Source organism: Cyprinodon tularosa, unplaced genomic scaffold (assembly GCF_016077235.1).
Source record: "Cyprinodon tularosa strain WSP-4 unplaced genomic scaffold, ASM1607723v1 ctg773, whole genome shotgun sequence".
NCBI lineage: Eukaryota > Metazoa > Chordata > Actinopteri > Cyprinodontiformes > Cyprinodontidae > Cyprinodon > Cyprinodon tularosa.
This window is the reverse complement of record NW_024039533.1, coordinates 67,194-280,705: the sequence shown is the minus strand read 5'-3', so window position 1 is coordinate 280,705 and position 213,512 is coordinate 67,194. Positions and strand designations below refer to the sequence as shown.

Below are 213,512 nucleotides of genomic sequence, written 5' to 3'. Positions count from 1 at the left end.
AAGTCGTTTGGTCATAGTTACCTGTTTTTGAGCTGGAGAAGGCCTTTTTCAAAGCTTCCTGCACTGCAAAAACTTTAAATCTCAATAAGTCATTTTTTTTCTTAAAATAAGTGGAATTTTCTTGAATAAAGGAGTTAAGTGAAACTACGGAAGAGGATTAGGGCCACTGAAAAAAAAAAAAAAAAGTTAACTGATTTTTTTTATTTTATTTCAGTATAGTATGGGAAAAAAGTCAGAATTCTGACTTTTTTTCTCAGTATTCTGACTTTTTGTTATTGTCAGAATTCAGTCAGAATTCTGAGATTAAAGTCAGAATTCTGAGAAAAAAGTCAGAATTCTGACTTTAATCTCAGAATTCTGACTTTTTTCCCATGTTAAACTGAAATAAAATTTAAAAATCAGTTTACTTTTTTTTCCCAGTGGCCCTAATCCTCTTCCGTATGAAACACATTGCCAATGGAACAAGAAAATTTACATTTAAAATAAGAAAAAACAATTGCATTGTCTTATTTTGAGTGCATATAATCTAATCATCTTATTTTAAGAATTAAACTACTAGTTCCATTGGCAAATTGTCTTATTTACCTGCTCAAATTAAGGGTAAATACGCTTAATTTAAGACATTTGTACTCATTTTAGATCATTTTTGCAGTGTGGGTGGGATGCGAAATACCTTCAAACTTGGAAATAAGGTCCAGTGGATTTTTTCCTTTTTTGGAATAACTATGACCTGGATGACTGGGAGTCTTAACCGGCATAAGGCCTTTTTATTTTGTTATTTTTTTGTTGCTCTAGATCAGACTATGTTAGCGCTTCCTTAGTTGTCGCCTAAAGCTCTTCTTTCAGCTCAAACCTCCCAACCTGAGCGTGTCGTCCCCATTTTTACAGGCATTTACTTCCTGTTTGTTTCAAAAGTTGTTTTAAAATTTTCCTGTTTGTTTGGGGTTTTTTTTTATCCTTTAAGGCCACCTCTTTATTGTTCAGAAGTTTTAATTGTCTATGACCTGGAGGTCATCTAGTCAGCTTTCGTCCTGATAACTTTCCCGTCCTGTCAGCAGGAAGTCGTGGTGCTCCCAGATTTTCAGCCTCATACTGCCACAGGAAGGCCAGACCCCAGTGTTAAAGAACAACAGCTTTTTTTATGCTTTTCTAGGTGTTTATAAAATATTTCTTGGGTGATTTTTGGTGGCCAGTTAGCAGGTTGTTCCAAGGACTGATCTCAAACTCTGGGATGACCTCTGACCTTTTTAGGTTGCAAATTTCAGATGCTTTTATTGGGACAGTTTTTTCCCTTCCTCTTTTTATCAGAATTATGTTGTTTCCTTTGAACATTTTAAGTAAATTTACGATTTTATTGTTATTCGCTTTGGTCTCCTTATTTGGATGTTTCAAAGCGATTCTTGAATCAATGATTGAATGAAACCAGACACCTTTACAACTACAGCCAAGAGCGCTGATGGGTCCAATATGTTCCCCTACAGACCCAAAAGGAGCTGAAGTCTTTCTGTTCAGGCTGGTTGATCGAACTATTGCAGGTTTTAATGAATCTTTTATGAGTTTGTGGATCAAACCTGCCTGGATGTCGCTGATAGGTCCAGCCTGAGGAATCCCCTACATGCAAACAACAAGCAGGATGTATCATCAATCAATTTCCAGGTTTCTATAACAGTCTTTTAGCCCGTTTCCATGAACAGAAAACATGAGGAGTAGAAGTTCTCCTCTCCCCGTCTGTGCTGCAGGGTTGGGGTGTGTGTCTGAGCCCTCTTTTCCCTTCTTTTATGGGAGAATAATGGGAATTATCTGGAAGGTTTTCTCTGGGAGCTGTGGTGTAAAACCCAAGCAGGGACCCTTAATGTTGCAAATTCATTTACAGGTTTAATTAGATGGATGGAGCCCCGGCCGTTATTAAAACAGGGAGGGAGAGGATGTTGCCAGCACTACAGGACTTTTTAATTACAACTCCACATCCCCGCTTGCTGACGTCTGGGGAACCGGTTAATTAAAATCCTCATTATTTTACTTTTAATTAGTTCCCCCCTTCTTTTGTTTCCTTGCACCATATGGCAGTGTTCTCCGGTCAAATCAACTTAATTGAGCTAATTAAGTTGATCAGTTTAATTATTCAAAGTGCTCTGATTGGATGGAGGAGTTACTGCCCCCCCCCCCCCCCCCCATCCCCCTCCCCCTCCTCTTCATCACCTAACAAAACAGGCCTAATTCTGATTCCCTCTCTATGATCAAACTCCCCGCGTATCGCTGAGCTGATGAGGAGGAGCTCAGAGAGACACTCAGACCCAACCAGAGGTTTCAGTGAATTTCATCAGGGCTTTATGCGAACAAACAACACAAAGAACTTTGTAGAACCACTCCAAAAAAGTTAAAAACCAACCACTATGGGCACTCCATGGATCCCGGGGCACTGAGCCGGTCAGTGGTGCTGTGGTCTGTATTTGCCCCCTGAGGTGCCTAATTCTCTTGGATGCTTCGGGGTGGGGGCTCTGCTGGGGCGGTTTGGTGGCACTCAGGCTTGTGGGACTCGGGTTTCGGCCCTTGTCCTCTGTCTGGGGGACCGGGGCCTGGTGGGACCGGGTGTTGTCACTCATGGCTTCTGGGGAGGCCATAGCCCTACACCCTTGGGGGGCTCTGTTGGGGGGCTTCCTTGTGACCCTCTGGGTGGGGCCCCGGTTGTCTCCACAGTGGTCTTCCCGGTCTCTGTGCTCCAGGATGGCCTCTGGTGGGCTGGGTCCGATTGCTGGAGCGGGGCCGGCGATCGCGCCCCAAATGCATGTCTGTTTGCAGGTTCTGCCTCGGGTTTTTTTTATCTCTTTCTTTTTTTCTTTCTCTTCTCCTGTCCACCTGTCATGTTTGGCATTACTAATCTTACTTTTGTAATAATGTAATCATAGCTTCCACACAAACAAAAAATAAATTATTTAGTGTCTCTTTACCAGAGTGTAAGAAAAACAAACTTCTGTCATAAATGGTCATTCTGGACTGAAACACAGGCTGATGCTATGAGCCACTTGGTGACTTAGACATTTTTATGAGATGAACAAGTTATAGATGTGGAAACATGGAAATAAACTGATGATCTGATAATACTGGCAGGAGGGAAAAGAGGTCCAGGCAAAGTACTAATAACTGAAGACTCTGGCAGAGAGAAACAATTAAACAAGGATAAACTAAGAGAACGAATCCAACAATCCACAAAATCAATTAGAGGATGTGACAACAAAACAAACTAAAATTCTAAGAAATAAGCAAAAGAAATGAAGTAGAAAATAACTGGCAAAAAGGTAAACAAACCGAAGAGGTTTGGAAAAAACGGGAAAATAACAAAATACGGAAAAACCCACATAGCAGGCTTAAGGCAAAACAAGAACATAAAACTTAGTGGTGTAGTCAAGACCAGACCAACCGAGATCATGGAGAACCGAGACCGTCTAGAGAAGGGGTGCTCAAGTCCAGTCCTCAAGATGCATCCCATTTTTAACACACCTGAATCAAATGAATGGTCATTACCATGAGCTAAATGAGGGGATTGAGACTTTAGATTCAGGTGTGTTAGAGAAGAGATGCATCTTAAAGCTCTGGAGGACTAGACTTGAACACCCCTGGTCCAGGCCTAAGTACTCCTTGGTCTTGGTTGTTGAGGTTTGACAAAAAAAACTAATGACACTCTTCAAAAGACAGAAAAAAATAATAATATTATTTCCTTGTGTTTGGCTGCCACTCCCTCAAATAACCTAAAAGGCCACAACCTCATATTGTCAGGACTCCAGTGTTTGTGTTTGTCTGTTTGTCTTGTCTTTGTGTTTCTCCTTTCCACCACCAGGAGGTACCTGGCTCTGGTCCGCCTCCTCACACACCTGCGGACGGTTACCTCATCACCGGACTGTTCTTAAGCTGCTGGTTGCCACTATCTCGACGCCAGAGTGTTTGCCAGTTTGGGGTACTCTAGCCAAGCCTTGTTTTATTCTGAGTCTATCTGAGTTTTTGCATCGCAAGTTTCTGTATTCAAGCCAAGCTGAGATCATATTGAGTTAGACTGAGTGCTTGTCTCCCTGAGATTCAACTATGTTTGTTTTTGCCTTTCGGCAGAAAGCCTTCCTGCAAACTGGATCTTTGCGGACCGCCTTCTCCCAAGAGGGATCAATTGAGTCTTACATTGAACAACGGATTCCAAACAGGAGTTTTGGTTCCAGCCACCTTTGAGCACGCTGAGATCACTCTCTGAGTAAGGAAATCATCTTCACCACGACACGTTCAAGTACCACAGGAAAACTGAGTTGCAACCAGCATCTGCATCATTCCTCACCGTCCGAGTTCTGGGAAAACCCTGTTCCGCCCTCCACCGAATCAGACAAAACTCTAGAAGACCATTACACAGACTGGAGTCAAAGAGTCTCCACTTCTCTGGAAACGTGAGTGGCAACAAATCCTCTCCTTCAAGATTAACAAATCCAATTTCCCACTGAGCCTGAATCTAACAGTCTGTCTTCCCCTCGTCTTCCAGTTTCCGGCTGAGCAGAGTTCGGAGAAAACTCTGCACTGAGCTCAAAAACATTTCAATAAAACCTGTTGAACTTTTACTTTGTGCCTCTCTGTTTGGCTTCACTGCATGTGGGTCCGAGCCTTAGATAAAATCATGACACATACTTAAAGCTCACAATATGAGGAATCTAACAAACAAAAGTAAATGAAAGACTCCAAAGAACCCAAACCAGGACAACTAGACTGAGGTAGAGAGCAGAAAACCTCTGACTATGTGTTGCTACATCAGCTGGTTACCACGGAGACTCTGATTATCTCTGGCATCAATATATCTTAGTTTTTATTATCACTTCACATTTATAGTGACAGAGTTGTTTCTTTTTGTTAAGAAGATCTAACTGATTCATTAGGAGATGAAGCTCCAGTGATATCCTCTAAAATCCTGCAGGCCAGAAACCGATTGAGACGTTTGGTTCTTCAGAGCCTGGAGCTCCATGAGCCTCTGGTCGGTGAATCAATGTCAGACCGACAGAACAACAAAATCAGCTTTCAGCTTGTTGACTGGAAGGCAGCATCAAACGAGGAGAAATCAATTATTTACTCTGCGTCTGAACTCATGAAAAGCGTGGGACAAATTCATTAAAGCATGCAAATCACTTTAATTGCAATTATCTTCAAATGTTGATAAGCGGCGATGGGGGTCTCCCAGATTCTAATTAACTGGAGGAGTTAAAAACTAATTAGCAACAAACCAAAGAAACACAGAATAAAAGTTTTTAGAGGTCTCCATTTTCAAGGCTGACTCTTTAACTGATCTGGATCCAGATGTTTTAATGTATCAGCAGGTTTTTTTTTTTTAAGCCTTTTTCTTCCAGAGTCTGTTTGAGATATAAATCCATCTCTAAAACTTTTAATATTAGAAACATTTCTGTTGCTTTATTGCTTGAAAGTAAAGAGTAACTAGATATACCCTAGACATCAGCAGTGGGTCAGAAATTCCAGAATATTGATATTTATCTTGATTTTATGCCAGAAAACTTTATAAATCACAGTCTGAATGCTTGGAGGTCCGGATTTATAATTTTTTTCTTATTAGCCAGTTAAACCCAGAGGGTTTAAGAAGTAATTTTCCTTGAAAATTGATAAATTAAATAAAGTATAGTCCAACAATTATCAGGTCTACATGCAGCCTTTTGTTACCATTGTAAAAGTGAGAGATAAAGTAATACCTTTCCAAGGAAACCACTATAACAGCTGTCTTATGTATTTGTGTTTAACAGAGAAAATATTTTTTTACTTAATGGAAAATGTTAGAAATATTTTATTTATACTCCGTTTGTGTTTCATGGGTTGTGTTCTAATGAACTATTATGATGTATAATGTGTGATTCATCTTTTATTAACTCTTGCTTAAGTTCGTTCCAGATAAAGGTCATGCAACGGACGGGTTGTGAAGGAGGCCTGAACATCCTCTATCACATGTTTCTTCTAAACGTGTTCTTGGAACAATTCAATTGTAAAACAACCACATGCTTTGTTTTAACATATGTGCTGAGGTTTAAAGTAAGATCCTTTTGTTTCCCTTTCCCTTTAGTTAAACCTCAGCTGGTGTAATTAGGGACATCCCCTTTTCTTCAATAAATAAGGAGGAGAAAGCTGAAGACTGCAGAGTGGGTTGGAGATTTATAAACTCTGCAGTCTCCTTCTTATTCTCCTAGCAGGTAACTAAATTAATTGTCTCTGTGCTTTCTTCTTTCCCTGCATGTATGTATGATGTTTTCGGTGCTTAGACCTGACAGTAAAAAACACTCTCAAAGGTAATGTATTGTCCTCTCCATTTAAAGGTACACTATGCAACCGGTGTTGATTTTCCAGTGAGGCTCCCCCCAGAGAGCGAAAGTAAAAGTGCACTGTCGTAAATATGCACAGCTGTTCTCCTGGTTTCTCCATCAAGCCAGGCGCGGTTGTTTTGAGCTTAGCAGACAGGCGAACGCAACGAATGACTAACACAGTGAAAGTATGAACATGCACACAGAGAGAGAGAAACCATTCCAATGTTACTTACAATCGCATCAGCAGAAACGCGAGGTCCGCGTCAGCCTTGCAGCCTTCTTTTTATTTTAGCTCTCGCCATTCGGAAAAAGCTTGCCCGATGTTCACCCGTGTACGAATCCTCTCTCTGTCCGGAGGCCTTTTCCTCTGTCTTGCCTGCTCCGACATGGGCTTTCGCTGTTTTCACACTGGTTCCGCCACGATAACTGCACAAAGATTGCCACTGTGCTAGCAACGAGAATGCTTTTAACTGGGGGCGTGTAGCAGTTCTCGCCGTAAAGCAAGACCGACTCTCGCGAGACTTCTGAGCCTGTGGGTGCGGGCCGAGGGCTCCTGCAATTGCAAGTGCGGTATTTCCCCTACAGACCACCAGGGCGGCCGAGAATACCTTTGTTCAACCTGAAATGACTCATTTAATGATCCAAAACGTTATGGAACACATTAATTAACTGAAAAATGTTGCATAGTGTGCCTTTAAAAAAAAAAAAGGAACGTTGTGCACGAGCGTGCACGAGCTTGCATGAGGCCATTTCTTCTAGTGCAAGCCCTGTTTAAAATGTGCGGTTCTCTTAGCTCATACAAACTTACTGTGTCTGAATACAGTGGGGACTTTATAGTGAACTTTATAGGGAACTGAGTTAACTGACCGTTCAGTAAGATGGTCACTACTCTTTGCCCTTCTTTGTAGGTCACATAACTCCTCCTGTGTGCGGTGCCTCTACATCTTTGTTAGTAGCTGCTGTCGGGTAGCGACAGCCTATGGCAGCAGCGGACCGGTGTGACAGCAAATCCCATAGTGCTTTGCGAGGTGAGCTCTTCATGCAAAGCATTCTGGGATATATCTGCCTCTTCTGAGGCCTTTTCTTTTCTTCTCATACACTCTGTAGACTTTTTCTCTTACAACCTTGGCCATCTGTCAAAGAACTGCTGTGAGAAAGGTGAGATTCAATGACATAAGCGTAGCTCACCACAGATATACGCCTGGAAGAGCTCAGAAAAAGATAGCTAACAGGACAAGCACGTAGGACGGCCTCGCATAAACATATCACCAGAATGAGGACAGTTAGGAGGACCATTTATTTAGATGATCAACCCGGAAATAAATTATCGTCCTCTATACGTACCTTTAAAATCCTTCTAAAAACATAACAAAGACCTCAGATTGCATTTATTAGCATCGTTACTTTAACTGCAGTAAATAAACCCTCCATCAGTTGAAGCATATCTGATCCACAGTGGCTTTAATGGGTCATTGTTCCAGACAGAGCCGTCATTCTGCCACAATGCTAACACTGCAGCTTATGTCTTTTTAGCCTCATAAAAGTGAATCTGGTTAAATAAAAGTGTTTATTTCCACGGTAGGACTCCTGCCTCTGTGCAGAATGCTACTGCTACATCCCTACACCACTATCGAGGAAAAAAGGTTTTTCCTCGATATTTTCCTCGATACTGTTTTTCCTGCTGCTATCAGATCAGCTGACTCGTGGCTTTCTTTAAAGCAGTGGTGGACAATTCCATATCCTAAAGACCGCTGTCCTGCAACTTTTAGACCCATCCTTGGTCCAACATACCTGAATCAAATGGCTGAGTTACCTCCTCAGTATGCAGTCAGTTCCTCCAGAACTGGAACTTGTCTTATTCACTTTCTGAAATCAGAGAAAATACACAGATTTTCGCAGCATGTAGACCAATTTGAGGCAGGCATCACTGTATCATGACTGCAAAGGTTCCTCGGCCTACAGAGGACGCAGGAACCTTCCTGTGTTACAGGGGAACTGACCAAGCTCAATTATCTACCCCGATCAGTTCATCAACTCTGCATCACTTTCTAGAAGAGTTGGACTTAAAGGGCAGTTAGAATGTGTCAGGTACCAGATAGTCTAGTTAAAATGGTTAAAAAACTATACAAACCAAAGTAAGAACTTTTTTGTTTTGCTTGCTTTAAATTGAAGGAGGACATATTGGCCAGAAGCTGCTGAATAAATACTCTGTAGAAGCAGGTTTTGTGTCTGTTGCTCTGAAGCTTTCAGGTGGGCGTTAACATGACGAAAAGACATCAGCAGTGACTTTATAGATGCAACCGTCACTTCTTGACAATATGGGGAGGATCATGAACGCATCTCCAAACCATCTGAAGTCAACAGTTTTGCAGAGAGGACGATTATATATAATTATATAATTATAATATAATAATTATAATTATCTGATTCGGGTGTGTCGAACCAAAGGCACATCTAAAAGTTACAGGTTACCGGCTCTCAGGAACTGGAATTGCCCACCTCTGCTTTAAAGGCCAATTTAAAACTCATCTTTTAAAATCTGCATTTGCTTAAATTGTGTTATTCTTGTTGAATTACTTTATGATTTTTATCTTGAAAGGTGCTATTTAAATACAGATTCCAATCAACCTATAAGGCTAGCAGAGAGTAAATCTAAAGGTGCGTAAAGCTAAAGGTGGGTAATGCTAATAGTCTATGTTCTAAAAGTTCCTAACCTTCATTACGCATTAAAATTGCAACACCTGAAAATGTTCATTTAAAACCTAAAGTATTTGTAAAAAAACAGTATTAGGGATTTGTTTTAAATTCTCCTCCTTTAAATAGGAGAATTTAAAAAGGAGTAAAAACAAAATCTGAAAAGTGGGCGCGGCCCTCTTGGCCCGGCGGTTCGCCCGTTTGGTTTAAGGAAGGGTATCCCCCCACATTAGAACCCGTGGAGCCCAAACTGGTCCCTGCAAACAAAAAATCTGCACATCATAGAAAATGACATTTTTTTTTCTATTTTTTTATCTTTCAATAATCTATATTTTAGGAATAATCTTTCTAATGATTAAATTAGAAAAAAAAGGAATAAATTAAATAATAATAATCAATGAAGTCCAGAGTTTCTGGTGTTTTTTTGTTTATTTATATTTTTTGTTGCGATAAATTGTTTAATTTTCCTGTAATTATTCCACACTAACCAACAGAGCGGGTCCATTCAGACGTCTACATCTTCCCATCAGAGCCGTAGATCTCTGCAGCTCCTCCAGAGTTCCCACAGGCTTCTCTGCTCTGTCTGTCGGTTTAGGTGTCTGGATCTTATTTATGGGTGGCTGAGTACAGGGGGAGGAAAACAGATGGACTCCACAGACATATTGGAAACCAATTTCCTCTATTTTAGTTCTGCAGCAGAGAGTTGATGATTCTGCATTCTCAGGACAAGAACCTGAAAAACGGTTCTTGTCCCACAAGAGACAAAAATAATTGGAGATCCTGAGTGGTCCAGACCAAGGCCTCTCATGTGAGGTCTGGGGGGGGGATGTTTACAGTGGAGTCATGAGTGGAAAACTAGAGGAATGTGATTCTGGGAGATAAGTTTGGAGGAATGAAAGCGTCTTTGTTGGCGAGGATCTAAAGCTAATTGGACCGACCCTGTCAGGCAGCTGCTCGGTTCTGCTGGTCTGTTAATGGGAGGAGTTTCAGATGCATGCTTCACTCTTAGCTTTAAACAAAGAGAGCGGATTCAAAAGAGGAGAGAAAGTCTGAAGTCAAAGTTTAGATGCTGTAACTAAGAGTTAAAAGAAGAGCTCAAAGTTCTGATGGTTGAAATCATCTCTTGGTCTCTGGCTCAAGCATCCTGCTGCCCACAGAAAAACTCCCCTCCTTTTTAATTAGACCAGCTCAACAGATTAGACCTCATTAGGCTGCAACACAGGAGTGCATCTAAAGCCCGTGTAGGCTTCCAGCACATCCCACTTTAATTGGTTCTGTAATGGTCTCGGCTAAGGCCTTTGAAATCCCATTCCTGTGGGTAATCAGCCATGTTTGTCTAAGAAACATGAGCGCTTCTTTCTCAGCTGCTGGCCTGAAGCGGCTCCAGCTCAGCGCCGAAGGCTCAGTGTGGTCCAACACTCACACGGAGGACTCAGAGAAAGAGATCACTTCTTTCCAGCCTGTTTGTTGAGTTTAGAGGGACTATTTTGTCAGCTCCAAAAACTACAATAAAAGTGCTTCAAACTTTCTTAAAATAAGATTTTTTTGCCTCTAATCTTTGCAGATAAATAGAACGATCAGTCAAAGGAACATGTATTTATGCAATTAACAAGATAATTTGATATTAAGCATTGGAAATAAGGTAAAACTATTTTTTTTCTATCTACACTGCAAAAAAGACAGAAATAAGGAAAAACTCCTTAAATTAAGTGTATTTACCCTTAATTTGGGCAGGTAAAGAAGAGTATTTGCCAATAGAATGAGTATTTTTTTTATCTTAAATAATGCAATAGTTTTTCATTTATTTTAAATGTAAATTATGTTCCATTGGCAAAGTGTCTCACTTGCCTTCTCAATTCAAGAAAAAATGTACTTAAGATAAAATGACTTATTGAGATTTAGATTTTTTGCAGTGTAAGAGAAAATCACCTCCTTCCAGGGCAAATTGTCTTATTCACTTGCTTAAATTAGAGAAAAGACAACGATTTTAGCAATATGTAGACAAATTTGAGCCAGGCATCAGTTTATCATGAGTGCAAAGGTTCCTCGGCCTACAGAAGACGCAGGAACCTGTGTTACAGAGGAATTGACCAAGCTCAATTATCTACCTCGATCAGTTCATCAGGTCTGCATTACTTTCTAGAAGAGTTGGACTTAAAGGGCAGTTAGAATGTGTCAGGTACCAGATATTTTGGTTAAAATAGATTAAAAACTATACAAATCCAAGTAAGAACTTTTTTTGTTTGCTTGCTTTAAATTGAAGGAGGACATATTGGCCAGAAGCTGCTGAATAAATGCTCTGTAGAAGCAGGTTTTGTGTCTGTTGCTCTGAAGCTTTCAGGTGGACGTTAACATGACGAAAAGACATCGGCAGTGACTTTATAGATGCAACCGTCACTTCCTGACAATATGGGGAAGGTCATGAACGCGTCTCCAAACCATCTGAAGTCAGGAGTTTTGCAGAGACGATGATTAGTACTACGAGGAGAACATCTTCCCAGAAGATTCAGCAAAAAATAACTAAAAACGTAAGATGTCCCCTTCAAATTCAACAGGTGAAAAGACCCTGAACCCGTCCGTTTGGTAGAGTTAAATGAGGAAGGCTCTGGAATCAAGATGGCAGCAGGGCTTTAGTTAGCAAAGCTGCATCTGGATAAAAGACAAGAAATGGGACCAGAGTAAAGAGGAAAGGAATTACAGCTATTTAGCAGAAACGCCTCCTACTATCAGGCATGGTGGTGGAGGGGTGATGGTTTGAGTTTGTGTCCATTTATCTAACTGCTGAGGCCACAGAGCCAAACAAGTCAAACCTCAACTTGTTTCAAATCCGCACCACACTTCCCCCCTTTTCCTTGCTTTTTCATAAAATCTGATCTGATAGGATGGAACGGATGCTCTGATGCCTCCTGAACTGATGATGGAACAAGCTTTATTTACAAGAACAAGAATGTATACAGATCGAACCAATAATCAACAAGGTCTGCGTCACATTTCTGTTGTAGCGCAGCCGGTTCTGTCAAGAGTCCACTTGAGGCTGCTGGATTCCCCCTAAAGCCAGACAGTCTTTCCTCTTCAGGCCAAACCGGGGGCTCATCAGCAGCAATGGGGTCAGTCCTTTGGACTGGTCCATCATGACTCTTCAAAGCCTTCTCAGCAGAGAGCAGTTCACTGGGTTTTTGTTGAGGAGCAGGAGGATAAACAGTTGGAGGATGAAGATGAGTAGAAGAACCAGGAAGGAGAAGGCACGTGTGGTTTCATGTCGTTGTCCTCAGCAGACCTGTCAACAAAAATCAGAGATTATTAGGAACCAGAAACACCAAAACAGAAAGAAAGAACCTCCAGCTTCAGCCTCAGATCTTCTACAGTACCACTCTCCATCAAACACATCCTGTGTCTGTTTACCCGTTTTAGACGAAAAGAAAATAATTGATCATTCTTGATTTATTTGCTGAAATGTTATTTTGAAATGGAGCCTAGGTGGAAGTTCGACTGAATAAACTGATTACTCGCCTTTATCTGCCTGCGACGCAGCCAATCAGCTTTGAGCCACACCTCTACGAAAGCCAATCAGCATCCAAAGTTCATCTTAAAAGGCTTCCGATCCGCAACTCATCTGATACCAAGTGCGCAGTTGGTGGTTGCGCGATGTGACTTCATTCAGATGACCCCGTTTCAACCTAGCCTCGTGAGACCATCCTGATCTCGCGAGCTTTCAAGGTTTCACTCGCAGATCAGTCTGGATACTTTCCGTTAAAGAAAATTCGGAGCAGTTCACCAAACGAACGTCCAATCAGCGTTGGCTTTGAGGCGGGTTGAGGTGTGACGCAACGAGTAACGCAACACTTCAGTCTAAAGAACATGGCGGCTTCAGCCGATGAAACTAGCGTTAGCATGGCTATCAAGCGAGTTTTATCGGAATTACAGAGTATTTCTTCACTGAAAGAAGAGCAAAACACTGCTCTGGAGGCTTTTCTCAGAGGAAAAGATGTTTTTGCTCTTCTCCTGACTGGTTTCGGCAAGAATAGCTTGGCTGTTAGTACTTCATATGCTTCGTTGATCTGATTGGTTTATTTGGCCCGTCTATCACCAACATAGGCCAATCAGCTAACCAGTATTTTCGCCCCTTCCCAAAAATTACTTCAACGGAAGGTTTCCAGATGGATATGCGGCGCAAATCCATCTGGCGGAGTCAGGTTAGTTTCAACCCACCTCCAGCCCCTCCTCCACCATCGTAGCTAAAACTTCATCAGAGCGTCATTCCTCCAGGACTCTTGCTGCATTTTGCGTCTCATTTCAAACGGTCCAGCAGAAGACCTGCCAGAGGTTTCTTCCCAATGGGGAGTTTTTCCTCTCCACTGTCTCTTCATGCTTGCTCATCATGGACAGGTTCTCTCAACCTGTGTTATCCAACTGGACTTCCATCTTCCAGGTCCCTGAGTGAAGCTCTAGTATCAGCTCACGCAGCCCACTAGATGTCCCCATAAAGCTCAGCAGACCGTCTTTCCAACCAGCAGTCTACAGACTGACCAACTTCATCTATCTCCACTCCACCACCAGTTTCAGGCCGGGGGGGAAACAGCCCTGATCTTTACTCCTGTTCACGCATTTCTATCAAAATTCAGCACCATGTTTCCTGCCGAGGTCTGAGCGCCTATGACCAAGTAATTGTATCAATAAATTTCTTCTAATTGTCTTTTCTCCTAATGTGAGTTTTTCAGATTGAACATACGTTCAATCAATGATTTTGGTTTCCTCTTCTTCCTCCTCGTTAAAGGCTGTTGATGATCAGCTTTCAGATGTGCTACCACCACCCACTGGTAAGGGGTGCAGCAGCTTCATCAGAGTTGTAGAACCTTAAGCCTGGCATACACTGTACGATTTTCGGGCCGACTTTTCGTATGAGGCCGACTTTCAGCCTGATCGTGTAGCAAAGGACCATAGGTCCGATTTGAATCCGGTTCGGCCGCGTCAAGGACTAAGGCCTCCGTACATGGGTCGTGTAGAATGCCCGCGACTCACTAAATTTAATTTGTATTCATATACTTGTGATCAGTACTTGTATTTTGCAAAGTTCTAGCTTTGCAACTTGTATTCATAATGTCTAAACCAGATAAAAACCCATATCAATCATATATGTGTTGACAGCAAGGAAAAAACGCAAATCTTACATTTATTTATGCTATTGACCTAATTTTACAAATTTAGACACCTGCTTCCTCCTGTCGGGCATACACTGTAGGATATATTAAATCATTGTTCTTAGCTAACAGCTCTAACTATACGATGAAACCTCAGGGTTTAAAGTTCTCAGCTCACGATGTATGTTCTCACACTCTACGGCCCGACGATCTGATGTGATCTACCTGCTCCCACTGTGCGTCCAAAAACCACATGTCGGATTCAGCGCAGAGAGATGGCGCTGGTCGGACCCGTCATTCTGGAAGAAGAACTACCCTGCACATGCGTAGTGTGCCAAGTTCTGGTAAATCTGCTCTTATCTCTGGTTCGACAGCAGGATTTGCTCATGAACACGTCATGAGGGCCGACTTAATTTCAAAGATGGTTGATTTTCTTGCAACCTTAGGATTCCTGATCGGGAGGTGGTCGTGAGAGGCTGATCGAGCCTCGTTACCCCCTGTATACTACACGACCTACTATAAGGCGGAGACTCACCCCGATCAAAAAGATTCTTGCACGCCTGGAAAATCGGAAGAAATAGAAACTGGGAACAGTAGGTAGGACCTCTAATTTTATGTATTTAGATTGAGCGCAAATTCTAGTAGACTCTAGAGGGCAGTGTAGAGCAAAGACTGAAAGCTTTTAAAATCACACCACAAGTTCAACATTTCCCAAGCATCTTTGGATCCACGTAAGTTGAATTTTCTGTAGTCCGATGTGTGAAAAAATAACCAGCTGCGCCAAAGTAGTTTGAAGGGGTGTCGATAGAAAAACAACATTATTGGGCTGTGCAGACCAAAACAATTGTCATTCTATAATCCAGTATTAAAACAAAGACCTGACCTTCTGATCCGACATGATGCCGTTAGCCTGCAGTGGAGCAGAGTGTCCGGTCAGCAGACCTCCCCCAGGTCGGTCGTGTTCGCAGAAAATCGTCCCGTTGATGTAATGAAAGCGATCGCCGGGGACCAGGCGGTTCCTGCAGGTGGCGCAAGTGAAACACTGTTGAAGAAACAAAGAAGAGTCAGGCATCAGGTGGGGATCACGGAGCAAACCGGGACGGTTAATTGGACGCCACCTACCTTCAGGTGATAAACGCTGCCTTGAGCTCGCATCACCATCTCACTGGCAGGTATGGACTGTCCACAGGCGCTGCAGGCTCCGCTGTGTCCAAAGAGTCTGCAGGAAGAACAGACATTTCTGGGCGTAACACTCTAATCCACATAAAGACACCAAGGTAACGGCTACACTCCAACACCGCGGAAAACAAAAAGTTCATAATTGAAACGTTTCTTGTCTAGATCAGGGGTAACCAATTAAAAATCATCCGGGTCCGAATGAAGAAAATCATCAACCAGTAAAGGTCTGGAGACATTTTTAATTATAACAATGAAATAAAATGAGGTATTTATTCATCCATGTTATATATTGACTTTTTAAATAATAAAAAGAATGTTTATTCCAAATGTTCAAACGACATTTGAATTGAGAAAGCTTCCTGGAGAGGTGGCGAAACGTCTTGAAATCTTGAAAACCAAGTCCAGTGGATATTTTTGAATTTTTACGGAATGACTATGACCTGGATGACTGAGAACCTTCATCAGCATATTTCTTATTTTAAGTGTAAATTGTCTTGTTCCATTGGCAAAATGTCTATTTTATCTCCTCAATTCAAGAACAAATGCACTTATTTTAAGAAAAAATGACTTATCTAGATTTAGATTTTTTGCAGTGTATGTCTGAATGACAGATTCTATGTTTTATTTGCATCAATCTGAAACATTAAATCCAAACAGTTCCAGAGGAAACATCCTTAAAATGAATCTCCTGATAGAAACATGGAGGCAGGTTTCACCTCCAAACACAGGAAGTGTAAAGAGACGTAGCTCTCTGCCACAGACCTGCAGATCCGGCTCACCTGATGTAGTCGTTCTTGCAGAGGATCATGCCTCCTTTGCTGTAGCAGATGCTGCTGTACTCGCCCAGCTGGGCGTGGCAGCAGGAGCACTTCAGGCAGCGGGTGTGCCAGTAGCGCTCCATGGAGAAGAGCAGGAAGCGGTCCGAGATCCGTCCTCCGCATCCTGCACACGACCTGCTGGGCCCCGGCCCGCCGGCCCCGCCACCCATCACCGCCACGGTGGGCGCCTCCACCCTGCTGTTCACCATCACAGCCTGAAGGAGGAGAGAAGAGTCGACGTTCTTTACTATCTGATCTTTTCAACAGCATCACATCAAAAAAAGCAGAACTGTTTTTATTTTCAGAAAAACCATTAAAGATCAATATGAGCCACTTTGACATTTGCCCAGGGCGTCATCTGAAAATTGGGTGCACAGGTACCAGACATTAAAGACATGATTCATCAACCAGTTCTGCTTCACCAACTCCTTCGTTGGCCAGATGGAGGCATCTACTCCTTCTCGTTAGGATCCCCATCATGTTTTGTTCTTTGGAGGCAGGAATATACATTTTTTCCCTCAATATTTCTTTGAGTTTATTTTTTATATGGTTTAATAATTTACAAACTAAAGGGCTTCTGTTGATCTGTTTCCCTTCTCCTAACATCCATGGAGTAGTAGAGCAGGGCTGGAGTTCTCCGTCCTTAAAGGAATAGTACACCCAAAACATGATTAGCCTTCATTTTCTACTCACCCCCATGCTGAACAACACTCTGGAGTACTTTTTTGATATCTCAAATGCATCTGGAGATCTGGGAGGCTTCTTGCTGTCTGCTGACATTCAAATAATGGAGGTCTATGGCGCCCGAGGCAGAAAGGTCCATAAAAGTCCACAAAAAACGTGTCAATATTCCTCCATACTGCTCGTCCAATGTATTCCAAGTGTCCTGAGTGGGTAGCGTCCATAATTTACTCGAAACGAAGTCATTTAGAATGTTTTTAGAGCATAAACAGTAGTGTATAGGATTTCCTAAAAGCGCGTTCACTAGTCTACGGAAACCGCGGCAGACCAAACCAGATGAAAGTGCGCATTCAGCTCGGCAAAGAACTCATGCTCTTCCTCAACACTGAAGTCCTCAGACATTTTTCTTTCGTTGTTTCTTTCTTTGCACAGGTAAACAGCACATTTCTTCTTCTACGCTTGCATTACCGGCAGAGCAGACGCTGAATGCGCACTTTCATCTGGTTTGGTCTGCCGCGGTTTCCGTAGACTCGTGAACGCGCTTTTAGGAAATCCTATACACTACTGTTTATGCTCTAAAAACATTCTAAATGACTTCGTTTCGAGTAAATTATGGACGCTACCCACTCAGGACACTTGGAATACATTGGACGAGCAGTATGGAGGAATATTGACACGTTTTTTGTGGACTTTTATGGACCTTTCTGCCTCGGGCGCCATAGACCTCCATTATTTGATTGTCAGCAGACAGCAAGAAGCCTCCCAGATCTCCAGATGCGTTTGAGATATCAAAAAAGTACTCCAGAGTGTTGTTCAGCATGGGGGTGAGTAGAAAATGAAGGCTAATCATGTTTTGGGTGTACTATTCCTTTAAGGATTGACTTTTTAACATCTCATGGCCTTTCTGAGAAAGTTTACTCCACATTCCTGCAGAGGAGATTTCATTTTCTGTCCAGAGTTCAGATTCAGAAGGAGCCTTTTGGCTCCATCTTTACCATCGCAGGGTGAAGGAAGTCCATTGTCTGGTCCATAGAGGTTTGTGGATCTGGAAGACCCCGACAGCTGCATTTCCTGGGGCATGTTTAGAGAGAGCTGTATGGAACTAAGTTGTGGCCAAACTAATTTTAAAACTTAAAAAAATAATTATCTAAAATAAAAAAGAATTTGAAACCTGAAAATAATTTGTAAAATGAAAAACTAAAAATTGAAAGAGAAAAATATTTTTATAAAACCAAAAGTTTTTAAATTGAAAAAAATTATAATTTGAAAACTTTTTTTTAAAGCATGTTGGTTTTAAAAACCAATCATATGTAAAGAGAATAGCAACGATGCCTTTAAGACGTTTCTGGTGCCCACAGTTCCTGAATGTATCGGCTAGAAATATCCAGATACATAAACTGTGAGTCATACTTCTACAACTCATGCCATCAAAGCTCCACCCCTATTACTAAAGACAGACCGTTTAAAAATAAAATAAAATATGAAAATAAGAAGAATATGATAAGCAGTTTTAAACATTTCTTTTCAGTTTTAAATCTTTTTTCTCCTGTTTCACTTTTTTTTTTGTTTAAATTTCTTATCCAGGTTCAAATCTTTTAGTTTCAAAAATATTTTTTTCTACTCTATTTACTTGTTGATAGTTTAGAAAATGGTTTTGAACAGATTTTATGGCCCCAATTTAGCTCCATAGTGCTGCAGATGTGCGAGGTGTGGCGATGCTTTTAAAGCTACAGTGTGTAATTTTCAGCGACATCTAGCGTCCAGACTGCAGACCGCAGCAACATGAACATCCCCCCCCCACCGCTTCTCCCCCCCAACAGTACAGCGAGCGTTACGGGACAAAATGTCTTCCACGACGTCCGCATCACCTACCTTCTCAAGTGATGAGGTTTGTTTACATAGATAATTTTAATACTGCCATCTATTGTTCAGTACCGTCTCAGTTCATCTCTCTCAACTTGCCGTAGTTACTTTCGAGCATAATGGGAGATCTCGCAATCGCTAGTTTGTTGGCTCTGCGCTGCCGTAGCGCAAAGATGTCTGCCTCCATGGCTGCGAGACCCGCTCCTATGTAATTATAAATAATGAATTCTAAGGCAACGCAAATATTAAGGTTAAGAGGCTGAGCTCGTAGATGATGATAAATAACATAGTTATGTATAATATATTACATTTCTGACTGTATATCCCTGTAATTATTACACACTGTAGCTTTAAGGTCTAACCAGTCCGGGTGGAACCAAAGCGAGCCATGTTTCTATAAAATTGGCACAACTGGAATCCCGTATCGATGTTGGAGGAGGTGTAAACTGTGGCTTCCTTCCTGGAGCCGATACCTTCATGATTTGAAGTCAGAGGAGCAGAAGATGGACAGTAGACATGGCGGTGGACAGACGGGTCTCTGCTCCTCAGTGATGCTGATTTTCATGGATCCTTTAGTACGGAATCAAGACCGTTGATGAATGTTGGCAGAAAAAACAGATCCTGTTACCAGTCCCAAACCGCTAACAGAAGCATGCTAACCTGACTCCACCAGATGGATTTACTCCGCATATCCATCTGGAAACCTTCCGTTGAAGTAATTTTGGGAAGGGGCGAAAATACTGGTTAGCTGATTGGCCTATGTTGGTGATAGACGGGCCAAATAAACCAATCAGATCAACGAAGCATATGACGTACTAACAGAGCGACGACGAAGAGGAGCCAATTGATAGATCAAACTCTTGCTGAAACCAGTCGGGAGAAGAGCAAAAACATCTTTTCCTCTGAGAAAAGCCTCCAGAGCAATGTTTTGCTCTTCTTTCAGTGAAGAAATACTCTGTAATTCCCATAAAACTTGCTCGATAGCCACGCTAACGCTAGTTTCATCGGCTGAAGCCGCCATGTTCTTTAGACTGAACTGTCGCGCTTCTCGTTGCGTCACACCTCAACCCGCCTCAAAGCCAACGCTGATTGGACGTTCGTTTGGTGAACGGCTCCAAATTTTCTTTAACGGAGAGTCTCCAGACTGATCTGCGAGTGAAACCTTGAAAGCTCGCGAGATCAGGATGGTCTCACCAGGCTAGAAGCATGCATGCATGGGGACGGATGCAAGATCCGAGAAATAAACAGAAAAAATTATCCATTTTGAGAGGGTTTTTTTTCTCCATGTGTTGAAAAAAAATTGTTCATTTTGTTTAACATTATAATTCAAAAATTTGAAACAATTAAAGTTGGAGGATTTGAACCTAAAGGAGGTTATAGCCATGTTTGTTTTTATACTGTGTAATAATGTAATCATCCATATTTAACTTTTAAAAAGGTTGGTTGGCTTCATTTGGGGGCCAAACATCTTTGTTGTACCAAACAAGGGCCGAATAATTTATGGAACCATAAAACATAAATCTGCACTGCAAAGATTTTTAACCTCAATAAGTGCTATTTTTCTTAAAATAAGTGCATTTTTTCTTGAATTACAGGGGGTATGTGAGAAACTTTGCCAATGGAAGAAGAAAATTGACTTTTAAAATAAGAAAAAATAATTATATTGTCTTATTTCAAGTGCATATTATCTAATTATCCTATTTTAGGAGTAAAAATACTCATTCCATTGGCAAATCATTTTATTTACCTACTTAAATTAAGAGTAGATGCACTTGATTCAAGACATTTTTACTAATTTTTAGATCGTTTTTGCAGAGTGACCGCTAGATCAAAACCATTTAAATATAATTACTGTGATTTTTCACAAAAATAAATAAAAAAATAAATAAAACTGCTGCTTATGACTCCATCCCAGGAACAGATGCAACACGTCATAAATCTATTCATTTAAAAAAAAAAAAAACAGCTTTGTTTTGCGTCTCTATTATAGTATTATTCTGAGAATTTGCATTGTTTATAAAACTTAAAAACTAAACTGCAATGTTGTGCACTTACACACATCCCAAAATGAAAGAATGACATCTTAAATAAAAAACATTATTAAAAATCCCAAATGAACACGGCAAACACAACTTATCAACTCCACAGATGCAGCTTTGAAACAGAAAATAAATACTTTGCAGAAACTCATTTTTAGGAGCACAGATGTATTGAATATTTAAGCTAAAAACGACAACCATCAGCAGTCGCCATATTAAGTGTTATAGTGCTGACAGGAAGGAAGGAGCCAGGAAGAGGAAGCACAATAGAACCATTTCCTTTAGCATAGATACCTCCTGACGTTCCCGACCACCGATATAGTTTCCCACAATCCTTTGTGTTACAGGACAACACTGGAAAAATGATCGAGAAATAAGTAAAAATGTCTTAAATTAAGTGTATTTACCCTTGATATGAGTAGGTAAATTAGATAGTTTGCCAATGGAATGAGTATTTTTACTCTAAAATTAGATAATTCGATAATTTGCACTTCAAATAAAACAATGTAATTGTGTTTTCTTATTTTAAATCTAAATTATCTTGTTCTATTGGCAAAATGTCTCTTTTATCTCCTCAATTCAAGAACAAATGCACTTATTTTAAGAAAAAAATACTTATCTGGATTTTGATTTTTTCCAGTGAAAAAGCTACAGCCCACTTCAGAGGGTTTAAGGTAATTACATTATTTCTTTACACGTAATGTATGTGACATAATGTACACACTAGGGCTGCAACTAACGATTATTTTGCAAATTGATCAATCTGTTGATTATTTATTCGATTAATAATCAGACAAAAGGTTCCCTAAAGAAGATTTTTTACCAAATTAAACCAGGTGAAGCTAAAACTTTTCCACTTCAGAAGTTCTGGATAGAGCAGATTGAATGATGAAAACATTTTTTTTTTTTTTATTTAAATGCTAAATTTTTACTCTTCTTGGTATAATTCCTGCTCTAAGTGGGTCCCTCTGTCACCTCAAGGCACGTTTTAATGTTTTAGAGTCTCTATACTCCAGTTAACGATTAATCGATCACTAAATTAGTTCATGATTATTTTAATAATGGATTTATCACGATTATTACGATTAATTATTTCAGCACCAGAACACACCTTCACATGTTTGGGTTTTATAAAGGAGAGCTTCATCCGTTCACTATATTTATGTAGCTTTTGTTGTTTGTGGTTCATTTCACGAAGGCTGTAGTCCCAGTTTGACCAACGGCATTAATAATAACTGAACTTTATTGATCTCACACTGGAGAAGTTTACCTCTGCATTTAACCCATCGCCTTGGGGAGCAGTGGGCTGCCATTGTGAGGCGCCCGAGGAGCAGTGTGGGGTTAAAGGTCTTGCTCAGGGACCCAGAGTGCAGTCTGTTCTTGCAACCTTCTCATAGCACAAGCGCACCGCTCTAAGCCACTAGCCCAACACATTTGTTTCTGTCTGCAGCATAATGCCATACATAATGCATAGGCTCAGTAGTCCAGAGCTCCTTTCCTACCCTGGATAGAGTCCTTACTGTTCCTCCAATGAAAGGTGGAAGGATAGAAACTAGGAAAAGGAGCTTGGAGCTACAATGTGAGGAATTTAGTTTGAGCCCAGGACTTTCATTCCAGCACTGCAGCTACAACTTCCTGGATTTTATGGTAGTTTCCTGTTTGGGGTATTTTGTTGCAATCATCCCAGAACTGTTAGCTATGACAGAGCACCATGTGATAACTAGACATACAGAGTTTAGCCTGCGCTATCCACCTAGCTTCAATGTAAACTAAACAATGACTCAATACAATTAGGTTGGTTTTTTCATACACATGGTCAGAGTAGTGGGACATAAATGCACCCCATCCATCCATCCATCATCCATCCATCCATCATCCATCCATCCATCCATCATCCATCCATCCATCCATCCATCCATCACCCATCCATCACCCATCCATCCATCCATCATCCATCCATCCATCATCCATCCATCCATCCATCATCCATCCATCCATCCATCCATCCATCACCCATCCATCACCCATCCATCCATCCATCATCCATCCATCCATCAATCATCCATCCATCCATCCATCCATCCATCATCCATCCATCATCCATCCATCCATCCATCATCCATCATCCATCCATCCATCCATCATCCATCCATCCATCACCCATCCATCCATCCATCATCCATTTATCATCCATCACCCATCCATCACCCATCCATCCATCCATCCATCCATCCATCATCCATCCATCCATCCATCCATCATCCATCCATCCATCCATCCATCCATCATCCATCCATCCACCATCATCCATCCATCATCCATCCATCCATCCATCATCCATCCATCACCCATCCATCCATCATCCATCCATCCATCCATCCATCCATCCATCCATCCATCCATCATCCATCCATCACCCATCCATCCATCCATCCATCATCCATCCATCCATCCATAACCCATCCATCCATCTATCCATCCATCCATCCATCCATCATCCATCCATCCATCCATCCATCCATCCTCCATCCATCCATCATCCATCCATCCATCATCCATCCATCCATCATCCATCCATCATCCATCCATCCATCCATCCATCCATCCATCCATAACCCATCCATCCATCTATCCATCCATCCATCCATCCATCACCCATCCATCCATCCATCATTGTAAGTGCTTTTGAATTCTTGTTAAAATTAATCATTCATAATTTATGTTGTTGTTTAGGTAAAACTTTAAATGAGTAAATTCATGGACGTGTTATAAGATAAAATACGGGTTAATTTTATAATTTATTTCATAAGTTTGCTCTCTTCTGCACTTTTATGTTTAGCCAGGAACCAATGTTCATACTTGTGTACCACTACGTTAAATTTAATAGATGCTACACTATGAAGCAAGATTACAAAGCCTGGTTCAAGCGTGTAAAGAACCTCTCTTCATGACAAGCGGCTAATGAGGTATTATTATTTGTTTTAATGATAAATCTGTTTATTCTTATGCAGCACAGAATCTTGCTCTTATTTGTACTTGTACACTGTTTGAGCTGATATATATATATTTGTGTCTGTACAGTTCTCACGGCATAAAAGTATGAACGTCATAAAGAACCTTAATGGAGTTTCATGTTGAACGACATGAGAGAAAAGACGAAATAAATGCCAGTTAAAGAGAAACCAATCCGTGTCTGTCGTGACGAGAGTTACAGTGAGAACTCACCTGCTCCACACGGGTAGGAGAGATGAAAGGAACGGCGTAACTCCGCGACGGGGGTCCAGAGCGTCCGGTAAAAATCCCGCGCATTAGGCGCATCGGAGAAGAAGCCCCGGTGCATCCCGCGAGCCGGAGAAGAAGTCCCGGTACATCCCGCGAGCTGGAGAAGAAGCCCCGGTGCATCCCGCGAGCTGGAGAAGAAGCCCCGGTGCATCCCGCGAGCCGGAGAAGAAGTCCCGGTACATCCCGCGAGCTGGAGAAGAAGCCCCGGTGCATCCCGCGAGCTGGAGAAGAAGCCCCGGTGCATCCCGCGAGCCGGAGAAGAAGTCCCGGTACATCCCGCGAGCTGGAGAAGAAGCCCCGGTGCATCCCGCGAGCTGGAGAAGAAGCCCCGGTGCATCGCGCGCAATTGTGCGCCAGAGAAGTAAATCCCATGAACATTGGTTGCCATAGCAACAAGAAGCTAAGGGGAATATACTGGGTCGAAACTGCAACTTTTAAAGCAAAGCCAGCAAGTGCTCTGCCAGTCTTCAAGCTGGTGGTGAGAGAAGTGGCTCAACATTAAAGCTGCAACCAAGGACTCAGGTATTATACCAACTAAGACCACATGTTTTGGAAAAAATCTGATGTTAAGACTTTTTACTGAATAACTGTCATAGGGGTTAAAGGTAAAAATGACATAATTCTAAGTGAATATTAAAAATCGTGTAATTGTGTTTTATTACCACAAAAGGTTAAGAGACAATAAGTTGAAGCTAAAGGCGTGAAAGTTTAAATATTCGTCAAAATACATTCACGTGTTCTATTTAAAGTAAGCTATACATTTGATATGTTTCTTTGATACTGTTTCTGTTTAGAAATTGAGCTAAGCAGACTCACAAGGTTGCATGCAGTGGTCGAGAACCTTAGTATTTATGCACATAAGCCCACCATACCTTGCATTAACACATAGTCCCATATAAATTCAAGACATCAGACATATCACATAATCATTTAAGCTATTTCAAAATGTCTGACACAAACTCTGAATCCTACCATAAAGATACAGGATCACATGCTGAACCTGAAACCACCTTGAGTGAATCAGCAGAAGTAAAAGAGCTACGAAGAAGTGAAAGAGCTCGAACTCTCACAGAAAAGGGAAAGGAATTTGAAGAGGAAAAACTAAAGACCTTGCAGCGTCGATTCAAAATTACTTATGAGAAGTGGAGGTACCATGCAAGAGTAGGAAAAGAAATACTGTCTGACACTGTCTCAGAAGATGACATAAATGAGCTAACCGAAGGTATTAAAGTTACGTGTTCTGCAGTAAAATCTATGTATGAAGAATTACGTAGAATGCAATCACCTGAACCAGATGTACGACGAAAGGTCGACACATGTGTATCTCTCTCAGATCATATTATTATAAAGGCACAAAGACAACTCTCAGGACACCCAGTGACTGAAAGGGATAAAGAATGGCCTGATTTTGGATCAATCCTAGATTCAACAAGTTCTCGATCAAGGTCTCATCAATCAAAGCATAGTTCTGCTAGTTCTACTATCTTCTCAGTCAAAAGAAATGAAGCTGTAGCTGAAGCTGCCGCAGCTCAAGAAGTTTTGGCAGTGTTAGATGAGCAAGACAAAGAAACAATAGAACTACAAAGACTAGAAGCTGAAGATAAAAAACGACTAGCACAGTTTGAATCTGAGAAGCTAGCTAGACAGCAAGCTATTCAAGAACAGCGCAGAAAACTTGATCGCCTTGAAGAAGTGAAGAAGCTAAACGCTGCAAGAGCTCGAGCAAAAGTCTATGACCAAGCTGGAATCTGTGGCTCACTTAACTCACTGAATGATATTGAATCAGCAGTGGAGTTTCAAAGTTCTGATCCACAACTCAGTCCTCAGCCAGTCACAACTCAAAATCTTCATGTTTCAAGTCCACCTTTCATTCCACAATCACATCCAGTCACAACTCAAACTCTTCATGTTTCAAGTCCACCTTTCATTCCACAATCACATCCAGTCACAACCCATACCCTGCATGTTTCAAGTCCACCTTTCATTCCACAATCACATCCAGTCACAACTCAAAATCTTCATGTTTCAAGTCCACCTTTCATTCCACAATCACATCCAGTCACAACTCAAAATCTTCATGTTTCAAGTCCACCTTTCATTCCACAATCACATCCAGCCATAACCCAAAGCCTTCAAGCCTCAAGTTCCCCATTTGTTCCCCAGTTCCCACCAAACAGAAGTCATGCTCACTCCCAAGCCCTCCATCCCACAACACAGGCTGCAGTAACACAGCCACACACAATACAGGTGCAGAGCTGCCCAGATGTTGCTTTAGTCAGTGCACTAGCAGAAGCTACACTATATTGCCAAAAGTATTTGCTCACCCATCCAAATTATTGGAATCAGGTGTTCCAATCACTTCCATGGCCACAGGTGTATAAATTCAAGCACCTAGGCATGCAGACTGTTTTTACAAACATTTGTGAAAGAATGGGTCGCTCTCAGGAGCTCAGTGAATTCCAGCGTGGAACTGTGATAGGATGCCACCTGTGCAACAAATCCAGTCGTGAAATTTCCTCGCTCCTAAATATTCCACAGTCAACTGTCAGCTGTATTATAAGAAAATGGAAGTGTTTGGGAACGACAGCAACTCAGCCACGAAGTGGTAGGCCACGTAAACTGACGGAGCGGGGTCAGCGGATGCTGACGCGCATAGTGCGAAGAGGTCGCCAACTTTCTGCAGAGTCAATCACTACAGACCTCCAAACTTCATGTGGCCTTCAGATTAGCTCAAGAACAGTGCGCAGAGAGCTTCATGGAATGGGTTTCCATGGTCGAGCAGCTGCATCCAAGCCATACATCACCAAGTGCAATGCAAAGCGTCGGATGCGGTGGTGTAAAGCACGCCGCCACTGGACTCTAGAGCAGTGGAGACGCGTTCTCTGGAGTGACGAATCGCGCTTCTCCATCTGGCAATCTGATGGATGGGTCTGGGTTTGGCGGTTGCCAGGAGAACGGTACTTGTCTGACTGCATTGTGCCAAGTGTAAAGTTTGATGGAGGGGGGATTATGGTGTGGGGTTGTTTTTCAGGAGCTGGGCTTGGCCCCTTAGTTCCAGTGAAAGGAACTCTGAATGCTTCAGCATACCAAGACATTTTGGACAATTCCATGCTCCCAACTTTGTGGGAACAGTTTGGAGCTGGCCCCTTCCTCTTCCAACATGACTGTGCACCAGTGCACAAAGCAAGGTCCATAAAGACATGGATGACAGAGTCTGGTGTGGATGAACTTGACTGGCCTGCACAGAGTCCTGACCTCAACCCGATAGAACACCTTTGGGATGAATTAGAGCGGAGACTGAGAGCCAGGCCTTCTCGTCCAACATCAGTGTGCGACCTCACAAATGCGCTTCTGGAAGAATGGTCAAAAATTCCCATAAACACACTCCTAAACCTTGTGGACAGCCTTCCCAGAAGAGTTGAAGCTGTTCTAGCTGCAAAGGGTGGACCAACGTCATATTGAACCCTATGGATTAGGAACGGGATGTCACTTAAGCTCATATGTGAGTCAAGGCAGGTGAGCAAATACTTTTGGCAATATAGTGTATCAGTGCTTCCTACACCAGAGCCTTCAGTATTTAGTGGTGATCCTTTAAGGTTCAATGATTGGCGAATGTCATTTGTAACATTAATTGACAGAAAGAACATTCCCAAGAATGAAAAATTGTACTACCTAAGACAGTATCTAGGTGGCATTGCAAAGAAAGCAGTGGAAGGATTTTTCCTACTAGGCACAGAAGCAGCATACGACGCAGCCTGGCAACTGTTGGAAAAACGCTTTGGAGACCCATTCATAATAGGGAAGTCTTTTAGAGATAAGTTACATGGATGGCCAAAAATCAGCTCCAAAGATGGCTCTGAATTAAGAGAGTTTGCAGACTTCCTTCAGAGTTGTGAAGCTGCAATGCCCCACATAAAAACATTAGAAGTCCTAAATGACTGTAACGAAAGTCAGAAAATCCTATTGAAACTGCCAGACTGGTTAGTGTCTAGTTGGAACCGCAAGGTGATGGAAAGTAGACTTTCAGAAGCCAGATACCCATCATTCAAAGAGTTGGTTGACTTCCTGTCAAAGGAAGCAGATCTTGCTTGTGATCCCATCTCATCCATTCAAGCAGTCAAGAGGATAGAAGGTGAAAGACAAAGGCAAGAACGTAGTCGAACTATCCAAGCACAGACACTATCTACAAACACAACCCAACACGATATCCCATTATGTGATTTCTGCAAAAGAACAGGCCACACCTTAGCCAACTGTAGGAAGTTCTGTGAAAAGACAGTTCAAGATCGTGTTAAGTTTGTTCAGACAGAAAGGCTTTGCTTTGGGTGCTTGAAGACAGGTCATCACTCTAGAAAATGTGAAAATAGAAACACATGTGAAAAATGTCAGAAAAAACATCCAACATGTTTACATGTTGACAACTTTTCAGAGCGTCAAACATCCAGATCTCCAAAGGGTAACGACAACTTAAAGGACAAAGCAGTAACCAAAGAACCAGTTTCAACAGGAACAACTAATAGAGTCATGCAGGCAGGCCTAAGCACACAGACATCCCCAATTGTGCCAGTCTGGGTCTCATCCTTAAAGAAGCCTGATCAAGAAATTCTGGTCTATGCTCTTCTAGATACGCAGAGCGACACAACTTTCATTCTGGATGAAGTGGCTCACGACCTCGACACAAGGAAAGAAAATGTTTGTTTACGGCTGTCTACTATGTCTAATAGGTCAACAGACATACCTTGTCAGAAACTGACAAATTTGCAAGTCAGGGGATTTAACCTAGACAAAAGAATCCCATTGCCACCCCTTTTTACAAGAGAGTTCATTCCAGCAGACAGGACACATATTCCAACTTCCCAGACAGCTCAAAGCTGGCCTCATCTAGAACAACTAGTTGACAAAATCCCACCACCATTAGATTGTGAAGTAGGCCTTCTAATTGGTTATAACTGTCAACAAGCCCTCCTTCCAAGAGAAATCCTGTCTGGTGAAGAAAATTATCCGTACGCTCAGCGCACAGATCTTGGATGGAGTATCATTGGTAGCTTTAGTGCAGCTAGTGATTACTGTGATGCAATAGGAACAAGCCAGAGTCATAGTACATAAAGTGACACCTGACATGCAACCTGCATCAACATTAAGAAGAAAAGTGCACTTTGTATGCAAAACCCATGTCAAAGAAATAAATCCTATAGACATAATCAAAGCTCTTGAATCTGATTTCACAGAGCACACCACAGACGACATAATGGTTTCACAGGAAGACCTTCTCTTTTTGTCTAAAATGAAGGAAGGTATCAAGCAAATGGAGGATGGCTACTTTGAACTCCCGCTTCCTCTCAAGACAGTTAAACCTGATCTTCCAGACAACAAGCTCTGTGCAGTTCACAGACTCTCTGCCTTGGAACGGCGACTGAGAAAAAACAAGCAGTATTTCAAGGATTATGTCCATTTCATGAACGACATAATCAATCGAGGAGATGCTGAGAAGGTTCCCCAAGCTGAACTTGAGAATAAACCAGCCTGGTATATTCCACACCACGGAGTATATCATCCCCATAAGCCTGGGAAAATCCGTGTGGTTTTCGACTGTTCAGCACGCTTTCAAGAAACCTCTCTAAATGATAATCTCTTGACTGGACCAGACCTGACTAACACACTAGTTGGGGTCTTATGTAGATTCAGAAAAGGGTCAATAGCTATAATGTGCGACATAGAAAGGATGTTCCACCAGTTTCGAGTAGCAAAGAAACATCAAGACTATCTAAGGTTCCTCTGGTGGGACAATGGTGATCTGAATTCAAAACCCTCAGTCTACCGGATGAAGGTGCACCTCTTCGGGGCAGCTTCATCCCCTGGCTGTTCCAACTTCGGATTCAAACACCTTGCATCTCAGGGCCTTGGGAAGTTCAGTGAGGAGTCTGTCAAGTTCATAAAACGAAGCTTTTATGTGGATGATGGCTTAATTAGTGTTGACTCACCAGGCGAAGCCATCAATCTCATTGAGGAGGCAAGAGCCTTGTGCAGAACAGGAAACCTTCGGCTACACAAGTTTGTATCCAATAAAAAGGAAGTACTTGCCACAATACCACCTGAAGAATGTGCACATTCCAAAGATCTGGACATGACCCTCGGAGAACCTCATATTGAGCGAGCACTCGGAGTTCAATGGTGCATCGAATCAGATGAATTTCAGTTCAGGGTTGTGGTGAAGGCGAACCCACTGACAAGAAGAGGAGTTCTCTCAACTGTTGCATCAGTTTATGACCCTTTAGGATTCGTAGCCCCTTTCATATTGGTTGGCAAACAGATCCTTCAAGAGTTATGCAGAGACAAAGTAAGCTGGGACGAAAATCTCCCTGATCACATTTTGCCAAGATGGGAGTCATGGCTTAAAGATCTGCCTCATTTAGCTGCCTTGAAGATCCAAAGAAGCTATTGTCCACCAACCTTTGGAAAGGTCAAGCATTATGAACTTCACAACTTCTCGGATGCGAGCTTCGATGGATATGGTGCATGCTCATACCTCAAAGCAACGAGTGAAACAGGAGAAATCAGTTGCTCACTTGTTATGGGGAAGGCGAGGGTGGCTCCAACCAAATTAATGACTATTCCGAGACTTGAACTGTCATCAGCTGTCACTTCAGTCCGTAATGGCAAAACCCTTAAGAAAGAGCTTGAGATAGAAAATCTAAAAGACTATTACTGACCTGACTCAAAGGTGGTTCTCGGTTATGTCAACAACGACGCCAAGAGATTCCACACGTTTGTTGCTAACCGCATTCAGTTCATAAGATCTAACACTAATCCTGAGCAGTGGAGACATGTCAGCTCTGAAATTAACCCAGCCGACTGCGCCTCTAGGGGGCTAAGTGGAGCCCAGCTGAAAGAGTCTAATTGGCTGCAAGGGCCAGACTTTCTGTGGCAGCAGCATCCACTACCTCAAGGGGAAATGGTGGGAGAAATTGAAACAACTGACCCCGAGCTTCGTAAATCGTATGTTCAGGCAGTTAATACAAAAGAAAAGAGATCAGTGGTGAATCGTCTCACTAAATTCTCTGACTGGTCTAGAGCAGTGAAAGCTGTCGCTAGGCTCAAGAGACTAATTCGAATGTTTAAAGGTGTTCAGGCAAGAACAAATGACTCAACCAGTCTTGAGGAACAAAGAGAAGCTGAAATCTTAATCATTAGAGTGGTGCAAGAAGAAGCTTTCACTGAAGATATACAGAAGCTAAAGCTCCAGAAACAATACTCACTGAGCAAACACAACAAGTTACATCAGCTGAATGCTTTCTTGGATGAAAATAACATTCTCAGGGTGGGAGGACGACTGTCTGAAGCAGCTTTACATTATAATGTAAAGCACCCTGCAATACTTCCAAAGAAATCTCATGTGTCATCCTTGCTTGTTAAGCATCATCATGAGCAAATATTTCACCAAGGGAGAGGCATGACAATGAACGAGCTGCGTGCAAACGGAATATGGATCATAGGATGTGGAAACGTGGTCTCATCTCACATCCATAAATGTGTGAAATGTAGGAGATACAGAAGAACAACTGAGGTTCAACAAATGTCAGACCTGCCGGAAGAAAGAACCAAGACCTCTCCTCCCTTTACTTACTGTGGTCTAGATTGCTTTGGTCCCTTTATTGTGAAGGAGGGAAGAAGAGAGTTAAAACGATACGGGTTGTTGTTTACCTGTTTGTGTTGCAGAGCGGTTCACATAGAGTTACTAGATGACTTAACTACAGATGCTTTCATGAATGCACTAAGAACACTCATAGCCATCAGAGGACCTGTGCGCCAACTGAGAAGCGATCAGGGTACAAATTTTGTAGGTGCCAGGAGATTGTTTTCTGAGTTATTAAAGGGAATGGATCAAGAACAACAAAGAAAGATTGGCTGTGAATTTGTGATGAACGTTCCATCTGCGAGTCATATGGGCGGCGTATGGGAACGTCAAATCCGAACGATTCGAAGCATCCTGTCGGCCATGCTCGACAAATCTGCAAGCAGACTCGACACCACAACTTTGAGGACCTTTCTATATGAAACAATGGCTATTATCAACAGCAGGCCCTTGAGTGTTGAACATCTTCGTGATCCAACTGGTCCAGAACCTCTCACTCCAAATCATATATTGACCATGAAGTCATCAGTTATTCTGCCTCCACCTGGAAAGTTCTGTGCAGAAGACCTTTATCTGAGTAAAAGGTGGAGAAGAGTGCAGTTCCTAGCCAATGAATTTTGGCAAAGATGGAGGCGTGAATATCTGCTTAATCTACAACAAAGGCAGAAGTGGCAACGAAAATCACGAAACTCACAAGTAAATGACATAGTGATACTGCAAGACGACAACTCACCAAGAAACGAATGGAAGCTTGGCAAAGTGGTGGAAGTTCAGCCCAGCTCAGATGGCATGGTGAGAAAGCTGAAGCTACTTGTCAGTGACACCACACTTGAGAAAGGAAAACTACAAACCAGAGCTACTTACCTTGAGAGGCCCATCCACAAAGTAGTTACTTTAATAGAGGCCAACTAAGTTGTACAGATAACTTTACATTCATGCATACATTGATTTTTCTAGACTCAATCTTAAAGTTTTTCTCAGAAATCTCTCAATTCAAGTTAATGAGTGATTTGGTGGGAGTGTAAGTGCTTTTGAATTCTTGTTAAAATTAATCATTCATAATTTATGTTGTTGTTTAGGTAAAACTTTAAATGAGTAAATTCATGGACGTGTTATAAGATAAAATACGGGTTAATTTTATAATTTATTTCATAAGTTTGCTCTCTTCTGCACTTTTATGTTTAGCCAGGAACCAATGTTCATACTTGTGTACCACTACGTTAAATTTAATAGATGCTACACTATGAAGCAAGATTACAAAGCCTGATTCAAGCGTGTAAAGAACCTCTCTTCATGACAAGCGGCTAATGAGGTATTATTATTTGTTTTAATGATAAATCTGTTTATTCTTATGCAGCACAGAATCTTGCTCTTATTTGTACTTGTACACTGTTTGAGCTGATATATATATATATATTTGTGTCTGTACAGTTCTCACGGCATAAAAGTATGAACGTCATAAAGAACCTTAATGGAGTTTCATGTTGAACGACATGAGAGAAAAGACGAAATAAATGCCAGTTAAAGAGAAACCAATCCGTGTCTGTCGTGACGAGAGTTACAATCATCCATCCATCCATCATCCATCCATCCATCCATCCATCCATCCATCCATCACCCATCCATCCATCCATCATCCATTCATCATCCATCCATCCATCATCCATCCATCATCCATCCATCCATCCATCACCCATCCATCCATCATCCATCCATCATCCATCCATCATCCATCCATCATCCATTCATCATCCATCCATCCATCATCCATCCATCCATTCATCATCCATCCATCATCCATTCATCATCCATCCATCCATCATCCATCCATCCATCATCCATCCATCACCCATCCATCCATCCATAACCCATCCATCCGTCCATCCATCCATTCATCCATCCGTCCATCCATCCATCCATCATCCATTCATCATCCATCCATCATCCATCCATCATACATCCATCCATCATCCATCCATCCATCCATAACCCATCCATCATCCATCCATCCAACCATCCATAACCCATCCATCCATCATCCATCCATCCATCCATCATCCATCCATCATCCATCCATCATCCATCCATCATCCATCCATCCATCCATCATCCATCCATCATCCATTCATCATCCATCCATCCATCATCCATCCATCATCCATCCATCCATCATCCATTCATCATCCATCATCCATCCATCATCCATCCATCATCCATCCATCCATCCATCCATCCATAACCCATCCATCCATCCATCATCCATCCATCATCCGTCCATCCATCCATCATCCATCCATCATCCATCCATCATCCATCCATCCATCCATCATCCGTCCATCCATCCATCCATCAGTCCATCCATCCATCCATCATTCATCCATCCATCCATCCATCCATCATCCATCCATCCATCCATCCATTACCCATCCATCCATCCATAACCCATCCATCCATCCATCCATCCATCCATCCATCCATCCGTCATGCTTTATCCCAGCTGGGGTCGCTAGGGGTGCTGGTTCCTATCTCCAGCTGGCTGCTGGCGAGAATAAATGCAACCCATGAAAAACTTTTTTTGTTGTTTAGTTTTTAAAAAAAGTGTAGATTATCTTGAACTATTCTTGTGTCCTACTGGTTAAGGTGGATGTTTATTGGTGAGGGTCTACACTGGAAAAAAATCAAAATCTAGCTCAGTCATTTTTCTTTAAATAAGTGCATTTGTTCTTGGATTAAGGAAGTAAAAGAGAAAGTTTGCCAATGGAACAAGACAATTTACATTTTAAAATAAGAAAACACAATTGAATTGTCTTATTTCAATGGCATATTGTCAAAACATCTTATTTTAAGAGTAAAAATATTCATTGGCAAATCATGTTATTTACCTACTAAAATTAAGGGTAAATACATTTAATTTAAGACATTTTTACTTATTTCTAGATTTTTTTTTTCAGTATAACTCGATATCATCAGCACACTGGAAAAGCGACATAGAAATAAGTAAAAAAAAATTTAAATTAAGTGTATTTATTCTTAATTTTAGTAGGTAAATAAGATGATTTGCCAATTGAATTAGTATTTTTACTCTTAATATAAGATAATTAGATAATAAGAGCTTACAAAAAGACAATACAGTTGCTTTTTCTTATTCTAAATGTAAATTATCTTGTTCCATTGGCAAAGTATCTCCCTTACCTCCTCAGTGCAAGACAAAATACACTTATTTTAAGAAAAAATTACTTTTTGGATTTACATTTTTTGCAGTGTATAGCATGTTTCTTGGAAAAGGAAGATTTGTTGCAGCCGTCTCCAGTCTCCCCTAATGTTGATGTTCTCAGTATCCATATCAGAGCTAAGCTAAGCTAACCAACTCTGCTGTAAACATGAAATCTGAAGCTCTAAACTGTTGTTAACCTGAAGGCATCTTTTCACAGCAAAATAAACTACAAAATAAAGTACATGAGCTGCTGCTCAGCTCTATATTTCAACTTTTAACTACATGTTTACTCTCTCCTAGACACGCTGCAAAAACTGAAATCCAAGTCATTTCTTCTTGAAACGAGTGTATTTCCTCTGTTTTAAGGTGGTTAGTAACCTTTGTCCATTTAAATAAGATGATTTACATTTAAAACATTATTTCCAGTGCATAATGTCTTATTTTAAAAGGCGAAAATATTCTATTGGCAGATCCTCGTATTAATCTTTTCAAAATTGTTTTTAGATCAGTTTTTGCAGTGTAGTAACTACATTACTGCAAAAACAATCTAGAAATGAGTAAAAGCTCCTTAAATGAAGTGTATTTACCCATAATTTGAGCAGGTAAGTAAGATTGTTTGCCAATGGAATGAGTATTTTTAATCTTAAAATAATAATTAAATTGTTTTTTTCTTTATTCTAAATATATATCAACTTGTTCCATTGCAAATTGTCTTACTTTTCTCCTCAATAATAAAAAAATACACTTATTTTTAAGAAAAAATGACTCCTTTGATTTTAATTTTGTGCAGAGTGGTTAAGGTCAGCTCCTTCACACTGAAAAAACGAGCTAGAAATAAGTAAAAACGTCTAAATTAAGTATATTCACTTTCAGCCTTAGTCTGAGTAGGTAAATCAGATGCTTTGCCAACGGAGTAAGTATATTTACTCTTAAAATGTAATAATTAGATAATATGCACTTGAAAGAAGACAATATATTTGTTTTTTAGTTATTTTAACCCTTTATAGGGCAAGTTACCTTTTTTTCTGATACCCCTTACAAATGGAGTCCCCCCTGCCCCTCAATGAGGTCTAGAAGCTCAAGATCTATATCCATGCATTCATCAAAGATACTGCTGTAAATTAAGTTAAAAAAAGTTAACAAGTCAAGACGAAAAGCTGATTGAAAAGTTAAAAAATAAAGTTAAAAAGTGAACAATCCTAGTTAACAATTATATTTAGCATGAATACCTCTAATATTGTACCAAAAATTGTGTTTCCCTCACTCTGTGTTTTCATGATTTCTTTTATAGAAGCACTTTTGTTATTTTTCTTAATATATTTGGGCAAGTTGCTATTTCTTCTTATTACATTATCATTCATTTTTGCCATTAAAATATCCTTTTTTATGTTTTATTCTGTCTTGTCCTGGATTCCAATAAAACTATTGGCTTGAAAATTTTGATTTTCAAAGTATTTCACTCAGTATCCTACACTGCAAAAAATTGAAATTCTAATAAGTAATTTGTTCCTAAACTAAGTGTATTTTATCCAATTATGTTATTTTAAGAGTAAAAATGCTCATTCCATTGGCAAATCATTCCATTTACCTACTAAAATTAAGGTAAAATACACTTGATTTGAGGAATTTTTACTTATTTCTAGATTGTTTTTGCAGTGTATAAAGGGTTAAATATAAATTGTCTTGTTACATTGGCAAAGTGTCTCATTTACCTCCTTAATTCAAGAAAAAATGCACTTATTTCAGGAAAAAATGACTTATTGAGATTTAAATTTTACATTGCAGAGTGTCTTTTGACCATTTGCACTGCAAAAATTATCTCAAAATGAGTAAAAATGTCTTAAATTAAAGGAATAGTACACCCAAAACATGATTAGCCTTAATTTTCTACTCACCCCCTAGCTGAACAACACTCTGGAGTACTTTTTTGATATCTCAAATGCATCTGGAGATCTGGGAGGCTTCTTGCTGTCTGCTGACATTCAAATAATGGAGGTCTATGGCGCCCGAGGCAGAAAGGTCCATAAAAGTCCACAAAAAACGTGTCAATATTCCTCCATACTGCTCGTCCAATGTATTCCAAGTGTCCTGAGTGGGTAGCGTCCATAATTTACTCGAAACAAAGTCATTTAGAATGTTTTAGAGCGTAAACAGTAGTGTATAGGATTTCCTAAAAGCGCGTTCACGAGTCTACGGAAACCGCGGCAGACCAAACCAGACGAAAGTGCGCATTCAGTGTCTGCTCTGCCGATAATGGAAGCGTAGAAGAAGAAATGTGCTGTTTACCTGTGCAAAGAAAGAAACAACGAAAGAAAAATGTCTGAGGACTTCAGTGTTGAGGAAGAGCATGAGTTCTTTGCCGAGCTGAATGCGCACTTTCATCTGGTTTGGTCTGCCGCGGTTTCCGTAGACTCGTGAACTCGCTTTTAGGAAATCCTATACACTACTGTTTATGCTCTAAAAACATTCTAAATGACTATGTTTCGAGTAAATTATGGATGCTACCCACTCAGGACACTTGGAATACATTGGACGAGCAGTATGGAGGAATATTGACACGTTTTTTGTGGACTTTTGTGGACCTTTCTGCCTTGGGCGCCATAGACCTCCATTATTTGAATGTCAGCAGACAGCAAGAAGCCTCCCAGATCTCCAGATGCATTTGAGATATCAGAAAAAGTACTCCAGAGTGTTGTTCAGCATGGGGGTGAGTAGAAAATGAAGGCTAATCATGTTCTGGGTGTACTATTCCTTTAAGGGTATTTACCCTTAACTTGAGCAGGTAAATAAGATGATTTGCCAATGGAATCAGTATTTTTACACTTAAAATAAGGTATCTAGATAAAACGCACTTGAAATAAGACAATGCAATTGTTTTTTTCTTCTTTTAAGTGCAAATTGTCTTGTTCCATTGGCAAAATGTCTCACTTAAATCCTTAATCCAAGAAAAAATGCACTTATTTTAAGAAGAAATGACTTATTTAGATTTCATTTTTTTGCAGTGTGATCCTTTCTGGACTAAATTATGCAACCAAATTATGTGCAGATTGAACCCAAAATGTCCCAAATGTGTCGGTATTCAAAGTCGGGGTTTGCATCAGATTCAGTCGGTTTGCTGCTGAAAAGCTCAGGACTGTTTACTCGGCGGGGGGGTAGGAATGTGAAACTCAGGGAGTCCTCGGTTCACACCGACCACGTTTATGTCCAGTTTAAACACGCCACACACGCTTCCCCGGCCCTCTGGGGCCTTTTCACTGGATGATTTGTCTTGAGGGGTCTGAGGACGTTGAGAAGCAGCCGGATTCTTCTCCAAACATAAAGAACATCTGAATTCCTGCTTTTCCACACACAGCTGGGAATAATATTGCTTCTGAGTCCGACCCAGAAGTGAGTCAGCACCGCAGCCTCTTCGGCCTCTTCCAGAATTTATAATTAGCGCCAGCAACAACATTAAATAATTGCAGGGCTCCGTTTCCTTCTCCAAATGAGCAACAGCAGCACAATTTGTCCTCCGGAGCGTCTAATCTCAGCCAGGCTGGGTTGGGTTTTACGACGGCAGCTGGGGCGGCCTCAGAGGCCTGCTTCTTCTGGAGGAGACACCTGGCTCCAATCAGCCGGAGGAACACCGAGTTAGGGAGCCCAAAGCGCCACTAAACCCACTGACAGCCACACACACAGGAGCCGAGGCTCGTTAGTGACGGGTCAGTCCGGAACCACAGGGAATCATTTCACCCGTCAGAACCTGAAGCTTTTCACTCTGAAGAATTCAACCTTAAATCTTTGTTTTATTATGAGATATTTTTCAAGTTTAGAAGCATTTTAAAGCTTTAATATCGACAATTAGATCTGTATGGGGCTAAAATGAGGCCATAAAAAAAATTATTTCAAACAAAATAAAAAGATTTGAAACAGAAAAAATATTTTTAAACTCAAAACAAGATTTGAACTGAAAAAAGGAACTGAAAACATATTTTAAAGGATGTTGCATTCTAAAATCAACAATAACAATGAAGACATTTTCAAGTTCCCACAGTTCCTGAATGCAACAGCTGGAAGTATTTTATGCAGATGCGTTATCTAAGCCCCGCCTCCACACCTGGGAGCCAGCAGTTAGAAACAAAACAAAAAAGAAAAACAACATAATTTTTATTTGATCCTTTTAAAATCTTTTTTTTAATTCTGTTTCAAAAATCTGCTTTCATCTATATTTTAATCCCAGTTTTAACTTTTATTTTTCCAGTTTATAAGATACTTTTCATTTTCAAATCTTTTATTTTCAGATTCAAATATTCTATTTTTACTTTCAAAGTAATTTTTGTTAAATTTTTTTTGTTTTTTTTTTGTTTAAATAAACTTTTCGGCACTACTTGAGCTCCATAGAATAATACTTTTAAAATCTACTAAAAAATTATACTTTTTATCGTGTTAAACACTCATTTTATCAGATAAATGAACTGTCAGACATAAACAGGATTTCAGACCAGAAGCATCAAAGCAAGTTAATGTTTGAATCGGAATATTTCTGGTTCTGATTGTTCTGAGAGCTCTGGGAAAAAAAAACAAAAAAAAAAACAGTTCAGATAAAAAATGTGGGTCCAGATCAGAAACTGGAATTTTCCCTTAAATCCTAAGAAAAATAAAAAATATATATATATATATGGTAAAAAATCCCAGTATACTTTAATGAGATTTTAGCAAAAGCTTAATAAAACCCGGTCCTGTTTGGACCTCCGTATCCCAGCCGTCTTTTCCAGCAGATCCACCTTTCAAACTTTAAACGGGTCACAGAAAGATGGACTCCAAACTGGAAAAAATCTAAATCTAGATAAGTCATTTTTTCTTAAAATAAGAGCATTTGTTCTTGGATTAAGGAGGTAAAAGAGACATTTTGCCAACGGAAAAAGACAATTTACATTTAAAATAAGAAAACACAATTGCATTGTCTTATTTCAGGTGCATTTTATCTAATTATCTTATTTTAAGAGTGAAAATACTCATTCAGTTGGCAAAGTATCTCATTTACCTACTGAAATTAAGGGTAAATACACTTAATCTAAGAAAATTTTACGGATTTCTAATTGTCTTTCCAATGCAGTTATCATTTGGATCCTTTTTCCATAATCAAGTTTAAACCGTGACATTTTCAGTCAGAAAATCCAGCCTAGATTGTGATGATGGTTTTTATCCAGTAAAGGATTCAGAACCTTGTGGATTTGACCTTCATCATGTCCCGATTCTCCATCCAGTCATATTTGTTTCTTCTTCCAGGACTTTCTGACCAATCAGAGCCCAGCGTGCAGATCCCCCCCCCACCCCGAATGGTTCTAGAGATCCTGAACCTGAAGCTGCTGTTTAACCTGTCGTATCCACTGCAGCGGGGTTTCCCAAACTGCAGATCAGGGGCCATTTGTTGCCCCTGGAAGGATTTTTTTGCGGCCCAATCCAATAACGACATAAATGTGGCGCCCCAGTTCGGGCGACACTGTTATTGACAAATTAAAACAGAAAATGTTCGATTCATTATCAGGTCAAAGTTTGTCTTTGTTTGAATATTTCATCCAGTAGGGCTGGGTAAAAAAAAATCGATTTTGGATCGATTCCTTTACATTTTTGCAAAGTCGATGTGATGAATGACATCAATTAGTTTTATAGTGACGCGCGTGACGTTCACATTCAAATGAGCATCGTGTGCAAATGCCGACCCAAGTAACACGCCGCTCAGCAAGCTGTCCCAACTGCAGTCTGATGTCTGGAGCCATTTTGGATTTAAAACAGCTAAAGATAATGTGCTGGATATGTGACATTAAGGTGACCTCCCACTACATTGGTAATGATGGCGCCTCGCATCTCGTGCTACAGACCAACAAGATGACTTCAAGCCAGATGGCTGCAAATATAGCTGATAGGTTTAAAGCTACAGTGTGTAATTTTCAGCGACATCTAACGTCCAGACTGCAGACCGCAGCCACATGAACATCTCCCCCCCACCGCTTCTCCCCCCCAACAGTACGGCGAGCGTTACGGGACAAAATGTCTTCCACGACGTCCGCATCACCTACCTTCTCAAGTGATGAGGTTTGTTTACATAGATAATTTTACAGATAGTATTTCATTAGTCTGTATAGGGTATAGATTTGATGTAGACTTTAGATAATAAATATACCCGTTATTTTTTCTACATCGTTGTGACGTTTTGGTGAGCTGCTTTGCATGGTGATATAAACAGACGAAGTAATTGTAGTCATTAGTTTAACAGCGAGATTGTGTTCGCTGGAAGAATATATATTCCCCCGTTTACAGAGTCCAAGTCTTGTTTGTGGCACGGGGGTTACAAGGCGAGGAAGAGGGAGAGGAAGAGGGAGAGGGCGTGCAGCCAGGGCCAGGCGAGGGAGGGGAGCCAGCGGGGTGAGAGCAGAGGAGGAAAGGCTTGAAGATCTCCAAAGGAGCCGGAGAGAAGTAACCGAGGTATATATCCAGAAAATTATTTTACAGAAAATTACTGAATCATTACCTGTGAAACGTCAGGAACGTTGCTGAATAAGTATACTGGAGAGTAACAGCATCATCACACAGCATGTTATTGTAATGGGAGATCTTGCAATCGCTAGTTTGTTGGCTCTGCGCTGCCGTAGCGCAAAGATGTCTGCCTCCATGGCTGCGAGACCCGCTCCTATGTAATTATAAAAAACGAATTCTAAGGCAACGCAAATATTAAGGTTAAGAGGCTGAGCTCGTAGATGATGATAAATAACATAGTTATGTATAATATATTACATTTCTGACTGTATATCCCTGTAATTATTACACACTGTAGCTTTAAAATATGATAATTAGATAATATGCACTTGAAATAAGACAATGCAATTGTGTTTTCTTATTTTAAGTGTTAATATTCTTGTTTTATTGGCGAAATGTCTGTTTTACCTCCTCAATCCAAGAACAAATGCACTAATTGCAAGAAAAAAACTACTTATCTAAATTTAAATTTTTTTCCAGTGCTGTGTCACGTCTGCTTGCTCGTGTGAGGCTTCACAGTTTGCACTTTTGAGACAGTTTTGTTCACATCTCAAGTTTAAACTGTCTGATTTACAAGTTTACAAGTTTGTGTTTAATAGGAAAATAAAATAAATGAGTATTTTGAAAAACATTTGAACCACTTTCTATATTGTAAAAACAAATCGAATCGAAATTAATCGATTTCGAACTGAATGAATCAAAGTTGAATCGATTCAAACACCCAGCTCTATCATCCAGTGACTTCGCCTCCATATTCGCTGCACCAAGACAATAAATTTAATAAAACCAGTGAGTCTGATGCTAAAACTGTGCTTTTATTTTCTATTTAGATTCATTTTTAGTTATTTTTTTTTTTTTTTTTACACTGTCCGGCAATGTGGCAATAAGAATAATTGTTATGATGCCAAAAACGAATCCATTATTTTATGATTTGACTGTTTAATCATTTATTGATCCGTCATCTAAAAAATGTCTGACTTTTTAAAACATTTTTACTTGTTTAGTTTTTGGTGAGCATTTTAACGAAAAATTCTATTTTATTTCTAAAACAGAAATGATTACTGGATCAATTTGGTCCAAAGTTTGGACGCCTGTATCCCGCAGGATAAAGGATTTATTTTTTAGATTTTACACAAAATTATACATTGATTTAAAAAAAAAAAAACACTTGAAATAATTCAAAATTTGAGGTTTCAGACTCAAGAATTGAGGATAAAGTCTTCAAACTTGATCCCACCTCTGATTATCATTATTATTATTATTATTATTATTAAACATCTTCAGGTTTTTTTATTTTTTATTTTATTTCACTGCCTCTAACAGACGCAGGTAAATCAGCTCCAGCTGTGAACTGGAGTTAAAATAAATTTCCTTCTGACAATTTGCCAAATGTAAAATTGAAAAAGAAAATTGTAAAATTTTAATTCCACTGATTCTCTGTAAACTTTTTCCGGTTTTATTCTCATGTTCTTTGGTTTCATGACGTTCAGCTGATGTTTTTTTACCTGAAAGCTAAACCGCTCCATCATTATAATGGATTCGGGTCACTGGGTCACAAACGCCCGGTCAGGCTGACACCTGCTCGCACTGCATGCTGGGAAATTAACCGTATCGTTTAAATTCCATACAAATCCGCAGTCTGACTGTCAGATGCTCCTGCTACTGTCTGATGGCATCAACTCTCAGGTCCTGGTGACCTCAGTGACGCCCCCTGCTGGCCTTTCTGGTCACCAACAGCCCAGGAACTGATCTCTCTGGCTGCTCAACTCTTTTTATACATCAGTGTTTAATCAGATGAGCTGGTTTATAATATTAATGCATGAATTAAAAATAAACATGTTTTCTAGGATTAAAAATGCAAAATCTGCAAAAAAGATCAAACAATGAGACGTTTTTGTTGTTTGTTTTAACATTTAAAGCATTTAAAACCCTGCAGAGGCTGTGAGGCGCTGCTCTGACACCACATCATTCATTTACTGATTTAATACACATGGGTTAAAACGTTATTTAAAAAAAAACTCCACAAAAAATGTAAATGTTTACTGTAATACCTGTAAAAGAGCAGCTCATAATTAAGATTTTTTTTTTTTTTAGACAACCATAAAACTGGTTAAAATTGAATTTCTGTTTGGAAAAAAAAACGATTCTATTTGTTTAAGGGGAAAAAAACTAAACATATAAGCCAGTTAATAAATATTCAGTCACTGAGGAGTTTTTCTTCCTCCTGTTTCTTGACCAGGAGGTGAAGGAGAGGAGCTCTGATCCAGGTTGGTCTGAACTCACCTCCCTGCTGAAAACTTCAAGATGTGCAAAAAGCTCCTCCTGCTTCTGTTTGGTCCTCAGAGTCCAGCAAAGATCTGAAGCAGCAGGAACTTCTCAGCTGCAGTTTTCTCCTCCTCTGAAGAACAGAAAGCTGTGCAGAACCTCCTCCTCTCCGTTTGCTCCCATATAAACACCTTCTGGATCAGAACCGGGTTCTGGAAGTCCTGCAGCAGGGTTGTTCTAGCGGAGGTTTTTCCTTCTGTCTGAGGTTTAAAACGGACTGGAAGTCACTCCTCCTCTGACATCACAGAGGAGGCGCAGCTCCTTCCTCCTCTGAGAGGGAAGCATCCAGCTGCGCTTACTTTAATGGCCACCAGAGGGCGACAGAAACCCGGTTAAATGATTTATTCCCAGAAAAAACTGAGTTTAAAAATCGAAACATGGAGCTTCTAAGGATTAGTTTTTATCTAAAATTACAATTGTAAAAAATAACATAGTATTTTATATATTAGATATTATATATCTAATTTATTTTATTTAATTATGCATAAAATATATTAAAAATAGAAAGAAAACGGTTTAAGATTCTCTTCATAGAAAAGAAAAACGGTTCCAAAGGTTTTTGAAACAGTATGATAAGGAATTTGTAATGTAAAATTATTAATTTTAAACACTCTCTTTTTCTTAATTATTATTATTATTATTTTTTTTTTTTTAGGAATTTAGAAAATGGAATTCATTTCTATGGGGCTTCTCAGTGTGTAACCTTTGCAGCATGAAGGTTCAGGGTTTGAATCTTTTCTTTGGTCTTTCTTACATGTTCTCCCTGAGCATGCGTGGGTTCTCTCTGGGTACTCTGGCTTTCTCCCACAGTGCAAAAAACATGACTGTTAGGTTAATTGTTTTCTCTAAATGGTCCTTAGGTGTGAGTGTGTGTGAATGGTTGTTTGTCTCTGTGTTGCCCTGCGATGGACGGGCGACCTGTCCAGGGTGGACTCCGTCTCTCGCCCGTAGACAGCTGGACCCTGCTTGATGGAAAATGGTTGGATGAAACTCATTTCTATTCTGGTTCAGCCTCTAATTTGGGATTTATTCTGTATCCTAACCAGAAAAAAATAATTTCTAAGAAAGGATAAATATAAAAAATTAATCAGCAATAAGCAGATGTGAACAGCTGCTTTTACTGACACAGATCTTTGGTTGGACATCAGTCTTCTTGAGTTCCCACCTCTACCACTTATTGTAAAGCAGATTAACCTGGAATAAGGTCCGGCCGTTGCTGTAAGACTCGTTTTTACTACACATTTTGGAGACATTCAGATGTTTTTTTCTCCGTCTCTTTAGTTTTCAATGACTCTCTGCCTTTTATTTTCTATCATTCTCCCGGCTGATCTCTATCTTCTCATCATTCTGTAGAGTTAGGAAAGTTAGTTCTGCTCTATGCTCTGTATGGAGATAGAAACGTCTTAGATGGGACGGCTGCAGGACAGAAGCATTTTCTTGTCAATAAAACATTCAGGGATTCTTAAAGTGTCCAAAAGCATCGAGTCAGAATCTGTTCTTGTTCCATCAGAACCAAACTGGAACTTCTGAGTGAAAATCACACTAAAACATGGTGGTGGCAGCATTATGCTCTGGGGTTTTAAAACAAAAGTCATTACAGTGGAACCGAACGCCTTTTGGTGTCGACTAGAAAGCTGGAGAGGAAGACGAAGAAGATACTTTCATTTTTTTTAAACTTTCTAACAAAATTTTATTTACAAACTGAAACTATACAAAAATCATTCATACTCAACAAATAGGAGCCAAACGAGGTTTTAGTGTTTTCTTTTATGAATGACCTGCATCTGTGAGTGGTGTATAGGTGTGCCATTCACCTGCTTCTAGAGTTCGTGGGTGTTTGGCGTGCAGCATGGCGTGGGGGTGAGTCTGGCGGAGAAACTTCTGTTCTCTGAATTAAATCAAGCTCTTTTGCGAGTCAACACCAGCATGATCTGTCCAACAACTGCACTGCCTGAGGGAGCTTGTTCAATTCAGTTTATTTCCATAGCACCAATTCACATCATGTCATCTCAAGGCACTTTCCAGTTCACCAGATCATCCAGTCAGATTGATTCAAAGTTTTCTATCTAAGGAAAACCAGCTGATTGCATCGACTCATTGACTCTTCAGCAATCCCTCACACTAAGCATGCTTGTAGCGACAGTGGAGAGGAAAAACTCCCTTTGAACAGGAAGAAACCTCCAGCAGAACCAGGCTCAGTGTGAGCGGCCATCTGCTGAGGCCCACTGGGGTTCAAGGAGACAGAAGCAGAGATACAAAAAGCAGCTGTAAAATGCGGCCCCGTCCAGGAAACACACAGCCAGGCAGACAAGCTCCGAGCCAGCTCCCATGTCAGAGGATGAAGAGAGCACATCCAGTTAGTCACAGTCAGAGAAACAGGACTACACTGGAAAACAGGCCAAGCTCCAACATCTAGAAAAGGTGTTGATGGCAGCAGCACAGCTGATATTTCTCTCCAGGATGGAGTCACAGCCAAACAGGAACAGACCAGATGAAGCTACTATGAGAAAAAGCAGAGAGAGCAGAACGTTAGAGATTGAACTAACAGATTCTGCAGAGTGGGAGAATAGAGATAGAATGAAGCAGAATGATGAAAAAGGGGTCCCTATGTCCTCCAGCAGTCTAAGCCTATAGCAGCATAACTATAGAGATAGCTCAGGATAACCTTAGCCACTCTAACTAGAAGCTTTATCAAAAAGGAAAGTTTTAAGCCTAGCCTTAAAAGTAGACAGGGTGTCTGCCTCATGGACTAAAACTGGAAGTTGGTTCCACAGGAGAGGAGCCTGAGAACTAAAAGATCTGCCTCCCATTCATCTTGAAAACAAATGAAAACAAAGTTTTCATTTCAAATTCCAGTGAAAACAAAGTGCCGGAACGCAGAACAGTGAATGCTCTGTGAACATCGGCCAACGACACGTCATCTTAGCGTGCCGTATTAATGGTCATTTTGACCTCCTAAATAGGAAGCTGGTTATTTTGTAGTTCTCCATCAAATCTTGTTAGAACCTCCCAACTGTATAAAATCCTCCATGTTCTGTGTGTCTCTGTGGAAGAAAGGGCAGCTATAGAGGCAGGGGCGGATTAAGGAAAATTTGGGGCCCTAGGCAAAGACAGGCAGGGGGCCCTCTGAATTGAGAAAACACATAAAACAGAATCATTATATAGATAGAGAAACATCCATTATTTGTTCTACTTTTTGTCCCTTTTCTGGTTGCTTGTTTTGTTTTGGCAGACCCCTCCAATAGAAAGTTTTCTTTTAAAAATTAGGAAACTTCCAAACAGAAACCCCACATTCATATCTTCAGGTAACACAGAGTACATGTCAGACTAAATAATATTACTTTAGCGATAGTTTCAAGGTGTTGCTTTATTGTATACCTCATACCATGTCTTTCGGTTGTGCTGTTCTTTTTTCATCTTGTTACAGGTGATGAAGCAGACAGAAAATGTTTTCTCATTATCTCCGTTCTATCTCTTCTTTCTGTCATTTTCCTTTTCTTCTTCTGTTTTTCTGCTCTATCTACATTGCAGTTTCCATATAAACTGTAAAACTCCCTGCATAATTATAATAAAGCAATTTATATGCATGAAACAAGTGGAGCAATATGGCGATAGCCGTACTGCTCCACTTGTGAAAGTAAAATCTGTTGGGCTCTTTTTGGCATCAAGACAATTTTTCTCTTATTGCCAGACAGGACACTGTAAAAAAATAAAAATAAAAAATTAGGAAACTTGTTTAAAACACCCAAATTAATAACAGATTAAAACAGGTTTGTGGTGATGGCACAATGTGAAGTCCTCCACTGGAGGAGAAGATTCCAAAAAAGTAAAAATAAAAACAAAACAATCCACTGGACTTTGTTTCCAAGTTTGAAGATGTTTTGCTTCCATTTTTCAATTTAAAAAATTCAGTTTTGAATTGAAAAATGTTCCTAAATCAGAAGCAAAACATCTTCAAACTTGGAAACAAAGTCCAGTTATAAAGATGCTTAAAATAAACTGAATCAAAATCCAGTTTAAAGCTGTGTGTCACTGAAACATCAACAGGAACGTTCAAAGATTTTCCGATCAACTGAATAAAAGGATCTAAGATCTGAACCAGATTACATTTTCATTTTAATATGAATCTAATTCTGGTCTAACTGATTGAACGACCCTCTGTGTGAAACTAAAGTAATTCTGCTCATCTCTGATGTTGCTGCTATTTTCAAATATCCATCACTGTAAAAATGTCCATAGCTGAATATTGGTTATTTATTCTCCCGTTTTATATTGTTAAAACAATTTACAGTGCAGTATTTCATTTGTTTATTTTTTTAACTCTTCACTATGGTGTTATTCGTATACATTTTCTAAGGTCCACATTTGTGGGGCCTTTTTTTCTATAACCCTTTTGCTGCTGAAAACACCGGAATTTCCCCATTTTGGGACAATAAAGGGATTTTCTATTCTATTCTAGAACCAGAATCAGAACCAAAAGCATCTTTTAGGAACAAGATTGTGACAAAAACAAGATCTGACTTCTGCTTCTCAGAGATTTATTATGATACATGAACTTTAGAGGAAGTACAACTCAATATAAAAGGAATATTTTATATTTAATCTGTTCTGAAACTCGTTGGTCTGTGATGCATTTTAAATGTCAGAAAGAAAACAAACAGGATTAAACACAATAAAGAGTCAGAGCGCCACCAACTGGACACTGATAGCAGGACTGAAAAAAATACTTGTTTATTATGTAGGCAAATGAAGATGAAGGTGATGCTGACATGTTTATTGTTTAATGTTTACAGGCTGTGTCCTCCTGAGAGAAAGGTTAGCAGAGACTGCTCCCTGGTGGTGATCATCAGTCCTGCAACAGCAAACAGCTGGAGAATGTCTTTAATCGCTTTTTTTTGTTTATCCCCTCAAAAATATTTTTAGGCTTTTATTTTTAAAATACCAGAAGGATTTTTATTGACTTGTTTTATTATCGCATGGTGATATAATTTTATGTGAGTTTTAAAACATTTGGTGCCATTTTGTTGTATTACTTTTAATGTTACGTTATAGTTGTTGTAAATCAAACAAACTGAAATGACATTAGAAAGAAATTCAGGAAAATATTTACATAAAGATTTTGCTCTTTTATATATTTTATATTTGACACATCACCTATATTACCTATTTAGAACTGTTTTAGGTATATTTTATCACCTACTGAGGACAAACAGATCTTATGGAGACCAAAGGCTGGTCCTAATGTGGAAGAACCCTGTTTATAACCTTAGAGAGACAGTTTAGAGGTATGGTGTGAAATAACTTTAGGTCAGTAATTCAGTTTTTGATACATTATGGGGCCCATTTTCTGCTCCTTGTGGGGCCCAATGCCTGGACTCCATGAGGGGGGTTACTATTTTTGGTTCAGGAGTCACATTAAGGACTGAGGTGTGAACTGAATTCCGGTTAGGGTTAGAGATATATGGTAATGGGGAAATCAGTGGAAGTCAATGGAAAGTCCTCAAAACTATAGTGATACAATAAGTGTGTGTGTGTGACCTGCACACACGTTGTGTGCCACTGCTTAGTTACATGACACTTCTTGTTAAAACCATATTATGTCCACATAAGAACACTCCATAATACATTTTTAATGAAATACATTATTAATCATTTTATTCAGAGCTCCAATAACGAGGTTACGTGAACGCAGCATCCGGTTATTTTCATTATGATTGATTAAAATCCGCCGTCAAGTCATATAAAACGTTTGCGCTTCTTCACCATATATTACGGCCGCCCATTCGCTCGTGAGGCGTTTAAATACAGCTCGTTTTCGAAAATGCTTGAGCTCAGTTAGCTGTTAACTGATCGAAACAAGGTTATATCAGTACGATGTTCAGCTTTTGGTTCCTGGAAACTGTCAGACATCTTTCAGTGGAGGAGCAGAACAGCAATCTCACTTTTTTTGTGAAAACTATAAATGGGTTTATTTTATTTACATTGAGAGAGAAGAGAAAAGCTGAATGTATGAACGACAAAAGGTCCCAATTCATAGACTTCTGTGTTGCAGTTAAGGACATTCCTTCATGGGATTTTTATTTCGGAATAATTGAATGTCCTGAATGTAAAATTTGCTTTCATCACATCTTTAGAACATAAAAATAAAGATATTCAAGCTCTATACATAGTGTTCGCCTCAGAATAAAATATAATCTGGAGAAAAAGTTTGGATTCTGTCTCATACATTCATAATAACAAATATAATTAAATAATCATCTGTTTAAGGCAGTTAAACACTTCATTTGCACTGAACTTGCAACCTATCTAGAGCTCCATCTAACGATTATTATACGAACCGATTCATCTGTTGATTATTTTAATCTATTAATAAATCGGATGGCAAAAGGTTCCTTAAAGAAGACTTTGAGGAGTTGAGGAGTTCTGGATGGAAGATATTGATCGACAAAGAAGTTTTTTTTATCTTAATTGCAAAATGTTTACCTTTTTTTTTATTGTTACGTGATCTAAAGGCGTGTTTTAGATTATTTACAATTAACGATTAATCGATTACTAAATTAGTTGACAGTTATTTCAATAATCGATTAATCACAATTAATTGTTTCAGCTGTACTCTTAGCAAAAAATAGTTTATTCAAGTATACTAAAAGTGCACTAATTTCATACTTAAAATCAGGCAGTGCGCTTAGAGTTTACTTATTATAAACTATATTTCATATACATAACAATAGTATAGTCAAGTGTAATTGACTATACTATTGTTTACTTTATTGTTTACTAAAGTATACTTTAAGTATACTTTAGTAAACTTAAAAATGTCCCAATTTAGTTCGAAGAAGTATTACTTTAGTAATACCTCAAGTACACTAAAAGCACATTAGAATTTACTTTAAGTATACCACTTTTTGCTTCTCTATTCTTTATTAACTTGTTTTTATCCCACTATAGTGTTTCAGTTCAATTAAGGTAAATTTATCCAGGTGTATTTTAACAAATTACTTTGAAGATTTTATAAATATAGTTTAAATTTAAATTTTAATTGATTAATGAGATAAAACCAGCTTAGCTTTGCTTTCACAGAGATTTCCATGATGAATTTGCCACTCAAAACATGGCGGACATATCAGCAAATAGCAGGGCGGGTACACAAGGCCGTAAGTAACTCTGCAAAGGCGCAGATGTTTGTCGTTTAACCGCCGTGGTGAATTCAGCTAACTACACAGAGAGAGGGGGCGCAGCCTTAAATATTTCTCCATCGATTAACTTTATTGCCTGACAGGGTTAAGACGTAACTTTTTGAAGGTTTAAGTCCTTTCGGACAGCGGCATTACCCGAGGCATAGCTGTTAGTAGTTAGCTAACGCTGGGACTCTTTACATTATGCTATTTAATCTTATTTAATGTGTTTGACCGTTAAATAAGAGGAACGGGGAACAAACTAACACCAACACAGAGTATGTAAGTATAACATATAATTTTCGCATCTTTAAATATTAGCTATATGTGGTGTTTGTACATTTTTCCGTGTTTACCAACATGCTAGCTGTGTTAGCATCTGGTGTTTACAGTAAAGATGAAGGTTAGCATCATCCTGTTTTCCACTGGTAGCTCAGCTGCTTCTGTTTTCTGTTGCTAATAGAACCAACAATGAACCAAGCAGACAGTTAGCATTCATGTAGAGCTACGTCTCACATAAACATCCTGGTTTTTTCCATTAAAAATATAATAAACAGAGTGATTATGGAGACAAAATAAGCTTCAAATATGGGCGAAAAAAGCTTTTAAAACAATGACTATAGAATCAATGCAACTACTGTCATTATAATTGATAAAATAAGATATTTAGCCTAAAACGATAGGTTGGCTCTTTCTGCTTTGCTGATGGGAAATGATCAGTTTCTGCTCCTGCTCCGCCCACTTCCACTGAGGCTGCACTTCCACACTAACCCATCCATCTATAAACCCATCCATCCATCCATCCATCTATAAGCTCATCCATCCATTAACTCATCCATCCATCCAGATCAACAAATACTAGATATTTCTTACAGTATTTGAGAAAGCAAAGTTTCAAGCAAAAGCAGCTTTTAAGAAAGAACAACTAAAAGCCTTCTCTACCAAAATTGATATTTTTTTTAGTTTGCTTTTCAGATGTTTTTATTTATTTATTATGGTTTTCTTCACAGTCTCTTTTCAGATGTTGAAAGTTGAATAAAAAACAAAAATGGAGAAATTCTATTTTACAAATTGCTATTAATAAAATCCAGTTCTGCAGATTTGACTCTGTAAACTTTTACTACCCATAAGTATAGAGGTTTGGATCGAGATTTAAAAATATTACTTAAAAAATGAAAGTCTAAAAAGTAAAATCTGGATAAAATAAAAAATAATTGAAAAATAAAATCTGAAAAGATAAAAGCTTAAAGAATAGCAAGCTGTAAAAATATTGTTTTAAGTTTTAGATAGGGATGCACGATATTGGGATTTTGGCCGATATCCGATATGCCGATATTTTAAAACTCATGTAGCCGATAACCGATATCGATACCGATGTTAAAGCTGGACAAAAATAAGTAGTCATTGAAAATAGCAGTTTTGTTATCCATTTCTGACACTTTGAAAAATAATATACTCAAATATATTTTCATATGCTGATATCAAATGGATTTTTAAAAACGCGGTATCGATCTATTTTACTTGCAAAACCTCGTGAAATTTCATCGTTCTGTTACAAACTCTGAATTTTCGGGGGATTTCGTAGCATAACGATGACATATAGCAATATTTCATTAGTAAAAGAGATTGATATGGTGTTTTTAAATGGCAATATATCAGCATATGAAGATATTGGGATATTTTAATGTATCAATATTTTTTCCCTCGTCTTTAGAAGTTTTTAAGTCTGTAAAAAAAGACGTTTTTGTGGAAGAAGAAGTAGTATTTTTATTTTTTATTTTTTTACTTTAGAAACTCAGAAGCTGATCAAATATCGGGTTAAATATCGGTGGGGTGGCCGATGTTCGATATTCAGTTTTAAGGCCGATACCGATAGGGGGCTGATTATATCGTGCATCCCTAGTTTTAGATAAACATAAATTACTCTTAAAACCTTCAAGCTTTCAAACTCACATTCTAAAAATGTTCTTTTCTTAAAACGTGGTCTTTGCTGCTGATAATATTGAAATGAAGCTCTGCTAATGCTGCACTGTTGTTGTTTTTAATCCATTAGTCATCAAATTTCATATTAAAAATGGATTTTAATAATTCATATTAAGCATTCTTTTCCCTGTGTGGATTAGATATACAATCTAAATATTGATTTAAGGAAAAAAAAGAAAGAACCTGATGAACAAGTTAGACATTTTGGGGGTTTTCTCCAGAAAGGGCTACGGTTCTTTTCTCCCCCAAACCGACATGATCATTTAAATGTCAAAAAAATATACATATTTCCTAAATGCATGAAAATTATATCTCCTAAAAATTAAAAATAAAGGGTTTCCTTTATATTTGTAATTTCCATCAATTTCATGACTGTAGATCTGTTTTCCTTTCTTTTTTATAAAACAGAGAAAAATAAACATAATCAGTTTCAGTTGGAATTAGGAGATCACAAAGAAAACCTGCAGTGGAAAGCCTGATTGGTCCGTTTCTAATTAGACTTTTAATTTCCTGGATGTCAAACCAGCTCCTGCTGGGTGAGGGACGTCCAGTCTGTCCATCGGTCCTGTAGGAGCAGCTCCAGAGGGTGATCTGTTGGAGCGGCTGGGAGTCAGGATGCCTCTGTTCTTCCGGAAGAGGAAGCCCAGCGAGGATTCCCAGAAGAGGTTGGAGCATCAGCTGTACTGGGTGAGAACTGGGCCGGGTTCTGGGCTGTGTGGAGTACGGAGGGAACTTTGCTCCAATATTGCTGCAATCAAAAAACACGTAATAAACAAAATGCAATCCAGAAATAAAACTGCTTAATAATTAAGGAGAGGTTTCAGGTGTCAACTTTGCTGTTTTGTTATATTTTATTTTTTCAAACCGTATGTTTTAAATTGTGTTGTCGACATTTATATTTTCAACGTTTTTTAATTTTTTTTATTTCTCTTTTTCAGATTGAGTTTTACGAATTGCATTTTTAAATCTAACGTTGCTAACGTCCAGCAGATGCAGTTTCTAAACAAAACAATTCATAAAACCAAATCTAAAAAAAAGAGAAATAATAAAAAAGATGAAAATATAGAATGTATAAAGAAAGAATGTTAAAATTGAAACCTTAGAAAACAGCAATTTTACTCTCGTAATCTTATTTGATAGAGAAGTTTTTTACAGTCTTTGGATTTTTTTCATTTACAGAATTTTCAAATTTCCATTAAAGTGCTTTTTTTTTTTTATTCCATTTACAGTTTCTTTTTTTATTTACATAAATTATTTTCTTTCCTAATTTCTATTTACAAGATGTGTTTGCTTTTTTTCCTTCAAATTGTCATTATAACATAAAATGTTTTATTTATTTGTTTTCCAAATTTCCATTTACAACACACTTTCTTTGGTTACTTTTTAATTGCGTTTACATTCTTTTTTTTTTATATTTTCATTTGTAAAATATGGATTTTACTTTTTTCAAATCTTGATTTACAGGATGAATTTTTTGCTGGCAACAATAATAATAAAAAATTCCTTCCATAGTTGTGTTTTTTGGACGCCCATCTGAACTATAAAGATCAGCACATGTTGATTTTCTGCAGAAAAATAAAATGTTTTTTTTTTTATATTTTTCTTATCTGATCTGCAGGCGAACCAAAATGGAGCCGGCGACATCCTGGACGTCTCCGGCTGCGAACTGGCAGAGGTGAGGACCAAACTCTTACAGTAGGAGCAGTTTTCCTACTTTAGCCGTTAGCTTGATGGGGATAAGCTACCAGCTACTCAGAGTTAGCCCTAAGGCTAGCACAGCTAGCATTTCTTCTGCTGTTTCCTTCATCGTTTCTAAAAGCAGGCTCCTCAGTCCTCAGTTGGTGGATGATTGAAAACCATCTGATGGACTTTCTGGAACCTGCTGAGCCGGCCCACCAGATCCGGCCCACAGGATCAGCAGAATCAATCCTAATCAAGTCTAGAGATGATGGCTGGATCTGTTTAGCTCAACATCCAGTGTTGGTTCTTCTTCTTTACTCTGTTTTCCTCTCCGTCTCACCTAAGATCAACATCTGGACCGTAACCTGACAGGTCCACTTGTTTGGAGAACAAAGGTCCAACATTTACTTGTTCTGACCTTTGATCACATCTTTACCTCTTTAGCATTGTGGCTCAGAGATCATCTCCAAAGTGCTTCTGGGTCATTAGAAGATGTTGGCAGAAGCTGCTGAAAATCCAGTAAACATTGATGCTGCAGCTTTTCTTTAGATGCAACCATTGGGAGCAGAAGAGGAGAACCATTTCAGCTCCTCTGCTCCGGCCATCAGTAGAATCAATCTCAGTTGGACTCTTTCTGATCGTTGTTTGACTCCTCGGTTTTGGCTGAATTTGACTACAAATGGAATCAGAAACGGCATTAAATGTCCCGTTCGGTTCTTTCCAGAGTCTTTTATTAGATCTGTTGTCAGCACAAACCTGGAGGAAGCTGATGTCAGGAGCTTCCTCTATGCCATTTATTTCCCCTTTTCCTCCCGTTTGGTTGGTTGATCCCAAAGCTGTGAGTCTGTGGCGTATTTGGTGACGTCATCTGACCCTGTGAGCAGAGATTGTCCAAAAACTCAGAAACTCAGACTGAAACAGAGATCAGGAGCAGCTGCTAGTGAATCGAGCCTGCCAGCAGATTCTGTTCCTTTATTACAAACCAACCAAACCAACGGGCAGCTGGGATGGGAATTTCAGTTTAGATTCATAAAGCCACAGATTTCAATAACTCCAGGTCCGTTTCTCCATATGTGTTCTTGAGCGTTCTCGTGTCCTCGTGAAACTTCATCACTGTTCCAATTGCCGAGAACGCCAGACCGACAACGCACCAAATCCCCGGATCTTGTTCTCGCCCCGCCCACTTTATGGAGTATGCGTCAGAGCAGACTCGTCCGTCCTTGAGATTGACAGCTGTCCCAGCATGCACTGCGGCAGCAGCAGCTTTCAATGGATCTCTCCATTGAAAGTTTTCTGTTGCTGTTGTTCAATAAAAGTAAGTTTTAAGATAATTTCATCAGAGAATATTATACTTTAAAGCGTCACTATATGGTCCATTTACAAATTTAATGTGTGATTTTTAAAAAAATATTTCCGAAGTTGAGAGGACCGCAGCAACCAGCGGAGCTCCGAAGCTAACAGCAGCCAGGGCTAATGTTAGCCCGTCTGCAGCAGCCCTCTCTCTGCATTGCCGTGTGTGAAGGACCGCTGGCTCTGATGGCGATTTTTTTTGCTTTTATTTGGCAAAATGTTCATTTGATTTGTGTTTATCTGACTGTGTTCATTATTATACCCCCACTAAATGACAAAAGTCATAAATTATTATTATCTAGAGACTAGGGATGCACGATATTGGGATTTTGTCCGATATCCGATATGCCAATATTTTAAAACTCATGTAGCCGATAACCGATATCGATACCGATGTTAAAGCTGGACAAAAATAAGTAGTCATTGAAAATAGCAGTTTTGTTATCCATTTCTGACACAAATAATATACTGAAATATATTTTCATATGCTGATATCAAATTGATTTTTAAAAACGCGGTATCGATCTATTTTTCGACTTTCAAACTTTGTAACATAATTATGACTTTGAAAGTTCAAAGTATGACTTTGAATCTCATAATTACGACTTTCTATTTGGTATTTTTTATTTTCATGTGGGGGAAATGGGCTTCCATAGGAGAAAGATCTCGCCCATGGAGCCATTTCTGTCAAGACTCTCCTTCTTTTTTCTGAAATGATTTATCTTTAATACATAAATGATAACAACAACAAACAAAAACTAAAACAGAAATTTTGCACCGGCATATGAGGAACAAAAAAAAAAGTAAAGACATAAGTCTGCCTTAGAAGAATAATTTGGATTATACAATTTAGTAGAAAAGAAGCGAAAGAGAGAAAAATGATTAGGAAATTATTTGTATTATCTCTACCTCCATTCATTAACATCCTTTATACCTTCTGGGAAAGCAAACATATTCACTCTCATTTGATTTCCAAATATAAATTAACTGAGAAATTTATCTTCTGTACATCATAATTTTAAATCTCACAGGCAGCTGCTAGTGTCTGTTTTCTGTTCAAGTTGGCACATGTTATTCTCAGTGCCTCTTTATAAAAAGACTTGAAAGCTGAGTTCAGTGCTTTTAGCGATTTCTGAACCGCTTCATTCATCCAGGGTGGTTGGTTGACCTAGGTGGTAATTTTCTTTTTGATGCTGACGTCTTCAATGCATTTGTTGATGTAGGCTGACACAGTCATGGCAAACTTACCAATATTTAACAAGTTGTCATATGTTGCTGCAGCGTTGAAGATGTTCCAGTCAGATTTTGTTAAGATCCATCCGCAACTTTTTAAAGATAAAAAATGTCAGTATTTAACACATTTTGTGACCATAGCTCCAGCAGGCGTTGGCGATCATAGATGCGGGTTTGAAGTCTAGTTTGTATCGTTTTAAGCACCATATTCTGTGAAATTCCCAAGAGGAGCTGTTCTTGGCCGCTGCCTTGAAGCGCCGCCATGGGAATATCAAGGACTTTGTAATAGACTGGGCTGTTCCTGAAGCTCAGGACATAATGTGCTAACCTGACTCCGCCAGATGGATTTGCTCCGCATATCCATCTGGAAACCTTCCGTTGAAGTAATTTTGGGAAGGGGTGAAAATACTGGTTAGCTGATTGGCCTATGTTGGTGATAGACGGGCCAAATAAACCAATCAGATCAACGAAGCATATGACGTACTAACAGAGCGACGACGAAGAGGAGCCAATTGATAGATCAAACTCTTGCCGAAACCAGTCGGGAGAAGAGCAAAAACATCTTTTCCTCTGAGAAAAGCCTCCAGAGCAGTGTTTTGCTCTTCTTTCAGTGAAGAAATACTCTGTAATCCCGATAAAACTTGCTCGATAGCCACGCTAACGCTAGTTTCATCGGCTGAAGCCGCCATGTTCTTTAGACTGAACTGTCACGCTTCTCGTTGCGTCACACCTCAACCCGCCTCAAAGCCAACGCTGATTGGACGTTCGTTTGGTGAACGGCTCCAAATTTTCTTCAACGGAGAGTCTCCAGACTGATCTGCGAGTGAAACCTTGAAAGCTCGCCAGATCAGGATGGTCTCACGAGGCTAATGATGTGCAGGTTTTTAAGGTCTCTTTTCCTACTTCGTGCAGTCAGACAGGTTCTGTTTACAGGATTTCTTGATTCTTCCAATCTGACAGCAGTCAGGTCTGGATGGGGAGAGGAAAATTAACCTGGATTTGGTTAATTCCATTAATCCCGCTATAGCGGCCTTTTATTTTGACAGCCTGTAGACAGGAAGTAGTTGTGAAGGAAAGGAGGAGAAGACGACCTTCAGCAATGGGTCTGAACTCTGGGCGCTAAGCGCTCCACCAGGCACTGCTCCAGTAGATTCCTGTTTATTGGGTTGATTGCTGGTTTAAACTGGTCTCTCCTGGTTTTGAGCTTTTTTTTTCTTATTGTTTAAAAACTCTTCTTTATTTTATATTTAGCAAATGTTTAGATTAGTTTGATGATCAGAAATGCTGCAGACACTGACGCCTGGTTTCTTCTACAGCTCCCGTCCACGGTCTTCTCCATCTGTAAGGTCCAACAGAAGAAGGTAGGAAGCTCCGGTTCTGCTGCTCTGTGTTTGTAACAAACGAGACGATTAACTGCCGATCTTCTTCAGGTCCTGATTCTCCACACCAACGAGCTGAAGCACCTGCTGCCCAAAGGATATGACATCATCTCCCTGTCTACCTTAAAGGTACGATCCTTTGGTTCAAATCGCTTCAAAACTCCTCCTCTCTAGTGGTTGTCTGAACAAACATCATGTCGGCCAGATGTTTGGGTCCTCGGTTCTCCAGAGTTTCTGAAAGTTTTCTTCTGGTTCAGAGAAATTATAAAGTGAAGAGGACGTCAAACTTGGATCATGAGCTCAGAGGTGAAGCTCTGGGTTGCTGGGATCATCAATCAGACTGATGGTCAGAAGATATGGATCAGAACCAGAAGCTGAGATAAAACTCCTCAGCTTCCTGGGAGAGCTGTAAGGGTGGAGCTGCTGCTCTTCCACATTCAAAGGAGGGAGCTGAGGTTCTTCATCTGACCCTGAAGCCTCCTGGACCTCTTATTATGACGATAAAGCTTATTGAGTGGCTCAGGTTATCCTGAGCTATCTCTATAGTTAGGGGTGTGGCCTAATGACATCGACACCCTATATAAGATGTGCTTAATTATTAGGCAACGTCCTTTCCTTTGGCAGAATGGGTCAGAAAAGAGTTTTGGCAGACTCTGAAAAGTCAAAAATTGTCTTTCAGAGGGGTGCAGCAGTTTGGAAATTGCCAAGACTTCGAAGCGGGATCATCGCACAATCAAGCGGTTCATGGCAAATAGCCAACAGGGGCGCAAGAAGCGTTTTGATAAAAGAAGATGCAAAATAACTCCCATGAACTGAGAAGGATCAAGCTGCCAGGAAGCCATTGGCCACCAGTTGGGCCATATTTCAGAGCTGCAACATGTCTGGAGTGACGAGAAGCACAAGGTGCTCAATACTCAGGGACATGGCCAAGGTAAGGAAAGCTGAAAAAAGGCCACCTTTGAACAAAACACACGAGACAAAACGTCAAGATTGGGCCAAGAAATATCTGCAGACTGATTCCTCTAAGGTGTTTGGGTCTGATGAAAGGAGAGTGAGTCTTGATGGGCCAGATGGATGGATGGGCACCAGGCTGGATCAGTAAAGGCCAGCAAGGTCCTTATCGACTCAAGGTGGAGGTAGGGTAATGGTATGGGCAGCTATCATCAAAGATGAGCTTGTGGGACCTTTTCGGGTTGATGATGGAGTCAAGGCCAACTCCCAGACCTACTGCCAGTTTCTGGAAGACACCTTCTTCAAACAGTGGAACAAGAAGAAGTCGCCATCATTCAAGAAAAACAGGATATTCATGCAGGACAATGCTCCGTCACACGCATCAGAATACACCACAGCGTGGCGGCCAGAAAAAGCCTTAAAGGAGAAAAATAATGCATGGCCCCCTTGTTCACCTGATCTGAACCCCATGGAGAACCTGTGGTCCTTCATGAAATTTGAGATCTACAAGGAGGGAAAACGGTGTCTGGGAGGCTGTGGTGGCTGCTGCACGTAATGTGGATCGCAAACAGATCAAGACACTGACAGAATCTATGGATGGAAGGCTTTAGGGCGCAATGGTGGAGAAAGGTGGCTATATTGTTCTCTGATTTGTTTTTGTTTTTTATTACGTTGCCTAATAATTCTTCATTGTAATATTTACCTGGGCACACAGACATCCTCATAAAATGCCCAAATCTACAAAAAAAAACACTTCCAAAAACATGAAACTTTGATATTAAGAAGTCTTTTGGGTTGATTGAGAACATGATTGTTGCCCAATAATAAAAATAATCCTCAAAAATACATAATTCTGCACACAATGTAGGCTTAGACTGCTGGAGGACATAGGGACCCCTTTCTCATCATTCTTCTTCATTTTATCTCTATTTTCCCACTGTGCAGAATCTGTTAATTCAATCTCTAACGTTCTGCTCTCTCTGATTTTTCATCCTGGAGAGAAATATCAGCTGTGCTGCTGCCATCAACATCTTTGTTTCTAGATGTTCAAGATCGGCCTGTTTTTCAGTGTGTTTAGTGGACATGGCAGCCTTTTACAGTTGCCTTTTGTATCTATCCTTCTTTTTCTATGTCTGCTTCTGTCTCCTTGAACCCCAGTCGGTCTCAGCAGATGGCCGCTCACACTGAGCTTGGTTCTGCTGGAGGTTCCTTCCTGTTAAAAGGTTTTTCCTCTCCACTGTCGCTACAAGGATGCTTAGTGTGAGGGATTGCCTTTGAATCAATGAGTCGATGCAATCAACTGGTTTTCCTTAGATAGAAAACTTTGAATCAATCTGACTGGATGATCTGGTGAACTTTAAAGTGCCTTGAGGTGACAGGTGTTGTTAATTAGGCGCTATAGAAATAAACTGAACTGAAATTTGTTTTTCCCTACCCACAGACAGGCATCTCTTGTTCCTCTTCTCATTGATCTTCTTTCTGCTTGCCAGGTTTTGGATCTGCATGAGAACAAGCTCAGCTCTCTCCCAGAAGACATTGGACATCTGATCAACCTGCAGGTAAAACCCCTGCTTCCCTCAGCAGATCCACAGCAGAACCTCTGCAGCTCATCATCACCGTTCGGTTCCTCTCTGTCAGATCCTGAACGTGGAGAAGAACCGTCTGAAGAACCTACCGGACTCCATCGGGAAGCTGCAGCTCCTGCAGACGCTCAACCTGAAGGGTGAGGCGTTTATTTCCACGTCTCAGAGGGACAAACTGGCTGCAGCCGACCAGTTCTGAAGCAGACGTTTGTGTTTTTCTGACAGGAAACTGTCTGACTGAGCTGCCGCCGGCCGTCGGCTCTCTGAGCAGCCTGCGGACCCTGGATATCAGCGACAACGACCTCCAGCAGCTCCCCAAACATCTGGCCTACATCCGCACCTTGGAGGTGAGTGTGCGGCGGAGCGTCCCGTCTTTATGGTTTCCTGCTGGTTCTGATGAAACGTTTGTTCGGGGACAGAGCTTCACTCTGGATGCCGCTAAGATGAGCTACCCGCCTGCATCTGTATGCGCAGAGGGAACGGAGAGCATCCAGCGCTTCTTCTGCGATGGTAGGCCTAAACCTTCCTGACTTTTATACATGAAGATCTAACTATTCTGTTCAGCACTGATTGAGATGGTACGTAAAAGCTCTTATTATGGCGTCACATTTATTTCAAAACGCCAGCGAGCATAATAAACATACTTGCATGTATGTTAAACTACTTCTGCGCATGGTTTATCTACAGGGTTCCTGCGGGTCCTTAAAAAGTCTTAAAAGGCATTGAATTCTTCAAAAATAAAATTAAGGCCTTAATTGGTATTAAAATGTCTTAAATCAGTCTTTCGTAGGTCTTAATTTTTAAAACATCATAAATAGGATCATTTTTATTACGATTTATTTTTGTAATCAAAATAAAACGTTAAAATTGACTTTTTTTTTTTTTTTATTAAAAAATAACGGCTCGCCATTATTGGTTCCGTCCCGATAGCGGAACCAATAAAGCGTTGTTGGGGCCGGGACATTTGGGAGATGCGCCATTAACTTTTTGTCTGGAAAATATGAGCAAGTGTAAATGTAACCAAAATTGTCTCCAGCCAAGAGTTTTCTCCACGGCTAAAACCAGGGAACATACATGAGGCTCAGTGGATTTAGTGCAAGAAGTCATTCAAGCTCAGAACGATGGGAATTAAGGCAGTGGAGTCACACATGCGAAGCACGAAACACAAAGCGTCAAAATGGAGTTACAGAGAAACAGCCGGTATTTCTCAGTTTAGTTCCACCCTTGTCTCTGCAACGCCTCCACTTATCACCAAATCAAACATACTAAGAAAACCATACAAAGAAAAATAGCTGCTAAAAAGACTTAGCGCTGGTTATGTTGGGGCTTTAAAACTGATTTGTTTTGTTCCCTGCTAAAACAAAGTTTGTGAATTCAGTTAAATAATTGTTAAAATATATCTGTCATTTGTGTGTTTTTAGCTTTCTTCCTGTATGGGAAGCTTTTCAACATTTGAAACATTAGTGCAGTGGTTTATGTTAAAATAAACCTTTGGGTTAAGTTGTCGCAAGCAGGCTTTTCTTGTGTTTCTTGTGAATTTGGTCTTAAATTTTTATTTCAAGTGGCATTAAAAAGTCTTAAAAGTCTTGAATTTAACTTTCCTTATGCTGTAGGAACCCTGATCTACCACCACCACAGGCGAGAGGACGTGCGGAGACAGGCGCCATCAATAATCTCCGCTTTTTTCCCCTTTCCGCTCCTGTACTTTAGCCAAAGGCAACAGAGTTGGATGTAGCTAACCTTGTTCAGAGCATTTTGGAACTGCTGCTCCCGTGTCCCGCCTCGGTGTAACATCATCGGATGTGTCGCTTTGAGACATCTGATTTGCGGGCGCATTTCACTCCATAGAGAGTAGCTATGTGGTTGGAGAAGAGACACACAGCAGCACTCAGTGAATATTAACCAGCAGCTACTTCGATGTTTTGGTTGGTTAAAAATTAGATCATACCACAAAAAAAATCTATTTGTTTGACATATGGAGCTTTTTCAGTTAAAAATGACAAAAGGTTGTAAGTTTATACAAGTTAGTATTATAATGCAAGAAGCCTGAGAAAACAAAAAAATCTTTGCTTCTCAGAGGACCATGACTCCCAGTTACAGGTTAGAATTAACATGTTTTCTTTTTCTGCAGACAGAATCAGACCGCTACAGAAGAGGATTAGGGCCACTGGAAAAAAAAAAAAAAATTTTACCAGATTTTTTTAATTTTATTTCAGTTTAATATGGGAAGAAAGTCAGAATTCTGACTTTTTTTCTCTGAATTCTGACTTTTTTTCTCAGAATTCTGACTTAAATCTCAGAATTCTGACAGCTAACAAACATGTTAGCATCAAGCCATAGCCATGTCTGTTTTAGAGACTAGCTCTCTTGTTTTAATGACCTTCTGCTCCTCCATTAATGAGGGGACCCCTCGGGCACGTAAAGAGTTGCCTAATTCCGTAATTTTCCAAGAATGTGTCACTGGCCACCTCAAACAACTCACATCTTTGTCAGTGAAGCTGAGTGCTCCCACATCTCTTCCTTCATGGTGCCCATCCACATTAAAATCCAAAATTCTGAGAATAAAGTCAGAATTCTGAAAAAGAAGTCAGAATTCTGAGATTAAATTCTGACTTTTTTCCCATGTTAAACTGAAATAAAATATAAAAATCCGTTAAAGGAGAAGTTCACTTTTTAACACTTTTAGCCCATTTTCTGTAGTGTCCAGGATGAAATCGAATGATCGACACCAAAAGTTTGACAATTGCTCCTGTCTCTGCTTTTTGGCTCATTTAGAATGCCCCCCTGGCTGCTTTAGAATGGCTAGCATAGAGCATGTCCAATAATGTCCTTAAAACAACCTTAAACGTTCTTTTTTTTAAATATGCTACTCACCGGGTCGTCAGCGCTGTTCAATGACGTTCCAAAAAAAGTTTCGTGAAGAAAAAACGTTCCTGTAGTGTTTTATTTAGCATTTTGTAAATCCCATTGAGTTCTGTTGCAATAGTCAATATCCCTCCGCCACCGGAAACGGAAATGGGGCCTGTTTACACAGTTGTAGTCTTTTCGCTTCACTCTGTGTACTCCGACGTCGAGAATCAAGAATCCACCTTTCGTATTCCATTTTCAGAGTTTTTGAAAGTGTTTAACAGAGACGTTAGCACCTCGACGTCGGAGTACACAGAGTGAAGCGAAAAGACTACAACTGTAAAAACAGGCCCCATTTCCGTTTCCGGTGGCAGCGGAATATTGACTATTCCTACAGAACTCAATGGGATTTACAAAATGCTAAATAAAACACTACAGGAACGTTTTTTCTTCACGAAACTATTTTTGGAACGTCATTGAACAGCGCTGACGACCCGGTGAGTAGCATATTTAAAAAAAAGAACGTTTAAGGTTGTTTTAAGGACATTATCGGACATGCACAATGGAAGCCATTCTGAAGCAGCCAGGGGTGGATTCTAAATGAGCCAAAAAGCAGAGACAGGAGCAATTGTCAAAACTTTGGTGTCGATCATTCAATTTCATCCTGGACACTACAGAAAATGGGCTTAAAGTGTAAAAAAGTGAACTTCTCCTTTAACTTTTTTTTTTTTTTCAGTGGCCCTAATCCTCTTCCATAGACTGCATCTATATATCTTGAAATTTAGTTTCTGGCGTCATTATATTAGTAAAGATGTTCATAAATCTTTTTAAACAGAGGGAAGTAGGAAGAGCTGCAGATTTAAAGGCGAAACAGATTTACTGGGATATGCAACACGCAATAAAATATATCTCCAAGTTCACAAGAAAGTTTACATGAACAAAATATGCTATAATTAAAATGAGGCATAACCATATTTTTCTGGATGGATGGAATTGAAATTGTATATTCTGATATATCGATTTTGGCATCAGGATCGACTGTTATTCATAATGTTTTTTCATGCATTGATGTTTTTGGGCCCTATATATGTAACGCACTAAAGAGTCTCTTTAAAGAGATTGTTGTGCGTTTGTAGATAAACCATACGCAGAAATAGTTTAATGTTTATGTTGCTCGCAGGCTTTTTGAAATAAATGTGACGGAATAGACTCTGAGATGTGGAAAAACATGAAAGCAGACAACGATCACGACACCACCTGACAAATAACTGAGTTTTATGTTGTTGTAACTCGATGCTTGATGCGGTTCACAGAGCTAGGAGAGGAGTACTGCCCTCCGTCTCAGTATCTCCTGCCGGTTCTGGAGAGCGATTGTGGCAAACAGAACTCGGACTGTTTGGATGGACTGGAGGAGGCCTGGCAGGTACGTCTCACAAACACCAAACACAGCGTGAAGTTTTCACCAACACCGGGGTGCATTTTCTACTAATAAAGATCCCTGTTAAGCTTCTAAACTCAGATGTACTGAAATAAACTGCAGCTCCTCTGTTTCCGGTTCAGCATAAAGCAGAGTTAAGCTCTAAAACAATATTCCAATCTTTGAACATCTGCTCAATCATTCATCTGATCAGCTTTCTGATGATACACACTTAAGGAGCCAACATACTTGTGTGGACATATCTGTTTAGAGTCCATGCAGACTCTAGGAGGAGTCCGCCTCAACTTAAGGCCAATTTTTATGCAAAGTGTCTCACTAAACTGTATTCGTACTGAAATGTTTGCATCTGATCAGCTGATAACGGGACATTGCTGTAAGCAACCAGCTGCCTCACCGTCAGGTGTGCGGTTGAAGAAGAAACCATGCAAGGCGCCAACCTAGACTTTGTTTCTTTTGTTTTAAAATCCAATAAAGCCTCACTGTTTTTATTGCATTTAAAAACTTTGCCTCAGTTGTTATTCACATTTATTTGCTGCTATTTTAAAGAACACCTTAAATACATTAACACACCAAGCCTTAGAACTTGAACATTCCGTAAAGACTCTTAGACCCCCTTTTATCCCATTTTATTGGCCTTTCATTTACCCTGTGCTTATCTTCAGTAGTGTGTAGTATTTACATATTTATTAGGTAAAATAATACCGTAATGGAGATTTTTAACAGATATTTCAATGTTATGTAAATCCCTTTATTGTCCCACAATGGGGAAATTCACTCTCTGTATTTAAGCCATCCCCTTGGGGAGCAGTGGGCTGCCATTGTGTGGGGTTAAGGGTCTTACTAAGGGACCCAGAGTGGCAGTCTGTAGGAATGAGCGGCATTTGAACTCAGAACCTCCGGGACAATCTCCGGTATAATCTGTGGTTGTCTGTGATTATCTATACAGTGAAAGATTTATCTCTTGGCTCAAATCCACCTCATTTTTGAAGAAACAGAGACAATTTCCTTTGGTTTTTGATTAATAACTCTGCTGATAACCATGGTTTAAACTACTAAATTGGTGAAAGAAAACTGGATTTGAACAGCAGATCCAGGAGTCCTAACCTGACTCCGTCAGGTGGATTTGCTCCGCATATCCATCTGGAAACCTTCCGTTGAAGTAATTTTGGGAAGGGGCGAAAATACTGGTTAGCTGATTGGCCTATGTTGGTGATAGACGGGCCAAATAAACCAATCAGATCAACGAAGCATATGACGTACTAACAGAGCGACGACGAAAACACAACCACAAGCCAGGCACAAGCCAATTGATAGATCAAACTCTTGGTGAAACCGGTCGGGAGAAGAGCAAAAACATCTTTTCCTCTGAGAAAAGCCTCCAGAGCAGTGTTTTGCTCTTCTTTCATTGAAGAAATACTCTGTAATTCCGATAAAACTTGCTCGGTAGCCACGCTAACGCTAGTTTCATGGGCTGAAGCCGCCATGTTCTTTAGACTGCACTGTCGTGCTTCTCGTTGCGTCACACCTCAACCAGCCTCAAAGCCAACGCTGATTGGACGTTTGTTTGGTGAACGGCTCCAAATTTTCTTTAACGGAGAGTCTCCAGACTGATCTGCGAGTGAAACCTTGAAAGCTCGCGAGATCAGGATGGTCTCACGAGGCTAAGTATCATCTGCATATAGTGACATTCTGGAGATAAGAAATAATAATATGTGAGAGAAATTTTGACAATTTATGCAATGCTTTTGCGCAGAGTGACTCCATCTTCCACAACCAGCAGCCTGAGGCTTTTTACACTGAATGCTGTTCCTGTCTGAGTGCACATATGTGCAATGAACTAGGAGGACAGCTGCTGGAGATGGTTCATGTATTGACGGAGGTCTCATTCAGCTGTTTTGTTTCTGTTGCAGAGCAAATTCAACGACTATGAGAGGAAAAAGGTTGGTGACAAATCTCATTGTTGTTGCTTTCATTGAACTCCAAACAAGACACACAAACCAGTACATTTATGATAAGAAGAAGAAACCTTTATGTTTATTAAAGTTTACAGCCTTAAACTTGGACATAAGACAGTTTATTTAAAGCGTGTTGCTGATAATATGATTGAAGTTTAAAAATTCACTTGCTTTGTCCTTCAGGAGCAAAAGCTACAAGAGAAGCTGAAGTTTGAGCGCCACCTAGAGGAGCAACAAAGGGAGCACACTCAGCTGTTCCTCATGAACAACTCCCAGAAGGACAACCTGCTGAATTTAGTCCGACAGGTACGTCAGCGCCTCTTTTTAATCTGTTCAGCTCTGAACTGTGAAGGAAGGAATGGGTTTTAGAGGAAATATTTATGAGCATCAAAGGGAATCATGTTGGATCAATGAGAATCTCTGCAACATATCAGTGTAAACTAATGTTTCTGATTGCTTCATTTCACATTAAATTACAATTATTATTATCAGTAGATCATTTATTTTAGTATTACAATCCTGAAAGTGACCAAAACAACTATTCAGCTTCTCACAAAAAGTGCAGTTTATCAGATAAAAAAAAAGTTGTCAACAAACTGCTGTATATATTACTTTATAGATTAGTGGAAAGAAAAAAGTAGAAAAAGGAGAAAGTATTAAGTCAAAAGTACTCATTGCTTACCAGCACTTAAAACATGCACATTTTGAACGTTTTATCGGTGCAAAATCAAAACCATAAGGCCTCCTACATGTATCAGCAGCATGAGATGTTGCTTCTTCTCTGCATTTTTAGGCTAGCTTTTAATACACCTGTAGCCTCTCTCCTTATGGATCCGTTTCTCCACTCTTGTTCATCTCTGTCATCAACTGGAAACTTTGTAAAGCTTTTTTTATTGTCATTATACTGTCACAAGTACAGAGCAACGAAATTAACTCTATGCATTTAATCCATCCCCTTGGGGAGCAGTGGGCTGCCATTGTACGGCGCCCGGGGAGCAGTGTGGTGTTAGGCAGGGCTCGATGTTAACCATTGCCCGATCTCCCTAACCTGATCGATTTGCTCCGCATATCCATCTGGAAACCTTCCGTTGAAGTAATTTTGGGAAGGGGCGAAAATACTGGTTAGCTGATTGGCCTATGTTGGTGATAGACGGGCCAAAGAGGATGAATTGCAAAAAACATTTAAAAAAAAAACATGTATCATTGATATATATACAGAAATGAATATTAGGAACTATATTTATCAAACATTATACTGGGCAAGTGTAAATTGAACTTTCAAGGTTTCACTCGCAGATCAGTCTGGAGACTCTCCGTTGAAGAAAATTTGGAGCCGTTCACCAAACGAACGTCCAATCAGCGTTGGCTTTGAGGCGGGTTGAGGTGTGACGCAACGAGAAGCGCGACAGTTCAGTCTAAAGAACATGGCGGCTTCAGCCGATGAAACTAGCGTTAGCGTGGCTATCGAGCAAGTTTTATGGGAATTACAGAGTATTTCTTCACTGTCTTCATTGAAAGAAGAGCAAAACACTGCTCTGGAGGCTTTTCTCAGAGGAAAAGATGTTTTTGTTCTTCTCCCGACTGGTTTCGGCAAGAGTTTGATCTATCAATTGGCTCCTCTTCGGCGTCGCTCTGTTAGTACGTCATATGCTTCGTTGATCTGATTGGTTTATTTGGCCCGTCTATCACCAACATAGGCCAATCAGCTAACCAGTATTTTCGCCCCTTCCCAAAATTACTTCAACGGAAGGTTAGGATATGCGGAGTAAATCCATCTGGCCGAGTCAGGTTATCCTAGCTCTGCCTCAACAGCAGGATTTATCCACAAACACCTCATGACGGCCGACTGAATTTAAACATGTTTGATTTTTCTCCTGACCTTACGATTCCTGATCTGGAGGTGGTCGTGAGCGGCTAATCACCCCTCATACACGACACAGGACGCATGATCAGGCTGAAAGCCAGCCCGATTGAAATAATTCTCGCACAACTGGACAATCGGCCCGAAAAGGGCATAAAATCGTAAAGTGTAGGCCCGGCTTAACACAGTCAAAACCTTCCGAGAGCCGTTCAGTTTTCCAACAGCTTCATTGTCCTGACCGAACGCAGGGAAGGAACCCGATCTCCATCTGACAGGTTGTTTCTGCTGTTCAGGATCAGGAGCGTGCGCAGCTGGGCTTCAGCCAGCAGCAGAGGGCTCAGGAGGCCGAGAGGCAGCTGCTGTTGGAGAAGGTCCGGCAGGCCGAGGACAACATCAGCTGCCGCATCAGCAGTTTGTTGCTCGACAACAACAGGTAGGAAGCACAGAGGCTGGGAGCTGTGAGATCACCGCCGCCGCCGCCTCTCCTGTGGTTTAACATCAGAGTCTTTTCTGCAGGCAGAAGAAGAGCGCAGAGTTCCTTCAAGCGTTGGAGGAGGATCGGTGAGTCTTTGAATCTTGTCCACATCCAGCTGTGCAGTACAGAGAAACTGATCCAGCTGTTTCCGCTCAGTGGAGCGGGCAGCTTCCAGCTGTTTCCTCACGTGGGGGGGGAGCTGGCAGTTCTGGGCCCATAACATCCAGGGGAGTTTTGATAATATACTTTTATATTGAGAGCAAGCTGCACAGCATTTTTCCATCAGCCCACATGAAGACATCCATACGTCTTCCAGGTGGTCCATTGACAGCATCATAAAACACACCATTCTCCAAGCCTTCAATCCATGAAGTATCCCACAAAGTATGTCCTGGCAGAACAGGACGGGTCCCCTTTACCTTGTCTTCCAGTTGAAAACAATTATCAATTGCAGAGACCAGCTGACCAGATCCATTGTTTGATTCGGGTGATATTGAGAGAAGGCTTAGAAAGACAAAAGAACAATAAGATTATTCTGTTAAAGGTTTATTTTCTGTGCCTGCCTCATTTTATGACTCATCATAGATAAGAAACACTAAACATCCTAACATTTGGATCAAAGTTCTGTTGGTTTCCGGCTTTAGAATTAAATCTGGCTTCATCTGTTTTCATTGGTTTACAGGATCCGGATGGAGCAGCTGACCGCCATCACTCAGGAGGAGGCCGACTCACTGCGGAAGAGGGATGTAGCAGGTAGAGAGTCCGTTTGGACGTCCGTCCTTTTCTGGTTCTTCACCCAAAGTATTGAAACAAACAAAAAAAATGAATATAATTAAGTTATAAAAATACACAATGAAAGATCTATAACAAAACATCTCAGAAAAGAACCTGCAGGATTCTGCTTGTTGTTAGAATCTGAACCAGAGTTCTGGAGCCACAAGATCTATGAATACCTTTGGTTAAAAATAATAAAGAGCCAAAAAAAACACTTTCAGCAGTTTTCCAGGTTGTTTTTCCCCAAACAACATTAAAACAAGGTTTCTATGGGTCATTGAAAGCCTTAAAAATTTGTAAATTGAAAAAAAAAAATCATTTCAAGACACCTGGAAAGTTTTTTTTTTTTTTTTAACTCAAGATATTTTTTATTAAGTTTTACATAAACAAAAAACAGAGCACAGTTATGAGGTGTTGGCTCACCTTGGCAAGGTAGGCTTATAGAAGCCAGTTGAACAAATTGCTCATACAAAAGTTTGTTAAAGTAAAAGAAATATAGACTTCACAAATAGAGAAAGAGAAAAACTACAATAAAACAAGTCAAGTAGTGAAGCACAGAGATATAATACAATAAAACAAACAAAATAACCCCTTCCCCATCAGCCAATCCGTCGCTGCCAAAACTATATCATCACTCCACAACATTCAGGACCCGCCTAAGGTAGAATCAGTGCAGTTTAGCATGTCTGAGCAATTAAAGAGCTGGAAATGCTTTCAAGAAATTTCGAGTTTTAGACAAGACATGATATCTTGCAGCCACTGTGAATGAGATGGTGGGGAGGCATCTTTCCATCCGAGTAAGATTGCACGACATGCCAAAAGTAAAGCAAAGGCTATAGAATATTTTCTAGTAGCACTTGAAACAGCTCCACCCTCAAGGACCCCAAATAGGGCTGCAACTGGGTTTGGTTCCAATTTGGTGTTAAATGTGCAAGATAATGTATTAAAGACTGCCTTCCAGCAGTTGCTTGATTGAGGACTTAGACACCTGGAAAGTTTTAAAGGCCGATAACGATTACTTTCCGATATGTCATGCTGATTTAATCTGTTTTTTTTTTACATTTTTACATTCACTAGGACAATGTTGATTTTTCTTCCTCCATTTTCATATGAAAACAACATAATAACAAATGTTTACAAGTCAAAATTTAAACAAATAAGAAAAAATTACTAAAATATCAAACTTAAACAATGGATCCTAAATGAAAGGAGAGGTATTTCACGTGACTTGCATCTCAAAGCAAGGCTGCTGGATGCACTGATGAATCAGCAAATACAAGAATAAAACACCAATATCTGCTAAGAATATGTGGAATTCCACATACTCCGTCAGCGCTCTGTCCCGCTACGTACGTCGTGCAGAGTACTTGTCTATCATGTTAATCAATGAGAGCTGTTCTCTACATCCACCGCAATCCTCCACTGCAAAAATGATCTAAAAATGAGTAAAAAATGTTTTAAATTAAGTGTATTTACCCTTAATTTGAGCAGGTAAATGAGATGGTTTGCCAACGGAATGAGCAATTTTACTCTTGAAAGAAGACATTTAGATAATATGCCCTTGATATAAGACAATGCAACTCTGTTTTCTTATTTTAAGTGTAAATTTTCTTGTTCCATTGGCAAAATGTCTCCTTTACCTCCTCAATCCAAGAACAAATGCACTTATTTTAAGAAAAAATTTATCTAGATTTGGATTTTTTCCAGCTCAGCACTTAACCATCCACGTCTTCTCCATCCGTCAACGTCAAAATACAGAGCCAAGTTATTTTTTGCTCTGCTCCGGTACGGCCAGGTCAAGATCCGCTATTGCAATCACTCCAAACAGAAAAAAGAATGTCAAGAAGATCCAGTTTGTCAAATTAAAATATAGTATCAACAGATTGGTAACTACAAATTAGAGCATAATTCTTATATATTCCCAAAAACTAAGACCGTTAATTGAATGATTGGATGCAAACTATTGGTACTTCCTACATACCAGGAAGCAGATTTCTCATTATGATCAAAATTTTTATTTTATACCGAGAGGCTTAAAAGTTTAATCAAATCCAGTCACAACAACTTCCAAGAGCGAATCTCACAACTTCAAAACAAACTTCTTATTGCAGGGCAGGATGAAGAGATGCTGAGTTCGTAACTACAGAACAAACATAGTTCATATAAACCAAGGGTCTCAAATAGGGGTGTAAATCACATCCATCATGGCGATTCGATTCAGTATAGATTTCCTGACCCAACGATTCGATTATTTTCGATACTCAAGAAAACACGATTCGATTCGATTAATTGGTTAGTTTTCTTTTGTTTGTTTTTTTACACCTTACAGGAAAGACAATGTTACAAATTTGAACTAAATCAATGAAAGCTGTAATATCGTTATGCATTTTTTTATAGAAACAACAGCAAATAACAGAAGTAGAAAAGTTGTACTCCACCTATTCCTATTAAAACCACATTCACTGAAAATTAATAATACCTCTGCGTTATAGATTCTGAAAGGCTTAGCATCAAAAAATACTGAACAGAATCAGTGCAATGAGTGCAATTCAATACCTCGGCTCCAGACGTCCCGCCCCCTCCGCAGACAGCGCCGCAGACAGGAGGCCGGCTTGTTTTGTTTTTATGACTGAAATTGCGGAAAACAACTCGTGAAGTTTGACCCGCTAGAAGAGCGAGGTGCACGAGAACGCTGGGACCCTTTTTCCACCTGGATCTCCGCTCTTTTTGGCCCTCATGTCCCTCCGTCGTCAGACTAAACTCGCCCCCACTTCCTCGCCGCCTCGGCCATATCTAGACCCACAGCGTGTAGCGCAGACCACGCTTCAATATTGAGCATAAATCAAAAATGTCTGCGTCAAGCTCACTGCAACACACTGCTGTAAGAGTATAACCAGGAAGCGAGGTAGGAGGGCACAATAGGTTTAGCGCCACCGCAGCACAGGAGGGAGAATTACGCCCAGGAGCAAATGGATAAAAAATGCATCAATACGTCTTGCGGACGTATCGATGCATCGGATCATCGGCTGTTGGATCGACGCATCGATACAAAACGATTATTATTTACACCCCTATTCTCAAACTGGTTCCAAAAAAGGGCCGTGTGGCTGCAGGTTTTCTTTCCAACCAAGCAATCGCGCACCAGACTCCAGTCATCTCATCAACTGACTGCAATCTGAACACAATGACTTGATGAGATGAATGGAGTCTGGTGTGAGGCTGCTTAGTTGGAAAGAAAACCTGCAGCCATCGGCTCTTTCTGGAACTGGTTTAAGATCCCTGATATAAACCATGTATGATCCTAGTTATCCCCGTTACAAAAATCCACGACAAAAAGAAAATAGTTGGACAGAAATTGAACATATGCTGGATTTGTTTTAATAAGTCATATTAAATTAAGCTTTCGTTTCCGCGTGTTTTTCTCTTATGAATTTAATAATGATAAAGTAGCGCATGCTCTCCTCCAGCTCAAGGGATGTCGGAGAGGAGCAAGACGGGACGAACTGTGGAGGCTGTAGGCTTTGGCTGGTGGTCTAAAGCACAGTGGGGCGGAGCGGAAAGGGGCGGGGCAGTGATGGAGGATGTGGGATTTCGGTCTGATACGGTCTTATGCTGGGGAAGGTTTTAAAATGTTGAGTTCCACGAACAGCCTTAATCATCCTAACCCAATGGTTACGTTTCATATCAGTTTAGACATTGGTCCTAATATCATGGTTTATGGCACCATATAAATATGAATGTTGGCTGTAAATATATTATTTGTTTGGATGGAGGCTTTATGTTCAATCCAACCTCTATGCCACTAAGAATTATAATTAATTTGATTTGTATTACAATCCTTTTTTGGAACACTAGTAACTCCTGATTGAAACCACAACAGAGGCATGCTCTTATTTTGAAGTCTGTTATTTTATTTTATTTATTGAACCTCTTCCTATTCCTATTAAAGTTTTGGTCCTGAAACAACTCCCATCATTTCCTGAGAGCAGAAGGAGGAAGAAACAAAACAGACCCAAGAAACTGGTTGAAAACAGCAGAACTTTCCGATCCAGTTTCCTTAGAACTGTGGACCGGGAGTAATGACAGAGTGGGCGTGTCTCTCTGCACTCTGGGCTCTGATTGGACAGAAACACCTACTTCTTCCATCGGTGGGAAGGAGACAGAAAACACCTACGATTCAGTGAAGAAACATTTTAGATTCACAAGGTTCTGAATATTTCACAGCGTCGGTACCTTTCTGAGCTGGACATTCAGTGGGAAAAATTTGGCTAAGAATCTTTAAACTGTAGCTGTGATCGCGGAAAAAAATAGAAATGTGATAATCATGATGTCTCGGTTGGGTAAACTAACCCTCTGTTAAACTGCACCTTTGGATCATTGTTCGTATGTCAGGGCTTCCTGTTTTCTGGTAGAACCCTTCTTAAATAGTTCACTTTAAAGCATCACAGCCCAGTTTCATGATGTTTTCATCTCTGCATCTTCTGTTTCTTGCTGACCAGTTTTCCTTCTCGTTTCCAGCCGCCATGCAGAAGATGCTGTCAGACGGCTGCGCCATGAGCCTCCTCCAGGAGGCTAGCGACAGTCGCAGACAAAGCCTGGTCTCCGAGGCCTGCAGGAGGTCTGACGTCTCAATCACTGACGCACTTCACGTCTCCGCACTGATTTAGACGAAGCTTTTCAGAACCAAATCTGTTTTCTTTTGAGCAGCATGGAGGTTATGGACAAGAAGTTTGACCAGATGCTGTCGCTCCAGGTTCTGGACAAGTCTAAAGCCATTGCTCAGATCTTACAGGAGGTACGTGTTCCTTTCAAACGGTCAAAATAAAATTCTCTCCGTGATAAGGCAGCGGATAACGGCGACCTCTGTTCTCTACAGGAGGAGATGCAGAAAGCTGCGTTTCAGGCTCTGCAGCTGCAGAAAGACGCGGTTCACGGTTACATCCGCAACCAGGTGTGTTTGAGGCGCTGACGGACACCTCAGCCGCTCGGTTGATCCAGATTATTTTAAGCCTTTATTTGGGTTATTTCTTCCTCATCACTGAATTCATCTTTAACTCACAGCTCAGATCTTTGCTGCTTCCATGTAGCCCGGGGAGGTAAACCAGAGCTGGCCCAGAACGCTAAGATCCAGTTCAGACAGTTCTCCTGTTCATAGATCTGTCCCACATGGTTCTTCTGGGTCCAGCTCTGGTGCCATCAGAACCCGGCGCTGCTTTATAGACGCTCATTTCATCAGCTCATTCAGCCTGATTTAAAGCAGCATGTGGCCTCTCCACTGTCCTCAGATCAAGCTCATTGAGGCCGAACTCATGCAGCTGACTAAACTGGAGATTAAGAAACGCAACCTGGATGCTGAGAACCTGCAGGTGGGTCTCCCCGCTTCCTTTATTTGCTTTCATGTGTTGTTTGGCTCCTGTTCCTCCATGTCATGGATCCACAGCATCATTCACTCACAAACATTCCCTCCCTGTGAATCTTTTTGGTTCTTTTAACATCACAGATAAACGAGTAGAACAGAATATAAACAGGATGAAAAAGGATTTATGGTTTTACTGAATGAAGGTGGAAATGATCGAAAAGAGCCAGAGATCCACGCCTCCACAGACCGACTCTGTTAGTTTAACGAAATGGTAAAAGTTTTGGATAATTACCTTTACTAGGTTCTGTGTGGCTCTAAGTTCTGGTTCTGGGTGGATGCCTTCTGTTTGGAGGAATTAGGAATTATGACAAGGTTTCTTTTCTTTTCTGATTCATAAAACTAGCTTAGGCCCCTGTCACACCTTGCTGATTTAGTTAAAATTTTGGCGTATAAAGAGGCAAGTCAAGGCAAATTTATTTGTATACACAGTTCAGTACAAAGACAATGCAAAGTGCTTTACACAGGAAAATGAACATAGAATATGCATAACATAATTCAGAAATTATTTCCAACGACAGCCTAACTTATGCATGTAATGCCCATGAAATATCACAAGTCAGTGTCCTGAGGGGGGCAGCAATCCGCCCAGAGGCGCCCGGCCTGCATAAAAAGATTTCTTTGATCGCGTCTGGAGGAGAACTGATGGTTTCCTCCTGTGAACTAGCCACGTGAGGCCACCCTGATCTCGCAAGCTTTCAAGGTTTCACTCGCAGATCAGTCTGGAGACTCTCCGTTAAAGAAAATTTGGAGCCGTTCTCCAAACGAACGTCCAATCAGCGTTGGCTTTGAGGCGGGTTGAGGTGTGACGCAACGAGAAGCGTGACAGTTCAGTCTAAAGAACATGGTGGCTTCAGCCGATGAAACTAGCGTTAGCGTGGCTATCGAGCAAGTTTTATCAGAATTACAGAGCAAAACACTGCTCTGGAGGCTTTTCTTAGAGGAAAAGATGTTTTTGCTCTTCTCCCGACTGGTTTCGGCAAGAGTTTGATCTATCAATTGGCTCCTCTTCGTCGTCGCTCTGTTAGTACGTCATATGCTTCGTTGATCTGATTGGTTTATTTGGCCCGTCTATCACCAACATAGGCCAATCAGCTAACCAGTATTTTCGCCCCTTCCCAAAATTACTTCAACGGAAGGTTTCCAGATGGATATGCGGAGCAAATCTATCTGGCGGAGTCAGGTTACCTGTGAACCCCCTTTATACCAAAACGCTGCCAATACGCCATTATGCAGTAGCTGGAAGTTAGAAACACGTTCAGCGCTCGTCTGGAACATGTTAGATACGTTGGTATGCCAATTGGAGAGAAGTTCTTGATAAGTTATCAAGTTATGCACAAGTTACTCGTAGGTTTTGGATAAGGTAGACGCCATGACTTATGAGTAACTGACACTTAACGTTTGTCAACGATCAGATAACTGACCTGGAACTCATTGCATACGCTGAGAAATGTTGAGCATGTTCAAATTTTCCCAACGTACTCGCCATATGTCGACCTGTGCCAGCGTGTTTTAGCGTACCTCAGCGTGCTCATAAATTATACAAAACGTACCAATAACTTGTCCACTGTATGCCAGCGTTTTTGCCAGATTTTCCATACATTGGGCATATGCTAGTCTACATCGTCAAGGTGGGACAGGGACTTTAGTACATGATTTCTTATTTTGTAATATTTAATACTTTTTTAAGTCCAAGCAAAATTCCTGCTGATTAAAATTTGATTAAATCTGAATGAAAAGATCAGAAACCAAAACTTCTACAAAGATCTTTAAACTCAGATTAGACTAAATCGGTTTCCACTCATCAGTAGTCTGTAGGCTGCAGCTGGACATGTTCTGTCTGAGCCATGTTCGTTTTCCAAAGTACTTCTCAGATTTCTCCAGATCTCATTATTTTCACCTTCAGCTGCTTTCCAGCAAAGTTTTGACCTTATTGTGTTTTTGCAGGACGTTCTGGTGGACCAGCGCACGGCCCTCGGTGATTTACTGCAGAGCCTGCTGAAGCAGAGAGACCAGAGGGAGCAGGAGCTGCGGGCGGTTCTGGTGAGGAGGCGTTGGGATGAGAGGCGGAGCTAAAGGCTTCAGTCACAGTCTGATTTGGGGTTTGGTTTTCAGGTGGAAATGGAGAAGAAATCCGACTCCAACGAGCAGAACTATTGGATGATTCAGTACCAGCGCCTGCTGGACGCCAAGCCTCTGTCGCTGCGGATGCAGGTCAGTTTAGAGCAGGACGATCTGTCAGACCAGATCTGCAAACGTTCTAAAGCAGGTTTTTGATCGCAGGAGGCGGGTTTGGAGAAGGAGCTGGTGAACCTGCTGTGCAGACTGTCGGCGCAGCAGTACCTGCCCACCCTGGCTCACCATCACATCACCACCGAGACGCTGCGCCACATGACGACCTCGGACCTCAAGAAGGTCAGTCTGGAAGCGGAGAGTTGGAATGTTTTTAAAGTCGTAGGGAAACGGCTGCTCCAACCGTTTCATTTCTGAATTCTCCCGAGTGGTGCACGACTTTATACGAGTGAATAAAACTCGGGCAGGATTGTTGTGGCGGAAGGTTCTGAAGTAAGTTTGATTGTGGCCATTTTCTCGGAAGCATCTTGCTAACCAGTTAGCAACTTAGTGCTAGTAGGTTCCCAATGGGAAATTCCATTGGGACCAAGTAGCACTAAATTGGTGACTTAGAAACGACGCTGTCAAGGAACGCTATGGACAGCGGAAACATGCAAGAGGAGGAGAGTTTAGTGTCGGAGCTCGTGGATGAGTCTCCTCCGTCATCCATTTTTTATTTAGAGGAGGAAAGCGGGGACGAAGATGTTGTGGAAGAGGACGCCAGGGCGGCAGAAGCTTGGTTTGGTGTAGAAGGCTTCCAGCCGTACATGTTTGAGCCCTTGCCTCGCAACGCTGCCAGTTCTGTTAGCTCTACGCCTGCCGAAGACACAGACGTCCATCCCCGTGAACACTGGGACGCAACTCAATCGGAAAGGGAATCATTCTTATTTTTTATTTTAACCGTTGCATATATTAGCTGCGACATATGAATCAAGATGCTATGAAGGAAAAAAATTTGATTGACAGATGACCGTTGATATATGATTGGCCAAATTTAGGTGTTGAGGCTGACATATAATTAACTGGCCTGCAGAAGATAACGAGAGAAAAACTGATTTTTAGACTGGATTTTTTTTTTCAAAATAGAAATTTTCAAAATTTTGCTACAATATGGTCTGATAAAGAGTACATTTATACACATTTTTAAGCCAGAATTATTTGACATTTAAATATGATTTCCCTACGACTTTAAGGCTCAAGTGACAGAAATGATTCAGGTTCTTGTTAGTTTCACTGATTAAGGAGGAAACAGACAGAAACCTCTAATGGTTCAGAATTTTTCCTTCCTGGTTTCCAGTTGGGAATCAGTGAAGCTGGGATCCAGAAAGCTCTGCTGAACTGGGCTCGGGAACGCCAACCTGCAACAAGTAAGACACCCTCCCCCATCCCGCTACCAGTAGATGTTAGAACCACAACCTGTTTTCCACTCCTAACCTTCTGCTCCTTCTATAGGAGCTTGTAAAGCTGTTCAGAAGGACGAGGAGGTGACCCCCACAGCTCCAACTCCACCCCCCTCTCCACTTCTCCCCAGCACCTCCACCATGCTGACCCCCAGCCCACCACGATCACCTCGGACCCCTGGGACTCCCGTCACCCCGTCGGCCCCCGCGCCCGTAGAGGGACCAGGAAGCTCGGAATGTGTGGTCTGCATGGAGAAGGAGGTAAGAACCAGAAGGATCTGATGAAGGAATTTCCTTTATTTTAAAGCTTTTCTCTGCAGTCGGTGCTGCAGCGCTAAGCAGGAAACCCCAGTTTCCTCTCTATGTTTTGTACTCAGCTGACTTTTCATGCTGTCTCTAAAGGAATGAAAGATTTTTTCCAAGCACTAAGCTCACTTAGCTGATTGCTCCTTCCTGTGTTTCCAAAAAAGGCCAAAGTAAATAACCCAGTCCTTCTTTTCACTGTAGACAAGCCATGATCTGCTTATCTGTTCTCCATTTTTCATTTGTTTGAGATAATAGCTGCATGAATCATGACAGCAGACAAGATAGAGGAGAGCAGGAGGCGGGGTTACCAATCTACTCGCTCTGGAGAGCAGAGTTCGCTGCTTTTAGATGTTGTCTCCAAAGTCTCCAGTAGCAGAAAAAAGTCTCTAGATTTGGCGCTAGGAGCTTTTTAGAAATCAAAGTGCTAGAGGGGTCTGAAAAGTGGCTAAATATAGCGACTAAAGCGCTAAGTTGGCAACACTGCTCTTTGCATGGTTTGTTTTCAAATGGTTTGCTGCTGTCTGTTTGGACCTTTCTGAACATGTGCAGCAAATGGACTGATCCAATATGGTGGACACTGAAGGTCTTAATATTATTAGCATTCTGATGGCATTTTAGCAAAAGGATTTTTATCAAAAACATAATTAATTTGCACAAATGAGGAATAGTTGTATTAACCATACATGTAAAAGTAATTTTATGGGGCCCTAGGCACCTGCCTAGTATTGCCTAATGGCAAACCCCCCATGGTTATGTTTACTCTGTTATATTTATTTAAGTAAATTTAAAAATATATGTATATATAGGTAGAAGTTCTTTATCTTTATTTATTTGTTTTATATGGAAATGTTTCTTTCGCCAGAATTTTTCTATGTTATCTTATTGTTTTGATTTTTTTTAATACTGAGAATCAAACTATGAGCCGATATTTATTCATTCTGTCTTTATTTCACTAAACCCATTTCTGCTTGAATAAAATCTTGAGTAATATCCTGATTCTGGATTACACGGTACCGCCATGACGGTCCGGTCCTTTGTCTCACCTTCCTCCTCTGTTTCAGTCTCAGGTGATCTTCCTGCTGTGCGGCCATGTCTGCTGCTGCCAGGTGTGCAGCGACGCCATGCTGAACTGCCCCCTGTGTCGTGGCACCATTTCCCAGCGCATACGGCTCTACCACAACTAGAACCTGGACCAGAACCGGCTCGCCCTCTCCACCGACCACCTCTGTGTATTTATGCATGATCTTAAAGCTGCTGTGAGGAAACGTGTCGTGTCTCTAATAAAAACACTCTCAGTGCTGAGTCACAGAACCACATCAGAACCCGGATGGTCCCAGAACCCCCGGTTCTATCAGTTCCTGTGGATTTTACTCACAGAAAGGGAGCAGTTTGTGCCTTTTATCATTCAACCTCATTTAGTTTTTCTGCATCTTTAGCCAAAGTAGCAACCCTCCTTCATTTCTAGTGGCTCCACCGTCACTTCAATGCCATGTGGACATCATGTTAACCGTGTCAAAGGTCGTCTGAGTCGAATTTATCCTGCATTTTATCCCACTTTCATCACTGTAGGGTTTATTTTAGACAATTAATGAGAACCATTTATCTGTGAATCTTCCTGGAAGCAAACAGGTTTAATAGTAAAAATGAAAACAGCTGCATAAAGACACAAAAAGGGAGTTCCTCCAGTTTTATAAGCTTGTTTGTAATCACTTCATGTGTTTTATTCTTTGGGTGTTTTAACCCAAATCTAAAGGTTTTATTTCCCCTAATCAGGTTAATCCAGTAAAGCACTTTAAGTCAACATTTTCAAGTCCAGTTTATGAATTAATAATAATAAGGAATTAGATATAGAGAGCTTTTAAAGAGTAAAACATGCTTCTGTTATTTATCTTCACCCACAGATTTTAAATGTAAGTCCATCCTGTTTGAATCTATGAGAACAGAACAAAATCTTCTTTAAACCAGTTAAATCCGCCAGTGTTTGATAATCTCCAGCATGTCATCAGTTACCAAACAGGGAACTGAACTACAAGCTGATCTTAAGCATCCTGACGCAACATTTACCTCCTTTATTGACCATTAGATGTTTGGTTTGTCCTGATGTGTAAAACCTCAGAGCGCGGTCCGTCTGCGGCGTTCCTCTATGCTGTTTCCTTCTAGAAAGTGCTCTTATCTCTTCAGTGTTTTCCAGGAAATATCTGAACCAAATGTAAATGGATCAGGCTGAATGTTTTAGGATATTTACACATCACTGTAAAGCTGGTATTTAATGCAACAAGACAATAAACTCTACCTGTAACCCCCCCCCCTGCTGTCTGTGTCGAAGTTTTCTGCCAAGTTCAGGAGCCTGAGTATGAGGGGAGGTTAGCCAGAAGGCTAAATCCAACCCGATACTATTCATCAGGACCTTAAAGGAAAAGTCCAGTTAGCAAGGAATTATCAATCGATCTTTATTTATACCTAAAACTATGACGGTTACAGTGGTTTAATTAATGTAGTGTTAATCAGTAAAAAATAAAAATGTCGCGATCACAGAGTCTGGGAGCGGCCATTTTTGCCCAAATATAGTAACCCCTCCCTCCTGCCATCTTTCAGCAGTGACGTCACGGTGCGGTAAGCCTAGTGCCATTCTCCCCGCTTTACAAGCTAAATCAATGGGAACTACTAGACACATCTGCAATCAACAACAATTATTGAAGATTTCCAGAGGACTTCACCATTGAAATTCACCAGAGCTATAGTGAAACTGACAATGCCCACGTGCATGGCAGCTGGATGCTGGAATACATCGGGTAAAAGTGAAAAATAAAGAGTTATTCCACCTTTCTGATTCCTGATCCTCCACGGACGGGTTGGTCGTTGGATCGCCAACTTGAAGAGGGAGGATTTGCCATCGAACTTCTGGCCAGAGAAATAACCCGTAATATGTAGCCAACATTTGGAAGAAGAATGTTTTCAAGATGACTTGGATAATAGCGCTTTGTGACAAACACCAGATACAGCACTGGGACTTGATCAACAGCCGATACCGCACCGTGACGTCACAAACCAGTAGGTGGCAGTAGTGTTCTTTGACAAACATGGATGCCTCTAGTAAAGAACATTCGCATGAAAATTACTCTGAATTAAAACACAATTTATTGAGAAATATGTAATCATTTCATATTTAAACTACTTTCAGGAGTTCATATACTAAATGTGAGCAGACTTTTCCTTTAAAGGTTTCTGGGAGGTTTGGGTCACAGGAAGGATAGAAGGTGAATCCTTTTATGCTCTGGGCAGGTTTTCAGAAACCGCTTCTTTTTTAATATATATGGCTGTTTGTGTTGTTAAGAAAAAACACTTCACTGGTCCCAAGATAGCGGTTTTCTGTCAGACCAGCAAACCTATAGTCAATACACATGTGCAAAACATCAGATTTGCATTTATCCCTGTAGTTTTGTACAAAAAAACAGACTTTAAAGTACCTAAATGGGCGTGTAACCCTTTATTCATGTACAAAAAAAACAATTTAAGGCCAGATTGCCATGCACTTCAAAAAACACCAAATAGTAAGTAATTAAATTGTTTTTTTGTTTGTACATGACTAAAGCGATACACGCCCATTTAGGTAGTTTAAGTCTATTTTTTGTACAAAGCTAAAGGGATAAACGGGTATTGACTATAGGTATGCTGATATGACAGAACAGCAGCATAACCTCTCCTTTAACCCTCTCCAGGCAGATGTTGCAGATTTGCAACAGCTAAATCCCACTTAGCTAATTACTCCACATCCATATTTTAAGAGCTTTTGTTACTCAGAACTACAACAGAAGGACTTAGTTGTGCATTTGCAACAAACAGTTTCTCTCCAGCTCACCACATGGCAATGCTGACTCACTTTCAACATGGCTGAGTCCTTGAGTCCTTGGTGTCACTGAAACTGATTTTCTAAGCACCAATTTCATGTAAGTATCACTTCCAATTTCCATTATTTTGAAATCAATACTACATAAGATGTATCATAAATGTATATAGATATGACACATGCCAATTAGTAGATTTAATCTTTGTGAGCAACAGTTAAACAGAAACTGCCTTCTCAAGAGGTTTTGAGATGTCGGTGGAGAAAAAGTTTGAGAAAAAGTTGTCTCTAATTTTGTGAGAGAAAATTTGTTTTTCGAAATTTGTTTTAATTTTTTGTTTGTGACATTTAAATAAAGTTAACTTTCATATCAGATTCAGTCTTCAGTGTTAATTTACCACTCCAGGCCACTGTTGCAAATCTGCAACATCCCAGACATCATTGCATGTAAAGGTCTCTCTCAAAAAAAGTCTGAATTGTATATTACTACCCCATATGATAATTTTCTCCAAATATCAGATTTTTCCTGCAACTACAACTTAATTTGAGCCTGAGGGGGTAAAAGAAAGGCAGCGTTAGTTTATTTCAAACTATTCATTCCAGAAACAAACTTCTTAAAGACGTCCAGTTCTGGAAAACACAATAGGATTCTGCTTTGGATTAAACCATGTATTGAAACAAGGAAAAAAAAGCTTCTCAGGAAAATTAGACAGTAAAACAAGTTGGCATGTCTGATAGAATAACTGATGAAATCAGGTCTGATATTCCAGCTGCTCCAAAGTCGGATCATAAACGTGTTTTTATGAAAAGATTTAAAACCAAAGAGATGAAGCGGCTACTGGAGGTTAGACACTCATCACTAAAGCAAAGATCCGGCTCTGCAGAGAGGTTCAGCCTGCTAAGATGCAGGATCTTTCTGGCTGTCGGTTTAAATCCCTCTGTGCCTCTGAGCAACTCCAGAACCAGCCCAGGCTCAGGGCTGGCTGCTGGGCTGTGACCCGTCTTCATATTTTAGACAATATTGAAAAACAGCAATAAATAAATCAACCAAATACACACAAAGAGACTAGTTAACATCAACCAAACTAAACACTAATTTTCAAACTACCTGAATTCACCTAAACATAAATAGAAACAAAACCCTCCAACAACCTATCAGTATATACAGCCAGAGAAATGACATTGATTAACGGAAATTGTCTGAAAAGGTGTATGAAGAAGTAAAATATATTTTTCATACCCCTTTTAGGAACCACAGTTTGCTTTTTGGACTTTATTTAAGGTCTTGCTAATCTGGATCTGTAGAAAACCAAACCTGCTCAGCTAAACTAGCTCCTGGGCTCCTGTCTCCATGGAGATATTAGTGCTTGTAAATATCAATTTTATGCAGAATGTTTGTTGATAGAAGCAGGTAAGTAATATACTTTTATACCACTATACCTTTTATCTAGAAAGCATGGATGTTTAAATATTTGTGTCTTTTTGTTAGAAAAGGCTGAAGGAAAGTATAGTTAGTCTTTATTTAGAAAATATGGATGTTTTTCTCATTAAGTTTCCTGTTGGAACAGTGTAGATTGACCCTGAGGTTCTGGCCCCTATCCGCTTTCGGCCCCCCCTCAGTGTACATTGGTTATTGCCTGGACACCCTTATAAAAATTTTCTGGCTACGCCTCTGGCGACCTCCGCCGCACAAGACTCCGCTGTCCATCTACACCTTATGGACAAGGGACATTTATTTGGGACCAGAATGTTTACATTTTGGACACAGAAGACAGGTGGTTTGAGAGTGGTGTGAAGGAAGCCATTTCTTTACCTGATCCACATTTTCTCAAATATTCCTCCCATACTTGCCTCCTTGCACTGTAATGTTTTTGCTCCGCCCTGTGTGTCTGAGCTGCTTACTCCTTACACCTCCTCTTAAATCAGTGGTTCACAAACTTTTCGTGGTTGCCACCCCCCTTGACTTAGTAGAAAGTTTTTGCACCCCCCTTCAACCAAACTTTTTAATAATTGAACAAAGAAAAGTAAGCTGCAATAAATGTTATTGCAATTAAAAAAACAATTCTCTGTAGTTTACCTATCTTAGATCTTATTCTTAGATCATGTAAGCAGATTAAACATGTAGCTGGTTTGGTCACAGCTCCTCTCCAGTGGAATGAATGGACACTTATCATTAGACAAACCCCTTTAATCTGCTTCTAAAACTTTAAAATACTTGAACTCCTTTTTATCCCACCAAGCAACAAATTGTTGAAAAGACAACATGATTTACATCCAAATGACGGCTACATTTGGTTGAAAAGTGATTTTCATGTCGTTGAGAAGACTTTGAATACTGGGTTTGAATTGTCTTTTCATTGTCTGTTATTGGACTAATGTGGGACAAAATCAGACGGACAAACAGTCCAATTTTGAACAACTATTTCAGGACTGAATCAAGACTATGACGGACCGACCAGATTTAGCCTAAAAACCATCATCTGATTCAATTTTAGCTGTTGATTCTAGGATTTCTATTTCTTTTTATTTTAGTTTATTTAGTTTTTTTTTAGTTTTTGCATTTTCTTTGCACTGTGAAGAACTTTGTAACTCAATCTTTAAAGTCGCTATAAAAAGAGGTTCAATAGAATCAGAAATGTTTTGTAGGAAGAACAGAGAAGATTTTAAATTCTTGTTGAATCTCAGTGAAACAAACATGCAGCCAGAAAACTTCAGAGTTGAGTTTTATTCATTTATTTGACAGACTGAGAAAGACAGGTTAACAGGTAACAACAGACAGTGTTATATAAAGATCATCATCCAGTCAGTATCTTTAAATATAACAAGGGATCAGAAAAAACAAAAGTATGTTTTTTTACGTCTATGTGTGGGATGGATCTATAGCAGGAATTAAGGATTAATATGTGATGTACGAGGTATAAAAACGCACCCAAGGAGGAAATCCTTAGCAGTTAAAGAAAACTATGTTCTACAGGATGGGCAACAAAATGAGAAATTATTGTTATTAGTGCTGTTAAAGGTTTATATGCGATAAGAAGTCACTGGTGTTTTTATTATGGTGTTAATTCTCTAAGGATGGAACTAGTCTGGAGAGATTAACATGGTAACATGTTGAGGTACCAGTAATGGGAAACCATAGTTACTTTAATCTGCTACCTGCTCCTTTTCAAACAATTCAGAATGAAAACCCCTTTATTTATTGTGCGACGCCCAGGGAGCAGTGTGGGGTTAAGGGTCTTGCTCAGGGACCCAGAATGGAGGCTGTGGGGATCGAACCGGGTCAGAGCACAAGCACTCTGCTCTAAACACTAGGCCAACACTCCGCTATTTATGCGATATGCTATCTGGGTTTTAATTATATTGTTTCTTTAAAATACATAAGTTAATAAATAAAGTGCTTCTTTCCCACCTGTAGGTCATCGGGGCACAGCTCAGCTTCTCTCCTGTACAAAGATCATCACCTCCACCTCCTGCAAAAGAAGAAGAAGCACCAGAGATCAGGCTACCTGCCTGCTGCAGGTCTAAATGCTAAAATCTGAGTTAATTTTCTGGAATCTGTTTTTGTGTGGTTCTTCCCATTACTTAAAAAACTTTCTATACTTGTGTTCAGAGAGAAAAGTGCTTTTCCAAACTGATCTGTGTGTGGATAAGAACACTGATCATAGCTATAGGGACAGGTGTCCATATGTTATGCTCTGTAGAAACACCACATGGGGACCAAATGCTTTGTGAAATCAGAGACAGTGATCAGTCAGACTGATCTCAGAGCTGTGGCTCACAGGAACTTGATCCGTTCTGAGATCAGATCTGATGCTGAGGACCACTGTCTCCACAGGAAGCTGGCAGCTGGAATCTTGCTGTAGACATGAAGACAATCAGGAAGTCAGCAATCTTCTGGCTCCTCTGATTGGCTGTTTGTCTCCTCTGCCCTCTGATCAGGAACCATGTCTCCCTCCTTCTCCCTCTCAGAAGCTACCGCATCATCAGAACCACTGGATTTTGCTTGGATAGCTTCTAAACAGAGTTTAGAACCATGCCGCCAACAGCAGCTGGACTCCCAACTGTCTACTCACACATGTTCCAGTTTGTACTCTTGACTCTTTTTAAGATCCACCAGATGCTGAACATCTGACTCCCTCAGGTTGTTCGACCCCAGGTTTAGTTCTGTCAGATGTGAGGGGTTGGACTTCAGAGCTGAGACCAGAGAAGCACAGCTGATCTCTGACAAACCGCAGCCCTTTAGTCTGAAAAAAGAAAAACATGTCAGCAAAGCTACTTTAAAAGAAGAGCATTAATACACTGCATTAATATACCGTCTGGTTCTGACCTTAGATCAAGGAGTTACACAGAGAAAGAATAATAACGGGACAGAAGAGATTAACTTTGTTCTCCATTTTCTTACAGCACATTACAAAAATGATCTAGAAATAAGAAAAATGTCTTAAATTAAGTAAATTTACTCTTAGTTTGAGCAGGTAAATAAGATAGTTTGCCAATGGAATTGTACAGTAAATTGTCTCGTTTCATTGGCAAAGTGTCTCACTTACCTCCTCAATTCAAGAAAAAATGCACTGAAAAAATAGTTATTTAGATTTACATTTTTTGCAGTGTAATAACTCTAATGCAGTGTCCCCAGTTCATCCTTAATCAATCACTAGTTATTCTTCCAGTTACTTAGTTTGGTTTAGTGGAACATCAGCCATATGTTTTGCACTTATCTAAAGCTCTGGGTCTTACTTCAACGTCTGCAGTCTGCAGAGGGGAGTCTGGAGGAAAGTGCAGAGCTCCTTCACTCCAGCGTCCTTCAGGTCTTCATTATTGCTCAGGTTCAGTTCAATCAGATGGGAGGGGTTGGACTTCATAGCCGAGATCAGAGAAGCACAGCTGATCTCTGACAAACCGCAGCCCTTCAGTCTGAATAAAGAAAAAACATGTCAGTCAAGCTGCACAGCTTCAGCAGAAAAGAGCCAAAAAGAACAGCCGATCAATCCGCAGTTCCTCAATCTGAAAAAAAGTAAAACTTGAGCTCAAGTCAACAGGAGGTGGATTAAACTGGGGAGTGGCAGCCTAGTGGTTAGGTCATAGAGCTTGGAATCCTGAGATTCTGAGTTTGAGCCCCACTCCCACAGACTGCCACTCTGGAGCACTGAGCAAAGACCCTTAAACCCATACTGCTCCCCGGTAGCCGCACAATGGCAGCCCACTGCTCCCAAAGGGGATGAGTTAAATGCATAGGTAAAAAGCCTGGCTTCTTACTTCAATATCTGTAGTTTGCAGAGAGGAGCCTGGAGAAAACCACAGATCTCCTTCACTCCAGAGTCTCTCAGGTTGTTGCGGCTCAGGTCCAGTTCTGTCAGCTGGGAGGGGTTGGCCTTCAGAGCCGAGACCAGAGAAGCACAGCCGCTCTCTGACAGACTGCAGTCCCTCAATCTGAACAAAGAACGACACATGTGAGCTGAAGCAACAGGATTCAGGCTAAAAGCGAAAGATTAGCGAAGACACCAAAATATTATAAAATGAATTAAACTAAATGTAAAAGTCCTAATGAGATGATGAACCAGTTAGGATCATTTAAAGAAGTAATAAAGCAGATCATAGTTTTTGACCCAGCTTACGCATGACTAATTTTTACTCTCCACAGGCTGTGCAGAAGGTCCTTCAATGTCATTAAGTCTTTCTGGGAGATAATGAACCAGAAATCCCACCAGAATAGAAAAGCTGGACAGCAAACATAAAGCTGCAGTTGCTCCTCAAACAACCTCAGAGAAGATTGCTGTCTTCCGTACTGCTGAGCTCCTTCAATGGGTAAATTACACCATTTCTTGAAGTGTTTTATTGATTGTATGCGTCCAAGTCTGCCCAAAATATGCGCTCAGTTGTTATGGTTGAACAGGGCTGCCCTTCCATGCAGTTCAATGATTTTGTAATATATTTTCCCAAAGAGAGGGTGTGTTTTACTTATGCACCTGATCTCTTCCTGAATAATGCCATTCCCATCAAAGGGCTCCATAATTTCCTCCAAGACAGACTGTAGTTTTACATACCTACATTAGATGACATAGACTGGATAGGTTTAAAATTGACTTTTTAAACAATAAATCGTTTATTTGATGTCTAAAATAACAATATCTTGACTGTTAAAGTGCAAGTTTCTTTCAAATTTACACATTCCCATCTAATTTAGTGGAAGCTCATTTTTACTTAACACTCTTTATTAACAATTTAGAAGAAAAAACAGACATCCACTGAACTTTTAGAGTGGCGCAAAATAAAGGTATATTTAAAATAAAGCATATAAATATTTTGTATATAAATCACGATGGTTTCAAACTATATAATATTTACTTCCGCTTACAATGCAACTTAAACACAAAAGGTTTCTGTTCTGATAGGAATGGTAGTTTGAGTTTTGGTGAGAGAGAGATTAGGTTGATCCAAGTAGCTCTATGATAGAGCCGAGAAATCACCTATTTCCTACGTGACATTTCTCAGATACAAGCCAAATAAGAAGATAAAAAGTGAAGCAAAAGAAGGGTGAATGATGGTCAAGGTTTTGAGTGTTGGTGCTGACTTAAGAAAGCAAAGAGGCTCAGAAGCCACTAGGAGGGTGACGCTTTCCGTCTTGACAGGAAAGTCGAATGTTAGTGGACTTTGAAACTGGCTGGCAAACAGTAAACAGTATGGAAAAATAGCGGCTGAGTGTAAGTTTGCCAAATACTGGCAGCAAGGAGCTCATCTGCAGCTATTACCAATCATGTGTCTATATCTATACTTGATCAATATGATGCTATTATTATGATTACTCAAATGTTGGGGGGTTCTGCATTGTGGTCCAAGTTTAACTTGGAAAGAACAAAAATACATTCTTGATCTAAATGGTGAGGAAGAAGAAATAATCATATTTCACTTTTCAGACAATTTTATGAAAAATACATTTGTTAATTAAATAAATATCACAGTATCTGTAAACGATTTTACTTGGATAAACAGAGAAAAAATGTACCTCAGGATCTTCAGTTTACAGACTTGACTCCGTAGTATCTCACACAGATGCTTCATTTCAGAGTCTCCAATGGTTTTCCATCCATGAATCTCACCTATTTCCACCTCAGTCAAGTGACAGGGGCTGGACTTAAGAGCTGAGGCCACAATTTCACATTCAGTCTCTGAGAGGGTACACCCAACAAGTCTGTGATTAAAGAAATAATACAAGATCAAGTTAAAAAAAATCAGACTCTCAATCTGTTCAATAAACAGAGAGTAAGATACGATTATTTGATAGTGATGCAATATGTAAACACATCTGCTCTTCATATCAGTTTCCCATGTTTAACACAACACTGACTATCTTCCAGTGATGGGAGTAATGGCGTTAAAAGTAACAGCTTTTTAGTAATGAGTAATCAAAATTATTACTCTTACTGTAACTATAACGCAGTTACCATTGCCGACACCCCGTTACTGCACGTTACTCAGGTCGCACAATGAACCTTCTTTTCATGATAGGACTCGTGCGCCTTGTCATGAGAGAGGGGAGGATGAGATTGGCTGATGTATAATGAGATGACGTCTGTCAGTTGGGTAGGTGGGTGTTTCTGCTGACGGGCGTTAACGTACAGCACACAGAGAGATGGAGAGTGAGGAGGACTCCAGCAGCAAGACAGTGTTTTCCAGATGGAAATACCGGTGTTACGTTGAGCTGAAGGCGCGTAACAGCCGCCCTGTGCTCATGCCAGAGTGTGAACGATCAAAGGATGGATGGATGGATGGATGGATGGGTAGATGGATGGATGGATGGATGGATGGATGGATGGATGGATGGATGGATGGATGGATGGATGGATGGATGGATGGATGGATGGATGGATGGATGGATGGATGGATGGATGGATAGATAGATAGATAGATAGATAGATAGATAGATAGATAGATAGATAGATAGATAGATAGATAGATAGATAGATAGATAGATAGATAGATAGATAGATAGATAGATAGATAGATAGATAGATAGATAGATAGATAGGATTTCAGAATTACACATCCCCAGTTATTAATTTCATGCACTCACCAGATCTGAACACCCTGTTAAAAAACTTCACACCCATGAGTAGAGGTAATGCAGCCTGATGATATTTACACCACATCAGATACCATTCCCCCCATGTTAAGCAGGGGGAACTCTATCTGACGAGGTTAGAAGCCCATCAGATTCCGTTCCCCTCATGTTAAGCAGGGGGAACGCTATCTGATGGGGTTTAACAGATACCGTTCCTCCAATGTAAGCAGGGGGATTGCTATCTGACGGGGTTTATAGGCCGGTCAGATAGGATTCCCCCCTGATGTCATTCACGTTGAGTTGCAATAAATGCAAAACTCTCTGCAGGTTCTTGTCTTTGTTGTCCACTCTATTCAGCTGGCTTCTGAAACACACGGCGAGAAGGTGGGGGCCGGATGGTGAGGGTTACGGGGCGAGAAACGCAAAAGTAACGCAATAGTTACTTTTGCTAGTAACTAGTTACTTTTATTGTGGAGTAACTCAGTTAGTAACTCAGTTACTTTTTGGGAGAAGTAACTAGTAACTATAACTAATTACTTTTTCAAAGTAACATTGCCATCTTCAGCTAATGCCAGACTTTAGTCGATGGTTTGAGCCCCTTTTCCACCTGCTACACCCCATCATTCTGTTTTGTAAGCCATTCGATTTGGGTTTTATTTCTGCCTGCTGCCTGACATGTTCAGCCCTTCATTGAGCAGTTCTGAACAGGGAGGAACAAATCTGCAATGTGACATGAAAAGACTGTTGTTCATTAATTGGCTATGGAAGTTATCAGTCGTTCAGTGGTAGTTGCTCTATGGGGAGAAAGAAACTGAGCTTGCCGAGGTTTCGAAGGGAATGACCTCCCATGGGTGTCGGCACTCACTGCGCTGCAGGAAAAAGCTCAAAGAACTCGAGCAACAAGCAATGGCCAGAGCAGGAAAAACTGAAGCTATTATCAAACAGTGAACCTTTTATTCACTTTGCATATATATATTTTAACCTTGCAGCATTTCTTTGGTTACTTTTGGTTACAAAATACCAATTTTATTAATTCAAAGACATTCATTGCTACATTAAGGAATTGAGGAATAGTAACCTTCACTACTTATTCTACTCACTACTGTTACAGAAACAAACAGCAAATGTTGCCTTTGTCACAAAACCTGCTCAATGCTCAATCCAAATTGGGCAAATCAGTAAGGACAGTAAGCCTGTGTTCACATTGCCGCCTGAAGTGACCCAATTCTGATATTTACATGGCAGTCTGAACAACACAGATCAGATTTTTTCAAATGTGACCCAGGCCACCTGACTATGTGGACCTAAACCTAATACGTATATCATCTTTTCAAATGCAACATTTGTCTGTACGTCATTAATACTCAGCATAAGTCACTATTCTGCATTCTGATCAATCACTATTATAAGTTCTGTCTGAATAGTGCTGGTGGTAAGAAAGGAGCTGGGAAGAGGAAGCAGGATGCTTCCTATGGCTAGGTTATTTAGCATGGAGACCCTCTGACATTCATATGTACTGCATAGGAGCTATACTGTCTCCAAAAATCCTTTGTGCAATAGGATATAGGCACAGCACACATGTAAAATACATTATTTCTTCACTGGATTCCATGACACATGGAAATGTACACTCCTTCATATGTTTTTGTTTTATGTTGGAGAGCTTCCACCACTTTGACAAGCATTTTCCATGTGCTTTTTCATCCCTTGATGTCATGTGTAAGAACTAAGGCTGTCTGAATTCAGTATGAGTCTAGAATTCCTTTCCTGCCCTGGATAGTGTACTTATTGTTAACCCAGCAAAAGGGGAAGGTATAGGAATTAGGAACAGGAGCCAGGAGCTTCGATTTCAAAACGGTTTGTTTAAAACTGACAAACATGAATATGCTTGTCAAATAAGGACTGCAGCCTTCTGCAATACTGAACTATAAAAAAAAAAACTTACACAAATACAAATGTATCTAAGCTCTCCAGTATTAAACCTAAAACATATGGTGGTGTGGACATTTCCATGTGTTGCACAAAGTAAAGCCAGGAATACAGAGCATAATATTTTTAATATTTGTAGTCAGCTACAACTCAAACTGTACAGCAAAACCGTAGGGTTTAAAAGTTCACAGCTCATGATGAAAGCTCTTTCTCTGTACGGCCCGACATTCTGATACCACCTATCTGCTCACACTGTACGTCCAAAAACACACGTTAGACTTAGCACCGAGAGATGGCGCTATTCAGAAACATCAGTCTGGAAGAAGAACTCCCCTGCTTGCACATGCACAGTGTGCGAGGTTCCAGTAAATTGGATCATAGAGGTTTGTTCTGCACAACAGTAGGATTTGCCCAAAATCACCTAACAAGGGACGAATTTGAAAAAAGAAACATGTTTGATTTTCTCATGATCTTACAATTCCTGATCAAGAAGTGGTTGTGAGAGGCTTTCACCCCTCGTTACACCCTGTATACTACAGGACTCACCATGAGGCTCAAACTTGGCCTGATCAAAAAAGTTCTTGCATAACTGGAGAATCATTAAAAACTGGTACAGTGTATGCCCGTCTTAATTGGACCTATAGTGCCAGAAAAGAATTTTGCAAGATCACTATCCTAAATGTGATAGTGTGGTCCTGTCAGTAAACCTTTGACTGACCATGTGTCTTGGCTACTTGGCCAGGATGATATCTCACATAACTTTGACCCAGATGTTTATGGGATCAAATCCTGCCAAAACCCTTTGTTGCGTACCTTGCCACATTCTGGCATTGCTGGCAAGATCCATGTGCAATACTAAACTGTTCATGGATTTGACAATGGTGGTGGTAGCCCGAGTAGAGCATGAGGATGTGCTTGTGGAAAAAGGGGAGAGATGTGACAGTGTCACTATGCCTCCAAATGATCATCCATTCTGGTTACTTGGAAGGGGTTATATCCCTTTGGCTGAGTGCTCAGTGTGTATGACCTCCATCCATCAGTCTATGGGATGAAAGCCCACCTATTCTCTCTATTATGTACACATAAAAGAACTGGAAAGCATAAAGTCTTCGTTCTTGCTGTACACACTATTTGGAAATCAAAAATACATCTGGACTCACCGAGCCTTTCTGCAGTTCCTCACAACTGGAACCAGTCTCCGTCGTCCCTTCTCTGTTGTATTGTACTCTGCCAGATCCAATTCATCCAGAACCTCCTCTGACATTTGCAGCATGTAGGCCAGAGCTGAGCACTGGAACATAGAGAGCTCCTTTTGTGATCTGTTCTTTGATTTCAAGAACTTCTGGATTTCCTGATTAACTGAAAGATCCTTCATCTCCATCAAACAGTGAAAGATGTTAAAGCTTCTTTCTGGAGATATAAAACCATTGTTCATCTTCTTGAGATTGTTGATGACTCTCTGGATAGTTCCTGGACTGTTCTCTGTCTGACCGAAGATACTTGCTAAGAGTCTCTGGTTGGACTCCACAGTGAGGCCATGAAGGAAGCGAACAAACAGATCCAGGTGCCCATTTTCACTGCTGAAGGATTTTTTCATGGCTGCCCCCATGAAGTCCTCCAGAGACCTTTCACTGTATTCTCCTCCCAGGAAGTTCTTCACTACCTGTGTATTCCTGTTGGTAAAACAATTGTACATGTAGACTGCAGCCAGAAACTCCTGGATGTTCAGATGAACAAAGCAGTAGAATGGTTGCCGGAGGATCACACTTTCTCTTTTGAAGATTTCTGTACAAACTCCTGAGTACACCAATGCCTCTTTGACATCCAGATCATACTGTTCCAGGTCTTCTTGGTAGAACATTATTTTTCCTTTCTCCAGATGTTCTAACGCCAGCCTCCCAAGCTTCAGAAGAACCTCCTTATCAGCCTCCATCAGCTCTTGTGGATTCATTTCATGTCCTTCATGGTACTTGTTCTTCTTCAGGCTGGTCTGGACCAGCAGGAAGTAAGAGTACATGTCAGTCATGGCAGTTCCCCTCTGTGCTCTGTGGTCAGCAGGTTCTCCAGAACCGTAGCAGTGATCCAACAAAAGACAGGGATTCGACACATGATGTGGAGACTGTTAGAGGTCTTGATTTGGGAGATGATTCTACTGGATATCTCTTCATCACTGAACCTCTTCCTGAAGTACTCCTCCTTCTTGGTGTCTGCAAAACCTCGAACTTCTGTTACTCTGGCGACACAAGAAGAAGGAATCTGACTGGCAGCCGCAGGTCTGGAAGTTATCCAGACAAGAGCTGAGGGAAGCAGGTTCCCCTTGATGAGGTTTGTTAATAGAACGTTTAGTGATGACTTCTGTGTGACATCAGAAACAGCCTGACTACTGCTGAAGTCCAAAGACAACCTACTTTCATCCAGGCCATCAAAGATGAAGAGAAGCTTCCAGACAGCCAGCTTCTCTGCTGGAAACTTCTGAAGGGTTGGATGGAAAACATGGAGCAGCGTGAGAAGACTGTGCTGCTGATCTCTGATCAGGTTCAGCTCCCTGAAGGAAACCAGAACCACCACATCAATATCTTGGTTCTCCAAGCCCTCTGCCCAATCCAGGGTGAACTTCTGTACTAGGAAGGTTTTTCCAACACCAGCAACACCGTTGGTAAGAACCACTCTGATGGCTCCATGTTGGTCAGGTAAGGCTTTGAAGATGTCGTGGCACCTGATTGGAGAATCATGGAGGTCCTGGATCTTGGAATCTCTCGCCTGCTGTTTCCCCTCATGTTGGGTATTAATCTCTTCATTGTTTTCTATGATATAGAGGTCAGTGTAGATCCTGTTGAGGAGGCTTCTATTTCCCTTTTCATCACTTCCTTCGTTCACGGAATCAAATCTCTTTCTCAGGTTGGTCTTATGTTCCTTTAGATCCCCCTGCAGAACAACATCTGCAGAAACAAGAAAAAAAAGATTACATAAAACTGATTTAGTGATGAAGTTGGAACAAAACCATCTGGAACATTAGGAGCTGTTATAATTATAAGGGCTCTTGTGCGGCGTTAAACAATCTGACATCCACAGCTTATTCCTGTCTCACTTTGTATCTAGCATCTGTTCACCTTCAGGATTGGATTCCTGACGCAGAAATGTTGAAGAAATGCTGACATAAACATGCATAGCTTTCAGCAACATGAACTCTAGCATCATGTGGCCACTGTACTCATTTCACTGGTTCTATCAGACCTTCTCCCATCAACACAACAGCTCCATAAGAAAAAGATTTCCAAATAATTTTTACAGGGTTGATGGAAGAAGTTTAAAGGAAAGGTCAAAACAGATAGTAAAACAGCTCATTTAAGCAGCTAGTTTTCACATTTTAAATTGCATTACTCATTGGAGACTGGATTGGATGTGTTTCAATAATGACCACAGACTGTAAATGAAATGAGACTTATTTGGCCCTTAAATCAAAGTAAACAACAGATTGTAAGAATGATTACATGTTGTAAATACAAATACATCTCCTGAAATGAGTGTTCTGTTATCAGAAGAAATCAGGATTTCTGTTTATTTCCCTAATTTTGGGACACAGATGGAAGAAGAAAGCACTGAGTGAACATGTTCAGTCTTACTTGTGCAGCTGCTCTGATTGACTGTCAGCGGTCCAGCTCCAGTTCCAGGTCTTTCTCCACTCTGGGTTTTGCTCCTCTTCCACCTTATATTAAGACATTTTATCATCACTAAAATAGTTCACTACCAACAAAGTGGGGCTGTCAAACTGCAGCTGCAGATCGTCTTCCAAGTACCAGAAGCTGGGTCAGCACAGAACATTGATGGTGTTTGGTTTGAAGTGTTTTATTCCAATAATTTGCACTCAACAGGGATTATCTTTTATTTTCATGCTGTTTTCTTTTTGTCTGTTTGTTTTTCCTAACTTGACATCTTTTCTGGGACATCAACCGGTCCTCTATCTGAGTTAAAATAAAAACCTGCTAACACCGCAGTCCACATGTCATGCTCAGCCTCTATATCTGGTCATTTGGATTCAATAACTCTAGGGATTTATGAGGTTGGGAGGAAGGACATTCACTGTGGATCTGTCTGTAATGTTTTGAATGCTGATTGGTAAAAAACCTGTTAATATTTTTTTTTATTTTATTTCTCTGTAGAGTCACATTCATTAGTTGGAAATTGTTTCCTTACTTTGTGTCCGAGGTTTTATGTTCTTTACTGAAGTCTATAGGATGTGAATTAGAACGGTCACTCCTTAAAGATGGTTCTCCTTGAGGTTCTGCTTTCATTCGCTGGTTTGTTCCTCTAAAAAACAAACATGCTGTTTAGAATACATCAATAACTAAGACATTCTATGATAAAAAAGGAGGAGGAGGGTCTGAACACAAACAGCTGCAGAGAAGCAGAGGGTTTAAAGTCGGATGTTTATGCATTCTGAATTATTATCCCCACTTAAGGTTTTAAGAGGTTAACATTAATCTGTTTGAAGCGAGGGTGGAGAGATCAAGGAAAGATATGTAGCTGTCAGGGATTGGGGTTGTGGCTTTTCACATTCTCCACCAGAGGGTACCTGGAGGTTGTGGCTGGGCTGGACACATTAGCTGCTGATATGCTCTCCAAACACGTAAAGATCATTAGCCTCATAACCTGAGCTCTATAAGAAGAGCAGGTCACCAGTTGCTCATCAATCGAGTGTTATCCTACACTCAACAAAAATATACATGCAACACTTTTGGTTTTGCTCTCATTTTTTATTAGATGAACTCAAAGATCTAAAACTTGATCCACATACACAATATAACCATTTCCCTCAAATATTGTTCACAAACCAGCCCAAATCTGTCAAAGTGAGCACTTCACTTTTGCTAATCCTTCAAACCTCACAGGTGTACCATATCAAGATGCTGTTTAGACACCATGAATAGTACACAGGGTTGCTTTAGACTGCCACCCTGAAACGGCCAAGAAAAGGCCACCCTGAAACGAATAGCTTTATTACACAGCACAATGCCACAGATGTTGCAAGATTTGAGGGAGCGGCGATTGGCATGCTGACAGCAGGAATGTCAATCAGAGCTGTTAATCGTGTATTAAATGTTAATTTCTCTACCATAAGCTGTCTCTGTTTGAATTTTTGTTGAGTGTATATGGTGACATTCAACATAACCTCCAACTTCTAAGAACCATTTCTATGTTCATCCAGATCATTCCTCTGAGAGGGTTTCTGTGTGAATACTTTCCAAGCCTCTGCATATTATTCTCATACGTTCTGTGTTTTACTGGAATTCATGACTCATGACCGTAATCATACTCAGTACACTCGGATCAGAGACTAGCGCCTTGTAATATTGTGAAACTACTCCACCAGCATAAGTTGAAGTTTGTTTTCTGTTGGGAGGAACTCTTTGAGTTCATGCAAAGTTAAGAAAAAGACACTAAATGTTGGTGTACAAACAAGATGATGAACCTCTAAACATACACAACCTGCAGATCCTCAGGTAGGACTCTGTGGAACACGATACAGAATATCTTGCTGTAATAAGGGCTGCTTCTATAGCCCAGTTCCATCTGATCCCTGGTCATTTGGATTCAGATCTCAATAACTCATAATTTTTGAAAAAAGCAGAACAAAGTCCTCAACAAGGAGATTTTGGATATCAACCCGTTACTATTTTTATATCTTATTTCCCTGCAGAGTCACATTCATTAGTTGAAAAATGGTTCCTTACTTTATGTCCGAGGTTTCATGTTCTTTACTGAAGTCTAGAATATGTGAATTAGACCAGTCACTCCTTAAAGATGGACAGCTGGATCCTTGAGGTTCTGCTTTCATTCCTTGGTTTGGACCTCTGAAAAACGAGAGTTGTTAAGATTACATCAATAAATAAGACATTTTATGATAAAAAAGGAGGAGGAGGGTCTGTATACAAACAGCTGCAGAGAAGCAGAGGGTTTAAAGTTCCAGAGTAAAACATTTTGATGGTTCTGTTGGATGCGACTAAACAATAAACAATATCTTAGAATTGGACTCTACTGGTTTTGTAAAATAACATCTTCAGAAAAACAGGCTTATATCACAGTTATATGCAGCTGATGGGTCATAATTATATTAGTTATTCTACAAACCTCTATAGTATCCACCACTGGTACTAGAAAGTTCAGGACACTGCCCCATTCTATGGTGCAGGGATATGGAAGTAAATATGTGCCATCAGAATTTGAATAAAAAATACCTCTGAAATTTGAATGTTGTATATTAGTGCTTACTTTTTCAGTATAAAAATAAATTCAGAATATATTTTTAACCTAAAAAAAATTCAATGTCATTATTTGTACATAAAAAAAAAAATTCAGTGTAATTTTTTTTTCCACATGGTTGCAATTTTCAGTTATTAAAAAAAATCACAATCCTGTTTCAAAATGATCAAATTTTTAATATACATATTTTTCACAATTTAAAATTTCAGTGTTAAAAAATTCAGCATATAAAAAATTCAACTTTTCAAAATTCAAATGCAATATTTTCGTTGTCCTCCAATTCAACTTGCTCAAATTCACTGTCTCAAATTCAGCGTCTAAAAATTCGCTGTAAAAATGGCCAAGGTTACTTCAGGTCACAGACATTAGCAATGGATGTCCGATTCCAACATCCACCTAATCAAGTGACACAACCGTCATATTGAAGAAGTACCAGTATCACCCAGGCTGGCGACCATGGAGGCGAACTGAAACCCAACAGTGAGTTTAATGCTTTCATATTTCTGTAGTATATTTTATTTTGCGCATGAAGTTTGATACATTATCTTAAAGCCTGATTTAAAACACTGGTTTGGGCCGTTGTTAATCTTACACCGTGTAGTGCCGGTATATTACTTCTCGCTACCTCCGAGCTACCCCCCCACCCCCCCCCCCCCCCCCCGACCCAATTTCCCCCGTTTTATTTCAAAAAGAAATACCACTTTTCCAGGCAGTATTAGTAAAGTCGTAATTTTTCAGGAGATGCTACCGCTAATGTAGTAAGCTAATATGGCTGCCTTGTGTGCTTCAAAGAGGGGCTGTGAACAGTTCCGACCCCACTCTGATCAGCTACTGTATTGTTAACTCGGAGGTAGCGAGAAGTAATATGCCGGCACTACACGGTGTAAGATTAACAACGGCCCAAACCAGTGTTTTAAATCAGGCTTTAAGATAATGTATCAAACTTCATGCGCAAAATAAAATATACTACAGAAATATGAAAGCATTAAACTCACCGTTGGGTTTGAGTTCGCCTCCATGGTCGCCAGCCTGGGTGATACTGGTACTTCTTCAATATGACGGTTGTGTCATGTGATTAGGTGAATGTTGGAATCGGACATCCATTGCTAATGTCTGTGACCTGAAGTAACCTTGGCCATTTTTACAGCGAATTTTTAGACGCTGAATTTGAGACAGTGAATTTGAGCAAGTTGAATTGGAGGACAACGAAAATATTGCATTTGAATTTTGAAAAGTTGAGTTTTTTATATGCTGAATTTTTTAACACTGAAAATTTAAACAGTGAAAAATATGTATATTGAAAATTTGATCACTTTGAAATAGGAATGTGAATTTTTTTAATAACTGAAAATTGCAACCATGTAAAAAAAAATTACACTGAATTTTTTTTTAATGTACAAATAATGACATTGAATTTTTTTTAGGTTAAAAATATATTCTGAATTTATTTTAATACTGAAAAAGTAAGCACTAATATACAACATTCAAATTTCAGAGGTATTTTTTATTCAAATTCTGATGGCACATATTTACTTCCATACAGGGAGGATCTGTTCTCTGATATCAGAACCAAAATTGTTCATCTTGTATGAGGAGCGGCTGTGGCCATCATCAAGGAATAAAACACATTACAACAGTGGACAAACCAGTACCTTATACGAGTAACAACAGAGGTCATCTTGTGCTACTTGTAGCGCTCTCTTTTGAGTTGCAGACATCCAGGAAATGTGTTTTTGAGGTAAACTGGCCGTGGTCTTCCAAGTACACGGCAAAATTGAATGCTTTCAAACTCGAATGGACCGTGACTGTCGATTTACTGTATGAACTTTTAAAACACAAGTCCAGAAAATGCTAAGTCTGCACATGAAGTATTTTATTTGTAAACTTGACCAGAACTACTTTGTTCTTCAACTGATTTCCTACCTCAGTGATGCTCTAGATTGATATGGAGTTGATATGGCAAGTGGGGAAAATATATCAGCGGTCATAAACAGCGGTCATCACCAGGGAAACTGCAGAAATGTAACATAACGCACCTGGTGGAACTGCTCTGACTGACTACTATGATCAGCTGTGAAGGATTGGTCTATGCCCAGCAATGCCACACAACCGGGCTTAGATACCGCTGCCACATCTAGTCGAACCAAGCCCTAAAAAGGCATGCACTAACAAAAAAATAAATAAATAGGTGACTTGGGAGTTGTGGAGCAGGATGCAGAAGTCTGTCCTGCAACCAGGAGATCGTTGGTCTGAAATCCAGCTCAGTTGTTGATTTCTTGGGAAAGACACTTCATTTGCATTGCCTAGGGTGTGGTGCCTTGTGTCTGTTAGTGTGACCCAAGGCAGCTGTGGCTATGTGGCTTACCAAAGTGAATGGGTGAATATTTAACTCTACATGTTTCTTTAATGTTTGACACTGTACACTACTGTTAGATCAATTCAACACTGGTGTGTACACTGAAAAAACAATCCAGAAATAAGTAAAAAATGGCTTAAATTAAGTATATTTAGCCTTAATTTGAGCAGGTAAATAAGATGATTTGCCAATGGAATGAGTATTTTCACTCTTAAAATAAGATAGTTAGATAATATTTACTTGAAATAAGACGATAAAATAGTTTTTTCTTATTTTAAAAGGAAATTGTCTTGTTCCATTGGCAAAGTGTCTTACTTACCTCCTCAAATCAAGGAAAAACACACTTATTTTAAGAAAAAATAACTTATTGAGATTTATATTTTTTGCAGTGTATTGAATTAAAGTAATTACTATCCAAAGTCTTTTCTCTTTTTTCTTCCATCATTGATTCTCATATTTTCATTCAAACTTTACTGATTTATTGACTGACACCTTCATTAGTGAAAAAAATACTAAGCTACTTTTGCATTAGACACAAAATATCAATTTTTTCATATCCAATAAACCTCATCTCTACCAGTGGTGGAAAGTAACAAAGTACCCTTACTTGATTACTGTATACAAGTACTTTTTTAAGTATCTTTACTTTACTTTTGTAAATATTTCTTATAACTTTAACTCCACTACATTTCAAAGTCAAATATTGTACTTTCTACTGCACTTTATTTACAGGAAGCTTCTAGTTGCTTGTTCATTTTAGCTCAGCCTAGCCTTGTAATCCTCTGTTACTGCTTTTCTTTTTTGAACTGCAATTTCATCATGACAGATAGCAGCATTAAGGATTGAATATGTTCTCCAGTGTTTTAGAGATTTTCTTGACATTCCACAAATGTGAGAAACTTAGGGCAGATATTATTTGTAGTTTATAAATTTTTATCATTAGTATGAATTCTCATAGCAGAGTTGTAGTTTCTTTGTGGTAATAGATTAAACCTTAAACCTCTATTCCATAGTGAAAGTGTGAAGAGAAAAAAGACTCTCCTGTTTTCTGTTTGGTTTGTTTTTAAATAAGAAATAATAATCACAACAGCTTTCCCTGTTTTTGGCATTTTTATGCTGAAGTCCATGTGGTGTAGAATCTATAGCAGGTGGTTCTGTGCATCAATAGATCAGGTGGTTTCTGAAAATTAAAGGTTCTTTACATTTAATCTGTAAATAACAGAAATGTACTGATATTAGAAAAGTTAATTTGTATTTTTTTATATTTAAGTACTTTTTAAAGCTTGTATTTTTTAATACTGAAGTATTTTCAAAAGTGAGTACTTCAATACTTTAACTTGAGTAGATATTTGACTGAGTAACTTTTACTTTTAGTTGAGTAAGATTTGACAATGAGTATCAACATTTTCTCTCAAGTATTGCTGTTAGGTACTTCATCCACCACTAATCTCTGCAGAGTCACATCCATCTCTTAGAAACTAGTTCCTTACTCTGGGTCTGGGAGTCCAGGAGTATTACTGAAGTCCGAAGTGCGATCTCCAGACGAGTCACACTCTGGTCCTGCAGTTTCTGCTCTGTCCTCCTGCTGATGCGGATTTTCCATCTTCTCGGCTTCAGTCTGTCTGGTAGAGAAAATAAAATCAATCAGTTCCCAGAAGATCAGATCTACTAGCTGTCCAGTAAAGTATTATGTGTGTGGAGAACTAGAGGAACCTTATGAAACCTTATGTAACCTTAAAAGAAAAAATGAAAATGTTAGAACTGTAAATTTACAGTCATGTGTTGCTGTTTTTATTTACATATTTTACTATTTTTTAAGGCTGCACAAGAAAAAAATTGTCCAGAGATCTGTTCCAAACGAAATTTCTTTTTGTTTTACACTTGTGTAAACAAAATGACAAATAAGTCTGTCTAAGTCTAATTCTAAGTAATTATAGCAGATACCATCTGGGTTTGATCGTCAATTCCTTCACTGCTTCATACACTTTCTGACCTCTGCTGGGTCAATCCTACAGAACTTCCATTTTCAAGTTTCATATCTGGAGTTTTGAGTCAGACCATTGACTTATTCTTTATTATTAGATAATTAATGACTTTATCTGCTCTGTCCTTCTGTTCCTGCTTACAATCGTCAATCTTTTGGCTTCAGTCAGTCTGAGAGAAACCAGGATCACTGCCTGTCAGCTGCTGGCTAAAGAATCTGAACAAACAATTTGATCCTAAATTCTCATTAAGAGAAACAGAAGCTCTGTCTTTCACTTTCAGTCTGACTTCGAGAAAATGAAAAGATTTTTTTTTTTTGAAGATATAAAGAATAAAAACTGAAGGGATATGGAAGCAAATGTTTTCTGATTTTCTAATTAAAATGTAATGTTTTAAATTATGTTTCATTATGAAAAATACAGCTGCATTTTTTTTACTAATAAATAAAAAAAATCAAACAGCATTTTATTTTCTTCTCTAAGACTGCCTAATTTGTAAATTAATTGAAATGATACATTAATTATTATTATGTAAATTCTTATAATTTATTATTATAATAAATTAATTCTTATTATGTAAATTCTTTTGGCTCACACCAGAGCAAACTAATTAAAACGCTTATATATTTGAAACGCATAGAGGACCAACGTCCTTCAGGCATTCCAAGTCAGATGCGGATAAATTAGCCAATCTTTGTTTAACTGGAATGTTGGAGCCTTTTGTTGTGCATGGGATCTGTGATTGGTCTTTTGAATCATAATGTAAGTTACTTCTTTGAAATGAATTCCATGTTTGAACTGTAAATGCTTGAAAGCTGAAACTGCGACCCTCCCCCTCTGTTCAGTGATGGCTTTTGTATTTTCACAAATATAGCTTCCTTGACTCTTCTTTCAAACCATCTGTCCTCTCTGTCCAACATCTGAAAACTTTGTTCTTCAAAGGACACACTTTTGGTGTGTTTTTGAGATTCAAGTGTCCAGCTGAATCTTGCCCAGAGCTGATAACTACATGCTTTACGTGATGTCCTAACATGTTTTCGTGTTTCTCCTCTGTAATTGAGGTAATATTGTTGGCCCTGTAACTTGGAGTTCTGATCACAGAAAGTTCCTGTTCCAGCAGGTGACTCACATCACAGTTTTGAAGAGAAATACATTTTAAAATTTCTAATTTAGAAAATTATTAAATGCATTAATAGAAGTCCTTTTTATGTTTTAAGGTCAAATCTTTATTTCTTGTCTCACAGATTGAATTTCAAATAGAATTACAAGCCTGTATTTTCATTCTCTTCTTGAAGAAACTGAAAATGCCGTTTGGATGATTAGTTTTTACATTTTTTCATAGTCCAAAATGTAGCTTTAAAATACAAAAACAACATTTTAGTTAATTTTAACAACATTATTTTCTTTACCCTCTATAGGACACTCATTGCTAAAAAAAAAAAAAAAAAAAAAAAAAATCAACATTTCAAGCCAATAGTGTTATTGAAATCCAGGACAAGACCTTATTACCTTTGTAACAACAAAAAATATGGATATTTTGATGGCAAAAATTAATGTCAATTTAACAACAAGAAACGCCAACTTACCCGAATACATTAATAAAATAAGAAAATGTGCTTCTATAAGAAATTCATAAAAAACACTCTTAAAGTGAAAGAAATTTTTTTTTTTGGGGGTCCAACATAACCTTAGAGGCATTAATGCTTAATAGTGGCACTTACATTTTTTAAGTTTATAAACCTAAATATAATTGTTAACTAGGCTTATTAACTTGTTAGCTTTATTTTTTAACTTTTCAATTGGCTTTTTACCTTTTTTATGACTTAACTTTTTTTTTTTCAACTTCATTTACAGTAGTAATCATTCAAGGGCTCATCTGATTGGTCAAATGCCAAAATCAGATGTACAGCCATGTAGCAGAATATATGCTGAATGACTGGATATAGATCTTGTGCCTTTAGAACTCACCGAGGGACGGGGGGACTCCATTTGTAAGGGGTATGTATGTGAGCAAAAACTGTAACCTGCATTATAAAGGATTAGGTTAAGCATAATATATTCTATTCTATTAACAAATCTTCTAATCTGGTCAAATCAAGTGACTTTTACTTGTTGCTTTTACTGCAGTTATGTGGCTCCCTCTACAATCTACAGAGAGAAAACCCACTGAGGAGAGAATCCTGAAGAAGGTAACACTAATGTTGATCTTGATTCTTCTCTTTGGTCTGAACTACACTAAATATAGTCTAAATATAGTCATATGCCTTATGACTCATATTTTCATTTGCAGGAAACTGATACCTAAATCCCAGGGTTAATATTTTTGGGTACCTTACATAAGTACTGTTTTAAAGAATTTGTATTTTACTTTTCTTTCATCCCATGAAAAATAAACAAGCCAGATTTTGACTACAATACATAGTTCAAAGGATTAGAGAAAAGTAGTGGCTTATAGTGGCGGAAAATACGGTAGCTGTAAACTGGTTGGTATGATTGCTTCACTGGGGAGGCTCCATTGTTTTGCATATTAAACATGCAAAGCATTAGATGAATGTTGCTAAACCGGATGAACTGCTGTTTTGTAAACATATCTCTCAGGGCCGTAAAGGTTAGATTTCCAGGTTGTGTTTGCAATGATATCTATTGCTGTGGACTGTCAACTGAGCCCTTGATCAAAGAAGAGTGCGGACATGGATGTGGATGAAGAGATTGTACAGAAATATCCGACTGCTGCTGCAAAGAACGAGCATCTTCATACTTCAGGTTCTTCATCCTCGAAACCATTTTAATGATTCAGCTCAATTATTAATCTAAAGACAGGATGTGAGCTTCTGACGTCAGTGCTATTTAACATCATGAGGAACAATTAGTAGATCAATAAAAAAGTGCACCAGTTAAACACAGTGGAGAAAGGCTGCAGCTTTATAACAGGAAATACGATTCTCATAGGGAAAAGCAGCAGCTTGGCTCTGAATGAGAACCAGACTGAGTTCTGGTTCTGGATCCCTCCACAGATCACAGACAGAAAACCCATAAAAAGATAAAAGGCAAAGAAGTTTCCACTCACCCTGATCCAGATCCTTCTCTTCTGTTTGTAAATAGAGTCAACCTTTCTTCATCTGACCAGGTAAACCCGAGGCTCCACCCCCTACTGTACTAAGGTGTGGTTCCCTGTCTGAACACATTTCCTCTTTCATTGTATCAACAATAGACTAAGCTGTAAGGCTGGATTGAAGCTTCTTTATGTCTAAGATTTGTTCTCAGTTTTAGCACATTTAACAGCAAAAAGTTAAATAGCAAATGCTCTTAAAATAATCTGATTTCAAATTAGAAACGAGAGCATAATCCCAGTTTAATTGTAATGTAGCCTTATTATCAGTTAAGTACTTTACTCTGAGAACATTTATCCAAAAGTTTTGGCATATAAACTCACTTTATTTGTGGTGTTTTGCTAAATATCCTGTTCTGTCCTGCTTTGAAATCCGGTCTTGTGCGCTTTTAGCAGGTCAGCTTTAGTATAAAAGCTTCATGTTGATAAGGATTTATTATTTACTTTATTTTATTTACTTTATTTCAGACATTTGAATAGTTCGGTTTTGTTCATGAGATTAAATTTTTTTATTAAGCCCACCTGCATAAATACAGGTTTAATAACAAAAAAGAAAATAGCTGCATAAGCAAAATGAAGATGAAAATGGAGTATCTACTGTTTTTTAGGCTTATGTCTTTTTGTGGTTTATTATTTTGGTGTTTTAACCCTAATATAAAGGTTTCACTAACCCTAACTAGCAACCTGGGTCCATCAGAATGAGGGGACTGGAGGTCAGGGAAAAGGTCAAATCCAACCCTATCCACCTTCAGAAACTACTGATGAGAACCGCCTTAAAGGTTTCTGGGAGGTAAAGTCAGTCCTTTTTTAACCCTTTTATGCTTTGGACAAATTTTAAGAAGCTGCTTCTCATGTAATATTTATGGCTGCTGATACTATTATTGCAAACCACTTCACTGATTCCCAGGTTGTCTCATCAAACACTGCCATCTACTGGTCATATATTGGAAGTAAACAAAAAATACTGTAAAGCAGAAGTTGAGCTTTTCCAGTAAATCATCCTGTTGCTTCTGTAGATTTAACCTTAGAGGGAAACATTGCCTAATCTATAGGGAATCACATGATTATAACATGTTGAGGTAATGATTTACTGCAGAGGAAAACAACTTAGACAAACATCTCAAAATCTAGCAAGAGATGTTTAAGACTGTGAGCCTGATTTATGAACATTAGTTATAATTGTAAATTATTATATTGTTATTTAGTATATCAGCTAATGACTGACATAAAATCTTTTTCAATTTCATGGGTCATTCTAACTATTATTTTGATAGAAATCTTTATGTGTTGTGATCGCTTTTAGTCTGATGTAATTGTTTTTATTTATGCAATATTATTAGTAGAACTAGAATTATTAGTAAAATAAAGGTTTGAAAACAGCATTCTGTGTGCTCTCTTCCTCTAATTAATTAACTTTTCAACAATATTCTGCGATTTTAACGTGCTTTTTTGTTATAAATCTGTATTGTCCCATTTTTTGGGTTGGTCCTTGAATGTAGCGGGCATTCAGCTAGCCGAGCTGCCGTAAAGTGTTTCGTAAAGTTCCAGCTCTTGTTGACTTTATTCAGCCTTTTCGTTTGAAGCCATTCCTCCTGACCAAGACAGCGCTGGTAAATAATTTATCCGTGTAGCTTATCTCGTTCTGTGGGTTTAAAACGCGAGGAAATATAAACTAACTGGTATTAATTCTCATTTTTTAATTTGTTAGCATCAGCTAGCATTTAGCTGTCTGAGATCCAATTGCTAAACTTCCTCTGTTTTTACTCCTGGATATAATCTTGTAAGGGTGTCTTAAACTAAAAAAAAAACACAACATTGATCAGAAATTAAGGTAATTTCAGTTGGAAACATAAACCTATATGTGTTTATCGCTGTTAGCTGAAAGTGTATCAATAATATATAATAATGATGTCTGGTATTTGGCTGTTAACTGTTTTTTTTTTAAGGCAGGACAGATTGGAAGTAATTAATGTTCATCATGTTTAAGCTGCATTCTCAGATATGCTGTTTTTTATCTAGTCTTTGGCATAATGTAACATAACTGAATGAAATAAAAGATAAAAACAAGTTAATTAGTCTACAGCTGATTAGCTAGCATCCCCTGTTTGATTGATGCTAACAGCAGCCTGGAAGCTAAGCTAGAGATGAGCAGGTATGATCTGGCTTACAGTCTGAAGGGCCTTTCCTGTTGGATCTGTCGGTCCACTGGTTCTTGTGGACCTTTTTTAATCTGGTTTATTGAAGTTATTCAGCGCAGGAGGATCCAAACAATGGAAACATGTGTAAACTGAGAGAATTTAATTTAATAAACTGTCCAGAGATGAGATCTTTTTGTTGATTTCAGCTCCATCTGTCAGACTTCTGTTTAGATTGTTCCTTAATGAGTCAAAATGTCAGCAGACTGGATGTATTCCATATAAAAAGGGAGAAGATGAGATTATCTTTGTGTTTATTCTGCTTTTCTATTTTATTTTATTTTTATTGTGGGCTCTGGCTCAGAAGTGATGTCAGATCCGGCTCTGCTGGTTCTGTATGGAAGTCAGACCGGGACGGCCCAGGACACGGCCCACAGGATCGGCCGGCAAGCCCAGAGGAGGCATCTGAAGGTCCGGGTTCTTCCTCTGGATGGTTACAATGTGGTGAGTCTGTTTATTGTGGCGCTTAAAGGAGTTTCTTTATGTTTCTAATATTCTATTTTTATTTATTCCTTTATTTAACCAAGAAACGTCCCATTGAGATTAACAATCTCTTTTTTAAGGGGGTCCTGGCCAAGACAGCGGCAAAAGATTACATTACAAATTACATTACAGTTTACAATTACACCTGTCTATAATTAGAAATTCATAAAACAGTTACAAAGCATAGATCTCATTTCCAAACCTTTGAGCAATCGTTTAAAATGTCGATTGGAATCAAATCCTTCAACTTCCAGTCTTTCTGAAGATTGTTCCATGCTGTGGGGGCAGAGTACTGAAAAGCTGTCTTTCCAGCTTCAGTGCGGACACTAGTTACAGACAGAAGCAAAGACTCTTGAGAACGTAGAGAATACAGACCAGCCGCTCTTGGTTGAATGTTCTATAAAGTCCTGTTGCTGAAGAGGACTGATTTAAGGCCTGGAATCAGTGAAAGAGCCTGATGTCTGATCCCAGTTTGACCTCCTGTGTCTCTGATATAAACCAGTAAAGCTTGTTGGTTTCCTCCTCCAGGCATACCTGATTTCGGAGTCTCTGGTGGTCTTTGTCTGTTCCACCACAGGACAGGGAGACCCTCCAGACAACATGAAGGTACATGTTTATTTCAGTAATGAAGCAAAGTTTCTTTCTCTGGAGGTTATTTTTTTTCTTCTCATTCAGATTTTTCTCCACATGAGAAGAAAACTGTTTGAGTCATTTCTTTTTTCCATTTCTTCCCAGAACTTCTGGAGGTTTCTCTTCAGGAAGTCTCTGCCTGTTGGATCTCTGAGCTGTCTAGACTGTGCGGTTCTAGGATTGGGAGACTCCTCTTATCCAAAGTTAGTCCTCAATTATGGGAATTATTTCTATCCTACATGAGAGTCTGAATGCAAACAGGTTTTCTGTTTCATTGGCTTCATCTCTCTGCATAAATCCATCCGTTTACACTGAGGTATCATAATAATAATACTTAATTATAAATTCCGTACCAATATAGATCGCAATATACTTTTATTTCATAGCAGTGATATGACTTAAAAACCAGTTTCTAATATTTTAATGTACATTAAAGTCTATGATCGAAGCATTTTAACGTTTTAATCTGTTTTGCTTTTTTTTTTTTAAACAAAGATTTAAATTTTTGGTTGACCTTAGGAACACTGCAAAAATTGACATTTACATAAATCACGTTTATCTTAAAATAAGATAATAATATGCACTTGAATTAAGACAATGCATTTGTCTTTTTTTCTTATTTTAAATCTAAACTGCCTTGTTCCATTTCACTTACTGCCTAAATTCAAGAAAAAAAGCACTTATTTGAAGAAAAAATGACTTATTTAGATTGAAATTTTTTGCAGTGTTGATTCTGTTTGCTTTCTTGTCAGACTGTCTAAAGCTTTTCTTTATGTTAACATTAAAATGATATCATATTGACTAAAATGAATAATTTTTTCATAAGATTTGTCCAAAACTGTTTCTAAATCAGCTTTTCCCAGTTTCCTGCATTTAGGATCCAAACAAGCTGCAACGCAAATTATGGAAACTCCTAAATTACACAAATATATCTAAACAAATGTCATATAAAAGTATATTAACCTCAAACACTGTCAAGCGTTTCAGTAGCTGCATTCCATTCTTTTTATTTCCCCATTTTGTGGTCAGTCTTAACAGCAGTCAGGTAAAAACCTTCGGAAAGAAAGAAAGTTATGCTTGTTAGTGAACATATACTATTCAGGACACACAAACTATAAATGAAATCAAAATACTTGAATCAATCTAATTTTCATATACACCTGACAGTTTTACAAAATGTACCACAATATTGCACCTAGCCCAGACATTTAATCTTAAATACCTTACAGCACAACATGGATACACATTTCCCAAATTATTTACACCACTGCAGACATTTTCAAATCAAGGAGCATAAATCAAATGAGGACGACTTCACTCAAATTACACATAATGAAAGAGCAGTAGCAGTAAGTTCCTATAAAATTCAGATTTCTTACCAGCTGCCTCTTCAGTTTTTTGACATGGGCCCTAAATTCTCTGCAGCTACTTGTCAGCACGGGTCTCTCACACAACTTTCAAGAAATTAGCAGCTGCTTTCCTAATGCTACGTTCACACCGGACGCAGCAGGCGCAGCAGAAGCAGCGAGTTTACATGCAAAGTCAATGGTTGACGCACGTCAAGGCGCAGCAAAAGGTCCCGCGGCGCGTTTTGAGCAGCAGGCGCAGCGCGTCGGGCGCGTTTAAGCATCTGACGCGCCGCAAACGCGCTGCTGCTCGAGATGGAAAAATGTAACTTTTGCTGCTCGCCGCGTCAACGAATCAGAGAAGCTGATCTGGGAGCTGGCAGGGAGAGAGACACAGAGCGCTGTGATCACTCCTCTGAAACAGTTTATTGACGCATAAATTAACTTAAAATGCAGAAATCTGCCGGCAGAATATGTTCGCTTTTATTATCCTGCTGCCTGCAGTTTGGATTATTTAGATGAAAAACACCTACCAGCTGCCGCGGTGAACCGCGAGGAGGCGACCCGGCCAGAGGCTGCTGATGAAGAGATTCCTACTGTCGGCGCACCGCCGGTATGTGGGGGTCTGAGCGGCTCCGACAGAAATAATATTAGAAGGCAGGATGGTAATCTGGATGAACTTACGGCACTGATGAAGTTTTCAGGTGGATTTTCCCATTTAAAAACATATTAAAACTACTTTATTCCCACTGATCACAGCAAATATAGCTGCAAGGCAAAGAAAGGATAGTGAAGCTCCGCCCAACGTGCGTCAGACACACTTTTGCACCGCGCAGCCAGAGCAGCAAAGCTGCTTCAGCCGCGCGGCAGAACTAACTGGTACAAGCAGCAAAAATGAAGCAGCAGACGCGATTTTGCTGCTTTTGCTGCGTCCGGTGTGAACGTAGCATAAGTATAATTTATACCTTCACCAATGTGAGGCAAAACACTTCAGGTGTCCACACTAATAGCCCCGCCCTGGGCTGCACCCAATTAGCAGGTCAGTGCAACAAACACTAACGTGGTGACAGGAGCGAATGATTTCCGTTTCATCTGTGCATAGAGGCACGTTCAGGAATAATGAAACGGTCGGAGATGCAGTGGTGTGTTTTGAACGAAGTGAAGCTGCACTGATATTGCAGGAACCGAGGACAGAAGGAGAGAGCAAAGCGAAGTTTTACAAACATTTTATAAAATCTGTTAATGTGGACTGGATGTGGCTGTGTTGGAGCTCAAACCCCTGTCCCACCTTGATAATTTAGACCAGCGTATGCCTGACGTATGGAAAATCTGGCAGAAACGTTGGCATAAGTCGGAAAACTTCTGGGTACGTTTTGTATAAGTTATGAGCATGATGAAGCACGCTGGCAAAATTGATTAAATACATAAAGAGTTCAGCGTTTGCCGGCGTTTTAGGAGATTCTGGGACGTCGAGTATACACAGTTTACGGAAAGACGTTAAGCCGTTTAGTTATTCCAGAATGCATCATTACATGGAGATATAATCAAAACCCCTCGATTAATCAAAAATCTGTGGCATTGTACCTTTATTATATCTCATTTGTAGCATCTGTTGTAGTTGTTTAGGTTTTTTTTTGTTTGTGTCTTTGGATTTAGCATAATTTGTGTGTTTGCAGCGTGTTTGTATCCGTCGGCCACTGAGATTTTATCAAATTTTCCTTGTAAATGTGTCCTAATTTCCAACAAATTCCTAGATACGGGTCAGGACTTTAGGCTGAACTGGAGCTCATCTGGTTCGGGACTTAAATGAAGCCAGTTGGACAAACTTGGATGATTTTCTGCTTGGTTATATAAAATAAAATTTTAAATTTTAAACTCCATCTTCTGTTTCCCTGCTTCAGGTTTAATTTTGTTGCTAAGAAGCTCCACAAGCGTCTCCTGCAGCTGGGAGCAGGGATGCTAATCCCTGTGGGGCTGGCAGATGATCAGCATGACCTAGGGTGAGATGTTCCCACCTTCATTCTGGAACCAACATCAGATCCGGGAGTTAAACTCTTCTCCTGCTGTCTGAAACAGGCCGGATGCTGTGATCGACCCGTGGCTCCGCTCGTTTTGGGAAAAGGTGCTGGTTCTGCATCCGTCTCTGTCCGACTTGAAACCTCTGAGGGACGACGAGCCGTGAGTGATCAGAACCGGCAGCTTGTTCTGAGGCGGAGTTTAAAGGTTCTGTCACAGTTCTCCTGTTTGTGCCACAGACTCCCTCCATCGTTCACCTTCCATTTCCTGGATGAGAAGACGGATCAGAGAGACGATCCGGCGAGGATCGAATCGGAGCAGGCCGTCCCCTCAGAGTCCCGTCCTTTTCAGGCCAGGATGCTTTTCAACAGGAGAGTCACGGAGCCGTCACACTTCCAGGACGTCAGACTCATAGAGTTTGACATCAGCGGGTCCAACATTGAGTAAGAAAATGAGAAAATAGAGATGAGAAAACCTGGTTAGATTTTATTTACGGTAGGGGTGGAATGGTTCACAAAATCCACGGTTCGGTATATGTTGATTGTTAGCCTGACATGTTGGTCGTGTTGCTGTTAGCATAAACAAAACGTGTTGCACAATGCTTGCACACTGTTGCACTTTTATCCACAACTTTCTTTCCGCCGTCATCGTAGGTCACTCTAAATGCAAAGTGGTCCCATACTAACCTGACTCCGCCAGATGGATTTGCTCCTCATAACCATCTGGAAACCTTCTGTTGAAGTAATTTTGGGAAGGGGCGAAAATACTGGTTAGCTGATTGGCCTATGTTGGTGATGGACGGGCCAAATAAACCAATCAGATCAACGAAGCATATGACTTAACAGAGCGACGACGAAGAGGAGCCAATTGATAGATTAAACTCTTGCTGAAACCAGTCGGGAGAAGAGCAAAAACATCTTTTCCTCTGAGAAAAGCCTCCAGAGCAGTGTTTTGCTCTTCTTTCAGTGAAGAAATACTCTGTAATTCCTATAAAACTTGCTCGATAGCCACGCTAACGCTAGTTTCATCGGCTGAAGCCGCCATGTTCTTTAGACTGAACTGTCGCGCTTCTCGTTGCATCACACCTCAACCCGCCTCAAAGCCAACGCTGATTGGACGTTCGTTTGGTGAACGGCTCCAAATTTTCTTTAACGGAGAGTCTCCAGACTGATTAGCGAGTGAAATCTTGAAAGCTCGCGACATCAGGATGGTCTCACGAGGCTAGTCCCATACAGCAGACCTATAAAGTGCTGCTGGTGCGTCTTCCAACTCCTGTTCTTTCCCACTCGCCATACCCACACAATTCTCCACAACAACTGATTTTTTTCTGCTACACCCGGCTACGCTGCTTCGCTTCTTCTTCTTCTTGTTTACTACTGGTGGTTGGCTTTGGTCGCAGTACCGCCACCTTCTGCTCTGGAGTGTAAACGCTTCGCCTATGAGAAAAAGGAGCAGCGCATGAACCGAACGCAACACACGCGAACCGAACCGGGACAGTTGAACCGAACGGTTCGGACGGTTTTCATAAACCGTTCCATCCCTAATTTACGGTGAATCCAAATTAAATAACGCATTAAATCAGTAAATATTCCATATAGTGACGCTTAAAGTATAACATTCTCGCCTTAAATGATCTTAAAACGCACTTTTATAGAACAACAGCAAAAGAAAAGAGAACTTTTAACTTGATACTCTGAGCTCTGTGAGCGCTAACTTAGAATGGACAAGTCTGCTCTGATGCATGCTGGGTAAAGAGGGAGGGGCCAGAACAACATCCAAGGATTTGGTCCGTTGTCTGTCTTCTTGTTCTTATGAATTAGAACAGTGCTAGGGCTGAGGATGATGGCGTTTTTCCAGCACATGAGAACGCATAAGTACACAGATTGACAAACAGCCTTTGTTTTGTTTCCTGGTTCTGACTCATTCGTCTCTGGTTTCGTTTGGCAGCTTTGCAGCTGGAGACGTGGTGATGATGCATCCCCAGAACTCTGCAGAGGACGTGCAGCTCTTCTGCCAGCTGCTCCGGTTGGACCCGGAGTCCAGGTTCTGTCTCAGAGCCACAGGCGACGCTCCAGGTACTCCTGCAGAGCCGTCTGATGGATCTGGAGAGTCATCGTATTTTTATCGGCTGTTAGGATTTATTTCTCCAGCTTTTAGCAGAAATAAATCCCAACATGTTTGAGCTCAGTTGTTCTACTCTGATCCAGTTCCACCCAGACTGCCTCAGCCCTGCTCAGTGCGCCACCTGGTGGAGCGTTACCTGGACATCGCCGCCGTGCCTCGCCGCTCCTTCTTCGAGCTGCTGTCCACCCTCGCCACCAACGAGCTGGAGCGGGACAAACTGACCGAGTTCAGCTCGGCGGCCGGACAGGACGAGCTGCACAGCTACTGCAACCGGCCGCGGCGCACGGCGCTGGAGGTGACCCCGAGAACCGCCGCTGGTTCTGAGCAGATTGTTGAACCTAAATGTACAAAATCTGAGCTGGGTTCTTGCTGCTGTTGCAGGTTCTGTCAGATTTTCCTCACACCACAGCAGAAATCAGAGCAGATCACCTCCTGGATCTGTTCCCGGAGATCCAACCCCGGTCCTTCTCCATCGCCTCCTCTCTTAAGGTACCTCCTGGTCCAGAACCGGCAGGATCTCCCCTGTAGGAAACCTCTGACCCGCTGTGTCTCTCTGCAGGCTCACCCAAACAGGCTGCAGGTCCTCGTCGCCGTGGTCCGATATAAAACCAAGCTGTACAAACCCAGGAGAGGCCTCTGCTCCTCATGGTTAGCCTCTCTGGACCCTGAACAAGGTCTGCATCATCAGTCATTCTTTTTCCATTTTTGGAAACAGCCCCATTCTACAGAAAAGAAATGTTTATAGAATAAACATCCATTATCTGTTCTAGGTTGTGTCCCTCTCTTCTTGTCCCTTTTCTTCTTGTTTTCCTCTCTATGTTTTGTACTCAGCTGACTTTTCATGCTGTCTCTAAAGGAATGAAAGATTTTTTCCAAGCACTAAGCTCACTTAGCTGATTGCTCCTTCCTGTGTTTCCAAAAAGGCCAAAGTAAATAACCCAGTCCTTCTTTTCACTGTAGACAAGCCATGATCTGCTTATCTGTTCTCCATTTTTCATTTGGATGAAATAATAGCTGCATGAATCATGACAGCAGACAAGATAGAGGATAGCAGGAGGCGGGGTTACCAATCTACTCGCTCTGGAGAGCAGAGTTCGCTGCTTTTAGATGTTGTCTCCAAAGTCTCCAGTAGCAGAAAAAAGTCTCTAGATTTGGCGCTAGGAGCTTTTTAGAAATCAAAGTGCTAGAGGGGTCTGAAAAGTGGCTAAATATAGCGACTAAGGCCCCATCCGTTTCACCAAACCAGCCTCTCATCCATACGAAGCCGGCGTTTCGGGGGTCTGTAAATGATCTTTTTTTTATTCAGCCTTCAGAGTGGGAAGATTTTGAAACGCCGTTTTCGCGTTTCCATCTTTAAGCTCTAACTGCATTTTTTTTTTTTTTTACACGCATGCGTCATAGCGTCGCCTCTAAACACGCATGCCCGACACAGTATCACAACAACAATGGCGCCGTACTGTGCTGAATGGTTGCTGCTAATGCTACTCACCCTGCTGTCGGGCTTACAACAGAATCTTCTTCTTCTGGAATATCTCCAGGAAGAACAGAGCAATATCAACCTCATAGTTCAGCACCTGAATTTGACTGAACCACGAAAATGGACCCGCAGGGCAACCATGTATAAATATTAGTGCGCATGCCCAACATTTCGTCGCCTATTTTTGGTTTGGCACCACAGCGCCACTTACAGGCCTGGTATACATTTTGCAGCGTTTTCATGCATTCGTGTGGACGCTCACATTTATTTTACGTCTCCGTCTTTACGGCAAACGTTCTGGAAAATATAAGCGTTTCGTGTTCGTTTTGAGTTCGTGTGGACGGGGCCTAAAGCGCTAAGTTGGCAACACTGCTCTTTGCATGGTTTGTTTTCAAATGGTTTGCTGCTGTCTGTTTGGACCTTTCTGAACATGTGCAGCAAATGGACATCTACTGTCCTCCTAACTGCCAATCATTCTGGTGTTATGTTTACGTCAGGCCGTCCTATTTGCTCGTCCCCATTCTCATTTACTGGTGGTCAGTCCGACATAGTGGAAAAACTGCTTGTATGAGCGAAGCAAACAGCAACTTTAAACTGTGTGCACAAGCCTATTGGAACCATTCGCACTACTGTTTGCACTGCAGACATCATGACTGCTACTCAGCTCATGCTACCATCTGCATTATTTGCACTATAGCCACTGTACTGTGCAGTAATAATAATTGCTGTTACAGTTACATCGTTTACATTGACTATTTGCACTAGTCATCCATCAGGACCACTGTAATGTTACTTTGTAAAAATTTACCGTTACACTTCCCATCTGCACATTTGTAATCTTCTTTAGTATTTAAACTAGTTCGTTGTTAGATTTTTAGTTATCCGAGCAGATACCTATATTTATTTTTTTAATATCTTAAGTTTTTTTTTTTTTTTTTTATGCTATGGTTCATTATATTTTATTATGCACCGTGGGGTTGAGAGGACTGCAATTTCATCTGTGTTGTATGTTTACCATGTAGCACATTTGACAATAAAGTTGAGTTGACAAGGACAAATTGATCATTTTGGTAAATGATCTGAGTTTACTGCACCGACTGAATGTTAGGCCCCTGTCACATCTTGCCGATTTAGCCACCATGACTTAAGGCTGATTTAGAAACCGGGTTAGTCTGCGTGTGCCTCGCCATGAAAGCAAATGACCCGAGTGTCTCTTTCGCAGACACCTCTCCCAAATTGTAGGTGACCGCAGACAGGAGGCCTCTGATTGGTCAAATCTACATCCGCTATACTCTATGCGTATTTCCTGTTTGGTACCTTAGCGGCTTGTTTTGTTTGTATGACCCCCATTGTGGAAAACGACTCGTAAAAATGGACCAGCTAGGTGTGTGAGAACGCTGGGACCCTTTTTCCACCTGGATCCCCGCTCTTTTTGGCCCTCATGTCCCTCCGTTGTCGCACAAACTTCCCCCCACTTCCTCACCTCCTTGGCCGTATCTAGACCCACAGCTAGTTACTGATTGTCCCTTTTGCGTTTTGGCGTGGAATATCAAAAATATCTGTGACAATTTCACTGCGACACACTGCTGATAACCAGGCCTTTATGAGTAACTTACACTTAACGTACGTCAACGATCCGATAACTTACCTGTAACGTCTGCCCCACGTATAGCATACGTCAGAAATTATGTCCAAAATTTCCTGACGTACTCGCTGTATGTCGATGTGTTTCAGCGTACTCTAGCGTGTTCATAACTTTTGCAAAACTTATCCAACGTATGCCAGCGTTTTTTCCAGATTTTTCATACGCTGGTCTTAATAATCAAGGTGTGACGGGGGCTTTGACCTGCGTACGAATAAAACCTGACAGCTTGATGATGGTGCTCCTCTAGGAGAGGTACGGGTCCCCCTGTGGGTCAAGAAGGGCAGCCTCCGGTTCCCTAAGGAACAGGAAACTCCTGTGATCATGGTGGGACCCGGAACAGGAGTCGCCCCCTTCAGGTCAGCGCTGCAGGAGAGAGTTTCTGAGGGGAGAACAGGTGAGATCTTTGCTTCTTGGTTCTGTTTCCTGTCATCCCTCTGAGACCCTTTCCTCCTCTCCATCCTCCTCTCCAGCCAACGTTCTGTTCTTCGGCTGCCGCTCCGAGTCCAAAGACTTCTACTTCCGCTCTGAGTGGGAGGACATGACGAAGGCCGGTAATCTGCGACTCTTCACGGCTTTCTCTAGAGACCAGGTCAGAACGCCCCTGAAACGGATGAACCGACCCGCTGAGGGCTCGGTTATGACCCAGTAGATGTGTGATGGTGGATTTCTCCCGTCTGTTTTCAGGAGGAGAAGGTGTACGTCCAGCACCGTGTGAAGGAGGCGGCGCCGCTGCTTTGGGATCTGATAACCAACAGGAAGGCCTGCTTTTACATCGCTGGGTGAGTCTGAAGAACCCAGGTTCTGGGTTTAAAGGAGAAGTCTGATCAGCGAGGAATGATCAATGGATCTATATTTATACATAAAACTGATACGTTCGCAGTAATTTAATTAATGTAGTGTTAATCAGTAAAAAAATAAAAATATTTTTCATCCTGATCATTGAGTCTGGGAGCGGCCATTTTTGCCCAAATATAGTAGCCCCTCCCTCCAGCCATCTTCCAGCAGTGACGTCACGGTGCGGTAAGCCTAGCGCCATTCTCCCCGCTTTCCAAGCTAAATCAATGGGAACTACTAGACACATCTGCAATCAACAACAATTATTGAAGATTTCCAGAGGACTTCATCATTGAAATTCACCAGAGCTATAGTGAAACTGACAATGCCCACGTGCATGGCAGCTGGATGCTGGAATACATCGGGTAAAAGTGAAAAAAAGAGTTATTCCACCTTTCTGATTCCTGATCCTCCACGGACGGGTTGGTTGGATCGCCAACTTGAAGAGGGAGGATTTACCATCGAACTTCTGGCCAGAGAAAAAACCCGTAATATGTAGCCAACATTTGGAGGAAGAATGTTTTCAAGATGACTTGGATAATAGCGCGTTGTGACAAACACCAGATACAGCACTGGGACTTGATCAACAGCCGATACCGCACCGTGACGTCACTAACCAGTAGGTGGCAGTAGTGTTCTTTGACAAACATGGATGCCTCCAGTAAAGCACATTCACATGAAAATTACTCTGAATTAAAAACACTGATCATTTATTGAACAGGATGGAATCATTTCAGATTTAAAGTATTTTCAGAAGTTTGAATTCTGAATATGGTCGGACTTTAAGGTTCTGGTCCAATTTTCAGCTTAAAGTGACAATTTATCAGAATTTACTGCATCCTGAGAATATTTGCTCATTTCACAACAAAATATTCAGAACTTTTGTTTCCAAAGAGGAAAAAAACAGAAATCAGAAACATGTTTTTTTTATTTGGACCACATTTTTTTTTTCTCCAGACCAGAAATATCAGAACCTTTTGCTATAAACATCTTCTGGGTTTTTCAGATTGATTATTTTCTTGTAGATTTCTTTTGTTTATTTGAAGCAACCAGAATCTTCATCCAGAAATGTTTCTCTGGATCAACTGTCTGAGCAGGGGGCCTCACCAAACCATCCTAGCGGCTATAAAACGGCCCCAGGGCCACACTTTGGCCCACTTTATCTCCGGTTCCTCCTGACCCGGCGCCGCTGACCCAGGTCTGTGGTTCTGTGCAGGAACGCCAAACAGATGCCAGCTGCTGTGTGCGATGCTCTGAAGGAGACGTTCCAGCAGGAAGGAGGGGTCTCTGCTGAGGAGGCGGAGCAGATGCTGGTCGCCATGGAGAAGACGGGCCGTCTGCAGAGCGAGACCTGGTCCTGATCCGGATCCATCAGGACTAAGGTCCGATTATTATTCTACTGCTGCTTCCTGTTTGATTAAAGAAGTGTTTAAAACACGACTTTGCTTCATTTTCTCTTTAGTCACGAATCCCTTAAAGGTAAAAACCAGTAACAGAACCAGAACCACTTTGATGGTTCTTTCCTGAACGTTCAGGAAAGAAAGAAGCCAAAGTTTGGGTCGCTTAGAAAAATTAGGGGAAAATCTCACCTTCCTAAAAACATCAAGGAGCAAAACTGAGTGGACCAGAACCTCGGCGTCCATCTGTCCAACTGGAGTTTGGACCAAACCGGGTCATTAACAGAACCATGATCCCAAACAGCAGCAGTGGCCTAGTCGAAATCCAGACCTTAACGTGATAGAGCTGCTGTTTGGACCTTCAGAGAGCTCAGCAGAACCTCAGGGAGCTGCAGAAAGCCCTGATTCTGACTAAGTTCTGGAGGTTGGTGCTGAAGTTCGGAAGAGTTTTACCGTAAACTAACCAGACAGGAAGTTAACTGTTTTATTTCCCTGAGGTTTATCGGCTCCAACAGAACGGATTGGCTCATCTCTACATCAGCCCAAACTGGAAGGAGCTCCGGTTCCTAAAGGACCCAAACCGGATCATCTGACAGAAACTCGTGTTTGGTACCGTGGTAAAATCCTGATCTAAATCATTAGCGTCATCAAACGGGGAGTCCAGTGAGCAAATAGGAAGTCGGAAGTCCAGTGAGCGTTCCCGGTTCTGGATCTGGACCAGATGAAAGCAGCAGGTTGATCCGGTTTGGGATTTCTCATCTTTGGTGCAGGAACATTTGAAGTGAATATCGGATCCAAACTCATGAATCTTTTTCTGAAAATTCGTTTTAATAAAAAACTTTCTGGAGAAAAAAATTGTCTCTATCATTAAAAGTATTTTACATCAAATCCAGGAACCGTTTCCTCAAAACTGGAACTGAGCCGAAGGCGGTTCCGTTTCAAGCATCTGTTGCTGTGGCGATGTCTCCTCGCTGCTCGGTGGAACAGACCTCAGATCGGCAGCTGCTGTGGCCGCTCTGCTTTCCCGGCAGTCTGAGATGAAGACCCGTCACGGCTCGGTGGAACCGGCGCCGCCCTCCTATCTGAGGGCCAGAGTGTGGACCTGGTAGATCTCTTTGGGGAAGTTGAGCTGCTGCTCCTCGTGGACGATCCGGAGGCCCGCCTGGCCCACCAGGCGCCGGACGATGTCCAGGTCTCTGCACACGCTGCTGTCCACCTCGTCGGGGACAACGCCTTCGTACGACACGTTGTCTTTGATGATGATGAGTCCGTTGGGCCGAAGGGCTTTCTGGCAGCGCTGCAGGAAGTCCACCAGGTGGTCGTCTGTCAGGTGACCTGGAGCAGAAGAAATAAAGCCCAATAAGGAGTCACACAAACAGCATGGAGGGAGTAAATGATTTACTAGTGGTTCCTAGAATTTCTAAAAGTAGAATGGGAGGCAGATCTTTTAGTTATCAGGCTACTAGTAGCCTACTACGACTAGTTTAAGTCCTTGAGGCATACACCCTGTTTAATTTTAAGGGTTGGCTTAAAACTTTTGTTTTTGGCAAAAAAAGTTAGTTATGCTGCTATAGGCTTCAACCGCTGGAGGACATAGGGACCCCTTTTTCATCATTCTGCTTCATTCTATCTCTATTCTCCCACTCTGCAGAATCTATTAGTTCAATCTCTAACGTTCTGCTCTCTCTGCTTTTTCTCATAGTAGCTTCATCTGGTCTGTTCCTGTTTGGCTGTGACTCCATCCTGGAGAGAAATATCAGCTGTGCTGCTGCCATCAACACCTTTGTTTCTAGATGTTGGAGCTTGGCCTGTTTTTCAGTGTAGTCCTGTTTTTCTGACTGTGACTAACTGGATGTGCTCTCTTCATCCTCTGACATGGGAGCTGGCTCCGAGCTCGTCTGCCTGGCTGTGAGTTTCCTGAATGGGGCCGCCTTTTGTATCTATGCTTCTTTTTCTATGTCTGCTTCTGTCTCCTTGAACCCCAGTGGGCCTCAGCAGATGGCCGCTCACACTGAGCCTGGTTCTGCTGGAGGTTTCTTCCTGTTCAAAGGGAGTTTTTCCTCTCCACTGTCGCTACAAGCATGATTAGAGTGAGGGATTGCTGAAGAGTCAATGAGTCGATGCAATCAGCTGGTTTCCCTTCGATAGAAAACTGAATCAATCTGACTGGATGATCTGGTTGAACTGTAAAGTGCTTTAAGATGACATGATGTGAATTGGCGGTATAGAAATAAACTGAATTGAATTAACGGTATGTAGGATCTGTGTTTTTAAAGCTGTTTTTAAATTGGTCCAATAAAAATTGTTATTCATTAAAACAGAAATATAGTCTTAAAAACATTTTCTCTGATGTATTTATTGGAATTAAGGAACCTTTCAGCAACTCTTCCTTTTTATTGGCTAGTTAAATGCACGCCACACTTTTCAGATCTCAGTCAAAATGTTAAATGTTTTCCTCCAGTGTTTCTACTTTTGTTGTAATATAGTTCGTGTTTGAAATGAAATGCTGAGACCGATATCGGGTCAGAACTAAAGCAGAATCATGGGTCCAGTTTTCCCCGACTCACCGATGACCCACTGGATCCAGATGACGTCATACCGCCCCACCTCCGGCACAAACTCCTGCAGGCCACAGCAGAAGTAGTTCCCCACCCTCTTCCCATCGTCCCCCAGGTAGGACCTGGCTTTATCCAGGAACTCCTTGGTGACGTCTACCAGGTCCACGGTTCTGAACAGAGGCAGCAGCAGCCGCTTGGTGATCCTGCCGATTCCCGCTCCACAATCCAGAGCGCAGCCTTTCCCCGTCTTCCCTTCGCCTTCCTGCAGAAGACGTCGAACGCAGACGGTTGGACGGGATCTGGGACACAGAACGGCTCCAGAGAACATGAGCGTCTTACCCCGAGGAATTTCTTCAGGAAAGCCTTGGATCCGTTGATGTCGATGCTGGAGATGCTGCCGTATCCTCCCAGCATCCCGTCCACGGTGGGGGCCACCTCCTTCCAGTAGTCTTCTGCGTTGGAATAAAAGCTGGCCTGGTCCTCCACAATGTCCCCCATCCTGTCAAAGTCCAAAAGGCAGATGCACTTAAGAAACATTCATCAGTAAACATCCTCCATCCTTTCTGGGTCATTTATAAAGCATGAACACAGGAGGAGGATGGATGGAGGGGTCCACAGCTCAGATCCGGTCTGGTACATCCCGCCCTCTGACAGGTGGGATCAGATCCTGTCAATCAGGAAGTCAAGCAGTAACCTTGACCATATTTGGCAGGAAGGAACCCAGCTGTCATCAGCCATCATGATCTTAATGAGCTTCAGTGATTTTCAGCTTACAGTTCTGACCTAACCTTTCTGTTAGAGGCTTTAAATATGTATTATTTAACATTTAGGAAAATAGGTGAGAAAAAGGAGTTTTTAAAAAGTCGCTTCAAAGCTCCAAACCTCTTCAGTTCCTGCTGGTTTAACAGCAAACTGCCGCTTTTAGCCGTTAGCCGCCGTTAGCTTCCCTCCTGTCGGTGAAAGAGCAGCTTTCTGGTTCTGAGCGGCTTTAAACCGGGTTAAACTAACCTGGTTTAGTGTCCGCAGAGACTCTGATGGTTCTCCTCAACGTGTTTCACCCACTTACTATTTGCGGACATCGCCACACGCTCACAACGTCATTTCCTTATTTGGTGTTTCGGAGAAGTAGCCGACAGTAGCTCCCCCTGCTGGCGGATCCAAGAACGTCTTCTTCTTCTTTTCTATTATGTCGGATCGCAATCAACTTAAGTTAAATACCGCCATCTACTGTACATGAGTGTGTAGCAACATTACATCTATCAAATTCTATTTTTTTTTTATTTTGTATTCTGTAAATAAATCAATCCTGCTTTTCTTAATCAGTAAATATCCTTTATATTTCCTTCATTATATTCCAATATTCCTTTAAGTCTCCATTCTTGGTCTGTCCTTCCAATCATTCTTCTTAATTTCTCCCTTTCATGTTCATAAGTTTATTTTTCTCCACTTCCTTCACATTTATCATTATTTTTCCTCCCTATTAAATATAAATTGTCCTTTAAATAGGTCTGACCCACTTTAATCTGATCATTTTTACTTCTTCCCTTCTGTTTCTCTCATTAATATTTTTATTTAATACTGATTTTTGTACCTTATATAATCCTCTTCCTTTCTTATCTTCGCTCAACCTCTTTTTCCATTCCAATAAGGTCCTGCCCTCTGATCTCTATTTATTCCCTGGATTGCTGATCGCCCGTTGGTAGTAAGGATTTGAAGTGAAGCCACTGGCCGCCATATTGGTACTCCCTAGGTAGACCGCATCTCAATGTAAACAATCTGTGCGCTACAGCATCAAACAACGCTGATGTTCTGATTTTAAGGGGGGACTTCAAATTTTAAAATAAATATAAATTCAACACTTTGACACACACTGGCTGTTTCATAACATCAGTAGATTACTATAACTTATAATAAAAAAATAGGCACATCAAATTGCATAGTCATTATGAAGTCAATAAAGTCTATAAATCATGTAATATAACATATTATACAAATCAATCACAATAAAATTAATGTGTTAATGGAGCAAAATAATACTGATGTGCCAAAAGTGCTAAATTGATTATGTAAATGTAATATACATGTATTTATTATATTGTTACGGTGATATATATTATATATATAATGCTCAGACTGGTAATCTGTGGTGGGCCGTGTGAGGGCCGGCCCTCCTTAAATCATACCGGCCCCAATACTTCCTCTCCAGCCGAAGCTCCTAACTGTGACAGTAAATAACTGAAAGAGCTCAAGAAGTAATATATTGTTAACTGTCTAAATGATGCATGCAGTATATACAGTATAGCCCTTCCTTGTCATGACCATCCTTGCAACAAACATAAATTTTAATAAAACTAAATTGCTTTCTTTAAACCAAACTACGATGTTCCTCTTTATTTTGCCAATTTATGTATTTTGCAAAAATGTGTTGCGCTGCATGATGGAGTTTTGCATCTGTTTACATTATTTCATTTCATTGCCTACATGCCACCTCGCAGTGAATTCTTAAACACTGCAGAACTTTCATGTATTCATTCTTGAACAACTGCCTGTCTGCCTCTATGTTGTATTGTATTATGTTGGTGTTTCTAGAACACTCTGGTTTATGTTGTGGATCTTTTCTGTGTGGGTGGATGTCTGACTGGCTTTGTATTATAGAAGTCTTGGTCATGGTTGTCACGTGATGCTTGAAGATAGATCAGTTGATCCCCAATGTTTTATCGTATTGTGTTTTTATTTTTTTCATGTTATAGATATATAATGGCATGTTATATATCTATAACAGAAATTATTTCAACACATGACTTTTTCGAATAAGAAATACACCAAACAGCTATCCTGAGAATTATGTATCAAAATCTGCTAATTCAGAAAGTTTCACAATACAATCTGCCACCGTCTACCAAGCTTTCCTGGAGATTCAGAGGAGAAACCAGCCCACAGCATCACAGATTATCCTGAGCTATCTCTATAGTTCTGCTGCTATAGGCTTAGACTGCTGGAGGACATAGGGACCCCTTTTTCATCATTCTGCTTCATTCAAGACATTTTTAGTAATTATTTTGTCTATCCTTTTACTATAAATAAGTAAAGTTAGTGTGTGTGTACAAAGCCAAACAGAAGGCCGCAACAAAAGGCCTCATTGTTTTAGCGAGTTAAAAGCGTGGAAATGAATAACATTTCTATTGAAGTTAAAGGATTTCTGATAAAACAGATAAAGATTGTCTAAATTCAAATAAATAATAGTTGGCGTAGAGTGTGTAGAACCATCTCTGTGTCGATGTGATTATTTCTTGGTTGAGTATCCTGAAGTTAAGTTGGCTTTATTTATACCTATAGGTATTAAGCTGCAAAACAAAAGAGGCACCAATATAAACATTCAACAGTTCATACCAAGACACAGAGTAAAACATTCTTAGTGCTGGTGAAGATTCTCAGTCATCCAGGTCATAGTTATTCCAAAAAAGTAAAAAGAAAAAACAATAATCCACTTTGTTTCCAGTTTGAAGACATTTTGCTTCCCATCCAGGAAGCTTTTTTAATTCAAAATGTGAGAAATAGCCTTGAGTTTGAGGCTTTATAGAGTGGATCAAAACAAAGCCTTGTTTTGGTTTAGAAAACGTGCAAATTGCACCGGAAGAACGGGTCCACTCCTTAGGAATGGGGAGGTAACGTACTAAAAACAGCCCATAGACTGGCTGGTAGATATACAGCTAAAAAGACAATAACAAGACAGCAGAATTATGTATCAAAATCTACAGTGAATGCAATATGCTTCTGCAGATTTGTCCTCATCTATAAACCACATAAAAAGCATCTAGAGAAACAGACCAGTTGATAGGTTCTGATGTTATGTATTATAAACTAGAATAAATATTTAATCAAATGCAGCTCTGTCTCTGAGTATCTCCAACTTTACACCCAGGTGACTGTTCAATGTTCACATAGGCTGTAGTTAATACTAATTAACATTAATTTCCTTACTATACAGTCTCTTTTTCTTTTTCTGTATTTTCATAACCTTTATTCAAAGCTGAACCCTCCAAACTGACTTTCACTTTGTTGCTGGTTGCACCTGAATTTCTTAATTGCACCTAAAAAAAGTGTTTTTTTTCTACAGTTATATACTGTTCTATCTATATGCAGCAGGAGAACATACTAGCTAGCAGAAATGTTTCTATTTTTTCTATTCTATTCTGATGCAACACAAGTATCCATTTTTATGCTACCCCCTAAAAAATATTGAAAAATAAAATATTCCAATCTGTTCTATAAATCACAACCGTCCCCTCTTTGCTCACTGCAAAAAAATGTAAATCTAAGTAACTATTTTTTTCTGAAAGTGAATATTTTCTTAAATTGAGCAGATAGGTGAGATACTTGCCAATGAAATACGACAATTTACATTAGAAATATGAAAAAAACCCAACTGCAGCATCTTAATTTTATGTGCATATTATCTAATTATCTCATTTTCAGGGTAACAATGCTCATTCCATTGGCAGATCATCTTTACCTACTCAAATTGAGAGTAAATACACTTATTTTAATAATTTTCTACTCATTTCCAGAGCGTTTTTGGGTTGCTCTGTCACTATTTATTATTTTAACATCCATTCTACCATGTAAAAGGCCCAAACGCTGAACAGATTTGAATTTCAAATTTTACTGCTCACTAAATTAATATTTTTATTAAAGAAAATTTAAAAAAGCTCGTTTTTTTCTCTTTTTCCAAAACAAATAATCTTTTTAAATCACAAAATCTTTATTGTCTATTTTAAAAATGTATATATAATTTTTCATCTTTACTCAAGTGGCAACAAATCAGAGAACTTACTCAGTTTTCTGGATCATTACAACTTAAAGCTAAAGTGTTATAGGCTGCAAGAGAGGAAGGCTTCATGAACTCTAAGATGTTTCATCGAGCTCCACTGGAGGGCGCTACAATCTCATTTTACCACCATTTCAGAGCTCAGCATCTATAGGAGTGAGAATTAGAAAAAAATCTATTGTTCATTTCAGTTTATTCATATATAAAGTCATAATTGGCAACAAATATCATCTTAAGGCATTTTTCAAAGTTAATTAATCAAATCATGCAGAAAACAAAAATAGAAGTCATGTTCATCTGTGTTGGCTGCTCAGTGGTGCAGTGGGTAGCGCAGCCACCTCGCAATGAGGTTTGGGATTCGATTCCTTGCCTGGGGTCTTCCTGCTTGGTGTTTGCATGTTCTCCCTGAGCATGCGTGGGTTCTCTCCGGGTACTCCGACTTCCACCCACAGTCCCAAAACATGACTGTTAGGTTAATTTCTCTACATTCTCCTCAGGTGTGAGTGTGTCCATGGGTGGTTGTTTGTCCTGTGTGTCTCTGAGTTGCCCTGCAATGGACTGGCGACCTCTCCAGGATGTACCCCGCCTCGCCTGTAGACAACTGGAGATAGACACCAGCAACCCTCGTGAACCTGCTTGGGATAAGCATGATGGAAAATGGATGCATGGATGTTCATCTGTTGCAAGATGTCAAAGTTATTAAACAATGCAGTTAAAATCATTTTACTATCCAGATTTGTTATAAGGTTTCTATGCAAGGAAACTCAGCAGATTGCATGAAGTCACTAACTCAAACAACATACTCCTCCTGGATGAGCGGTTAGCTACAAGGAAAGGAAACCCTTCTTTTAATCGGATATAACCCAGAAGCTCTGATCCAGGAGTCATTTCTAGGTTGAAAGAAAATACCAAATTATAGAGAGCCTGAAATTCTCCAGAACTAAATGAAAACAAAGTGGCATTAGATCCAAACATCAAGACCAGACAGACTTCCCATCAGACAGGATTTGGTCCAGAGGTTGATGTTCGAGCTTGTCAGAAGTTATGAAAAAAGGACCAATAATGAAAACAGGATGAACTAAATATATTAAAACCTTTAAATCGTATAAAATGATTGTATTTGTTGTGCAAGACTTCAGAGGCCCACCCTAACCGGGACCATGCTAAAAGTTCTGGTTCTGATCAGTCTGTCTGATCTCTGCAGTGATACGTTACGTCCAGCTGCAGTTCTGCATCATGACCACATGATGGCAGTGTAGCATCGACATTAGGCGATTAGCGGGCACCCTGAGTGGCTTTGGAGGATTTTCCCCTCAGTAGTAGTTTGTTTCCTTACTCCTTTACCAGAAACAGGAGCAAACAGTCATTAGCTTTATGTTTCAAACTCTCAGATTAAAAATCCCTCACGGATTTATGACCTGTGAATCATCCAGGACAGATGTCTCCTAACACCATCTCCTATTTCTACCGAAACAGCGTTTGGGTGCCATCCCCAGCAGCTTTCACTGAGGGGAGCTCCAGTGCAGAAATAAGAAGCATTGAAACAATAAGCTTGAGAGAGAACTCAGCCCAGCTTGGTGGTCCTCTGTTCATTCCAACACTCAACTTTAAGGAGACAAAAAAATCCCCAAAAAGAGCAACAGAAAACTGATTCAGAAACAGTCAAGATTGAGTCAAAGATTTATCTTCATATTAAAGATGGAAATATATTAATTTCAATTCAGTTTTTTTTCTATAGCGCCATTTCAAACACACGTCATCTCAAGGCACTTTACAATTCAACCAGATCATCCAGTAAAATTGATTCAAAGTTTTCTATCTAAGGAAAACCAGCTGATTGCATCGACTCATTGACTCTACAGCAATCCCTCACACTAAGCATGCTTGTAGCGACAGTGGAGAGGAAAAACTCCCTTTTAACAGGAAGAAACCTCCAGCAGAACCAGGCTCAGTGTGAGCGGCCATCTGCCGAGGCCGACTGGGGTTCAAGGAGACAGAAGCAGACATAGAAAAAGACGCATAGATACAAAAAGCAACTGTAAAAAGCCCCCCCATCCAGGAAACACACAGCCAGGCAGAGGAGCCCTGAGCCAGCTCCCATAAAGAGAGCACATCCAGTTAGTCATAGTCAGAGAAACAGGACTATACTGAAAAACTGGCCGATCTCGAACATCTATAAACAAAGGTGTTGATGGCAGCAGCACAGCTGATATTTCTCTCCAGGATGGAGTCACAGCCAAACAGGAACAGACCAGATGAAGCTACTATGAGAAAAAGCAGAGAGAGCAGAACGTTAGAGATTGAACTAACAGATTCTGCAGAGTGGGAGAATAGAGATAGAATGAAGCAGAATGATGAAAAAGGGGTCCCTATGTCCTCCAGCAGTCTAAGCCTATAGCAGCAGAACTATAGAGATATCTCAGGATTGGACTTATTGAACTTTAAAACATTGCTAGTTGAAGGGGTGATTGGCTTTTTGACATTTTTGGTTCAATTCATAGCAGAGAGGAGTCTGGGCCCTGATAGAATAATAATCGTTGCTTGTTGGCTCCTGTTCTGGTCCACTTGTCGCCATCCACCGTCACTATGTTTACGATGATCTTTACGTTAACTTCTTGAGATGAAACGCTCTGAGGGGCGTTCACTTAACAGTTCAGCTTCTAGAGAACCTACTTAGTGCCACAGCTACAGACTCTTCTCCATTGACTTTGGTTGGCTCTAAGCCTTTCACTGTCAGGTGGCCACTTCAAGCTACTTGCCAACTTTTACGATTCAGTACTGTTTTTTTGTTTTTTGTTTTGTTTGGCTGCATATGTTGGATGGGGCAGGCCAGAGCCGAAATATGACGTGAACAAACTGCTGTTTATTGACTGGCTATAGGTATGGAGCTCAATGGAGTTAAAGGGGCTAAGTCGAAACTTAAAGCTTAAAGTCACTGGTGTATTTCTCAACCCAAACCTTATGGTTGACACATATTTGCTGGGCAAGATGGTAATAAATTGAATATCCACACTCACAATTTATTGTCACTCTAGCATTGTTACAAACAAAGAAAATACTAAAACCGCCTACTGAGTCAGGAGCGTTTTTCCGGCCAAACGATGTAACCGATTTGCCGTTTCAGATGAAACACACACCCATACACACATAATTTTCCGTCTTTTATGGAGTTTGAATAGATTGGCTTCTAAAGGAGTAGCGGAAAATGGGAAGGTGTTTGTCGATCTCAGCTGTGCTGGGAAAAGACGAACTGTGCAGCATGAGACGCTGACGACTGGAGATGTGGCTTGAAGTTCCATCTCCAGCTATAGGTGAGTCGGTGGGAACACAACAAGTGTCATGTTGAGTGGGAGTAGACTGCAGATGTATGGTGCCAGAACCATGTATGGTAGTTAGGACATAAGATCTCTTCAGTAGTTCCAAGAACAGTTTAAATCACCAACTTCAAAGCAAAATGCTTTAAAGAAGAAAGAAAAACCCTCATCAATTAAAAGAGTTGAGTAAATAGTCTGTTCTCGATGTAAGGAGGTCCACATGGGGGCCGGTGATCAGTGTTAAAGGAAAAGTCCGGTCACATTTAGAATACAAACTTCTGAAAGTACTTTTAGTATGAAATTATTACATACTGCTCAATAAAAGATAAGTGTTTTTAATTAAGAGTAATTTTCATTTGAATGTGCTTTACTAGAGAGATCAATGTTTGTCAAAGAACAATACTGCCACACTTGAAAAAAATCGAAATCTAGATAAGTAATTTCGTCTTAAAATAAGTGTATTTGTTCTTGGATTGAGGAGGTAAAAGAGACATTTTGCCAATGGAACAAGACAATTTACACTTAAAATAAGAAAACACAATTGCATTTTCTTATTTCAAGTGCATTTTATCTAATTATCTTATCTTAAGAGTAAAAAAAACTAATTCCATTGGCAAACTATCTCATTTACCTACTCAAATTAAGGATAAATACACTTAAGTTAAGAAATTTTTACTTATTTCTAGATTGTTTTTTCCAGTGCACCAACCGGTTTGTGACGTCACGGTGCGGTATCGGCTGTTAATCAAGTCCCAATGCTGTATCTGGTTATTATCCATGATGGTGACGGCCAGTGCTCTATGTAAAGCAGAGAGTAATGGATTAATGACATGTTTTTCTCCTTCGATGGCAAATCCTCTCTCTTCAAGTTGGCGATCCAACGGCGAACCCGTCCATGGAAGATCATTAATCGGAAAGGTGAAATAACTCATTTTTTTTCACTTTTACCAGATGTATTCCAGCATCCAGCTGCCATGCACGTGGGCATTGTCAGTTTCACTATAGCTCTGGTGAATTTCAATGGTGAAGTCCTCTGGAAATCTTCAATAATTGTTGTTGATTGCAGATGTGTCTAGTAGTTCCCATTGATTTAGCTTGGAAAGCGGGGAGAATGGCGCTAGGCTTACCGCACCGTGACGTCACTGCTGGAAGATGGCAGGAGGGCGGGGCTACTATATTTGGGCAAAGATGGCCACTCCCAGACTCAGTGACTGCAACCAGAATTATTTTTATTTTTTTAACACTAAATCAATGAAATCACTGTGAACGTATTAGTTTTAGGTATAAATAATGACCCATTGGTTATTCCTTGATGTCCGGACATTTCCTTTAAAACGAGCTGGAGAATCTAGAACAGCCACCAAGGGGCAGACCATCAAGCCATACACTGCTAACTCTTCAATAGTTCAGATTAGCAATATTACCAGCTGACTATAATCTCAGAAAGCATAAATAAAGCACTCATAGGACCAATAAATTAATTAAACAGAGCCTGTCTGGCAACAGGAAGTAGGCCTCGTTGATCTCAAAGGCGAAAACATCGTTCCGTTGTGATGAAGTCATGCTTGATACAACAGGCTCCATGATGCTGACCTTGGGGATCCTGACCTCATATCAGCTGACCGTCAAAATGGATGAAGACTGTGTTTGCCTTCACTGACCAGTGAGGTATTATGGTCTGTTGTCGCTATGCTGTCGTTGGCCACGGAGGAAGGAGTGTTATTGTAGGACGTTGTTTGGATTCTTTTCTAATCAAGCAGCTCAGAAAAGCATATATGAATATTTTATTAAAACATAGAGAACATTTAAAGACTTATTTTTTCCGCTTAGCTTCAGTTTGACGAAGATTCTGCAACTGGTTGCTAAGTGGAAATGAGAGCCGAAGAAAGTTGATGACCCAGATTAGTCCAAGCTTTGCATCTCACACAGATGGAGTCACATTTGACTCAGAATACACTGGTATGGAGAGAAGATCATGGTCCACTCAATCACTCTAAGGTACCCAGGTCATGAGGCTGCACAGCAAGCCCAAACCATCACTTCTCCACCACCGTGCTTGTTGCTGGTACGAGGTGTTTGTACTGACATGATGAGGGTTAGACCCCAGGAGGTGGTGTTTGATGCGTTTGATGATATGCAGGGCTGAAAGATGAATACATTATTTTTAAATCAAGTTCCAGAGTGACTGTGTGGCAGGAAGCGGTAAGAGGCGGACATCAGTGCGGACCGGGCTTTAAACCAGCTGACACACACCAACAGTTCCTGCTTTTAACGCTCCTGCTCCGTCTCTGTCTCCCCGTCGCTGTTGTAAGTCTTTGTAGAAGCTCATGACGGTTTCTCCTCCATCCTCAGCAGCAGCAGATGGATGTGTGGTCTGCAGACAGCCAGAGACACACACCTATTCAGGCTTGGGTGTTTTTATCCCGGCCTTATTGGAAAAGCGTCCAGCGTGAGCTCAGCACTGAAATTAGATATTGATCCTTCCACCTCAGCCCCCCCTCCTCTCTGGCGTTGGCGCTCCACACATTCCCTTCTGGTGATCCCTTCGCTTTCATTTAGACCTGCTCTCCTTCCCTCTGTCACTCCTGGGATCCATTTAATTGGGATTCTTCTCATTTATGCATCCTGGCTTCCATCACTGGTATCTTCCCACATAAACGGGAGGAGAGGTGTGAGACTGAGTAAACTGGAGGAGCACTGTTCCTCAAATCTACTGAATAATTAATATCTTTAAGGCCTCTAAGAGCTATTTTATTTGTTTACTGTTAGTATCTTTAAATATTGTTAGTATTAATTATATATAATCTAGGGTCTGTAAATAGTTCATCCCAACGCATGTTCCTAACTTTAGTGTTAATAAATGTAATTAATAAGAGATCTTATTATCACTGTAATCATTTAATATAATAGTTTTAATGGCTTCTATATTACATTACAGAATTTTTATTATGAAATTAAAAACAAAACTTGTTTTGTTAAGCAGAGAACATTAAACCAAACAAAGAATCTATACACTGAAAAAAAATGGAAATCTAAATAAGTAATTTTTTTCTTAAACTAAGTGCATTTGTTCTTGAATTGAAGAGGTAAGTGAGACAATTTGCCAATGAAACAAGACAATTTACATTTAAAATAAGAAAAAGTAACTGCATTGTCTTATTTTAAGTGCATATTATCTAATTATCTTATTTTTCTCAGGGCTCCAGTCTGTGCACTGCAAAAACGATCTAAAAATTAGTAAAGGTGTCTTAAATCAAGTGCATCTACCGGTACTCTAGATTATTTACATACTCAAGTAGGTAAATAAAATGATTTGCCAATGGAATGAGTATTTTTACACTTAAAATAAGATAATTAGATAATATGGACTTGAAATAAGGCAATATAACTATTTTTTCTTATTTTAAAAGTAAATTTTCTTCTTCCATTGGCAAAGTTTCTCACTTACCCCCGTAATTCAAGAAAAAATGCACTTATTTTAAGAAAAATAGCACTTATTGAGATATACATTTTTTGCAGTGTGTGTTTGTTTTTTTGTGTTTGTCTTTCCTTCCTCCAACAGGAGGCGCCTGGTTCTGGTCCGCCTCCTCACACACCTGCTGACGGTTTCCTCGTTAACGGAGTGCTCTTAAGCTGCTGACTGCAACTACCTCGACGCCAGAATGTTTGCCAGTTTTGGGTACTCTAGCCAAGCTGAGTTTCTGCTGAGTAAGACGGAGTTCTTGTCAACGTGAGTTTAAACTTAGTTTTTGTCTTTGCCCCTTGGCAGGAAGTCATGTGATGATCGTTTCCTCGTTCATTCCAAAAATATTCACACGGAGTGAAAAAATGCGTTCTCTGCGTCTCCTTGCTTCATTTCGATGTCTCCTTCTTGCGACAATAACCGCTGCCATGTGTGCGCAATTACGCATACAGACCATTTGCACCTTCTTTTGAAACATGTTAAATATAGAGTCAGATACCGTTAGCAAAATTGCTTTCAGGTTTGATAAATCACTTTGCGAGTGCTAAATTAATATATTTACATGTTCTCCTCCCACAAGACGCACTTTTGCGTGTAAACGCCCCATATTGCATATTCATAGCAGAAAAAGTACTAAATGGATAAGAGGCGCTATTTAGCACGTTTTAAAGACAAAATCCTTTTAGCACGCTGTTGATAGATCAGTTTGGACATTTTTTAGCGTGCGCAGTGAAATAGCTCACGTTTTTATACACGCAAACCTTTGATAGATCCGGCCCTCACTGTGCAATTCTTCAGCGCTGGTTCCTTGTTGTTAGTTCCTCTAACAACAACTCTGGCTCCCCATATGAGTTTTCCCTGTTGTTTGCTGGTTTTTAGGTTCTCAGTATGTTTTTGTTTTTTCGATGTTTGACTCAGTTTTTCATTAAACCTTCAGGAACTCTTGCCCATGTTCTCACTAGAACTAAGAAAGTAGAGCGCATCAGCTTTGAAGTCCTTCCACTGGCTCCCTGTAGCTCAGAGAATAGACTTTAAAATCATTCTGTTGGTCTAGAAATCACTCAATAGATCAGCACATCAAACCAAGGCCTTCTAGTTCCAGCCTACCCTCTCCACCTAGAACTAGAACCAAACATGGAGAAGCAGCATCTATGCTTCAATGATCTGGAACAAACTCACAGAAGACTGGAAAAAAGCTGAAAGCCTGAGTTCTTTTATGTCTAAGTTAAAAACCCCATTAGTTTAGAGCTGCCTTTGACTGATGGATTTCCTAACTGAGGTTATTATTTTAAGGTTATGATCCAATTGTTTTTTTTGTTTTATGCGTGTTTTTAATCCTTATTTTTTTATTCTGCTGTTATTTATTCTGTTATCATGTAAAGCAATTTGAATTTTCTATGCACTGAATTGTGCTGTAGAAATATTGCCTTGTTTTCAGAAAATCGTTATTCACAGGAGGAACCACAGATCAATGGAAAACCTTCACAGGAGAGGCTGACCAACCAATATGACAACAAACATACATCGACGACTCATAGGAGATCAAATAAGAACCAGGACATCTAAAGCTCTGCAGAGGCATCAACCACTGCTAATTTATTTTTCTTAGTAAATGAAATAATGGAAAATCGCATGCGGAGTGACTTTCCTTTTCAGACTCACTGAATAAGTTGTGCCTTAACAAGCATTTGAGTAAATCTGATTGACAAGTGTTGTATTTACATTTAGAAAAATGAAAGTAAATATTGTTATTTGGTTTTGTTGGTGAGATGTGTCTGAAATGAAAAAAAGTATCAAAAGAAAAAGAAAGCTTCCAGTGTTTCAAAGATGTGTTGATAGCTTAAATTATTGTTTGATGATTTGAAACTTTTAAGACAGAAAAAAAATCCAGATCTCTCAGTTCATGCTACTCTACAAGTGAAAGGTGACAATAAGTCAGCTTTCAAAAACCTATAATGCAGCAGTTGAGTTGATAACTTCCCACTATCATCGCAAACCCAACCCCTTAACAGGGGAACGTTCAGCCAGGCCGACAATTCCCTTTAACGACCCCCCTTTCAGAGACATAGACAGGTATGGGGCATTACAGGCTAACAAAAGAAGCCAAACGACCCCCATTCCAAAGGGGTGGAACTGTTCGTCCGTTTCTATTTGCATGTTTGCTAAACAAAAACAAGGCTTTGTTGGAGCTATTCTATTCTTACATTTATATTTTTTGTAATATTTACAGAGTTTATTTGCAGATCAACAATTGTTGATTTTATTTATGTTATGTTCCTCCTGTAGAGGAATGGGAAGGGTTTGAGGCCTTTGTTTTTACAGCACTAGTGGCTCATTTTTTCAGACAGTCGGCTGACAGGAAAGGGGGCGAGACATGCAGCAAAGGTCGGATTCAAACCCGGGTCAGCCGCGTCAAGGACTAAGGTCTCTGTACCTGGGTCGTGCGCACTAACCACTGCGCTACCTGCACGTCCAGGGATTATGGTTTTCACCAGATCAAGAGACGTAGCAGAGAGATCAAAGCAAAGTTTGAACTCTGTAACTGTTGGCTGAAATAAAATAAATAAATCATCCAGAACAATCAACAAGTTTGGACATTGAACCTTCTTTTGCCTGCGTTCAGAAACTTGACCCCAGTGTCTTAGGAGTGGCTTAATGGAACTTTTATTGGATGCTTGGCTTGGCAAACAATCGCCACTACAGCTGGGCTACTGTATAAAGCCTCAAACTCAATGTTATTGCTGATATTTTGAATTGAAACAGCTTCCTGGATGGGAAACAAAATGTCTTCAAACTTGTTTTTTTTTTTTTTTTACTTTTTTGGAATTACTATGACCTGGATGAATGAGAATCTTCACCAGCATGTGACAAGAAGTAGAAACATTTTAAGGAAAGTCACTGATATACAAACTAAAAAGGAGAGGACCGAATGTAGCGCCCTGATTTACACCATAATCGCTGTCAAGGATTTTAGTTGCTTTGTTTGATGTACAGAAACAGGGTTTATAAAACATATCTTTACAGACTGCTGCTCGGTGATGCAGTGGGTAGCACTGCTGCTTTGCGGTAAGAAGGTTCTGGGTTTGATTCCCCCATGGAGTTTGCATGTTCTCCCTGTGCATGCATGGGTTCTCTCTGGGTACTCCGGCTTCCTCCCACAGTCCAAAAACATGACTGTTGGGTTAATTGGCTTCTCTAGATTTTCCTTAGGTGTGTGTGAATGGAGACCTGTCCAGGGTGGAACCTGCCCTTCGCCCCTAGACCGCTGGAGATAGGTACCAGCAGTGTTGTGCCTAAACGCGTTCATTGAACGAAAGTTCATGAACTCGTTCATATTTTGGGCGAACGTGAACTGAACGAACTGCATTACTGCCTGATGAACGTTATTGTGAACTCGTTCATTCTGGTGTCTGTGAACGGCACGCTCTCTCAGTTCAACGTCGTTCAATAGGTTGCCAAATTTCTATAGAGTCCTCCAGGCGAAACCCCGGCTAAATCACACCGTAAACAGGCCTTAATATGTAGCGGGAAAAACACCCAATCTGGCAACAGCAGCTACCAGCGTCGTAGCCTACAGCCGCGTGCGTCATCAAAACAAAATGCAGCGTGGAAGCCACAGCAGCATGGAGGCGACCGTGGAGGCGACAAAGCAGCAGTATGATCACTTAAAACAGTTTTATGACCAGGTGGTCGGTGAGGATGATGGCAACAATCTTACATTTCTCTGCAAACTTTCAGTAAAAAAATCCGCACTTCAGTAACCTTAAATTCCTACCTCAGCCTGGTCCCTCAGTTTGTGTTAGTAAAATGTTCTTGAGGGTTTTACTATGCATGTAAACCTGCCTGGTATACTTTTCCAGGATTCCTTTTTAGTATGTACTGAAATGGAATTTCAAATGGAAAAAATTATTAAAATAAAAAAAAAAAACATTTGCACCTTAAAGACTACTTTCCTGTTTTTCTTTTAATAATTCCTCATAAAAAAGACCATTCAAGCAGCACATTTTTCCTGATGTTTTTGAGAATATACTGTAGGGGTGAAAGCTGCAGCTGCTACTAGTGTGAAGTGAATGGACAGCAACAAAGCGTTAAAGCAACAATGGGGAAATGCTGTCCCCTCAATGCTAATGTAAACCCTGGTTGGATAAGGATTCAAAACTGGATATGAAGATGAAATCTGACGCACAGTTTCAGTGTTATGGTGTAATTGAGCAATATATGAAAAAAAAAAAGAACTGAACTAGTTCTTTTTTTGGAACTTTGAACTTAGTTCAAAATTTTGAATTATGAACTATGAACTGAACTAGTTCATTTTAAAATGTGTGAACTGAACTTTGAACTAGTTCACGTAGAAAGAGAACTTTCCCAACACTGGGCACCAGCATCCCTTGCGACCCTGCTTGGGATAAGCGTGTCAGAAAATGGATGGAGATCTTCATGGAGTTCCCTAGCTCTGACAGGCTGTTTAGGCTCCTGACCTCCATCCCTGGCTGCAGCGTCTGAAGCCTGGAAGCAGATTCACAGTCCAGCTTTCCTCTCAGACCACTTAAACTACAATAAAGCTAAAAGGTTGTTATGGAACGTTTGGCCCATGAAGCCAGAAATATTCCTGCTTAGTTCAGCTTTCATTGAGCCACAGTGCTGATGCTACACAAAGCAGAGATGATCTGACACTTTATGAGATGTGCTTATTGATCTCTGTTTGATCTCTGACATCATGGCTGCTGGTGCAGCTGCACCCCTGGAGCTCATAAGCTCTAAGCACATGGAAATAATCTAATAATATTCTTTGATTTATCAGTTTCGGAGGTTTAATAAAAACACGTGTCTATTTTTAACCACAGTCCCATTAATGCAGAATTCAAAACCAAAAAAACAACCAGCTGGTTTGAGCATCTTGCGGAGGTAAATATCTGTCTGCAGTCATTAGTCGGATCTGAACGTCACTTCTAAATGTAAAATCACAGCTCTGTGACTTAGAGATGGTGATGCATTCAATGACTTACAGGAAAACATGAGAAGTTAGACACATTGAGAGCAGCAAATACTTTTTTTCTCTTTGCCAGTCTTTAAAATGGGAAAAGGAAAACAGCATGAAGGTTAAAGCAGATGTCTAAATATCCTAAACTTGAACATATTTACACAACAGCAGCGATGTTACTACTATCAAAATCATAAAGCTGTTGAGGTTTGTAGTTTAGCTGGAGCAGTGACCTAGGACTGAGACAAAGCCTTTTGGGTCTAATTCAAACAAATGAGTAAAAATATTAAAAAGCATGTTCTGCTGTTTCAATGTAAGGATCAGTGATGCTGAGGGCTGGTTTCTCCTCTAAAAGTACCTGGAAACATTGTTGAGTAAAGTATATCACAATCTCTTAAAATGAAAAACCCAGTCTCTTAGAACGGGTCTCCACTGGATTCCCAAAGATTAAAGATGATCTAAATAATGTGTTCACATTAACACAAAGCTGGTTCTAGGAACAAAAGGAAACAAAACAAAAGGATCCTAACTGAATGCATTATCTGCTGGATAATGTCTCCCCCCATGCATGAAGCTGGTGCTGAACTGGACAGCTCCTTCAGTGACAGACTGCTGCACCTTAAATGCACCAGGGAGCGTTATCACAGATCCTTCCTCCCTGCAGCAGGAAGACTCTAGAACCACCACTGTTCCCAACAACCTCAACAAGTTGATCGGGAAACACTTATCAACACTCACTACAGCCACTAGTCATAATGCAAAACAGAGCAATAATAATCATTCACAACGTAATTTTTTTTTACTTATTACCTAATGAGGCCAGTACAACTCTGCAGGTACAATAATCCAAGTCAACTGCTGTGTTGTCTTCCCTTATCTCTCTGCTGTGCAGATATTTTTATATCTAAGGGAAACATATTCCAGGACATTCAACTTTTTTCTTCTTTTAATGCCTTTTTGTATTATATAAACTCATTATATAAACTTATCTTTAATGGCATCTTGATTTAACTCTTTGTACTCTATATAAACTACTGGAACCAGAATTCCCCTGAAGGAGTAATCCCAAGGGATTAATAAAGTTGGGTCTAAGTCTAATCTATGGTTAGCAGAAATGCTAACTATTGATTAGCAGAAAGATAAGGATGTGTTTTCTTTAACAATCATTAACCACTTTGATGAAAACGCAATAGATAGAAACTTAAACTATCATGAAAATGATCAAATTTTCCTTTTTTGTTTACAGACTGAATTTTTTTGTTTTGTTTTGAGTATTTTGAGTAGATTTTCTTAAAGAACACGGGCAAATGTGTAGAAAGAGAAGGGGTGTGAATAGTTTTTTTGTTGGCAGTGGATTATTATACATTTTATTCTTGTACTATTTTTTTTGGCATCTCAATGAAATATACTAATGTTGAGATGCAACAAAATTTGAAAAATTCATGTGTGAATATTTTTACAAGATGCTCTTTAAAAAAAGTAACATTTATCAGCAGAGACAGGGTCTATTTTAGGCAACTTTTCCACTGTGGACCAGCGTTTATGTCAGGATCATGAAGTCATTTCTTACTTGGTTTTTTATGGTAAACTAATTCGTATTTTCTGCACACTGCTTCTATATTTATTAATAAAACAGCTGAATTGGAGCAGATTATATAGAATAACATTCAGTCTAAAACCTAAAATTTATTAAGCTTTAATTTCCTTTGCAAATTACACTGATTTCTGTTTTTTTTTTTTTTTTACTTTCAGACCTGAATGTTATTTTTACTTTACTAAAAAGGAAAAAAAAACAGCTCAGAACAGCAATGCAACAATCTGCGAAAAGCTTTCTGAAAAGAAAATATCGCTTCCCTCCCCCTCCTCCCAGCCTTCTCCTTCCTCTCCTCCAACTCCCTCGAGATCACCTTCACTCATCACCTCATCTATTTTTTCCCTCCTCTGTTGCTAGGCAACGGACAGGAAGAGCATCACTTGGAGACGTCAAAACCACAGGAAGAGCTCCCAGAAAGACACTTCAGGTTGGAGAAAAACATCCAGAGAGGATCGGCATACCTGAGAAAGCCACGTCTCTGTCCTCTGTGGGGGTCCAGGAGAGATCTCAGGGAGGTTTATGAGCTTTAATGACTGCAAGCACAATAAAACATTTGTTTGGTCACCTCAAGCAGCCGCGTGGGGAGTGCTGTAGGGTTAAAATATATACTTTAATCCAAAGAGGACAACTTTGTTTCACTGCTGTCCTTTAGGGGTGAAAGTAGGTTGGAAAGATGTGAGACGACAATGAATTTTCTGAAGCTGAAGCAGTTTTTACATTTTGTTATTTACCAAAGATTGTCTTTCAAGATTATAATGTCCTCTGGACAAAAGGACAAACTTAGACCCAGTTTTGATACTTGCAGTCGACCCTAAGCTGTGAAGAGTGACAACAAAAGTTAATATTTTAACAAGTTAAAGTTGCCAGGTAATTGAAAGTGCTGTGCATGAAAAAAATAAAATAAAAGAAACATAATATAGGAGAAATACATTGCAGTCGCCCAAAGGTAAAACAAATCCGTAATTAAATATGAAGAAATGATGAGAGGATAATAAACAATTATTGACATAAATAAATGAAATAAATTGAACTTTCTTGATCTCACTATGGAGAAATTAACTCTCTGCGTTTAACCCATTCCCTTTGGGGAGCAGTGGGCTGCCACTGTGCAGCGCCTGGGGAGCAATCAGGGGTTAAGGGTCTTGCTCAGAGACACAGAGCAGCAGTCTGTGGAAGTAGGTTTCAAACTCACATCCTAACAACTCCAAGCCCTATGCCCTAACCACTAGGCCGTCAATCCTCTATTAAATGATTAATAGGGGATTAATGATGAAATGATTAAAAATAAAAGGTAAAAGTACACTGCAGAAACGAGAAAAAATGTCTTACAATTGGTGTATTTAGCATAATTCAAGCAAGTAAATAATAAGATTTTCCAATGGAATGAGTATTTCTACTCTTAAAATAAGATAATTAGATAATATCCACTTGGAATAAGACAACGCAATTGTTTTTTCTTATTTTCGATGTAAATTGCCTTATTCCATTGGCAAAGTGTATCACTTAACTGCTTAATTCAAGAAAGAAATGCTGTTTTTTAAAGAAAAATAAACTTACTTAGATTTCAATTTTTTGCAGTGTTGGACTGAAAACCTCAACAAATAATTTCGTTATTCAGCCCAGTCAAATGCCACTAATCTGGATTTAAACCAACTGAGGCAGTTTACTGTTTTCTTGGAGTATATTCCAAGCAAACAAAGTAGAAGCTGCTTCTCTTTGTATGGTTCTGATTCCATCCATCATCTGACACACTTGTCCCAAGTGGGTTTGGTGGGGTACACCCTGGACAAGTCTCCAGTCCATCACAGGACAACACAGAGACAAACAGGATAAACAACCATTCACATCTATGGACAATTATAGAGAAGCCAATTAACCTAACAGTCATTTATTGGACTGTGGAGTACCCGGAGAGAACCCACGCATGCTCAGGGAGAACATGCAAATTTCATGCCGAAAGACCCCAGGCCGGGAATCAAACCGAGAACCTTCTTGCTGCAAGGCAGCAGTGCTACCCACTGATCCACTGACTCTGGTATGCAAAGTAGATTTGAAACAGAAGACGTGAGAGGTCTGGATGGTTGATCCACTGATAAGAAGATTTTGCTCCTTTTTTAATTGCTGCTCAGAAGCCTGGGGTTTCTGAAAGCGTCTCCTTACACATTTCCCTGGATAAATTCACTTTCCTGAGAATTTGGACCCTCTATAGATTCAATTCAATTATGTATATATAGCAAATATTTACAACACATGTCATCTAAAGGCACTTTACAGTTCACCAGATCAAGATAGGTTCAGAGTTTTCTATCTAAGGAAAACCAGTTGATCGCATCGACTCATTGACTAGAAAGCAATAACTCACACTAAGCATGCTTGTAGCGACAGTGGAGAGGAAAAACTCCCTTTGAACAGGAAGAAACCTCCATCAGAACAGCTCAGGATAACCTGAGCCACTCTAATGCACACCGGACGCAGCAGACACGACAGAAGCAGCGAGTTTCCATGCAAAGTCAATGGTTAACGCGCGTCAAGGCGCAGCAAAAGGTCCCGTGGTGCGTTTTGAGCAGCAGGCGCAGCGCGTCTGAGCAGCTGAAGCAGCGCGTCGGGAGCGTTTAAGCATCTGACACGCATGGCGCAACGCAAATGCGCTGCTGCTCGAGATGGAAATATTGAACTTTTGCTGCTCGACGCGCCTTGTCAACCAATCAGAGAAGCTGATCTGGGAGCTGGCAGGGAGAGAGACAAATCTCTGATGACACAGAGCGCTGTGATCACTCCTCTGAAACAGTTTATTGACACATAAATTAACTTAAAATGCAGAAACCTGCCGGCAGAATATGTTCGCTTTTATTATTCTGGTGCCTGCAGATCGGATTATTTAGATGAAAAACACCTACCAGCCGCCGCGGTGAATCTGGAGGCGACCCGGCCAGAGGCTGCTGTTGAAGGGATTCCTACTGTCGGCGCACCGCTGGTATGTGGGGGTCTGAGCGGCTCAGACAGAAATAACATTGGGAGGCAGGATTGTAATCTGAATGAACTGACTGCACTGATTACGTTTTCAGGTGGATTTTCTCACTTAAAAACATATTAAAACTACTTTATTCCCACTGATCACAGCAAATATAGCTGCAAGGCAGAGAAAGGATAGTGAAGCTCCGCCCAACGCGCGTCAGAGCCACTTTTGCACCGCGCAGCCAGAGCAGCAAAGCTGCTTCAGCCGCACGTCAGAACTAACTGGTACAAGCAGCAAAAATGAAGCAGCAGACGCGATTTTGCTGCTTTTGCTGCGTCCGGTGTGAACGTAGCATAACTATAAGCTTTATCAAAAAGGAAAGTTTTAAGCCTAGCCTTAAAAGTAGACAGGGTGTCTGCCTCACGGACTAAAACTGGTAGTTGGTTCCACAGGAGAGGAGCCTGATAACTAAAAGATCTGCCTCCCATTCTACTTTTAGAAATTCTAGGAACCACTAGTAAACCTGCAGATTGAGAGCGAAGTGCTCTGTTAGGAACATAAGGAACAATCAGATCTCTGATATAAGATGGAGCTTGGCCATTTAAGGCTTTATATGTGAGAAGGAGGATTTTAAATTCTATTCTGGATTTAACAGGAAGCCAATGAAGAGAAGCCAGGATAGGAGAGATATGATCTCTCTTTTTCATTTTCATTAGAACTCTGGCTGCAGCATTTTGGATCTGCTTAAGGCTTTTAACTACAGTTTGTGGACTTCCTGATAGTAAAGAATTACAATAGCCCAGCCTTGAAGTAACAAATGCATGGACTAGTTTCTCAGCATCACTCCTGGACAGGAGATTTCTAATTTTTGCAATATTCCTCAGATGAAAAAAAGGAAATTCTTGAAACCTCTATGATCTGGGATTTAAATGACAGGTCCTGATCAAAAAAAGCACCAAGATTATGAACTTTCTGGGCTTTTGATGCATAGGTTGTGTTCAGCTGCAGTGCTTTACTCCACCAGCGGTGGCAGTAAATGCTGGAGATGCATGTATGAATGTAGTTTTTTTAATACTTTACACAAATAAGAAAGAAGAGAAGATTTAAAATGCATTTTAAAATAATCAATTAGAAATGTCCTAAAATGTTTTTTAAACTTGATCAAACATTTTTTCTTTCTACAAATGAAGAAAAAAACTGTCTAAAGGAGAATTTGTCTTCTTCCTATTTGCAGCAATGAATATGATGGAAGGACCATATTATCTGAGCCTGAATTATGTCGTTCTAGGCTGTCAGCGTAGATGTTCCAATTCAAATTCAGGATGTTTTTTATTTTGCGTGAAAACCAAACATTTAATTGAAACCTAAATGTTTTAGAAGAAAGAAAGTGAAAACAGGTTCTTCAGTTGTTTCCTCTGTGGTTTTACAAACCAAAAAACTCATATGCACCTACCGGTAGTTACAATTTCAATGTCTTCTTTAAACAGTCAATAACATTGTTATGGTATTTAAATTGATTTTCTTTAAGCTTTGGATAAAAAGGTCACTTCATATATTATTGTTTCTATATTAGACAGTTTTTATATTAGAACATTAAACAGAATAAATTACAAAGAACAACTAATGTATACTTTTATTATCAAGTAGTAGTAGAAAAAGGATGATTGGAAAATATCTTTTCTAAATGCTGTTTGTGGAAGTTAGATAATATAATAGGAATTTTCTCACATCACAAGACACAGGAGCTAAATAATCGCCATTTTTATATCTTTTAGCTCAATATGTTACATGCAGCAATGAATTGTGGGTAAAACACCATAGATGCACACTAAGCAGGATCTTGGATCATTGTGCAAAGATATCAGGCAGAAAGACAGATGTGGAGGATTGGGAGACACTACAGGCTCATATTCACCAGCTGGAGAATGCAGAGGAAGGACGTCAGGTCAAAAGGACCGGGACAAAACTCAAGCACAATTCAAAACTCAATTCTTTTCCATTTTATGCAGCGTAGATTATTTTGCTCTTGATGGCAGAGGCTCTAATATTCCTGCAATTTCTTTCAACAACAGATGTCATATTTTCAGCAGAGTTCCAGTTTGTAAATTATGACAGTTGTTCCCATTTTCTTGTAAAAAAAAAAAACATGTTTAAAGAAAAATCAAGTAAAGAAACAAGGATGAGGGGATGATGAACACACCCGGGTGTTGGAGAGGTTAGCTTTGGAACAATGAACGACAAAGTAAGATGGTTAAATCAGAAGCGCCAGTTTGAGGTCAGTAAGTCCAGATTTCTTTGCTGATTTATCCCTATGATCCAATAAGAAAGAGAAATTCAGGACTGATATCGTCCGTAGTTTGCAGATCTCTGTGACAGGTGATCTATATTAGATTAGATTAGATTAGATTAGATTAGATTTAACTTTATTGTCATTACACATGTACACGTACAAGGCAACGAAATGCAGTTTAGGTCTAACCAGAAGTGCAAAAGTAGCAAGTGCAGAACAAATAATGGTTCCATAAATACAGGAAGTGGATTTTTCTACTGAATGAGTATAGAGATGAATACTACTATAAATAATGAATATAATATATAGATTACTAGTGATATGAACTAAATTTACAGCTGGATATGTACCGAATATAATATACAGGTGGATATTACTATGTACAATAGCATATATACAGATTGGTTTTACTATAAGATGAATAAATAGAGTTTGCCCAGAAGCTATCTAAATTAAAGTGCAGTGGAAGGTAATTGCATATTACAGTTAAAGTACGTTATTGCAGATGTAAATGTAAACAACTGGTGCTGTGAATAAACAGTCGGCAGTGCAAATAATAATATAGAAAATAAACAGATTGATCAATGAACACATTAGATGACAAGGACTGAAAAATACAAAATGATCACAGAAAAGGGCTGCGCAGTGGGTAGGACTTCTGCCTTTTAGATAGAAGGTTCTGGGTTCAATTCCCGACACGGGCTCTTTCTGCATGGAGTTTGCATGTTCTCCTGAGCATGTGTGGGTTCTCTCTGGGTACTCCAGCTTCCTCCCACAGTCCAAAAACATGAATGTTAGGTTAATTGGCTTCTCTAAATTCTCTTAAGGTGTGTGTGAATGGTCCAGGGTGGACCTCTTGCCTGTAGACAGCTGGAAATAGGAACCAGCAACCTTTGTGACACCACTTGGGATAAGCGTGACAGAAAATGGATGGATCATGTAAAAGGAATTTTGCCTTTTTTTTTACGCATATAAATCCCAGAAAACTTGTTCTAAACAAGTAGAAAGCTTCAAACCATTGGGTTCAATTTGGGTTTCAAGATTTCTGTTACAGGATTTTTTGGGAAAAAATGTGGCAATATAATATATAAAAACATTGGTTGTTCTTTTTACTCACTATTGAGTTACTTAAAGACATAGTTTGCAAGCAAGGTTACCATCTATGCCTCAATCACCTTTTTTCTGCACCTTCCCTGAATTCCACGATGTGTAGAATCAGGTTGGTGACTTAGAAGCCCAGAAATAACCACCTAGGAAACTTTGGTTGATTTTCTGAAGAGGAGCCAACGTGAAGACATCTGAATTACTACCAACACTTACCTTTGCTGTGCCCACGTTTCTCCAGAGAGTTTGACCAACTACCAGGAGATGCAGCTGTAATTTATGAGCGCTCAGTTGGTCCTAGTTCATGAGGCAGTACCCATCTAACCTCTCCAACTTTCATCTTCCCTCCACTGATATTGAAGCCCTTGACATCGGCAACATCGGCAAGTCCGAAGGCCGTATTAAAAACCAAGAAGAAAATAAAATGAAATACATAATAAAATGCTCAGCTAAAAAGTAATCTCAAATCTGCTAGATTCAAAAACCAAGTAATAATAATGTCTCTCCATCATCGCAGAATAGTTTCAGTGAACCAAGTAATGAAAAGTGAACTGTTCTAAAATTAGACTTAACTTTTATTGTCATTTTGTATGCAATGTGTATTTTTTCCTTTTCGCTCTCATCACATTTCTATTTCTTAAAGTGCAGCAGTCATCAAATGTAAACAGAGTGAGAGAAAAAAAAAATATGGTGCAAAAAAACGCATTGATATGGAAGTTCAAAGCATTAGAATATATAAAGGGTTGGGGTGCAGAATTAGCAAAGGCATAAACATGTCTTGATTTTTGTTGGTGTAACCCGGGTGAAAAACTCTGTTTTTCCCTTTGCTAAATACCTGTCTGCGTATTACGTCATCACGTCGCTACGTGCCGGTGCGCGTCCAACCTGTATATCACCAGGAAGTTGTTTGCGGTCGTGAGATCGAAGGGACACACGCGAGGGGTGTTGCTGCAGGAGCTGGTTACCGGTGCCGTGCCGCGTCGTTTGGAGCAGGGTGCTAGTAAGAAACTGTGAATTGGCCAGGTCAGATGGCGAGCTAAGGTACCCTACCTGTGCACGAAGGCCAGGAAAAGCCTAAAGTTGCTCAAGACAAGCTGAAACCTGGAGGACTATTCCCGCCTGCTCTGGTCGGGCCAGTAGGAGGCTCTGTAGGCGTTCTTCTTCTATTTCCTTTTCGAACTCTTGCGTCCCTCCGCGGTCCGCTTCGGCCGGCCCCTTCCACCTGCCATCGTCCTCTTTGGGCCCTTTGGACATTTTGGCTTTCGGGCCGTGACTTATTGCGTTTCGTGTCACTCATACGAGCGTTTGGGACTCTTTTTTTTTTTTTCCTTTTTGAATGATGTACTAGTACTGAGAAGTTTTTTTTTTCATGTTGGTGAGATTACACTGTATATATATATATATATCTTTGAATGGCCATTGCTATATGTAAATATTATGTTCTTTGACTTTTTCCACTTATTAATATATGGTGCCAAGCTAAATCAATTCATGTGTCGAGTCTGACTCCACTCCTAGAGCCGAACTGAGAAATCTTCTGATCTATTTTTTATTTTATTTTATTTAACCTTTATTTAACCAGGAAAGTCCCATTGAGTTAAAGTAACTCTTCTTTCAGGGAGTCCTGGCCAAGAAGGCGGCTTAAAAAGTTACATTAACATAAAACCACAGGAGACAAGACAACCACAGCTATATATCATCTAGGCAAAATTAAACACAACACAACAAGATTGGGCATACACATACAACCAAAAAGCAAACAGCAAATAAGGCATTCAATCAAAAACAGTTGCATCTGTCAGTTAATGATGATTTTAACAGGTCTAGCCCAATACTTACCTGTTATACATAATTAGCTGTGACATACATGCTGCATTTGCATCCAGGAAAATCTAAGAAACTGGATTAGATTTATGGTTAGAGGCTGGAACCAACAACCTGGCACTCTACAGAGGCCTATCAAAGCTCTGTGGTGAACTCACCAGTGTGGGGAGTGTTTACTTTTAATAAATGATACATTTTGTAATAGCTTTGGGGGTTTAGAATTTCCTAGTCTGTCATTTAATTTTATCTTCTTGACCAAGGTACAGAAACTCCTCTGCTTGAGAAGGGAAGTCAGACCCAGGATGGAGGAAGCGATATTTCTTAAGTTCAACGATTGTTTAGGCGGCTTCTTCAAGCAGGAAAATGTTCTTCAACATTGTGCTTAAATTTTTCCAGAATGGTTTGAACAACCCCAACATCAGTCTGAGGGGTTGACTTGGCCTCCAAGGTCTTCAGATCTCAACCCAGTCAACCATTGAGATTCATTGGATTTCCATCATTGCTCAAAGCACTGCTGTGAAACATTTAGCCACGAGGGGCTCTGGAAATCTCTTCCAGGCTTAGGGCATCTAAAAGAAAATGGCAACAATGCACCAGTTTCACTCTGTGTAACAGACCACTTTGGACAAAGACTGAGAAATCATGGAGATCCAACCCTCTCAGCACTTAGCATTCAGCAAGTGCTGAATAGTGACTTACAGAACAATTTAACACATCTTAAAACAAGCTTACGCTTTGGTCCAAGTTACACAGTGTTGTTTTAAGGACTGCTGCAAACAACCTTGAAACAGAAACCCTCAAAGGTCAAGAGATGTCCATGAGGAGACACATCAGGCAAGTTCTGAAAGGTAAAGGGACATCTAATTCATACCATATGTCTTGGCAATCCATCCAACTCAGCTTGAGGCTTTGGATGAACAAATCTCACCTATAAGTCTACTTCTACAGCTCAGGGTATCAGGGGGATCCACTGTTAGTGGCATGGAGCCTTTAGAAGTCAAGGGGAGAGAAAAGAAGATGAATAATGGAGGATTTGTTGGTTTTAATGCAAACTAATCAACATGAGGTGTCATGGCACTCAGTTTAAATCTATAGGAGGTTATGGACAAAGTCTAATAGTGGCAATAGTGACTAATTCAACATGGAACAGATGTTGGCACTATTAAAAGAAGGTGCTGGGATGGAACCCAGTCAGAGGATGAATTCACATCCATCTTTGGTCCGGAAATCTTGGCCCCAAGCAAACAACCGGACTGCGACCAACTCTTTCAGGTGGTTTCAGTCTACTTCCAAATGGACTCTGATCCAGTTGACTTCGCCTTGATCCAACTTAACTTAGACTTATCGAGCCACCATAGGAGAATCTGTAACGATGGTAAATGTTATAAGTCATAACCGGTCCTCGTTTGTTGCTTAGCAACTTGCTGCCAGTAAGCAGGTGGTCAGGGCACGTAGAGCACACCGTCTCTTTCGGCGTAAGGAAAAGAGTATGGCGGAACTTTGCCAGATCTGCTGCTCTTGACATTCCCTATAATGTTGAATCTGTAATAATGGCTGATATATGCATTGTGTGGCTTTGTTCACAACTTATGGTTAACTTGAACAAAGTTTAATGTGAAAGCAAACTGCACCAAACCAAAATACTAAACCCCAATTAGGAGAAGACAGCATATATGGTTTATTTCTTTCTTCCTCTAAAAAAGTGTTCATGTGTCGTCTAGCTGCAGATTGATCCATCAGTGCATGTTTTCCTTATAAGATACCAGTTGGTTGCTCTTTTTTGCTAAAGAAATTCTGTGATAAAGTAGTTATGTTGGTCTAAACCAATTTTTTTGGACCCAGCTCAATTCTACTGTTGGAAAACATCTCATCAGTGGTTTTAAGGATATTCAGCTTCCAGCTGTTATTAGTAAAATAACTCCTCTATCCATAAAACTAGCTAAGATGAGGGAATGGGCATGGCAGATAGTTGATTTGCATGTGTGGGTGTAGGCCTGTGTGTAAACCCAGCTCATCTCTGGCTGTGCGCTAAGAAAATGTCCACATAAGATTTATCTTCAGTCAGTAATGTGGCCTCTTTTCATGCACGCAAAATTCATCCTTATCTCTCTGCAGCCTGCTTTCTCTCTGCTCTGCTCTGCTTTTAGAGTCTCTTTTTCTTCCTCGTGGCGAGCACAGCAGCATCGTTTCCTCGCCTCTGTGTCACCTCCACTCCCTCCCTCCCCTCCGCCTCCTGCTGCTTCCATCCACCCTTCTCTTTTTTTTTTCCGCCGTGTGTTTGCAGATGAAACGGGCAGCCTGCCAGTTTTTCATATTTCTTGGTAGCAAAGTGGCGAGCCAACTTCCTGGGGATGGGGAGCGGCAGGGTAGGGGGTTGGGCCTTGCAAAAGGTTACATTTGCACAATGTGTCTGTGAAAAAAAAACAGCAAAGAAGAGGGAGAGAGTGGAAAAAACGAAAGAATAAAGAAAGGCAAAGCTGGGCTGGATCAGCTAAACGACTCCCCCGTTCGGGGATAATGGAAAAAAGCCCTCTGGGGGAATATTCAGTATGCAAGAGTATCGAGTTGCATGCAGTCATTATAATGATGTGTATGCCTCTTTCTTTCTCTTTTTGTCTTTTTCTTTGGAATGTATCTACAACACACACACCTAGCTTAGCCTCACACCCACAGAAACGGTGAGGGAGCAGCTCCGGCGTTAAAGAGCTGGTGATTGGACGCAGGTTTATAGGACAAACTGGACAGAAGAAGAAACTTCAGCTGGTTAGTTCTATACTTCACCTCCGTCTCTGTGAGGGTTACAGAAGTTGAACCAACTTAAAAAAGGTAAAGGTGGTTTTGTTGGGAAGATGAGGAGTAAATTGTTGGTCCCTTCAGTGGAAAACAGATGATTAAATTCATTTTCAGTTCCTGGTATGGCTGCAGAGGCATTGCACTGGGTTCCCAAGTATCCTCTTTCCATTGGGATCTTACGCTGATTCAAAATCATATACCCCGTTTACACTACCCTTGAAAAACCGTGCCGAGATCGGTCCGAGCTCAGTAACTGAGATAACTTATCGTGTGTAAATGGAAAGCAAACTGAACTGAACCGAGCTAGACACAACCAAACCGAGCTAACTGCAGACCAGTTCCAGAGGTGGGCTCGGCTCGGTTTTTCCATGGCTCGGTTCTCTGATAACAAGAACGCATGAGCAGAACGCGTCATCTCCGTCTGGCTGCACATCGCGATTCACACTCCATTCCAGTAGTTGGCGGTAATGCCCTTCCAGAATTTGCTTGCCAACCAACACAAAACAGAAGAAGAACAACAATTATAAACAACAAATAAAATCTTCTCCACGCAACATTTTAAATAAATAATTTTAAATAATGGCGCCGCCATTTTGATTTGCTTGATTCCCTCCTTCTTCGTCTTCTTCTTCTTGTGTTTTATGGCGGTTTGCAATAACTTTTGGTGCATTACCGCCAACAACTGCTTGATTTCCTCCTTCAATACTGGCAGTAATACCGCAGATCGTCGCTAGGAGGCGAGGAGTCGAGGAACCGCGATAGCGTGACGTGTAAACGGTCGTCAGAACCGAGCTCGGCCTGGTTAACTGATCCGAGCTCGGACCGGTCAAGGCATGGATCGGGTTTTTCAAGGGTAGTGTAAACTGGGTAATAGAAACTGGAGCTCCTTCTCCTGTTCTTACCTACCATTCCTTCGCCTTTTGCGAGGTCAACAGAACTCTATCCTAGAATAGGTATGTGTGCAGCCTTTAACCTAACCAATGTCATTACGTGTTTGTAGTGCAAATAAAGGATGCTGGTCCAATTGGAACTACAGCCTTCTGAAAGAGAACTACAGTATCCATGTTACGCTAATGTACCAAGAGGCTAAAGCTCTGCATTATAAAACCAAGTATGTATTTTCTTTGTTAAACTCCATGAGGTGGACCGTGCCTATACGTTCTGTGACTTGTAATGCCACAGCCATATTGTTAATTCTGAGCACTGGTGGAACAGGGTGCAGGTTTGCTGTGCTCCCAAAGCTATAAAGCCTTGGCACCCCCACCTCTCTTTCTCCGTCCATGGAAGCTCTCCAAACTCAGCCACAATGGGAGAGGACCATCTTAATGAGAGACCTGGAACCAGAAAACTCTGACAGTCTGAAAGTTACTTTATTACATAGTAGTTATAATACACCCAAAGGATTGTGAGCAACAGTGTAGCTAGTGGACAGGAACCTCAGGAGGTCCCTATGCTAAATTAACAATGACAATCCACTAGAGCATTGGCTACTGTAGATACTTAGAACAGATCAACATGTGGATGCACCATCATTTTCTTTAAATAAATAAAAAAAAAACTTCTTTGGACTAAAGGTGCACTAGACCAGCTTCAGTTACTACAGCTAACTACTGATTGTGGCTCAAATCTTGGTGTTATGATGACTTAGACCTGAATTCAGACGGAGGGACAGAGTGCAACAAATATTGTTTTTTTAATTGGCCAAAATTTGGAATTGCATCCATAAATACATTTTATGCCAAAATTGAAAGATGTCCAATAGCTTCGATAAGAATGTTTATAAAGGTGGCGGTGCGCCCAAAGAAAATGGCCATATTACTTCACCTGCTTTGATTATGGTAGAGTATTAAAAAAAAGCACCATTGTAGGTCATTCTGCTTTCTGTTTTAATTTATAATGGATGACCATCCATACTCTCTACCCATTGAGAGGGAAGAGAAAAAAAAAACACCAAGAAAAAAATGAATCACCAGGAGAAAACAAGAGTCTACGTTGTGGTAGTTTTTACCAGGTGGAGATGATTCATGTCGGAACAAGGCTTCAAAAGGGACATTGAGGTTGCAGACTTTTGGCTGGACAGGTAAGTCAGTTCTACATAACTGAATTTTATTTCAACTTCCACTTTAATGGCATCATCTGCACCATGGTGAACCCCACCCTGGACCTGCTGCAGTTTGCGTATCGACCCAACATCGGCGTAGAGGACGCCATCATCTACCCCCTGCAGCGGGAGCTCACCAACCTGGAGACTGCCGGGGGCACTGTGAGAGTCATGTTGCTGAGGGGGAACGATGGAGTGGACAAACATTTGCCTTCCTGGACCATCAACTACCTCGCTGACCGCCCTCAGTACCTGCGGCTGCACGACTGTGGGCTGTGTTTCTGAGGATAATGAGCTCGGTCATCATGGTCTTTGTGGACTGGTGTGAGATCAACCACCTGTGTTTAAACACCAGTAAGACCAAATAGATGGTGATCCACTTCAGGAGAAGACCCCCACCTCACTCACCTGTGAACATCCAGGGGCAGGACAAAGAATCTGAGTTTGAACTACCTGGGTGTTCACATCAACAATAAACTGAAATGGACTCATAAAACCAATGACCTGTACAAGAAGGGCCAGAGCCGCCTCAGACTCCTGAGGAGGCTGAGGCCCTTTGGAGTGAGCAGGCCCCTGCTAAAACCTTTCTATGACTCTGTAGTGGAATCAGCAGGACAGAAAGAGACTGAACAAACTGGTGAGAAAGGCCACTTCTATCCTAACAATCGGCATTTGGCTCCTTTCCGACTGGCAAAAAAAAGCTTGGTCTAACCTAAAACCAAACTTAGGCCATATTTGCTTGTAAGGTTCTCTTGAATGTCCCTCCTGCCCCGAACAGATTGTGTCATTATCTCACCTGCCTTTCTCTGCCCAGTTCTCTTTACCGTTCATCTGATCCACCTCTATTTAACCAGCCTTCAATCAGTCATCAGTGCCAGATTTTTCAACCCTTTGTTGAAAGTTCTTTAGCATTCCTGTATGTTCTGACTGAATTTTAAGACCAGGTTAGTGACTCACACGTTCATTATCATCCTCCTCCAGACAGATGTGGTCACTAACCTGTGTTCTCCTTAGCAGAGGTTCCTGCATTTGATGCGGTTCCTTTCAAATAAACACTCCGTTAAATCTAACTGTCTCTCTGCCTCGAACACTAAGTCCTTTTATTCTGAGCTTGACAGATTCAGTCACAGCAGTCCCAAATTAATACTATAAAGAACTAAATCTCTGGCTTGCTAGGTTAGAATTAGTTATGAGTTTGTAGAAGAAACAGAAGATTAATCCCTCTTCTTTTTAGGCTGCATATAACGGGCCACTGTCTAGGTAAAGTGGTGTGTTTGAGTTTCTTTCCTGTGCAGGAAGTAGGTGGGCGGGGCTTACAAATACAGAACACCACATGAGGAGGAGAACAGCCTCCACTGAATAAACCAGCTGGAAAAATACAACTTTTTTGGTGTTTGGTACATTTAACATAAAAAGGCAGATTAATGTACATATTTATAACACATTTGTTTAAATATTTTTATGCAGTGTTTTGTTTTGTATGGAGGATAATAATCCATATAGATTAGAATTATTAAACATATTTTTTTTTCTACACTATCATTTATAGTCATTTATATACAATTTGACGTCATTTACATAATAAGTTAATTAAAAAATATGTGAGGAGTCACTCGAAAGCTGAACACTAACTAATCCAAAGAATCGGTAGTCTGAAAAAATTACACAAAGTACCCTTTGCAGCTTTCTTTGTTTATGTAGAAAAACGGTCCAAAGACAGTTTGGAAATGGCCTTAGGGCTCAACCGTTTCAGCTCTAAGCTCATTGCTGATATGTTTCCATGTTGCTGTTGTGTGAAAACACACCTGAACGCTCCAGGGCAGCAAACTGTCAGGACTCTGGCTTTTACTGAGCTGCTTACGCAGATGGCGACCAGTTAATCAAACCATACTGACTTTTTGGGTGTTTTTAAACAGAAGAAATTTAAAAGTAATCACAAATGAAACAAAACCTGCTGCAAAAAGCTGCAAACAGTACGTAGTTAGTCTTTTTTCTCTAATTTAAAAGGACCAAAAAAGTAATCATGAAATAAAAACAAAAAAATATTAAAAACAATGGGGTGAGTTTAGTTTTTTTTTAAACTTGATTTCATATTTGTGAAATACTTAATGATGTTTTGTTTATTTTTGTTCACTTAAGTTTAAATCTAATAGATTTTAGAACCAATCTTATTTTTTTTTAATGTTATGTTGTGATAAAACAGTAGAATGAACAATGCTGTACTTCCAATCCAACGTCACCGTCCATTCTCTCTTTGTTTTTAGCTATTTTTTCATACTGAGGACATTTAGCTCTAACATTTTGTGCTTCATTATATCAGGATTAGAAGCAGCTGCATCTAAATGAAGAATTAGCTCAGAAACACAGCTTCTCAACAATGCCTTCAAAATAACAGCCTCTGCTGCTGGAAATGATTCTCCGTCTTTTCTTCCTCTCTGCTCTCCACCACACGGATCCAGCCCCACACACACACACACACACACACACACACACCCTCACACACACATCCTCTGAGCAGCATCAGCCCCCCTCCTCCTCCTGCTCCCTCTCCTCTTTGCTGTGCTGCTTCTATAATTCAAATTCTGTCATGCTTGTTCCAGACTGCTGGCTCCAGCCCCCACCACCACCACCGCCTGCCTCCCTTCCTCCATCCCCCTCCTCTTTCTCTCCTAGAGAAGAAAAAGCGTTGGAGAAAAAGAGTTCTTTGAGGGACAAAGCTGACAGAACCTCACACAGACAAATACAGCAGCACCAACTAAACGGTAAATGTGGAAAAAGGACGTGCAAGCTGTGCACCACCATCTCTCTCTCTCTCCGTCTCTCTCTCATTAGTCCAATTTTTTGCATCTTTCTTCATCCCTGATTTAAGTGGAGGAGAAGATTGCATTCCTGGATCGCTTTAATTACCCACTTAAAAAGGTACTCTACCAGTTTAAAGTGGCGCTTCCGTGCAGTCACAGAGACAGGGATCAATTAGGAATGATCAAACACATCCCACACTTCCCACAATGCAGCAGGGGGTGTTAACACTAACTTATCATCTCTGGATATGTATTAGATGGATGTCGTAGATGAGCTGCTTTAGCTTAGCTATGACCTGGACTTCTTTGCACATATTCTTAATGTTTGCAGGTTTATTTAGGGCTCTAGCATTAAAACCCAAATTATGATCAAATCTGCATGAATTAGTCTGCATGTAGGGGGCAGTAACGAGCTCCTCCACACATGAAAAGCTCGAGGATCCAACTCCCAACCTTTCGGGTTATAGCAGCCCAACTTCCCCTGCTCTTTATTCATTCTACTGGATGAACGGGAATTCATAATTTTTTGTTTAAATGGATTTGCTCCTTTCTTGCTCTATAGATTATAGGTATTAAAGTTTATTACTCAGGTATAAATATAAATCCTACTATTTAAAAACACTTCTATAGCAGTTACAGTCTCAACACAAGCTTTCTACTCAAGTAAAAGTGAAATTTTTAAAACTAATTAAAGTATAAAAGTAAAAGTAAGGTAGGTACAAATGTTAAGGACAGAAGATTTTAAAGGAACATTTTTCTACAATTCTGGATTATAATTTCCTTATACTTAAGTTTCCTCGTTTTATTACTAATGCTAACAGTGTCAAATTTAACTTTACATAATATTGGAAAACTATTTATTTTGGTATGCGGTCAGCAACAAGTTGGGGCAGCACCAACCAAGAAATTTTCTGGATGAAACAAATTATTTCGATGTTGTGTCTTTTTAAATACCAACAGATCATAACGAAAATTAGCAAAAAAGACATAAAACTAACAAGTCTATTCTTAAAATATAAGGAGTAGAAAGTAGAGACAATGCAAAACATGTAAGGGGTAGAAGTTAACAAGTTGTCTAAAACATAATTACTCCAGGAAAGTATAGATAGCCAAAATTTCTACTTAAGTAAGGTAACAAAGTATTTGTACTTTGATTCTTAACACCTCTGTTCATAACATTAGATAATGGGTGTGTCACACTGGCTTCAAAGTGAATCCAGCTTTTGTGATAGACCCCAAACCGAGTTCCTTTTGCTGAGGTAAAGGTTGGTAAATGTGTGGAATCTGAGGAAAGTCAGACCTCTGTCACACTGATATACATCAATATACCATCAACATAAGCTACATTTAGTAAGCCTTAAGCTTTAGCATCTCAGCCTCTAAAGATCCACTTAGAAATTCAATTCAGTTTATTTCTATAGTGTTAATTCACAACACATGTCATCTTAAGGCGCTTTACAGTTCAACCAGATCATACAGTTCAATTGATTCAAAATGTTCTATCTAAGGAAAACCAGCTGATTGCATCGACTCATTGACTCTTCAGCAATCCCTCACACTAAGCATGCTTGTAGCGACAGTGGAGAGGAAAAACTCCCTTTTAACAGGAAGAAACCTCCATCAGAACCAGGCTCAGTGGGAGCGGCCATCTGCTGAGGCCCACTGGGGTTCAAGGAGACAGAAGCAGACATAGAAAAAGCAGGATTCAATTTAACTTGTTAACGAGCTCCACTGGAGCTATACAGGATTATTCCTATTCTCTATTAATAAGGAGAAATATGCTGCTCTTGCTTTACAAAGCGTCCTCTTATAAAGCAGGAAACTATTTTTCCAGACTGGGTAGGATCCCCGTAAGCCTGTGGAGCGCTATATTATCTCCAGTTTCCTAGCATTTTGCTTCAGAGTGCGCAGCTCTGCATTAAACCAGGGAGCCAGCTTTTCTATTTTTAAGATTATCTTTTAAGGAAATAAGCATTAAGGACAGTCAGAGTCCATCAAACTGGCCAAACACATAACAGATGTGGAGATAAACACTGAAATAAAGTTTATTTTAACAAATGTTGCATGTAGAAAGTCTCTTCTAGTCACAGTGCTGTAAAAACACTGGTACTGCCATGAATGCTATGAGTAGTTAAACTCTGTTGCCATAGCTTTAAATCAGACAGCAATAAACTAACTAATCTAAACTAGTGTTGCGCCGATGCCATTTTTTGGCCCCGATACCGATACCCGATACCTGGCTGTGCAGTATCGGCCAATGACCAATACCATAATAATGTAAAATAATTGCCATCATGGCTTTGTCAAGCTGCTGCCTACCTTTGTGAAGCAGGAAAAAATCGAATACAGAGTGAATCCAGTAGAACTTTTTATTAAAAAGTTCTACTGGATAATAAAAATAAAAAGTTTTATTGCCTACCAGGAATGGGTGACAATAGTAGAATGAACTTATGGCTCTCAAAATGGTATCGGTGTCCTATTTGTTGGTACTCGCCGATACCGATACCACCATTTCAGGGCAGTATCGGGGCCCCGTCCGATACTGGTATCGGTATCGGTGCAACACTAATCTAAACCTAACTAAACCTAAACTAACCAACTGGTTATTCTACCCAGAAACAGCTGCCTATAAATGTTAGTGATAACAGGTAATGAGTCTTGGAAGGATTGTTGACTTACTCTGCTTTGCTGAATTGGCTCGATTTAGATCAATTGTAGCGTTTTCAGCATGAATTGCCTATTAAAGACGCTGATAGCCCAGATGATACTGAGACCCAAAGCGTAAAGTGTTACGAAATTATGATACTTCTCATTCAAAGTCAGTTGATAGAATACATAGGACACCTTACAGGATTTATCACACATCAGCCCTTCAAGATAATAATTGCAAAACTTCATGCAAATGCTAGTCGTTGGCTATTAGCACATCAACAGCAAGCTTAGAAATAGTTTGCAAAAGCAGCACATCAAGAGTTTATGTTGACCGTTTATAACTCACTTATTTTTTTGTCGCAAAAATCAATAGTTGATTTCAGAAATATATCTTCAGCCAAGGTCTGATAACAATCATGTCAAAAATAAAGGTATAGTGAGGAAAGTAAGTATTTTAACAGCATGGTATTTTGCAAGTTCTCCCACTTAGAAATCATGGAGGGGTCTTAAATTGTCATTATAGCTGCATGTCCACTGTGAGAAACATAATCTAATAAAAAAATCCAGAAATCACAATGTAAGATTTTTTAACTACTTATTGTATGATACAGCTGCAAATTAAGTATTTAAACACCTATTTATTAGCTGGAATTCTGACTGTCAAGACCTCTTAGTGTGCCTTCATATTGTCCAGCTCCACTCCATTTATTATACTAAATTAGATGCACCTGTTCAAGGTTGTTAACTACCTGAAGACACCTGTCCACTGCACACAAACAGTAGGAATCCATCTACTAACATGGCCAAGACTAAAAAGCTGTCCAAAGACACTAACAACTAAATTGTACACCTCCACAAGACTGGAAAGGACTATGGGGAAATTGCCAAGCAGCTTGGTGAAAAAAGGTCCACTGTTGGAGCAATCATTAGAAAAAGCTAAACATGACTGTCTATCCCACTCGGACTTGGGTTCCATGCAAGATCTCACCTCATAGGGCCTCAATGATCCTAAGAAAGGTGAGAAATCAGCCCAGAACTACACGAGAGGAGCTGGTCAATGACCTGAAAAGAGCTGGGACCACCGTTTCCATGGTTACTGTTGGTAATACACCAAGACGTCATGGTTTGAATTCTCGCATGGCTTGGAAGGTTCCCCTGCTTAAACAGCACATGTCAAGGCCCGCCTTGGATGATCCAGAGGAGTAATGGGAGAGAGTCCTGTGGTCAGATGAGACCAAAATAGAACTTTTTTGGTCATAATTCCACTAACTGTGATTGGAGGGAGAAGAATGATGAGTACTATCCCAAGAACACTATCCCTACTGTGAAGCATGGGGGTGGTAGAATCATGCTTTGGGCCTGTTATTCTGCACATGGGACAGGGCGACTGCACTGTATTAAGGAGAGGATGACCAGCGCCATGTACTGCTAAATTTTGGGGAACATCCTCCTTCCCTCAGTTACAGCATTGAAGATGGGTGGAGCCTGGGTCTTCCAACATGACAATGACCTGAAGCCCACAGCCAGGATAACCAAGGAGTGGCTCTGGAAGAAGCATATCAAGGTTCTGACAGGGCCTAGCCAGTCTCCAGACCTAAACCCAATAGAGAATCTTTGGAGGGAGCTCAAACTCTGTTTCTCCCAGGAACCTGACTTGTCTAGAGAAGATCTACATGGAGGAGTGGGCCAAAATCCCTCCTGCAGTGTGTGTAAACGTGGTCAAAAAGTACAGGAAAAAATTGACCTCTGTAATTGCAAACAAAGGCTACTGTACCGAAATTTGCAGCTGCATCATACAAATAAATAGTTTCAAAAGATCACACATTGTGATCTCTGGATTTTATTTTATTTTTTTGATTATGTCTCTCACAGTGGACATGCACCTATGATGACAATTCCAGACCCCTCGATGGTTTTTAAGAGGGAGAACTTGCAAAATAGCACTTTTCCTCAATGTTGTTGGGATCTGGAGTTTTGTCCACTTTCTCCACCAGAGGGCGCACGAGACCTCCTGGGGGCATGAGCTGACTGCTACACCTGTCTTCAATCTGCTCATCAGGAGACTCCTTCTTAAGGAGGCGGAGTGCCAGAGTGTTAGCCAGTAATGGTACAGCTAGACCTGAGCCAACCTGCCTGATCTTATCTCTGTGTTTTGTGTGAACCTGCCTGATCCAGTTCTCTCTCTCTGCCTACAGAACCTGACCTGTCTGAAAACCTGAAACCGGGAAAGTGACTCAGTCTGGAATCTGCCTGCCTGCATTCGGTCAGTCTCTGCATGCCGACAAACCTCTGGACCCTCAGGGTTACCCCCCTCCTGCTGATCTGATCCGCCCCAGAGCAGGTATTAACTCAATCACCTGACAAACTACTGGACCCCTGGAAATCCCCTAACCTCTCTGTTCTCCTTAGTGGTGATCCTCCCGTGACCAGTCGGACCAACCCAGTTCCAGTGCACATTTGAAAACTCTGTGAATAAATCTTTGAACTTTTTCTCTGTCTCCTGAGTGTTCTCTGCATGTGGGTTAGACATCTCAACCCCGTCATGACAACTGTATGCTTATTGACGTTATAACATTAAGAACGAGTTGTTTAAATATACATAGGTGGTGATGCATCCAATGGAAGACGCCATGTTTCGTCCCCATCTTTGAGTATGGTAGCCAAAAAGGGACACACTGGTTGACCTCAAGACTCAATTATGCTTGAAAAATGTAGGTTCCTGGCAGATATGAGATGCTCTGATGGATGGATGGATGGATGGATGGATGGATGGATGGATGGATTTATCAATAGAAACTTTAGGCTTTTGAGGATTTTTTTTAAATCTAAAATATTAAAACAAAACAAATCTTTCAGGGTTTACTTTCTCACTGCCCTGCAGCTATGAGAGGGCTCACCTGTGTTCCTCTGGTAGCTGCTGCAGGATGAAACATCACCAGCTCAGTGGTTGCCTGGATACAGATCTTCCATGGAAATTGTGAGGACATGTGGAGACTGTAGCTGTGTCTGTCTCTCTGCTGCTCCACCTGCCCTTCAGTTATTCTTCTCTTTACTAATAATTAAGTTCATTTTAACAGCGGCTGACTTGAGTTTGCTCCAATTTATCTGCTGCCAAACATCTTCAAACATATCCAGAGACTGCATATGTTATTACTGCATCACCCAGGTATGGATCCGACTATTAGCTAGTTTCTAACTCATTAATCTGTTTAAATTAGTGATCAAATTAACTGAAGGTTTGGAGATGTTTTGGTAGAGATTAGGGTTGTCACGATACTAAACTTTTCAACTCGATACCGATACTAAGGAAAATATTCGATACTCGATACCATTTTCGATACCACAAGGATAAAAACAAAGACTCCAAAAGTCTACAGAAATATTTTCCTTAATAAATAAAATACAATAAATAAACACAATAAAGGTTGTATGCTGTGCATAATATTAAGCAAGCTTGATAAAAAACTTATAAAATTCAAATTAAGTGTTCCTTCCTTGGCTATGCTTTGCACACATAACAATGACACTAGCCGAACCGGTTAAGAAACAAAAATAATTCTCAGCAGCTGCTCCTCTTACAAAAAAAACATCTGAAACTGAAAAGAGCACAGAATTATTCAATCAAAGTGTTCTGAAAGTGCATTTTCCTCTATTCACCACTTTAGATGAATGACTGCTTAGGTGCCACTGGTGACGGCACTGTATCGATACTTTTAAAAACGAGTATTGTATCCGGATACAACATTTCAGTATCGATACTTTTTTGAGTTTCGATACTTTTGACAACCCTAGTAGAGATTCAAGCTTTTCTGATTTTATTTTTAAATTCTTTAACAGAGTTCTTCAACCTTCCAGCTATAAATATCTACGTGATTTTATTGGATTTTACGTAACAGGTCTATTGCATAATTATGTAGCAGAAGAAACATTTTGTTTGGTTATAAAACAAATACAAAAAAGGTGATGCATGTGAACTTTAGAGAACCCTTTTCGCCTGCAGGTCCGGTTGAAGGTTTTCAGGGGTTTGTTTCTAACAGCTTCAAACATCAGACCATATTTTAAAAAGAACCACCATCCTACCCTGAGTAGTTCTACCTTCTCTCCCCTAGATTCATATCACCTAGTTCAGATCAGGTGATATCAATCTGGTAACTAAACTCAACATCTAATCAAGAAGCCTTCATCAATGGATAGCAGGTGAAGAGATTCAACGTGGAAACTGACAGCTCAGTTTGTTGACAAACCGCAGAACAAAGGTAATGAGTAAGAAAAGTGGGCGGAGTCCTTCAAAAGATGCCTCTCTTCTAATTGGTTCCTATAACCTTGAGGCGTTGAAACCAACTAAGTAGTCAGAGGAGCAGGTTACTTTGCATTTTGACATGTTCTAGTTTATTCATCCACACTTAAACGGATACAGTTTATTTATAAATAAAGATTTTTAAATCAAAATTCTTCCTAATCTTTCTGGTAAGGAGCAAAGTCACAGGAATGGTTTTTGGCCTTGGATGGCAGTGGGTGTGAGGAGGAAGGTTGGAGATCCTGAAGGCCTGAGGTGGAAAACTGAGGTGGAGGAATGGGCAGGCAGTTCACCGTGCCAGACACAACCAAACCGTGCTAAACTAGTACTAATTCAACAGTTGGGCTCGGCTCCGATAGTTTTTCTGTATTTGCACAGATTTAATATTTTCAAATTTCTCTTTTTTGTATTGAGTTTTATAATTGGCATTCTTTTCAAATAGTGTTTAAGAGATCAGCTTCTCTTTACTGGGGCGGCCTTTCCTCTGAACTGAGCAGCATTTCTATTGGTCTGCATGTACGCCAGAAACAACGTTTTCATCGGACAAGAACAAGAGTTTGTATTGGGCTCTCTGTACACTGGAAAAAAATCAAAATTCATTTTTTCTTAAAATAAGTGCATTTGTTCTTGGATTGAGGAGGTAAAAGAGACATTTTGCCAATAGAATAAGAAAATTTACATTTAAAATAAGAAAATACAATTGCATTCTTATTTCAAGTGCATTTTATCTATTTTATAGGAATAGTACACCCAAAACATGATTAGCCTTCATTTTCTACTCACCCCCATGCTGAACAACACTCTGGAGTACTTTTTTGATATCTCAAATGCATCTGGAGATCTGGGAGGCTTCTTGCTGTCTGCTGACATTCAAATAATGGAGGTCTATGGTGCCTGAGGCAGAAAGGTCCATAAAAGTCCACAAAAAACGTGTCAATATTCCTCCATACTGCTCGTCCAATGTATTCCAAGTGTCCTGAGTGGGTAGCATCCAGAATTTACTCGAAACGAAGTCATTTAGAATGTTTTTAGACCATAAACAGTAGTGTATAGGATTTCCTGAAAGCACGTTCCCGAGTCTACGGAAACCGCGGCAGACCAAACCAGATGAAAGTGCGCATTCAGCTCGGCAAAGAACTCATGCTCTTCCTCAACACTGAAGTCCTCAGACATTTTTCTTTCGTTGTTTCTTTCTTTGCACAGGTAAACAGCACATTTCTTCTTCTACGCTTGCATTATCGGCAGAGCAGACGCTGATTGGCCTATGTTGGTGATAGACGGGCCAAATAAACCAATCAGATCAACGAAGCATATGACGTACTAACAGAGCGACGACGGAAACACAACCACAAGCCAGGCTACTCTTGCCGAAACCAGTCGGGAGAAGAGCAAAAACATCTTTTCCCCTGAGAAAAGCCTCCAGAGCAGTGTTTTGCTCTATTTTCAGTGAAGAAATACTCTGTAATTCCCATAAAACTTGCTCGATAGCCACGCTAACGCTAGTTTCATCGGCTGAAGCCGCCATGTTCTTTAGACTGAAATGTCGCGCTTCTCGTTGCGTCAAACCTCAACCCGCCTCAAAGCCAACGCTGATTGGACGTTCGTTTGGTGAACGGCTCCAAATTTTCTTTAACGGAGAGTCTCCAGACTGATCTGCGAGTGAAACCTTGAAAGCTCGCGAGATCAGGATGGTCTCATGAGGCTAGGCTGATGGACCTACTGTTACTCCACCCGTTGGGAAAACAAGAGAACCATAACACACTGATATTTATATTTATAGATAGTTAGAGAGATGTATTTTAGTGCATTTTATATATATATATATATATATATATATATATATATATATATAGGGCCCAAAAACATTTATGTTTAAAAATACAACAAATAACAGCTGATTCTGATGCCAAAATCAACATATCATCCATCCCTAGAAGTACAATTTCAATACCATCCATCCATCCAGAAAAATATGGATATGCTGCATTTAATTACAGCATAGCATTTTTTTTTCTTGTAAACTTTCTGGTAAACTTGGAGATATATTTTATTGCATGTTGCATATCCCAGTAAATCTGTCTCACCTTTAAATCTGCAGCTCTCCCTTCTTCTCTCTGTGCTCTATTTAAAAAAGATTTATGAACCTCTTTACTAATATAATGATGCCAGAAACTACATTTCAAGATGTGTAGAAGCTCTGCAGCCTGATTCTATCTGTACAATAAGAAAACATGCTAATTTCAGCCTGTAACTGGGAGTCATGGTCCTCTGAGATGCCCAGCTTTTTAACTTGTAAACTTGTTTTCTCCAGCTTCTTGCATTATATTACTAATTTGTATAAACTTACAATCTTTTGCTGTTTTTAGCTGAAAAAGCTTCGTATATCTATCTTTTTGGTGGCTTCTCTAATGTTTTTAACCACCTCGTCTCTGTCAGGAATCCAGTTTGTGTGGTCTGTTTTTGTTTTTCCTTTCCTCCTCCACCAGGTGGTGCTCCGTCCTCATTGGGTCTCCCTGCACACCTGCAGCTCATTGCCTCATTACCTGTGGAGTGTTCTTAAGCTGCTGACTGCCACTACCTCGACGCCAGAGTGTTTGCCAATACAGGGTACTCTAGCCATGCTTAGTTTAGCAGAGTCTAACCTGAATTTTTGTTTGCCAGTTTTAGATACTCCAGCCAAGCTGAGTTTTTGTTGAGTCAAACTGAGTTTTTGTCAAGATGACTCTTAACTTTGTTCTTGTCTTGCCTCTCGGCAGGAAGTCATATTACAAACTGGATTTGTTCGGTCCTTCTCTCTCTGGAAGGTTCAACTGAGCTTCTAACTGAGCTTGGGTTCCAAACAGGAAGTTTGGATCCACTTTCCCCAAGAGGTCGTTTGAGCTTCACACCGAGCAAAGTTTTCATCTGCACCGCAGCCCGTTCAAGTACCGCAGGAAATCTGAGTGCCAGTCAGCTTCTCCGTTCACTCCAAACAGGAAGTTTGGATCCACTTTCCCCTAAAGGTCATTTGAGCTTCACGCCAAGCAAAGGTGGCAGTCAGCTTCTTCGTTCACCTAGGAACAACCGCAGTCTGAGTAAACCCTGTCCGCCCAACACCAAACAAGACAATCACTGGAACCTCCCCTTACAGACTGGATTCCATAAAGGACACCTTTTCCTGGAGAAGTGAGTCTGGAACCCATTCCTCCAATTCAAACCGAAGAATCAAATTTCCCACTGAGCCTGAACTAATCACACTGTCTTCCCCTCACCTTTCAGTTCCGGTTTGACAGTGTTCAGAGCAACACTGGATTCATAACATTATTCCTAATAAACCTGTTAAACTTTTCCCTGGTCTCTCTGTTTGGTCTTCTGCATTTTGGGTCAGACCTTTAATTAAATCATGACAGTCTCCTGACTTTTAACATCTATGGAAGTAGCTGTTGGTTAAATGCACTGAGTGCTGCTGTGTGTCTCTTCTCCAACCACAGAGCTCCTACTCAGTGAAATGCAACCATAAATCAGAAGTCTCAAAACGACGGACCGATGATGTTATACCAAGAGGCGTGAGAGAGGAGAACAAATACGGACTCAAAACCCTCTGAACACAGAAAGCTGCACCCGACCCCTGTTATCTTTGGCTAAAGTAAATGAGCGTAAAAGGGAGGAAATGATTGGTGGGGACTGTCCACACCAGTCCTTCAGAAAGTAACGCCTGTGTTTTATGGAATGTTGCTTATCTTTGGGGAACACCTATGATATCGGGCCAATTCAACATGAGGAATTTCCCAGGTTGATGGTCGGAACGCTCCCGATCCCCCTTACGGCAGGATTATCTCCATGATTATCAGGGCCTCTTGGAAGGGAAGATTGGGGCAGAAATTATCTTTTATGGTCTTCTCTGAGGAAGCTCCTTACTTCTTTAATCTCCTTCATGAAGATCCGGTTTTTTAGGAGTTCAGGACATAGTTGTGCAGCTCCTCCAGAGTTACTACAGGCCTATTCTACATTAAATTGAAATTGGGTCACTTTTCACCTTCTGATCAACAGCCTAACATCGGCGGAGACCTCGCTCTATAACCATAGCTTCCAAACATTTCCACCACTTAACATCTTCCACCATCGTCTTAATTAGCCATAGAGCATTTGTCATTATAATAAAGCTTTCTAATCACTAATGAATTCAGGTTTTTGCATATGAAGATCAGACTTTTGAATCATTGTCTCTGTCCAGCAGCTGTCGAGACACAACACTGTCTGTCCTGACTCAGTATGGGAATGTTTTGCTTCTCGGGCAGTTTGACGGGTAACCTGATACACAAAGTCTTGCACAAGCTAAAATATGCTCTCACAACGGAGCCTAGACACTGTAGTCTGGCAATGATAATGAAAACGCAGACGGCTTCTTTGTAAGTCTGTGTCAGATATTCCCAAAATGGAAAGGAAAATACCCACATGAAAATAAAATAAAAACAGTTTTAGGGAACTGGAGATCAAGAAATCAAGATATTCAATTTTTTACATAACAACCAAACTATGATAACATTTTCTTCTAGCAGTCTTCAGTGGTAAATCTGGAAAATTTCTGTATGCAGTTTAATATTTTACATGACGAATATATAATTTTGATTGATTAAACCGAGTGAAATATTTTGAGCCTTTATTTCTTGTTGTTTTGATTATCATGACTTACAGATAATAAAACAATAACATATCTATATAAATGTGTAATGAATCTATACAATAAATATGTTTCATTTTCTGAAATGAGAGAAAGAAAATATTGATTTTTTTTCTATTTTTATATGCTTTAAATAACTTGATCAGAAATAGATGGACGTTCTCATGTTGCTGCTGCCTGTAGTAGAAACACAGTAACTTGGGATCTTTGTATATTAAACATTTATTTTTCCTTATTTTTATCTTTACATGCATATTCCCATATTTTAAGTGAAATCTATATTTCAAACCTGTAGTTTTTCAGTGATAATTTGCTTAAAGCTTTATAATAAAAAGCTAATATTCTTGTTGCTCTTCTCATCCAATCACATTCTGGACAAGCATAAAAATGGTTCCACTCTACAAATACTAGTAGAATTAATGTCATATGATATAACATCTATCACGAAAGATCTGGAAAAAAAAACATAAAATCAAAGATCTATTGTTCTATGTTATGGGATTTAAATATTTAGACAATAATATTTTTTATTATATCTAATTTCCCTTAATATTAACCTGAATTTAGTCCATTTTAGCTCAGTTAGAGTCACCAGTATTATTTATATTTGGTAAATACCACAAAAGTGAAAAAATCGCACTTTGACCCAAAATGGCCGACTTCCTGTGGGTTTTAGGGCATACCTCCAAGAGACTTTTTTTTTCATGATTTGAGGAGATCTACCTGTGTGCCAAATTTCAAATCTCTGTGACTTACAGTTTCCCCCAACTCCAGACAGTTTTATGTCAAGAAAAACTGCTCATGAAAACCGTTATACTTTAACAAGCTTGGTCAGAAATCATTTAAAAAGTTACAATTGTAGGCAAGGTATCCCGCAATGAAAACCCAAAAACAAATTGCTTGGTCAAAATTATAAATATTATATATGATAAATGATTAGCTGAACTACTTTTTGTTATTCACAATTGAGTTTTATATATCTATATATATATATATATATATATATATATATATATCTATATATATATATATATATATATATATATATATATATATATATATATATATATATATATATATATATATATATATAAATATATATATATATATATATATATATATATATATATATATAAATATATATATATATATATATATATATATATATATATATATATATATATATATATATATATATATATATATATATATATATATATATATATATATATTTATACCATAGTTGTACACTTATATACATTTGAAGTTCTAGTATATATATTGTATATATCTGAACTTCAAATTAAGCCTCAAGATTTTTTTCTTGGGGTACAGTACTAAAAAATAAGAAAAAGGAGCAGCAACAGCAGAAAAAGAAAGTAACATTTTTAGAGAGAAAAAATCTGTCATGACTCAGAACAGAGGAACCCAGAATTTATGGAAGACAGACAGTGAAATTATTTAAAAGCGTTCACTTCAAGACCAGCTGTGGATATGCGGTATCAGCAGCTAGGGGATCTATAACAGGAACATCTATAGGAGAGAAACACAGGTTAGTGACCACCGTCATCTGAAAGACGATTATTATGAACGCTTGAGTCACTAACATGGTTTGACAGTTCAGTCGTGCTCAGAGAACGAGGGTGATTCCACCCAGTCGGCTAACAAGACACAGCGGACACTGTCAGAAAGTTCCCGATGCAGAAGCCTAGAAGACTGCAGGACTAACAGGAGATCAGACCCGAGCAGACGAAGGTACGCAGGATAACCACAGGGCGAAGTCAAGAGGCAGATCAAGGTTCGGTCCACAGAAAAATCCAACAGGAGTCCGAAGACAGGGCAGGCAAACAGATCAGACAGAGGCAGGCAGGCTCAAAGAGTACAGAAACAGATCTGGATCAGGCAAACAGAACCCTATAAGCAATGCTCGAAAACTATCTACACCAAGGCCCAAGAATAACCTGCCACTGATGGCTTGGATCAAGGAGTTTAAATAGAAGCAGGAGCAGGTGGATTGAATGAGCAGTGATGAGAAACAGGGTAGAGCTAGACAGGTGTATGAAATGAGTAATCAAGCCAGCCATAAGCGCCAAAATCATGACAATGTCATGTCAATCTCGTGTCCCATTTCATTAGGCCTTCATGCAAAATTTCAACTGTGGTATCATGAGCAACTCCTGTCGATCAGTGTTGCGCAAACTTTTTTCCCCCCGTGCCCTCTCATGAGGTTTCATGAACTCTTGGTCGGTCTTGCGCATACTCTCGATCGGCAGCATGACATAGCGATTTTGATTAGATCAATCGTGCAGCACTAGTTTCCATCCATCTCCATTCTAGAATTTTTAGCTAGCTCCAATTGTGTTCTCTCTCTGACATCACCACATGGAGATGTTTTTTTTCTAACTGTTAATCAGAGTGCTGTTTTGGTGCTATTAAATACAGAGTATTTGTGTTCAAAATAAGATTTGTTTGATCTATAAATAACTCAGAACGCCTTACTATGTCCTCCTATATGATTTTAGCGAAAATTACATGAAATCCATATCGCATCATTAACACTTTAACCCTTTAAAGCCCGATCCAAGAATAAAACAAAACAGAAAATTACTTTTTTTTTGGTTTGAAGTCCTTATTTGGCCTTTTAATAGAATATGTAAAAAGAAAAAACAGAAATACATTTTTGATATTAATAATTTATTACTATGCGATAAGTCAAGATTATTTTTTGTGTAGTCTTCTACTGGCTGTCATCAGGTATATCTGATTGTGTACAATAGGATTTTGAGCAAAACTTTTACCATTAAATTATGCAAAAGGTGTCAGACGCAAAACATTTCAGAAACCGTATTTATCAAATACGATACATTTGGCGTTACAGGGTTAAGCTTAGCTACCTCGGGTCTTTAATGGGAGCTCAGACTGCCGAAGAGCGGTGCTCAGGATCACATGACTCATTTAGTGACAGATCTGGCTCTCTCAAGTTATCAAGGTTTAGGAGTTTTCGAAACGGGCAGCTTGAACGGAGCATCATACACACCAAGTGCTGTAATTGACCTGAAAAGTTATTTTCTATTGCTGCATCTGACCATCCGCCCTAACCCCTAAATCCCTCAATCATTATATAGAGCGGGGTCTATATAGACGACTTTATAGTGAACTTAGTTAACTGACATTTCGCACAGATGATCACTACTTTTTGCTCCCTGTTGGTCAAGTAAATCCGCCTCACCGAACAATGCCTGCGCCATATTTGTTATTTGTTGCCGCAGTCACTACCTGACAGCGGTCTCTCTCGCAAAGCAATCTGGGATATATCTTCTCCTCTAGTTGTTGCGGCCTGAAAATTGTGAACATCAATAGTGATGATCACTACTTTTCAAGGTGCATTGTGGGAAATTTCAGGTCCACTACTTTTTCATCAACTAGACCTTCGGACACTCATCTAAAAGGGCGTAACCACAATATAGGTCCCTATATAGTGGCTAGGGCGTGCAATCAGACACAGCCTATATCTCAAACTAAGCTAATAGTTTTGTAAGAAATTACACGGTGCTGCTTTAAGATCAAATTAAGACCCTTCAAGTCTGGGAACCACTGGTCTAAAAGACAGCCATACCAAATTACAACACATCCAGCTAGCCAGTGTGTACATACTGATGCCACCCAAGATAATTAACAGGTATATTGGCGATTAGGATCGTCCCTAATTGGAGAAACAGAGCAGAAGAGAGCAAAACATTAGCCCAATCTGATGCACCGAAATGTGTCATTCAATCCTTCCTATTCTTGTTTTCTTCTTCACACATGTCAGGGAATAATAGTTTGTCTGTTCTGAACAGATTTGATGTATTCGAACTGGACCGTTGGAACCATTTCTGAATTAAACCAACAGCAGTCCTCATTCAGAAACAGAAGGCAAAGAAAGAGAAGCAGACAAAGCTGGAGGGCTGTGAGCAGAATGTTTCCCTGCTCCCCTCCCTCCACCTCAGTTAGCTGGAGACACCCAGAAAACACACAAAAAAATGGAGGCAAAACGAAGCCACACAAAGGCAGCGCTCGCTTTCTCCACCGCCAGCTCACTAATCGGCGTCTTTGCTGTGCTCCATGCATGCCTGTCGCCCGTTACACGGCAGCATTGCCATGGAGACCGGGGTCTGAGTAATCATTTGTGCAATGACCCCTATTCTCCAGAGGGAAGACAAGGGGGGAGGATGGAATGAAAACAGAGCCGGCTGAGGAAGGGAGGAGGAGGAGGAGGAGGAAGAGGAGGAGGAGGAAGAGGGGAGCAGCTCAGCAAAGCAGCAGGGACCCAGACTGAAAAAAGAAAACAGATTTTCTTTCTAGAGGCAGCAGGGAAGGAAGATTTTCTGATTTTAAACCACAAACAGAGAGTTAAACTGAAGATCGGAGAGAGTTTTATACAAACTGGGTTTAAGGTACCGATCATGACAGGACTGGAGGGTAAATTATGGACAAAAAGAGGAAGGACAAGACAAAGGCCGCAGCGGCATTCAATACACCCTGCATAATAGCATATGTAAACCACCAGGCTTAGCCTGCAGGTGGTGCTAGAGAGAAGTCAGAGAAAACGACCTGAAAGTTTGGTTACGGCAAATGTTCTAATGCACATTCATAATTTTAACACGAACAGAAAAGGTTAAGATTATTAATCTTACATGTATTCATGCACTCAGACCTACGTCCACCGGACTGAACAGCAGAGCAAACCGCAGCGGCTCGGGGGTCAATGAATAATAAATGGACGTCATCTTTTCTATATGTTTAGACAAGCGAAAAAAAGCAAAAAGGAAACTGAATATTGATGGTTTGATAAACTCTGACTCAAAAGAAGACGAAATCAGATTATTTATAGCCTATATGTTTTATTGTAGCACAGCTGGTCCAAATATAATCATAATTATTGTAAAGTAATAATTCTCTGTTACATTGATCAAAATGTTGCAGCAGAAGCTGAAGAACAGTTTGCTGCAGAAATTCAGCCTGAATCAGATTCAGTTTTGGACTTTTCTGGACTTTTACTTCCACACACTGCTCTGTTTTTATTTGGGAGGGGTCGGGGCAGGAGATTACTGGATTTCAAAGGAACATCCCTGATTGGCTCATCGCTGCATACTAAATCATTTCCTGCAAACATCAAGGAACCAAAAGTAACTTGAATCTAGAGCAGGACACAATAAGGGGGGAGTGTGGTGGCCTAGTGGTTAGGGCATAGAACAGAGATCACAGATTAGCGGAGCGTCCGGCTCCAGGCTGCACGTGATCCAAATGAGCCAATGAGCTGTCAGTCTGGGCTGCTGCTGCTGCTACTTTTAGAAACGGCAGGCAAACCTGTGGCAAGCCGGCTGCCACAGGATGTTTGGCTCAACCTGCTGCTGTGAAGCAGGATTCTCCACCATGAACAGAATCAAAAATAAATCTGGATCCAGGCTCAAAATGAGCTCCTTGATATGTGCTTTAGAATGGCTTACTCTCCATTCAAACCCAGGTTTAAAGGCAAGGCAAGGCAAGGAAAATGTATTTGTATAGCAAAATTCAGTACAAAGACAATGCAAAGTGCTTTACATGATTAAAATATAGGAAAATAAAACAGAATCAAAGCAAGTAGGAAAAAATATAAAATAAATAAAATAAAACAAAAAATGCAGAAACAAAAAAGAACATTAAAAACAGTTGGACTAAAGAAAATAAAAAAAATTGAACTAATGATGTTTCAGTTGAACTGTTTAACAAGAACTTTTATTTATTTTATTTTTATTTTACCTTTATTTTACCAGGAAGTCCCTTGACATAAAATCTCTTTTTCGAGGGAGACCTGGCAGAACAGTTGAAGGCAATCCTAAACAAATGTGTTTTTAGTCTTGATTTAAAGGAACTCAGGCTTTCTGCACAGTTTTCTGAAAGTTTGTTCCAGATAAGTGGAGCATAGGAACTAAATGCTGCTTCTCCATGTTTAGTTCTGGTTCTAGGTATGCAGAGCAGGCTGGTCTGGAGGGTTGATACACTGATAGCAAGTCTGTGATGTATTTAGGTGCTAAGCCATTCAGAGATTTATATTCTAATAGAAGTATTTTAAAGTCTATTCTATTCAATTCAATTCAATTCAGTTTATTTATATAGCGCCAAATTCACAACACATGTCATCTCAAGGCACTTTACAGTTCAACCAGATCATACAGTCAAATTGATACAAAGTTTTCTATCTAAGGAAAACCAGTTGATTGCATTGACTCATTGACTCAAATACAATCCCCCACACTAAGCATGCTTGTAGCGACAGTGGAGAGGAAAAACTCCCTTTTAACAGGAAGAAACCTCCAGCAGAACCAGGCTCAGTGTGAGCGGCCATCTGCCGAGGCCGACTGGGGTTCAAGGAGACAGAAGCAGAGATACAAAAAGCAGCTGTAAAAGGCGGCCCCGTCCAGGAAACACACAGCCAGGCAGACGAGCTCCAAGGCAGCTCCCATGCCAGAGGACGAAGAGAGCACATCCACTCAGTCACAGTCAGAGAAACAGGACCACACTGGAAAACAGGCCGATCTCCAACATCTATAAACAAGGGTGTTGATAGAAGCAGCACAGCTGATGTTTCTTTCCAGGATGACGTCACAGCCAAACAGGAACAGACGAGGCAAAGCTACTCTGAGGAAAAGCAGAGAGAGCAGAAGGTTAGAGATTGAACTAACAGATTCTGTAGAATAGGAGAACAGAGAGAGAATGAAGCAGAATGATGAAATGGGGGTCCCTATGTCCTCCAAAAGTCTAAGCCTATAGCAGCATAACTATAGAGATAGCTCAGGATAACCTGAGCCACCCTAACTATAAGCTTTATCAAAAAGGAAAGTTTTAAGCCTAGCCTTAAAAGTAGACAGGGTGTCTGCCTCACGGACTAAAACTGGTAGTTGGTTCCACAGGAGAGGAGCCTGATAACTAAAAGATCTGCCTCCCATTCTACTTTTAGAAATTCTAGGAACCACTAGTAAACCTGCAGATTGAGAGCGAAGTGCTCTGTTAGGAACATAAGGAACAATCAGATCTCTGATATCAGATGGAGCTTGGCCATTTAAGGCTTTATATGTGAGAAGGAGGATTTTAAATTCTATTCTTGATTTAACAGGAAGCCAATGAAGAGAAGCCAGGATAGGAGAGATATGATCTCTCTTTTTAATTTTCATTAGAACTCTGGCTGCAGCATTTTGGATCAGCTGAAGGCTTTTAACTACAGTTTGTGGACTTCCTGATAGTAAAGAATTACAATAGTCCAGCCTTGAAGTAACAAATGCATGGACTAGTTTCTCAGCATCACCCCTGGACAGGATATTTCTAATTTTTGCAATGTTCCTCAGATGAAAGAAGGAAATTCTAGAAACCTCTTTGATGTGGGATTTAAATGACAGGTCCTGATCAAAAATAACACCAAGATTTTTTACTTTATTATCTGAAATCAGTTTAATCCCATTCAAATGAAGTGACTGACTAATCAGCTTCTTTTTCAAAGACTCTGGTCCAAAGACTATAACTTCTGTTTTATCTGCATTCAGAACCAGAAAGTTAAGAGTCATCCAGGTTTTTATGTCTTCAAGACATGCCTGTAATCTATGTAATGGGTTAGCTTCATCTGGATTATAGACAGATATAGCTGGGTATCATCAGCATAACAGTGGAAATTAATCCCATGCTGTCTAATAATTCTACCAATTGGGAGCATGTATTAAGTAAAGAGAATTGGTCCTAGCACTGATCCCTGTGGTACTCCACAGGTAACCTTTGAGTGTGTTGAAGATCTATCATTAACATGAACAAACTGAATTTGATCAGATAGATAAGATTTAAACCAGTCTAGTGCTGTTCCTTTAATTCCAACAAAATATTCAAGTCTTTCTAAAAGAATATTATGGTCAACTGTATAAAATGCAGCACTAAGATCCAACAGGACGAGCACAGATACAAGTCCATTATCTGAGGCCATGAGAATATCATTAGTGACTTTCACCAGAGCTGTTTCAGTGCTATGATGAGCTCTAAAGCCAGACTGAAACTCTTCAAAAAGTTCATTATGGTGGAAGTGATCGCAAACTTGTTTGGCAACTACTTTCTCAAGAATTTTGGATAAGAAAGGAAGATTGGATATAGGTCTATAATTGACCAAGTCATCTGGGTCAAGAGACGGTTTCTTAAGCAGAGGTTTAATTACAGCAACCTTAAAAGCTTTAGGTACATATCCCTGTAACAGAGATAGATTAATCACATCTAAAATGGAGGAGGAGATCAAAGGGAATACCTCCTTAAATAACCTGGTTGGAACTGGATCTAACGTACAAGTTGAAGGCTTAGATGAAGACAATAATTTTGCTAATTCAGAGAGTTCAACTGGATCAAAGCAGTCTAAACCCGGTTCAGATTCCATGACTACCTCAGGTACAATCGCGGATAGAGGAGTGCTTATGATCTTATTTTTAATAAGATCAATCTTATTTATAAAGAATCCCATAAAATCATTGCTGCTAAGAGCAGGTGGAATGGACGGTTCAACAGAGCTATGGCTCTGGGTGAGTTTGGCAACTGTATTAAAAAGAAATCTAGGATTATTCTTATTCTCCTCTATTAATGAGGAGAAGTATGCTGCTCTTGCTTTACAAAGGGTCCTCTTATACAGCAGTAAACCATTTTTCCAGACTAGGAAGGACTCTCGCAGGCCTGTGGAGCGATATTTTCTCTCCAGTTTCCTAGCATTTTGCTTCAAAGTATGCAGCTCTGCATTAAACCAAGGAGCAAGTTTTCTATTTTTAATGGTTTTCATTTTCAAAGGAGCTCCGTTGTCTAAGGCAATACGCAGAGAACTAGCAACCCCATCAACAAAATCATCAACCTGTGAAGGGGAATAAGCTAAGCTTTTGCACTCTGCAGCACTGCTCAGTGACACAGAGGAGAGAGAAAGTGAAGCAGACTCTTTAAAATTTATAACTGCACTATCTGATAAAGATCTACTAAAATTGAACCTTCTTTTGGGGGAGGAGAACTCTGTTAAAGTAATCCTGAAGGTTATTAGAAAGTGGTCAGAGAGGACAGGGTTGTGAGGAAATACTGTTATTTCTTCACATTCTATGCCGTATGTCAGCACAAGATCCAAAGTATGAAGATGAGAATGCGTGGGACTATTCACATTTTGAACAAAGCCCATAGTGTCTAAGATAGCATTAAAGGCTGCTCTTAAGCTATCGCCTTCAATGTCAGCATGGATGTTAAAATCTCCCACTATGATGACCCTGTCAGTATTTAATACCAAATCAGAAAGGAACTCTGAAAACTCATCTAAAAATTCAGAGTAAGGACCTGGTGGACGATACAAAGTTACAAAAAGAAGAGGTTTTCTTGCCTTGAAATTTGGATCAGGGAAATTAAGGGTTAAATGTTCAAAAGAGTTGTAGGTATTAATTGTTTTGGGAGTAATCAGTAAGTCAGACTGGAAGATTGTTGCTACTCCTCCTCCTCGCCCAGAACTTCTGGGGATGTGAAAATTTAAATAGCTTGAAGGAGTTGCCTCATTTATGCTCACATAATCCTCTTGCTGCAGCCAGGTTTCTGTAAGGCAAAACAAGTCAATGTGATTATCACAAATCAAGTCATTAACTAGTAGACTTTTAGAGGAAAGCGATCTTATGTTAAACAGACCGCATTTAATTGTTTTAACTTTTTCCCCAATTGGAGTTATTTTGATTTTAATTAGATTATCATGATTTACTCCTTTGGGAATCTTTGCTAATTTATTAGATTTTGGTCGTGGGCAAGACACTGTCTGGATGGAGTAAAGAGTGGGTAACAGTAGAGAAGCTGCAGAGATGTGTGTTAAACTACAACTCTGCTTCCTGGTCTGCACCCTGGGTGGTCAGGGTTTTGGAGGACTAATAAATGTGGCCAGATTCCTAGAAAGAAGAGCTGCACCATCCAAAGTGGGATTCTCTGAGATACAGGGAGCCAGTGGAAGGACTTTAGAACCGGGGTGATGTGCTCTACTTTCTTAGTCTTAGTGAGGACACGGGCAGCAGCGTTCTGGATCAGCTGCAGCTGTCTGATCCACTTGTTAGGCAGACCTGTGAAAACACAGCTTGAAAGCATTGCAGGGCAGCCTAAAGCCCACTGCTCTCATTAAGACAAGAAAAAGAAAGAAACAAACGATCAGTTCAGGTGTTTTATAAAATATGTAAATCAGGAAATTGTCTAAATACCAAACTGAAAGATTGTTGTTCTCTAAAAAACATTTAGATTTTAAAATGGGAAAATATTCAATTTCTTTTTTTTTTTTATAACATGGATGCATAAACACCTCATTTCATTTCAGTTTTAAATTCTGTTTAAAGTAAGAGATTATAATTAAAAATGTCTCTGGACCTTTACTGGTTGTTGATTTTCTTTATTCGGACCCTGCTGATTTTTAATTAGTTACCCAGGGCATAGAGCTTGGAATCCAGAGGTTCTGAGTTTGAGCCCCACTCCCACAGACTGCCACTCTGGTTCCCTGAGCAAAGACCCTTAACCCCACTCTGCTCCCCGGGTGCAGCACAATGGCAGCCCACTGCTCCCTAAGGGGATGATTAAAATGTAGAGAGGTAATTTCGTTGCTCTGTTCTTGTAACAGTGTAATGACTGCAAAAAATAAAAAAAATGCAGAACCCAATTTTCATCACAAGATTAACCCTGGCAGTATTGCAACGGCACAGAATGCATTCGATTGACTTTCTTCCCTTCCTTAATGACCACAGGGGATGTGGACCTGAGTGACCAACACGATGAAACTCAGCAGTGATGATGATGATCAGGACCAATGAGGATATTTAGGGTTTATCTCATGGTGAACTCCTGGTTTAACGGTCCTGTCTTCATGTGATAAAATCATTCGGTCTGTGCCGTGTTCTAATGCTGCGTTCACACCGGGGGCAGCTGGCGCGACAGAAGCAGCGAGTTTACATGCAAAGTCAATGGTTGACGCGCGTCAAGGCGCAGCAAAAGGTCCCGCGGCGCGTTTCGAGCAGCAAGCGCAGCGCGTCTGAGCAGCTGAAGCAGCGCGTCGGGCGCGTTTTGGCATCTGACGCGCGTGACGCGCCGCAAACGCGTTGCTGCTCGAGATGGAAAAATTGAATTTTTGCTGCTCGATGCGCCGCGTCAACCAATCAGAGAAGCTGATCTGGGAGCTGGCTGGGAGAGAGACACAGCGCTGATGACACAGACTGCTCTGATCACTTCTCTTAAACAGTTTATTAAAGCATAATTAATTTAAAATATATACATCTGCCGGCAGAATATGTTCGCTTTTATTATTCTGGTGCCTGCAGATCGGATTATTTAGATGAAAAACACCTACCAGCCACCGCGGTAAACCGCGAGGAGGCGACCCGACCAGAGGCTGCTGATTAATGGATTCCTTCTGTCGGCGCACCGCCGGTATGTGGGGGTCTGAGCGGCTCCGACAGAAATAACAGTGGGAGGCAGGATTGTAATCTGGATGAACTGACTCCACTGATGAAGTTTTCAGGTGTATTTTCTCACTTAAAAACATATTAAAACTACTTTATTCCCACTGATCACAGCAAATATAGCTGCAAGGCAGAGAAAGGATAGTGAAGCTCCGCCCAACGCGCGTCAGAGCCACTTTTGGACCGCGCAGCGAGAGCAGCAAAGCTGCTTCAGACACGCGTCAGAATTCACTGGTACAAGCAGCAAAAATGAAGCAGCAGACGCGATTTTGCTGCTTTTGCTGCCCCCGGTGTGAACGCAGCATAAGGCTCTAAAGTTATCTAAATGAACCCAGCTGTGTATCAAGTGACAAGTCAGGCTCTGAGCTGATAAAACCAGATGTTTCACTCGGTTCTTTTTTGGGGGGAAATCTGTGCAGCGTTTGGATTTAGTTCTTTGATCTCCGAGACTCTTTGCTCTTCTGCACGTTTCAAACAATCCGCTCGATTTTTTTTTGTCAGACCAAATTAAAGCAAGTCTTTGTGAGAGATGCTGGTCTGTCTCAGGTCTAGAGGATAACCAGTGGGTTTCAGTTCGAGCCCCCGCTCCGTCTGTCTCAGTCATTGTGTCCTTGATTAGAGGGTAAAACAGCATTGTCTGCTGCCAGGTGGTGCTGATCAAACCACAGCCTTGCTTCTGTCTCAGGGCAGCTGTGGTTATGGTAAAGCTTAGCACAATCAGCTTGGGAATTGGTAAATAAATCAATGTAGGATAAAGTGTTTGGGTTCCTATGATTTGATAATGCTGTGATGTGTATTAGTGGATGCTTTCACCATATCCATTTCAGGGGTTGACGTTAAAGGGACACTATGCAACATTTTTCAGTTAATTAATGTGTTCCATAACGTTATGGATGATTAAATGAGTCATTTCAGGTTGAACAAAGGTATTCTCGGCCGCCCTGGTGGTCTGTGGGGGAAATACTGCACTTGCAACTGCAGGAGCACCGACCCGCACCCACAGGCTCAGAAGTCTCGTGAGAGTCAGTCTTGCTTTACGGCGAGAACTGCTACACCCCCCAGTTAAAAGCATTCTCGTTGCTAGCACAGTGGCGATCCTTGTGCAGTTATGCTACGTTCATGCAGCAAAAGCAGCAAAATCGCGTCTGCTGCTTCATTTTTGCTGCTTGTACCAGTTAGTTCTGACGCGCAGCAGAAGCAGCTTTGCTGCTCTGGCTGCGCGGTGCAAAAGTGTGTCTGAGGCGCGTTGGGTGGAGCTTCACTATCCTTTCTCTGCCTTGCAGCTATATTTGCTGTGATCAGTGGGAATAAAGTAGTTTTAATATGTGTTTAAGTGAGAAAATACACCTGAAAACGTAATCAGTGCAGTCAGTTCATTCAGATTATTATCCTGCCTTCAATATTTTTTCTGTCGGAGCCGCTCAGACCCCCACATACTAGCGTGGCACCGACAGTATGGATCCCTTCATCAGCAGCGGTTCACCGCGGCAGCTGGTAGGTGTTTTTCATCTAAATAATCCAAACTGCATATTCTGCCGGCAGATTTCTGCATTTTAAGTTAATTTAGGCGTCAATAAACTGTTTAAGAGGAGAGATCATAGCCTCTGATCATCAGCGCTGTGTCTCTCTCCCTGCGTTAAACGCACCCGACGCGCTGCTTCAGCTGCTCAGACGTGCTGCGCCTGGTGCTCAAAACGCGCCGCAGGACCTTTTGTTGCGCCTTGACGCGCGTCAACCATTGACTTTGCATGTAAACTCGCTGCTTCTGTCGCACCAGCTACGTCCAGTGTGAACGCAGCGTTAGTCATTCGCTGCTAAGCTCAAAACAACCGCGCCTGGCTTGACGGAGAAACCAGGAGAACAGCTGAGCATATTTACGACAGTGCACTTTTACTTTCGCCCTCTGGAGGGAGCCTCACTGGAAAATCAACACCGGTTGCATAGTGTACCTTTAAGGATTTTTACCACTTGCCCAAAGGGCAAGTGACTTTGACATTTCATTTGCCCAGAAAACTTTTTTACTTGCCCAGTATAATGTTTGATAAATATAGTTCCTAATATTCATTTTTGTATATATATCAATGAAACCTGTTTTTTTTTTTTTTTTATGTTTTTTGTAATTCAGTATTTTCTAAGTTTCCAGGTTCCTGGTGTGTTTCTGCATGCGTCAGATAATGAACTCAAGCCTACATTACCGTGTTAACATGCTTTTCAATCCTTCCTGCACATTCTTTTCAAACTAAACTTTTCTTTAAACTGTTGTATCCTTGGAAAAATATAAATTGTAATGTTAAAAATCTAAAAAAAACTTGACAGGTTAAGAACTTAAGATAAATCACAAGACAGAAGTCAATGTCACAAATGAATAACTTTTATTTTAGAGTCACGGTATGTTTATACAAGATAATACTATTAATATAATGTGACTTTTCTAGAGAATCATTATACATAGTTATTTTATTCAGGGTTTCCACAGTCTGACATCATTTCAGAATTCCCTGACTTTTAACAGACTCAGGATTAGTTTTCCCTGACAAGATAAATGCAGCAACAAGACAATAATAATAACATAACAGGTCACCAATTTAACATGTTTAGCTCTAGAACATTTAAATGCACCACTCCAATGTCTAAGAGAAAAAAAATAATGAAAATTTTTTAATGTATGACCTGCATCACTGTAGAGAAGACTGCCATATGGTAGCCATATTTAAACTGTGCGCATGGCATACAATTATGCCAATTTTTCCTAATCCCTGACCGATAATTTTTAATCTAGGGTTATCTGGGTGGAGGGTGAAATGGGTGGAGGATAAAATAGGTGGTGGGTGTGTTACTCTACTTACATTTTTTTTGCCTTGTTGTTGTTTTTTAGCCTGCCAAGTCAAAAAAGATGTGTCTGATTCGCCTGGCGGAAAATCACTCGGCTTTTTCAAATCGCACGAGAATGTGTACAAAACAACAAAAATGGTGCCGGCAACGCTTCTGGGTCGTTTTCATCAAATGTCGGTGATTTTAAAGTAATTTTGAGTGATAAAAGTTTTTTTTTTGCGACCATTTGCCCGGCGGGCAAATGCAATGAAATTTGTACTCTCCCAACTATAAAAACTACTTGTCACGGGAGATCAGGCAATAGTTAACAGCGAGCCCTGCATTTGGCATTTCTGTGTTTTCCCTTTGTTCCTGCCCCCTTACCTGAGCCCCTGTGTCCACTGTGGGTGTGGCCTCTTGCTATGAGCTAGACCTCATTTGCTCCTTACCTGTGAGGCGGTTAGCTTATAGCTCTCCTTGTCTTTAATGTCTGGTTGTCAATTTTAGTTGAGGCGATCAATTTGGATTCTATAGTATAGTCATTTAATATATCTCAAATTAAGCTAATAGTTTGGTCAAAAGTTATGTAGTGTTGCTTTAATGACAGACATGGGAATTTAAAACTGTTTATTTATAGTTAATTACTAAACAAATGGTGCTAATAGCACCATAACCTTTTTTATCACCAAAAAAGGACGAAGGAAACAATGACCTGGAAGACTTTTAAAGTGTTGCTCTGTTATAGCAAAAAGCGAAGCTCTCGATTTACCGGTCGATCTACGTTCCTACCCTCATCTATGGTCATGAACTCTGGGTCATGACCGAAAGAACGAGATCGCGGATACAAGCGGCCGAAATGGGTTTCCTCCGTAGGGTGGCTGGGCTCTCCCTTAGAGATAGGGTGAGAAGCTCGGTCATCCGGGAGGGACTCGGAGTAGAGCCGCTGCTCCTCCACGTCGAGAGGAGCCAGTTGAGGTGGCTTGGGCATCTGTTTAGGATGCCTCCTGGACGCCTCCCTGGTGAGGTGTTCCGGGCACGTCCCACCGGGGGGAGGCCCCGGGGAAGACCCAGGACACGCTGGAGAGACTATGTTTCTCGGCTGGCCTGGGAACGCCTTGGGGTTCCTCCTGAAGAGCTGGAAGAAGTGGCTGGGGAGAGGGAAGTCTGGGCCTCCCTTCTTAAGCTGCTGCCCCCGCGACCCGACCCCGGATAAGCGGAGGAAGATGGATGGATGGATGGATGGCTCTGTTATAGGAAACCCACCAGTAGTGAGCAGTAAACTGAAAAATGTTCTAGCAATTCCATCCGCTGAATGAGAACATGGAAACAGTGTACTGCAAGTGCAGCAATTGCTGATGCTAAATAAGTATTTGGCAACAGTAAGTAGTTTACTGAAAAAAGCTGCTAGCATAAATTAAAGTTGTTTAGAGCCGCAAATATTATGCAACTTTCAAATAAAACACAACTTATTTGTTTTGGTAAATATCTGCTCTAAGGAAAACTGTTACCATTTTATTAACAGCTGATTTGTCTTTAGTTTTTAACTCTTTTCCACCAAGTGTGTCATATTTGAGTTTTTGAGGCTTCTACATGATCGGTGGGACACTTGTTCTTGGAAAAAGTATTTCATACAATCAGACTCATTCAGAGAACAGAAAATATAAATAAATGGCACAGAAATTCCTAATGCATCAAAAATTACTTTAAAAGGTTCTTTCAGGGTTTGGTTGAGGTTTTGAGGACCCAAATGCAGAGGCGAGGAGGCAGAGGTGAGTTCTTGAGGATTTAATTGAATAATTGAGGCAAAAATCCAAAAACCAAAAAAGAAAATACATGGAACCAAAAACCAGACAACTTCATGGGGAAACTCACGTGGGGAGCCAAGAAAAGACGAGGAAGCAGCCCTGAAGAACGGCACGGGGAGAGTATATATGGGAGACTGAAAAAAGACTGGACTAATGAGCTGATTGTGAGCAGGTGTGAACAGAGGATTCTAGAAGGGTGCTAGGAAAAAGGAGACCAACACAAGAGGGCGACAAAGAAATACCAGAGAACTCAAATATATCCAGAAAAACACCACAAATATAGGAATTAAACCAATAAAACTAGAAAACAAAGAAAACATGCATCAAAGTGAAACTAAAGAAATCTTAAACAGTGACAGGTTCAACATGTACAGAATGTTTTTTTTTTTTTTTCTCAGAATGTTAAATGACAACAATAGTTTTAAAGGATTTTTAAAAGTTATTTCAAATATTTCATAGTTTAGGATGTATAGGGTTAAACATGGATTTTACTTCATAGCTTATTGTTTTACTTAAAAAATAAACACATAGTTTGCAAGCTATTTTTTTTATTATTATTAGCTAAAGTGTCTAAGAATTAGATTTGTTCATATTCTATATTCATAATTAATTGGTTCTTTATCTTTAGCCACCATAAAGAGTCATTGTAGAGGGTTGCGCAGGTTGCAGACCCCCCCGGTCTAGTCAAAGTTCAAACATCAACCTGATTCAAAATTCTGATAATGAAGTAGAGAAAAATAAAGTCAGTAAACTTCAATGAATTAAAAGTAACACGGCTGCTGAAATAAGCTCCTCAGGGTGCTGAAGTTTTCCTGTGACAGTAAAAAAAAACTCCATCACATTAAAACCATGCTCAGCTGGACAGAAACAAAATCACATATAATTAGAAATGTTCCAAGCAGCACAGTCATTCAATCATGTATCTGTTTCAATCATGTATCTGCTTCAGAGGTTCATTAAAATCCAACCTGCAGCATCTCACATGTGCTTAGTGTGATGGAGAGGAACAGGAGGGCGGAGAAGAAGCCTCGGTGTGGGAGAACATGACGCAAGTAAGCATCAATAAATCATCGAACTCCTGATTTTTCACAGTTTCAAACCTTCTTCTTTGAAATTTCTCTCCACCAGAAATGTTAGTAATTCCTCCAGCATCAGTAGCTGCATCAGACTCAGCAGAGGAGATGCTGGCAAGCAGTAATTAGGCTGCAGCACCGTGAGATGGTGAGAAATTAGAACAAAGAAACTAACGGCTGTGTTTATGGATGCATGAATGTTTCAGCTCACAGATAAAGCTGCGAGATGCTCTCTGGTGCATGCAAAGGAAGCGAAAAAACAACCTCTGCTTTGCTGACACCTACAACTGTGCTGCAGAGCTGCACTCTTACTGCTCTGAGTGAGAGAAATAAACATGCTTAGGAAGACACCAAGGGGCGAAAAATAAGAGAGCACACAGAGGAGCGTTAAAAGGAGAGAGTGTGGAGCGGTGAGGCTGAAAAGATGAGGCGAGGGTGGGAGGACGGGAGTGCAGATCCAACGAGGACAGACTGAAAATAGAAAGGCACCGCAGTATAATGCAAGAATGTGGGGAGGGAAGGCAAGCATGGCAACGCAGGGAAATCAGCGCCTTCTGTGAGAACAGGCTTTAATAAGGAGCACACAGTCGGTTCCACAGTGCAGAGGAGGAAGCAGAACATCACAGGAAAAACTGGAACCTAAACTCTTTCTGATGCCGATAAATCATTTATTTAAAAAAACAAATGTACTTATTTTTGAAATCATTATGCATTTATTTTGTTTTCTTTTTTCTCTTTTAAATAACAAGAAAAATGTAACATTCAAGCATCTGTCTCTGAAACTAATCTGGTTTGTTATAAGGAGACAATTTTGACTTTGATTCAAATTCTAAATATTTTTACTTTTATTACCCTATAAGCTTTCAGCCGATATCTAATGTTTCCCTTTTTAGAACATTATAAAACCCTTTGTGTAGCTTAAGATAATGATATTGTTGAGTAATAATGAAACCTGATACAGAAGTACCACCCCCCCCCACCCCACCCCACCCCACCCCACACACACATACAACAATACAACTTCATATACATATATAGGTGTATGAAGATACACATCATATAGTGTGAGCTATTCTATGTACAAAACATGACCAATCTCTGGGTATTATGTAAATTACAAAACATTTCATTTACTAGTACTCATTCTGAATTACTTAATTCCATAACCGTTACAGTCACTCCAAAGTAAACATATAAAGGCTAAGCCCTTTGTAAAAGCTAACATAGTGGAGATAAAAGCTCCACTTTAAAATAGAAGACACCTCCAGCAAAACCAGAAACAAACGGAAACTGTGAAAGGCTTTCTACGATGACTAACTTGGAGCTCGAGCAGACAGAGCAGAGACACAAAAGGATCGTAGCATCACTGATCTAGGAGGACTTCCTAAAGTCATGTTTATATCCAACCATCATGTGAACTTTGAGTAAACTTCTAAGCTATTGAAATGCGAATTAGACTTGTTTTCATCCATTAAAACTAAATCAACAGACCAATGTAAAGCATAATGTCAGAAGATTAGACCACGAGATTAGACTGTAATAAACAGGATGTATAGTTAGCAACTAGCAAGAACCAAAGATCAGTAATGGAGTGGGGTTTTATTAAATGTGTTGCAAATAGAACTTCCTTTATCATGTCTGTTGGGATCTGGAGGTCTGTCCACCTTTCTCCTACAGAGGGCGTTCTAGGTCTCCTGGAGCTGGAGCTGACTTCACACCTGCGGCTCGTTTGCTCATCAGGAGACCAGCATTTAAGGAGAGGCAGAGCAACACTCCAGTGCCAGAGTGTTTGCCAGTTATGGTTAGCAAGCCTGAGCCAATCCGCCTGTCTGAATCTCTGACTCCCTGATAACCTGAACCTAACATGTTTTTGTCCTCTCTGCTTCCCAGGAAGAACCTGTCTGAACCCTGAAACTCAGGAAGAGTTTCTCAGTCTGAAACCAGCCTGTCTGATCTCTGAAGAACTCTGGAAGTCAAATCTGTCAGACACCTGCCTGCCCGCTCTCAGAAGAAACTGAAAGAGAAACTCAGATCTGAATCTGCAAGATCACAAACCAAGCTCTGCCTCTGCCTGCTGACAGCCTCTGTACCCTCCTGGTTCCCCCCCTCTGCCGCTCTGCTCAAACCTCAGAACAGGTACAGACCTACACTCATTCTACCAGCAAAGATACCTGGACATCTGCTAACCATTCTGTCCCCCTCTGCAGAGAAACCAGTCGTGACCAGTCTTGGACCTGATAACCCCCAGAATCAGTGCTTTATTCTTATTGTGTCAAACAATAAACTGTTGAACTTTTTCCCAGAGTCCGTGTGTTCTGCATGTGGGTTAGAAACCTTAAAACAAACATGACAATGTCAGCTAAAATTAGTGATGGTAAACACCAGAGATGTAAAGAGAGAAGGATGATTCTATCAATCTGAGGGAGGAGATTGGTTGAGGATCCAAATGCAGAGATGAGGGAGGCAGACATGAGTTCTTGTTGGTTTAATCACAATCCCAAAGACAACAGAAGTGAAGTCCAAAAACAAAATTCTGAAAACCAAAAATCCAGGACACGTCATGGAGAACACACATGGGAAGCAAAGAAATAACAAAGAACCAGCACTGAAGAACTGTACAGGGAGAGTATATATGGGATTAAGAACAAAGACTGGAATAATCCGCTGATATGGAGCAGGTGTGGATGGAAGTGACTGCTTAATTATAACACAAAATGGAAAATAAATGAAAGATAAACAACACAGAGTTAATCTGTTATGGAAAACCATAACAGATTCTAACTATAACTATATTCTCAAATAGCTAATCAATTGTGAGAAGTAAACACTGCTAAATCAGAACTTATCTGGTAAATGTGTTTCCATCTCCTCTTTAACACATTTGGGAGATTTTGTTGACTTCAAGTTTTGCTGTTTCCATAAAGCTCTTTTAAATGGTGGTTTCACACCGAATGCCATTCCAGTGGTGGAGTGATCAATGCCATCCCTATGTAGTGGTTCAGCAGCTCTGAGATGCAAAGCAATGCGATGGATGCATTTCAAGTGACACAACCGGAATGATTTGGTCATTTTCAGTAATATGGCAATGATGGATGTGATGCAGTTAAAAAATAATCTGAACTTCTGTATCTTATGACAACCATTGAGGGCTTGGGTGTGGTTGTGACGTCGGATGAAGAGGCATCAGAGACTCAGCTCTTTTCAATCAAAATGGTTGACAGATAATAATCTTGAAAAAGGATGAAGTCAGGAATTCTCTTGAGCGATTTGTCGGTAGCTTAAAAAAATTTTTTTTTTTTATTGAGCCCTGGACGGACTGTAAAATCACTCATCATTTGTTGTCCGCTTGTCGCTCCAGAGTCCAGAGTGAAGTAAAGCCAACTGCCTCTGACCATGAATGCCAGGCGGCCATGATCCCGCCACAGTTCCTGGTCTCCTCCAATTAGGAGCATCTCTGGATGATCCGGTGAACCCAGGAATGCAGAGGCCACTGCTTGGCTTTCCATAACAACTAAAGCACCAGTTTTCGCTAAAATCCGGGTCCGGCGTGCTGAGTTTAAATCAGCAGATAGAAGCTTCTTCTATATTATGATGCGGCGAAGCGACAGTGGTGGACCTTATCACCCGTCATCTGAACTGCTGGCAATATGTCAGAATATGCAACCAGACTCAGACTGGGAAGGATTTTCGGCCGTGGCATTTTTCCATCTACTAAAAACAGAAGTACAGTCAAAAGCGTGCGTCTCAAATGAGAAACACACAATGAATACACATTGTGGATTAACTGATATATCTTCAAGCATCACACGACAACCATCACCAAGACTTTTATATGCAGTTTTATTGGCTTTGGTTTTAAACAAGGACGCTACAGTGACTGCTGCTGTGTAACGTCCACACTCACCACATCAGCAGGGTTGCCAGATGTCATAAACTGCCTGGATATACGAAATCTCGCCCAATTTGAACCAAAGTCTATTGATCTTTTAGGCCATAAATCTAAAGAAAAACATTTTTTTACCCATAGAAAGCCATTCTAAACTAACCTAAACATCCCAACCTGGCAACAATGCACGTAAGATAGGAAACGTTTAACCTGACTCCGCCAGATGGATTTGCTCCGCATATCCATCTGGAAACAGATGGATACAGAGCAACGACGAAGAGGAGCCAATTGATAGATCAAACTCTTGCCGAAACCAGTCGGGAGAAGAGCAAAAACATCTTTTCCTTTGTGAAAAGCCTCCAGAGCAGTGTTTTGCTCTTCTTTCAGTGAAGAAATACTCCGATAAAACTTGCTCGATAGCCACGCTAACGCTAGCTTCATCGGCTGAAGCCGCCATGTTCTTTAGACTGAACTGTCGCGCTTCTCGTTGCGTCACACCTCAACCCGCCTCAAAGCCAACGCTGATTGGACGTTCGTTTGGTGAACGGCTCCAAGTTTTCTTTAACGGAGAGTCTCCAGACTGATCTGCGAGTGAAACCTTGAAAGCTCGCGAGATCAGGATGGTCTCACTAGGCTAGGAAACGTTAGCCTGTAGATACAAAATCTCATAATGCACCGCAACATATTTTTGCAAAATATTCTAAAATAAATTCGCCAAATATAAGAGGAACATCGTACTTTGTTTTAAAGAACGCATTTTAGTTTTATTATAATTTAGTTTGTTGCAAGGATTTTACAGTTTGAAAATTGCACCATATGCCAACCATCACGAGGATGTGCATAATAGCTATAGAGAATCTGAACTCCTCTGACTATTAGCCGTATCAATCAGGAAAGAATAAGATTCGCCAGTAGATGAACCTGACAGCTATAAGATTGGCCTCCTATTCTACTTTTTAAAACTTTTGGAAACACCAGTTTGCTATAAATATAGAAATGCAGGTTTTAGCTCACATTACCCATAACTTAATTCATAAAATGAAACAGAATATATTTATAATCTGAGCTCTGAAGGATTCTGTTTTAATTAATACTCCTTTAAAAGTAGAAAACATACTGAACCTGACTTTTGATCCAGATATGAGGCTTTGCTATTTTTTTTAAACTCTCTATTAGCATGCTTCCAAGCATGCATGCCTCATATCATTTATGATAAACAGAAAAATGTGAAGGTTTAGCAGATTTTTGCAACTTTAGATACGTTAATCTGCAAAATCTGTTAGCTGTAACCGCACAGATTTGATAGAAATCATGTAAAAGTGCTGCAGAAGGCTTTAAAACCGTCTGTTATAAAAAAAACACTGAATGATTAAACATTTGAAACAAGCCATTAAAAGTTGACAAAAACCCTTTTAGAAATGATTCCTGACCCAAATCTGTCCTAATTAATGCCAAAACTTTGACACCTTGCCGTGATTAGATGTACAACCTGAGCTCCAGCAGCTCTTTTCTTCCGAGCCAACACTGATGGCTGGGTTAGAAAAAGCTCCATCACAGAGCTGCAGACCCTCTCTTTGCAAACAGCTACCTCCTCTGGAAGAAAAGATGAGTGTGTGTCATGCTCTGCATTCATCATCCACAGAGAACATTGCAAGCAGATGTTTTCCCCTCGTCCCTCAGTGAGGTCTCTTCCTGGAGGTGGAGGGGGGGTTCCTCCGCTCCCCCAAACTTTCAGTTGATCCTGCATGAAAGTAAATATCTGGTTTCACTCTGCAGGCTGCAGAAGCGCCGTCCCACCTCAAAGGGAGAATTTACAGAGAATAACAAAAGCACTAATCACAAAGGGAGGAAAACTGGTGCTGCACTGGCCTCTACAGGTTCAGTGCAGGTTATTGCAGTCACACTGAGGGGCTTTTGATCCTGCATTAACCTGCAGGGGCCACAGAGAGGCTGACTTTCTGCACAATGTGGGAGCTGAGCCACGCATCCAATTATCACCGATACAAATCTGGCTTTTTTAGAAGAGCTCAAAGAATCCTGAACATTCAAACAGCTTGATCATTTTTTTAAATGTTTTGATTTAGATTTAGTTTGTCTTCTTTTTAGGATCAGAAGTATTGTATTTGTTTTCTGCTTCTTGTGATTGGCTGAAGCAGCTGTCAGGCTGACATGCTTCACATTTGACCAAAAAGAGACCCTCCTCCTGCAGACTGAGGATGCTTCAGAGTAGAGGTGGGCGATACCGGGATTTTTTAATCGATCCGATACCAAGTAAATACTGGGTCAGTATCGCCGATATCGATACCGATACCGATACTTTTTACATTTAAGCTGCACTTGCCTGTTGCTTTTTTTCTATAAAGTTCTCAATCGTGGAATAAATAAGAGATTATCTAATGTTAGCTTATTTTAGCTAACAATTTTTAATGGGATAAATGTACTGGGTTTTTTCAAGGTCTTAACTACACTTTCTGAGTAATATATGATGTATAATGAAGTGCTGCAGACGATGACCACTGTTATCTACCTGGATATTCTCTGGAGGACTGAAACGCTTGGGTCAAAGATGTCTGTCTGAGGCTGGAGGCGGGTCTTTGGTCTCTCTCTCCATCCAAGTCTGAGTGAGCACTCACCCAGCAACCGGCAGCGCGGTTGTCTGTGTGACGTAGTGCTGAGTGGGCAGGCCAAGCTAAGCCTGCGCGCTGATTGGCTGGCGCCGCTGAGCCATGTGACTGTAGGAGAGGGGAGGGGGAGCAAAGTGCTGTTACACATATGGGGAAACTGGTGACTCCGCAGCAGTCAGCGCGCGCGAGAGAGGATAAAAAGTATCGATCTTGTTAAACGAATATTGTTCAATATAAATACCAGCGTTGGTATCGATAGTATCGATCCTGGGATCGATCCGCCCACCTCTACTTCAGAGGCTGTTATAGGAGCCACCATCTAGTGGCCGTCAGCAACTTCTGCATCACTTTTTTCGGACTAACTGAGTTCATGAACCGCATCACTGGAAAATTACTTTCTTTGCAGAAAGATTGTTTCAGTTAATAAAAGAAATGCTGCAAAACATTGATTCCTAATGACAAATTTGGACCCTTTTCCTCTGAGGGAAACCATTCAGCTTAGATTTTTTGTTTTAAAATAACAACTTTTAAAGAGGGTCAGAGCTGGATAAGAATCAGATCATCCATGTGAGGTTAAATGAGTGAAGAAAGGAGGTAATTTCCCTCTTAAAATGTAAACCTTTCCAGGAAAAGAGTGAGTATTTCCTCCCCCACCCCCCAAACATTCCTGCCCTCACCTCTGCACCGTCCAAACACCTTATCTGCTTTTCCCCAAACACTTATGTTGATCATTGCATGATTTAAAAAAGGTTTATGCATGAAAACATTAAAAAAATATATATTTTTTATTCATAACTTTAACTTTCCTCACATATAATCCATTTTTAGTCTGGAGTTACTTTGTTTATACACTTTAAGGTGAAGGTAAAAGTTTTTTTTATTTGAAAGTAACACATGGAGGATGTTTGTATATTTGGACTTTTGTGTTTGGACCTTCTCTAGAACAAGTTTTCCCGTGGAGCTCCAGAAATGAGGACATTCCTGTCAGGCTGCCTGGTTGGAATTTGAATAGTTCAGAGCAGCCGCCTGCAGCTGATTGGTCCGCAGGGACGGCTGCTTTGAGCGCCTGTCTGTCACTCAGAGGAATCCAGGCAGCTGATTGGTCAGTTTAGAGAGGGGCGGGTTTTGGGAGGTTTATATATAAGCTATGTGGTTCGAGGGCTTCTGTAAATGAGAGCTGATCCTCAGCGGCGCTGCGCTGTGTCCAATGTTTCCACTCACAGCTGACTGGAACAGCTCGAACAGAACCGAACCAGATCATTGACAGGCGGTTCCGATCTCCCGGACTGGAGCTGGATGCAGGTGGACCGGGGGGCCATGGAGTGCGCCGTGGACGCACAGAGCCTGATCTCCATCTCCTTAATGAAGATCCACAACTCCAGGACGCAGAGAGGAGGCATCAAGCTGCACAAGAACCTGCTGGTGTCCTACGTGCTGAGGAACGCGCGGCAGGTCTACATCAAGGAGAAGTACGCAGAGATCTACAGGATGCAGCAGTACGAGGAGGTGATGGCGGTCTGCAACGAGATCCAGGAGCTGGACCCGCTGGACCTGGGCGCGGAGGACGGGGACGAGGAGGAGCAGGGACGGGCTCAGTGCAGCGGAGAGGAGAGCCGGACGGCGGGCAGCAGAGAGCCGGAGCAGCCGTACTACCGGAGCTGCTGCATGGAGGCTCCAGCCTGCGAGCAGTTCTCCCAGAACAGCAGCACCTACTGCAACAAAACCACCGTGCTGGACTTGGACACTCATGTGGTGACCACGGTGGAGAACGGCTTCCTGCATCAGGACTGCTGCTGCGCCGCGCCGCAGTGCGCACCGGGCGCACCGGGCGCTGCGCCCAGGAAGCGGAAGGTGGACTTCGGTTGTTGCGCTCCGGACTCGGAGGAACTGTCGGACTTCACTGTGGGGCGCAAGAGGTTGAAACGGGAGGACTACTCGAACCCGGACTGTAACCCGGACTACACGGACACGTCCAACATCTCCAACCTGATCTCCATCTTCGGCTCCGGCTTTTCGGGGCTGCTGAGCCGCCAGGCGGACCTGGAGCAGGTCTGCAGCAAGCGGGCGCTGGCCAGCCTCGGAGCCTGGACCCGGGCCATAGTGGCCTTCTGATCGGCTCCGGGTCAGGTCGCCCCCTTTGCCCCATCCTAGCGCTGTTTCCTATCCGTGAAGGAGCTATTTCGTACCCAGGTGTCGAAACAAGGACAAACAAGTTCATTCATTTTAGATAATTAAAAAGGGTTCTTATTAAATCCAACTTTAAATCACAAGAAAACGTCAATTTAATGTCAGTTTGGAGCAGTTTTTTACACTAAAATATGACAGATTCTGACCTTTGATCAAACCAAAACAACTATTTACCCTCCTGCTGGTAGAAATTATTCATTAGAGTCTAATAAAATAAAACAAAGCAGGTACGAAATGGCAAAGGGGGCGAAATGACCTGCAGTGGATCTGGACTCAGACAGGTTATCTGATCAAAGGGAGACCGGGCTCAGTTGTTCTGTGTGGGAACATTTCAGAACCTGTTCCCAGTTTACACAGTGAGGAGAGGAAGGGGGCTGGTTTCATTTTGCACATATAGGAGGCTGAAGTCGCTCCTCATGAAGCTCCATCAGAAGGTTCTCCAGAAACATTTGAATTCCTCCTTTGCACAGCTGTGCAGAGAATCCCAGTCAGATCCCAATTATCTGCACACATGTCTGCAGAAAGCCAGGCCCAAACACAGCAAAACAAATCCAATCAGGTCTCCGGTTTGATGTTTCTTTTAAGAAGATTTCAGGCTCCTGTCTCCTGCCTCAGCCATCTTTAATCACCTGATGTCAACAGCTGTGACGCAGTCCTGTGTGAAGGTTGGACTGATGCAGGGTTTTACCTCAGAGCACACATGTGTCTTAAAATAAACATGGACAGGATGGACAGGCGTGTCACTCACAGCTTATTGGAGGAAACGTAGGCGTTTGCAGCTGAGCCCGGCCTCCTCCTTCAGAGTCCAAACAAAAACAGAGCAGATCTGTGCGGAAGAGGCAGAACACTTTGGTGCCGTATCTGCAGACCCAGGATCTGAGGGACTTCTGTTGCCTTAAAAGTGATGCACACTACTGCTAGCTCCGATGGAAGTGACTGAATGTTCTGCTGTCCACTCTGAGCTGCCTCTTGCACAGCCTGAGCAGTTCGTCAGCATGTCGATGACAAACAGACTCTGCACCTCCTCTGTGATCACTAGCATCCTTTTCCTTTCAGTCGTTGTCGCCGTTCTTTATGACTCCAGCTTGGTTTTGTCAGTTTTAAACTTTGTAAAGAAAAAAAAGAAAAAAAACACAACAGATTGATCATAGTCCTTTTGTTTTAAAAAGGGAAGCTCCTGATTTCAGCCATAACCCCGAGGATCCATGCGTTAGCTTTACGAGCACTATGTGTACCAAAAGAAAGAGAGTATTCAGCCATTCTCGACATATTTTCTTTGTTATTCTTGTATTTTTGTGCTTAATAAATTGTATATCTCCGGGTGAAACTGTTCGAGAAAGTATTTGTTAAAATTTATAATCTTAATAAAAAATAAGTCTTTCATCTTAACTGTTGTGATCAGTTTTTCATTCTACATGATGTCTGAACTATAAAACAACCAGGGGAAGATTAACGAGGATCTCTGTTGATCATATAAACCTGGAAATATGATAAATCAAAGAGAGCAAATTAATTCATTTCTGGTACGGATGAACTTCCAGAAACTTCAGAAGCTAAATCAAACCTCAGATCAGAAACAAAAGATTCATGAAACTTCCTCTGTAGGAACTAAGCTCATCAGGGTTTAGTTCAGAGAATCCTAATTGGTTTGAGGTCTGGACTTTGACTAGGCCACTAAAACATTTTCCTGTTTTAGTCTTTTTTTTTTGTAGATTTGACTCACATTGGACTTCAGATAAATGTGCTCTATAGAGCAGTCAACGATTCACTAAAAGACTGGAAGGTGATCAGCTACTGAAGCCCAGATCATCACCCCGCCACCACCGTGCTTAGCAAAGCAGCTTGATATATAAAGCACATTTAAACACAATTCAAAGGGCTACACATTAAAAATCGCATTGCAGTGGCATTGAGGTAATTAAACAAGAAAATTAACTATTTAAATAATATATAAAGAAAACAAATTGTATAAAACAAATGTAAAAAAATGATTGATAAGAGAATAAAAGGACAATTAAATTGAAAACGTAGCTAGTTATGTTTAGATACACTATATTGCCAAAAGTATTTGCTCACCTGCCTTGACTCACATATGAGCTTAAGTGACATCCCGTTCCTAATCCATAGGGTTCAATATGACGTCGGTCCACCCTTTGCAGCTAGAACAGCTTCAACTCTTCTGGGAAGGCTGTCCACAAGGTTTAGGAGTGTGTTTATGGGAATTTTTGACCATTCTTCCAGAAGCGCATTTGTGAGGTTGCACACTGATGTTGGACGAGAAGGCCTGGCTCTCAGTCTCCGCTCTAATTCATCCCAAAGGTGTTCTATCGGGTTGAGGTCAGGACTCTGTGCAGGCCAGTCAAGTTCATCCACACCAGACTCTGTCATCCATGTCTTTATGGACCTTGCTTTGTGCACTGGTGCACAGTCATGTTGGAAGAGGAAGGGGCCAGCTCCAAACTGTTCCCACAAAGTTGGGAGCATGGAATTGTCCAAAATGTCTTGGTATGCTGAAGCATTCAGAGTTCCTTTCACTGGAACTAAGGGGCCAAGCCCAGCTCCTGAAAAACAACCCCACACCATAATCCCCCCTCCACCAAACTTTACACTTGGCACAATGCAGTCAGACAAGTACCGTTCTCCTGGCAACCGCCAAACCCAGACCCGTCCATCAGATTGCCAGATGGAGAAGCGCGATTCGTCACTCCAGAGAACGCGTCTCCACTGCTCTAGAGTCCAGTGGCGGCGTGCTTTACACCACCGCATCCGACGCTTTGCATTGCACTTGGTGATGTATGGCTTGGATGCAGCTGCTCGACCATGGAAACCCATTCCATGAAGCTCTCTGCGCACTGTTCTTGAGCTAATCTGAAGGCCACATGAAGTTTGGAGGTCTGTAGTGATTGACTCTGCAGAAAGTTGGCGACCTCTTCGCACTATGCGCTTCAGCATCCGCTGACCCCGCTCCGTCAGTTTACGTGGCCTACCACTTCGTGGCTGAGTTGCTGTCGTTCCCAAACACTTCCATTTTCTTATAATACAGCTGACAGTTGACTGTGGAATATTTAGGAGCTAGGAAATTTCACGACTGGATTTGTTGCACAGGTGGCATCCTATCACAGTTCCACGCTGGAATTCACTGAGCTCCTGAGAGCGACCCATTCTTTCACAAATGTTTGTAAAAACAGTCTGCATGCCTAGGTGCTTGAATTTATACACCTGTGGCCATGGAAGTGATTGGAACACCTGATTCCAATAATTTGGATGGGTGAGCAAATACTTTTGGCAATATAGTGTACCTCAGTCAAAGGGCTCTCAATACATTTTTAAACTAGATTTAAAGCAGCTGAGGAAATCAACGCCTTATAAATTTTTCTGGGAATATATTCCAGATTAGCGCAGATTAAAGGAATAGTACACCCAAAACATGATTAGCCTTCATTTTCTACTCACCCCCATGCTGAACAACACTCTGGAGTACTTTTTTGATATCTCAAATGCATCTGGAGATCTGGGAGGCTTCTTGCTGTCTGCTGACATTCAAATAATGGAGGTCCATGGTGCCCGAGACAGAAAGGTCCATAAAAGTCCACAAAAAACGTGTCAATATTCCTCCATACTGCTCGTCCAATGTATTCCAAGTGTCCTGAGTGGGTAGCGTCCAGAATTTACTCGAAACGAAGTCATTTAGAATGTTTTTAGAGCATAAACAGTAGTGTATAGGATTTCCTGAAAGCGTGCACATGCGCGATCACGACGCTACGGAAGCCGGCAGACCAAACCAGATGAAAGTGCGCATTCAGCTCGGCAAAGAACTCATGCTCTTCCTCAACACTGAAGTCCTCAGACATTTTTCTTTCATTGTTTCTTTCTTTGCACAGGTAAACAGCACATTTCTTCTTCTACGCTTGCATTATCGGCAGAGCATCCGCAAGGGGATGGTTTAAATGAGTCAATTTCTCCCTTGTGAGATCAATAAAGTTTCATTTTTATTTCTAGATATATTGTTCTTCATCCAGATGCAGCTTTGCTAGCCACTAGGCTCTGCTGCCATCTTGATTCTAGAGAAGTGAGACTTTCTCACGCAGACTGGTTCGCTGTCACGCCCTTTCACCTGCTAACTGAGGCCTGTAGCGACTTCTTCCTAATACCTCACATTGTAGTTCCTAGCTCCTGTTCCTAGCTCCTATCCCTTCACGTTTCATGGGGCCAGCAGTAAGAACACTATCCAGGTTAGGAAAGGAGCTCACATGAGGACATGTGCAATAATTATGCTGGGCGAGTTGGGACTATAAAACCTGGAACTCAAGGCTATTCCTGACATTTTGAATTGAAAAACCTTCCTGGATGGGAAGAGAAACATCTTCAAACTTGGAAACAAAGTCCAGTGGGTTGTTTTTTTTAATTTTTTGGAATGACTATGACCTGGATGACTGAGAATCTTCAACAGCAGACTACAGAAAAACAACAACAGAAAACAAAAGTTAACCAAAAGCTAAGAGCAGCTGAAGCTCTCCATCATAAAACCCAACATATGCGAAGGTGTGAACATTAGGGTTTATCACAACGAGAACAGTGAAGACATTTTGTCAAAGTCAATTAGGTGGGCTGTAACCCAAAGGATTGTGGGAAACCATAAAGCTCCTAGCCGTGTCTAGGAAGATCATGAGGTTCCTATGCTAACTGCATTAGTGCTAGGAAGCATCTTGCTCCCAGGTCCTGACTCCTTCCTAACTGCAGCACTATTTGAATAACATTTATAACTGCCAACAGGGACACATTTCCACCACGGCTCATGTTTTTTTTGTTTTTTTTTTTACCAATTAAAGGTTTTCAGATTGAGCCTAAGTTTGTTTTGTTTTTTTAATAGGCACTAGTAGCTCTTTTTTGTGGAAAAAAAAAGGGTACGAGAGAAATATTATTCAAAAAATCTTTAAAAATCTTTGATCAAAAGCCCCTGTCATTCCATCAGTGTAATATTTTGGAAAAATATAATAGGCTCAATTTTGAAAATATTATTTATTTTAAAAATAGTTGTTTAATTTACAAAATTCTGAATGCGTTAGCCCCACCTCCACTTTCTACCTACATTAGACCTGGCAGACGTATTTGCACCAGAGCCTCTTCCAGAGGAGACCTAGAGACCCCCCACAGAAGAACAACCTTTGGACTAACCTTCTATCAGTCAGAGGGGGGGTCACTTCTGGAACAAACATCAGGGAATGTCCCACTTATTGCACATTTAAAAAGCACCTTAAACAGTTTCTTAAAAGTTCCCAGTCATGCACTCTAATTTTATTGTTGTAATGTTATTGTCTGAACGCGTGTCTATGTGTTTTGACTGATATTGAATGATGTGATCTTGTGTTGTTTTGTCTTCCTGCCTCAGGACGACATATGGAAATTAGCAACTATGCTACAATCTGGCTCATTTACAATCTGTACAGAATAGTGCTGTCAAACTATTAAAAATTGCGATTAATCGCGATTAATCGCATATTATCAACAGTTAACTCGAGATTAATCGCATATTTTATCTTTTTATTTTATTTATTTTATTTGGCCATTTAAAAATGCAATTGTGCAAAAATGTAAAAAACACATGCTTATACAAAAATTTTTTTTATTAGCATAATGTTTCTAGCACTTTTAAGAAACTAGAATAAAAATATCCTGGTTTAAATTCTAAATTTTAAATTAGGCGTTATGCTTCCATCAAAACTTTACAAAACTACAGAACGGTAAACAGTACGTCAAAGTACTCCGTAAGCTTACGTTTTTTCTCAAACATAGGACAAAAATAAAGATGTTAAAATAAAGTGCACATTCCGTTATGAAATACAGACTTAATTAAAATGAAATGAATTTATTCACAAAATAATAAATAAATCAAACGAAATTACAATAACTGGGCTTTGCAGTCATCTCAGCAACATAACATTTTACATGTAGAACATTTTCAAAATGCTTTAATATTCATTTGGTCTGAACAGGAAGTGCAGCAGCAGCGCAGTCCACATGACTTAGTTCATTTCTTTGTCTTGTTGGCACTAAGCCAGTGAGACGCTCGTTTCTTCTGGACAACATAGACAGACGAATTGGGTTTTGTCAAGAGAACCTTCTGGCATAACTTAAAAAAGAAACGTATCATTCAGGATACCTTGTCTGCTGGCCATTTTTGCCCATTCAAAGCACGGGTCTGTTATGCTGCGGACTCTCCCGCAAACTTAGCATTCCTGAAGCTACGGAAAGCGCCGAGGGTAAAACAAACAGTACAGAGGGCGCTGCGGAAAAATAAAGAACTCAAGCCAACGGTGCGTTTGTTTTGATGCGCGATTGACGTGCGTTAAAAAAAATGTCGGCGTTATAGTCTAAAGCAGTTAACGCGTTAAAACTGACAGCCCTATTGCAGAAGTATAAGATTGTTCATTAATGTGCTCTGTCCTGATTAAATAAATAAATAAAGGACCCAGGTCGGTCACTTCAAGGACTGAAGGGCTGGTTATCCTCCTGCAGCAGTACGTCGCAATGAGCTCGTAGCAGATATTTTTGATCTATGCCCAATAATGAAACATGGTCTGCGCTCTGTTATACCACGCCACAACGCAAAAGGGGCCAATCAGGAACTAGCTGTGGGTCTAGATACGGCCGAGGCGGTGAAGAAGTGGCGGCAAGTTTGTGCGACAACGGAGGGACATGAGGGCCAAAAAGAGCGGAGATCCAGGTGGAAAAAGGGTCCCAGCGTTCTCGCGCACCTCGCAGTGGCGGCCGGCCCATAGGGGGCGCTGGGGCACCGCCCTCCCTGATAAGAAGAGAGAAACGTAAAATATATTTTTAGAAATTAACTCATAAATGTCTGTTTTACTCTCTAGACTGTGTAACTATAAGCAAAACAAATTATATAAACTACATTTCCCTATCTACTGTCATTAATTTGTGGATTTCCACAGACAGACTCCTACCGTCTCTGTTCTGGGGGCTGTGATCAGACTGACCCACATTTGCAGAGAATCTGTCAATCATGTACTATTGCTAGGTGAATTTAATGGCCAATCAGTGTCTCGGAACTTTATGGTATTGGGGCGCTGAAAATACTGCGCTTTTACAGGCTTCTGAACCCAAGCGCAGGTGCAGACAATGAGAGGGAAGATGGCGAATGTAACGAGCGAGATGCAGCTTCCACCAAATTCGGTGAGATCCTTATTTATCTACCCGTTTGCCAGAAGAACATCCCTGTTGTATGATATGAACATTTCATTTCATGGTTATTGTGACTGTGACGAATCCACCTCGTCGCTTAAAACAACCTCTCTAACTTTGCGCGCCACACACACATTCCTGTTATACTGTGTTTGTGAGGACCAATACACTCGCGCTGAGATCAGTAGCTCCATGAACTTAAAACACACAAGCTGTTCCTGGTTACCTGCTGGCGTATTGAGGGTGCACACTTAATATTTCAGTGGGGTTAGCCGTGTGTGTGTGTGTGTGTGTGTGTGTGTGTGTGTGTGTGTGTGTGTGTGTGTGTGTGTGTGTGTGTGTGTGTGTGTGGGTGTGTGGGGGGTGTGGGTGTGTACGTGTTTATGCTACGGGGACTTGTCATCTTCAGTCTGGCTGCGTCTTTGCTGGGTTCAAACCCAGTTTGGTGTAATTGAATAAGTCAATGAATCTGTGTAAAAGAATTAAGTTGTAAAAATTATTTGTTTTTGTACATCAATTGTTTGTGGAGGTAATATATGGACAAAACTGATTAATGAGAAGAAATCAGAAATAAGAGAGCCTGAGGTGAGGGGCTTAAACTATTTAATGAGGGCTGTGGGAAGAAAAGCGGCAATTTTTGTTTTCTGTTTCTTTGTTACATTGCTGGTAACTGGAGGGAGGCTGAGGCCCAGAGTATCTTGTATGTTTAGTTTCTTTTGCACCCTGTTTTGAGTTTTTGAGCTCAATAAATCACCAACACCGGTAACCCGACTGAGACTGGATTCTTGGAGGCCAAAGAACCCCGTCACAGTGACCCAAATCATCACTGTTACTGTTATTATATAGTAAATTAAATCATTACTGTTAAATTGTATGTATTGTCCAATTGTTTATTTGAATTCTTATTCCGGGTTAGTTGGAGACATACACTAGGCTATATCAGCCCCACCAAAAATATTTTTCACCAGCCGCCACTGGCACCTCGCTCTTCTAGCTGCTCCATCTTCACCAGTCGTTTTCCAAAATGGCGGTCATAAAAACAAAACAGGCCGGTAAGGAACCAAACAGGAAATATGCATAGTGTAGAGCGGATGTAGATTTGACCAATCAGAGGCCTCCTGTCTGCAGTTTAGAGAGGTAGAGCAGAGTGTCTGCGGAAGGGGCGGGCATAAAGGGGCGGGGCATATCTGCGTTAACTGCGACACACATGCAGACGACCTGGTTTTTAAGCATAAACCAGCCTTAAAGGAATAGTACACCCAAAACATGATTAGCCTTCATTTTCTACTCACCCCCATGCTGAACAACACTCTGGAGTACTTTTTTGATATCTCAAATGCATCTGGAGATCTGGGAGGCTTCTTGCTGTCTGCTGACATTCAAATAATGGAGGTCTACGGTGCCTGAGGCAGAAAGGTCCATAAAAGTCCACAAAAAACGTGTCAATATTCCTCCATACTGCTCGTCCAATGTATTCCAAGTGTCCTGAGTGGGTAGCGTCCATAATTTACTCGAAACGAAGTCATTTAGAATGTTTTTAGAGCATAAACAGTAGTGTATAGGATTTCCTGAAAGCGCGTTCACGAGGCTACGGAAACCGCGGCAGACCAAACCAGACGAAAGTGCGCATTCAGCGTCTGCTCTGCCGATAATGCAAGCGTAGAAGAAGAAATGTGCTGTTTACCTCTGCAAAGAAAGAAACAACGAAAGAAAAATGTCTGAGGACTTCAGTGTTGAGGAAGAGCATGAGTTCTTTGCTGAGCTGAATGCGCACATGATGCGTCATGTTGGTTCTTTCTCAAATGATAATTGTGCCTCATTCCAGGTCCTATCGTTGTATTATGTGGTTTTAAACATCTAAATGAAGTCTAAATATATTATTCAGGGTTAATTCACGCAGAAAGCTGATTTCCTGAGGTGTTAGAAATTTTTTTTTGGTGATAAAACTCAGACCAGCAGCCCTGAACGGCTCCTTCCCTGTTATCTCTGCTCTGTGCCACTTGGTGGTGTTCTTTAAAATCAATGAATGAAGATATCAGTGTGTATACGGAGCAGAGCCACCTCAGGCTGACCCTCCCTCTAATGCTCCACACCCTCCTCCTCCTCCTCCTGGTTATTTTCCTCCTCTCATCCAGTCGCTGCTCCATGTTTCCTGCAGCTCTGCAGGATTTTCTGGGAACCAAGGAACAGGAGCTTTAAATGATGAAGGAGGCTGTTCTGAATTCACCTTTGAATGGTGAAGACGCTTCCAGCTGGAAGCAGAACCGGACGGGGAGGGGTGCAGAACCCGGCTCGGTTCTCCCTGTGAGCTGATGATGGTTTGTCTCTCTGTGTATTCACAGCTCCTCCATCTGGAGCAGGAGAGACTGACACCCGAACACCAATAAGTTCTCATCTGATCAGCAGCATTTTCTAGTTTCTGTAAAATGTTCATTTTCACCACAGATTAAATAGTTTCTGACATCAAGAAATGAAAAAAAAAATATAAGATTTCTAGCAGAAATCAGCTTTAAATGCGTTTTATTTTTATCATCAGCTGATCCAGCCGGGAGGAGGGGGGCACCAGGTGGCCTGAGGGGGGCTGTTTGTTTGAGGAGGGGGTGAAAAAGGTTGAGGGGAGGGGGAGAAGACAACACAACAGAGAGAGAAGGGGGGAGAGAAGGGGGTTGACGGCGGGGGGAGGAGGCCACATGTGACAGCAAAGAGGAGTGATGGGGTGGGGGTGGGCTGCGGGGATAGGTGTACTGGGAGGGGGGAGGGTGGTACTGGTCAGCAGGTCTCTGGTGGGGGGGGGTCGAGGGTTCTGGTGAACAATAAAATCTCAGTTTCCTCTAAAACTGCAGACTGGACCTCAGAGCTTCACTGTGGACCTTCAGGAACATCAAACTTCTGCTCTTTGATGAAGATGATGCGTGAGGAAACCTCTGAAACATCCTGGGGGGTTTCTAAAACTCACCATCAACTAAAGATTAACAGGAATCAGCCAAATTTCCTGCTGGGTCACTTTCAGCAGGAGGTTCTGGGTTTGAATCCCAGGAGCTGTTCTCCAGATACATGTTTGGGTTCTCTTCAGGTACTCCTGGTTCCTCCCAAAATTTAAAGGAAAAGTCCGGTCATATTCAGAATCCAAACTTCTGAAAGTACTTTAAATATTGTTTAATAAATGATCAGTGCTTTTAATTCAGAGTAATTTTCATGTGAATGTGCTTTACTGGAGGCATCCATGTTTGTCAAAGAACACTACTGCCACCTACTGGTTAGTGACGCCACGGTGCGGTATCGGCTGTTGATCAAGTCCCAGTGCTGTATCTGGTGTTTGTCACAACGCGCTATTATCCAAGTCATCTTGAAAACATTCTTCTTCCAAATGTTGGCTACATATTACGGGTTTTTTCTCTGGCCAGAAGTTCGATGGCAAATCCTCCCTCTTCAAGTTGGCGATCCAACGACCAACCCGTCCGTGGAGGATCAGGAATCAGAAAGGTGGAATAACTCTTTTTTTTTCACTTTTACCCAATGTATTCCAGCATCCAGCTGCCATGCACGTGGGCATTGTCAGTTTCACTATAGCTCTGGTGAATTTCAATGGTGAAGTCCTCTGGAAATCTTCAATAATTGTTGTTGATTGCAGATGTGTCTAGTAGTTCCCATTGATTTAGCTTGGAAAGCGGGGAGAATGGCGCTAGGCTTACCGCACCGTGACGTCACTGCTGGAAGATGGCAGGAGGGAGGGGCTACTATATTTGGGAAAAAATGGCCGCTCCAAGACTCAGCAATTGTGATGAAAAAAGTCTTATTAAAAGTTTTATTTTTTTTTACTGATTAATGCTAAATTTATTAAATCACTGCGAACGTGTTACTTTCTGGTAAAGATAATGATCCATTGATTATTTATTGCTGACTGGAATTTTCCTCTAAACACCAGACATGTTTGGTATAAATGCTCAGACTCATTAAGTTAAAGTTCACTTTTCTGTTGCCATGGTTCTATAAAAGTACCTTTTAAGATCATTTGAGCATTTAACTTCATACGTAATTTGAAAAAAATGTCAGTAGTCGAGAGGACTGTGGGAACCAGCAGATCTCCGATGCTAACCGCAGCCCGTCTGCAGCAGCCCTTTCTCTCCATACCGCTGGCTCTGATGGAGATTTTTTGCTTTGTTTGTCAAAATGTTCATTTAAATTTGTGTTTATCTGACTGTGTTCATTATTATTCCCCCACCAAATGAGAACAAGTCAGAATTTATTATTATCTAGAGACTATTAATGACAGGAGGTGAAATGCAGCTCCAGACGAGCCAAGCTTCCGTTCTCCCAGAGTCCACACTTTCCTGTTCTTCTCATGAACATTCTTTGCGAGGACACGAGTCCGTACTCGTCTCCTCGTTCTTGTGAATTGGCCAACATGTTGGTGGTGTTGAAGACAAGGTTCCGTCTTCCTGATCGCTCAACCAAACCTGATGGATATGGACTCCAGAACCTCCCATGGATTCAGTTCAGACGTACATCTTACCCGTTGAAAGTGTTTTACTTCACGTTTCTCTCAGTCATTAAAGACGTCCTCCGGAACTTTGACTAGGACGTGTCATTAACGCGGCACTAACGTTTTTACCTCTAAATATCCTCTTCCTCATCCCTGTGAAGGTGATCTAGGTGTTTATGGTCGGCTGAGTGGTCTGCCACCCCCCAGGAAGACAACAATTGTTAGTTTCTGTGCCACTGACCCTGTGGCCCCATGCGGCTGTTTTCTTTCACCTTGTTTGACAAACTGCTTTACGGCAGCCCAGTGTAAGGCTGTTGCCTTTCATACGCCCCTCACTTCGCCGCCCACAGCTGATCATTGATCTGTTTTATTCCTGAAGTTTATGACATGGAGGAGAAAATGAGAATCTGATCTGGGCAGGGTTTGCAGAAGATTGAAGGTTGCTCCACGGATCTTCATTTTAAACGACAGTGGTATTTGGCAAAGGTTCTGTATGCAGAAGAGTGCATACAGAAAAAATACTTAGTTTTGCTTTAAATACCATATAAAACATATTCCTTCTCCCACTTGTGCAACATTGTGAAGAAAATAAGAAGATTTTTTTACCTCGGAGACATAAAGAAACACTGGTCTGTACTTTGATCCCAGCTGTGGATCATTAATGTGTTTAAATCTACTGTTAAAAATCCTCCAGATGATCCAAAGTTCTGCAGTTAAAGTTGACTGAACAATAAACTGGAAAAGGATGGATAACTGGGAGGGATTGATCTCTGGTTGCCAGGTCAACAGGGAGACGCTCAGCTGATCACATCTTGGAAATAAACTGGAAACAGGAAAAATGAGAGAAAGCAAACTGATTTAATCAGCAGCAGAAGACCTACTATAAATATACAGGAACAAGTCCAGACCCGGGTCGCCCCTGTCTGTTCACAGGCCCGCTCCTGGTTCTGAGTATCAAAGGAAAATGGGCTTAAAATGATGAACAGACCACACCCAGCCTGCCATGCATGTTAACAGACGGCAGATGATGAATATTCACATCCCAGGAAACTCCGCCCACTTTTAATCCGGGCGGCTGACAGGAAACTAGGCTGCAGCTCATCTGCATATTAAGGATCATTTCTGTGTGGATTTTCCTAACTGGGTCGAGGATCTGCTGGAAGGGAGAGGAAAACAGATCAGAGTTAGATCGGATCAACACAAGGATCACGGTTTAAGTAAAAAAAAAATAAAACTTAAAGTTCTGTATTTCTTTTAGAACGTAAAACCATTTCAAAGGTGACATTAAAACACGGATAACATAGAAAAAAAGATTTTTAGGCACTTTTTTCATCTGGTTTAGAGTCTCTCTTATTGTATGTTACACCGTATAATGAATCCATGTTTTCAAAATAAAAACAAGGCTTTGTTGGGCTACTGTATAAAACCTTGAACTCAACGCTATTCCTGACATTTTGCATTGAAAAAGCTTCCTGGATGGGAAGCGAAACGCCTTCAAACTTGGAAACAAAGTCCAGTGGATTGTTTTTAATTTCCTTTTTTATATTGTAATGAAATGAATTTAGGGTTTGTTCTGCTCCTGTTTTATTTTCTATCTGATGGAACCATTTCACACTATCCTCATCTACAGCTGCATCCCATTTCAGAATCTGCCTCCTTGGAAAACTGCAGCTCAGGCTCAGGCATGTCCAAACGGGTCGGAGCAGCTGTCCCATTCCTAACATTCCTCCCAGTGAGCCCCAGAACGCCGCTCTCTGCTCATATTTATCCAACTACGGCAGCTTTGGGATTTCAGGCGGCCTTCGTCGTCCTTGGCTCTAACTGAGGCGGCGGGAGAACTGGGCTAAGCGGCAGGATGATAAAACGTATCTGTTAGATGGTACGTAAAGCTGGTGGTTTGCTGATGATGCCGCTCCAGCACTGCAGAGCATTAGCTGAACAGGCCTCATGCTTTATGTTGAGCAATATGTTGACGGCAACAACTGAAGGAGGGGAGGATGTTTGGCTGCTTTCAGTGTTTCCATTTGTTTCCAGGGATACGGCGAGAACTTTGAGGCTTTCTTTAATAATTTGCTTCTCCCATTACTGGAGGCTTGGTTTGAGCGGCAGGGAAAATCAGTCAAAATGTGAATCAGGAAATTTATAAAGATTCAACTGCACTGAAGCGGGTCTATTTGGAATTTCTATAATCAATCCTTTCAAAACAGAAAAATTGTTCTTCTTCATAGTTCTTTTCAGACATAAAGACTAATTTACATATAATTATATATAGTTCATATATAATATAATCATATATAATGATTATATGTGTGATATTTCTAATTTTAGTGGATTAAAATAAAATATTTCATTCAAAATATTAGCTTTAGATTTAATAAACAATCAAAAACTGCAGGATTTTAATTTTTCTATTTGCATCTTGTTAGCATTAATGAATTATTATTGAACATAATATATTTCAACTGGTTGATAAACCTGTGCCAAAAATTAGTTTATGCTACATGCTTTTGTTTAACTAACAAATATCAAGCTGTTAGATGGTGGTTTGCAGTTAGTTAAGAATACATCAGTTATGTTAAACTATTTACCAAAAAGTAATTTTTAAACGTGGATCAAATCTTTCAAAATATTGTGCTAAATTTGACCGTAGGTTATGACTAAAACTACGTCTACACATCTACATTTTTTCAAATTCTGACAGATGGAAAGGAGGTGGTTGTGTGTTAGCCTTTCAAATTAAAAGTTTTGCTTCTTTTACCAATAAAATTTATCAAAGAATAAATTATTACTATTTTACAGAAATCCAAAGCAACGAGTTAACTTACAGCTATACCCTAAAATTCAGTAAATGTTAGCTGTAGCATTTGCTAAACCTCTAAGTATTTAGTTAAAAAGTGGTTGTAATTTTTGATAATTAACAAAATAAAAGTTTTGAAACGAAACGACACATTTAATCCTACTAAGTTATTGATATGGTCCTTATTCTGAATTTTAACAGCCAGTTAAACCCTTTATAGGGCAACTTAGCGTTTTTGATCACTTGCATCCCCCTTACAAATAAAGTCCCTCCAAAAACTAAAAGCCAAAACTGAAATTTGCTCTGGTTGTGCTGATCAGAAAGCAGTAAAGATTAACTTTATTTATCATCTGAAACTTTACTGGTTGGTGTCATCTAAGGCTTAATTAATGTTGAAGATAAAGACTGACTACTTAAATTTTTGTTCTTTTTTATACTTAAAAATTGTTTCATTATTATTTTAGAACTTTAATGAGCCTGTTAAATATTCCTCAACTTTTATTTATGTATTTTATCTACACGGTACCACTATCAATCATGAGGTCTTCCTTTCTTGGAGAAGTTTCTGTATTTCATCTGTTGGTGTTTTCTCTGTTTCTAAATTTCTCTAATAAAAACAGAATGAGTCATGGCATTTGTTTATTTAATTAAATAATATTTTCTTCATAATAAGGAACAAAGTTTTTCCCCAGAAGTCTTCGATAACTGGGTCATCTACAGAAAATGACTAATAAATGTTATAAAACATTTATACACATGATCAAATTCCTCTGAGTTGGATCCTATTTCAGGAGTTAATCTGAGGGTCCATCTTTGCTTTTTCCTCTTAGATTAGTAATTTAGCAACAGAAGTTAGATCTGAAATGAAACGGCGGAGCTGTTGAATGAACATCTTGTGTAAAGTCCCTCAGTCACGTTGGGTCGATGTTTTCATCTCCACTCTCTCAACAGTTCAACATCCTGTAAGTCAGGGGGATTTCCACTCCTTCGCTGAAGACTGACGCTCAGTTTAAAAAGAAAACCGCAGCTCGTAAAGGTTGAGGAGTTTATTTTTGGTAACCGAATCTACTACCAGAGATCTTCCTTCTCGTGACAGAATGCTCTTATAGACTTTCTAATGTAAAATTCATCAGTTTCCCCCGTTCGCCTCATAATTCCTCTGCCTCAGTAGGTTCAGCTCTCGGTCAGCAGAGTGAGTCTGTTTCAGATAAAGCAGAGGGACTCCCACAAACCGAAAACAAGCCTGGCCTGAAGGGCCAAAAATGGCTTATTTAAGCTGAATTTATAGAGAAGCTAACATTCTCTGAAAAGCTTACATTTCAAGATTTCATAACAGAGGATTCCATTAATAAAATGTCTCCTGTGTGAGGTTAATAAAGTCAATCAATCAATAAATAGAATCTTAAAGATATACACTGGAAAAATGATCTAGAAATAAGTAAAAACTTCTTAAATTAAGTGTATTAACCCTTAATTTTAATAGGTAAATGAGATAGTTTGCTAATGGAATGAGTATTTGTACTCTTAAAATAAGACAATTAGATGATATGCACATGAAATAAGACTGTGTTTTCTTATTTGAAGTGTATATTGTCTTGTTCCATTGGCAGAATGTCTCTTTTACCTCCTCAATTCAAGAACAAATGCACTTATTTTAAGATAAAATGACTTATCTGGATTTCGATTTTTTCCAGTGTAGTGGACGATTTTAGCAATTTCTTTTAAAGACCCGCCCTCTCCACTTTAAAAAAAAATGCATGTGCACGAACAACCCTGTACCCTCTCTGAGAGTGAACGCCTATTACACTGCAAAAACAATATAGAAATAAGTAAAAAAAAAAAATCCTAAATTTAAGTGCATTTATGATGATTTGCAAAAAGGATGAGTATTTTTACTCTTAAAATAAGATAATTAGTTAATATGCCCTTGAAATAAGACGTTATTTTAAATGTAAATCATCTTTTGCCATTGGCAAAGTGTCTCACTTTCCTCCACAATTCAAGAAAAAATTCACTCATTTTAAGAAAAAATGACTTTAGATTAGATTTTTTGCAGTGTAAAAGCATGCGAGCATGTGCACGAGCCCATCTCTCCTCGTGCACACCTTTTCTGATTCTGTTCAAAAGTTGCTGTTCTCATAGCTCATACAAGCTTACTCTGTCTGAATGTCTGCCCTAACCCCTAAATCCCTCCGTCACTATATAGAGCGGGGACTATGTAGTGAACTTTATAGTGAATTTGGTTAACTGACCGTTCGGACAGATGATCACTGCTTTTTGCTCCGTTACTGTCAGCAGTTAATGCCCCAGTGGCCTAATGGATAAGGCACTGGCCTCCTAAGCCAGGGATTGTGGGTTCGAGTCCCATCTGGGGTAAATACAAGTACAGAGGTAGTATGGAAGAAAACCAGTTTCAGTGATTAATGCTGAATTATAGTTATAGCTAAATTAGATATGGTGTTGGATGGAGACACTCTGTTGCACCTCTCCCAAATTGGGAGAAGGTCAAATTTACACTATGTGTATTTCCTGTGGTACCTTTCGTTTGTATGAAAACAAAGATTCCACCTGGATCCCTCCTCTTTTTGGCCCTCATGTTTTCGGACAAACTTGCCCCCACTTCCTCACCGCCTCGACCGTATCTAGACCCAAAGCTAGTTCCTGATTGGCCTTCTTGCGTTGTGGCGTGGAATAACATAGCGCATAGGCATAAATCAAAAATGGCTGCCCTTTAACCCCACACTGCTCCCCAGGCGGCAAACAAGCAGATGGGTTAAATGCAGACAGTTCATTTTTCTTGCTCAACAATTAAAAAAGCTGATAACGAAAAAAAGAAAAACAGTACTTTTTACTCTTGAAGTATAACTACTCTTACGTATGTCTGTGAGATTGTTGGTTAATCTTCCAACCATGAGTAATCTGAGCTGTTTGATATCAGGTGTAAAATAATTTAAATATTATAGCTGGATGTTCTTTATCTTTTAAAATATTAGCATTAACTACTGTAAATATTGGTTTTAAACGTTTATGTTGAAAGAATTATTATAGAAAAGTGTTTCCACTGCCCAATATATTGTATAATCATGTTGATTTATGATATTTTATAGTTTGAAATTCCATAAACTGCACATAACTGAATACAATTTCCAAGCACTTTTTAAATCTTGAGTAATTTCTTGGATGAATAATTTATTTTGTTTATTTGCCGTTCAATAAGTGAGCATTTTGTGGGGATCTACACTAATAGCTGTAAATATTAAGCCAAGCAAACAGGTTTTAGTTTTATGAATCGTATTATCTTCACTTCCAGCCCAATAGAATCGCTCGCTCTTCAATGCTAAACTGAGCAGCCAATAGGAAGCGTTTCAGTCAACATGCGCCTCAAGAGTGACCATTGGTGTTGGCTGGAAGTGAAGAGAATGCATGTAATTTATAAATTAAAATCTCAAAAAGAGAAAATTAGAAAAGATAAAAATTGAAAATGTAAAATCTGTAAAAAAAAAAAAAAAAAAAAAGTTTGAAATAAAAAAAAACTTAAAATCTGAGAAAACAGCTAAAATAATATCAAAACTTTTAAGTGTTTTAAAGTTTCATTTCTGGATTGCATTTTTCCAAAATTTCCGGTAAC

General features: G+C 40.4%; 5 protein-coding genes, 2 long non-coding RNA genes, 1 other non-coding gene and 1 pseudogene across 10 annotated transcripts; 6 read left to right on the top strand and 3 right to left on the bottom strand.

Moving 5' to 3' along the window:
• Positions 1-11,929: 11,929 nt before the first annotated feature.
• lmo4a (LIM domain only 4a) lies at positions 11,930-43,927 on the bottom strand. Its single transcript, XM_038270695.1, has 5 exons — positions 43,667-43,927; positions 16,117-16,370; positions 15,281-15,377; positions 15,042-15,200; positions 11,930-12,297 (listed from the first exon to the last, which is right to left on the bottom strand). The coding sequence occupies exons 2-5, from the start codon at positions 16,362-16,364 to the stop codon at positions 12,289-12,291; spliced, it is 513 nt and encodes a 170-aa protein (XP_038126623.1). The 5' UTR covers positions 16,365-16,370; positions 43,667-43,927; the 3' UTR covers positions 11,930-12,288.
• On the top strand, positions 32,863-33,185 carry LOC119773635. Its single transcript, XR_005279440.1, has 2 exons — positions 32,863-32,965; positions 33,085-33,185. It is a non-coding gene; the product is annotated as an uncharacterized LOC119773635 (long non-coding RNA).
• A 6,951-nt stretch (positions 43,928-50,878) lies between the features above and the next one.
• lrsam1 (leucine rich repeat and sterile alpha motif containing 1) lies at positions 50,879-81,930 on the top strand. 2 transcript variants are annotated; one of them, XM_038270711.1, is made up of 25 exons: positions 50,879-51,161; positions 53,393-53,553; positions 54,485-54,541; positions 58,446-58,490; positions 58,560-58,637; positions 60,950-61,018; positions 61,098-61,182; positions 61,268-61,389; positions 61,462-61,552; positions 65,203-65,312; positions 67,238-67,267; positions 67,466-67,588; positions 69,437-69,576; positions 69,660-69,704; positions 70,301-70,371; positions 74,911-75,010; positions 75,100-75,187; positions 75,269-75,343; positions 75,678-75,758; positions 77,756-77,851; positions 77,924-78,022; positions 78,092-78,223; positions 79,218-79,287; positions 79,373-79,581; positions 80,688-81,930. In XM_038270711.1, the coding sequence occupies exons 2-25, from the start codon at positions 53,482-53,484 to the stop codon at positions 80,808-80,810; spliced, it is 2,211 nt and encodes a 736-aa protein (XP_038126639.1). In that variant the 5' UTR covers positions 50,879-51,161; positions 53,393-53,481; the 3' UTR covers positions 80,811-81,930. The 2 variants fall into 2 exon arrangements, with proteins under 2 accessions (XP_038126639.1, XP_038126637.1); XM_038270709.1 differs by having other exon boundaries at positions 50,879-51,165.
• Positions 81,931-86,875: 4,945 nt separating this feature from the next.
• LOC119773637 lies at positions 86,876-107,189 on the bottom strand (annotated as a pseudogene).
• Positions 107,190-108,661: 1,472 nt separating this feature from the next.
• Positions 108,662-121,356, top strand: ndor1 (NADPH dependent diflavin oxidoreductase 1). Its single transcript, XM_038270704.1, has 15 exons — positions 108,662-108,776; positions 109,666-109,805; positions 110,373-110,450; positions 110,580-110,677; positions 113,722-113,820; positions 113,897-113,998; positions 114,076-114,279; positions 115,784-115,911; positions 116,044-116,255; positions 116,342-116,449; positions 116,520-116,634; positions 119,330-119,476; positions 119,553-119,671; positions 119,767-119,861; positions 121,133-121,356. Exons 2-15 carry the CDS (start codon positions 109,671-109,673, stop codon positions 121,275-121,277), a joined length of 1,785 nt encoding a protein of 594 aa, XP_038126632.1. The 5' UTR covers positions 108,662-108,776; positions 109,666-109,670; the 3' UTR covers positions 121,278-121,356.
• A 644-nt stretch (positions 121,357-122,000) lies between these two features.
• On the bottom strand, positions 122,001-125,029 carry ntmt1 (N-terminal Xaa-Pro-Lys N-methyltransferase 1). Of its 2 annotated transcripts, none has more exons than XM_038270703.1 (4): positions 124,880-125,029; positions 124,211-124,370; positions 123,881-124,133; positions 122,001-122,648 (listed from the first exon to the last, which is right to left on the bottom strand). In XM_038270703.1, exons 2-4 carry the CDS (start codon positions 124,367-124,369, stop codon positions 122,392-122,394), a joined length of 669 nt encoding a protein of 222 aa, XP_038126631.1. In that variant the 5' UTR covers position 124,370; positions 124,880-125,029; the 3' UTR covers positions 122,001-122,391. The 2 variants fall into 2 exon arrangements, with proteins under 2 accessions (XP_038126631.1, XP_038126630.1); XM_038270702.1 differs by having other exon boundaries at positions 124,754-124,965.
• A 37,625-nt stretch (positions 125,030-162,654) lies between these two features.
• Positions 162,655-163,062, top strand: LOC119773638. Its single transcript, XR_005279441.1, has 3 exons — positions 162,655-162,679; positions 162,768-162,913; positions 162,982-163,062. It is a non-coding gene; the product is annotated as an uncharacterized LOC119773638 (long non-coding RNA).
• Positions 163,063-194,374: 31,312 nt separating this feature from the next.
• Positions 194,375-196,793, top strand: ier5l (immediate early response 5-like). The gene has a single exon (XM_038270705.1). The coding sequence runs from the start codon at positions 194,514-194,516 to the stop codon at positions 195,327-195,329; it is 816 nt and encodes a 271-aa protein (XP_038126633.1). The 5' UTR covers positions 194,375-194,513; the 3' UTR covers positions 195,330-196,793.
• Positions 196,794-212,187: 15,394 nt separating this feature from the next.
• On the top strand, positions 212,188-212,260 carry trnar-ccu. Its single transcript has one exon. It is a non-coding gene; the product is annotated as a tRNA-Arg (tRNA).
• Positions 212,261-213,512: the final 1,252 nt, after the last annotated feature.

Excerpts from the sequence above, each read along its gene's own strand:
- lrsam1 (XM_038270711.1), top strand. The coding sequence starts at position 53,482 with ATGCCTCTGTTCTTCCGGAAGAGGAAGCCCAGCGAGGATTCCCAGAAG. Across the intron at positions 54,542-58,445 it reads CCGGCTGCGAACTGGCAGAG|CTCCCGTCCACGGTCTTCTC; the intron begins GTGAGGACCAAA and ends TTTCTTCTACAG. Across the intron at positions 75,759-77,755 it reads TGGATGCTGAGAACCTGCAG|GACGTTCTGGTGGACCAGCG; the intron begins GTGGGTCTCCCC and ends GTGTTTTTGCAG.
- lmo4a (XM_038270695.1), bottom strand. The coding sequence starts at position 16,364 with ATGGTGAACAGCAGGGTGGAGGCGCCCACCGTGGCGGTGATGGGTGGC. Across the intron at positions 15,378-16,116 it reads TGCAAGAACGACTACATCAG|ACTCTTTGGACACAGCGGAG; the intron begins GTGAGCCGGATC and ends TTCTTCCTGCAG. Across the intron at positions 15,201-15,280 it reads GCAGCGTTTATCACCTGAAG|TGTTTCACTTGCGCCACCTG; the intron begins GTAGGTGGCGTC and ends TTTCTTCAACAG.
- ntmt1 (XM_038270703.1), bottom strand. The coding sequence starts at position 124,369 with ATGGGGGACATTGTGGAGGACCAGGCCAGCTTTTATTCCAACGCAGAA. Across the intron at positions 124,134-124,210 it reads TCCTGAAGAAATTCCTCGGG|GAAGGCGAAGGGAAGACGGG; the intron begins GTAAGACGCTCA and ends CGTCTTCTGCAG. Across the intron at positions 122,649-123,880 it reads CTGGATCCAGTGGGTCATCG|GTCACCTGACAGACGACCAC; the intron begins GTGAGTCGGGGA and ends CTTCTGCTCCAG.
- ndor1 (XM_038270704.1), top strand. The coding sequence starts at position 109,671 with ATGTCAGATCCGGCTCTGCTGGTTCTGTATGGAAGTCAGACCGGGACG. Across the intron at positions 114,280-115,783 it reads ATCAGCGGGTCCAACATTGA|CTTTGCAGCTGGAGACGTGG; the intron begins GTAAGAAAATGA and ends TTCGTTTGGCAG. Across the intron at positions 115,912-116,043 it reads AGCCACAGGCGACGCTCCAG|TTCCACCCAGACTGCCTCAG; the intron begins GTACTCCTGCAG and ends ACTCTGATCCAG.
- ier5l (XM_038270705.1), top strand. The coding sequence starts at position 194,514 with ATGCAGGTGGACCGGGGGGCCATGGAGTGCGCCGTGGACGCACAGAGC.